The sequence below is a fragment of the Tamandua tetradactyla genome, chromosome 18, assembly GCF_023851605.1.
Source record: "Tamandua tetradactyla isolate mTamTet1 chromosome 18, mTamTet1.pri, whole genome shotgun sequence".
NCBI classification, from domain to species: domain Eukaryota; kingdom Metazoa; phylum Chordata; class Mammalia; order Pilosa; family Myrmecophagidae; genus Tamandua; species Tamandua tetradactyla.
Genome location: NC_135344.1, coordinates 44,838,276 through 45,126,633, shown reverse-complemented (window position 1 = coordinate 45,126,633; position 288,358 = coordinate 44,838,276). Strand labels below are relative to the sequence as shown.

At 36.5% G+C, this 288,358-nt stretch overlaps 1 long non-coding RNA gene and 1 pseudogene across 3 annotated transcripts; both read left to right on the top strand.

The window, feature by feature from the left end:
- The first annotated feature begins 15,054 nt into the window (after positions 1-15,054).
- Positions 15,055-16,715, top strand: LOC143662420 (poly [ADP-ribose] polymerase 2 pseudogene; annotated as a pseudogene).
- Positions 16,716-63,040: 46,325 nt separating this feature from the next.
- LOC143662638 (uncharacterized) lies at positions 63,041-207,682 on the top strand. Of its 3 annotated transcripts, none has more exons than XR_013165504.1 (4): positions 63,041-63,165; positions 162,701-162,781; positions 197,681-197,752; positions 205,138-207,682. It is a non-coding gene; the product is annotated as an uncharacterized LOC143662638 (long non-coding RNA). The 3 variants fall into 3 exon arrangements; XR_013165502.1 differs by lacking the exons at positions 197,681-197,752; positions 205,138-207,682 and adding exons at positions 181,611-181,770; positions 184,931-185,089; XR_013165503.1 differs by lacking the exons at positions 197,681-197,752; positions 205,138-207,682 and adding exons at positions 181,608-181,770; positions 184,931-185,089.
- Positions 207,683-288,358: the final 80,676 nt, after the last annotated feature.

Genomic DNA, 288,358 nt, shown 5'->3' with positions numbered 1-288,358 from the left:
TAGGAGTCTGTGACAGTAGCAATGAACATTATGAAATAAGTTATAGTGTAATTTTTTTCCTAAAGTTAAATATTATAAGTGTTTCCTCAATATGGAAACTGAAAACAAAGATAAAATACAAATGTTCTCTAATGAAGAGAACTACAATTACTACCTCACTCTAATGTCTCTCTGATCAGAGTTCTGCTTATATTGATAAGTGTGGGACTTTCATGAACTGACATCATGAAGTGACCCATCACTACTCCTATATCACTATGCTGTAAATGTGTTCTATGAATAACAAAGGAAACCAAAAAGGCAGTGTGGACAGTTCAGAGTAGAACAAATTCCAGGTTGGAAACTCCTGTCTTACTGATGGGACTTGAGAATAAAATATATCAGTATTTCAGCATCATCACCATCATCATCATCACCCATAAATTACTGCTGTCCACACTCTTTTGCAGTACTTCATACTTGCCTCCTGTTCTAGGGAAACTCTCCACCTGTCTCCAATGCTACCAGATCTTATCTTGTACCATTTTCTTGCCAAAATTCTAGCTCCTTCTTCATCCAGGTCAGAAACCTTACCTTCCTGAATGCTGTGATAATCCTAATACAAAAGGTTTCCTCTTTCCTCTGAATCTTGTTCATATCACTTTTATGCTATGCGTAATGTATTTCCAAGAATTGTTTTTATGTGTATGAATAACTTATTTATCCCACTGGGGTGTGAATGACTCTGTTTCTGGAAATGTTGCTGCTGAGCAGAGCAATAGCTTAATAGAAAACAGCCTCTCCCATGGGGTGTCCCACATTATATCTATGTGGAATTCAGAGAGGTTTGGGCATCTCTAGGGAGAGAAATCACTGTGGGGTTAAAAGGAGTCAGGCACAGAAAGATCAACTATTTGAAAAACACTATGTGGATGTCAGTGAGTCCAAGGCAGGGATGAGAATGGCAGATATGGAGCATGGTATTTTATTCATGCTCAATTCAGCAAACATGGCAACGCCAGAGAAACTGTCAAGGAGGGGCTCAGTTTGGGGCCAGATGTTCTACATGAGTAGGTGGTGAAAAGTGCTAGTGGAATCTAAGTTACTTTACTGTGGCCAACTTGTACCCATAGACTGGTGAGGTCTAGAAAACTATTGTACAACAATTTATTTACATCTTTTATGAAGTAGAGACTTTATAAGCATTTTTTCTTGATACATGTCACAAAAAGTCCCCCAAGATAGGGATTATTCTTTCCATTTTACATACAAGGAGTTCACCAAGGTTCAGTAAGCCAAGTAATGTGAATAAGACCAAGCCACATAAGGTTATGCAATAATGACTTGGTTCAGAGCCTACCTCTCCCTCCACTCTCACTCTTTGCCAAATGTTGGGGACTTCAGTTAATGTTTGTTGAATGATAAAAAAAAATAAGGATTAAAGCTAAGAGTTTGGGGTAGGGCACTTACAAGAGTTCATATGTTTCCTTCCCATCTAGGTCCAACTATATGGCAAGGCCCTAACTTTGGTGCCATAGGGCCATTTCATTTCATGTAACTTTGGCTTTAAGAAATCTGCAAACTTTTCAATGTATTAGGCATATTTCATGAAGAAAGACAGCTTTTTAAATGCAAATATGATATTTTTAGAGGGGTATATGATATTAACAAGATTATACCAAACTCCCTGCTACCTCCTCTCCCTCTGTGACAGAGGGCAAGCTTATTCAAGACCACATGATTCAGTGTGCATCATGGGGACAATATTCTTATTAATCAATATTTAAAAGTGATAATTTCGGCAGACTTAACCTCATGGATTTTCTAATGCATAATATCAAATTTTAAAAAATACCTTCAATGCAGCTGGTATAACCCCTTCATGTTCAATTAACAAATATTAAATAGAAACTTTAATATTAGCATTATTCTTTATGCCCCAGTGAGATATTATTTAAATTGATATGACATAAGAGGATATAAATAATTCCTAAGTGTAGATTTAAACTGGAATTTCAGTCAGAGTTTGAAATCACTAAGTATTATCAATTCCCTATTTCCCCGTGTATCATTTATTACCAGCCTGATGATTTTTTCAAAGAGATTAAATTAGCATTAAGGCAATGATAAACATTATAAATAAATACAAAAATTGCTATACTGAAAATCCAGTTGAAAAGAAAGTAAATGAATTGGTGTGGTATCTAATTCCATCTTCCCTAGAAGAGCTCAGACACAGTTCTCCGCATAAATAATCCTCTATAACTTCTTTTGCAATCAGAAAAGAAATATATTAAAACATGAAAGTATAATTTCATTATCTACTATTCTAGATACACAAACTAAGATTCAGAAATAACTGTAGCATGAGGAGAATTCTGATCAGCTTCACACCACTATTTGGTCAAGGCAGGGAAGAAATCAACCCTTCTGAAATATGAGCTGTTTTCCGGATCTGAGGACCTCCTTTGGCTTGTCTGTGGGAGATGACCTGAAGGTGACTATGGGGAACCCTCACCTTCTCAGACAACTCTTTCCCCAGGTGTCCATGAACTTTTCAGTGTACCACTTAGATTGGGCTGCTGGTGAACCTTGGCTTCTTATAGCCAGCCAATATGGCCCCTCACCATTTTCACATTGACGATCCATTGCAGCACAGTGACAGAGTAAACCTCCATGGAGTCATATGCATGTAGAAAAATAACATCTCTCCTTGTGCTGTGTTGGTTTTATATCTAGGCACAATGGAGAAATACCTGCCATAATTTAAGGAGTATGTAGACCAACAACAACAAGCACAACCAAAAAAAAAAAAGAAAATGAAACAGTGTAAAATCTTTAGAGAGGTGCCTCAATGCCTAGAAGGCCCATTATCAATGCATTTTTTCACTTTTTATATAGTTTTCCTATTAAGATTCCTTTTTTGAACTCAAATACCAAGAAGAAGACTTTAAATTTTCTTTTTAATTAGCATAGGCATTCTCTTAAACATGGTGAATTGACCATATCTACAAAAGGAAGAGACCAGAAGGGGATGCCCTGGCAGGTGAGAGATTTTGGCAAATTACTGGAGTGTGGTAATGAGATGATGAGGAGGAACTGACTTGTCAGAGTAGAGGGGAAGAAAATCTTTTCCTGAGAGGCATTACCAAATTGTAGATATATTTGCCCCCCAAGTTCTAGAATGGCTCAGAGCTAGAAGGCAATAAGAACATCTGGGCCAAATTAACTGAGCTGACAATTTTAAATGGAACAAATAGTATCCCCAGATACTTCTTCCTACCCCTGGAGACTTTGAGATATCAAACATCTTGAAGAGCAAAGATGGAAGCAGGATGATCCAATGTCTCTAGGCATCCTGAATGTTGGAAGGAGGAGCCCTTCCCACATCTGGTTCTGCTTACCTAAACTGGCAGTGAAGCGAACATCCCCAAGCAGAAGAATAGAGAAGCATTATTTGAAGAAATGGAATGCCCGTGGTGTTGGAAGGAGTCCTAGAAATCTTGTAATTTGGTATTCCCACTGAAAAGGTGAGTCCACAACTGTGTCATTGAATGTGGGTCACAAGTCCCATCCAAGCACTTCATGCTTCACATTCATTTTTATGTTCTTCTCTTTTATGTCTGGATACAAACAAGAATGTCCAGAATTTTTTAAAAACCTGAAAAAATAAATAAACAAGATAATGAAAGCATAAAAAAATAACAAACACATTTTAAAAATGCAAATTGGAGCACAGAGACAATTAAAGAGAAGAGGATGACTAATATATATGGTATGTAAAACTCAAGCTTGTGGCATAACTAGTGTGGAGAGATGGTGGGAGTGTTATATATGGGAAGAAGGAAAGAGTAGCAAAACTATTCATGAAAATATCCATAGAATATGTCAAAATATCATATATAAAGATAGAGAATTATAAGAATGCTACTGAGAATATGGAAAAGAATATTAAAAGATATAATAGCTGCCTCTAGAAAGTATGACTTGAAGAAGATTGATGGAATTATTCAGGGATTTTTATTTTTCTCTATAAGATGTCTATTACTATTTATATTTTTAAGCCATGGGCATGTATTCCTTTGATAGAAATTAGAGTATTTAAAAATTCAGCTGTATAAAAATCTCAGTTTCAAGGAGTTTTCCTAAACCCAGGGTCCTACTCACTATCAGTTATCATCTCATTCTTAATGACTGATACCTCTGAGAGCCTTTACCTGGGGATTAGGCTTACCTAGTTCCTGAGCCAATCTTTAGTCTAGCTCATCTATGGTGTGGACACACTCACAGACTGAAGTTTTGGGGCATAGCAGTTGGGTTAACTTGTGCCTTTAAGCATTGCCTGAATGCCAACCAAGGCAGAACTGCTGCTTCCAGAACCCTGCTTCCAATAAAGCCTTCTTGTTGAAGTTCTCTCTCTACCTACATTTTCCCAGTTAAGTTGGTTTGTCATTTCTACCAGGATGCCCTCTTGTGTTCATGGGTCAATTTCTGTTTTTGTCATTAAGGACTCACTTTTTCCTTCAAACAATTTGGAGTACTAATGGCCTGATGACCTTTGGCAAGCTCTCTTTTCTAATGATAGATATGACAGCAAGACTCCTTTCCACCTCCATACCACCTGACAAGATCAACACGTTCCTCCCACCAGCCTACCAACTTACTGCTCCATGGTTTTGGTCCAGGGCTAAGACTTGCCACAAAATTCAATGTTAAGGAGCCAACTATTATGCTTCCCACTCCTGCATCTTCTTCACTAATCAAATCACATTCCTCAACCCAGTTCTGGCTGGTTTCCTATCTCCAACCAGCTGATTGACATTGAGGCACCCCTAATGCCTTCAAGTGGAGACCAGTTGAGGAATGATAGACACTAGACAAAAAAGAAGCTATATAACTAGTGCTTCCTTCCTTATTAAAATATAAGCAGTCCAGAAAAGATACATATGAAATCACTTGTATTGTCAGTATGGGACAAATAATTCCATGATGCATGGTCCTATGGACAGTAGATAACCAATGGGCACCTGACCTGTAAAAGATGGATCAAAGTTCTTGGCAAATTTTACTGTTTCACTGTGCTGCCCGATAATTATATAACTGCATTTCTTTTCTCTATATTTTATTATCTTTTAAATGTTCCACTAACACATATGGTGGAATTCTACTATAGGCTCCAGGCCTCCCATTTAACCTCAAAATGAAGAGAAAGCAATTGAGTAGGTGGTTAAGAATATGTCATAGACACAAACTCAGCTTAGGGCATTATGAATTTTCTGTGGAAAAAATACATTTATTCATTCTGTTTTAAGTGAAGATGGCTGAAACTCGTTATCTTAAACTGAAAATAAAATTTCTAGAGGAAGTGAGGGTCCAGTTGAATCTGATGGAGTAGAATTTAGGCTTATAATCAACCATAAGCTTCTAAATAGAAAGGGGTATGAAGAGTTAATGGGTGTTATTATTCTAATTATTATTGGCCCTCTTATGGGCCATTCTGTTTTTGTAGAATAATAGAGAGTTAGGGTGAGATTCGACAGCATCTGTCACAATAAACGCAAATATATAGAGAATTGGCAATGAACCATATCTCATAAGTGATTCCATTTTTCATCTGAATAATGACAATATATTTCAAGCTCACATGACAGATACCTTAGGAGGCTCTCTGGAGTCTTCACTGGAGACCATTCCTAAATGCATTGACAAGGATGGATGCATTCAGACTTGGAGATTTCTAAAGCTCTTTATGTCCCTAGAAAATTTTCTAGGTACTTCATAGCTAGTTTTCAAGACATCCCTTTTCACAGACATTTGTTAATAACTATTCATGTATTTCTTTCTGTACTAGCAGCTTATGGAAATGGAGGGGGACATATTTTCATCCTGAAGGAGTTTACAGTCTTATGGAATGAAACATGGGTAAAGCTAATAGAACAACCCCAATATAAGACAGGTGTTGAGTTTTAAACTTTCCTTTTGACAGTAAAAGCTATGTACAAAAGATCATGGTCAAACTTCTGGGGAAGATGGCAGAGTAGGAAGCTCTAGAACTAAGCCCATCAAACAAAACAGCTGTTGAACAGGCAGTAACAGTCTGAGACAACTCTTCTGGGGGTCTGCAGGCCAGAAGAACAGTGTATGGCATCCAGTAAAGAAAAGGAGGAAGAGGCTGATACACTAGTGAAGAATAGTAAGTTGGTCCCCATGTGTAGTGTCTACCAGTGCCCACACCCCACTCTAATGGTAGGTTGCCGTGGGGTCCAGTCCCTGGCAAGAATAGGGGTAGGCATGGCTAACTACTGATCACAGCTTTTAATCAGATTACTGGTCCTGGCTCTGAGCGATTGTTCCTGCCCACCTGGACAAAGGCAGCTATAGTCACTGTTTCATTCCCATCCAGGAGAGGAGTCCAGGCAGTAGAGATTTAAAAAGGCAGTGATTCAGGGCTCTATGGAACAGCTAGTTGAAGGGCTGCATTTGTTGGGCAGGTCAGGAAATCACAGCCTTGGTAAGTCATCAAAAAAGCATTTGCTGTCCTTCATGATCCCCTCCCTAGGGCAGTATGGGGCCAATAAGTGCTCCTTTCATGGGTCCCTGGCCAAGCTTTGACTGGGATATACTTACTTGGGGAGTCCTCTTTGGGGTACTCACTATACCAGAATTTCCCATCCAAGCCAAAGCAGCTAGAGACAATGAAAGGAGTATAAAAAAATCTACTTAGGCAAAACAAAAAGTAATAGAAGAGAACAAGATTCTCTGAGAGGGACAGGAAAGAAAATTTTCTCCTGGAAGTGAAACAATTGCACAAAAAGTGTAATCTTAAAAATTGTATCACATATCCAGGCCAAGAAGCAGATGCATAAGAACTGAAAAAAAAACACCTGATTAAACAAAAGCTATGATAAAGGTATAGAATAAGTTGAACCAAGTCTCAGAGAAGAGTCTTAACTCAAAGCCAATCAACAAGAAAACCCTAGACAAGAGAGAAACTTTTCTTCGAAGTAAACTCATCAAGAAGATCAGATTCCTGGATATCAGCAAAAATTGAAAGAAATATTAAGAAACAGGAAGATATGGTTCAGTCAAGGGAATAAATTAAAACTCCAGAGAAGACGCAGAATTTGGAACAACTAATCAAATAATTCAAATGAATTCCTAAATCAAAGGAGATGAAGGAAAATATGGCTAAAGAGATAAAGGATGCTAAGCAGACTATCTGAGAGCATAAAGAAGAATTTAAAAGTATAAAAATAAGCATAACAGAAATTATGAGGATGAACAGCATAATAGAAGAGATTAAAAATACCCTAGCAGTATGTAACAGCAGATTTGAACAGGCTGAAGAAAGAATCAATGAACTAGAAGACAGCACAATTGAAATCTTATAGACAGAAGAACAGACAGAGAATAGAATGGGAAAAAATGAACAGGCCCTCAGGGATTTGAATGACAGCATCACATGCACAAACATACATGTCATGAGTGTCCCAGAAACAGAAGAGAAGGGAAAAGGAACAGAAAGAATATTTGAGGAAAGAATGAGTGAAAATGCCCCTTAGAAAGACATAAATATACATGCCCAAGAAACACAAAGTACTCCAAATAGAATAAATCCTAATAGACCTACTCCAAGACATATGCTAATCTGAATATTAAATGCTAGAGGGAATTCTGAAAGTAGCAAGAGAAAAGGAATTCATCACATGTAAGGGTTCCACAATAAGAATAAGTGCCAACTTCTCATCAGAAACGCTGTAGGTGAGAAGGAAGTGGTATGATATTTTTAAAGTACTGATAGAGAAAAACTGCCAGTCAAATATTTTTTATCTAGCAAAACTGTCATTTAAAATTGAGGGAGTGGGTGGTCCATGGTGGCTCAGCACGCAGAGTTCTCACCTGCCATGCTGGAGACCCGGTTTTATTCCCAGTGCCTGCCTGTGCAAAAATATATAAAGAGGGAGAGTTTAAAATATTCACAGATAAACAGAAACCGAGAGATTTCATCAACAGGAGATCAAATCTATAAGAAATACTAAAAGGAGTAGTGCTGGTTAAAAGGATAAGACAGAAGAGAAAGGCTTTGAGTAGTGTGGAAAATGAAGATTATCAGTAAGGGTAATTAAAGGGTAAAAAAGAGACCAAAAAAAAATGACATATAAAACAAGAATAAAATGGCTGTGCCTTTTCATTAATAACATTGAATGTTAATGGATTAAACTTCCCAATCAAAAGACCAAAGGACAAAATGAGTAAAAACATGCAATCCAACTATATGCTGTTTATAAAAGACTCACCTTAGACCCAAAGACGCAGGTAGAATGTTTGGAGAAATATATTCCATATAAAAAGTAACAAAAAACTGGGGTAGCTATGCTAATATCAGATAAAATAGATTTAAAATGCAAAATTGTTGTAAGACAAAGAAAGACATTATGCATTAATAAAAGGGACAGTCCATCAAGATGAAATAACAATCATAAATATTTATGCACCTAATCATGGTGCCCCAAAATAATGAGGCAAAACTGAAGGGAGAAATAGATGTCTCTGTAATACACCAGTCTCATCAATAGTATAGAACATCTACACAAAGAATCAATAAGGAAACAGAGAACTTGAATAATATGGTAAATGAGTTAGACCTAAAAGATACATACAGAACATTGCACCCCAAATCAGCAAGCTGTATATTCTTTGCAAGTGTGCATAGATCATTCTCCAGGATAGACCACATATTGGGTCACAAAACAAGTCTCGATAAAATAAAAAAGATTGAAATTATACAAAGCACTTTCTCTGATGATAATAGAATTAAAAAGAAATCAATAACAGGTGGAGAACTGGAAAATTCACAATTATATGGATGTTAACCAAAACACTCAATCAGTGGATCAAAGAAGAAATTGCAAGGGAAATCATAAATCCCTCAAGACAAATAAAAACAAGAACACAACATATCAAGATTTATGGTCTGCAGCAAAAGCAATGCTGAGAGTGAAATAGCCCTAAACACTTATATTAAAAAAAAGAATTAGAATCAAAGACCTTACAAGACACCTGGAAGGATTAAAAAAAGAATGGCAAACTCATTCCAAAGTAAGCAGAAGGAAAGAAATAACTGAGATTAGAATAGAAACAAATGCACTTAAGAATAAAAAAAAAAAGCAATAGCATTAACAAAACCAAATGTTTATTCTTTGAGATCAATAAAATCAATCAACAAACCCTTGTCTAGACTGACTAAGGAAAAAATAGAGAAGATGCAAAGAAATAAAATCAGAAATGAGAGCGGAGAGATTACCACTGTCCCCTCAGAAATAAAAAGGATTGTAAGGATACTATGAACAACTGTATGCTAACAGATTAGACAATTTAGATGAAATGGACAAATTTCTAGAAACACACAAACAACCTAAAACTGACCCTAGAAGAAGTGAAAGACCTCAACAGACCAATTACAAATAAAGAGATTGAATCAGTCATCAAAACCTCACAAAAAAGAAAAGCCCAGAACCAGATGGCTTTACAGGCGAATTTTACCAATCATTCCAAGAAGAGTTAATACCAATCCTGCTCAAAGTCTTCCAAAAAGTTGAAGATGAGGGAACACTACCTAACTCAATTCTGTGAGGCTAGCATCACCCTAATACCAAAGTTAAATAAATATGCTACAGGAAAAGAAAATTACAGACCAATTTCTCTTATGAACAGAGACACAAAAATCCTCCACAAAATACTTGCAGATCAAATCCAACAGCACATCAAAATAATTATAAACTGTTTTCCATGGATTTTATCCCAGGTATGCAATGGTGGGTCAACACAGGAAAATAAATTAATATAATACACCATGTTAACAAAAATAAGAGGTAAAACTACATGGTTATCTCGATTGATGCAGAAAAGGTATTTAACAAAATCCAGCATCCTTTCTTGATAAAAACCCTTCAAAAATAGGAATAGAAGGAAATTTCCTCATCATGATAAAGGGCATGTATGAAAAACCCACAGCTAACAACTTACTCAATGGTGAAAGACTGAAAGCTCACATCGTCTGTAATAAAAAATAATAATAATAAACTTCATAGACTGAGGGTCTCAGCAAGGAATTCATAGAGGAGAGGGAGCTTGAATTCTGCCATGTGGGATGAAAAGGGCTCAGTGAGATAGAGGAGAGAATAGAAAATTGTGATAATTTGGAAAAGAAAATGCAGAGTAGTGCAGGGATGGGTAAAATGCAGAGCAGTGCAGGGATGGGTGTGAGTGGAGCACACCATGTGTCTTCACTAGGTTGGCTAGGATACCTGAACCAACCTATCTTGTACCCTCTCAAGTTATACAGGACCTTCATCCTCATCGTAGACACCTGAACCAGCCAGTTGTATGCCTTCATTAATTATCTAAGGCCTCATCCCCATCCTCTTGCCTCCTCCATCACTATCCTATGAGATGGATAAGACAAGCATAGTCTTCCTATCATGTTGCAGTTTAAGAGAGGGAAAAGGCATGAGACTGGCCAGAGATGTCCATGTGCCTGTCTGTCTCTCTTTATATCTCTAGAGAGGAGAATGGTTTGGGGCAAAGGGGATCTTAGTATTACTCCAGACATTGATGGTATGTTTTGGATAAACCACATGCTTAGCTCTCTATCCAAGGCAGGTGAAATGTTAAATGCCAGTTCAATCCTTAACTTCCCTGCCCCAACAGGTCATAGATGTTTGCCCAGTTCACTTATTTTCTATCATATATGCTATGCTCTCTTCTGCCTGAAAAAAATTTAAGCAGATTTCTGTAGCACACCCTACCCTATAAAGAATCATTCTCTGCTATCCCTAAATCCTTTTTGTTTAGTTTTTACAGTTATTTAAAATAATAATAAAATTGCCCTTGTTTTGTGGATGTACCATTTGCTAAGTCATAAGATAAGTCCAGCATATGCATCAGCTCATTTAATCCTGCACTAAATATATGGGAGGATGTTTTTGTACCTATTCAGAGAAGGTGAGTGCCTCTTCTAAGATCAAAAAGCTAAGAAGTGGTAGATTACATTGCTGCTAGTTCTAGATTTCTGTAGTCTATTTTCCCCAAACCAGTTTTTCTAAAACCTGGAGCCTCCCTCTATCCCTAGATAAGCCTTCTCATTGACTCAAGCCTGCCCTTGACTGATTCCCTGGGAAAGGAAGGCACATTCATATGTGGTTCATAGAAGTCAATCCCTGAGCTCTAGACTGTGGAGACCTCACATTGTTGCTTGTCTTTATCTAAGAGGTATCTGTTCATTCTAGTCTTCAAATCACTCTTTTCCTTGGCCCATTTCTCTCTGTTTGAAGCATATTCACCAGCTTGTTTTTTTTTCTTTTTTTTTTTTTAATACATATGGGAATCTTATATCAGTGTTCCAAAATTATATACTTACTTCTGATCTTCCATGTTCTGTTACTAGATGTTACATAAAAGTAAAGTTCTGTGGGTTAACATGTTTGGGAAATTCTAGACTGACCAAAGTTAAAACATGGACAGGGAGGATCAATAGCAACTTCAGTGGGGTCATTACCTCTAAGGAGGGAGGAAAGAGATTGGTTTGAGGATTCAATTGTACATGGAACGTTTTCTTTTCTTAAAAAATGACATTTTAAGTAACCAGGTAAAATGTTAAACTGTATTTTGTATGAGTGTTTGGTGCGTAAGCGTATGTTTTACAATTGTATATGATTTTAGCCTGCTGAAAATATTTCATAATTAAGCATGGTTAAACCTGTTTGAGACTTTTATTACTGTAGGACTTTTAATTACTTTGTTGATTTTCATTTTAAATCTTCAGGGAGGGACTACTGTATGATGTTTTCCAAGTATTTGATCAAGAACCCTTTCAGGCATCAGCATCTTTCTGGACTCTTCTCTGAAATATAGTTTGGGAAGGTTTGACCATAGGAGATACTGGTCTTCCACATCTGTTTCTCTAATGATGACGTTTAGTGTCTTGTTAGCCCCAGGACCCCAAAGCTGGGGACTGTCATCTCAAAAGACTCTGCACTACCTGCTAGTTAGCTTCCTACCAAGGTTAGCGTATGTTTTCCACCTTTTCCTGTTTCAAAGGATTTTCTCTCTCTGGAACTCCCACTCAGAACCTGACTACTCTCTTAGCAACATTCTGCCCCCCAAGTTTTGTATTTATTTCAGAGCTGAGATGATTGGCATGTTCAAAATTCAATGAATAATCTCTCCCTCTCCAGCTTCTACCTTCTCTCCATTGCTCTCTGAATCCCCCCACCTCCACTTCTTCTTTTCTTCAGGGACTATGTTTTATCATCTCAAACTATTTTAAACATATAGAATTTGTGATAAACTTAATCTCCTAAAATGGAAGTAGAGAATTAAATTTCTGTAGAGAAATTTCCCTTCAGTTACCTGCTATATATTGAAATTACATTAGTCATCAGCAAATGAGTTTTAAAAGCATGGTTTGACTTCTTTAAATAAAAGAAGACTTTGGGATTGCGTAAAGGCTGTAAGTAAAGAGTTCTGATATATAGTGTAGGAAATAAAAAATAATGTGAATACTAATGCCATGTTGTGTTAAGGTAACAGGCCAGTAATAGAGGGAAGTTCAATACACTGGGAATAACATGGGTTTAGGGAGCAGAGACTTGGACTGTGCTACTATTTTACTGTGAGGTTTTGGATAATTCTCCTTATTTCTTTGGCCTTGAATTTACCATTGAAAAGTTACCATAAAATCTACCTTGCCTATTTTACTGTGTTGATTGTATGAGAGAACATGTTAAAAGACTTTAAGGTATAAAATAAATGAAATGAAACTGAGGCTTACCATTAAAGTTTCTTAAAATTATTGTTTCACTATAGTACAGGAATAAAAAGTTTGTGAGGAGACTTGCTTATTCAGGTATGAATAGAGTCATCTTCTGAGTGAGAATCAATGGGAGAATGTTGAGGATAAGATGCAGGGAAGTGAGGAAGCTGTGTACCAATACCCTCCCTCTCTATTGCATTTGGTATCAATTTGTGAGCTATGACTGCAATGTCAGCAGCACTCACTATGGTGACAATTGTTGAGCCTCTACTCAGGGTAGGGAGAGATTAACACTCAGAAGATGGGTTTCATTTGCCTTGGATCCAAAAGACCCCAAGGGAGAGTAACCACAGGGTTCAAACAGCCATCTCCCTGTAGATGAAATATGCATGCTTTACCAAACATAGACTATGTGTCAATCTCTAATCTAAGCATACAGTAGGGGAAGAAAAGGAAAAACCTCCATCCTAACTCCAAATCAAAATGGAGAGATGCAACTTATGGAAACATTACAATTAAAATCCATACATCAATATGCAGGCAAGGACAAGACAATATGGTTTAGACATGTGCTTTAATAGGACAATAAAGGAACTCCCACCTGTGATACCGTGTAACTAGGAAAGATTTCATAGAGGCAGTGATGTCTGAAGTGAAGTCTTAGAAGATGGCTGAATATTGTTCAAACGACAAAAGATAGGCATTTCAGTATTAATGAGATAATGTAGTTCAGAATTTCCTCATCTGCTAACATTGGTAATGGTAGACTTTTAGTAAATGGTATGTTTGGGGGTGGTGATTATATTTTGTCAACTTTATTGCAGAAAAGGTAAACTGTTCAAATCATTCTGTCACTTCAGGAAGGTACCCATATACCTCCAAGAAATTTGCGCATTTCATAGCCTCAGTTGTCTATGGGGTCTCAGACGGTTTTTCTGTGGTCTTTGTGAATATGGAATAAAAGTAGGGAAACCCATGAATATCCTAGAATAAACTGAAGCATATTTTGAAAGTTGGCTTTTAGCAGACTGCAGTGGATCAAAGAAATTCATATAAAAAATTCACATCAAAAGTAAAAAAAAGGGAGTCTCTAGAGCATCTTTATTGGTTATTCTCCATTCCATTTCATCTGCCATACTTCTCATTTCTACCACAAATTCTAAGCCGTGAATCTAGAGTAGGAATTGGCACATGTAGTCCATGGGGCAAATCTGGGTCACTGTCTATTTTTGTAAATGAAAGTTTATTGAAAATGTAATCATGCTTATTCCTGCACACATTGTCTATGGCTGCTTTTGTGTTCCAACATCAGAGTTGAGTGGTTGTAACAGAGACGGTGTGTCCCAATTCGTGGTCCATAGGATGACACTGAGTTTTGGCAAGTTTCTAAATCAGCAGAGACACAATAGCTGGCATTCATGGAGTGCTCTCTGCCAGGGATAGTTCTGGGCCTACAGGTATAAATTCATCTATTTTTTACACCATGCTATTTAGTGGTTGCTATTTTCCCACTTCACCTGATAGCAAATTGACTCCAAAATTTTAAGCAATCTGTCCAATATCACATCTTTAGCAGTTAGAAGACTGAAATTCAGGCTTGCCCAACTGCAAAATCTGTCTTTCTCTTTGCCATATGTTCCATTGTTTTAGTTAGTAGATTGGACTAGCTCTGTAAGGAAGAAAGTAGGGGCTTGGGCATTTTAAGTATAATTTTAATTTCAGAGTTTTGGTGTTTCTTCTTCTCCACGAAGGAATTTCCAAAAACCAATACTTGATAAGTAACACATTGTATCAAAATCTTGTTTAACTAGGAAAAAGAAAAAAACACCTACTTAGAGGGATATTACAGAAGAGTTTTACTTTTTCATAAAGCCCTTATTTCCTTTCTCTCTCAAATTCTCCATAATTAAAACTAATTTGTACTACTCTGCTAAGTTGAATCAAGAAATTGCTTGTAATTGTGAACAAGCCTCTAAAACTATTGGACTCAGTTCCTTCACTTGCAAAATAAGAAATGATGGTCATTGTATTACCTACCTCAAAGTTACTATGAAGATTAAGTAAGCCCATGGGCAGAAAATAACTCGAAAGTTACTGTGCTAATATAAATATATGGTTATATTAGTATTTTATTTAAAAATATAGAAAATAAAGGCATTTGTATTTTCATAAGCAGAGGGTTAAATAAAACAATAAGTAGAAAGCGGGTTGATGACTGCAACATTTGGGCTCCATGGTGGCATAGCCGAGGAGGATGATACATGGGCACATGTGTGTCAGCTTCTGTAACATTAAATGAAACTCTGAGAATTAATAATGGGAACATAGCTGCAGAAGACTCTCTACCCACCAAGAAAAATCACAGTTGCCAGAGGCAGGGATTGAAAATGGAACCTGTGGCTAGAGGAAAGTCTGTTAATAATGACAAATAAAAGACAAGAAATAATCTGTGAAGTCCTTGCTTTTAAAAGGGAAAGCTCCCATGGGCCCATAGTGCACAGTCAAGGTGGGGAAGGCCCAGGTGTCCTATGAAGGGAATGATGTCTATGACATCATGCTGAATCAGACCAATCTCCAGTTCCACGACAAGTACTATCTGATTCAGCTGTTAGATGATGATGCCCAGAAGAACTTCAGTGTTTGGATGAAATGGGGTCAAGCTGAAAAAATGGGGAAGCACAGTTTGGTAGCTTGTTCGGGGGACCTCAACAAGGTCAAGGAAATCCTTCAGAAGAAATTCCTTGATTAACCAAAAAACAATTGGGAGGATTGTGAGAAGTCTGAGAAGGTACCTGGACAATATGATATGCTACAGATAGAATATGCCACCAATACTTGGGATAAAGAGGAAACAAAAGAAGAGGAATCTCTTAAACCCTTCTTGAATCCAGAGTCATAGTTAAATCCTCAGGTACAGGAGCTGATAAAGTTGATTTGTAATGTCCAGGCCATGGAAGAGATGATGGTAGAAATGAAGTATGATACCAAGAAAGCCCCACAGTGGTGCAAATCAAGGCAGATTAGCAGTCTCTTAAAAAGATCAAGGATTGTATTCAAACTGTCAGGCATAGATGAGCTCTTGTGGAAGCATGCAATGAATTCTGTACCAGAATCCCATATGATTTTGGACTCCATATCCCTCATTAATCTGAATAGAGAAAGAACCGACCAAAAAAGTGCAACTACTAGAGGCATTAGGAGCCATTGAAATTGCCATTAAGCTGGTGAAGCCCAAACTGCAAAGCTCAAAACACCCACTGGACCAACACTATACAAAAACTACATTGTGTCTTGCACCTTCTAGACCATGCAAACCATGAGTTTAAAGTAATTTCACACTACCTTCGGTTGACCTATGCTCCTCCACACAGTGGCTATACCATGACCTTGCTAGATATTTTTGAAATAGAGAAGGCAGGTGAGAAAGAAGCCCTCAGAGAGGATGTTGCTATGGCACAACTCCAGGCTGAGTAACTGGGTAGGAATCCTGAGCCATGGACTTCAAATTGCCCCACCTGAAGCCCCCATAATAGATTACATATTTGGAAAAGGAATCTACTTTGCAGACGTCTTCCAAGAGTGCCAATCACTGCTTTGCCTTTTGCCTAAAGGATACAGGACTGCTGCTTTTATCAGAGGTAACTCTAGGTCATGGTAATGAACTCCTAGAGGCCAATCCAGAGGCAGAAGGGTTAATTCACAGCAAACACATCACCGAGGGGCTGGGCAAGATGGCTCTCAGCCCTGCCTGTTTCATCAACCTGAATGGGAATATGGTGCCCTTAGGACCAGCAGGTGATACAGGAGTTCTGAATTCAGAAGGCTGTACCCTCAACTACAATGAATTTATCATCTACAACCCCAACCAGGTCCTATGCGGTATCTTCTAAAGGTTCCATTTAATTTCCTGCAGTTGTGGTGAATATTTATATTGAATAAACCAGAGAAGATATGACCTTCAAGCAAGAAAATAAAATAAAATAAGGAAAAATGAGGATACAAGGAAAGAAGAAAGCTAAGAAAATTAGAGATTGTAGACAAGAAGAGAAAGGTAGAATTAATTGTGGAGGGATTTGTGCTGAAGCTGAACAATGGGAGATATCATGACAAATTGGTGGGTCAAAAATGAGCAGAGGTAAGAGGCATATGCATTGGCATGAGTTGCACATGGAAGTGAAAAGTCTATTCCAGGCTCTTCCATAAGTTTGGAATTCTATTTTGGCAGATCTATTCTAGTTTGGTGGGCTTGGCATGACACCAAACCTGATCGGGAGTCCTAGAACTTGGGCAGATCATCAAGTTTTTCATATATGTCAGTCTTCAACCAAATGTTCTATAGTGTTTGCTCTTCTAAATCTTGTTTTCCACTCTATACCCACAATTACCAAGGAAGATCCATTTTGCCAATGCTCTGTGTCTGAAGAGAATGAATTAGGTGGTTTAAATTGGCTTGGGGCTTCTTTCAGATGAAGCCATCTGGCTCATTTATATAATCTGTAGGTTCTCTAAACTAATATTCAAGGATTTCTACTCCTATTCCAATGTTGTCCCAATTTTGCCTTTCATTTTACCTTCCAGGAACTTTATGCCACAGACCTTTGTGTCAATTTGTCCATTATACAGTATTTCTTAGTTATTCATTAAGCTGAGTTCCCTGTATCTCTATCTGCAACACCACTTTAACTTTGAGTCACTGCATGTGCACTTAAATGTAATAAATGTGTTTGTTCTTGACAATCTTACAGTTCAAAAGCTTTCCCTCAAATCATTCTGAATTAGTGAGATTTCACAGTGTTACCTTGTGTGCCTGTTCTGCCAGATACTCACCAATATTTAAGTCCTATTTAGGCAAGCAATTCAGAAATTTTTAGAGTGAGAAGTATAATAAAAATAAATAAATTGCATTCCTTTCCTTAGTTTACCTTCTGGCCTATGTGTTAACCAACCCCAAATGCCCACAGACGTATAGAAAAACAAGTACTTATTTAAAATCAAAGCTGCTTGGATTCCAGATGGTACAAAGTATATCTTAATCTATCTTGAGCAAGTCTCCTAATTCTGCAGGAACAAATGGTAGAATGTTATTAAAATGTTAATTAGTTATATTTAGTCCCCAAAGTATAAAGAAAACAAAATTGCACCTACATGATTTTATTTTTGCTAATGGGGAAGAGAAATTCTGATATATAAAGAAATGAGGTTATTTTAGAGGAAGAAGAAATACGTGATGTAAGGAGATTAAAATATCCAGGGGTATAAAGCAAGTCTGAACAAAATTATTGGGGTATGTTTCCAACCTATTATATGAAGCTGTTTTCAAAATAAGCTATTTTAATCTTGCACCATGAATTCTTTCTTTATTCAAATGGAAATTATAAAGAAAGACACCAGTCATTGGCAGAGCTATTGAATTTGTACAATTTCTTTGATTTGTTTTTTTTCTTCTGTTTTTCTAGATATTGGAATTTGAAAATGCAATCAGATGTTTTTGGAACCCTCAGATCATTTATGAAGCCTTCCCTATATAAGGAAAGCCATTTTCTGTTTGATATTTCCTAATTTAAACATCTTGGTATAAATTTTTAGATTGTAATTATCTACTTCAAAATAGCCAATAAAAAGATAAATATCATGATATAGCCAGATTTATTATTTGGGGGACTTTGAGGATACATCAGCTTGTTGAGGAGTCAAGTTTTCCTCTAGTCATTTTATTACTATTAAGTAAGATGCATTGTGTTTATAATTGGTTTAACTGCTTCATTTTAACCATACGTTTGCCCCCAGTTTAGTTAAAAGGAAATCAATTGTAAAGCTAATTTACTGGGTCGAATCATATAGTCACTAAGTAGCTTTGGTAATAGGGAGCCAACGAGGGTTTTTACGCAGGGGTTCAATGCTATTGAACTTAAGAAAGATAAAGATGGGTAATCCACAGAGTGCATAGGGTGCTGTACTAACTAGCCCACTGTGACCATAGCAATAGTGCCCTCAAAGCTGCTGCTTTGGGGGAAGGTGTAATTTCTCATGCTACTCAAATTATCCTCCATTACATAATGCTGACTATGCTTCCAGAAAGAGTGATCATCTTGGACAGCTTACTGCCTTACTGAGCACCCAATACCCAGTACAACACTTAGAAATGAGAACCAGAAAAGAGAAGCACTGGAAGATAGGCCACACCAGTGGACTTCACTGGCAGAGTCCACAGCGCTTTTCCCTTCAGGTCATTGGTCAGGGTGGAGAGCAGTTGTTGAAACTAAATTATCAGGCTGGCTCTCAAAGTATAGATAAGTAAATGGACTTCACTTGTTATGAGTTATATGAGTACCAGAATGAAGAATATTCAACTCTCTACATTTGGGTATTAACTAGGGGGGGGGTATGGATGCTCTTTATCCTTTTTATTGTGTTCCAAATTATTTTGCTGCTTTTAGGACACATTTGGAAAAATACACTGGGACTTGGACATCACCTTGAAAAGTCAGTCTCTGCTCTATAGGGTGCTAGGCTTCCGGGAAGACAGAAAAGGGAGAATGAAAAAGTGAATCATCTCTAAATACTTTATTTTTTTCTCTATCATCACAAAGAAAATGTTAGAAATATCTCCCCAAAGATCTTAGATAACTTAAAATATGGATATCTGGGGGCAGTGGTTTCTAGAGACCATTTGAGTAATCTAGGCCAGTTTATTATCTGATAAGCAATAGGATGATTGAATCATTTTTTGTTATTCATTTGGCAAGCCTAAAAGAAGTCTACACTCCCTGACATAACAAAAAGATAGGTCTCTGCTCGCTAGGAGAGATGGTGTTCAGTCAAACATACCATGCAGAACGCTAGCTAACAGAAGAAAGTGATAAGGACTAAATTCTTCAAAGAGATGGTAAATCTTTGGAAAGGTGAATTCTGAGAAGGAATTTAAAGAAGGACAGATTTGTCCCTATTTGCAGACAGAGTAAGTAAGGCAGATGGTTGCTCTTAAGTGTGAATTTAGGCAGGCTTCACTGCCTCAAAATATCACTTATGTTGGCCAATCATTCATTGTACTGGAAACTCTTACCACCATGAACTTTTAAGTTGAAGCACTGGTCAGCATCATTAAATACAAAGGTATCTAGAAAAGGAGATGCCCAAACCCATTGTACAGGTACTGGTTTGTTCATCCGTAGACCATTTCCCTCTTTATTGCTAATAATATGCCAATTTTGTTCACCTATAGATGAATGTTATTAGAGCTCAGGAAGGATGGATGGGTCATCCAGTTCTGTCCAATGAGATGTAAGGATGATTCTGCTGGAGGGCAGTCCTTCCTCCTGATAAGGGAGGGACATAAACTGCCTAACTCCTGGTCTTGAGGTCTTGAATGAGGTCTTGAGAGGAAATGATGCCTGACACTGCTGCATCCATGTAGAAATGCATGAGATCCTGACTCAAAGGCTTGGCATCACACAGCAGTTATCAACCACTGGACTTTCTACTGGGTGGAAAAGTAAATGTGCATTTTTTAAACCACTGATAGTTGACTATTTTATTAAACTCTTTAATTGATATACCCACTGTTAAAACTTACTACTAACACCTTAATGATTATTACTCTTTGAATCTATCTCTGAGCTGAGCGCAATGTCAGTTTGCATGACCCCTCCCTTGATGTCCCTTAGCATTTATGTAAACACTCAGTTGACAATTCTTTGATCATGGCTTACATTGTTATTTCTTTCCCTAAATGCAAATAGTAAAGTTGTGAAGATATAAAGTCTGCTCCAGGATCCTCCCTAAAAGGTAAATTATTTGAAGTCAAATTTGGCTTGGTAGGTAGATATGTAGCCATCCACAGATAAGATGTTATAAAAGTAGAATATTAAGATTTGACCCTCTTTTAATTTCAGCATCATGAAGGTTTAGAATGCATCTGTGCTGTACAGACCCATGGCCCTGTCCCTAAAGCAAACCACAGGATTCAAGTGTTGCCACCTCCAGAATATTCCACATCTCCCCTCTCTGATGCCTCTTACATTTTCAGAAATATGAAGATCATATCCCAAAATGACTAAGAGGATGCCTGGTTTCACAAGAGACCCTGAATCATTTCTCTCTTTGGCCTTCTGCTGGCCCAGTCCGTGATTCTGCTTAGATCCTCCACTCATAGTATTACTACTTGCTCTGTCTAGATCCCCAGACACTATATAGGATTAAAGCTGAACATTAGAGGGTTTGGAGCCCAGTTCACATTGTGGAAAGCCACCTTTCTTAGGCCTGGATCCAGCTCACAAACCTCCTATCACTGTTACGGAACTTCTTGTTATACATGGGTATGTCATGTAATATCTGAATGCATCCTTGCTTTCACCATTCTGAATTGGCACTCACCTAATTGCACCAGCCTGGCTGCAGCTTTATATGGCATTTGAAAAGTGCATCAAACTACCTGCTGCCCTTCTTGGATCAGCATCAACAAACTGGAGATTTCCCTCATTCTATCCCTTTTTCTTCCAGACTCTGTATCATTGAGGTCTCCATTTTTCTTCTTACATCCATTCCCATTATGAGAGAGATCACAGGCCTTTCACTAACAATTAACACACCTATGAAACCCATCTACTAGGACATATGTTTAGTAATGTCACTTGCCTAGTCAGTTTTCTTCAATAAATTCTCATTGCCTATAGGATCACTTCCATATATTTTAGCCTAGAATTTATACTACAAATGTTCTGCTTCTTCAATACTATCTCCCACAATTTCCATGAATGTGCTCCATGTTTTAGCCTCCCCCAAACAACTCACTTTTTCTTATATTCATGATGAAAATTCCCCCTTTGTGGTGGTAATTTCAGAGGTATGAGCTGGAACCCTACCTAAATGTTTTTTACTGTTGAGACTGATGATGTCATATACATGCCAAGAGGAAAAGGTTTAATACTTTCATAATGAGGCTCTCTGGAGAGAGCAGACCAGGCTTCCATACTGGTCTCTTAAAATGCCTTGAGAGAGCAGGGAAGGCAGACTGGCTTGGAATTTTATTGTGGCAAGGGGGTGGGGCTTATGTGAGGGATTCCATACATGGGGGCTGAAGCATGTGTTGGTTCGACCTTCATGCAAACACCAAAGGAGTGAGCACAGGCTTTCTTATATTTTGCTCAGATGTGGAGCAGAAAGATAAGGGGAAATTGTGGGGCTTTAAAGCTATCAATAAACATTAAAATGAAGTCAGACTCTATTATACCCTGCTTGATTCTGCATTTGAAGGTTCGTTTTTCTTAGGAAGCCCTAACTCTATTTGGCCACATTTCCAAGACTCAGTCACATTCAGAGAAAAATTTTAAAAATTATGAAAATGATGAAGAGGTCTGAATGTAAGCGGTAGAACCACTGGTACCATTTTATCTCAATATGTCACTTTATCTGTCTCATATTATTTTGAGGTCTAAATATGCAGAGGAGAAGAAACCCTCAAATATCATAGAGAAAGTGCTTGAAATGTTGATGAACATGGTCTTCTCAGTGAGAATTTACTTTGGCAAATCAAACGTTTTCTGCAGAGTGTTTGACCAAAAACAGATTTACTGTAGAGCTATTGAAGATGACACTTCAGGACTCCTAACTTGCATGATTGTCTTCCAAGGTAGTCTACCTAGTTTTTTATTTTGATTTTTTTGTTCTTTGTATTAAATAGCTCCTCTTCTCAATTGCATAAGCTTTAGCACCACAAAACTTAATTCACATCTGTGTTTGTCATAGCAGGAAGGTTAAAAAAATAAACAGAGAAAATCAAAATTCCTTCTCTCAAAAAGTGAAAATGCCAATAAAATGACAGGTATACAATCAAATATGTATATATAAAAAGAATATGTTCATTGCTATGGGAAAGTCAAAAGAAGTGGTACATGAATACAATGAGGCTACTATTATTTAGAGTGCTATTTTGACTTCAAAGAGGAAATTACTTTAGTTTTTTTTTATTACAGCAGTTTTAGGTTTACAGAAAAGTCATGCGGAAAGTACAGATTCCCTTATGCTACAACTACACACACAATTTTCCCTATTTTATAACATTTTGTATTAATGTGGTGTCTTGTTACACATGGTAACTCTATTGTCCCTATATTTGACCGTACATTTCCATTTCTTTGTAGCTGTCTGACATTTGATGCTGAAAACACTTTGTTCATCTTTTCTAATTGTCTTTTTGTAAGCACTGATTTGAATTACAGAAGACGGAAGTCCTGGAGACTTAATTTTTATGTGAAAAATCAAACTCCTATATACAATTTACCTGAGATCAAGCCTCAGAAAACAGATAAACACAAAGTAACTGATGTAGCAATTGGAAATGACATGGTTTTAACCCCACCACAAATTTTTAATAACTATGACTCCATATGGAAATTATTTTAATTCTTAGAGAATGAAAATAACAATGAAGGTGATGTCCCTTTTTGTACACAGCAGTAACCTGTTAGCAGGACCTTATATGTATTGAACATTCATTATGGCCCAGGCACCATTTAACACTTTTCATGTGCTATCTGGTTTGATTTTCATCAACTTCCTGAAATAAGTAATATTATATATTCAACATTTCAGATGAAATCTCTTACACAGAGGTACTTAGCAATTAATAAAAGAAGCAAGGGCAAGGCCAAAGATTAAATCCAAGCTCACACATGGTTTCAGCTAGTACTCTTCAGAACTTTGCTAGACTGCCTTTCCAAACAAGTTTTAACCTAGCATAATTTTCTCTTTTACTCCAGGTCACATAGTTGTAGCTAGTTTGCTTTTTATGCTGGCCCATATGCTTCACTAAATATTGTGCTGTGAGCAAAAATATTCTCTTTATTCACCACCGAACATCAGCCCTTCAAACCTCATGGAATTGTCAAATGATTTAATCAATCACCCCCAAATTTTGAAAAATACAGCAATAACCAAATATACATTTTCAAGAAAAAAATTAATTGCCAAAAGTAGACCTACAGAGCCCTCACTCTCCCTTTTTCTTTTCTGTTTTTATCATTTTAAATCCTTTCCCATACTCTGGTAAATATCCTCATAATGAAACTCTGGTCTTATGGGTTTTCCCTACTTTTCTCCATATAATTCAGTTTATTTTATTTTATTTTTTTTAATCTTAAAACTGACATTAGCTGGGTCTGACTCAGTTTTGTATCTTTACTGACAAATCCATATTAATAACAACATCAATACTGTATTAAACTTGAACTATGGGAATAATTTGTAATCATGCCAAAATTAATAACATTGTGTATCTTGCAGGGAGCCTCTCAGGGAGAAGAGTGGAATGGTTATTAACTTGTGTTATTATTGCAGCATTATGGACATTTAAATAGGCTATAATTCTAGAAATTTAAAGGTCAGTTTGATTTATTCAATTTACTTTGTCATGTGTTTGGAAAACTAATTAAAATCACAAACAACATGGTTATAACATTTTTTATGGCAAGTACAAAGCCTGCATTTTGAGACATAATAGGAAACCATTTTGCTGGGCATGGTGGACCCTCTTTGTGGGTAAAAGTGACAAGTTCTTCCATTGTCATGAGCTGGCTAGGAAGTCAGGTTCTGAGAGAACGTTGTTTTTTTTAAATTTATTTTTACTATATGCCTGAGCTCCTTTCTCATGTATTTCTTACATCAAACAAAATTACCCAAATCTTACTGTGATCTTACAGAAAACAGGGTACTTTTAAAATATAATTTAGGAGATCTAACAATCTCTTAGACCAAAGGACTTCCCTGTTGCTAAGAATCTCATCTATTTTGTTGTGTTACCATTTCTTCTCACTGGAGATATATTCCTTTGGTCTTGAAGAATTTCAGTCTGGAGGAGACTAAAATAGCAAATGCCCTTCTAAGTGTACTGTCTTAAGTTGTTATTAGCTGACCCATTACTTGGTATATGTTTATTTTATAACAAGATTTTATAGAAAAAGGAAACAGAATAAGACAATGAAGCCTGAAAATAGAATAAAAGAGGAATAGAAGTTGGAAGTAAGATGAAAATAATAACGAATGACCTATGCCAAAGTAAATCAGGGATGAGAAGAGGGAGCTTTTACCCCAACTAATATTTAAATGGACTATTACATGCATCTCTTAATTTCATATAATCTATACCCAGAGTCTGAGAGGGAGCAATTCAGTCCTGGTTATTAGTATCAGTGACAAAAAGAAATACAGGAAATGAAATACCAGTATAATTAAAGGGTAGTACATAAAGAAAATGTGAGCCAAGTTTCTGCACCATCATGAAGGATATGGCTTCAAGAAGATAAAGTAACAGATGTGAAGCCAATCTTTCAAGTTACCCTCAATATTTAGCTACCTTACATGATTATGATTATCAAGCTATATCCTATAGACAAATAACTTCCCAGAAGTCCTTAAGTTATTTGATCACAACTTTATGATCCCCAAAGCAGAAACTTTAGCCATGGGAAGATCTTCATGGGGTTGACTGCCTTCGGTCAAGTATGGATTGATGGAGATTTGGAAAGACAAAGTAGTTGAAGGCAGGGGAGGAAATTAACCACGTGACCAGACTGGTAACTATGGATGTAGTATCTCCAGAATCTATCCTGGTCGAAATTAAATCCATAGCTGCCTTCTTGGAAGCTATTCTGCATCTCATTCAGTGTTATTGAAAGGTTAAATAGATAACCTTTAAGTGGTTGTGTAAAAGATGACGCAGTTCTTAAATTAAAAGCAATAACTCTATGGAAATATTAGAGAGTTGATATTCTTTAATGAAATTTTGGGTTTTATATATTCAGAAGTGAAAATATAGAGTACAAATCATATTGTTGAGGGCAAAAGTTGGTGCAACATATCTGATGTCACCTGAAAAGGGTAAAGAAGAACACTCAGGATGAGAGTTTAACCTACTCTAAAATGTATCCTCAGATAAAAAAAATCAAATTCATAACTGGCAGTTAGGGGGGAGATTCTAGAAAGGCATACTCCATAAGTTGCTCTGAAGGACTATTAAAAGAAAAAGTTAATGTACTTTATGAGAATATTTTTGGGGAAATAACCTAATGTTCAAGAAAATTTGAATCTCAGATGCTACCATCTGAAAATAAAAAAGTAGCAATGGCTATATGCCATTTTTTTCTAACAAATATTTGTGTACTTGGGATGCACACATCATCATGTCAGGCACTATCTGGCTGTTCTTTAGAAGCATAAAATAAAAGATGCACTCAGGTTAAATTGTTAAAAATACGAAAATGGCAAGAATTACGAAAGGCTGACATGCCAAATAAGTGAAGCAAAAAGAAAAGTTGGATAACAAGGGAGAAAGGAAGAGATTGCTATAAACCATACTTGCCAGGTAGGAACTCATGATGCAAAAAATGTTTTGAGTTAGGTCTTGAAGGATAGTTAAGATTTAGGTAACTCAAAGGAGTGTGCTTACTAAGGAAATGTCCCTTGGTAAAATACTTTGCACTGACAAATTTTAAGAGTCCATAGCACAAGAAGTCAGCTCTGTATTACTTTTCAGCAGATATTATTAAGCATCGTGATGTGAGGTTGTTCTATGGCTATAAAGAATTCCTGGAAGCCATTCAGAAAATGCAATCCAAATTGATATACTATCTTCTGATTTACCTATTAATAAAATAGGTCTCTTGACTGAGATTTTAGCGTAGTCCTGTCAGAATTTAGATGTGTTCAAACTAGTGTTATGAATATGGGAACCACTCTATCAATCAAAAATGAACTATCAACCTTGCAGATTTGAAGTAGATAACCGTGTTCAAGTTGTATTGATAAGCTTGTTACGCTGAACTCAGTGTCCACCATGTTTGATATTTCAGGTAAAGAGTCATTTTTTTCTTTAAGTGAATTTGTCTAGAAAAATACTATTGTAACCTCTTCATTCTGAACTCCTTGGGGAGAAACAATCACTTTCTTTAATACAATTAGCACAGGGCCTTACAAGAGCAGTTGCTAAACAAATATCTCTGCACATGAATGAATTTCATTTTAAGTCAGCATTTTTTTCCTTTAAATTGATGCACTTCCTCATAAGCATGAATGAAATAAATAAGCAAGTAAGGAAAATTGAGTTCAGCAGTTTATTAGTTCTCTCTATCATAGGTCTTCCTATTTCGTAAATGAGGACTTTTATTAATGGCAAAGCTAATAGGATATTAGTAAAAACAAGAAGGTCTGTTTCTAGATGGCACATTGAAAAGATACTATAGAATATGTATAATATCAACTTTCTAGAAATGATAGAAAGTATATAAAAATAAATAAATTAACATCTATCCAGGAAAAAAAAAAACAAGACGTGCGGACTTTCCATGGATGAGAAAAATATTAATGAAAGAGAGTCTTGAGATAACATTTTGAAGGGAAATCAGATTTGAGGACATGCATAGAGCATAGTGCTGTAAAAGTTGGGAGTGACATATAGGTTTCTTATGCACAAAAATTGGGGCAGTCAAGAAAAGTGGGGCAGATAGAGGCAAGTGATAGCTTGATTAGTTGCAGTATTTCAGTGACACAACCTGGCTGGTCAGCTTCTGAACATTCACCCAATGTGGGACTAGGAAGCAGCATCAGAGAAATCTGCCTTCATGTAGGAGCAGCAAGTATAAGATCTATAGAAGAGAAAGGCAATGCTCTGGGTGTTGGTGATGCCTGTGTAGCATGGAGTGCATGCATGCTCAGAAGACCGCCGGCGAGAGACCGTACCTGTTGGAATATTTCATTACTATAGTTGGAATGTTTCATTATTTCTACTACTTGGACTTATCACTATCCTCTTTTTGCATATAGCAATGGCAATAGCTACAGGCTTCTATCAAACACATTGGACAAATAGATACGGCACTCTTCCATCCAGAACCATTTTATACCCTTTGATATCCTGCCCATTGCCCCTAGAAACTGACCAAAATTGAATTGATCACTCTGTCTCTCCTGCCTTCTATAATCTTTTGGGGTTCATCCACTGAAAGAAACTAGCAGGATATCAAAGGTCTGGAAGAGAGAGGGGATGGAGTGTTTATTACTCCTTACTCCATCCTTCCTTTGATAAGACCATCAGGAGCTACACATCTCTAAAGATCCTGTTGATGGAGCTTCTTTACTTTCACCAGTGTCCAGTAACTACAACTTCTCTCTTTGACCATTCAGACATAGATAACAGATTTCCATCACCACTACTACTTGGATAGCTCATCATCACTTCGTGGTACTTAACTTTTCCCATATTTCTGTAAATTGTCCCTTCAAAGTACACCGTCTGTTTCCTGTAGGGACTCTAATAGAATAATTGGTACCAGTAATATCAACCCCCTCAGTCCCTAAAAGATGAAAATCTTGGATTGAATTGCTCATGTTTTTTCAAGAGCATATAGATTATCTCCGTGAGCTCATTGATAATCCATGATTATTCTTACTCAAATGATCACTCTGGAATACAAAAGTAAATCACAGGAGTGAGTTACAGGTGGAAAACAAGGTAAAAGGAGATAAAATGGTTGGGGTACTTAGTTGTGTTGATTATGGTGATTACAAAGAAAGTGGTGGTAGAACAACTTCTAACTGCATGGAAGCACTTGCAAAAAAAAAAGAAAAAAGTTTAAGGATTTGATCTCTCAAGTAAAAGAACAAAAATCATAAAGCTTCTGAGTGGCCTTAACGGTAGTCCTTTTTTTAAATACATAGAAGGCAAAGATGAAAACAAGACATATGCATATTTGCATACATTTAAAGTTGTGATATATATCATCTAGCTCTTATGCTAAGTGTAAGGATATTGGCTGGAAAGGCATATGACCTGGAACCTTGGATGGAGACATTCGGGCAGACAAAGATGAAGCTAGGGGCTTTGAAGCCTCATATCCCTCTGACTTTTTTTTTTTGCCACTGGAAGAAATTCTTCCCATAATCTGATGGGTCCAGCCTTCCTCTAGGAAAGAAAAAGAAAAGAAAAAGAAGAAATCACTTGGAGCAGTTGACCTACAAATACCTTTTCTTCTAACAGCTCTCCAGCATCAACTTCCATAAGTTCTAATATCATAAGAAGGTTGTTTGCTAAAGCTGATGGAATGAAGTACACCAGAAATTGATTGAATTTTATAAAGGGGATTTATTTAGTTACAAATTTACAGTTCTTTTAAGGAAAGACAGCTAGCTTTCATCTGAGTTCCACTTTCACATGATGACACCTGCTGGCCTTCTCTCCCAGCTTCTGGTTTCAAATGGCTTTCCCTGGGGCATTTCCTTTCTGCATCTCCAAATGAGCTTTCTTTCTCTTCTGACTTTCCCTTTTAAGCTTCCAACTGATTAACTTAAACTAAATGTCAGTCATTGCAGAAGCAACTCCCCTTAGCTTACAGCAGATATATTCAGCCATAGATGAAATTAATGTGCTGATGATTTAAGTCCACAGCAACAGAATTGGGCACCATCACCTGGCCAAGTTGACACCTGAACCTAACTGTGATGGTTGAGTTGGGTTTAGGTGTCAATTTAGCCAGGTGATGGTGCCCAGTTGTGGGATCAGGCAAGCACTAGCCTAACCATTATTGCAAGGATATTTTCTGGCTGATTGATAAACAGAAGACTGTTTATTAAATCATGAGTCAGTAGATTGCATCTGTGACTGATTACATTTATGATCAACTAAGGGCATGTCTTCCATAAGCAATATAACCCAATCAGTTAGATTGCTCCAATCAGTTGAAAACTTTTAAGGGAGAAGAGAGAATTTCCAGTGTTTCTTCAGATAGTGAGCATTTCCTATGGAGTTCATCCAGACCCTTCATCAGAGTTGCCAGCCTCACAACCTACCTATGGATCTTGGTCTCCTACATCCCCATGGTTGTGTGAGACACTTTCATAAATCTCATATTTACAGATATCTTCTGTTAGTTCTGTTTCTCTAGAGAACCTTGACAAACACACTATCACAAAGGTAAACTTAAGAAAGAATTAAATGGATGCTCTGGAAAAGGCCATATACGCACCAAAAGACTTGCAGGGTCTCATCAATTTGGATACAAAAGGAGTGGATCACAACAAATAAATACAAATTGGGCACTTTCTTGGGGATCCAGTGATTCTGTATTTACTGTATTATTTCAAACACCTTGTAGTGTTGTTAATTGCTGCTGAGTTGGTTGATTAAAGTCTGGATTTAATAATGGCCCACAGTCATTAAGATTGTGATGCTAAAACATCCTGGGCATAGTATAGACAAGAGTCTGAAGACTTAAGGAGATGAGAATCTGCCATCTCTTCTTTGTGGTGGTGTTTTTAACCAAGTGTTTGTTGATTCTTAATTGCGTGCTCATGTTTTCAGTTAAAATTTCCTGCTACACCATGGATCAGTAAAAAGGAAACAAATTGCATACTCAAAAAAAATGCTAAAAAATGGAAAAAAGTTAATGAAAAGATTTTTTGCAGGCTGAGCTGGGCAGTTAGTAAAACCAGCGAAGAATGATGAGATACCAAGTAATCATCAATAGCAGGAAGGAATTACCACCCTAAGCTTGTAAAAGTCAAGGAGAGGAAGTAGTATGCCTGGTCTCTGGTGCTGGACTACCATTCATGGACTGTGCCCATAGCCAAAGGCAGAAGCAGTGCAACTGCAGCAAGGCAGGAAAGCAGGGCAGGAGCAAGAGGAATCAATACCCAACCTCTCTCACCTCCTACATGCTAACCTTTTGCCAATATCTCCCATTGGCCAAACCTAATACAAACCAGATTCTCAGTTAGCATGAGGGACTTAAAGCTAAGAGGTGAGCCTCCCAATGCACACAGTAGTGCAGAGAAGGATAAAGGCTAGATTTGGGGAGAAAAATGCAGAATAACCACGGTGGTCCACTTCTTTTCTTCTTCGGATCTCAAAATAATTCAAGGCATGATTTCTGACAGTTAAAAAAAAATATTATCATAGATTTTTAGTCCACTGAACATCTATAGACCTGAAAATTGAAAGAACTAAACACCTATAAGGGCATGCATATATACACAGATCTACATCTAAATGTCACCTAGTAGGAGTAAATACAATTGGAAGTTACAAACTATTCATGACTGAATGACAATGTGAATTCTATATACTTCCTTACCTGTAGGGAGTAAGTGACAGGCTATCTGAGGATAATTTAATGACCTAAATGAATTTATTGGAAATAAAATGATGAAATCAGGGCAAAAGTGTCATTATGCTCATATAATGTACTTATCATCCTGGAAAGTTCATGCAGCTAATAGATAAATCTGCTGTTATTTTTCTAAAAGTTCAGTAATGTTTCCATATATTAGATAAACTTTAAATGTAATAACAGCAATAATAATTACTCGAAATAATGTGTAAAATGTGATTCACAGTAGCAACAAGAACCATAATTTATCTTATATATAATTAACTTATCCAAAAGCAATAAAACTCATAAGTTTAGAATGAGAATAAAATATACAGAAGATAATTTGCATATATGAAAAGTCTGTGTTCTTAGATGGGATGATTAAATATTATATATACATATACGTAAATTCTCTCCAAAATTGGTCTATAATTTCCATGCATTGCCACTGAAATATCCAGTCAGGTTTACTGTATAACACAGTTAACTTACTACAAAATTTTTTCATGGAAGAATGAAAATCCAGGAAGACCTAAGTGAATTTATAAAAGAAAACCAAAGTGTGTTGTGTGTCCATGTGAGGGAGTGGATGATCATCTAAGAAATTAAGAAACAGAACTATAGAAATATGAAAAAAAGCATGCTTTTTTTTAAAAAATAAGGACTAACAAATAAATCAAGTGAATGAACATGACCATCGATACTGACTTAAATATTTGTGAACATCAAATGGAATAAAGATAGCAGCACAATTCAAGAGGGAAAAACACTAAGTCAGTGTTTTTCTATCATAACTATCAGTAGATAGTTTGGGAAAGCTGGTTTACTATCAGAAAAATAACAATAGTAGATCAGGCCGTAACACCACATGTAAAGATGGAGTCCAGATTAAAACTCTACATATAAAGTAAAAGTATTAAGTATTGGAAATGTGTGCGAGTACAATGTCTCTTTGACATATGGTTGATGGAGACTACAAAAAAATTAAAAGCACAAATCATAAGGGAAAGAGATATACAGCAATATAGATATAGGATTATTATACACTATGACAAAGTGAAGTTTATCACAGGAACATAAGTTGATTTAACATTCAAACATCAAATAATGTCATTCACCATTAATGAACAAAGGAAAAAAAACCATATGATCATCTTAAGAGATGACAGAAGAAGCATTTGACAAAATACAGCACATATTGGCGTTACAAAATCTCAGCAAACTAGTATTTAGACGAGAGCTTCCTCAATCTGTAAAATCTACAGGTAGCATCAATTTAATGGTGAAAGCTTGTCTGCTTCACTCTGTAGTATAATGAACAAGGCCACGTTGTCTGCTGTCACCACTTGAAGTTTCCATTATACAGAAAGTTCTAATCAGTGGGATCAGACAGGAAGAAAAGCTGTCTTTATTCACAAATGATATGGCTGTTGTTATAAAATATCCTAGGGGATATGTCAAAAAAGCTATTACATCTAATAAGGAAATTTAGCCAGGACTTAGGATACCAAGTCAATATAAAAATAAAACATTTCTACATTTTAGCAATGAAACATTTGAAAATGAAATTAATAAATAGTATTTGTTATAGCAGGAAAAATGAATATTTGAGGATAAATTTAACAAAACATGTGCAAAGCCAGTAGACAGAAAACTGTACATCATTGCTAAAAGATATTAAAGAAGACTTTAGAAATGGAGAGATATACCATATTTTCAAGATCGGCGCGCTCAATAACGTTAGGTTGTGAATTCTCCCCAGATTTGTGTATAAAATTGTACAAATCAATTCCCATCAAAATCTCAGCATGGTTTTTATATAAACTGACAAGTTGATTCTAAATTTTATATAGACTTGCAAAAGAGTTTAACAGCCAAACAAATTTAAAAAATAATAAATTTGGAAGATTGACCCTACCTGATTTCAAGTTTACTATAAAGCTACACTAAACAGTTTGCTTTCTGTTTAAAAATTAATATACAATATCAATATCAATGGACCAGAATGGAGTGCAGAAACATATTCCCAATGTTGAACTAGGCTTTTGAATGTATGGTGCTGGGACAACTGGATATCCCTCAGGGAAAAAATGATCTTTGACACTTAGTTCATGCTATTTATAAGAATTTATTTGAAATGGATGATAAATTTAAATATAAAAGTTAAAATTATGAAACTGCTAGAAGAAAGTATAGGGTAAAATCTTCACATAATTGTGGTAAGGCAATAATTTCCTAAAACTCTAAAGAAAAAAAAAGATACCTTCAAGTTAACAAAAAAAATTTTAATCTGTTTTTCAAATGATATCATTTAAAAATGCAAAAGAAAACCACAGACTAAGAGTATATCTGTAAAACATATCTGATCACAGACTTTTTTCCAGAATGTATAAAGAACTCCATCAACTCAATAATAACAAGACAAACAATACTATAAAAGATTAGGCAAACAATTTGTTTTTGCTTGTTTGTTTGTTTTTGGGAGGTGTATGGAACGGGAATGGACCCTGGGTCTCCTGTATGGCAGGCAAGAATTCTACCACTGAATTACCCTTGAATCCCCTGATTAGGCAAACAGTTTGAACAGACACTGTATAAAAGAAGGTATACAAATAGCCAACAAGCACATGAAAAGATCCTCATCATTATTGGTATTCGGGGAAATCCAAATTAAAATTACAATGAAGTGCCAATATACACTTACTATATGTAATAAAATTAAAAAGTCTAATCATACCACTTCTTGGCAGGATATGGAGAAACTAATATCTCATACTTTGCCAGTGGGAGTATAAAATGGTACAATGAATTTGGAAAATACTTTGGTAGTTTCTTATAAAAGCAAACATACATTTTCCATACACAAAAAGGTATTCATTAAAGAGAAATTTTAAAAAAATCCTAAAGAGAAATAAAAAACTTTTTCCTGCAAAAAGACTTGTACAAAAATGTTCAAATTCCCTTCAATCATAATGACTGGAAACAATCAAAATGTTCAGCATAAGGTGAGTGGATAAACAAATGGGCAACTGCTTAATAATAAAAAGAAATGAACCACCAATTCACTAAATGACATAAGTTGCATCTCATCTGAGTGAAAGAAGCCTGACATGAAAAAGTACATATTAAATGATTCCATATATATTAACTCCTAGAAGAGGCAAAAGAAGTCTACAGTGAGAAAATGGACTTCAGTATATTGCTTGGCACTGGGAATGGTGAGGAGCCACTGTGGAGGGAACTCTTTGGGTTGACGGACATGTTATGTGTTACTCATGTATATACACTTGTCAAAACTCATCAAACTATATACTATAGAGAGTGGATTTTTTTATATATCAGCTATACCTGAATAAAGTTTATTGAAAAAATTAAGAATAAAAAAATGATTAATTTGATTAAGTTAAACTCTTGTATTGGATGAAAGATATCATGGACAAAAATAATGAGCAAATATCACAATTAGGGGAGATATATATGCAATATCTGAATCTGACCATAGATTATCTAGAATTTGCAAAAACTCCAAAAATCAGCAATGAAAAGTCAGCAACTCAAATGGAAACTTGACAGTACAAACAGAAAATGTACAGATGAAAGCTGAAACACATGAAATATGCTGAAACTCATCAGGAAACAGTGAAAATGTAAAATAAAACAAAAAATTTATCATTTTGCATGTGTTAGATCCAGCAGAAATTAGAATAGCTGGATAATCCTAAAGATTAGTTAGAAATGATGAGGACATGTAGGAAATTTACTGCATGTTTAGTGACCCCAGTAGATTGGTGGAAAACAATTGTTGGTTTTTAGGGCATGCAAACTTCATAATCTGAGAAAGGCAAATCACAGTCTGCTGCCAATGATGTTTTTTCGCACGTCCCCTTTTATAGTTCCTGTGGTTTTTGCTCTATGCTGTGTACATGGAGAGTGAAAACCCAAAAAGCTTCTTCGTTTCACTCTTAATCATTAAATCATTCAACGTGCCTTTTTTTCTGTCTCTTTTAATGGTCTTTGTCTTGAATTCAAACCTGACTAATGCTAGAAATGTGATACCTGCTATCGTTTTCTTGGTATTAGTCTATTTTGCCTTTGCCTATATTTTATTCTCATTAATTCGAAGTCATTTTGTTTTAGGTGTTTCTTTCTCATTCAACAGAGGATTGGATTGTACTTTATGACCCAAGCCAACAGTTTTTATCAATGGGTATGTTTAACTCACTTAGTTGTTTACTTTTATGGAGAGTGACTGATTTATTTGGCCATTGATTTGTCATTTATCTCATGAATTCTAATTTAATGGCTTTAATTTGGTTTTCATTCACTCTTTAATGTGTGTTTCTTCTCAGAAATAGCAAAATTGTTCTGAGGGACAGAGAAGCGAGCTTGAAAATAATGGAAAGGCATTTTTGGATAGGACTACTCACTCTCATTAAAAAAAACATGAAAAATTTCTCTAAGTTAAATTAAAAATTAATAAGACCACAATGAAAATACAACCTGATTTTTTTAGTAGGTTTTTGGTTCAGGTGGAAACATGCAAGAAACAAGAATAGCTGAATATCTTCCAACAAAGGAAGGGTAAGACACAATAAATGCAAAATGGCTCTACCTCACCCATCTGACTCCTGCTTTCCAGAAGCAACCGATTTTAACTCTTTTACTGTATCTTTCTAATAAGCCCCCAATTTCAAAGAACACACTGATCTACTATATTTTATTTTTCAGTTTTAGACATTATCAAATCATTTCCTGCTTTAAAGAATAAGAACCTTCCTCTAGACTCCCATTCCCTCAATGCAGTTATTGAACTATGGTTATGCACTTCAGTAAAGCATGCTGTCTTATAATAACTGTGTTAAATGTTGTTTTCCACAGAGCCATTTAGTGTATGTTGGTTACATTTATTGTCTTGTATGCATTTGTTTTAACAGAAATTTCTAATTGACATTTTCCCCATCTTGAAAGGTTTCTTTTCAAATGAGCACCTCATAAAAACTAAAGCTCCATTACATTAATTATTCCATCAACTACCAATTTTTTTCCCAATAGTATTTGCTTCTGGAGACCTCTTTCATCTTACTCTATTCTGGCCTGAGTCTTTTCTAGATCTGTTTGCAAGACTGTCAGCCGAGGCTATGTCTTGAATGGTCTCCTGGGCTGGATCCACAATTTCCTACTTTACTCCATGTTACAGGAGTGAAGATTTTGCTTTATAATTTTTGTTAACGCTAGAGAGAACTCACAATACCAATGTTGGGTGTTTTGTCTCTTGGACTATTTAATTTCCCTGAAGGAAATGACACTTGACTCTCTCAGTTGAGGGTACCAAATAAGAGAATGAGGATGGATTTATTCCAAGGTTCCAACATTCATACCCTAATTATCTCCGACCATTCACTCTATTTCAGCTGAGAAAAAATGTTCTAATATCATGCCTGCAGAGCAATGCTGGGCTGTCTTTCCTCTTAAGTAAGAAAAAATGGCAGATAATGGCAGATGGGGATGGGGTGGAAGTGTCACCTGGTCCAATGGCTCTATTCACAGATCTTTAATCAGCTCCTTCATTTTCAGTCCCCGTTCACAAATGTGCTCTCTAGCATCTGTATCCCCACTGAGACCAAATTCATTCCATCCAGGATTCTCAAAAGCAGTGTATTCCAAGTTGTTCACAGCCCTCTCTGGATTCTGCTGGGTAATGTAGGCTCCACTCATCTGATTTTATCTACTTACATATTGCCATCTAGTTTATTCTTCCCCAAGTCTCTCGTACTTTCTCATCTTTGGTCCTGCTCTCCTCATCACTGTTATTGGCTCATTCCTTGCCACACCTCAGTGCTTCACTTCAGTGGAAACTTTAGAAGCACATGAAGTGAGAAGCCCCGGGTAAGCAATCTTATGCTAGAAATCTATAAATTATTATATGGTAAGTTAAGACTCCCACCAAATACTGTTCTTTTCTAATTTGTCTTGGCTATTATTTTTCATTAGTCATCCACATGGAGTTTAGAATCATTTTGTCAAGTCCAGAGAAAAAAATTCAATTGGAATTTTAATTGGAAATGCATTAAATTGATTAAGTTGGGAATGATTGCTTTTTATTTTTAATTAAATTTCCAAGCATTGTTTTTTTTAGCTCTGCTAATTATAAATTTCTAAATTTACTGTACTTTCTCAGAACCTGCTCTCTGCCTTTCCTTTTTCAAGATAGTATAGTAGACAAATGCTTGTCCTTGGCATCACCTAGCCCAGTGCTTCTCATCCTGTGGTCGCCAGACCAGCAGCGTCAGCAACATCTTGAACCTTATGAATGGAAATTATCAGTTCCCACTCCAGACCTACTGAGTCAGGAATGCTGGGTGTGAGCCTCAGCGATCTGTGTTGTTGTTTGAAGTAGTTTTATTCACACACCATATAATCCACCCAAAGTGTAAGATAAATGGCTCTAACTATAATCACAGAGTTGTGCAACCATTGTGACAATCAATTTTAGAGCATTTTCATTGCTCCAAAAAGGAAAACCCTAAGCTGATTTGAATCTGTGGTGGACCCAGAAAGGCCATGTCCTTTCATCCTCATTCAATATTGCTGGTTAGGAGCTTTTTGATTGTTCCCATGGAGATGTGACCCAGTCAATTGTGATTGTATTAGTAACTTTTGATTAGATGGCTTCCATGGAGTTGTATCTCCACCCATACATTTTTTTTTTTTTTTTTTTTTTTGCTTACTGGAATCCTTTAAGAGGGAATTTTGGAAAGAGGTACAGAGCCCATGGAGCCAGAGACCTTTGGAGATGATGAAGGAAAACGCCCCTGGGGAAGCTTTGAAACAAGAAGCTGGGAGAGAAAGCTCGCAGACACCGCCATGTTTGCCATGTGTCTTTCCATTTGAGAGAGAAATCCTGAACATCATCAGCCTTCTTGAACCAAGGTATCTTTTACCGGATGCCTTAATTTGGACATTTCTATAGACTTGCTTTAATTTGGACATTTTCACTGCTTTAGAACTGTAGACTTACAACTTCATAAATTCCCCTTTTTAAAAGCCATTCTGTTTCTAGTATATTACATTTAGGCAGCTAGCAAGCTAGAACAAACTCCATTCCCCTTACATCTCCCTATTCTTGACACTTAGCATTGATGTGGATTTAACAAGCCCACCAGGGGTCTCTGAACCCTAAAACTTGAGAATCACTGAGTTTAACATCTAATTAGCCAAGTAACCTTGGCAAAATATTTTAAGGAATCCTAAATGTCCTTATGCAAAAAGTGAGATAGAGTTGCATAAATCTCATACTATTGTCATAAATAATATATGTGATAATACACATAAAACATTTACAATATTTCCTAGCACATTGTGAGAACAAAATAACTATTAGTGATTATCATAATGATCATATTGTCATCATTAAATTTTGCCCAATAGAAATCAGAAATTTACTTTGTCATGATCAATTTCTGTTCAATATTTAGTGTAACATTGGGTAGATTCCTCTTTCTTTATGCATGAAATGTCAGTTGTATTTTTGAAAACTTGTTTTGACTTTAGCTCTTCTAGTTCCTTCTTTCTTATATTAATTATCTCCCCACTGCATCCATAAAAGATGGTATATTTCATTAATGTTCTCAAGTCTGTTGCAATTCTGTAAGATATTTCTTGCAATTTAAAATTGGTTGATATGATTAATGCTTGCTGTACTGTATACAACAAGGTCCTCAGTTGAACCTTCATTGTGAATTGTATTTTTATTATTATAAAATAATCTTTTGTTTTGAGGATGTAATTGATTATTTTCTTCCTTGCATTGACTTTTTGTTTTAATTTACTTAATATACCTTTACCCATTATTTTAATATCAAATACAATTTTGTGTCCAACATCAAAGTGTCTTTTTAAAACTCTATCAGTATTTTAATGAGAGTTTAGCTCCATTAGAATTCCGATCATATAGTTGTTGTATATTCATCTGCATTTGCCTTATGTTCCTAATATAAATATATCCTTGTATTTAATTGTTTCCAATCATATAGTTGTTGTATATTCATCTGCATTTGTCTTATGTTTCTAATATAAATATATCCTTGTATTTAATTGTTTCCTAATTTTGCTATATGCTGAAGGCTTTCTTTTTTTTTGGAAAGGTTGTATTCTATTTTACTATGACTATTGATTATTTTTATATTTTTTCAAAAGTAGTGTTTAATTTCTCTAATTGCCAATAGTAAAAAGAAAAATAACTTTGTGATCCCCTTCCTTTAGAGGCTGTGAAATATAACATGCTTTTATGTAGTCATGCAGTCATATTTAATAAGCACTGGTAACTTCTACACCAGTAATTGCTACTAAATTATCTTCTTTATTTCTAGAATACTTATTGATATCTGGACTCTATTTTGTAACGGTTTATAATGATCCTTGAACTTGGTTTCATTTAAATGGTTCCACCATTACTTGTTACTGCCTGCTTTTTCTCCCCTCTTTGTTTTCTCTTTGTAGGTTGCATTATATCTTCAAGTCCTTTCTTTTCCTTTCAAGGAGGGTACATGAATATTTGAGAAGGCCTTCACAAATGAAAGATAACTTGGTCAGGTATTAAATTCCTAGTTCTCAAAATTTTCTCCCCAAAACCATGTTTCACATTTGTTATTTTTACCCCAGTCATTTGGAGGGAAACACAATTTTTAAATCATTGAATGCTGCATGTTTGCTTTTTTGGCTCAATATTTTTCTTAGGTTTGTAGTTACAATGAAAGTAGCCAGAGTAGATCTAAACGTGAATTTATTTTTATTGATTTTGCCAAAAATCTTTGGGCCTTTCAATTTGAACATAGCTTTCTAGAGATAAAGACTTATTTTCTAGTATATCTTTGATATTTTCCTCTGTTCTCATTTTTTTCCTCTCTAGAAATACTTTTTATCTATATACTTCTTACCATTTTGGTTCTCTATGTGAGTTATGATCTATTTCAAGACTTTGATCTTTGCTTTCTGTGATAGATTCTCAAATCACATCAGTGATTGAATCTCTTGTCACTTAAAATCAATTCTTCTCTCTGCACACACCAATTTTATTTTTATCTTTTAATTTTCTTTATACAAATTAATTATCTTTTAAATCTTCCTTTCCTTTTTCTGTATAGAACTTGCATCTTAGCCTGGTTGGTCTCTCCTTATGGACCTCTGCTCTTACTTGAAAAGGGCATGCATAATTGCATTTTATTGAGAAAGCCAGTCTCTTGATACTATAGGAGGTAATTTCCAGAAGTTTTCCATTTGGGTATTTAAATTAATCCCTTTCTTTTATTCTATTTTGTTGTTGTTGTTTTGTTTGCTCATCATTGAACATGTAGTAGTTAGCCATATATTTTAGAATTAGCTATAAAAACATGTTTTTTGATTTGTCATACACTGCAGAGTTTCAATGCCACTTCCTACTTTCCATCAGGCATGCAATTATGTCAGATTTCTATTACAGAATTTGAACTCACTCCTACTTGTGTTGATTCAATGATAGATTTGACAATGTACCCATAAATCAGGGCTCTTCTAATATTCCCCCAATCTTGCTCTTTCCACTTGCAATTTTCTAGTTATGGAGAACTCTATTCTCCATGTTAAAATGTGTACACATTAATGCTGAAATGTGTTCTAAGAGTATCTGACTACCAAATGGAAATAAAAATTGAGAAGTGAGATATAGGGTCCTGGATGAATCCAAAATTAGTACCTGTGCTGTAGAGCAGCAGTTATGCAGTTTTCTCACTTTTTCACCTGAGTCTTGGCCTGATAAAGGGTGAGGGATGAAGTGACTTCCTATCTTCACATGATTTTTTCTTTCATGATTCAAAGACTGCCAAACCCTGAGGTGAAGTCTTAGAAGATTTTCCCCGATACCAATATTTTAAAAGAGTAAAGTGGGGCCCAGAGAGGCTAACTCACTTTCTCAAGGTCACACAGCTAACAGGATTTGAGGTCTACCATTCAGGTCTCTAGACTCAGTACCCTCTTTCTTAAGAGAGCGCTAAGCTGTCTTTCTTAAGGCAAGTTTCTTCACTGATAAACCTAAGGAAAACCTGATGATCTAAAGTTTGCCAACAGCAGTGAAGAGGATGTCCCTCATGAGAAACAATATCTAACATACCCACGTGAATCTTATATAAAATAGCAGCATGATTCAGTGAATGGTTATTTGCATGTAATTTATCACCTATAACTCCACTGTAATGCATTTTTACCTCCTCATGACACCATCCTTAATTGCACTAACTGTTATGATTTTGTGCTATTCTGACCTTCTTTGAACCAAATTATTTCCACTCCTCCTTTAGTCTTTCATCACACTCCACTGCAAATTTTGGGTACTTCTTTGGGTCTTGTTTCCCTAGGTAACTCCCAGGATTCTGTATTTTATTCAATTGTTCTCCCATGCCATCAAGCATAAAACTAGGTCCACAGGAATGGTTGACTCAGTAGCTTAGTCTAGGATACAAGGCTAAAATAGCATTTTCCTCTGGAGACTATGTACAGGAAAATTAAAATTAATTAATTATCTTAATAGTATCTGCCCTTCTCTTAACTTGGCTTAAAATAGCTTTTACCTGCCGTTTTTATTCCCTTACATGGGCAATTTTTCATGGATGTTAAGAATTCTTGTTTAGCAAACATTTCATGAGAATTTACTCTGTGCTGGGCACTGATTCTCCGAAACACCATTGGGAAACATAGATGAATAAGATATATTCATTATATATTACAAGAAATATAATATAGATATGTTATAATAGTGTCTCAGATGCTCACATGTGATTAACAAAATAGACAGTTAGGTAAATAATCTCAGAAAATTTGGCAAATGCTCTGATAAAGTGATGCACTAGATGAGCAGAGAAGAGATCAAGTAATTTACACTGGGGAGTACCAAGCTCTCTAGTTCATTCTTTCCAAGGGAGCCCAATCCCAAGATACCAATAAAACCTTGGGTTGCTGCAGACTTGAATATATTGAACAAACCTCGCCTAATCATGTTGATGGTACTATTTGGGAGTCTAAGGACATGGGGACCTCAAAAGGACACCAATAGACCATGACCAATAACATAAGAAATAAATGAACATTTTACAATGATGAAAAAATAAACCCCTTTCCTGTGTCCTTCTAAATTTACTTTGACTAGATATTGAACAGGCGTTTCATAGATTCAATACATCACAATATATTAAGTGCTGCTCAGCTCTCCAGCTACTCCTGCTGCCCTGCTGTGAGCCGTCTCTTTCTGTTTGCATCTTGCCAGTCCTCTGTGCATATAAACTAAGCATCTCCATTTCTGCTCTCAGTGTGTACCATGCCACACAACCGAGATTTCAAGAACAAATATCAACAGTGGCTAAGCCAAACATATCTCGTCAAGAGAGTGCCACTGCAGTGTAAAGATTGATTTGTCGAGGGAGGTCTTGCATATAAGTAGATGTGAAAGCAAGGACTGAGGTTAACAAGTTTCCACTCTGGGAGTTTATTTATAACAAAATAACAAAAGGACAGTTTTGTCTCTGCCAATTACTTCCCATCTCCTCCGGAGTCCATCACCATAGTGGTATTATTCATTGCAAGGAACTGGCTGGCCCTCTAGTGCAAATCCAGATAGAGCTCCGAGGACAAAAAGCCTGCCCTCAGGATTTATGCTTTTATCTAAATTAGGATCATTTCATGCCACACAGGTCTGTTTGGGGTGCTCTCTGTGACATCTCAGTGTTGGGACGCAAAGAAGGAACAAAAGGGAAAGAAGAGACATGGGCTTTACATATGAGGCACTACCAGAGACCAGACACATAGACATAATGCAGAAAAAATTGTGATCAAGGGTTGGTTGTGGGCAGGCCACAGTGGCACAGCAGGCAGAGGTCTTTCCTGTCATGCCGGAGACGCGGGTTTAATTCCCAGTGCCTGCCCATGCTAGGGAAAAAAAAAAGAGTTAGTTGCATAAATTTTGAGTTAGAGGAGGAAACATCATTTTGGCCTGAAGTTGTCAGGCATGGTTTGATGGGATTGATTTGATTTAGTTACTTTCACTCAACAAGTACTTATTGCATGTCCTAGGATGCAATATTCTACAGGAAAGGTTCTTTCTTTTATAGCGAGAAGTGTAGACACTGACAACCTGTCAGGTAATTACAAAAGGATTTGAGAACTATTTTAATGTCATTGGAGCACAGTTGGGGTGCAGGTGGAGTGTCTAAACTGACCTTGGACAAAAGGGAAGACTTTCTGCAGGAGGTGGTATCTGAGCTGAGAGAATGTGGGGAGAGAGAGGAAGGGCCACACTTCTTCAAATTCTTCTGACTTCCAAAGGCAAAAGAGCTCCAAGTTCTGTAACTAAACATGTTTTATCTAACATACATACTTGGTAAGCTCCTCTTCTAAAACCATTCTCCCTAAAATGGCAGGGGTCATGGCCTGGGATCTAGGTTCTAGACTGTTGACCTATTCCATTCAAGAGTGGCTTCAGTGTGTTCTTAACATGGAACATGTGTTCCTTCAAGTCCTTAGGGGAAAAATTGCAGTGAATTCATGGCCAGTTAACTCAGAATATGAAAATCCTTGTTTGGACAGCAATATGGGTTGCTAGACAATTTCAAACTATTCCCCAGAAAAGGAAAAGGGGTGGACAGAGAGGATATTAATACTTGGAAGAGATTAAACTTGGCCCCAGTTGATCTTCATCTTGTACCCAAAATGTATACTCATTCATGACCAATTATCTTTCAAAAATGTGTCTTTTGGAAACAGGGGAATGAGGAGAATGTATGCATAGCATCCCAATTTTCCGCCAGGAATTTTAGATTGTACAGTAGAATAAACCGAGCTAAGCTATGAAATGTAGTAGGGTTGCTCTTTTGGCAGTGAACTCCAGATGTGGGCCCCACCCTCATCATCACTTCCCTCCCAGAGTCTTCACAACATGGAGGGTGCCATTGCCTTTTTTTTTTTTTTTTAAAGGAAAGACAGAGAGAAGGAAGGAAGGAAGGAAGAAAGGGAAACATCTTTAAACATTTTCTTGTTTTATTGTATTTTGTTTTTCCGTTTTTTGTTACATGGGCTGGGGCCGGGAATCGAACCGAGGTCCTCCGGCATAGCAGGCAAGCACTTTGCCCGCTGAGCCACCGCGGCCCGCCCCTGCCATTGCCTTTTTAACTTCTACTTTCTACAGAGAACCAACATCTGGCCCTTTTCCTCTAACCCAAACCAAGGCTCCTTCCAGCTTTCCTCTGCATGATTGCATCTGGCTTCCTCCAAAATATGCCCTGCTTCTTCTCTTAACTCGCCTAAGCACCCAAAGCTCCAGTCTCACAAAGGCTCTGCTCACCTGGAATCTTACATTGTCTTCTGGACCAGTGATGCCATCCTGCAATCTTTCCTTATTATCTGATGACATCCTGTGGTTTGAAATGGCCACCCCTAAGGACTTGGAAAGGTGAAGATGCAACCTGTGAAACAGTGGGGTTTAGAAGGGGTTTTTCCTAAGTTTTCCAGTAGTTAATAGCACCCAAAGGATTTAAATTATACTGGGGATAAGAGAGGGCTGATGGTAGGGCCAAGGATGGGGTATGTGGAAAGAATGCAAATGAAATTGAGCCCAGAAAGTTAAAAACAGGGGAATGGTAACTGAAAAATTCTACAGAAATGTATATATATTCATATGCATAACATTATAAATTATATATTAAATTCTATTGATAAATCTCCAAAAAAGAAATATATATTACGCATAAATGACGTTTCCCCAAATTGTAGAAAATATATTAAAAATAAACACCAGGATTTTTAAAATAGCTTAATGGCTTTGATGATTACGTTGCCAAAGTTGTTGTATGGTCTCTGATTTATTAAACACAATATACTAAATTATCTTTCAAAACAACTACCATACTCTACTTCATAAGGTTTGCAATTTGCTTATGAAATTATTGACCCCAGAGTTCTTCATTTGAAGTTCTTGTGAAAATGTCCGAGTTTCCTGTCTCTTTTCTTACTCAGAGGCATTGGCACTACCTTCTGCCTTGAGTGTGATTTCATTGAACCATCTTCTTTTTTCAGCCTGATGATTGTAATCTGCTTTGGGTTTAGGGAGTTAAATGTTAATCTTGTTAAAATAAGTCAGAAAGTTAGTGTCAGTGGATGATAATGACCATGACTAGGACTCAATGCCCAGATTTGATACATGATTTCAGCACATGATAGTTAATCCGGTGATCTGCCTTCCATTTAATTCCTGAGTTCTGCTTGTGTTCTTAAAGTTCTAGGTTGTTGCAAGATTGACATCAGAGCAATGGGTCGTTATTATTTTCAAATACTACGAACTGAAGATTTATTGGCTTACATTCAATACAAAGCTATTAAATCTAGAGCCAGAAGTACTTATGTCTTAAGAAATCACCCATTTGCTTGAATCTCAATTACCCTGATTATAAAACAAAGAAGAAAAAGAAGCCAACAGGCAACCTGCTCCAATAATTTAGCAATAGTGTTATGTGGAAGGTATCAGAGAATAGAGTTTTAAGTTTCTTGATTCACATAACTATCCATATTCCATTCTAAGGCTTGTAGACTGGTGGGCAAGCTTAACTTTGACAATGGGGCCATTTTGATGTGTTTTAAGTCTCTGATAATGATAATTCAAACAAAGGCAGTTGCTAAATAGGAGAAAGCTATATACATCTGTTTTTGGTTGTATAGATATTAGACTAGAGTTTGTTTGCGACAGATCTGGAGATAGTTTGTCTCAATCAAAGCAAGTACAGAGGTATCACATTCTCCTGTTAATCGGTTTTGGGGGGAACAGAGGCTTTACAGACTTGAGGTTATTAGTGCACGATCAAATTTGGGGCCACAAGAGTTTAGATACTGAATTCGTACTGACTCACTCACTCTTTGCCCATAATCACAAAACTCTGGAAGCCATTCCAATTTCCCAAAGAAAAAAAGCATTTGGAGAGGGGAGAAGCAAGATGGATTTTTTTTTTTTAATTAGAGAAGTTCTAGGTTTATAGAAAAGTCCTGCATAAAGTACAGGCATCCTATGTACCCCCGTACCCACTCACCTACCCCCGACTAAACACAGGCACAGTTTTCCCTGTCATTAACACTTTGCATTAGTGTGGTACTTTTCTTCAAATTGGTGATATAATATCACTATAATTATACTATTAACCATAATCTATAGTTTACATTAGAGTCCACTATGTCGGTCAGTGTTAATATTATTTAAAATCTTTATTCTGGTAACAAACTAAAATTTCCAATTTTATCCACTTTCAAATATATAATTTGGTGGTGTTAATTGTATTCACAATGTTGTGCTACCATCATCACTATCCATTACCAAACTTTTCCATCATCCCAAGTAGAAACTCTGTACCAATTAATCACTGACTCTGCATTCACATTCTCACCTCCAACTGGGTCCCTGGTAACTGGATCCTAGTTTCTAACTCTAGGAATTCAGCTATTCTATTTATTTCATAATAGTGAGATCATACAATATTTCTCTGTCATTTGACAAGCTATCTTTAAGCTAGCAATGGATTTTTGATATTTGGAACCGCATTCCTTTATGCTAATATGATAGTAAACTAAGACATTTTCCTTCCTACTTAGTAGGTCGATACCACTGAATTTGCAATCTACCATTCACCTACATTTTCTGAAAGCTCTCCTATGAACATAGGACAAGTATTCATATTCTTTTCCTTAGATATTTTTCAAATCTCATCAGAGAGAAAAGAATCTTCCACATTAAAAAAAACTGTAAACGAAAGGCAGAATTTCTGTGTGGCCTTATTGCCCAGTTGATTAGGCAATAAATCAATCACAAGCAAAGCTGCTTTGCTTTTTATTATTCATTCACATGTGCATTGATGCAATCACTCAACAAACATGACTAGAGCACCCATTGGAAGAAAGTACTTGTAGGAGCAAAGCATTTTGGGTAGGAATCAAGTTAGGGGCAGCAGCAGAGAACCTCAAGAGCCTCCATAAACCACTTCCAGACATTTCAAAATAAAGTGGCATTTTTCCTGTGTCACTTTCCCTGGGAGGCCTTAACTTCCAACCTTAAATTTTGGTTTGCATTATCAGCTTTCTTCACCCTTTCCCTCCCAACATGCCACCCTCTCCTTCTCATCCTGACAGTAAAACAAATGCATAATCTCTCAGGCAAATATACCCACTATGAAATACATGACAGGGGAAACTCTGACCTTGTTCCTAGGCGTGGCAATCATAAATGGCTTCTTAGGGGAACATGCATTTCATTCTAGGCAACCCTATTGTTGAAAACAGTTCTAGGAATGCTTAGGAACGAGGAAGCAACATTTAAGTTTCGTGGTATTTTCTTCTCTTGTTATTTTTCGTAACCCAAATAAAATGAAGTCTGAGCAAATTTTATGCTACTTTTTCTTTTTTTTTGTTACAAAAAGGACACCATTACCCTAATACATCCTATCCTTTCATTCTTATTGGACGCAAAGAATTCAACAATCGAGCTTTATTTCTTACTTCGCATTGGCTGTAAAGTAGTGAGTATATATTTCTATAAAACTTCACTACCCTGAGTACCTGTCTTCACAGCATCACAAATTCAGCTTATTATAGCAACCCACCTGAAGCACCTCTTCCCAGCCCCCATTCCATAACTGCCAAGCCAATTACAGTCACATATTTGCAGGGCAGTTTTGCTTTCACTCTAAACTGTAACTCTGAGAAGATAATACAGACTCTTGGATTTATTTTTTTTCTTAGTGAAGGCTATATTCTAAGTCATGTTTTCCATGTAAGGCTCTTTAGTTTGCCTTCTCTAGTGAATTCTATTTTGTTTCTCTGGACCCTTCAATTGACGTTATCTTCTATTGTTGGAATTGCTATTACCTTCTTCTCTCTTTGGTTGGAATACCCCAGCATAGTCCCACTTCATTGTTGTGATTTAATTTAAACACTGCTTTTTTATCTAATTGAGCCTCTTATAAGGAGTGGAGTCATTGGAGTGGGTGAGAATGAGAGTTTTATATTGAGTTTTAAGAAGTGATTGGTGGTCAGCTTCAAAGTTCTCTTTACCATCTTTGAAATTTCTTCCCAGTCCTTTTTTTTTTGGAGTACTTTTGGGTTTTTGCAGGGTGCTAGCATAAAGCTCCTTGATGGCTGGGGGTCTGTGTTTTATATCCTTCATGGACCCACGCCCCTCATTAATCAGATTGCCTTAGGCACAGTAGGTGCTTAACAAATGTGCCTTGAGTGAAGGGATTTCAGCTCCCCCCTATTATTTCCTCTCCCAAAGGGGAGAGGAAGAATGTTGCAAGAGACCACGCCCTGTTGGGATGAATGAATTGGCTTGAGTGCTATTGCTTTCTCAGATGGAAGTCATACACTCTGGTTGAGAGGCAAAAACCATTTTAATGGTTTTGGGGAATGTGCCTTGTGAATCAAGCAAGGATTGAGTGGTTGTCACTTTACAGTAAAGCTTCTGTTCACCAGGAGCCAGCAATCCAGAATCTTTCATTACAACTTGTTCATTCCCCATTTACTAAGAAAGAGGCAAATTAGAGGAAATGAAATCAAACAAAACCAAATTGACAGGCCATCCGTAGGGAAGACTTTAGGATCAGCACCAACTTCCCCATGATATACATCTCCTGCTCTGGACATGAAGACCAAAACTGTGATCTCTGTTAATACGGCAAACAATAGATGATCATTTTTATGCCTGAAATGTTTGAAACCCAGGTAATATCCGGGGGGTTTTGGGATTTATACATAACAATATTCTTAAGAATTTAATGTTCAAAGACCTTACTAAACAAAAGAAAACAATAACACATATTTAAAAAATATATATTTTATTGACAAATCTTCACACACATACAGTCCATACATGATGTACAATCAATGGCTCATAATATCATCACATAGTTGTGTATTCATCACCATGATAATGTTTTAGAATATTTGCATCATTCCAGAAAAAGAAATAAAAAGAAAAAAGAAAAAAGTCATACATCCCATACCTCTTACCCTTCCCTCTCATTGACCACTAGTGTTTCAATCTACCCATTTTTTTTTTACCCCTTATCTCCCCATTATCTATTTTTTAATCCATATATTTTTTACTCATCTGTCCATACCCTGGATAAAAGGAGCATCAGACACAAGGTTTTCATAATCACACAGTCACACCGTAAAAGTTATATCATTATATAATCATCTTCATGAATCAACACTACTACTGTAACACAACTCAACAGTTTTAGGTATCTCCCTCCGGCCACTTCAATACACCATCAAGTTAAAAGGGATATCTATATAATGCATAAGAATAACCTCTAGGATAACCTCTTGGCTCTGTTTGAAATGTATCAGCCACTGAAACTTTATTTTTCTCATTTCTCTCCTCCTTCTTTTGGTCAAGATGGCTTTCTCAATCTCATGATGCCAGGTCCCAGTGATTCCTGGGAATTCTGTCCCATGTTTCCAGGGAGATTTACACTCCAGGGATTCATATCCCATGTAGGTGGGGAAGGCAGTGAGTTCACCTGCTGTGTTGGCTTAGAAAGAGAGGCCACATCTGAGCAACCAAAGAAGTTCTCTGGTGGTGACTCTTAGGCATAGTTTTAAGTAGGCTTAGCTTATCCTTTGTAAGAATAAGTTTCATAGGGACAAACCCCGAGATTGAAGGCTCAACCTGTTGATTTGGTTGTCCCCACTAATGGCAAAAATATCAGGAATTCTCCAAATGGGAAAGTTGAATATTTTCTCCTTTCTCCCCAGTCCCCCAAGGGGACATTACAAATACTCCTTTATCCACTGCCCCAGTTACTCTGGGATATATCGGGACATCACACTAACCTGGATATCAATAAGCTCTCATACCCTATTCAAGACTCCGTATACTTTTGGTGTTCAACTAAACTGACCATACAAGTTAAATTAGGTAATGTGCTACCAAAAATATAAAATTTGCACCAAATAAACATCTTTCCCTTTGGTCTCACACAGAAGTTGAAGTTTTAAAATATGGATGATATCATTCTTCACCCTGTATTTTGATCTACCCCAGTCCTATCCAGATCAGCTTCATTCATATCTCCAGTTGAAGTCTGATCCATTTTTCAACTTTTTAAACAGTTCCTATATGGGGTACTGCTGATTTTCATAGCTTCAGAGCTCTAACTCTGAGTCTCAGGTGTCACATAAATACCTGAAGTTTCTGGGAGCAACCAGGTTATGTAAACAGCTCAGTAACTCAGAATTTAGAAATAACAGTTACAATTCCTGAATGTATGTGACTGCTGTAAGAGTTTACAATTTAGGACCCTTTACAATAGGCCCCAACCTGATAGCCCATGCTCTTGGCTTCAGTTCACTGAGTTTTTATATAATAGTTAGTCCTTAACAGTGAGGCATGAAAATATTTGTCTTTTTGTTCCTGACATTTCATTCAACATACAGTCCTTAAGTTTCATACACCGAGTTGCATGCCTCACAACTTCTTTCCTTCTTGTGGCTGCTCAGCAGTCTGAATAACACATTTCTTAATGAGCAAAAGCATGATGTCAGCTATGATGAGTGGAAAGGGTTTTTTAACTTGCACTAATTAATGTTCCTTCCCCTGGACCAGAGATGGGGAACTTGCTGACAAGTTGTGCCTTCTTGGGAAAGTTTGAGAAGTAGCTACTGCTACTGCAGCTAGAAGGTTAGGAAGATCTAAGATGACCTTACTCACATATCAGGGGCCTGCACACTAGGCGTTTATCTCCAAATGTCTTTATCATTCAGTGATCCAGCCTCCACCTCTCCATGCTGAGAGGAGCAACGAAAAAGGTTGGTTAGGGTCAGATGCTCACTGGGACTTGTTGACAGGAATGTACAGGGTCTACCCTGACTAATCTAATGAGTTGAACTGCTGTTAGGCACATTGAAAAGGCTGTGACTAGGCTGAGAGAGTGCCTTTGCAAGTATAAGTGCATTAAGAATATTATTTGAATTGTGTAGATGATATAAGAATAACAACAACAATGGCATCATCAAAACCAAACTAAACTATAGGAAAAAAAAAAAAAGAAGAAGAAAGTCCAGAGTATTTACATCACATAAGGAAATTCACTCAGTTCACAGGTTGAAGAACCAAAATGCAAAGCCAGGTCAGTGGACTCTAAGACCCAGCATTGTGTAAGATTGTGTGTCTCGAGAGGTGATCCACAGCCATTTAGGCCTAGACTTCTTGGGGGATTCAAAGGATACTATAGTCCCCTGAGAAAAAGCATGAGTGTCCATAGACACTGAACTTTGCATACCATTTCAGGAAGTTTCAGGGTTCTTGAAGCTCCATGTTTGGAGGGATCCAGCATAAAAACAGGGCTGAAGTTGTGCAGGTTGTATCCTACAGGGAGGGGCCCAGGCTGGGAAGCAAGGTGGGGACAAAAGTCCCACTGGCCCTCCCTTTGCCAAGCTGGGTGCTGATGGGAACTTGCATTTGAAGACAGAGAAGTGGCACCTTTTCCTAACTCACCTGCCCAAATAAGGTACCTTTGTGTAAGTCTCAAAACTAACTAACAAGCCCAGGTTAGCTAACCCCAGTTTCATACCCCTTGTTTTAGATGGTTGATGATTAATGATTTCAGGTCACCCCATGTGCACCATGTAGCAACTCACCCCTCAGGTGGTGACCAGCAATGGGGCATATGGGAGCATACTGCTGAAGAGAGCCAAAAAGAGTCAACCATTTTCCATCTGGCATTAAAATGCACTCTAACAGAGGCGCTTTCCTGAAATTGAGAGTGATGGAAACAAAATCGGAGATATTCAAGGAGATAAATGAGTAGGAGAGATTTATTGATGAAGCATGTGTAAAGCTAAATGTGCAAGTTAAAACAGCAGAAAATGAGGTCCAGGAGAGGAAATTGAGGGAAGAGACAGCATGTGTTAGGAGGAGGAGGTTGTGGGAAACCTAAAGTGGGGAAGGCAGAGCTGTACGAGTCAAACGAAAGGGGGTGACTTAGAGCTGGAGCCATGATATCAGAGATTCCCCCAGACCCTGTCAGCAGAAGTGAAATGAGGGTCTCAGAAATTGTCACTGGGGAAATGTAAAACCATTTATGCCTTTATATCATTCTAGTAAGTGTAATTTTTGAACACTGTAGGTGCCCAGGGAATTTCCAAAGAAATACATAAATACAAGAATGGTCTGTTCCAGGTCCTATGGAAATGGGCTTCTGAGTCCAGAGTTAACCATGGACTTACTGCATTCTGACTCTCAGAAACATGAAGCAACTCTTAGATTGTAAAAGTAATATGAGAGGGAGCTCAATTATACTAGAATATATTGTGCTCATATTTCCTTTTATAATTTAGCTTTTATTCAGAGCATTTCAGATCCTTTTGCTCAGTGGAACTGACACCCTACTGAGAGAGGGAAGGCATGTAGTACTGGAGTATAGAGGAAAATATGGACCAAACTCTAAGACAGATGGATGCATGGCCCACTCTGCAAAATTTTTTTTCAATAATTTATTGGTGTGTAACAAATCACTCCCAAACTTCATGGTGTAAAAACCAACATGGAATGGATAGCACAATACTACCTAACTGTAATACAATAATGTTAGAACATTTAATGAAGCTGAATGTGAGAATGATAGAGGGAGGAGGGCTGGGGGCACAAATGAAATCAGAAAGAAAGACGATAAAAACTGAGATGGTATAATGTAGGAATGCCTAGAGTGTATAATGATAGTGACTAAATGTACAAATTTAAAAATGGTTTTTCATGAGAAAGAACAAAGGAATGTCAATATTGCAGGATGTTGAAAATAGATGGTAATTAATATTTAAAAATTTTAACTTATATGTGAGACTAAAGCAAAAAATGTTTATTTGGTACAAAATTTATATTTTGACTAGTGTAGTTCCTAATATAACTTATGTGAACAGCTTAATTGAATACCATAAGTACATGGAACCTTGAGTAGTGCATAAAATTTTGTAGGTTTGTCCAGAGTGATGCCCCGATGAATCCCAGAGTGATGTGAACAGTGAATAAAAAAGTATTTACAAAGTCCCCTTGGGGAAATGGTGAGAAAGGGGGAAAATTCAACTCCCCCAAGTGGAGAATTCTTGATATTCTCACAAGCAATAGCCTGAGTCCCCAATCTTGGGGTTTGTTCATAAGAAACTTAACCCTGCAAAGGATAAGCTAAGTCTACTTAAAATTAGGCCTAAGAAGTCATCCCCAAGAGAACCTCTTCTGTTGCTCAAATGTGGCCTCTCTCTCTCAGCCAACATGACAAGCAAACTCACTGCCCTCCTCCTCTTTACATGGGACATGACTCTCAGGGGTGTGGACCTTCCTGGCAAGGTGGAACAGAAATCCTAGAATAAGCTAGGACTCAGCATCAAGGGATTGAGAAAACCTTCTCAACCAAAGGGAGGAAGAGCTAAATGAGACAAAATGAAGTGTCAATGGCTGAAAAATTCCAAACAGAATTGTTCTGGTTTGCTAGCTGCCAGAATGCAACACACCAGAGACAGATTGGCTTTTAATAAAAGGGGATTTATTTTGTTGGTTCTTCAGAGGAAAGGCAGCTAACTTTCCACTGAGGTTCTTTTTTACGTGGAAGGCACAAGATGGTCTCTGCTGGTCTTCTCTCCAGGCCCCTGGGTTCCAACAACTTTCCCCGGGTTGACTTCTTTCTGCATCTCCAAAGGCCTGGGCTGAGCTGCAAGTGCTGAGATGAGGAATGCCGAGCTGCTAGGCTGTGCTACATTGCGTTCTCTCATTTAAGCACCAGCCAATTAAGTCAAATGTCACTCATTGCAGCAGACACACCTCCTAGCTGACTGCAGATGTAATTAGCATCAGATGAGGTTCACATACCATTGGCTTATGTCCGCAGCAACAAGACTAGGTATGCTCACCTGGCCAAGTTGACAACTGAATCTAACTAACACAAGAGTCAAGAGTTTATCCTAGAGATTATTCTTACGCATGATATAGATATTATCTTTTTAGTTAAGGTGTAATGGAGAGGCTGGAGGGAACTGCCTGAAAATGTAGAGCTATGTTCCAGTAGCCATGTTTGTTGAAGATGATTGTATAATTTATAGCTTTCGCAATGTGATTGTGTAGTTGTGAAAACCTTGTGTCTGATGCTCTTTTTATCTACCTTATTGACAGATGAGTAAAACATACAGAATAAAAATAAATAATAGGGGTAACAAATGTTAAAATAAATTTAATAGCTTGAAATGCTAGTGATCAATGAAAGGTAGGGGTAAGGTAACAAATGTTAAAATAAATTTAATAGCTTGAAATGCTAGTGATCAATGAAAGGTAGGGGTAAGGGGTATGGTACACATGAATTTTTTTCTGTTTTCTTTTTATTTCTTTTTCTAAATTGGTGCAAATGTTCTCAGAAATGATCATGATGATGAACATACAACTCTGCGATGATATCGTGAATTACTGATTATATACCATACAGAATGGAATGATCACATGTTATGAATGTTTGTTGCTATATTTTTAAAACATTTAAACAAACCAACATGGTTCACTCATATGGTGGTACTCAGAGGGCAGCTAGAATGGTAGAAAGATCCAAGATGGCTTTACTCATATTTCTAGGGCCTTCATTCTAGGCCTTTATCTCCAAGTGTCTTTATCATTCAGTGATCCAGCATCAGTCTCTTTACCTGGAAGCTGTGTATTCCAACAGGGCAGAAGTGGAAGCTGCAGCTTCTAATGTTCTAGGCTTGAGATCTCACCCAATCTCAATTCCACTCTATTCAGGTGGCCGAAGTAAGTTACAAGGACAGGCTGGATTCAAGGGCTAGAAGAATGGACTCCACCCCTTAATGGGAAGAGCTGCAAAACACCAAGCCCTTGATTCCCAATCTGCCACGATCGTCTCTTAAACCCTGAAGCATCATGGTTTTGAATTGTTGAAATTGTGAATAATGAATTTGCTGAATCCAACATCTTCTACACCTCCAAAATTAAAAATAAAAAAAAAAAAAATAAGTGTTCAGTTCTCTATGTATTTCTGAGGGAATTGAGACTGGGAGGCACAGCAGGTAAGAGGCCCACTCAGGACAAGGCTGCACCTCCCTGTGCAGTGCTGCTCTTTCCCTGCTGTCTGGAAACACGTTCCTCATTGTTCTGAGAAAACATTTGCTTGAAGAAGTGATGTGGAAACAAGACTGTAAATAGGTACCCCTTCCCTCCCATTCACATACTCAGATCATGGCCAATGCTTTGCTAGCAACCCATTTCTGCTGTGAAAATACCCCCAGTTCTTGAACTCCATTCTGATCAGATCATGGCCAATGCTTTGCTAGCAACCCATTTCTGCCGTGAAAACACTCCCAGTTCTTGAACTCCATTCTGATCTGCTTTTTATTCTAGTCCCTAAGTACAACTGTAGTTTCTGAACTAGGTGGCTTAGCTAGGTGTGAAATACTATGAACTCTGTAGTCATTAGTAATTATTATGATAGCTATGAGTTATTAACAAGCTGGAAAGGGAAAGATAATATCCTCATTACTTCTTTATAACAGTGTGAGGTGGAATGAAAAAAATAGCAATTACCAAAGTGGTAGCTTTGTATGAAGGAGATAGAAAAAATTTCTGATAATAAATCAGCAGGAAAGAAAAGCTGGAAAGCACCTGAGAAGATGTATGAATGCAGAACATAAGTGAGAAACCTGAATGTCTAAAAAAATTGAAGAATTTTATATCTCAAAAAATCTTTACGGGATCAAAAATATCATTTTAAAAAACTTAAAAGGCAAGTGAAGAATGAATAAAATATCTGTCATCTATATAGGAAAGATAATCAAAAAATATAAAGGAAAGAAAAATAGGAAAAATCTGAAAGAAAAGAGAGGGGCAAGGATTTAAATGGTAGATTCACGAAGAGAAAATGCAAATGGAAAATAATATAAAATGCTTGATTTTACTTTTAATCCAAAAAATGAAAATTGAAAGATGATTTAAACATTGAACAGACAACATTTTAAAGAATGATGATAATAATCCAATGGTGAAAGTTGAAGGAATAAACATTCATTCACCCTTGGTTACTGGAGAAAATGATAAAATGTTTTTTGTGTAGGTTTCAAACTTGTAATTTAAAAAAAAATTGACTCAGCAAAATTGGCTTTTTCTTGATGTGTAGTTCTAGTAAATGTAACACACACATAGCTGAATTCCTTTCTATCTCAGTCATATTCCATTCAGTGGATGTAAAAATTGTTTAGCTTTGGTTGAAGGAAATTTTTGATGATGTCTCCCTTTTAATTCCTGATATTGGCAATTTGTGTCATCTCTCCCTTTTTTATGCTTGCTAGAAGTTCATTTATTGATCTCCTCAAAGAACCAGGTTTTGATTTAATTGAATTTCTGTTTTCCATATCATTATTTTCAGTTTTAATCTAAATTATTTCTTTCTTTCTGCTTACATTGAGTTTGTTTTTTTTTCTTTTGTAGTTTCTTGAGGTAGAAGCTTAGATTGCTGAATTAAGGCATTTTTTCTTTTCAACATAAGCATTAGATGCTATTAATTTCTAAGTCCTGCTTTAGTTGCATCACAGTAATTTAAAATATTTTCTAGTTTCACTTGAGATTTCCTCTTTGATCCACAGATTATTTAGAAGTATGTTGTTTTATATCCATATTTTGGAGGCTTTCATGTTATCTTCGTATCACTGACATCTGGTTTCATTCTGTTATGGTGAGAAATATGACTTTAATATGATTTCAATTTGTCTCAATTTGTTAAGGTTTTATTTACGACCTGGAATAGCATCTATCATAGTGAATGTTCCATGTGCACTTGAAAAAAATTTTGTTGCTTCATGGAGTTCTAGTTCAATTTCAGTTAGATGCATTTGGTAATTAGTGTTCATTTATTCTATATCCTTGCTGATTTTTTTGATCTTCTAGTTCTATCTGTTACTGGAGGAGTGTTGGAAATCCCCAACTATAATTGTGAATTTTTCTTTTTCTCCTTTCAGTTCTGTCAGGTTATTTACTTTATGTATTTTGAAGCTCTACGACGGTTCCATATAAATTTAGGGTTGCTATGTCTTCTTGGAGAATGGCCTTTTCATCATTAGATAATGTCCCTTTTATCCCTGGTAATTTATTTTGTTCTGGTGAATACTTTTTCTAATTAGAGCTTTGTGTGCATATGTATGTAGTGTTTGCATGGCATTTCTGTTTCCAGCATTGTACTTTTGATGTAACAATGTCATTATATTTTAAGAAAGTTTCTTTGCAGGCATCCAGGCCATATATAATTGGGTTGTGTTTGTATGTGTGTATGTGTTTGTGTGCACGCACACCTGTGTACCTGTGTCCATATTTTAATCCATTCTGCCAATCTTTTTTTTTTGTGGGCATGCGGTTAGGTAATTTTCATTGAATAAAATTCTTTAAATGTTTAGATTTAGGTATACCCCTTATTATTTTCTGTTCGTCCCCTCTGTTTTTTTGTTCCTCAATTTCCTTGTCACTGTTTTTTTGGGGTTACTTACTTAATATTTCATTTTAATTTATCTATTGCATTTCTGACTATGTATCTTAGTATAGTTTTTTCAGTGTTTTTTCTAAATGTTACTATGTACATAGTTAAGTGTAACAGTCAACTTATCAATATTTTACCAATGTCAATGGAATGTAGAAATCTAAGCGGAAGTCCATTTATTCTCCCCTCTTTGTGTTATAGTTGTCATATCGGTATATATATTTTATGTGCACATACACTGAAATCTCATTGATGTTATGATTTTTGTTTCCAAACAGCTAGCATGTTTTTAAAATTCAAGAGCAGAAAACATATCACTATTATTTAAACCCAGGGACTTACTATTTCTTTTGCTTCCCTTTCATTTCTGATATTTTAAGCTTCCTTATGTATCATTTCTATTCTGTCTAAATAACTTTCATTAATGTTTCTTTAAGACCTTCTCTGCTGGCAACAAATTCTCTTAGTTTTTCTTCATCTGAAGATGCCATTGTTTTAGCTTCATTTTTTTTTCTTGCTAGATTTTAATTATGGCTTGATAGTTTCTTGTTTTCAGTATTTTAAAAATGTCATGCCACTTCCTTCAGGCTGTCATTGCTTTTGTGACTAACCCACACTGATCTGAATCAATGTTACCTTGTAGGTAAAAAGTCACTTTTCTCTGGCTGTTTTCAATTTTTTTCTTTGTCTTTAGTTTTCAGCACTGGATTTCTTTGGGTTTAGTGTTCCTTGAACTTTTTGAATTTATACTTTTGGGTCTTTGGACAAATTTGGGGATTTTTCTACCACAATTTTTTCAAATTTTTTTGGCATCGCATTGGTTCTCCTTTTCTTCTGGGATTCCAATGGCACAGGTACCTGAGACTGTGTTCCTTAATTTTTTTTTCCTGTCTATTCTTCGAACTGGTTAATTTCTATTGATCTCCCTTCAAGTTCTTGGACTTTTTCTCTATCATCTCCGCTCTGCTATTTAGAACATCAGAGACTTTAATTGAATTTTTACTGTGTCCCTCATGTCTAAAATAATTTTTTTTTTAAGTAATTGGAAGTATCTACACAAAGTTTAAATGTACATTTCATTTTTAGGGCCTCCCTAGTACTGGCAGGGACTGATTTAAAGCACAAATGTAAATACATGTATCATATGTCTAAATATTTAAAAGTCACAAACAAAGCTAACTGAATGTTAAATAAAATATATTCTAATCTATCACCTTACAAAATTAACTTCCTAACTTTCTGGAAGGTCGGTTTCCAGTTTAGAGTTCTTTGACTCCTTGGAGTTCCATCCTAGCCTCCTATCTACCCCTACTCTTTCCTACAGCTTAAGCGGTCTCCTGAGACAAACCTGCTTCTTGTAGTGGTCTGGTCCGTCCTCTCAGCGCTAGTGGAATGGTAGCGAGGTGGGCATGAGATAAAGTGAATCTTTCTTTTTTGTTGTTTTCTTTTTATACTAAGTGTGGTTTGAATGCTTTACAGCAAGAACGTTTTAATTTATTACTTGTAAAGTCATATGTACATACACACATATAAAATCTTCTCCCCAAATGGAATTTTTATGAAACCATAACTGAAACTGCTTCTTTTGTTTTTACCCTCAATAGAAGCCCATGTAGTAAATCCAGTAATCCAACTTCATGTAAATTTGTGCATACGGGTGTGTGTGCGTGTATGTATGTATGTGTTTGTGTGTATTTAAAGAGATAAACATTATGTGAGTATATCAGAAAATATACATATAAGAATACAGGTGGACCTTTATAACTATTTTCCCAAGCTTTATTCATTGAAATACTGCATGGTGGAGAAAAAGTTAAATTTGAGATAGACTTCTGCTAGAACCAAATTAAATAAATATGTATAGTACCCAAGACTTGCTGCAATAATACCTACTCGATAATGCTTGGTTCTAATTCTCCCACCCTTTCAGTTTCTCAGAAATCATACTAATTAATGGGAATCTTCTGGAGTAATTTCTCAACCATTGTAGTCTAGCCTGTTAGAAACTCGGACTGGAAAAATTTCAGGCCACCTAGGAGGGAGGGGGATGACAAGGAAAGCTAAAGTGGAGTTACTTGGTAGCAAATAGAACCTGTTACATTGAATTTTGTGTGTTTGAACATTCTCTTTTATTCTTAGCTAGTTTTATTTAGAAGTATAGGAGGCATGAAAACCAGACAATTAAATTCAGAGAATGTGGCCTTTGTAAAGAAAATCTAAGAGGTCAAGCACAGTTATAGACAATTTCTCATAAAAGGGCTAAATTTCAATGATTTTGCTTCCACCTGATAACTGTGGAAATAGGAACTGGGTGAGAGTGGAAGGATTTGCTGTGGTTTCAGAAACCCATTCCCCTCATTTTCCCTCTTGGTGGACGTGGCCTGATTTTTTTTAAACATACCTTAGGTTTACAGTAAAATTTCAAGGGAGTATCTAAGGTGGCAACAAGTCAGGAGTGCACCCCTTTTGGAGAACTCCCTGTAGATGTGCCTCTTCCTGGGCTGGATTAAATATGGGCCTTTTCCAAGGCAAAGTATGAACAACTTCGTTGTTTTCAGTTCTGTCTCAATCTCTGACCCTCCACCCTCTCAGTGCTGATCAATGTCTGTGCTCCTTGAAGGTCAGGCCTTCTGCAGGCTGCCTGGATTAAGGTCCTGGTGTCAGAGCCTGTTATCTGCTGCAGAGCCCCTAATGCCATTAGCAAGAAAATGAAAGAAGCTTCTAACAACCTTCAGATCGATGCTAACGTTATAACTTCCAACAGCTGCTACTTGGCTTCTTTATTTGTTAAGACCTCCTCCTGTGTGGAACTTTCTTGATTCAAGTTTAATTCTGTCAATTTGACAAAGATGTTTTGAGCAGCTGTTCTTTATCCAGACCTGGGCAAGTCCTTGGAAAAGTGAAGCACATAGGATCGGATGGGTCCTTTCTCTCAAGATGATCAGCTCCAAGTGGAAATAGAGAAGTCATGAAGCATTTATAGGCTGTGAATGACCAAGATGATTTCAATAATAAAATATAAATTTGGAAGGTGGTCAGAGAAGGGAAACACATGCTGGGTACAAGAAAGGATTTGGCGGAACGCTGAGTAGAGGAAGTGTCTATTTTAGGGAAATAATAGCACATAGAAATCAAGATCGCCAGTTCTTAGCCTTATGCGGCAAGACACAGCGCTCTTCAGTGCATCAAATTCCCAGCTCCTTCCCGTTTAAGACTCAGCATTAGAATGACGTAGAAATTCCCAAGGAACAATTCAACCTTGTACACTACTTGAAGGCTCTTTTGGCAATGAAGGGAGAAAGTAATAGAAATCTCTAATAGTTGTTTTTTTTATTTTAGGAAAATCAGTCTAGTGGAACTGTGGCCTTCTACCACTTGCCTCATGAAGTTCTATAATGGAATTTCTCCTGCATTGATGTAAAAATCAATAGGCAAGGATTTTAGCAGACCAGCACACTTTCCTCACTATGTCAGGGCTGGCAGTTCTAGAATTGTGTCTGTCTGACCTCATATTAAAATAAGAGAAGGGCCAGCCATAGCTGGTGACTTCTAAGTATAGGTACTTTGAGAACACTTCCTGGGTCAAGTGAAAATACTTAGCTGGCCATTTAAAATTCTGTATTATCTGGGCCATACCTTTATTTTTCTAATCTCTTCCTTTCTTCATCTTCTATTTATATCTTTTATTGCTGACATTCTCTTCTGCAAAATATCCTCTGTACTTGCTATGGGCTAGCTTTCTTTGGCCACCATTTTCCTGCTTTGAAGTCTCTTTCTTAGTATTTTCTTCTCTTCACATCTATCTTTTTTCTTCAAAGTCTAATTCAGTCTATAAATGCTCTTCTCTACCAAGTCTTTGCTGTCAACTTCCATGCACAGTGAATTCCAGTTCTGACTTTCTGAACCACTTATTTGATACTTAGGTAGTACCTTCTAGCATCTCTCATGTTGTAGCTTATGCCCACATTTGATTTTCCAGGTATGATATCCTCCTATTTATGTTACCCTAGTTTTTCCTATGAGCAAACCAATTCTTGAGGTATGCAGCATGTATTTCTATTTTATGTAAACTTATACTGCATTGCTCCATCAACGTTTGCTGGATTAAAGATAGCCTAAGAATCTCACAGAAAAGCCAATCCATTGCCAAAATATAGGGCTTCCAGAGCAAACACAAATGAATTTAGATTTTCTGTTTCTTTTAGATAATTTAGACTACTATGGATATGCTATTCTGGAATCCATACAACATTTTTTTGTCTTAGGACTCCATGTTCACCTGATTGGCCTTCAACTCTTTGGCTACTACATTTCAACATTTTATTTTTAACTAATCTGATCTCTAAATTTTAGAGTTCTGCTCTTGTACCTCCATTATTCTCTGCCTACACTTTTCCCCCAGTTAATTTCAACTAGCCTCATGTCTTTAAATACTATCACTGTTGTCTTTCGGTTTCATGTTTCAAATGCAGACCTCACCTATGAGCCCTATGAGCTACTCACCTGCAAATGTAAACATTTCCAATTTAACATGTCCAAAATTCATTCTCTCTCAACCACTTGCATAACATGCCTCTTTTTACTCTTCCCAATCTCAGACTTGTTTTTCACACAAAAGTTGCTGAATTTATTAAAAAATATTTATTATGAAAAGTTTAAAATATATTTAAGTTCAATGGAATAGTGAATTTTCTTGTAATCATCAACTTTCTTGTAATCATCAACTAGCATCAGTGACTCAATGTTCCACCCTTCTCGTTTCATACATAACTTTCCCCACACCTCATTTGATTATTTTTATACTTCTTTCATATTTTCGGTAAAATTTATGTGGCCTGAAATGCAAAAATCTTGGGTACAATTTTTGATGAATGGATACATTTATGTTGCCAAAATCCCATCAATATAAAGAACATTTTTATCAATAAAGTGCTTTCATATCCTTTCAAAATCAATCCCTTACCTCACTCCCCCCACCCCCAGGCAACCAATAGTCTGAGATTCATCCATACTGTTGCATGTATCAGTAGTTAATTTTTATTACTGAATCTCCACTGTGTGAATATACCATAATTTGTTTATCAGTCCTTCTACTGGTCAACATTTGCTTACATTGTTTGGCTAATATGAATGAAGGTAATGGAACATTCCTCCACTCTTTTTCAGGTCATATGTTTTTGCTTATCTTGGGAAAATACGTAGGAGTAGAATAGCTGCGTTAAACAATTTTACATTACATGAAAATACATAAGCACTGTGGTAGACTGAATTATGTTCTTCTATTTAAACCTGTTCTTTATCTTAACCAACATCCCTATGAGTATGAACCCATTGTAAAGAGGATCTCTTGAAGATGCTTTCTTTAATATATATATATTTTAATTAAAGTGCAATCAAAGGGAATGAGATTGGGTCATAAACCAGAACAACCGTGCTTTATAGAGAGGAAGAAACCGGAAGCCAGAGTGAGAAAAAGCCATGGGGAGGAGCTGGAAACCGGAAGTCAACAGAACCGGAAGTAGAATTTTGAGCGTTTCTCCAGGTGAGCTGAGGTAGAGATACAAGCAAGGGAACTACCAGGACTGCTGGCAGCCGGCACCAAATGGGAGAAAGCATCTCTTTGTCAACATCTCAATTTTGGACAGCTTCTAGCCTCAAAACCGTGAGCTAATCAGTATGCTTTCTTTAAATCAACCCCTTGTGTGTAAGCAGCCTGGCACACTTATGACATTTGGGTTATTCGATGTGTTTTCCAATATTTGTGGTCTGCTGTCATAATTTTAGCCATTCTGCTGGGTGTTAGGTAGCATCTCTCTGTGGGTTTAATTTATATTTACATTTGAGAATTTTTTGTGTGCTTATAATATGTTAGTGTATCTAAGTTCCCTTTTGTTTTGTCTGTCTTTTGTCTTTAAACATTTTGTTGTTTGTCTTTTTTTAAATGGAGTTTGATGTGCTCTTTATATGTATGGGTACAAGTTCTTTGTCACATAAATCTTTTGCAAATATTTTCTCCCAGTCTGTGGTTTGCCTATTCATTTTCTTAATGGTGCGCTTTGAGAAGCAAAAAATGTTTAACGCTAATGAAGTCAGATTTATCAAGTTTTCTTCATTTATAGTTATTGCTTTCTGGGTCTTGTCTAAGAAATATTTTCCTACCTCCAGGTGACAAAGACATTCATCTACATTTTCTTTGAAATGCTTTATTGTTTTAGATGCTTAGGTGTTTTAGGTTTAGATGTTTGTTTTCGTATATGGTTTGAGGTAGAGAGTGTGGTTCATTATTCTTTTTCACATATGTATAGCCGGTTGTTGCAGCACTATTTGTTAAAGAAGACTTTTAATTCACTATAAATTGCGTTGGGAACTTGATGTCAGCTAATAAAAATTTATTAAACTTTTTCGTCTTCATCAAAATTGTTTTGACTATTTAGTTCCTTTGTATTTTCATATAAATTGTAGAATCATTTCACCAATTTCTATACAAAACCTGCTGGGATTGTGAATGGGATTTCTTTGAATCTACAGACCAATTTGAGGAAAATAAATCTCTTAAAACCATAAAGTCTTTCACTCTATAACCACAGTCTCTTTCTGCATTTATTTAGGTCATCTTTAATTTTTCTCATCATTGTTTTGTACTTTTCAGTATAGAGATTTTGAACATTTAACATTTTCTTAAGTATTTTATGCTAATATAAATGGAAAGTTTAATCTCATTTTCCAAATATGACTGATCTTTGTTTATTTAATCTGTACTTTGAGGTCCTTCAGTTCACTTATTAGTTTTAACTTGTTGTTGTTGATCCTTTAGAATTTTCTTCATTAAAAAAGTACAACTACATGGATGGACCTAGAGAATATTATGCTGAGTGAGTCTAGCCAAAAACTAAAAGACAAATACTGTATGGTCCCACTGATGTGAACCGACATTCGAGAATAAACTTGGAATATGTCATTGGTAACAGAGTCCAGCAGGAGTTAGAAACAGGGTAAGATAATGGGTAATTGGAGCTGAAGGGATACAGACTGTGCATCAGGACTAGATACAAAAACTCAAAAATGGACAGCACAATAATACCTAATTGTAAAGTAATCATGTTAAAACACTGAATGAAGCTGCATCTGAGCTATAGGTTTTTTTTTTTTTTTATTATTACTTTTATTTTTTTTCTCTATATTAACATTCTATATCTTTTTCTGTTGTGTTGCTAGTTCTTCTAAACCGATGCAAATGTACTAAGACACGATGATCATGCATCTATGTGATGATGTTAAGAATTACTGATTGCATATGTAGAATGGTATGATTTCTAAATGTTGGGTTAATTTCTTTTTTTCCGTTAATTAATAATAATAAAAAAAAGTACAACTTCCATGAAACCAGTTTTATACCTCCTTTTTCAAAATTTTTGACTTTTCCTTATTTTTCTTGCCTTATGTGTTGGCTAGGAGTAGAAGTGGCCAGAGTAGAAATCATATCCTTGTTCTTGGCTACAGGAAGGAAGAGTTCGCTATCTCACCATTAAGCTTGATATTACTTGTATGGTTTGTAGTTGCCCTTCAGCAGTATTAGAAAGTTGAACTCAATTTCTAGTTCCCTTAGAATATATATTTTTTTAAATTGAGACTAATTGTTTAATTTATCCAAATAGCTTCAGAACCCGTTAAAATGCTCATTTTATTTATTCCTTTATTTTGTCAGAATATAGATTACATTAATTTCCAAATATAAAGTCAACATTGCTTTCCTGGGATTTACTTCACCTATTCGAGGTAAATTGCCCTATGTCTACATTCCTGAATTACATTTGATAATATTTCTATGAAGGATTTTTTGTGTCTGGTTTTTTTTGTAATGTTTCTCAGATTTTGGAATCATGGTTATGCTGGCTTCATAAAATGGGTTAGACCATAGTTATAATTACTCTATTTTCTAAAAGAGCTTATGTACAATTGTACTTTTCTTAAGTAAATCTTTGGTATAATTTTTTTGTAAGATAATGGGACTTAGAATTGTGTGTGTGTGTGTGTGTGTGTGTGTGTGTGTGTGTGTGTAAGTTTTTGTTAAAAATAGAAAAATTCTAGTTTTCCATTTTATCTTATGTTAGGTTTGGTAAGTTGTATGTCCAGTATATTTTTTGTTTAATCCAAACTGCCAAGTTTGTTGTCATAATGTTGTCCATATATTTTTATTATCCTTTAAATGTATCTCTAGTATTTGTAGTGGTAACCCTTGATTTTAGCAATCTGTCTGCTCTTTCTTTTAAACTATCCTACTAGAAGTTTATTGATTTTTATGGCTCCTTTCAAAAAAACTATCTTTTGTCTTTGAAAATTTTTTCTAATTTTCTTTATTTTCTTTTTGTTAGGTTCTTGTTTTTATATTATTTACTTCCTTAAACTTACTTTGAAATTAATTTGTTTTCTTTATACTAGTTTAACTTGGAAACATACATGATTGGGTGTCAGTTTTTCTTGCACCCTCATCTAATTCTTATTTTAGCTGCACCCAGCAAAATTTGATGCATTGCTTTCTGTTATCATTCATTTAGGAAAAATTTTTCATCCAGTTTTCCTTTTGATTTATTCACATTCTCTCTCTGTCTGTCTTTCTGTCTCTCTCTCTCTTTCTCTCTCTTAATAGGTTATTTATGATTGTGTTGTTTAATTCCTAAATAATGTGGCATTTTTGCATATTATTTTGGTTGATTTCTAAATCATTTCTCTTGTGGGCAAATAATAGATTCTATACAATTTCAGCTTTTTGAAATTTGTCACTTGAACAATTGCCCAACAAGTGATCTATGTTATTCAGTCTTTTATATGACCTTGCAAAGAATGCATATTCTTTCCTTGTCTGGTTTAGGTTTCATAAATATTGATTAGATTAGGATCAGTGGTGGTGGTATTTAGATCTTGCATCTTTCCTCATAATTTTTAGTTCTATGTTTTACTGAGAAATGGATATTAATATCTGCAGCTGTGAGTGTAGATTTAAAAATTTCTCCCTTTAATTATTTTGGGTTTTGCTTCATGTACTTTTAGACACTTTTTATTATAAAATACATATTTATCATTGTTTATTCTCCCTGATGTATTGAACCTCTAAGAATTGTAAAATGTCCAGTTTTATCTTAAGAATACATTCAGTACTGAATGTTATTTTTTCTGATATCTGTATATCCATTCAGATTTTCAAAGTTTACTGGTTTTACCTACCTTTTTTCTATCCCTTTATTTTCAGTATATTTGTTTCTCTGTATTTAGAAAACATCTCTTGTAGATAATATATAATGAATGATGTGTTTTTATCCTAAGAAGCTTTGCCTCTTATATTGAGCATTTAGTCCATTTATTTCGTATAATTATTAGTATATTTATATTTGGGTCTATCATTTTACTATTTTTCCTGTTTTTCTTATTTTTTTCTTAATAAACTTTATTTTTAGGGTAGTTTTAGATTTACAGAAAGTACCTATTTATAACTTCCACACACATAGTTTTCCCCTATTACTAACAGCTTGCATTAATGTGGTACATTTGTTCCAATTGATGAACCAGTGTTGATGCATTATTAGTAACTAAAGCCTGTAGTTTATATTAGGGTTCACACTTTGTGTTGCATTATTCTATGAGTTTTGACAAATGCATGATATCATGTATTCACCATTATTTACAGGGAATAATTTTGCTGTCTTGAACATGTCCTGTTCAGCTTGAACATGGTTTCTTTCACTAAACAAAGTGCATTTAAATTTCTTCTATGTCTTTTCAGGGCTTGATAGCTCATTTCTTCTTTGTATTATGTTTTATTGTTGTTATAAAATATAGTAATAAATATATAATATAATACAAAATATTTTTCCCATTTTAATCATTTCAAGTATAAGATTCAGTAGAATTGAATACATTCACAATGTTATGCTACCACTACTGTCATCCTGTCTTTGGGTGCATGGATGATTCAGTGGTAGAATGCTCGCCTTTCACGCAGGAGACCTGGGTTCCATTTGTGGACCATGCAGCCTACCCGTTCCCCTCCAGAAAAAAGTTTTCATTACCCAGAACAGAAACTCCGTACTCATTAACCTATAAGACCCCCAAATCCCTCTTCCCTAAGCCCCTTGTGATCTCCAGTCTACTTTCTGTGTTTATGAATTTAGTTATTCTAGATATTTAGTGTAAGTAGGATCATATAATATTTGTTCTTTTGTGTCTGGCTTATTTCACTCAGCATAATGTGTCTATCAATGGGTGAATGGGTTAGCAAAATGTAGTGTACACATACAACAGAATATTCATTAGTCATAAAAAGGACTGAAGGTCTCACAAAGGGTACCACAGGATGGTACCATTGAAAATATTATGCTTATTTCTTTTTATTTCTGAATAATATTGTTGTATGAAGGTGCTATGATTTGTTTGTCCATTCCCCTATCGAAGGAAATCTTGAATTGCTTCCAATTAAGCATATAGCTGCTATAAACATTCAAGAGCAGGGTTGTGCGTGTAAATAAGTTTTCAACTTCTTTGGGTAAGTTTTCAACTTCTTTACAAAAGCGATCTACAATCACTGGATAATATGATACGCCTAGGTTTAGCTTTGTAAGAAACTGCCAAACTCTGTTGCAAAGTGACTGTAGCAACACCAACAATGAAAGTTCCTGCTGCTCCACATCCTCACCAGCATTTGGTGCTGTCAGTGTTTTGAATTTTGGCATTATAATAGGTGTGTAGAAGTAGTTCATTGTTGTTTTAATTTCCCTAGTGGTATATGATGTTGACCATCTCTTCATAGGCATGTTTCCATCTGTATATCTTCTTTGGTGAGGTACCTGTTCAATTCTTTTGCCCACTTTTTAATGCAGTTGTTCATTTTCTTATTTTTGAGTATACAAGTTATTTGTATATTTTGCCACAGCCCTGTGTTAGTGTGCATCTTACAAAAATTTTCTCCCAATTTGTGACTTTCTTTTCATTCTCTTAGTGTCCTTTCCAGAGAAGAGTTTTTAAAGTTTTTTTCTTCAGTTTTTTAAAAATGCAATTTTATTGAGATATATTCACAAACTACACAATCCATCCAAAGTATACAGTCAGAGGCTCAGAGTTTCATCACATAGTTGTGCATTCATCACCATGATGAATTTTAGAACACTTTCATTACTCTAGAAAAAGAAGTAAAAATGAAAGGGAACACCCAAAACATCCCATACCTCTTATCCCCCTCTGTTACTGATCTGTAGCATTGAAGTGGCACATTGTTACTTTCAATGAAAGGATATTAAGATTACTGTTAATGCAATCTTAAATGCTATGTTATAGCCCATAGTTTTTAATAGGTACATTTCCCCCCATATAACTCTCAATTATTAACTCCTTGTGATAGTGTCATGCATTTGTTCTAGTTCATGAAAGAACCTTTTTATATTGGGGTTTTAATTTTATGGATCATGCTTTTAGAGTTCTATCTATCTAAGAAGTCATTGCCAAATCCAAGGTCACCTAGGTTTTCTCCCATGATATCTTCTAGAGGTTTTATAATTTTGCTTTTTAAATTTAGAGCTATGATTCACTTTGAGTTGATTTTTAAATTTTATTTTAGATTCATTTTGTTTCCTTGCATGTGGATGTCCAGTTGTTCCAGCAGCTTTGTTTTAAAGAGTATCTTTTCTACATTAAATTGCCTTTGCTTCTTTTTCAAAGATTAAGCTTTGTGTGGGTCAATTCTGGATTCTCTATTCTGTTTTATTGATCTACCTGTACATTCTTTAGCTAATACCATACTTTCTTGTTCATTATAGCTTTGTAGTTAATCTTGATAGTGTCAATCTTCTAATTTTGTTCTGCAGTAATTGTTGTCTATTCTGGGTCTTTTGCCCTTCAAATATGAACTCTAGAATCAATTTTTCCATATCCACAAAGTATCTTGTGATTTTGATTTTGATTGTATTGAATCTATATATCAAGTTGGTTTTCATTTATTTGTTGTTGTTGTTCCTCTTTTTCTATATTCTTTTGGCTTAACTTAGTATTTTTATTTCTTATTTAATTTCTCTTTGCTATTTAGGTATACCATTTTTCATTGACTTTTGGTAATATGTCTTGGGATTATAGTTATCATCAAATCATTCTCAATTCATTCCTTTCATACCTCAGCAAATTCTCTTGAGTTGTTAGCAAATTCCATTGACTCTACTTTCAGAGTACATTCAAAGTTTGTTTGAATGTCTCCACTGTAGCTGTTTCAGTACTTGTCATTATCCTTTCTCACATGGGTTATTGCAAAAGCCTACATAATTACTCGTTTTTCTCCATTCTTGCTCTTTTTCAGTCTGTTCCAAACAAAACAAACTGAGTGATCTCTTTAACTATAAGTGAGACCACATCACTTTTCTGCTTCCCACTGCACTCAGCATAAAAGCTAGTCTTATCCTGATATATGGTAGTTTGGAATTATGTACCCCAGAGAACATGTTCTTAAACTTAATCTATTCCTGTGAGTATGACCCCATTATAAATAGGACCTTTTGATGAGGTTACTTTGGTTAAGGTGTGGCGCAAATGAATCAGGATGTGTCTTCATCCTACTACTGAAGGCCTCATAGAGAAAGCCACACAGAGAGATGCCCCAGGTGGAGCAGGAAGCTGGATTCAATGGGATCTGGTGGAGAAAGAAGACACCACCATGTGCATTGCCATGTGACTGCAAAGCCAAGCACCAAGGGTTCAGGCAGCCAGACCCTGAATGCCACAGTCTTCAGGGAGAAAGCATTGACTTGTTGACCCCTTGATTTTGGCTTTCTCCTAGCCTCAAAACTGTGATTCAGTAAATCCCCATTGTGTAAGCCAACCCGTTATAAGGTATTGCTTTAGCAGCTGGGAAACTAAAACAACAAACAAATCCTGGATGATCTATTCATCCTATATCCAGTTATCTCTCTGTTCTCATCTTTTCTTACTTCCACCTTACTAATCTCAATGAAAAGGGATTCTTTACTTTTCTTTAATATAGCAATTATGCTTCTGCCTTGGGTTCTGGTATTTGCTATTGCCTCTGCTTGAAGCCCTCTTCTCTAGGATCCCTATTCCTACCTTCCTCACTTTCTTCAAATCTTTGCTAAACTATCATCTTTTCATTGAGTTGTGTTTTCCTGACAACCGTATCTAAAGTTGCCCCTCCTCTTACCCAGACACCTCCTATCTACCTTTCTGGCTTTTTCTCCTCAGCACGTAGAACTATTAGCATGATATTTATTTTGCTTGTTATTTTGGACTTCATTCCTTCTGCCCAACACAATGAAATTGTAAGCCTTATGAGGACAGAGATGTTTTGACCATTTTGTTCACTGCTTTATCCCTAGTGCCTAGACTAATGCCTGTCACAGAGAACCTACTCGACAAAATGTGTCGAATGGATTCATGGGCTTAAAAGGGTCAATGACTTCAAGCCGTAAGATATGTGACTCCTGCTAATGACACAACTTGAGGTGCCGATAGAATTTTTAGGCCAAATTGTATCTTTTGCACGTCTCAGTGGCCTTGATTTAATTATCCTTTAATCTTCCTTGATAAATGGTGAGCTTATCTTGCCTTGAATACCTTTAAGTAAAGGTGATTTTGCTTCCTCCCCAGGCAGCTTGTTTCCAGAGTCCTAACTGTTCTAATAGTTACAAAGTTTTTCCTAATAATTAACCTAAATCCTCCCTCTGTTGAAACAGAAGCTCCATTAGCTCTTGCTCTGTCCTTGTTGACTAATGAGAATAATTGGTCCCTGTCCTTTTTATAGCCTCGCCCTTCTGTATATGTGGATATCTGCTGTGCTTCCCCTCAGCCATTGGTCAAAGGAGTGTGTCAGCAGGATGACCACATGGGGACCAGCTGGGCCCAGAGCAGGCATAAGCAGTTCATTTCATACAATGGAGATGAATGAAAGTTCTTTTGAATGAACAGTGAGTTTATGTGGTAAAGGATATACTTAACTGGGTTTGAACTCAGGTCTTGCATCAATGAATAGACTCTTGAACTACCTTAGGTCATTTACAGGTATCAGGCTGACTTGAAGCTTACTTTTTTATTAGCAATTAAGATGATAGCAAAATTTTTTCCAGATACTCCTTCTCTTTTCTTCAGACAGGTGATTTATACATTTCAAAAATTATAGAAGTTCTAATGTTTCTAGCCTCTTTCCCCACACTTAGTTTTCTAAAAAAATCCTTCGTTAACTAGAATTTGTGCAATATCTCTATATTGTGCTAGCCATTTTGCATTTCCTTAAAATTATAGTTAATTTACTTTTTAGGTGTGTATAAAGATATCCTGTCTGAATGCAGTTGCTTTCTCATGATGTTTTTCAAATGACACCTCACCATGAAGTGGCCCATTTATTTGTAAATGCAGAAAACGATGATAAAATAAATCAATTACATTTATATGGCTGATTCAACATAAGAAGGGAGGATAGTGTGACAAATGGAAAGGAGGCTGACTGACAGACGACATGGGTTGAAATTCCACCTCTTTAACTTTGTAGTGGTGTGACCTTTGGAAAAAGCCCTTTGAGTGAGTGAACTTCAGTTGCCTCATGTTTAAATGAGGTTTTAAGCTAGATTAACGCTATGATTTTTTGTTTTTTTGGTTCTTCAGTTTTTTTGATTCTGTGAAGGAGAACAACACCAAAAATCTTACTACCGTAATGTTTAAGTTTATTTTCTAGGCATTTAATGCCAATTAACAAGATTGGTAGCGAGCTATTGCAAACCAGTGTAGCACAAAATTATGGACTAAAAAGTATCTCTATGAAAAACTTTGGGACAAATCCACTTCATATTAATCTCTTGTGCCTTCCAAAGTGACGGCCAGATAATTTTTATTGTGTGTTAATTGTATGTGTATTGAGGTATTTTTCACATTTCTTTGGTGTTGTAGGTTGTATGGTTTGGTCTTCGAGTAGATAGTGAACAAGCAGCTGGTGTTTTATTGTCAGGTCTAGGTTTCTGGCCTTGTCAGATGTGTGATGGGGAAACTTTAGAGTTACAGCTGCTTATCATTTATGACTTGCACCCAAGATTATTACCTTTGACTAAGACTAAGCTGGTGGTATGTTATAAAAACTTATGATGGTGCTCACTGTAAATCAAAAGACACGGTGGGTCCCCATGTAAGAGCCCTGCTTTCTGTTGCTTCAGCACTTATCTACATCATTTTAGAGAAGTTCAAGCTGCCAACCATATCACCTCATTGTCATTTCACTGTAGAATACAGGGTGAGAAAATTTCGGAGGGCCATGGAGATTGCTGAAATCTTGATACTGACTAAGTAAAGACAACTTTGTAGCAACTGAGATGGAGGAAGGCTTTGGGAAGAGCAGGTGTGGGTGGGAAAGTTCAGCCTTGGACATTTTGAATTTGAGATGCCTATTAGACATCCAGATAGAAATGCATAGAAGGCAGTTAAATAAGTGATTTGGGGGTTTAGGGGAAAAGTCAAAACTGAAAATGTAAATGTGAGATTCTCTTGTACCAAACACTGTGCCTGGTAAATTGCAGGTGATAACAATTTAAAGCATTAGCAACTTCATTTTCAGTGTTGTAGGGTTGCTGTGATTCTGCCCTGGATAGCTGGTTGATTGATATTGCTCAAATTTTCAGCTAAGAGGCATATCCTGGGCCTGTGAAATGCACCACTAGTCTGGGAACCTCAAGGTGACTACTGACAGAATTGCTCTTTCACCCCCGCTGGTCCTTCTCCTGCCACAGAAGACAACATGATGTGAAAATCATAGGATTTGCTAACATGACTGATAAGGATCAGAAGATCAAGCTGTAGATCTCAGGGTATTTAAAGGAATACCAACCAGGCTTGAGCAAAGGAAATCAATTCCAGAACATGTAGCAGATGTACTGATAATCATAGATGGGCCCCCCGGTGGAATATTAACTGGTTTGGATATATATATTTTAATATAAAATGTATTTTAATGTAAATATATCTTAATATATCTAAAATGAAAGATGTGCTTTTCAATAAAGCAATCAATAGGAAAGCTTTTGAAAGCAGGAAATTTGCAACACTGTTTCCTTTCAAAGGCATAGATAAGAAAGAATCCCTCCTTTCTGTCTAATCCCCAGCTTCCCACTCCCATCCTCAAAGACACACAAACAAATCTTCCTTCCCATATACATCATTCTTTTGCTAGCCTCAATCCTGTGACAGAGAAGCTGAATCCTTGCAAAAGGCAGCCCCTTTCAGACAGGGGAGCTGTCGACAACATAGTTCCAACAAGAATTACAATTAGGTGGCTTTCTTGTTTTCTTTGTCATACTAAGAAAGATTGGATATATTAAAGCTTTATTTGAATTGGTTTATGGCTGTGCTCTTCATCAGTTTATCCACAGTCTTTTTGGTTTAATTATATGTTTTTTCTCTGCCATATCTGGAGCAGTTGCTTTTTTAGCTAGGAGAAGAACATGGCCTGCCATTAGCACACATTCTCCTCCCTCCTATACTTATTCATATCCTGCTAATCACTAAAAACCAAAGTCATCACACTTCCTCCTCCACAAACACTTTCTTTCTGTAAGGTTGATTCTAGTTTGAACCTAAATAGCTGAGGAATATTTTCCTAGTCTTATGTTACAAGGGGATATAAGGAAAGGGCAGCGTGGTATGGTCCCTGTGTCCTTCTAGTATTCACCGTCTAGGTGGGAAGCTAAAATAAGAAGTTAGATGGATTATGAGGAACTGAATGGCTTGAAAGGACTCCTAGCCAATGTATACTTGGGCTTCATTGCCTTCCCATTTCTAGAACTGAATCTGGCATTCAGGAAATGTGTATGTCCAGCCTTTGGCCACTATTTGATAAGAAATGATCATGCGTTGTAATTTCATTTGGATATTGAACCTCAGAGAAATCTCATATCACAAAATAGCTTCCTTGGCAGGGAGTCTTCCCAAGTACTCTCTCCCATCTCTGGGGTCTTTCAAGATGAGAAGCCTATGCAGAATGGCATTTCCATTCGTACTCATGCCCAGTTGGGGCCTTCCGCTGTTTTCTCCCATTTCCCTGCCTTTTCTTCACTTTGCTGTTCTTTTCTCTTTGTCTTTTCTTGCCTTTGTTCTCCTTCTCTGAGGACCCTTCTGCCTGGCACTGATTTCCTTTGACTTTCTGAGTTTAATTTTAATTCTCTGAAACTCATTCATTCCCTAATAATTCATGTATGAAGATTGGGGGACAGGAAAAATCCCATCAAGACTTGTTGAAATAAAGAGGCTATTTATTAATTTCCTCCCAACGCCCCCCTCCCCCCCCCCCCCCCCCCCCCCCCCGCCTTGGAAAGTTACATCCTTTGGCAGCCCTGTGACTGAAGGGAGATAACTTTTATGGGGGAAAATGAGCCATTACCCATCAACACTCCCCCCACCTGCATTAGGATGTGATTGGGGCATGGGGATTAGAGAGAGACCTGTTCAACATTTTAAATGTTGCTTCTCTGGATTCAGAGCATTTGGACAAGGAAACTCAGAATACTTTATTTTAAATTCTGCTTTTATAATACTGGTGCAATTCTCAAAGTTATCTGTTTGCTTAATATTGAGATTTTAGTGATGCCAAGATAAATCTCCAGTTTACAACTCCAGTAGTTTCTCTAATCACGGATGGCTAGAACTTTTTAGGTTGGGGTAAAGACTTTAATTCTTCAATTAGACATAGAGATCTGACGAAATATATTTGGAAGAGCAAAGACACTTCTCTAAATCCATAGTATAAAGCCAGTGTCTTGTATTCAGATCCTTTCTGAAATTTTTGAAAGGGGAGGGAAAGAAACTTCTGAGAAAGAAGAAGACTGAGATATAGAATAGAGCAAAAAGGGTTTGTTGGGGGAAAAATACTCAGATATTTAAAAAGAAAATCATGTCTTACTTTACAAATTTGCTGAGCAAAGGTCTTGAAAATGCTTAAGTGCCTTTATATTTTATGAAACTAGTATAAAGTTTACAAAAAAAATCACAAATATGCTTGTGGGCAATTATACACAAATACACTTTTTTCATGTACTTACAAGCAAACATGCTCTTTCATAGGTACACATACACATACACTGAAACAAATGCATACTAGGAAAATACAGATACTTAGATTTGTAACGACTGTCAAAGTACTGGGTAGCACTCATTAATCTTTGTGGCCTCATAAGTGACATGACTGTATTTCATAATATGCAACTGTTTTTTATTTTGTTAAAAATGAAATTGTTGTAAACTTCAATGGATAAGCTCTTTATTTGTGACTTCTAGTTATTGTTTCCAGTTCAGTAATAATCTTTAGATTCACATACAAAAAAACTTGTTTTCTTGTCCCTTAGATGCACTTGATGATTTTGATAGACAATCATCATATTTCCCTAAATCTTTTCTGTTTAGCCCAAGATCTTTTGTTCTTCTTTCTAGCTTTAAATATTAATAAGAGAGCCGTAGAATGAGGCAAATGAGGTAAAGAACAATGGAAAAATATTCCAGTGAGCTCAGTTCTTATTGGTAGTGAAGGTAAGTTTTCTAATTTATGGCCTGTACAAACTTCTTTAAGAATTTCTCTCTGCATATGACCTCTCTTTTCATATATATTTTTGCCCTCTAGTTTCAGTTTTATATGGTTGTTGGATCTATAACCAAGATTAGCGTCTCACCCTGTGCTTGACTCTACCTCAATTTTCCATCTGATTCTCTCACAATATAAATAGTTACATAAATAGTCTCTGTAAATAGTAACACCTAACACCTATCACAATGCTTACAATATTCCATATCTGCCCTGACCTAGGACCTCCTCTCTTGATTCCTCTGATTCTATTCCTTCAGAAAAAAGGTGATCAGATTTCAATTTTAATGACAAAAATCAATCAAATGAAATGCAAGAAAACAAATAGAGATTAGCAATGCTCAAGCTCTAACTCCTGTTTTGAAAAAATTGTACTACATAAATTAACTCAGGACTAACCAAATGAAAACATAGAAAAGACATAAATAATTTTGAGTATTTAAATGGAACACAACTATAGATACACAGGTGATCAATTGTTTAATTATTGTATTCAACAACCTAGATAAAATAGATACTTTATTGAAAAACAAAAATAAAGAGATTTACAAATTTGGATGAAATAAAAACTTTTAAAGATATTTAATAGTCAGGATCCTCTCACTTAAAAAAAAACAGCAAAGATAATTTTAAAAGCAAGGTTTGCCAACCATAAAGGAGCAAATTCTTGCTGTCTTATATAAATTACCCAGAAATGTTTAAAAAGGGAAATCATTTTACTTACTTTTTTAACTTTAATAACATTGTCATTTTAATTGGAAAGGTAAATAATCCAGTTAAACATCAACACATACATAATAAAAAGACTCAGCAGAGTAGAAATGGGTGTGAATTTTTAAACAGATGGAAGGTAACTCCCTGAAACATAGAGCAATTATTATCGTTTGAATGAGACTTTGTTAATGTTTATAATAAACTCAGGAACAGGGCAAGGATTCTTCTATTGAACATCATAGTGGAGGTCAACATCTTCGTAAAAGCATTAGAAAAACAAACAGAAAAGGTATAAAATTGGGGGAAAAAAGTGGCAGAGCTTTTTCATTAAAGAATTAGCATTATCATTGTTAATTTTATGATTGATACATGAAACAAAAATTTCAGTGTAATAATATCAACTTGGGGTGGTGCTTCTTAGGAGAAAGTAACTGAAATGTTACCGTTTTACAAGTTTTTAGTTCAAATAACAAAGTACACGTTTTTTAAAATAAATGTACTTTGCAAACATAGCTTAAAGAGCTCATATGTTGGTAAAATCTTCACTTCCTAACAGGATAAAAATCAACCTTATCTAGAAGAACTCAGTGTCAATGTATGTCTCAAGAAATTCCCATAGGTCAAGTTCAAATTAATACTGGATGACAGTACAGAAAAAATCGGAAACATAACATCATGAGTGAGAGAGCAAAAACATACCAGCAAAATAAGACACCCAAAGATATCCAGAGATTATAATTGTACTAACCCATTAGAAAATAAGAGCAATGTAATTGTAAAAATAAGGAAAGTGCTGGGAAAATGAATAAAAATAAAACACTATTATAAAAAATGACAAATAAGGTTTTTAAAAGGACCAAATGGAATTTACAGAAATAAAGAAAAATATATAAAATTTGAAAATAAAATCTCAATTATAGACAGTTCTGGTTTTAGCTTGGAGATGTATATAGAGATGGAAAGAACATCACTTCTGCCCTTACAAGACAAAAGCTGAATAAACTTAGAAAATTAGAGACTGTTTTTGACTCCATCAGAAAACTAAGATCAGAGAACAAGCAACTAACCTGAAATCTAGAGGAAGATAGGCATCTTCAGGGAAAAGAAGGACCTGAGCATTTGCTTATCTGGAGCAGATGCTGCTAAAGGCCAAATAAGTGGCAAGAAGATTCAACTAGATTTGTGTTTTAATTAATTGCTAAAGGCAAAGGGTAGGCTACAGTGTAGATGTGAAGCTTCTGGGAGTCATAGACATAGAGAGCATGGAGAGATCTGCATCATGCTGCAGACTTTTTCTCCAGGAACAGCATCATGCTTGTATAAGGAAAATTTAGGAGAATCCCAAGAAATCTTTCACCATGATGCTGCCTGGGGGAACAGCAACAGATGCTGACATATTGGCCAGGCCCATCTCCCCTGTCCCTCCAATGGAAGAAAAGCCTTGATCTTCAGGGGAAAATGCAACAAAATTGAAACTTGAGAACACTGGTATAAATCCACTGCAGCTGGTAGAGCACTACAAGGGAAAAAAATAAAAAAAACTCTTTCCTTGTGGGAGAAACATGATTATAGACTAGCCACGCCTTATGCCATTACATCTGGAGGAAGGGCAGAAATATTTGTGAAGACCCATATCACAAACTGTGTCCACGGGCAGGCAGTGGTGGCTCACTGGCGGAGTTCTCGCCTGCTGGGCCAGAGACCCGGGTTCAATTCCCGGTGCCTGCTCATGAGAAAAACAAACAAAGAAAAAACTATGCCCACAACACCTTCCTAAGACTGAATCTTTATAAGAACATTGAAGCAAGCACCCTCCCCTTACACACTACCACCATGTTAAAAAGTGTAAAGTGAAAATAACTGGAATATAACTAGAAGATCTGTCAGAGAAAGAACTTCCATGGGGAAGAAGTGAAAAGTGAAGACCCAGTTCCAGGCTGGAAGACTCTAGGCCAAGTGGGAAGCAGACATTAACAAAAAGGCACAGGTATTTTTGCCTGCAACATAAAAATGAAGAATCCCTAGTACAATACAAGACCTCTGTTTAACTGTGGATAATCATAGCAACAATTAAAATCAAACCTAGCCCAATATAAATCCTACCCTATATAGCTAGTAGAAGAACAGATGTGCTCATCTATGAGCATTAAAAAAAAAGAACCCTCAGTATCTACTGTCCTATATGTAGTTGTCAACCAAAGAAAAAAAGAAAAAGGATACAAGAAACAAGAAACACAGTCTTAAGAGCCAAAACAATCACTTTTCAGACTCAGATATGACAAATATGTTAGAATTAGCAGATAGTGAATTTAAAATAACTCATATATAAATATATCAATTGTTATAATGCAAAAGTTATGCAACATGCAAGATCAGATAATTTTAGCAAATATATGGAAACTATAATAAAGAATCAAATGGAAATGCTAGCCATTAAAAAACAGTAAAATGTGAAGAATGCTTTTCATCATCTCATCAGTACACTCAACAATACTGGAAAAACGAATTAGTGAACTTGAAAATAAAATAAGGAAAATTACCCAAATTGAAAAGAGAAATAGGAATAACTTTTGAAGGAACAGAGCATAAGAATAATTTAAAAGAAAACAGAGCATCCGAGAATTGTAGAACAAATCGAGCAATCAAATTGTGTATACTTGAAATCCACTTGGAGGAGAGAATGAACGAAGTAGAAGAAACATTGGAAGAAATTAAGGTTGAAGATTTTCCAACATTAGTGACAGATGTCACATTGCAGATTCAAGAAGCAGGGTCAATACAAGTTAAAAAATAAAATGAAATTAATCACATCATGTTAAAACAGTTGAAAAACAAACAAAACTAAAAACAAAACCCACATTATCTAGAGAGGATCAACAATAAAAATCACTTAAGACCTTTAATATGAAAACATGCAAGGAAGAGGACAATGGGGTACATACTTAAAATGCTAAAAGGGGAAAAAAAAAATCTGCCCAGAATTCTATACCTAGCAAAAATATCCTTCAAAAGAGAAAGAGAAATTATTTTTAAGGAGGAAAAGCACTGAAGGAATTCATTGCCATCAGGCCTACCCTATGAGAAGATGTTTAAGGCACTTCTTCAGTGAGAAGGAATGTATGTCAGAAATGTTTTAAGAGAAACAAAGTGTCAAAATGGAATCAGTGAAGGTGAACTTTTTTTTATTATTTGTATTGCTGTAAAAGATAATTGATCATTTAATGAAAAATAGTAACAGTATATTTTGTGTTCATGGTATACTTAAACATGATATGAATGACAACAGTGACACAATAGATGGGAGGGAGAAATTGAGAATAAATGGTTATAAGGTCTTTACATGGCATATATAGCGGTTTATTTGTATTTGAAGATAGGCTCAGATTATTTAAAAATGTATATATTAAACCCAGAATGGCCACTAAAAAACTTGCACACATAATACATGAATAGAAGGCATAAAATGATATAATTAAAGAAATAATTAAATCTGGGGACAATAGAAAAGACATTAAGAAAAACAATGTTAAAAAAGTAGAAAACAAGTCAAGAGGGGCAGGTGTTGCTTCAACCATATCAATAATCAGTTTACTGCAATGGTCTAAACACCTTTATTAAAAGACAGAAATTTTCAAATTGGATAATTAAAAGAACAGGAAGCAACTGTATGAAATTCACATTATATATAACATGTACATACTTTGAAGGATGGAACTTAGTATCCCAAGAAACAATAAAACAATAATTTTTAGCCATATTAATTTAACACAAAGTAGATCTGAGTACAAGACGTATTATCACAGCTAAATAGGGACATTGTAAAATGATAAAGGAATGAATTTTCCAAGAACACACAGTCACTATAGATTTCAGAATTTCTTATAGAAGAATAAATGGAAAATCAGTAAGGATATATATATATATATATATATCTGGATATATATATATCCAGAACAGCATCATGAACCATAGTGATCTTGTTTACGTTTATAGAATGCTCCACCTCAAGATAGTAAAATATACACTGTTCTTGAGTACACTGAAACAGTCACCAAAGTACACCCAACTATGGAGCATAAAACAAACCTGAACAAAACTTTGAAAGAATAGAAATCATACTAAGTGTGTTCTTGGAGCCTAATAGAATTAAATATAAAAAATATTTTAGAAGTTATCTCAACATTTGGAATTTAAGCATCAGGTTTCTAAATAATCCTTGGGTCAAAGAGAAAGACACAAGGGAAATTACTAAATATGCTTTACCTAACAAAAATAAAAGCATAGATTATGTAGATTTGTTGGATGCAGCTAAAGCAGTGTTTAGAGAGAAATTTATAGCACTGAAGTCTTCCATTAGTAAATGTGGAAGATCTAAAATAATTGACCAAATCTTCTACCTGAAAAAAACTAGATAAAGAAGAGCAAAGCAAAACAATACTTCACCCAAAGAAGAAAATAATAGAGATTGAAGTGAGAATAAATGAAATAGAAACTAGAAAAATAGAGAAAATAAAAGTGACCAAAGGCTGTTTTTATTTAAAAATCAATAACATTGATAAGTTTCTACCTAGATTGACCATGAAAAAGAGAGAAAAGACACAAACTCTCAGTATCAGAAATGAGAGATATCACTAATGATCCCACAGATATTGAAATAAAAATAAGAGAATATTATAGGAAACACTATGCCCATAAATTTGAACATTTAGATTAAATAGACCAGTTTCTTGAGAGGCTTAAACTACCAAATCATTAGAGAAGAAATAGATAATCTTAATGGTTTTATGTTTATTTTAAAAATTGAATTTTTAGTCAAAACCTTCCCCCCAAAAAGGTAACTCCTGGCCCAGATGGTTTCAGTGGTGAATTCGTCTCAATATATCGGGAGTAATAAAACTGATCCTTCATAATATCTTCCAAAGGATACAAAAGGAGAAAACATTTTCCAACTTATGTTTTTAGGCCATCATCAGCTTAACTCCAAAATTGAAGAAATTACAATAGAAGAAAATTTCAGAACAATGTTTCTCATAAATGTTGGCCCGAAATTGTAAAAAAAATTGCATATAAAATCTATCCATAATATAAAATGGAGAATTATCCATGATTAAGTGACTTTCATTCCAGAAATGCATGATTGTTTCAGCATTGAAAAGCAGTGAATTTAATTTGGCACACTAAGAAAATGTATAATCATTTCAATAGAGCAGAAAAAGCTTTAGATAAAATTCAGCATCCACTTACATTGAAAATATCAGCAAGCTAGAAGTAGAATAGAACTTTATTGTATAAGGGTCATTTATAAAACAACCCATAGCTAACACCATACTTAATGATGAGAGACAGACTGCTTTCACTCTAAGGTTAAAAATAAGACAAAGATGTCCTCTTTCACTCTCCTATGTAATATTATAACAGAAATCTTAGGCAGTGCCAAAGAAAAGAGAAAAACAAAAGGCATAAAGTTGGAAAGAAAAAATAGAATAGTCCATTTTCACGAAGATAAAATTGTCTATGTAGAAAATCTCAAATTTCTATAAACAACAACAAAACAAAATAGTCCTAGAAAAAAATAAGTGATATTAGTAAGTTTGCCCAATAAAAGGTCAGTATGTAGAAGTCAATCAGAAATGTACATTTGAATTTGAATTAGTAACTGAACTAAGCACAGTTGTGATAGTGCTCTGATCTCAAAACTGAATCACTTAGGTATAACTCTAACAAAATGGAGAGAATCTGTTTGCTGAAAAATTCTGATGAAATATTAAAGAATATCTAAATAAATGGAGAAACATCATACTCATCGATTAGAAGATGCACTATTATTAAAATATCAGTTCTCCTGAATTTGATCTAAATTCCAGGCAAAACTTATGTACATATTGAAAAGTTGATTCTAAAATTTATATGGAAAGGCAGAGTAATCAGAATAGACAAAACAATTCTGAAAATGGAACGTTGGTGGTCTCACACTATTTCAAGATATGGATTTCAAGATATAATTCAAGCTATAATTTTTAGGACAATGTGGTATTGATAAAAGGATAGACACAGATCAATGGAACAAAATAGAGGGCTCAGAAAAAGACCAGAATAAGCATTTGTCAACTGATTTTTGATAAATAATATGAGTATTTCAGTGGAGAAAATATAGCTATTTCACTAAATGTTGCTGTAAAAAGTGGATATTCATAGGCAAAAAAAAACTAAAGAAAAAAAACTTGATGCATACCCCACACAAATATAAAAGTCAACTCAAACTGGATTAAGGATATATAAATCATAGAACTATAATACTTTTAGATGAAAACAAGAGAATACATACCCTTAATTTTGATGATGTATTTGTAGAGATGACACAAAAAAATCATGCATGAAGAAAAGGAATGATAAATTGGATTTCACCTATATTAATTGTATTTTATGTAAGTATTAGAATGAAAAGACAAGCACAGGCTGAGGGAACATAGTTTTCAAAGCACATATCTAACAGAGCACTTGCATGAAGAACATATAAAGAACTCTTCAAACTCAAAAGTTAGAAAATGAATAATTCAGTTAAAAATTAGGCAAGAAAACCTAACAGACATTTCACCAAAGGAGATAAAAGACAGCACATGTAAAGATGTTTATCATCATTAGTCATTAAGGGAATGCAGTTTGTAATCACAAGGAGATACCATTACATACCTATCAGGATGACTGTAACAAAGAAACAAATGAAAAAAAAAAAACTAAAACAAAAAACAAACTTCCCCAATGCTTGAGTGTATCCAGACCAAGGCAAACTTTCACTCAACTGCTAGTGAGAATATAATGTGATAAAGTTACTTTGGAAAACAGTTTGGTAATTTCTGATAAAGTTAAATATACTCTTATCATATGACCCTGCAGTCATGTCCCTGGATATTTACTGAAGTGACACAAAACCTGTATGTGAATGTGGATAGCAGCTTTATTTTTAATCACCCCAAACTGGAAACAAGCTATCTGTCCTTCAACAGATGAAGAGAGAAATGTGTTATCTATAATTTAATAGTACTTAGCAATTAAAAGGAATAAAATATTGATTTATGAAATTTGATATTGATGAATCTTAAATTCATTTTAATTGAAATAAGCCAGGTGCAAAAGGATCCATATTGCATTATTCTATTTATGCAACATTCTGGGAAAAGACAATACTATAGGGGCCGTAAGCGGATAAATGCTTGCCAACGATTGTTGGAGGGAAATTGACTTGAGGGGATATACAAGAAATTTGATGGTGATGAAATGTTTTATTATTATAATTTTTTAATTTTTATGGTACTCTGGTGGTAGATATATGATGCTAAGCATTGATCCAACCCACAGAACTGTACACATTAAAGACAACTTTAGGCAAATTGAAAAAAAATTGTCCAGGTTGTCGAGGGATCTTAGGGTGAAATGCCAACTGGGACAAATGGATATAACTGCTTTACAAATGCATGTCATAACATCACTAAAGGAGGTGGGGGGAACTAATGTAAATAACTTTGACAAACAGTGATTTGACTGAATATGAAAAGATCTGTGCATAAACGTCACACTGTAGTTGTTAACTGTTTCACACAGGAGTCTGATTGGCAATTCTGTATCTACCTGGTTACTAGGATTGAATAAATAACTAAATGAAATGTAGGAAATGGGAACCAGGTTTCTTACTGTCAGAGACAGAATCTACAAACAAAGAGAGGAAATCTGAAAGGAACCCTGTGGTGCTGGATCAAAGTTGGATATATCAGGGATACATTAAATAAATAGATGAGATAGATTAGATAGAAAAATAAAGTATAGATATGTATATATGCATGGGCCCATATGCATGCATATATTTTCTAGAAGCCGTAATACACTCATAGCAACAAACACACTTAGCTAGCACCCTGTCCTTAGTTTCTAATACCTTTCTCCAGTAAAAGGATCGAGGCTTCTTGAAGAGAGAACTGACTCTGCAGCTGGTGCAAGGAAAGTACAAGAAATGCCTGACATACCTTGCTATTTCAGAAAGTAAGAAAGTAGGAAAAAGGAGTATGTTAAAAGGACACAGGAACCAAACTGAAAGCGGAAACAATTTGAACAACAAAATAAATGAGAGTAGTGGATTATAACACAAAATATAAAATCGATTTCCATGTAAGTCCACAGAGTTGTAGATAAATGATTGTGTGCATAAAGATTTGGAGGAGAATACATAAAGATATGGAGGAGAAGACATAAAGATATGGAGGCAAATGGATAAATCTTCCTTCTAGAATTCCTTACAGGAATGAGGGAAATAGAAAATCAACATTTGAGTACACAGTCATGATTGCTGCAGGGAAAACACACTTCTAAAATTAGTAAGTGACATTTTAAAGAAAAGGGGAGATTTCAATAATCTCAAAATATCTACCCCAAAATATTAATTGCTGGGATACTTTTAACAGAAGTCGAAAAATTATTTGATATTCCTCCCTCTGGAAGGTGGAGTTTCGTTTTTTTCCTCTTTGAGTATTGGCTGAATTTAGTGACTCCTTTCTATTGAATAGCGTGTGAAAGAGAAAAAGATCAACTTGTAAAGTTACTATTGTAATGTTTAAAGTAACTTGCAAAGTGAGTAAATGGGGAGATACCGGTGATTAATAAGTCACATTACTATGCGATCCCCTCTGATATGATATAATCACGAGGGCATTTTGCTTCTGTGATTTTTTTTTTCCGATATGCATAGCCTATAAGAAACATTATAAAATGTGAGACATATTCTGTAAGTGTCAAGGTCATAAGAAAGAAGGAAACACCAAGAAATCATTAAACCAGAGGGCACAAAAGAGAAAGGATTACTACATGCAATGTAGTATTTTGTATAATATCCTGGAACAAAGAAAGGATGTTATTAGATAAACTAATGAAATCTGAATAAAGTCTGTGGTTTAATGCATAGTATTTTACAAATGTTAATTTCTTAGTTTAGATAGCTATATAATGGTCAGGTAAGATATTAACATTCAGGGAAGCTGGATGATGAATGCTCATATAGGAACTTCTGGATGATCTTTATAATGCTTCTGTAAATATAAAATTATTTCAAGACAAAAACTTTTAAATAATTTGTATTTGTTGTTCCTTACTTTCTCTACTCTGAATTAGTTTGCTTAGTTATTAAAATTCTCTTGGCTTGATGTTTCTTTATAGGAATATTTTATCTGCTGATTTATGTTATTCAGTGATTATAGTACTGTTACATTTCCATTTCTCTTGTGTCATTTTTGTTAAGTTTTATTTTTCTGATTATTTGCCCTTTTTCAAATTTTTTGTGGTAAAACTTCATAATAATATCTTATTTGTCTTTAAATCTTGGCAATATCTGTCATTATAAGTTCTTTAAAAGATGGACTATTGTTTATTTGCCTTTTTTTTTTTGGATCAATCTCACCAGAGGTATCTCTATTTCGTTAGTTTCTTAAAAAACATAACACACATATACACCCATGAGTATTTAGATTTTTGGATCCTTTCCACTGGGTAATTGTTTTCCATTCAATTAACTTCTGTTATTTTTGTGGTCCTTCCTTCTGCTCTCTTCAGAAATACTCTGCTATTCTTTTGTTTTTTTTTTTTACATTTAAGTAGGATACCTTTCTTCTTTTCTGAAATAACTATTTAAGGCTGTAAATTTTCATTTAAGTATTTGTATTAGATGTAGCACATCATAATTCAAGGGCATGGATAAGGTAAAAAAATTTTCCAGTCTCCATTATTATTCCTTTTTTTCTTGACCCTTGAGTTATTTTAAATGTGTTTAATTTCCATATATATATATGGTTTTCTGTTTAGAGTTTTTTAAAAAATTGATTTCTAAGTTAAGTGCATTGTGGCAATGAATGTGGTTTTTATTATATCAGTCATTCTAAATTTGTTGAAATTTGCTTCATGGCCAAGTATGTGGTTAATATTTGTAAATGTTCCATGTATGCTTGAGGAATACATATTTTCTGTGGTTATTGGGTGTGCTGTTCTATATATGCCTGTTAGATCAATCTTACTAATGCGTAGTTTAAATCCTCTACATCCTTACTGATTGATCTATTAATTACTGAGAGTGTTGTGTTAAAATCTTCTACCATGAAGGGAGAGTTTGTCTTTCTCCCTATTCCTCTATTAATTTATTTGAGCCTGTGTTAATATATTAGTATTGTAATATTATAGAATTTTTGTATTCCTCAGTATATTGACCATAATATCATCATTATGTATGAATCTTTTTTCATTTCATTGCTTAATCTATATTGCCTGATATTATTATTGCCACATTAGCTTTCTTAAGCTACTATTTGCCTGATATATATTTTTCATCCTTTAATTTTTTTCTCCACTCTTTCCTCATATGGTTTGTGATTGTCTGTTTTAAATTTAGATTGTCTGTGTCTAAATAGATTTTCATTTATCATTCAAACATCTTTGATTTTAAGTATAAAACATTTAATCTATTTGCATTTATTCTAAACAATAACATGTGTATATGTATACTTATCATTTATCTTTGATGATTATTTGTCTCACTTCTTATTTATCTCATTGCTAGCTTTTTCAAAAATATTGATTATTTTGGTCCAAAATTTTGGTAGTTGTATGCTGTAATTATATTCCGTAAATGCTTAGAGTAGAAAGTTTAAAATTCTTCAATTTATCAGAGTCTAAAATCAACCAATATTCAAATGCTCCTCTTTAACAATACACAGATATTATAACACTTCCTCTTAGATCATTATATTCTCCATATGCAAAAGATTCAAGTATTGTAGTTCAATATAGCCAATTTTAATTATACAAGGCATTGTTATTATTTTGACATGGTCATTATTTGTTTATGTTATGTATGTATTTGCCAATTTTATTTTGCTTTTCCCTTTATTTTAGTTATTTACTTATTTAGTTCTATTTTGTTTGCTTATTGTCTTTTATTGGACTTCTGTTCTTCCCTCTGGAATTAATTTCTTTCAGCCTAGAGTACATTCTTTAGAATTTCCTTCAGTGGGTGTAGTACCCTTTTTCAAACTTACTTTATATCAAAATGTCTTCATTTCTCCCTAGTATTTAAAACAGCTTCATTGCCTATATGCTCTAGGTTGACAATCCTGTCTGTCCCTCTTGGTAAAAATATCTTTTCTCAGATGCATATTTTTATCTTTTCCTACTGCCTGCTATTGTTGATTTTGAAAAGCCAACTCTCAGTTTACTTTTCAGTTTCCTACATTTTATTGTTGTCTGTTCTTAAGATTGTCTCCTTTGTGTGGAATTTTCAGGTTCTATAACATATGTTAGGGTGTGGATGTCTTCTCACTGCTTCTCTTTAATATACTTTGGCCTTTAGATTGCTTTGTTTTTGTTTTTTTACATGAGTAAATCCGATTCCTTCAACACCATTTGCTAAGGACTATCTTTTCTCCATCTAATTGTCTTTGAAATTTGTCAAAATCAATTTATTGTACTTGTGAGGATGTATTTCTAGGCATGTTATTGTGTTCTAATATATAAATATACCTGCCCTTTTGCCAATATGGTACGTTTTTATTAATATCACTTGGTAAGTCTTGGAATCAGGTTGCATGTGCCCTCTAACTTTATTCTTCTTTTAAAAATGGCATTGTTTATTAACGGCCTTTCTGTAAATTTTAGAATCTTCTTTTTCATATCTGCTTTTTCATATCTGTGGAAGCTTGCTGTAATTTGATTGGGATTGTGTTGAATCTGTAGATTAAATAGGTGACGGGGTGCACAGGTGGTTCAGTGGTAGAATGCTTGCCTTCTGTGTGAGAGACCTGGGTTCGATTCCTGGATCATGCACCTCCCCCCCCAAAATAAACAAAACAAAACACATAAATAGGTGGGACGACATCATAACAATACTTAGTCTTCCAGTCCACGAATTACAACTATATCAATGCTGTATTTCTTGATATATTTACATCTTCTTTGATTTTTCATCAGGGATTTATGTTTATGTGCTTAAAGATCCTACTCAAATTTTGTTACATTATACCAAAATATTCCCTTATTACAATTGTGGATGCAATTAGTATCAGTGTCCCCACTTTCCTCCTGATGTTTCTTAGTTTATGTCCTCCCTCTTTTTCGTCTGGTCAGTCTGATTAGTAGTTTATCAATTTTATTCACCTTTTCTTAAAAAAATGAATACACTTACTTTAGCACACATGAATAATAAGTGAAACCTCTATAATTTAGACAAACTTTTTTGAGGGAGATACAAACTGACCAGAGGGTCAGAACAAAAAATTTAAATATTGATCCACCCATGTATGGAAAGTTGATTTTATTTATTTTCTAATTTTACTTTTCATTTATTTCTGCTCTCAGCTCAATTACATCTTTCCTTTTGCTTGCTTTGGGTTTAATTTCTAGTTTCTTAATGTAGACACTTAGATGACTAATCTCAGATTTTTTGGCTTTTTTGGTGAAGTATTTAATGCTATAAGTTTTCCTATAGTCACTTCTTTAGCTGCATCCCAAAAACTTTGATGTGTTTAGTTTTCGTTTTCTCCACTCTATTGACTTATTATTTACACCTTTAAGAAATGTTTTTATCACTTGCCCTTAAGTCTCACCACATTTACCTTCAGATGTAGGGCAATTCTGTTAAGCTCCAAAGGGTATTTTTTATTTGCTTATTTGTTTAGTTAGACTCTCATTGGAACTTGAAAAGCTGCCTTTAAATTGAAGAACAGAGGATCAAGAAATATCACCACGCTATTGAAGAAGAAAAATTTGAATATACTTATTTTGCATATATCAAGAATATGTGGAACCTTTATAATTTAGACAGACTTTTTTGGGGAATAGACAAATTGACCAGAGACTTAAAAATTAAAGAGTCTTAGATATTAATCCACACATATATGGAGACTTGATTTGTGACAAAGCTAGCATTATATGTCAAGAAGTAAAGGATGGACTATTTGATGAAAATTAGTTATCCATAAAGAAAGTGAAAGGAAATAGGATCAGGTACTCACAAAATTTCATTCCAGGTCAATTACATATTTAAATATGAGAGCCCTAACTATAAAACTTTTAGAAGTTATATAAAAAGCCGTGGGTTGCATAAATATTTCTTACAGATGGATAAAAATGTGACTATAAAAGAAAGAACAATGTATTTGACTTCAATAAAATTAATGAGTACTTTTAGACAAGTATATTATAGTTGAATCTTTCTTTTTGAAGTAATGGTGATCATACCTTCCCATCTAAATCAAATAAAAAAGTAGAAACAATAAATAAAATAGATTTCAAGTCACTGGAAATCAGGCAGAAAAAAAGCAGAGATTCCTGCATGATGGAAAAAACCCTAAACTGGTCCAGATTATTGTTTAGAGAGAATTTCCAGGCTACAGGGGAGATGGCTAGGTAGAGGGCAGAGGGAGAACAAACATGGATCTGATGATTAATCTGAATTGAAGAGATGGAAGTAGAAGTATGGGGAAGCCAAGAGTTCATAAGGCACAGACCAGAGTTGAGAGAATTGCACAAAAAAGGAGATCAGCAAGTATATATGTGGAAATTATTCAAGGCTAGGGAAAGAACTACTCAAAAATAATGGTCTCCAAAAAGAGAAGAGATAAAATGGTGAGTGTAAAAAAAAATGCTTGAAGAAATAATAGCTGAAAACCTTCTGACTTTGGTGATTATCCACCTACAGATTCAAGATGCTCAACAAATCCCAAACACAAGAAAAATCAAGGAAATGAGCCAAGGTTATCATGGCTTGATTGCTTAGAGCTAATTAAAAAGGGAAAACTTTAAAAGCAGCCAGAAAAAAAGTGATATTACACAGAGAGAAACAAATATAGGAATGACAATGGACTTCTTATTCTGAAACAATTCAAACCAGAAGATACTGGAGTGACATATCTGAAAATGCTACAAGAAAAAATATCCAGCTGCAATTCTATATACAATAAAAATATCCTTCAAAAATTAATGCTAAATGGGTGGACCACGTTGTCTCAACAGGCAGAGTTCTCGCTTGCTATGCCGGAGACCTGGGTTTGATTTCCAGTGCCTGCCCATGCGCCCCCCCCCCCCCAAAAAAAATATATATATATATGTATAAATGAATGCTAAATAAAGACTAACCACATAAAAAAGCTGCATGGATTTATAACCAGCTAGCACATACTACCACAATTTTTAAAGAAAGTTCTTTAGAGTAGGAAAATGATACCCAGATGGAAATAATGAATCTACAAAATGGAATAAAAGACACTGGATATGATACTTCATATAAAAATGTAATAGACATCTTTCTTATTGCTTAAATCTGCTTAAGAGATAATTGATGGTTTAAAATATAAATAATGACAGTGGATTGTGGTTTTGTAACATATACATAAGCGTACTCTCTAACAGGAGTACCATCAAGGCTTTGAGGGGAGAAATGGAAGTACACAACTGTAAGGTTTTACACTATATGTGAAGTGGTATAACATTACTTGAATTTACATTCAAGCCAAAAGAAACCATTAAAAAATGCAACAGGGTGGGCCACGGTGGCTTAGCTGGCAGAGTTCATACCTGCCATGCCGGAGATCCGCGTTTGCTTCCCGGTGCCTGCCCATGCAAAACAACAACAGCAACAACAAAGGATTATACCTGAAAAAACAACAAAAGAGATAAAATGACATTATTAATAATATTCATGTAATTCAAAATAACCCAGGAAAATAGACATTGTCAGCAACAGCAAAGATGAGAGAAATAGAAAACCAACAATTTGACAGATTCTAACCTAACCATATAACCCTATTAAATATAAATGGTCTAAACAGCCCCATGATAACACGGTTTGTCAGATTAGATAAAAAAGCAAGATCTAACTACATACTGTCTGTAAGAAACTCATTTTAATGTAAAGGCACAACTAGGTTACAAGTAAAAAGATGGGCAAACCTGCGCCATGCTAATGCCAGTTGAAATAAGAAAAGAGGATGGGACGATAGTGATCTCATTGGAAGTAGATGTCAGAGCAAAAATATTGCCAGGGACAAGGAGGCTCGTTTCATAATGTTAAAAGTATCTGTTCATCAAGAGAACATAGCAATCATAAACATTTATGAAGCAAATGGCAGAGCTTCAAAATATGTGTGGCAGCTTCAAGGAGAAATAAACAAATAAGCACTCATGGTCAGAAATTTCTGCATACATCTTTCAATAACTGATTGAACCAGAGGATAGAAAAATAGATATTGATATGGAAGATTTGAAAAGTTTCCAACACCTTGGCCTAATTGACATTTATAGATCCCTCTGCCCAACAAGAGCAGAATGTACATCCTTTTCACATACACACAGAAAATTTGTCGAGATAGAACATAATCTAGGCATTAAAAAAACTTTCAATAAATTTAAAGATTTGGTAAATTCGAAGGTGCTCAAATCTTACAAAGTAAGTTCTCTGAACAAAATGAAATTAAATAAGAAAATAATAACAGAAAGATACCTGGAAAATATGCAAATATTTAGAAAGAAAGAAATAATTCTAGAATTAGAAAGTATTTGAATGTGAATAAAAATAAAAACACAGCATTTTGGGCAGGCCACGGTGGCTCAGCAGGTAGAGTTCTTGCCTGCCATGCCGGAGACTCGAGTTCGATTCCTGGTGCCTGCCCATGCAAAAAAAACCAAAAACAGCATTTAAAAATGGGGGAAGCAGATAAAAGCAGTACTTAGAAGGAAATGTATTTCACCAAATACCTATATTAGAAAGGAAGTAAGGTCTCAAATCTATGAACTCAACTTCAGTCTTAGGAAAATTGAAAGAAAATAGCAATTTAAAGGCAATTTGAATTGCTACAAGTATAAGCACTTTCCAATATAAGACTGGAAATAATGAAGATCAGAGATGTAATCAATGAAATGGAGAAGAGAAAAACAGTAGAGATTGTCACCAAAACCTAGTTCTTAGAAAAGATCCACATAATGATAAGCCTTAATCACATTGAGCATGAAGAAAGAGAGAAGTTATTAATATCAGGAATGAGAGAGGGATATTAATAATTTTATTTCAATAAAATCTACAGTGTAGAAGAAGTGATCAATTCCTTGTAAAATACAAGCTACCAAAATTAACCGAAGAAGAAATAAATAACATGAACAGCCTATGTCTATTCAATAAATTTTATTTAAAATCCCTCCCCTGAAGAAAATTCTAGGTCCATATGGCTTCATTGTGAATTATACCAAACACTTATGAAAGCAGTAATATCTAATATCTTGCAGAAAACTGAAGAGTATACTGAAGAGTGTACACTTGACAACTGATCCTCTGAGGCCGTATTACCCTGATACCAAATGATCAGTAACACTGCAAGAAAAGAAAACTACTACTCATAGAACATAGATATAAGATTTTTCTACACAGTTTTATTAAATTGAATCCAACAACATATAAAAAGCATAATAATACATAATGACAGAATGGGGTTTATGTAAAAACTGCATGGTTGCTTTAAATTTGAAAATTAAATAATGTATTTCACCATAATACCTAAAAACAAAACTAAACAAAATATGATCATCTCAATAAATGCATAAAAAGCATTTTCAAAATCAAATACCCATTCCTGGTTAAAAAGAAAAATAAACCTTTAGTAGCAGTAATAGAAGATGCTTCCTCAGTCTAATAGAGGACATGTATGCAAAGTCTACAGTTAACATCGTACCTAATGGTAAAGGACTGAACGCCCACTGTCACCCACTCTTATTCAATATAATACTGAAAATTCTAGCCAGTGCAGTCAGTCTGGAAAAAGAAATAAAGACATATAGATTGAAAAAGATGAAAACTCTCTTTTTTGCAGATGGCATGATCACCTATTTAGAAAATCCTATTGAATTTTCAAAAAGCTACTAGAACTAGGGCATGAACCTAACAAATTTGTGTCACATGAGATCCATCTACAAAATAAGTTGTATTTCTATATAGTGGCTGCAAACAATCAGAAATTGAAATAAACTGTACTGTTTATGTTAATGATAAATTTGACGAAAGATTGGCAGAACTTGTCCACCAAAAACTATAATACGTTTCTGAGATCAATTAAAGAAGGAAAGTTAGACTCTTTTCTTGGATTGAAATGTTAGCTACTGGTAAGATGCCAGTTCTCCCCAAACTGATCCATAGATTCAATGAAATCACAAAGTCTGTTCAACTGGGTCTCCTATCCTTGGAAAGGAGGTCGGTCAACCCATTGTTGTCCAATTCGCCTAACAACTGGAAAGGCTAAAAGAAGTAAATGTCCAGAGATGCCTGCAGATGTGAGGCAGGGCAGTGTTGTACAAGGCCCTTACGTACGTATACAGAACTTTCCTGAAAGGGGAAACTCATCAAGTATTCTGAGGTATGAATATTGAAAAGCTTCTTAAAAGTTTCACCTCATTGCTAGATGTCAGGATGTTCTTTTCAAGATTTAGCTTGAAGTGAATTGCCTGTGAATGGGAAAATAAGGAGCACCAGCCTGACAGAAAATCTTCAAGCGATTTTTTTTGTCTTCGATGCTGCATATATAAAAGTAGAAGTACTTACACCTCTCCATAAAGCCTTGCTTATATTACACCCACTTCTGCCTTCAGCTGTGATTTACTCTGAATTCTGCCTCACTTGCTGTAAAATGCTCTGTCTGCCAGTAACACCTCAGTGAAATCTCCTTTAAGTAAAGCATTCTTACACCTACACTGTTGCTCTGAAAGCTGCCATCTGGTCTAATTCAACTCTATTTTAAGCTCTTGAATCACATGACTTAAATCCACTTAAGTGTTGATTGTACGTGATTGCCTTTATTGATTCCTTCTTGGACTCAACTTATTTCTGAGCTTCCATCCAACTTTAGCAAGAATTCTCTTGACTTTTTCTTTTCTGTTCATTCTTTTCTTCTGGGCTTAATACCAAATCTTTCCCTCTTCTTTTCAAAAGCTATGTCTACAGAGGTATTGGGGGATTCAGTCATGTGACAGTTTCCCTGGAAATTTGGTTTCCTCAAACCCCAATATATATGAATACATGTCTCCTTACCCAGCCCGTCTGAAAGTAACTTCACCTCTTAACTAACAACTGCTTACTTACCATCCCTGCATTTTAGGATTTGAATGAATAACTTTGACTTTCGGGGATTCCTATCAGACGTAGAGCCCTGTCCATTCTTCCTTCATGCTTTTCATGTCTGCCCATTCCTTGCCATTTATTTTCCAGTGTAGTTCGCCTTCACTTCACAGCCAAATATTCACCTATCCAGCTTTCTAACTTGACTCCGGGTTGCCCCAGTCACACTCTATTACAAATTCCTGGATGAGCCCCAGATACCTGGTTTTACTAAGAATCTTCAGTCATTCTGAATTACGGATAGTAAAACCACTACTCTTATCTGTCTTTGAAAGCTTTGTAAATGTGTTTCTCTTGTTATCTCCTTATTAAGGGGTAGAAATTCTTAAGGGTAGAAATCTTCATCCTTTTATTCCCCAGAGCAACTTGTATAAGGAAGATGTACAATAAAGTTAATGGCAGCAGATGTAAATTAGGGTCATCTTACCTCAGCATATTTTTTCATAATGTGTCCCTAAATTGAAACATCATTTGTCCCCTGCTGCTCACCCTCCATCTGTTGAATCATTCTTCAAGGTTGACTTCAGAACCCACTTTCTTGTTGTAGTCATCTTTGACTATTCCACACTCCTCCTTTGCCAAGCCCCTACACTGCACATCCTTTGTGCTGGTGACTCCAAAATTCAACTTAGAACATTGCTCATACATTAATTGTTTTTCCCCCAACTAATACGTAGAGTTATAGTGTTTCCTTTTTAGTTTCCATGAAGTTATCTAAAATTAGTCTGAACATTCAGATATTGCTTAATAAATATTTGTTTATCTTTTCTTAACTCATATAGCTGAGACTTATATAACCACCTATTATTGTATGCCAGGTATGCATGAAGCATTGCTTCAGGTGTTAGTATGCGCACACATTTTTACATGATTAGAAAGCATTTCAGTGCCAAAAACAGATGTATAAATTAGCCCCCAAAGGGATTTATCATTAAGAAAATTTAGCTACCACTGGGACCTAATCTGTCTGTCTGCTGGAGAGGGCTGCTTTGTCCAACATTGCAAGTAAGGGGAACCTGTGAGAACAAATTCTACTGTGCTAGAGTCTAGGGAGACAGTAAGCTTTATGAGTCTGTTCCATCCTCCCAGCTCAAAAGGAATTTGCTAATAAACCAGTGTTAATGATGCTTGTAGTAATGAGCCATGTCTCCCAAACTTTTAGCTGTTATTTCCACACAAATGGGATGCACCAAGCTCTGCAAATAAGGGGGCTTTCTAAATCTTTTAGTAAGTGATTTGTATACAGGAGTATTGGTATGTGATTCAGGAGAACGGGAATTTAGCCATATTTCTGCTAATCACTGTGTGGCATTGTGTGATTCACTTCATGGTATGGGTCCTCAGTTGCCTCATCTGAATGGGAAGAGAACATATGACATCTGTAACCCAGATGTAGAAGATACTGTTTTAACCTTCCTTCTCCTCTTCTTCACTTAAGAGGTCCAGTCCTCTGCTATGGCTGTGGACACGTGAGCAAAGCTGGAGGCAAAGTATGTAATTTGGCTGTTTGCAAGAACCCTCAAGAAAGAATCTCCTTTTTTATTTTTTGGAGGTTTATGGGGCATGCAGTACTGGTACCCATGGAGGAATTGGTGGAAGAGAATGACAGTGGTAAGCCGAGAGAAACAGGCAAGGTCAGACTTAATGCTGAATGTGATGGATTCCAGTCCTCTGGTACCTGGCATTCCTAAAACCAACTTCATTGTGTTTTCCCCTCAGTTTGATTACATAAGCCACAAATCCACTTTTTAGTATATACTGTTATCATTGTGCCAGTGTATTTGAGACTTGGTCACGTACCTATTCTGGATCTCAATTTCCCTGGAAAATGTGAATACTGATGTCTGACAAACCTAGTGTCTAGGGTTATTGAAAGGGTCAAAGAGGACAATGAAACAGTTTTGGCCTATGAATGCTATGAAAGTACAGGTGTCCTTATTGACTCTCTAATAAGAACCCCTACCTTCCTATTAGATAGATGTAGAAAAGATATTGGTGGGTTTTAAGAGTTTAGAAATACTTCATTCATTGATATTTGAAATTTGCCTGCTGTCCCACAAACCAGCTATGTTCCTTTACTGTCACTTCTCATTTGTGAGCCTCAATTTCCTAGATTCTAAAATGAAATAAGATTAGTACTCCAAGGGACAGATGTAATGATTAATTGACAAAAATGTGCACTATGCATTTAGAAATAAGGTTTGGAATGCAAATACTATAATGAAAGATAGCAACTAAATTTCATATTAAAGAATAAATTTACTTATATCGCAGAAGAGATTTTGATATGAAAGTATTACTGTTTCAACTAAACAATATCAATATATGTGTGGGTGATAAATGGTAGGTGACAGAGGAGAGTGGCTGAGTACCCGTTTCAAAATGTCCACACACACACGTGCGCACACACACACACAGGCATCTGTCAGTTATCCTTAATGTCTAAGATATGCGTAATGGGAGACATTAATGTATTTAATTCCAATTTGCTTTCATAACTCAATATTATAGCTATGAGATTTATTTATGGTGATGTCTATAGATACAGCTCATTTTTTTTCACTGTTATAATATAGGATAGTATAGAGTTATATGAAAATATCACAGTTTTCCTATTGATATAATTTTAGATTATTTCAAGGTTTTGCTCTTAAAATTGCTGTTCAGAACATCGGTTATGTTTTCTGATTCACCTGTAAAAGTTTTCAACAGTATATCTCAAGAAATGGGAGTGCTAGCTTGTAGGTTAAGGTCGTTTGTAACTTACAAGGTAATGCTGATTATTTTCCAACGTGATAGTATTATTTTCCGAAGTGATACACATTCAATAGCAAAAATATCGAGCATGCTGAAAGTCTCAGTGCAGTTTTAAGCTGGACACCTTGACCGAGTTGCTCCATATACTTACCAATTTATATTTCAGACTTAAAATTTTTTGCCAGTATTGTAGGTGTGAAATGGCACCTAATTCTAGTATTAATTTATATTTAGCAAATAACTAATAAAATAAAATATATTTATCTTTTGTATAGTGCTTGTCTTTTTCCCATTTTATTGGGTTGTTTTCTGCTTATGATTTCTAGGACTAGTTTTATATATTCTGAATATTAAACTTTTTTCAGTTTATATGTGTTATAAATTAATTCTTCCAACAGGTAAATTATTTTTACATTCTAAAATATATTTTGATGAATGGATTCTTACTTGTAATTGAATTTATTAATATTTTCCTTTTATCATTAATATGTTCATGTCTTATATGAGAAATAATTTTCTATTTCCTGGGCTAAAAGGTATTCTCTTATATTGTATTCTAATTTATTTATAATTTTGAATTTTAAATTAGGATTCTATTCCACACGGAGTGGTTTTATGGATTTGATGCTGGATAACTTCATTTTTTTTTATAGGGATGACCAATCTTTCCAGAATTATTCATTGTTCATTTCCTCTTTTTCTACCATGCTAGATGTCTGTCCATCTCATAAAGGTCTTACTGTGCTTTCGTCACACTGTCTTAATTATCATACTTTAAATCTTGATAGCCAGAAGAGCACATTTTTTCACCTTTTATTTCTTCCAGTGTGATTTACCCATTCGTGATTCTTTGCTTTTTCATGTAAATTTTAGAAACAACATGTCAAGCTCTGTACAAGATACTATTGGGACTTCGATTGGAATTACATTGACTTTATAGTCAATATGGATGAAATACTTGAAGTATTAAGTTTTTCTGTTTATGTGTATAGTATAATTCTCTATTTGTTCAGTTCTTTTTTTTTTATTTTACCTTTCAGAATCATTGGTTATGTATAACTCTCTTTTTCTTCACTTAATATGTATTCCTTCTTCTCGGACTGAATGTATTATTGCAAATTGCTGTATTTTAGAAATCGGTTTTCCTGGAAAGAGAGTCTACACTCCTAATCCTGTTGCTTTGTTTTAGGAATGCGAATGTACATCATGTTCATGGGAATATTGTCTTTTTATTTAGTGTTTTTTTGCTGCCTTTCCCATAAAGCTAAACAAAATTCTCCGTGATGATCTTACATATATTTTGTTTAATCTTCTTCATAATTTTTCTTTAGTTGTAACCAATGATATTTTAATTGCATTTTTCTGTTTGTTGCTGTCATATAGAAATGCAGTCAACAATGATATATTAATTTTGATTCTAGCCATGCTTATAAACTTTTTATGTATTCAAATAATTTATTGTAGTTTTTGAGTTTCCAATGAATTAAACTACATCTTGTTAAAACAATTCTAGGTTTGTTTCTTCCCCCAAATAAAGACATTATTTCCTTGTCTTTCTGGGCTAGTTAGGCCTTCTAGTATAATATGAATAGAAATGGTTATAATAGACATATTTTCTTTTTCTTGACTTTAAATGAAAAGCTTTAATCAGATCTTCACTAGTTACTATAAAATGTGTTGTGTGTGCATGTGTATTTTATCACATGTCATTGAATGGTGACTGCTCTATGAGCCGCTAAGTGGCATAGTTCCCACCACAGTTGGGACATATTGAGGTTAATTTTCTGTTTTCCTATGATGTACTCATGTCACTGCTGATTTCACATTTACGTATTTAGCCAAAATTTTGCATGAGTTTTCTTTTTCTCTCATTCATATTCCCCAGAATTGCTATACCCTTTCTATCAAGTGGGAAGGATCCAGGGAAAGGTAAAACTACTAAGGTTTTTAGTATACAAAGTCATGGAGAAGTGGAAGTTATATCATTATGTCGTGGCATAAAAATGTGCTACATGGAAGCTTGTTGTCAGATAACTGCAGCTGAGGTATTACCACATGACGAGCATAATTTGTCCTCAAATGAAAAGTCAGAGTTTCAAATAAAATAAAACTAGTGACAAGTCGATTATTAATTAAAGTTCCAGAAGCTTGATTTTAACAAGAAACTAAGTGCTTGTTAAACGCACAAGGATTATGTCTACACAGGGCAAGTGATGTGGGGAGGTGGCATAGCATAATTCAGTCAGCAAATTAACATTTTCTAGCATGGCTTATAGAATTTGAAGAATGATCATTAAGAATTAAAAATACCCTAGAGATCATTTGGTCCAACCTGTCACCCAATGGGAGAAACTGCCTTTTATAGTCAATGTTCTCTTCATAGTCTTTTCCTTCATTCACTCTTAACTTTGGTGGATATAAACAAACTGAGATGCACCAGCTCATGGAAACTTAATTTTTAATTGCAAGGAAATATACCATTTGTGGTTCTTATACTTTAAAAAGGTAGTTTCTAATCCTATGTGAGAGTTGTACACAGAATAGCTAGCTCAAAGTACTATGAAGAAACTGAAAGACAATAGGGTTAAAAAAAAAAGAGTAAAAATGATATAAGAATTTGGATTAGTGGTGGGAGCCAAAGAGGACAGCTATAGAGTATACATGGGACATGGGCAAGCTTATTATCCCCAAATCAATGCCCAGTTTACTCATTCTGAGTGACTGTTCTGTGTACCTCAGGGAAGAGCATAACACAGAACTGGGAAAATCATATATCCACCTAGGGTGGCATGTGGATTGAACTCAAGCTAAATCACCAGGTTATAAGAGATAGCCCCTATAAGAGAATATATAAAGAAGATGATTTCACGGACTTCTGAGCTCCAGTTTTTTCATCATTCACTTTCTCATAGGTATGTCAGCAGTGTATAACCTGCGGGATGGTTTTCGTTATATATTCCAGTCTTCATCAGCATGAAAAATGTTAACTTGTTAACTTTTTTGTCTTATTCTGTGCTGTGCTGTATGGCAAGTCAATATCCAATATATTTAAAGTCATATTCTCGTCCTAGACAATTTGGTAAATATGGTAATAATTTATGTTTCAAGTGAAAAGGTGAGAAACTTCCAGATTGTTTCCACAGTGGCCATATCATTTTGTTAGGTGTATGAGGAGTCTGAGAACAAAAGGTCAGCTAGAGGGAATCCTGTGGGGTAGTAGCACTGTCCAGTATCTTGTCTGTGAAGGTGGTTACAAGAATCTATGCATATGTTAAAACTCATGGAACTGTATACAGGAAGTGGATATTACTGCTTGTATTTATAAAGGTAAATAAAAGTGTATAGATTCTCAGACTAGATAGCTTGCCAGCATCCTGGGGAAAGACACTTAAGGCTTTTCAAGCACATTAGGAATTTTAAGCAAAACACAATAAACGACTCACTGCCTAAGAAGCTATTTCTTTTATTTTCTTGCTCTTTATCTCATCAACTCATTTGCTTTTAAAGAAACTTTAAATTTTTTATATCCCCCTTTTAATTCTTGGTCCTCATTTTAACTCCTACATTTTTTTTTTCAAGTTGGCATTTCCATTAGTTCTGAGAGGTACACTATGGTTCTACAAATGTGGGCAGTGCTCAGTTGACCCTTTGAAGATTAGGTGCGGCAGTTTTTTCATGAAATATTTCCACATATGGGCCATATTGAAATTTAAATGAAGGTAATGTATAAGAAAAATTGAGCTCATTTCAAATAATGAGTTTTTAATAAAAGTTGACTGCTTTAAGGTCTATAAAAGAGAATTCAAATGTACATTTAAGCCGTATTGCAGTGACTTTTTGTTGCTGTTATAAGAATAGCATGCCACATCTACCCTGTCCCTTTGGTTATGATTTTGATGCAGTTGATAAAGCACATGCTGTGTCATATGTTATATGTTATGTATTCCTAATTGGGAATTTGTAAGATGTTTAATAATTACTGAACCTCCACTGTGTCTAATATATTATGGAATAAATGTGTCAAAAGCAGTGGCATGCTCTAAAACTTTATTTTAAAAGAGACAGATCATACAGCTTAGATGCTGTTATTTGTACCTGATTTAGACAGCAGTGGGATTCAAGTAGCAGATGAGGAAAATCATATAATTGGGATTGTTTTTATCCTTAGGAAAAAAAAGGCTGATTTAAAAATGTTAATCTGATTCTTTGCCATTTTTGTAACTCACTATATGCTTAAAATGACTTCAAATGGAGTTACTTAAAGGAAATAGGTCAGTATCACCATTTGTTGGCCAGAGAACAGGAAAAAATTTTCTTAAAAAGATCTAATCAGTGACTCCAAAACACTGCCACATAAATTATGTAAATAGACCCCCTACCCTGATGATGGAGTCTTCCACCTGAATTCTGAGCATCCCTTTAATGGGCAGACCATCCATCAGGAAGTCATAGAGGAAACTCACTAAATCAAATAATGAGATGTACCATCGTCAGTGGCTTTATGAAATTCTTCATAAGAAATAAAAATGCAATGAACATTTCAGAAAGAAATATGGAAAAAAAAGATGGAATTAAATATACTTTGTGTGAAAATATTTATCTTCTGACTGAATTCCAGCAAAAATTCATTTCTACCTGCCAATTCTAGAAACTCTCAAAGTTCTATCTCATCATTCATTCACCAATTACGTATTGAGTATTTGCTATGTTTTAGGTATTGTTGTAGACCCTGGATACGTAGCGGTAAATCAGTTGTGCTTCCAAAGTAAAAATGTTCATTCCTGGAAAAAAATCTTCATTCCTGTAACTTGCTCCTTGGTTCTGAGGCATTTCTTTCACTTGAATGTATGAATCTATTTGTTCTTCCATGCGTTCATAAATTTCTACAAACATTCTTTTCAGCTAATGGTTACTGAGTCTCTCTACTTGGAACAGAAACTAATTTTTTTTTTTTAAACTGGGCTCTTCTCCTAGGATTCCTGTGGGTATTCCAGCATCTATATTGATGCATTGATATTGACCCCTAAGGGACTACTAGTTTTCTTTGCCCTAAAGTTTTGTTTTGTATCAATACGTTCTTTCTTCCTGGTACTCCATTTTACCCACAAACATTGTGAAATTTCTTTATTTGCCCATCTTTCTTTTGACATTCCTGGGTTCAAATCTTAGACATAGCCAAGGCCAAATCATCAATAAAACTTGACCTGATCTCCAGTTGAATAAAGGAAATCCACTGGTGAAAGCAACAAGGCTTAGTTGCTTCAATGATACCTTCCTAAGAATTTGGATTTCTGATCCAAATGATAAACATCTCATCATCCTTGTTTCCTCTTGCCCTCTCACCCATAAGTCGTAAATGACTCATGGGTATAAGGGGATTTTCTGGGGAAAAAATGTAGTCAAATTATCACTTGCCTAATTCAACTGCTTGTGTACCTTCCATCACACTCAGATGTAATGCTGAGCTTTAAATGTCTTCATTGAAAAATACTATAAAAAGTTTTTAGAAAGAAAAGCCTACATTACCTTATGAAATAAATACTTCCATGAAAGTTTCTACCAAGTCAAGTTTTTAATAAGCTTCTACATCTTATATTTTCATTTATTTCAAGTAATTTTGCATGCATTTTTTATTGTATTGCTATTCTTTCCTACGTTTTCTACACGTTAGCATTCTGACTAGTAAGTATTTTTAGATGGATCTCATTTACTAAAAATGAAATCTAACAATACTCCTATTCCCTAACACCTCTATATCTTAGTTTGCTAAATTAGCATTTTTTTAAAATAAAGGGACAACTGTTCTCCAGTGGTTGCTTCATCAAATATTTGCCATCTTATGCTATTTATACCATCTCCCAAATATAATAAATCAAAACAATGAGTGTTTAGGGTTCTCTTTTTTTTTTTAATAAAAAGTTCCCCAAACTCAATTAAATTCTTACTGAATCTTCAGTGAAAATGAAATATATTAAACCCCAAGAAGCAGCTGCAAATGTCTAATACTTTGGATAACAAGGATTAGAACGCTAGTTTGGGATCATATGCCTTCGTTTGGTTATTAGACATTAAGAATGGGATTTTAGGAAACTCTCCTAGATGCATTAGTCCCAGTAAAGTACTTACCAGATAATTCATTAGAGTCTTTTTTGGGGGTGGTAGGAGGGGTTGTAATTTAGAAGAATGCAATTAAAGCTGAACTTGATAATTAATTCTGAACTGGTGAGAACTAGTTTCAGAGATTATGACTATAATGCTGTGTAGTCATTGACATAAATATTCATGAAGTTTCATTGTTTTATGGTTTTCTCAAGCACACAGCTTATCTGAAGAAATAAAATTAAAGTACCATTATTTAACATTACAATGCAAATAAGAATCGATGAACAAAGAATAGTTAATTCAATTCCAAGGAATGTGAATACATGTAGGCACATGAAGAGACTATGTCATATGTGAACAAATAAAATGTTCTCTGAACATATGAATTAGAAGGTTTGGAAGAGAGGAGGGAAAAAGTGATGTGTAAACAATTTTGGATCTTAATCTGGTCAAACCTGGATGAGTGAAATTTATTGAAATCGACTTAACCTACCACCAAAAATCAATCAACATATAAAACTAATCATGTGCAGCAGAAAAGAGAATGAAAAAATAGTCTTTCTCATTCTATTTCCATCTTTTACTGAGCCATAATGCCATCATATTTGACCTTGAAGCAGATTCATCTATAACATGAAATTTTCAAGTAATTTAATAGAATAAACAGGTTATGATGAATGGATGAATGCATGGGTGGAAGCTACATAGAGAAAAGTAGCCAGAAAGCAGCCAGCCAGGAAAATTGAAAAAGGTGGGAGAAGGGAAGATAGGAGAAGAGAGGATAACTTCAGACCATAGCCTTTGGTTTGATTTAAAAGTTCAATTTTAATGGAATTCTCATAATTACTATTGTTTATTCCTTCAAACTTGATGAAGAAAGAATCAGCTCAAACAGTATATTCATTGAAAACTTTATATAAATTTGAGGAAGATTTAAAGCCTTCTATACTGGTGTTTTTAGTTCATTTATTGTTAAGCGCCACAAAGTCAAATTCAGTATTATGTGATTAAACTACATCTGTCTCTGTGCAAGCACTCACCATATTTCTTTAAGTTCAGCAGGTGTTTTGCAAAGAGTCTAAAGGATTTTGCACGAAATTAGTGCCTATAATAAAGCAATGTTGATGAAGAGACAGCTTTTTATATCACTGATATATTATACTTTCTTTCTAATAAATGTCATTGCCAGATATTTCAAAACCTGAAACAGATTTGCTGACTGCACTGTTTTGAAGCATATTCGCTGTGCCTTATTGCTAAGATGTTCCTTTATAGACATACAGTTTAGAAATTTTATTTGACACCGATGACTACTAAATTAGCAGATTTTCGACTTTGTAAGACTTCTGTCACACAATTGAGATGAAAAGGTAGGATGTAATCACTTTTGCAATAATCCTTTCAGGCACTGTCCTAAGGCAGTTTGAGATGTAGTAATTGAAACCCAAGTCTGAGAAACAAATAAAAATAAGGTTGGTCGTGTTTTTCCCCATATTCTCTCTCTCTCTCTCTCTCTCTCGCTCGCTCGCTCGCTCTCTGTCACACACACACGCTCACACTCACACACACAGTGAAGATTCAACTATAGATGTGTAGATCTTTTAATTAACTAACCTTGCTGATTTAAAACTAAAAGCATTCTTCAGTTAAAAGCTTGCTTGGAGAGGTTAGTTAACTTCCAACTATTAAAAATTACTCTCTGCTCACGTATTGGCGGTATCTGGTGACATCTTTGTCAATGTTGATTTGATTGGTTACTGAGCTGCACATACTTTAGGGTCAATCATAAACTCATCAACTAAATTTGATCTTTTTCTTAACACAGTCCACAGTCAGGTCTAACCACAGATGACAGTCCTAACATCCTTAACTCGTAGATTGAATGAATCCCTAAACTTTGATGCAGACTAGCTTTAGGTGTACCATAATTGGGCCCATAGGGCACTGGCATGAAGTAGAGACCAACTCTCTGATCCCATTCACAGCCAGAAGTCCTCACCCAGACACCAGACAGATGGCAAATAACCACAGTCACATTCAGTCATCTTTCAACTCTAATTCTGTGAAAGAGTCCCCAGGGGAGGGTGGGGAATGGATCTCAAAGTGAGAAAAAGAGAAATATTAACCTGAATGCTTACTTCATTTAGCTATGTCTGGAAATCTATTTTCATTCAAAAGTGTGTGTTGACTGTGTACCTACTCATATTTCAAGTGGTTGGGGTGGTGGTGGTGATATTAAAAGTATGAAAACAATTTCTTTTCTCAAAGAATATGTAGTCTAAATCAGTGTTGAATGGCACATGAAAATATATGGCACAACTATATGCTGACACATCACCATTACAGCCAACAAATTCCAATTCCAGAGAAAGGAAAGATCAAATCTTCATATGTGCATATTCTGTGCACAGGGAAGGGTGAGAAGGTTGTAAGATACATTTTGGGAAGACACAATATCAAAAGCAAAGGCAGGAGTCACATGCCTCTCTTAAGATGTAGGGAGTTGCAAAAAATGTTGCTTCTATCTGAACAATTAGAATAAGCCGAATAAACTTCCAAAGCTTAAGTTTTCAAAAGTCCTTTAGAATGTTGAGGCTGCAAGTCCTAAAGTAACCAGAAATCTAGAGTGATTAGCTGCTTCAAAGAGAGAAGGGGCATGCAAACTGTCTCACCTGTGGTGGTGTACGGGACATGATGCACCCTGCCAGCCACAGTATAAGCAGGTAAACATTAATGTGCTACATTTTCAAAGAACTGCCAAGTCCTGTCGGTCTCAAGTAGCTGGGACCACCTGACCAAGGGGAACGTGCAGTCACCTGCAAGCTTATTCTTATAGGTCTCCATTGGGTGCTTGCAGGAAAGATTGTGGACAGAACAGGAGACTGGAGAGAGCCTCTTGAAGAAGTCCTGTGAGCAGTGAGCAAATATCAGCTGTGCACAAACAGGCCCAATACAGCCCTCATCTCACCAGACTCTTCTTTCCATGAAGCAAAAGCCTAAAGGCAAGAGTGTAAAAGATACACCCTCTACCTCTGCAGAAGGGACAGGAAGTTGTCTTGGGTTTAAGATTGTATTTTGATACCAAGTGGAGGTCTCTTACTTTGTGGGGAAGGTCAAGAAACTAGCACCAGAGACTAACTGCAGACAAAGACGGATATGGATTGCCACAGGGAAGAAAGGCTGGAACTCTGAAAAATCCTCACCGTGAGCCTCTAGTGCACAGGACGTCTCTAAGGTGGAACAGAACAACAAAGAGCCTGGCTGCCTTGAGTATGAGACTAGCACAAAGTTCCAAGTAACAGTAGTGTACTGGGGGAGGTGCAAAAGCACGATAATTATTTCTGTGGCAAAAGCATACAGGGCTGGCTGATACCTGAAGTTGGAAGTTTGAAAGATATTTTAGTTGATTATAGATCAAACCACAATATGTAAAAATGTGCGGCATGCAGCTAAAGTAGTTCCTTCAGGACAATTTATACTATTACATATGTATATTACAGTGCAGAGAGGTCTCAAATCAAATCAATGTTTTAAGTTTTTACCCCAAGAAACTAGAAAAACAGAACAAATTAAACCATAAGAAAGCAGGAGGTAAATAATACCAATAATCATAAAAATAAGATCCCACATTAATAATAACCAAAAAATGAAAGTAAATAGGAGACAAATAAATGAAACCAAATCTCGTTTTCTAAACACTCAGTGATATTGATAGATTTATAAGGAGAATGATCAAGACAAAAAGAGAAAAGCCACAGATTCTAAATATCAGGAATAATGGAGGGGTCATTTACACAGATCTTGTATATTATGAGAAATATTATAAACTGTATACCAATACAGTTGATAACTTGGATAAAATAGACTTTTTGAAATAAAGGTTAATAACCTTTATATTTGTATATCTAATAAAAGAAACTGAATTTGTAGCTAAACATCTAACCACAAGGAACAAACAAACTCTTATAGTTTCACCTGGAAATTTTTTGAAATGTTTAAGGGAAACAAGACCACTTATATACAAACCCTTTCAGAAAATAAAGAAAAATGGGGACTTCCCAACTTTTTTTTATTATGAGGACTGTCTTATCCTGATACCAAAGATATTACACGACAAGTACATTTGTATACATAGGCCCCCAAATCCTTAGTTCTTTATTAGCAAATAATATTCAGTAATACAGAAAAGTGATACTATATCATAATCAGTATTTTTAACATTGAAATGCAAAGTTGGATCAAAATTGAAAATTAATCAATGCAAATTTCTGTATCAACAGTCTAATGAAGAAAAACAATACATGATCATATCAATAGATAAAGAAAATAAGTAACAAATTTAATAGTCATTCATACTAAAATAATTGCAGCAAACTAGGAATTAAATGAAATTCTTTAAGGCTAACACTGTAGCTAACTTCTTTACTGAAAGACTGAATACTTTCTCCCTAACATCAGGGGCAAGGCAAGCAAGTATGTTCTCACACTCCAATTTAAATTGTGGTTCTAGTTATTACAATATGGAAATGAAAAGAAATAAAGTATAAACTGATTGGGCAAAAATATAAAATGAATTTAATTGCAGATGACACGATTGTCTATGTAGATAATTCCAAAGAATCTTCATAAAGCTACTAAGTCTGATAAATTAGTTTAGCAGGGTCATGAGACAGAAGGCATATATATATATGTCTACTAAATATATATATATATATAGTTTTAGATATAGTTTTATATAATGTCAATGAAAAATTAAAAATACAAATTAAAAAACCCTGATAGAATAAAAAACATGATAAAGTTAAAGGTATATATATTTTTTGGTATGCTGTATAGCATTATTTTTCCATGTGAGTATCTTGTTATTGCAGCATCATTTGTTGAATTTTTGTTTGTTTATTTGTTTTGTGTGTTTTGCTTGTTTATTTTGGGGTAAAACACATTTAAGAAAAGAATGCAATATTTGTATGCTGGAAACTACAAAATATTGATGAGAGAGACTCAAGTCCTAAATAAATGTAGAGATAACTGTGTTCATGGTTTGGAAGATTTAATTTGCCAATATGTCAATTCTTCCTAATTGATCTATATAATTAATGCACAGTTCCATTCATGATCTTTGTTGGAGAAATCCATAGCTTTATGTTAAAATTTGTATTAAAAAACAAAGGTATGAGACTAGCTGAAGCAAATTTGAAAAGAATAGTTGCTATTATTATCCTAAGACAAAATAAAACAGAAACTCTTTTCTCCTGTACTTTGTCTGATATTTTGGCTAATCTGACAAAATTAGGATAGACATTCCATTCCAGTGAGTTGTTGAAGTACAACAGAATTTGAACTCATATTGTTTTCAGACTTTCTGTGTGAGCGTTAGGAGACTGATTGGGGAAAAAAAAATAAAATCTATATATTGGAAGAGTACTATTGGAAAGTACTGGAAAAAAAGTAAAATCTATATATTGGAAGAGTACTATTGGAGAAAGTACTATTATGAAATCCGCAAATCCCTCTGTCAGTGGAACCAGTCCCTTCTGTTCTGTCTGAGGAATCAGTTCTATAATTGCATTTCTTCATTTAGTTACCTTTCATGAGGATGCTGACTCCTCTTTGTTTCCCCATTACCCTTTCACTGCTTCAGATACGTAGCTAGGGACAAAGCCCAGGTTGCTAACCACAAAGTCAAACTTGGGAGGAGACAGTTTAACCCCCAAACAAGGGCAAGTGTTTGTTAAGTTATATCAGAAAAGAAAGGTTTGGAAAAAGATGTTGGGTCTACTAGACTAAGAAAGGAAAAACATAGCCAGGATGAAATTATTAATAAAGTGCAATTATTAGGCATCTTGAGGAATGTGTGTGCTCAACAAGCTCAAGTTTTATTTCTCAGTTACTTGATTTGAAATTTGGTGACTTAAGCTGAATTCAATTAATACACTACAAATTTATTTCTTGGTTTAATAGAAAAGGTATCCCAAGACTTGGACAGTTAGAACCATTTTGCTGATAACTTTCCCAAGAGAGCTCTGGGCATATTGCCTTCACCATGACATGGGGAAACTACTCATATCTGTGAAATGACTGAATGGGCTGACTCTTGTAGACTGGGGGTGAATGTGAAAGATATTGCTGTTGATTTGATCTCACTGACTTCAGTGAGTCTGAGGGCCCCTTGTGTGGCAGAGACCAAGAGTAGGCTGACCTGGCTAGAAGTAGTAGGAAAAGCAGCTTGATTGTATGGCAGTGCTAATTGATGAAGTTTTCAGGACAAAAACAGAGTGGTACACTTAGCTCCTGTCTGATCTGTATCACCCAAACCCTTCATGGTTGTTGAACAGAGTCCTCAGCTGATGACACATGATACAGAATAATGGCCCCTTATGCAATTTTCAGACATGAGTCAGTTCGTGGATCCAAAACTTCTTGAATTAAAATGAGATGAAACTCCTTTGAGGGAAGATCCTAACAAATTCAGAAATGCTATCCTTTAGACTTCTTCCTACACTTCCCCAAAAGAATCTATAATAAATAGACATTGGTAAAAAAGAAGCCCAGCCTTTGGGTTTTTTGTGGAACTGTCCGTGAACTACATAAAACCTCTGGGGACTGGTCCATTGAGGACCTTTGCCAGGGGTTGTTGTGTGGTGAATTAGATGCTGGTCTGACTTGGTATCACAGCAGCGCTAGTGGTTCTGGAAAGCTCTCCTGTGGTAATTTTATCAGTTCTTGAGATGATTTTTCCATAAATACTAAGACAAAACAAGCGCCACTGAATCAGCATTTACTAGTAAATGCTACTTAGAAATATAAAAATATATACACACCTATACATACACAAAGATATACACATGCATATATACATAACCTACACACACACACACACACACACACACACACACACTTTGTTTAGTTTTCATCATGAAATATATGGATGGAAATTGGAGACAAACTAGGACTTCTGAAGTTCTATTTGCAATTGCCTTTTTTTTTTTGCTAAAAAGAACAGTCTTCTGACATGGAAGAGTAGAAAAACATTAATAAAGTCTGCATAATTGCTGAAGTAATTTTGTAAAACATCTGCTGCGCTATATAAATTCGAGTTTGAAGACTGAGATTAATTTCATCTTAGTGGTCTTGAGTAAAGTAACAAAGGAGATGCTCAGAGTTCTTTGAGGGAAACTGAAGAAAAAGAAATGAATATACTGGTGAACATTATATGAAATTTCAGCAAGATTGCATCAAGCAGTATTAAAGATATGGTTTCAGAGTATGTGATATTAGAAAAATTCATGGCCATAGGACTCAATGCCAGTTTACCAAGAAAAAATAAAGGTGTAATGTTGTTCTTTTGCTGGTTTGTTTGGAATCAATCAGATAGTTATACTGTATCTACATTTTAGCAGGGCATTTGACAAGTTCTGTTTTGTGAATAATAAGGAAAAAAGGAAATAGTTCCATAACTAGCATCCTAGATTATTAATGGATTGGATTACCATCAGTAAACACTGGTAAATAGATCATTGAAAACATTGAAGAAAATTGCTGGTGGCCTGATAAGGCTCCATCCTGGGTAAATGGCATGAATAACTGGGATTGAGATACAAAATACTGTCATATGAAAAATTTAGATACTAGCTGGGAAAAATGATCCAAGTAAAATGTTAGGAATAATCAACAAAGTATTGTAATTACTTAAATCTGAGCTCCACACTTGGAGAGGGATTAAACAAACTAAAGAAAGGTTAAGGGAGGGGAACCAGGGGTTAAAAATCATATCATTTGAAGAATATCTAAGGATATTAGAAATCATTTTATGAATAGATGTAAGATTCTGTGGTGTTGAGTGCATGATGTGTGATGTGTGTGTGTCATTGTGAGCTTCAAATATACAAAAATATGACATGTATGAAAGAGCTGAGACTTATTCCATCATAGGTCCATGTGAAAAATAGAAGCAAAAAAGAAAGTATCAGGGAGATAGAATAAAGCTCTATAAAAAGAAGCATTTTAACAATTAGAGATTTCCAAGGAGGGAAAGTAGAATCTTTGGAGGTACTGAGTCATCTCACTGGAGAGGGGATGAAATTAGGGTTTTCAAGCATCAGATGTGTGATTGGCAGGAGTGACCTTTGGGGTTCCTGCCAAACCTGAAATTTGATGACTTTATGACTACAAAATTATCATAAAACTTCACCTCCACTTTTTATTCAGTCTGCCCTCTGCTCCCCTTGTCACTATTTCCTTTCTATTTTGTTTTCAGCAAGCCTTCTGAGAAATCTGTTTGATTCATTTATTCTAGACATTCAGATTTAAGGTTTGACCTCTCAGTCAATGGTTACGGTCTATAGTAGCATAAAAATTATTTTATTTCTGATTTCATTTCATCTTGTATTTCCCAAGATATACCTAAGAAACTTTGTTTTCATAGAGTCACTACCTTCATCAAAAATACATGCATTTTTAATGTGTCTGGGGTGAACAAAGTATTAGAGGAATAGGAGGGACCTGGAGAAATAAAATCATGCCCTCTACCTTCCTATCACAATGCCTGTGTCAAATTTTCCAAATTAGTGGGTTTCTGATCATTTCCTAGGCAGACTATTGCAGCCTTCCTTTGTGTCATTCCTAGAAATCCTTATGATGCTTTAGAAGTTCATTTAAATTTAAAGCTAGAAATGATATTATAGTTCATCTAATACAATCCATATATTTCATAAGGAAACCAAGTCTAAGTACACAGCATCTTCAGAATCAACCTCTCTGAACTCTTTTTTATTGTGTTACACCATTAGAATTAGAATTAAGGCAGAGGAAGTGCCTTTGAGTCCAAATATCTAGAGTTACTCTAGAAATCATGAATAATAGGATATTGAGATGCAGCACATATGCTTATTTTATTTCCAGCTCCAGAAAAAAATCCTCTAAATATTTGATTTCCAGCTACTTACCTGACAATTAACCTAATCAGAATCATCTGGCAAACTTTTCAGCTGCACAGGTTCATGGCTCTCTTTGCAATAAATTCTGTTGAGTTACACATGTGCTTGGGCCTTGGAATCTTCATTCTCACCTTTTCACACCTTTATTAACCTCCACTTTGAAGGAGATATTGTTCTTTTTCACACCTATTTTATGATTTTGCTGCAATGGTTTAGAATTTTTCATTTTACACTGTTCTTGAGTTATTTCGATAATCCTTACTTAAAACTTGCAATTTCCTGTCACATAATCTATATATGCTTCCATTATTTAACATTGTTCAATTCTCCTACTTACCTTGAGACTTTTGTTTTCTCTTATCTTGAGAACTGAGACTTATTGTGCTTTATTTTATTTGGTGAATGTTCTTTTTTTTTAAAACATTTTCTTCAAATGGGGTATACCTGGATTGCTACTGAGTCCAAAATGCCTTTATTTTGTATAGAATTCTTGAATCTGAAATTCATCAAGGCCCTCAGTTTATTTGCATGTACAGCTATATTTGGGAACTAGTTGTCAAACTTCTGATTTATTGCACAGTTACAAATCTCAGGTGTTAATATGCCTACCTAGGAATAAATCCCTACTATTATCTTTCCCCCTTAAATAAGCTGCTGTTGGTAGTGTATTATAGGCTGAAGATTTAAGTGCAGTGAACATCTATACCTCTCTTCAGGCTTGTGTTGAATACTGCTTGGAATGCAGATTATCTCAGACAATGTGAAAGCCTTGAGAAAAACTGGCTCTTACTGTGACTTATTAAGAGTGTGGATTTCTTGAAGTTCACAAAGTTCATCCTTTATCATATCACTGTGGAATAGAAAGCTACCTGCTATTTCTCAAAAAATGATAAGTTTCACCAAAAGTTGTTCTTATCTTCTTTAGACTCTGTAATAGTTAGGTTCACATACCAACTTGGCCAGGTGATGGGGCCCAGTTGTTCTGTTGCTGTGGACTTAAGTCATCAGCATGTGAATTTCTTCCTTGACTGATTACATCTGTGGTTGGCTAAGGGGAGTACCTTCTTCCATGAGTGAGGCTTAAAAGAAGTTAAAAGAGAGAGAAACAGCTCAGCACAACCCAGCACAACTCAGCTTAGAGCTTAGAGTTCACACAGACCTAGGGAAAGCCATTTAGAAATGCAGAAAGGAATCACCCCAGGGAAAGCCACTTGAACCCAGAAGGTAGAGGGAAGGCCAGCACACATCACCATGTGCCTACCCATGTGACGGAGAATGCCAGAGGAAAGCCAGCTGCCTTTCCTCCAAGGAACTGCAAATTTGTAACTAAGTAAATACCCTTTATAAAAACCAGTCCATTTCTGGTATATTGTATTCCAGCAGCATTGGCAAACTAAAACAGGTTTTGGTACCAGGAGTCTGTCCTAAAGCAAAATTTTCCTCTGTCTGTGGGCCTGTGAACTTAGAGCAAGTTATCTGCTTTCAGTATACGAAGAAGAAACAGTCATAGGATAAATGATCCCATTGCCACAGGGGGAAATTGGAATAAAAACAGAGGTCACCAGACCTAAACAATTCTGAAAACCTGTAGGGAAAACTCTATTAGATTTCAAAGACTGAGAGTCATTCATCCTTGGAGTTTTAGAAAGTGGCAGTCCCACCCTTTCTAAAGGGCCTACACAGTGGCCCTACTTTCTCCAAACACTGGGTTGAGGGTTTCAACATTGGGGAACAATGGAGAGACCACCTTTTTCTAGGCCACCCTCCTCAAGCATCTGGGTGACACCCAGATTCTCTGCTATCTCTGGGGCACATGCTCAGCCCCTTCAGAACAATGGGATAGCAACCAGGCTCCCCCCAAGTACCCAGGGAATGTGTCCCACCCTTCTGAGGCCTGGGGCACTAGAGCTGTTCCTGAACTTTGAGGTTGAAGGTCTGTACTCTGCCTTCAGGGAAAACACACCTCCTTCACATAAGGAGGTGGACCTGCTCTCCTGGCCTGAGGTTTCTTGGCTTCAGACCTTAGCTTCCATGGTTCTGTTTCATAAGTTATTTTTCATTCTCTCTGTCCATATTGTATCCATTACAGTCCAGACCAGCAGTGATCCTGTTTATACAAAAAATTTGTTGACTTGGCATGTAGCATACATGGATCAAAGCCATCAGACTGTGGAACCTTCCACAAAGCCTTTCTGGATAACTCCATCTCTAATCCTGGCTTGTTTTGTAATGGCCGACTGGTTCTTTGTTTGGCTAAATCCTAATGTGGGACACTATTCTTTGGGGTCTCACTTTCTGGAAGCCCAGAAATTTCCAGATCAATTTCTGGTTTCGTTGTAACCAAAACTTCAGTCTTCAGCCTATCCCTTTCTTGTCGCATTTTACTATAAGATGCAAGGAGAAATCAGACTGCATCTTCACATTTAGCTTGGAAATTTCCTCAGCCAAGTATCTGAGATCATTGCATTCAAATTCTCTCTTCCATCCAACACCAAGATTCAATTTTGCCAAGTTCTCCAGCACCTTAAAACAAGGTGACTTATTAAGTCATCTTCCATTCGATCTGCAGTGACACTGACCATCCTTCCTTCCTCCTTCTTTGAAGGCAATGCTCGAACAAGAGGGGTACACACAGACCATCTCCCTGCATCAGCCACAGTTTGAGACCCATTAGCTATGGGGGACTGCACCCACCAGTGAAGCTCATCTTGTTCTCTCTTTTCTCTATGTAAGTGAAGTGTTCCATTCAGTGTCTGTGGGAGTCAGGTTTTTTCTGGCAACCTCAACACCAATATTGGAGTGAGTTGTCAACTCCTTGATGTCTTTCATGCAGTAGAACTCACCCCCTGGAGGTGGTAATGGATGTCTTTCTCCTGATGGTTCTCATGCTCACTTTCTTGATTCAGTTGTTCTAGGAACTCTTTTTAATATATAAATTTTTACTATATTTGTGTATACTGCCTTAGCTTTTTTTTTTTTTTAACTCTTTCTAAAGAAATTTCAGGCAATATCAGCACTTAGTGATACCTAATTAGAAATAATTCTGAGACTTTTTTCTTACATACTAAGGTAACTATTTACCTTAACAATAACTAAAGGAGGTCATTCTGGAAGAGATTTTAAACTTTACAGGCATGATTAAATCCTCTACCCAGTTTCTCATCTCTCCAATTACACCATTATTGCCTGATGTGTGTGTACCCTTCCTATCTCTAAGACTTGGGCAGATTATTTAATACCTCTAAATCTGGGTTCTGATGGGTAGAATGCAGGTGTTCTGTTCTGCAAATGAGATAACTAAACCACCCAAATCCTTTGAAAAGTACATAAAAATTAAATGCATTTAATATGGATTAATATTAATAACTACAATTATAAATGTATAAAATTAAATATATGTAAAATACAATAAATTTTCCACACTAATTTAATAGCTTTGAGGGTTGTACTTACTCTCAAAAGTTTTTGGAATGTAATGGCTTGAGAAATACTTGACTGCTCAAAAATAGCTACCCAGTGATTAATGACCTGCTTGACTTTCCTTTTTACCATAAAATCTCATTAATACTTTAATATGATATCTAGTTTCTGATCTTTGGGAGAGGACCAAAATTGGGCCTAGGACAGAAACATAACTTTTACATACATTATGCAAAACACTCAAGTTTTAGAAAGTGATTTCTATGTATTCTCTAGCTTTTGATTGGCTTCAGTCAACAAATGCTCAATTGATGCATTCCCAACAAATGATTATTTTCTGTCATTTGGTAAAGTAGTCTCCAAAGAACAGTCATTTGTTAAGTAAGCTCATGCCCTAATATTTACTTTGGAGTAATAAAATACAGTGTTTAAAAATATATCCCCAGTAAACTCAGGAAGCTGCTTAGTAAGAGAGCCTGGTTCAAGAATGTGCCCATCTAACCCTCAGTGTTTCCTGGACTAAAATTTTTTAAAGTGTTCAGTAATTCACACTAATCACTAATTTGAAGGACCATCCCTCTTCAGTTAGTTTAAACCAGTGAAGATATTTTAAATTTCATAGCACACCCCCAAAGAAGTGGCTTTGCCTGCAGTTGCCAGTACATCTAGTCAGCCAGAAGCAAACCTGACTGGCAGCTTTCTAGCCTCTTTGTATGCAGAGCTTCCTGCAGGAGGCCAGTGTTATTAAGGTTGAATTTTCAAAGGAACACTGGAAGATACTGACCCCTTCTTCTGTAACTTAAAACAGGAAGATATTGAGGAGTCTCCTTCACCTTAGGTAGTATGGTTTTTTCCCATATAAACTAGAGAAAAATTTGGTTGTGTATCTTTAAAAGAAGACTTACTTCCTTTTCTAATTAACTGTCAAAAATAAACAAAAGTAGTCTCTTCGATTTTTGCTGTCCCACACAGGTTTTCTGGCCTGAGGAGCAACTTCACACATGAGGTCTCTTTTACTCACCTCTCACCATCTCACCCACAATTAAGACTCATTAAGATTTACCTCACTTCCATCTTCCAAGGACAAAAATAATGCAGGCTGTTACCCTTTGTTTTATTCAAGAGGGAAATCTATGGGGGGTTTTATACTGAGAATTTCAGATTTTCTTTTTAAATCACATGGCTGAAAAATGATGAACTCTTAGCTTAATTTTCCTTTATCCGTGTCTGTAGGTGCATAATGTTTATTCTGCTGGAATTTTATATTCTTTTTAGACAAAGTTCACTTGCTTTCTGCTGTGTGCTGGGGTCAGCTCTGAAGTTCTGTTCCTCCACCAGCATTGGGGCAAATGTGTTATCACTTGTCAAAAATGTCCAGATCATCAGGTATATGTGTAATAATGTGAGTGAAAGCATGTGTTTGTGTGTATGTGTGCAGGAGTGTTTATGGAATGTGTATATTCACGCACCCATAGCACAATATGAGCTAAATTTTCGCCAAGCACCAGTTAAAATTAAAGGGCAGAATAGGTGCTTTAAGACATTGCTTCAGCTCCTCCACAACCCCAAGGAATCTTCTAATATTCTATAATCATAATTAAGTCAGTCTTCCCATTTGAGCGGCAATAACACTTTCCAAATTCTTCTACTTACTTTAAGTGAATTGTCTTCTTAATATGGGCAGCTGAGGCTCCATGCACAAACACACCTACCCATGGGGCTCCTTTTAAATACAAACCTCAAAGATATGTAAATATGCAAATGCCTGTAGCCACACACACATGCCCATACACATAGAATTCCTGTTTTTCATGGAGTTTCACGTAATTTATTCTTTCTTTTTTATTTCCCTACTCAAGAAACCCTAATAATTCTGTATTACTTATGGAAGGGGCCTCCAAACCTTTGAAGTGAGGAACTAATTTTCATATTTCTGAATCACTGAAATCTCACTATGCCTGTGTATGTTGGGAGAAAAGGGGAGGAAAGAGTCTCTGAAAGTGAGCTAGGCATGGTCATGATTAACCATACCAGACAATCCACTCAGGAGAAGATAGTATAATTCAGAAAGAAAATTAAGGGAAAGGAGGTGATACAGGACCAGGTATTCCCTAGGGATGAACTGAGATCATGTGCTGAGATCTATTTGTCTATATATTGAGTAATCCTAACTTGTACATTTCTTAAGCATAGCCATTAAAGCCCCTCATAATTTAACCCCTTTGTAGATCTCCATGCTATTTATCCCCACTGCTCCCTGTTTGAACTCATCACCTCATAGCTCCAGGGGAGGATACCCCAGTGTCACGCCCACAGTTCTTTTCCCTGTTCTCTATGCTTTTAAAATGCCGAAAACCCTCTCAGTTCTCTCCTCCCCACCCCCAGTGAGTTGGCTTAGTGGAACCCCAGGCTAGTACAGAGGTGTGTAAGGGCTTCTACAGAATTGTTAGGGATGGAAAGAGGGAACTGTGATGAGAAAGAAGGGAAGCAGTGGGTTTTAAGGCCTTATCGTCTGCTTCAACAAGAATGCTCTATTTAAGTTGGAAAATAGTAATGTTCTCTAGATGGAATTTGAAAAGCCACTGCTTTAGAACTCATCTCAAATTCAGTCCACAATGCTACCTTTCTCCCTGAGCTTTCTGTAACACTTTCTGTGGTTATAAAGCTGTTATATTTTTATTTATATATTTAAATATGCATATATTTTTTTCTAATTAAAATGCAGGTTCTTTTTGAATGCTACCTATAGTTTTTGATAATGTCATATTATGATGGGTTTTACATATCTGCTTATATTCAGTGTGACAACGTGGATGGCTATAGAGTGTGGACTGCCTAGGTAAGTGTAAGAATTAGGTTCAGGTGTCAGCTTGGCCCGGTGATAGTACCCAATTCTGTTCCTGTGGACTTACATCATCAGCATGTGAATTTCATCTATGGCTGATTACATCTGCAGTCAGCTAAGGGGAGCACCTTCTGCAATGAGTGACATTTAATTAGGTGGAGGCTTAAAAGAAAAAGTCAAAAGAGAGAGAAGGAGCTCAGACTCAGCTTTTATATAGGTGAGTCTCTTAGATGCTTCTCATGTAAATATAGTTTTCTATATTTACATGAGTGAAATAATTGGATAAGAATGTAAGATACAACAAAAAAGTAGAAGACATGGGAACAAGGAAATAATCTAAAATTGAGAGTGTTGATGGACTGTTGACTTTGGACATTATACACGATATGCAATGAATGGAGGAGGTTGAAGGATGTACTGACTGGGAAGTAGACTGGCGAACAATAGTGTATACATATGATCGAATATTGTGTTATACATGATACCCAATGAATGGAGGTGGTTGAAGGATTGTACTGACTGGGAATTAGACTGGCGAACAATGGTGTATTCATATGACTGAATATTGTGCTGCTACCAAAAGGAAGGAAGTTGTGAGGCATGCGACATTGTGAATGAACCTGTGGGACCTTCAGTAAGGCAAACTAAGCCAGAAACAACAGAGCAAGTATTGTATGGTCTCATTTAGAAAATATTATAAGAAAACAGGGTCCTAGATTGTAAGCTCTGATAGTAGTTACATTTAGTTCAGAGTGATCATTGTTATTTCTGGATTTTGAGAGGCTGTGTTATATATGTGTAACCTGGAATTCAGAGATAAGAATGAAGCTGATCAAGTCAGGATTAAAGTAATTCAGTATACAGGGATAAGGAAGACATTGTTTATAGTTTAGAACCTCATCTACTCTTTGAGACCAAAGGAAGAAAGGTTTGTTTTGTCCAGAACTTAAATTTTCTGTAGCACATAATATACCTCAACCTGTCTGGATAGATCATTTAAGCAATCCAAACACAGGGAGCCCAGAGTAAGATTGAAGGCTTTTAGTCCTGGATAGCTTAATGTAATGCTGGATAAACCCCAGAGTATATTAAGCAGATAATAAAAAGTACTGGTAAAGTCCCTTGAGGGATGGGAAAAAAATATGAAACTATTACATTTTAACACAGTGGAAACCCCTGATACTGTGTCAAACATTAGGGACACCCAAATCAATAGGCCAAGCTCTTGTTCTTGAGGCTTGCTCTTGTGAAGCTTGTGTATATATTGGAGAAGCTTAGCCCACCTATCGATATGCCTAAGAATTACTTCTAGAGGACCTCTTTGGTTGCTCAGATGTGGTCGCTCTCTCTCTCTCTCTCTCTCTCTCTCTCTCTCTCTCTCTCTCTCTCTCTCTCTCTGCCCAACTCTGCACATGGAATCATTGTCCTCCACAAAATGTGGGACATGACATCCAGGGGTGAAAGTATCCTTGGCAGCATGGGAGATGACTCCCAGGATGAGTCTGGCCCTGGAATCATGGGATCAACAATGCCATCCTGACAAAAGGGGGGAAAAGAAATATAATAAATAAGGTATCATTGGCTGAGAGAGTTCAAACAGTTGAGAGGCTGCTCTGGAGGTAACTCTTAGCACAAGCTTCAGTTAGACATTGCTACCTATCATAGCTTGCCAAACCTCAACCAAAACCATCCCTGCTAGTCCTAAACACTAAGTCTATATAAGATTCTCAAAAGTTCCATGTACTGAGGAAACTTTCCAGAAACCTACAACCTCATTATGGGTCCTTGGACCAGATAAGTCTTAAAATGCAGTGAGGCCAGCCTCTCCAGAACATCAACTATTTACATCTCCCTACCCCATATTATTGACAGCCCCCTTCAACATGGAAAAGTTAGAATGGGCATAGCCCAAACATCCCTGAAGAGTAGTAGAAAGATTAAAGGTGATGGTGAAGTTATATAGAGAAGGTTGGGTTTAGCAAATGAGTGTGATTGTTCAATCATTATATTGGTATTTCTTTTAGTCTCCAGTATCTTAGAGCAGCTAGAAGTAAATGCATAAAATTGTGGAATTGTAACCCATACCAAACTCTGAAATCTGTTCCACAAGTAATTGTTTCCATGTGCTTTGAAATTTATTGCTTTTTTTGAATATTTTTCACAGAAAAGAAAATCAATTGTGATAAATGCACAGAGATATGATGATATTGTGAACCATTGATTGTACACACTGGATGATTACAGGGTATGTGAATGTTATAGATCAATAAAAAATATTTTTAAAAAAGAATAGAGACTTAGACAATAGTCTGTAAAATAATAGCAAAGAAGCCATTCTTATTTGTTTAGAGCTGTACCATTTACAAAATGCTTTCATAGTAATCTCATTAATCAGCTGTAAAACCATCTCAGTGTGATACTATCCTCACCTTATGGTTAGTGAAATTAAGTATCAGAGAAGTTAAGATTCTTATCTAAGGCCACACAACAGTGACTAATGATCCAAACATAAGCCATAGTTTAAAAATCTCTAAGACCTCTATTTGTATGGGCCAACTAGTAGAGAGAAATCAACGTTGTAGAAGTGGATCCTGAACTGGACCAGATGACAGACTATTAAAATAAATGCAATCAATCAAGTGAAACCTTCAAAGTTTCTTTAATTCCAGTGTCTTGGAAGTATATTAGTAAGAGCTTTTCTGTGGTGGTGTTGGCCTCATGTCCTCAGCACATATATGCACAGCTCCTCCTTTCACTAAGCTAACCCATAATCAGATATGAACTCATTCCTGCCTCTTTAGTGACACTTCACTTTCTTACCCCTTCTATTTTGTTCTTCCTCTCTCATTCTGGAAGAAGAAATGCATCCTTCCCCCAGCCCCGTCTTTCTCACTGCTTATCTTTTTACTTCTGTTCTTGTTCTCGTCACCTTGGAGCACCTCTGGGACTTGACTTTCATTAATGATTTTTTTCTCATATAACCTTTCTCTTTTCATTCCTTCTGTCCCTCAGTTATGCAGATCTTTATACTGTAAATTAAAAGAAACAAGCAAACTTCTCTCGTTTCTTTTTGCTCCTCAAAAATACCATTTAGGGTGGGCCATGGTGGCTCAGCAGGCAGGAATGCTTGCCTGCAATGCCAGAGGACCTGGGTTTGATTCCCCATGCCTACCCATGTTAAAAAAAAAAATACCATTTAATCTTTATTTCTCTTTATAATTGAAATTATTAAAGTTTTTCTTTTTCAGGGTCTATTTCCTCACCATACAGTCCTCACTGGTCCCCTTGAAACCTGGCCTTCTTCACTTTGCAGAAATGGCTCACTCAGCAGGTACTTAAAATTATCAACAATAAATTCCTCAGTACAGTAGTTTTCATTTTTAACCATTATCTCCTAAAATCTCTCCTTGTCTTTGGTGTCCATGACCTTCTTGTATCACTAGGTTCAAAGAGTACAGTTCTATCATCTCATCGTGTTTCATCAGGAAACTTACTAGTTTCCTGCACTGTCTTATTTCTCTACCCATAACTTAAAGTGAGCCATTGTATATGATTTTGTCTTTAGTATACTTCTTACTGTCTCACAGGGATCTCTTCTCCTATGGACACTTTATCAGTCATCTCTGTTCTGTTGATGACCGTCTTTAGCCCTGACATTTCTCTGAATACTCCTCTTGTTCCTGATGTACTACATCATTCAGTACTCTGATGGGCCTCAAACACATGTTCATAATCAAACTCATGACTTTCCCTCCTTCCATCTTTCATCCACATATGTCAACTCTGAGCCCAAGAAACCTAATTCCTCTCATACATTCCCTGTATGAGCAGATGACATCACCTAAGCTACTACCTCTTCAAGTCATTTTTATTTTTTGATATTCTGTTTCCCTATTAAATAGGTCAACAGTTCTCTTGATTCTACTCCTTAATTATCATATTTCAGCACTGTAAGGCATGATTTTTCATATATTGATGTCTCTGAAATTAGTATATACTTTATAATCAACAGTGTTTTATAATCAGTTACCCAGAAGGCAGTAATGATGTAGATGTCATTGTCTGTATGTATAGGCACTTGAAAAGCGCTTGGGCCACAGCATAAGTTCACAGAACATATGTCATTGGCTTGAAAGAAAATATGAGTGGTAATAGTAGAAACTTCTTTTGACCCTTAAGGTCCAGATGGCTGTGGGGAAAGTTGGTGAATCAGAAGCATTTAGCAACATTTTTAAATGAGGAAGTCGGCCACTTCTATATAAATGCTAGACTGGCTTAAGAACCTAGTACCAGTGGCATTTCAATTTTTTTTTATGGATTTTTAGGAAAAATACTGCAACAGCATTGCTGTGGATGTCACAGAGGATGATATAATGTGGAAAATTGTGGATGTCAACAACTTTAAATCTGAAGTGATTCGGAATGATAGACTCTGAATGTAAAGTTTTAGGATTAAGTTAATCAATTTGTTTAGCTTTTACTTTTCTTATCATGTATGTTCAAAGGTAATATATTATACAAATCTATGTCTGAATAAGAGAGCATCATGACATAGTTTAATTAGCAATTTTGTCTTTGTTAGTGATGCATGCAGTATTGCTGAAGCTTACAATCTAAAAAAAAATTATTTTTAATGAAAGTCATTAGTTCCCTGCCAATGCCATCCTTTCCATTTGCTGTTCCTTCCCTAGTTCATGTGCATAATATCTCCTTCTTCCCATCTCCAATCTTTTTGTTCCAATAATTCTCTTTTTTTCCTCTCTGTTTTCTTATTGAAATAGATGAAATCATGCAACTCATCCTTTCAGATACATTGGATAGTTCTTCATTGTCTGAAAAATAAGTTCAAAATATCTTACCAAAGCATGAAAGGTCAGCATCCTTGGTCATCTGGCCCTTGATTATCATCCTTCTCTTATCGGTACCATATTTGCCCTTTAGTCCAGCCCCATGGAGTACCAACCACAGCATCCTTACTTCATGTACCACGTATAACTTTTCTCAACTGTGGAAAACCAACTCAGTCAATAAAACTACTCTCCTGTTAAATCGATCCCATTTCTATTTGTATAAATTATTAACTGCTTTATGATCCTGAATATCTTAATAACTCCAATAGAGCCATATTTTGTTCTTCCTTGTATATCTTACTTCAGTTTTTATTTCTCTCACCTAAGTTCCCTAGATAGATGGTTGAAGACAAGGATGCTTATCTTGAAATACCTATCTAGTTGAGGTACATCTATACATATCCAGAAGTGCTTTATTTCATTTTTAGAATTGAAAAACATGGGTTACTTTGAATTGTCAATGACTCTACTACTTCTAGTAATTCTTCAAACAGTAAGGCAACATACTTTGGCCTACAACAGATAGACCAAAGTATGGTATCTTTCTTCACTGAGTTCCCCTTTAAATAGTAGGGCCAGTATTTGAACTGATAATTTCAAGGCAATATCAAAAGAATGATAGTGTATGTTTACACTGGGCAATGGAAAACACAGAGAAGGAGCCCTACACTTGTGGGGAGTATTCCAGAGACTTGTGTAGACAAATCCAATGAGGCCATCTTTCATCTGGAAAGGCACATGGCAAACACAGTCACAGTTTCTCTTTTGGCTGGAACGGTACGTGGCAAGCAAGGCATCATCTACTAGCTTTCTCTCCTGACTTCCTGTTTCATTGTAGCTCCCTGGAAGGTGTTTTCCTTCTTCATCTCCAAAGGTCGCTAGCTTGTGGGCTCTCTGCTTCTCATGGCTATGTTGTTCTTCTCTGCTGTCTCTGAATATTTCTGCAAAATGTTTCCTGTTTTATAGGACTTCAGAAACTAATCAAGACCCACTCAAATAGGTGGAGACATGTTGTTACCTAATCCAGCTCAACAACCACTCTTGATTAAATCACATCTCCAGGGACATGATCTAGTTACAATTTCAAACATACAATACTGAATAGGGGTTAGAAGAAACAGCTGTCTTTACAAAATGGTATTAGGATTAAAACATGGCTTTTCTAGGGTTCATACATCATTTCAAACCAGCACAAGGGGAGACAGTGAAGGAGTGTCTTTCTTTTAGACAATGTAGAAACATGTTTCCATCTTTTCTTTACCTCAGAAACATTGTTGTCGTGCATCACATCTCTACTTATCTATAAGTAGCAAGGGAAAAGTGTATCATTAAGGCAATCACCAGATCTAGTCAGTAGAGAACAGATTTCACCAACTCTCTCTTTTATTCTGGATTTCTCTTTTTCTAGCATGCAAGTGTTTTCTCTTACCTTAGACTTCTTGTTTTATTTCTAATGTGACTTACCGTCCTTAAAAGTTAGGCTTTGTCTCCTCTGTCACATTCCTCAGAATTTGGGCCATGGGGACTTCCAAACATACTACGTCCCTCCACCTAAACTTCCTATATCACACAGACTTTCTCTGTCATAGCAAATTGCTCTATACACACTTTTCCTGATGCCCTTTCCTTCTCAACTTCTTATGCTGTTGTTCTTTCTCTCTCCTTGTTCCCTACTGACTATATCCTTCCTGATGAAATCCAATTCCCTTATCCTGCACAACTCTAACTCTCCTAGTTCTTCAAGTTTTGACTCATTTTATAGCCCCAAAATGAGGGACAGATAAAGCTCTAGGAAGATCATTAAAAAGTGATTTCAGTGTAATGATTTTTGATGTAACTTGAATGGAAAGTAGCATCGAAAAATTTGATATTGTACTTAATAAAACCAAGGATGCTTATGAACGGTTATCCATTAATTTCATTCTTTGGTTTCTACCCTTAGTGAGGTGTTGTCCATATGCAGCAGGAGACATGCACGAGTCTGTTCATAGTAATCCTGTTTTAAGAGCTCAGATATCTCACAGTAAATAAAATACATCATACGCATAAAAATACTGTAGAGTAATAGAATTAATAACTACAACCAACAATATAACTAAATCTTAGTAATACAATTTTAAGAAAAAAAGTCTTAGAAGATTACATATAATATAATTTAATTTATGTAGTTTCAAAATCATATAAAACCAAATAAGATATTTTCTAGGATTACAAACACATGGTAGAACTCTAAAGAAAACTGTGGGAACGGGAAAGAAAATTCAGGAAATGTTGCTTCTGAGGGAGGGACAGTAGGGAATGAGATAACGGAAGAGCACATAAGGGACTTCAGAGGTGATGGTAATGCTGTTTTTATCAAATTGGATTGTGGCTTCAGGGTGTTTGTTGCAGCATTAGTTTTTTATATTTTATATGAATCTTGCAGGTATTTAATTACATTAAAATCTGTATATCAGAATAATGCCATATCCATTACGAAAGGCTTTTCAAGCCTATATATACATATGCACATCCATGTACATTTTCTGTATATAGTGTATGTATGTGTATAAAGTGCATATGTGTGTATTTATAAAATATGTATACATGTAATACGTATTTTATTAAATATTATATAATTAATTGAAAGCTTCTTTGTAATATGAGAAGGAGTTCAAAGGGGACCAGTTAGACTGCAAACTAGTTCAGTAAGGACAACTCAGGCTAACAGTTCAGCACACATATAGCAGCACATGTGAAGGGCTCCTCTGTGGAAAGGGATTATGTATATTTTGTAAAATCCCATGACAGAAGAACTTAGGCTAGCAGGTAGAGGATAAAAGGTTTAAAAAAAATGGATTTGATATGTAGTAGACACCCGTTAACTCTAGTAGACACCCGTTAACTAGTCAGAGTTAACGGGTGTCCCACCCATAAGGGGAAGGGGCTGCTTCAGGATAAAATGAGTTCCTGTCCCTCGAGGTGTCCAAACGGAGATGGATGAACACATGGCAGGATGGCATGAGGGGATTTTTTAAATTAGATAGGATTTAGGACTGGAGGCTTCTATAGCCCTTTCTACACAGTGCATGGTTTTATAAAATATCCAGTCATTTAACATTTGAGGAGGACCCATGGTCCAGGTGCTGGAGAGTTAGTCTAAATACACATATGAATCCAATGAGGAGAGCATATTTTAGCACCTTGAATAGTATTTATACCAAACAGATATTAATTCTGACAATCATTTATTCATGTTTAAAAAATAATCATGGGGGCGGGCCGCGGTGGCTCAGCGGGCAAAGTGCTTGCCTGCTATGCCGGAGGACCTCGGTTCGATTCCCGGCCCCAGCCCATGTAACAAAAACGGAGAAACAGAATACAATAAAACAAGAAAATGTTTAAAAGATGTTTCCCTTTCTTCCTTCCTTCCTTCCTTCTATCCTTCCTTCCTTCTCTCTGTCTTTCCTTTAAAAAAAAAAAAAAAAAAAAAATAATCATGTACTGAATAGTTAAAAATATTTTCAGTAATTCTCCTGAAGGCTTTAGCCCTGGAAGGAGACACCTGTTGGATACCAGCTCCATATCAGAATATGTGCTTTCTTCCCAAAGCCTCTGTATTCTTTAACTCTTAAGAAATCTGTGTGAACTAGGGCCAGGTGTCTGAGCAAAACTTCAGAGGGAGATGGAAAAATGTCTTTCTGCTCATACTGTTGTAATCTGTAACTCATTTCATTTTATCCCATGAAGCCTCCATTATTTCTGGAATAATGGTTGCATAAAGGGCACATGAAAGTTTAATGAATTAGGCCTCAAATGCAGTGAAAAAGACAAATAGAAGCTTGAGTTGGTCCTCTGCAACTAACTGTCTAGGAGAGCTCTTTCCTACAACAGTAAATAACTTTTTTTCAGAGGCTGCCTGTGAAAGCCCTTTTTGGTTATGTAAAGGTCTTATTTAAAATGACCACTATTTAAAAGTGATGTAACGGCAATCCTTGTTACCTCTGCTGTTCCTTTATTTGAATTCCATATCTTCTACCATCAAATAACTTTTCCAAAGTTTTTGGTTTTTTCCTTTAAGAATCACTTTCCTAAGGCAGGTTGAGGTGAGGCTAAAAATGCTGCTAGTGAAGGGAGGAATCACTTGATTTTCGCAAAGATCTAAATGATTCTTTGTAAAGAATAATTTATATGTGTATGTATATATGTATGTGTGTGTGTATATGTGTGTATTCTCTCAAACACCTGTGAATGGTAGTGTGGTATTAACAGTGGATAAGGACAGTTTTTAAGTTATACATTCAACATCATGTTTAATGAAAACATAAACAAAAGCAGAATAATAATAAATGTCCACATTTTATATACTGGTTTATTTAAATCTTGTTTACTTTCATATATCCTAATTGATAAATATTAATTAAAAAATCTAAACCAGATTTAAGAAAAATTCAGAGAAATTGTATCTGGGAGTTTGAAGGGTAGATCTAATCATTTAGATTTCAACTAGAAGATATTTTAGCAAAATAGAGCAGGACAGGAAATTTAGGTTGCAGACAAACTTTTCTTTTAGGAAATGGATTAAGAACTGAAAAATTTTAATATCATCAAATTTATACTGTGATAAGACAGGTCTGGTTTATTCCACTATTAAGAAAAACATACCATAAGTAAGTTTTCATTTTAATGACATGAATACCCATGTTTTGTTTTCTGACTAAGTACAGCATCTACTTTCTTGTCAGCAAAATGTTATTAGCATAATCACTAATTTTCTTTACTATAACTGTATTAAATATTTGGTGCTAGCTATTTTGTAACTCTTTGGTTTTAGATGCTACTGTTTTGTTTTATAGCAATTTCATCAAGATATAATTCATATACCATACTGTATTAGTCATGGTTCTCTAGGGAAACAGAACCAACAGGAGATACCTGAAAATGTGAAATTTTATAAAAATATGTCATGCAGTTGTGGAGATGCATGAGTCAGATTCCATAGAGCAGGTCATAGCTGGTAACAATGATGATGGCGTTTGATGAATTCGGCAGGGGAGGCTGGCTAACTGAAGTAGAGATGAAAATTCTCTCATCTGACTCCTGAAATCATCACATCTCTCTTAAAAGACTTTGACTAATTGGATTAAATACAGCCAATTGTATATTTTTCATTGTGGAAGATACTCCCCACTCCCTTTAGTAGATCGTAGATGTAATTAGCCATAGGTGAAATCAATGAATGATGATTTAATAAACCAACCTTCTGGTTTATTAACCAGCCATGAAATGTCCTTGCAGTAATGGTTAGGCCAATGCTTGCTTGACCAGACAACTGGGCACCATCATTTGACCAAGTGGACACTGAACCTGACCATAATACATTCAATTCACCAACTTTAAGTGTGCAATTCAATAGTACATTGAAAACAGTACATTCAGAGTTGTTTATTCATCACCACAGTCAATTTTCATCACCTCTAGAAGAAACTTTTTACTCTTTAGAATCCATGCCCTCATTTTCCCAAACCCTCCCTACCCTCAGACCTAAGTAGCCACTATGCTATTTTCTAACTGTATAATTTGTCCATAATAGGACATTTCATATAAATGAAATCATACAATAAATGGGCTTTTATGACTAACTTCTTTTACAAAGCGTAATGTTTTCAAGGTTCATCCATCTTTTAGCATGTGTTAATGCTTCATTTCATTGTATTGAGATTATGCATTTTATTTATCCATTCATTAGTTGATGAACATTTAGACTTGTATTTTTTGGCTATTGGAGTAATTATTCTATGAACATGCATGACAAGATTTTATGTGGGTATTTATTTTTTCCATTTCCCTTGAGGATACATCTAGTAGTGATTTGCTGAGTCATATGGTAGCTCTATGTTTAGCCATAGGGGAAACTACATGGTTGTTTCAAAAGCAGCTGATCATTTTATATCCTCATCAACAGTGTATAAATGTTCTGAATTCTTCAAACCTTGACAAGACTTTTTGACTATAGCAGTTGTATGTGTGTGAAGTATTATCTCATGGTTTTGATTTGCATGTCTGTGTAGGCTAAGATGTCAAGTACATTTTCATGTGTTTGTTGGCCATTTGTGTATCCTCTTTGGTGAAATATTTATTCAGATATTTTGCCCATTTTAATTGAGTTGCCTTTTTATTATTAAACTATAAGTGTTCTTTATATACTTTAGTTTTTTATATATTAAGAGTTCTTTATATTAATATTAAAGAGTTCTTTATATATTTTATTATTACGCTTTTAGTTCTTTATATATTAAGGGTTCTTTATATTAATATATAAGGAATTCTTTATATACTTTTCAGATATATGTTTTATAAATATTTTCTCTCATTTTTTGGATTGTTTTTTCACTTTATTGGCAGTGTTGTTTAAAGCATTAAATTTTTTAAGTTTCATAAATTACAATGTATCTGATTTTACTTTTCTTGCTTGTGCATTTGATGTTATATTTAATAAACCATTACCTAATACATGATCATGAAGATTTATGCTTACCTTCTAAGAAAAGGCCTTTGATTAATTTTTAGTTAACTTTTGTATATGGTGTGAGGTAGGGGTTCAACTTCATTCTTTTCATATAGATATCCACTTGTCTCAGCACAGTTTGTTGAAAAGACTGTCCTTTCCTTAAGTGAATGGTCTTGATGTACTTGTTGAAAACAATTTATTGTTAATGTAAAGTTTATTTATGTTCTCTCTCTCTCTCTTTCCTTCTCTCAATATATATATATATATGCTTTTTCCAGTACCAAATGCAGCTTTATAGTAAATTTTGAAACTGGAAAGTGTGAGTCCTCCAACTTTGTTCTTTTTAAAGATTGTTTTGTTTATTCTCGGTCCTGTGAATTACTTATACATTTTGGAATCAGCTTCTCCCTGCAAAGAAGCCACCTCAGACTTTGATAGGAACTGTGTTGAATCTGCAATTCGTTTGGTCAATATACTACCATCTAGTGATGTTAAATGTTCTGATTTGTAAACAGGGGACATCTTTCAATTTATTTAGTTCTTGTTGAAATTCTTTCAGCATTTTTTTTATATTTCAGAGTATAATTTTCATACTTCTTTTGTTAAAGTTATTCCTAAATATTTTATTCTTTTTATGCAATCATGAATGGAATTGCTTTATTAATTTCATTTTTGAATTATTCATTAAAAGTGCATAAACATAGAATTAAGTTTTGCATATTGATCTTGTATCCTGCAACTCTCCTGAACTTGTTTATCAGTTCAAATGCATTTTCAGTAGAATCATTAGGATTCGTATATATAAGATCATGTCATCTAAAATAAGAGAGTTTGACTTCTTCTTCTACAATCTGGATACCTTTTATTATTTTTTCTTGCCTAATGCCCTGGCTAAAACTTCCAATATAATATTGAACTTAGTGGAGATAGCAGACATTCTTGTCATGATTGTAATCTTAGGAATAAAGTATTTACTTATCTAGCGTTGAGTATGATGTTACTTTTGGCTTTTTCATTCTACCAACCTTAAATGCCGTAGTTATTTTATATGATTTACATTTAAATGCAAAATTTTAGTACTCTTTTTAGGTAGTTGGAACAGAAAGTGTGCCCTATATTGGGTTTAACAGCATGGAAGTCTCTGGTGCCTTTATGCAAGAACAACTTTGGTGTAGTAGTGGGAGTGAAAAGGCATGACTTCATTGCTTTGAAGAAAAATAACCATTTCTAGAAATATGATGGAATGAGTTTGATAAAAAAGGAATCCAGATCTTGCTACCCACACCTAGAAATGGGAGATGCAATATAACAAAAGATAATATTTACTATAGAGCTGTATTTGAATGAAAGGAAGGTAACTCAACTCACAGGTATCAAAAATGAAGAGAGAAAACAAAGCCAGAGAGGATGACAAGAACTGATACAATGGGTACAAGAGAGTTCAGGAAGCCTTATATGAATTGGATGACATGGTTTCAATGGCTATGCAGACAGAGGAGTTATGGCCTTGGGTCTATCCAAAGAAGAATAAACCAATCTTGGTTCTGAGTAAAGCGACCTTTAACACAGCTTCCTTCTCTATCCCAACTCCACATTATTTGTTTCTTGAGCCATGATTCACTGGAAACTTTGGATACCTGGGATTAAATCAGACCTTGGAGTATTAGGAACCTAGCTGGAGGAAGTCCTTCCCTACTTGAAGAGTGCCTGGATTAACAACTAAAAGCAGAAGACCCTGAAATGACATATGTCTTCAAATATCTATGGGCTCTGGTAGACAAGTCTATATCAGCACTCTAAGTATGAGGGGACTGGGTCTCCTCCATCTTTGAGGTAAGGGTGCAGAGAGAAAAGAGAACAGAGATCCTCTCCAAGTATCTCAACCAGAAGTGGGCAATTTCCTGGACACACAGCAAGCTGAAGGTAGTTATGACTCATACACCCTCCAGTAATTGAAGGACTCAAGAGACTTAAGGAAACTATACAAATAAAATATAAGCCCAAGTACACAGAAAAACAAAACAAAGGAAATAACACTTTATGTCTGGGAATGCAAGATAGAGAGAGGAAAATAAAACATGAATTCAGAACACTTATCTGGCAAAATAAAATTACCATATGTGTCAGAGAAAGTGAAAATTAAAAATCAGGTACATGAGGAGTCCAGATGCAGCATAAAAATATGTTTCTAGAGTTAAGATATGATTTCTAAATTAAATAACTCATTATGTGAGTTGGAAAAGAGAATGATCATGGTTAAGGCCCAAATTAATAGCCTCTATGAGTATAAGAATTTTATCAAAACAGGGCAAAAATGGAGTGAAGACTATTATGAGAGAACAGATCAGGAGCCTTGAAGCATAAACATTCAAGTGATAGAAGGTCTAGAGAAAGAAACTGTGAGTTGGGGTGTGTTTCTGCATGTCATAATTAAAGAAATAATAGAAGAAAATTTTCCTGAGTTGAAGAATTAATTAAACTTTGAAAAGACTCACCAAGTTTGTCAGGTGTAATGAAAAAAAAGAAAAAATACTCAGGCATATATTATTAAATTCTTCACTTGTAATGATAAAGAGAAAAATCTTATGAGCTGATTGTCTTAGTTTCCTGGTTCCTAAAAGACGTACCATGTAATCAGTTGGCTTGAAGAATGAGAATTTATTGGCTGTTGGTTTGGTGATTGGAGAAGTCCAAAACTGAAGCATGAGTAAATGATACTTTCTCCCTGAAGACTGGCATTCTGAGACTGGCTGCTACTCATCCTTGGTCCTTGGCTTTTCTGTCACATGGCAATGTTTTCTCTGTTGACTTCCAGCTTCTTCCTGTGTACTTTTTCTCTCTATACTTGAAGTTTATTCTGTTTATGAAGGACTCCATTAATCTGGATGAAAGCCCAACCTGTTTCAGTTGGGCCACACATTAACTGAAGTAACACCTCTAAGAGATCCTATTTACAATAGGTCCAGACCCACCAAAATGTGGACCAAGACCAAAAACATCTCCAACTAGGTACACAATTCAGTTCACAGAACTCATAGACAAGAGAACATATTACCTACAAAGGAAAAGTAGATTAAACAAGTATTGGGCTTCTCATCTGCATCACTGAGAAATGGAACATGGTACAATGTTTTTTTATGTATTAGAGGGGAGGAAAAAGGACTGCAATTCAAGACCTCTCCCCTCAGCTAAGATGTTTGAGTTACTTTGTAAAGAAAGACCTAAATATATGTAAGTATATAGTGACTTTAACATTTGTGTACCCCATCTAATGTCTCATAGAATTAAAAAGAAAACTGAAAGGGAGATAATATGTTTATTTTGGATGGTTCAATTTATATTGACAAGAAGGAAAATTAATAAGAATTAGAGCACTTTAGTGGGAACCAGCTCACTTTGGAGGGGTACAGTTTGAATCTTACTTTCAAATAACTGTAAGGTCAACTGCATCTGATTTTGAGATTAGAGGGGATAATCATAAAACTGTAAAATACAGAATTACAGTAGAATTTTTAGTTTCACAAGGCAAAAACTTTTATAACCAAATAAAAATGAAAAATCTATTACAAATTCAAACAGAAACAGACAAATTCAATATAAAATACCTCAGAAATCAACTGTTCTAATAGATAAGAATTGGTAAGAATAGTATATAATTCATTGATAAAATTAATAACTAGTTATATATGATTTTATATGTATGCACACAAACATGCACATCTTTACAAAATCTGAAATGTTACATAATTACATATTAACATAATCCATATAGATTGAATAAAATAATTTGTAGAGAATTGTCAAATAAGTTTGTTACAATCTTAATATTAATAATATATTTTAAAATATAATAAAAGCACAGAAAAATGTGAAAAAATACCAGGGATTTTTGAAATAAATGTTACATTAGAACTAGAAATAAAAAGTAGTATCAGTGACATTAAAAGCTCCATAGACAGGTTAAAATAGAGCTTTTAATTCAGAGAAATTGTAAACTGAAAGTTAGATCCAAGGAAAAGTACTCAGATCACAGCTTTGAGAGGTAAAGACATAAGAAGTCGATATTATAAGGCAAAAAATATAGAGAGGCATATTGAGAATAAGGAAACAATTTAAGAGGAAGACTAAAAATATACTGAAATATATAATTCAAATAGAGCAGTGATTGATCAAAGTTTAAAGAAAATCTTTAAACTTATCACATTGATCATTTTAACGTAGCATGTATGCTGAAAAACTGCAATAAGCAAGAGAAACAAATGCATAAAGAATATGGAATGATGAAATCATGGATGATTTGATAGATTGCCACTTCTAGATAAAACTATGTGTATACATGCATGCATATATACATGCATATATATAGTTTTAGTTTGCTAGGCTGTTCAAAGCAGATACCATGAAATGGATTGGCTTTTAACAATGGGGATTTATTAGCTTACAATTTGAGGCTCTGAGAATGTCCAAGTCAAGGCATCATCAAGGTGATGCTTTCTTCCCAAAGACTAGATGCTGGTGATCCTTGGTTCCTCTGCCAAATGACAAAGCACAAGGTAGTGTGGGTTTATCTCTTCTGTTCGGGTTTTGCTCCTTTCAGGCTCTGGCTTCCATGGCTTTCTCTTTCTGTGTTCATCCTACTTATAAAGGACCCCAGGGAGAGGATTAAGACCCATCCTGAATCAGTCACAACTCAACTGAAGTAGCCTCATCAAAAGATCTGACTTACAATGGTTCCACACCCAAAGGAATGAGTTAGCTTTAAGAACATCCTTTTCTGGTATACATTCAGCTTCAAACCACCATATATATATATATGGTGCATATATACACATACACATAGCATGCATGCTATATACACATAACATGCATACATACATACATATGTGGGAAACAGATCTTTTGACCTTCAGGCTAAACCTTGAGACAGTGACCCAGAACACTGGGTCACATAGCTCTTGCCGAACACCGCAGGTGGCTGGTCTCCTACAAGGAAGCTTTGAAGAGTAAAAGGGCTGGAAGCTAGAATGTTCTATTCTTTGAAGGAGATTTCACAGATAAACAACTTAAAAGGTTTTGCATTTTCTTGTATTTTACATATTGGTGTAATTGTAATTAACATTAAAGATTAACTTGATGTTACTTCCTCCTGCTTTTTGAAGTAACCGCTAATAAATAGCTGGAGCAAAACTAGCAAAAGGCTGTTGGCTCTAGAAGTTCAAGAGTCCCCTGCTCCCATTTTCAGAAGTCTGTGTCTGTCTTAATTCTCACATCGCCCTGTCAGCAACATACATATGTATTTAATTAATATAAATACATAGGTATATCCATATATGTTAGTTTAATAATTACAGTAGTTTAATAATTTCAAGCACATGTGGAACATTTCCAAAAGTAGAAAAAGAGGGTTATTTCTAAATAAATACCTAATTATTACTAACTTGCAAACTATATTTTCTGGGCCAAAGTTAATCAACATTGTGAGTGAATTACAAAGAGGAAAAATAAAAATTCAACACATTTAGAAATTAAAGCACCACCCCAAATAAGCCATAAACCAAAAAAAAGTCATAATGAAAATTAGAAAATAATCATAGCTGAATGAAAAAATTAACAGTACATAATAGAACTTCAGACTTCATCTAAATAAATACCAGAAGATAAATTTAAACAACTTAGATAAAATGATAGAATTTATCCAAAACCAAAATCTAACAAAACTCATTCAAGGTGTAATATACAACCTAAAGCATCTTGTAACTATTAAAAGAATTAAATTCGTAGTTAAGATCCTTCTGAGAAATTTTTTAAGATCAATATGATTTCACTGGTGAATTCTAGCAAATATTCAAAGAAGAATTTACACTAATTCAATACAATCTCTTCTAGGAAATAGAGATGAGGAAACACTTCTCAGTTGTGCTTATTAGTCCAGCATAACCATTATTCCAAAAACAAGATTAAGATGGTACAAAAGAAGAGGCAACAGACCAATATTCTTCATAAAAATAGGCACAAAATCCTCAACAAATATTACTGAATCTAATTCAGCAATGTATAAATATATTCCACTATCAAGTAGAGTTAATTCTGCGACTCCAAACTCAAGTCAGTTTTCAAAACCAAATTCCTGTGCTCTACCAGATTAACAGTCAAAAAAAGGTGTGTGTGTAGGGGGAAACACATGATCATAGCAAGCAATTTAAAAGCATTTCTCAGAATTCATTATGGATTAAAAAATAGTTTTCAGCAGACTTGGAATTAAAGAAACCTCTACAACTTTTTGTGGAGAGCATCTACTAAAAGACCTGCATCTAGCATCATACTTAATAATGTAAGATTGAGTTTTTTTCCCTGTATTATCAGGGACAAAGCAAGGATGCTCACTCTTATCACTCTTAGTCAACATAGCAGTGAAAATCCTAACTAGTGCAATAAGGATACAAAAATAAATTAAAAGCATATAAATTGAAATGTTAAAAGTTAAAAGTTTTCTAATCATAGATGTTGTGATTGTGTAAAATATCCTTACAGTCTACAAAATAATACTTCTAAAACTAATAAGTGAATATAACAAATTTGTAGCATACAAGGGCAACAGAAAAATCAGTGGAATTTCTATATAGTAGTCCTGAAAAGTTGGGGAAATTGAAAATAAAAATATATCCCAAAATGGAAATACTTAGGTATAAATCTGACAAAACATTTGTCGAATCTGTATACTGAAAGGTACAAAAGGATAATTAAATAAAAAGAATCCTAAAATAATGAAGAGATATACTATGTTCATGGACTGAAAGATTCAACATGGTAAAGGTGTCAGTTCTCTCAAAACTGACTTCCAGATCTAAACTAATTCTATTCGGTATTTCTACAAGATGTTTTATGAATGTAGGCAAACTGATTCTACAATTATGTAGAAAGATAAAAAGGAAATAGACTACAGAAGCAATTATGAAAACGTAGAACAAAGTTAGAGGAGGCACATGACCTAACCAGAGTATTAATTATAAAGCTACAATTTTACAGAGAGCCTTGTTATGACAAAGAAATATGTATAGAAAGATAAATGGAAAATGATAGAGTCCATATCTAAATGGACTCTCCTACACAAATAAGACCAAATTCGGTTTTTCTAATTTAATTTTTGACACTAATGAAAAGGTCAGTCATTAAAGAAAGAGTAATCTTTTTTAACAAATGGTGTTGGGACTTTGGACATCCATAAGCAAAAAACAAAAAGAACCTTAACACCTAACATCATTCTTTATGGAGAAATTACTCCAAACTGTAGAACAACCTTAAGAAAATATAGGGGAAATTACTCATGACTTTATTTTAGGTAAAGAGAGAGCTACAAATCATACAGAAACAATACGTAAAATAAAAACTGAGAAATTGAACTTTATGAAAATTTAGAAATTATCAGTGAAAGGCATTATTATGAAAATTAAAAGATAAGCTTTACAAGACTTGTGCCCTGAAATCTCAGAAATTGCTGAAGAAAATTAAAGAGGATATATGAATGGAGAGATACTGTAATATAAATGATCAGAACACTTAATATTCTTATGCTGTCAGTTCTTACCAGAATCATATATAGATTCAATGCCATCACCATTAAATTTCCAGTTTGCAGACAAGCTCATCCTAAATGTTATATGGAAATTAACCAAGCCACTATAGCCAGAAGAGTTTTGAAAAAGTACAAAATTTCAAAATTTTGAAACTGTCTCTTTAGCTACAGACATCAAGAAAGGGTGGAAATATCATAAGGATAGAACTATAGATACATGGAATTGAGACTCCAGCAATAAGCCTTTCCAAAACAAGTATCAAGTCATATCAATAAGGAAAATATAGAGCGCCACAATTGCATAACCACATGTAAGAAGATTAATTTGAGCACTTACCTTATACTGTACACAAAATTAACTAAAAAATAGATGCAAAAATCCTCAACAAAATTCTAACAAATTGAATCCAGCAGCACATTAAAAGAATTATACACCATGACCAAATAGGATTCATCCCAGGTATGCAAGGATGGTTCAACATAAGAAAGTCAATTAATGTAATACACCATATCAACAAATCAAAGCAGAAAAACTGCATGATCATCTCGATTGATGCAGAAAAGGCATTTGACCAAATTCAACATCCTTTCCTGTTGAAAACACTTGAAAGTAAAGGAATAGAAGGGAATTTCCTCAAAATGATAAAGGGAACATATGAAAAACCCACAGTTATCATCCTCAATGGGGAAAAACTGAAAACTTTCCCCCTAAGGTCAGGAACAAGACAAGGATGTCCACTATCACCATTGTTATTCAACATTGTGTTGGAAGTTCTAGCCAGAGCAATTAGAGAAGAAAAAGAAATACAAGGTATCAAAATTGGAAAGGAAGAAGTAAAACTCTCACTGTTTGCAGATGATATAATACTATATGTTGAAAACCCCCCAAAATCCACAGCAAACTACTAGAGCTAATAAATGAGTACAGCAAAGTGGTAGGTTACAAAATCAACACTAAAAAATCTGTAGTGTTTCTATACACTAGCAATGAACACTCTGAGGAGGAAATCAAGAAGAAAAATTCCATTTACAATTGCAACTGAAAGAATAAAATATTTAGGAATAAATTTAACTAAAGAGACAAAAGACTTGTACAAAGAAAACTACAAGAAATTGTTAAAAGTTTTCTAACCTAAATTGATTTACAGATTCAATGCTATACCAATTAAAATCCCAAAAACTTACTTTTCAGAAGTAGAAAAACCAATAACCAAATTTATCTGAAAGGGCAGGGTGCCTGGAATAGCTAAAAGCATCCTGAGAAAGAAAAATGAAGTCAGAGGTCTCATGCTACCTGACTTAAGGTGTATTATGAAGCTGCAGTGGTCAAAACAGCATGGTACAGGCATAAACATAGATATACTGACCAATGGAATAGAATAGAGTGTTCAGATATAGACCCTCTCATCTATGGACAAGTAATCTTTGATAAGGCAGTGAAACCAACTCACCTGGGACAGAGCAGTCTCTTCAATAAATGGTGCCTAGAGAACTGGATATCCACACCCTATATAAAAATTAACTCAAAATGCTTAGAGAACTGGATATCCATATGCAAAAGAGGATCCATATCTCACACCCTATACAAAAATTAACTCAAAATGGATCAAAGACCTACACATTAGATATAAGACCATAAAACTGTTAGAAGAAAATGTAGGGAACTATCTTATAAATCTCATAATAGGAGGAAGTTTCCTAAACCTTACACCCAAAGCACGAGCATTGAAGAAATAAATAAATAAATGGGAACTCCTGAAAATTAAACACTTTTGTGCATCAAAGAACTTTGTCAAGAAAGTAAAAAGGTAGCCTACACAATGGAAGAATGGAAGACAATAATTGGAAATGATATATCAGATAAAGGTCTAGTATCCAGAATATATAAAGAGATTGTTCAATTCAACAACAAAAAGACAGACAACCCAATTACAAAACAGGCAAAAGGCTTGAACAGACACTTCTCAGAAGAGGAAATACAAATGGCCAAAAGGCACATGAAAAGATGCTCAACTTTCCTGGCTATTAGAAAAATGCAAATTAAAACCACAATGAGATATCATCTCACACCCACCAGAATGGCCAGTATCAATAGAGCAGAAAACAACAAGTGCTGGAGAGGATGTGGAGAAAGAGGCACACTTATCCACTGTTGGTGGGCATGTCATATGATACAACTGCTGTGGAAGGCAGTTTGGTGGGTCCTCAGGAAGCTAAGTATAGAATTGCCACATGACCCGGCAATACCACTGCTAGGTATCTCCTCAGAGGACATGAGGGCAAGGTCAGAAACGAACATTTGCATGCCAGTGTTTATAGCAGCATTATTTACAATTGTCAAGAGATGGAAACAGCCCAAATGTCCATTAACAAACGAGTGGCTAAGCAAGCTGTGGTATATATATATATATGATGGAATATTATGTAGCTGTAAGACAGAATAAAGTTATGAGATATGTAACAACATGGTTGGACCGTAAGGACATTATACTGAGTGAGATTAGCCAGAAACAAAAGGACAAATACTGTATGGTCTCACTGATATGAACTGACATTAGTGAATAAATTTGGAATATTTCATTGGTAATAGAGACCATCAGGAGATAGAAATAGGGTAAGATATTGGGTAATTAGAACTGAAGGGATGCATACTGCAACAGGACTGATTATAAAAACTCAGAAATGGATAGCACAATACTACCTAGTGTAATACAATTATGCTAGAACACTGAATGAAGCTGAATGTGAGAATGATAGAGGGAGGAGGGCTGGGAGCACAAATGAAATCAGAAAGAAAGATAGACAATAAAGACTGAGATGGTATGATCTAGGAATACCTAGAGTGTATAATGATAGTGACTAAATGTATAAATTAAAAAATGTTTTTGCATGAAGAAGAACGAAATAATGCCATTACTGCAGGGTGTTGAAAATAGATGGTAATATTTTAAAATTTTAACTTATTTGTGAGACTAAAGCAAAAAATGTTTATTTGGTACAAAATTTTTATTTTGACTAGTAGAATTCCTAATATAACTTATGTGGACAGCTTAATTGAACACCATAAATACATAGAACCATGAGTAGGGGATAAGATTTTATAGGTTTGTCCCGAGTGATGCCCCAGTAAATCCCAGAGTGATGTGAATAGTGAATAAAAAAGTATTTGCAAAGTCCCCTTGGTGGAATGGTGAGAAAGGGGGAAAATTCAACTTCCCCAAGTGGAGAATTCTTGATATTCTCACAAGTAGTGGGGACAACCTAAGCAGTAGGCTGAGTCCCCAATCTTGGGGTTTATTCATATGAAACTTAACCCCACAAAGGATAGGTCAAGCCTACTTAAAATTAGGCCAAAGAATCACCCCCAAGAAAACCTCTTTTGTTGCTCAGATGTGGCCTCTCCCTCCAGCCAGCACACCAGGCAAAATCACTGCCCTCCCCCTGTCTATATGGAATATGACTTCCAGGGGTGTAGACCTTCCTGGCAATCTGGGACAGAAATCCTAGAATGAGCTGAGACTCAGCATCAAGGGATTGAGAAAACCTTCCTGACCAAAAGAGGGAAGAGTGAAATGAGACAAAGTGAAATAACTGAGAGATTCCAGAGTTGAGAGGTTATCCTGGAGGTTATTCTTATGCATTAAATAGATATCACCTTGTTAGTCAAGATGTAATGGAGAGACTGGAGGAAACTTCCTGAAAATGTAGAGCTGTGTTCCAGTAGCCATGTTTCTTGAAGATGATTGTGTAATGATACAGCTTCCACAGTGTGGCTGTGTGATTGTGAAAACCTTATGTCTGATGCTTCTTTTATCTACCTTATCCACAAATGAGTAAAACATATGGAATAAAAATAAGTAATAGGGGGAACAACTGTTAAAATAACTGTAGATTGAAATGCTAGTGATCAATGAAAGGGAGGGGTAAGGGGTATGGTATGTATAATTTTTTTTTTCTGTTTTCTTTTTGTTTCTTTTTCTGAATTGAGGCAAATGTTCTAAGAAATGATCATGATGGTGAATATGCAACTGTGATGATGTTGTGAATTACTGATTATATATGTAGAATGAATTGATTGTATGTTAAGGATGTTTGTGTTTGTTATATATTTTTAAAAATTTAAACATTAATTAAAAAGTTAATTTAAAAAGTAAGCATATAAATAAAAACTCTCTGTCTCTCTCTCTGCCTGTGTATATATATATATATGTATATGTATATATATAAACGAAAATATAGCCTTTTCCAGAAGAACACAGGAGAAAATTCTTCATGACCTAGAAAAGGTTTCTTAGGTATAGCACCAAAAGCACAATCCATGAAAGAAGAAAAGAATAAAAAATTGGACTTTATCAAACATAAACTTTTGTGCTTCCAAAACACCAGATGAAAAGACAGATATTTAAAAATATTTGAATAGATTTCTCCAAAGAAGATAAAGGAATGATCAATAAGCATATGAACAGATATTCATCACTATGTAAATGTATGTTATAACCATGATGAGATAATACCTCACACCCACTAGAATGGCTATAATTTCAAAAGTACAAGTTTTAGTAAGGATATAAAAAAATGTGAACACCCAGGCAGGCCACTGTGGCTCAGCAGGCACAGTTCTTGCCTACCATGCTGGAGACCCAGGTTTGATTCTCGGTGCCTGCCCATGCAAAAAAAAAAAAGAAAGAAAAAAATGTGAACCCCCATACTTTGCTGGCAGGAATATAAAATGGTGTAGCCTCTTGGAAAAATAGTTTGGCAGTTTCTCAAAATGTTAAAACATAGAGTTAACATACTATCCAGAAATTCACCTCCTAGGCATGTAACCAAGAGAAATGAAAACATTTCTACCCAAAGATTTGTACATGAATATTCAGAGCAGCATTAATCTTAAAAGCCCTCAAATGAAACAATACAAATATAAATGGAAAAAAGTGATATATCCAAATAGACTACTACTTTGTAATAAAAAAGAATGAAGTACCTTTACATGCTACAGCACAGATGAATTTTAAAACATTATCTTAAGAGAAAGAATGCCTAAAAAACAGAAAATTATGTATGATCCATCTATGTGAAATGTCCAGATTGGCAAACTATAGAAATGGAAAGTAGCTTAGTTGTAGCCTGAAGCTGGGAGGTGGGAATGGGAATTGACTGTAAATGACACAAGGGATGCTTTTCAGGTTATGAAAATGGTCTAAAAGTGGATTGTGGGTATGTATGCAGGACTCTGAAAATGTACCACATCGTTAAATTTTAAAGTTAAAATGGGTTAATTTTAAGGTGTGTAAATGAAACCACAATAAAGATGTTTGAAAGAAAAGAAAAGCTACCAACTGAGAAAATATTTTCTAGTCATATGTTCGACAAAGGACTTTTATCCAGAATGTATGAATAACTCTCAAACATGTACAAAAATAAACACCATAGTTAATAATTGATATAAAGACTTGAGCTGACAATAAAGAAGTATATACAAATGGAAAATAAACACGTATAAAGATGTTCAACATCATTAGCCATTAGGGAAATTGAAATTAAAGCCATGATGAGATACCACTAGACATTTTTTTAGAATGGCTTAAAAAATATTACCGAGAATACCATGTGTTAACTGTGTGGAGCAACTGGTGCATTGCTGGTGGGAATGTAAAATTCAAGAATAATATTTGGCAGTATCTTACTAAGTTAACATGAGGTTACTTTATAACCTAGTAATCTCATTCTTCGGTATTTGCCCTAGATAATGAAAACATGGTCATGGAAAAATCACTGTATATGTATATATTCATAGCTGCATCATTCACAACTGACAAAAGCTGAAAATGACCCACTGCTCTTCAGAAGTGAATGGATAAACAAACTGTGGTACATATAGAGAACAGAATACTACTCAGCAACCAAAATGAATAAATTATTGATATGTGCAAACAAATGCATTATGTTGGATGAAAGAAACCAGTCTCATTAGGCTATGTACTGTATGATTCCACTTATTTGGCCTTCTTGAAAAGACAAAATTATGGTGACGGGGAACACATCAGTGGTTGTCAGGATTTAGGGAGATGAAGATGGTGTGACTACAAAGGGGCAAAGCCAGGGAAATTTTGAATTGATAGAACTGTTGTATGTTCCTATTGTTTTGGTCATAACTCATAGATTAATATTCATAGAATTGCATGCCAAAATGTAAATTTTATTGCATGTCATTTTAAAAATAAAAAATAATGTGGATTACTGTTATCCAAACAGCATGATACTAACATAAGGATAGAAATATAGACACAGGGAAGGGACTTTTGAATCAATAAATAATTCCACACATGTCACCAATTGATTTTTTTTTTTTTTTTTTTTTTTTAAAGAGGGAGGAAGGGAAGGAAAGACAGAGAGAAGGAAGGAAGGATGGAAGGAAGGAAGGGAGGAAGAAAGGAAAACATCTTTAAACATTTTCTTGTTTTATTGTATTTTGTTTGTTTGTTACATGGGCTGGGGCCGGGAATCGAACCGAGGTCCTCCGGCATAGCAGGCAAGCACTTTGCCCGCTGAGCCACCGCGGCCCGCCCCACCAATTGATTTTTGATAAGCATGCCAAGACCATTTGATGGGGAAAGAATGTTCTATTAAATAAATGATGCTTGCACAACTGGATATCCAAAACAATGAGTTAGGGTCCTACTTCACAACATATGCAGAAATTAGATAATAGTGGATCAGAGACCTAAATAAAATAGCTAAAACCATAAAACTCTTAGAAGCAAGCATGAGGGTAAATCTTCATGACCCTTGGATGTGACAGTGGTGTATTAAATGTGACATCAAAAGAAAAATAGATAAATTGAACTTCATCAAAATTGAAAACTTTTGCTCTTACTCAAACTTTAGTTAGACCTTAGTACCTGTCATAACCTGCCAAACCCCAACCAGGACCATTCCAACCTATTCTGAAGAACACCTAGGGCAATATATAAGATTCCACAAGGCTTCTATGCACTAGAGTAACTCTCCAGAAACCTACATCCTCCAGATGGGTCCCTGGTCCAGATAAGTCCTGAAACCTAGAGAGCCCAGCCTCTCCAGTACATCAGATAGTTCCATCTCCCTACCCCATATTAGTGACACACCCTTCCAACATGAAAAAGTTAGAGCAGCCATAGCCCAAACACCCCTAAAGAGAGGGACAGACAGATCAAAGTTGACGGTGGAGTTATACAGAGAAGAATAGGATTTAACAAATGAATATGAATGCTAAATCATTAAATTGATGTCTCTTTCAGTCTCCAGTATCTTAGAGCAGCTAGAAGTAAAAGCCTAAAATTGTGGAATTGTAACCCATGTCAAACTCTGAAATATGTTCTACAACTAATTATGATGCTGTACTTTGAAATTTATTACTTTTTTTATATATGTTATTTTTCACAAAAAAGAAAGAAAAAAAGTCGAGTGTGGTGATAAAAAATATTTAAACCTTCTAGCCTCCAATATTCTGGAGCAGGTAGAAGGAAAAATCTGAGAGGATCATTTGGTAGCCCATGACAAACTCTGGGATCTGTCCTGCAACTGCTTGTTGAAGAGTGCTTTGAAAACTATTGCGTTTTTATTTCTTTGCTTTGTATATATGTTATGCTATACAATAAAAAAGTTTTAAAAAATTGAAAACTTTTGTGCATCAAAGGGTATTATCAATAAAGTCAAAAGACTACCTATGGAATAGGAGAAAATATTCCCAAGTCATATATCTGATAAAGGTCTAGTAAACAAAGCATATAAAGAAATCTTATAATTCAAGAGCAAAAATACAAACAACCAATTAAAAACTGGACAAGGAACTTGATTAGGTTGTTTTGCCAGAGAAGATATACAGGTGACTAACAAGCACATGAAAAGATATTCAATGTCTAGTCATTAGGGAAGCACATCAAGGCTACAGTGAGGCACCACTTCACACCCACTAGTGTGGCTGTAATAAAAATAAAAAATAAATGAAAATACCAAATGTTTGAGAGGATGTGGAGAAATTGGAACCCTAAAGAATTGCTGCAAAATGATACAGCCACTGGAAAACATTTTTGTTGCTTCCTCAAAAAGTTAAACATAGAATATATCCATAGAATTGAAGACTAGTACATGCATGTTCATAGGACTAGTCACAGTAGCCAAAAAGTGGAAACAGACCAAATATCTCAATGGATGAGAGAAAGAACAAGTTCTGGTATATGTACCAACGATGAAAATTATTCAGCCATAAAAAGGCATGAAATACTGATATATACTACAATGTGGATAAACTTCAAAAAATTATTGTGCTAAATGAAAGATGCCAGGCACATGTTTGAGTCCATTTATATGAAATGCTCGGAATAGGTTAATCCATAGAAACAGATCATTGGTTGTCAGGACTTGGGAGGGGAGAATGCTTAATCAGTACATGGATGATGAAAATGTTTTGAAGCCAAATAGAGGGGGTAGTTGTATAATACTGTGAATGTACTAAATACCACTGAATTGCTTACTTTAGAATGGTTAATTTTGTGTTAAGTGAATTTCTCTTCAACAAGATCTTTTTAAATGTGGAAATCAGATTAGCGTATTATGCAGAATAATTTCAATAATAGACAATAAACAAAGTGATCTGAGTTCCAATAATTACTATAAGGACTGTCCTTTTAGACAATAAGTGATATTATCCAGATAAAAAGAAAGTTTTAATTTCAGTAAGCCTTGTGTTTTCTTGTACTGGTCTGCATTTTCCAAAACAATTCACTTTCCTTCTCTGGCAAGGTTTCCTTGTATATAATCTGAGAGAATTGGGAGGAAAAATGATGTCCAGCTCTTCTTTTCTCTAGAATATTATTCTATTAACCTGAGGCAAGAATAGAGGCATTCACTCTGGGGGCTGATATTCATGCAATACAAATACCACCCTCTAACCCCAATGCCTGGAGCTATTTGCTCCTCCTTGGTGACTAGTAAGAACCCCACATTACAAGCCTTTTGTTTGATACCAACAATCTTATTGATCCTATACCTCCCATATATAAAAGAATAAACAAAAACAAATATAAAAGGAATAAACACATCATTCATCATGCTTTGTAGAAATTTAATATAATTATCACTAAAATTCATTTGTTGGTATTTCTGTGCAAATCAATTGGGGCAGCTATTGATAGAGAGATTAGCTGCTTGAGAATGCAGTCCTTTCGGAGGTAAGGCCTGTTGCCCACCCCTGGACAGTGTCTTCTACATGGTCTCATGGCTGACCCACCTGATGGACACAAGGAAAATACCACTCTAGTTATTAAAAGATTTTCTAGTTAATTACAGACCTTGTAATTACGAGCAACTGCAAAATGCCCGAGGCAGAACATACAGAGCAAAGAAATAAACTCTTTTATGAAATTTGTACGTATTGGAGTTACCAGTCAGGGACAGAAATAATCAGGATCATGTCATAATGGCTAATAGATTATTTCATATTGTAATTTTTGTTGTATTCCCTTTGTTTTTATGAGATGTTATAACTTAAAAAGATATTTTGAAAAAATGTCGTCATAAAGGATATATTCAGAGAAATGTTTTTACATGGATCACCAGACCTCTTTAAAATAATGTCAGGTACTCTGTAATTATTGTTTGTTGTTGTTTTATTTCGCAGATGATTGACTAGTTTTGATTTTGTACTTATGTAAAAGTTTGGTTGTAAAATCACTGACAGATACTATACTTTATGTAAATTTCTCCAAAGAATATAGACCATATTTTATATTAACACCGAATGAAAACCCCACAAATACTATAGTCTGCTTTTAATCCTTTTATGATCCTTGTAGGATTTGTACTAATAAGATGAATTAATATATGCAGATGGCTTAATGGTTGATCCCAGCTTTTCACTCCACACAGGCAACATGCATGGGTGGCTACGGGTTGTAATCCAGTACAACATACACTCCAAACTTGGGATAATGTGCTGAAAATAATCTGTCATTTCTTGGTCTTAAGTACTTGTTTCCAGTTAGTTATTTCCATAAATGTGCTTTGCAAAGCAACTGCCTCAGCACTTGCAAAGATAATTTCTGCTGCATGGAATTCCCTCTATGTCCAAATTATCCACCCTAGCATGCTTGGGTTTTCATTTTTCCTCTAATATTCATGTCACCTAGTTAAAGTGCTCACACACATATGCTCACACTTACCTTTGTGCACACACTGAGTACATAATAGGACTCTAGCCAGTAGTCTCCATAAGGGCTGTGAGCGTGACTGTTTTAGCTCAACACATATTCCTTGGACCTAGGAAAATGCCTGACTAAAGTAGGCAGGCTCTCAATAAAAATTTGTTGAATGTATGAGTGAATGAGTAGCTGCAAGGCTGCTTTTTACAAGTTCATATCTCACCACGTATTCAGGTACGTGTCAATCTCTTATCTCCTGTCCCCTCTACTGCACTGAGAACATGTATATCAGGTTTGACACTTTTTAATTGTGTGCTAATGAAATCTCTGTGTGTATGTGTGTGTGTGTGTAAGCCTTATTTTTATAAAGAAATTATTTGAAACCAGGGAACTTGCCATGTCCCTGGAATGGGGACTCTTTTCCATGTATCTCTAATCCTTCCCTATTTTTGTCATTAACCATAACCTGTAGGTATAGAGAAAACACTGTACTTTATTAGGGGTCTACTCAAAGAATGCGAGTGCCCCAGTGATCCAGTGTCACAACACACAGGTTGCCAGGTCCATTTTGATTGTATACATTGATACCATCAAGCGGTCTTGGTTTTGATCCCTGTATTAAGCCTCTGCTTTGAATTCTTGCTTCAGGCTCCTTTATTGATGGAACAGTGACACTCGTTTTCAAAACTTGGTGTTCTGTGTCTACTTGTTAGCCACTGTTCTTGACTGCACTCGCAGTGCTTGGTAATACTCCTTGAGCTCCACTTGAAAAACCAAGGGCTTCCTAGCCTATAACAGGAGATCAGCACCTTGTCCATGTGAGTGTCCAGAGCTCTGGTTTCTCCTTCATGGCTCATTTACTCTTTTATCTATCTAGTCTGCAGGGTACCAATGTAACTTTAGTCTGAACAGTCACTAATGTCCTAATTTTGAGCCTCTCTTGTGTCTTCCATAGCTCTTAAAAGAAGACTAGATGCACGGTTGTCCCAATGTTAATACTTATAGATGGATAATCAGTGTTTGAAGCTCTTAACATTCCTCTTCCCCGCTTTTTAAATTTCTTTAAAAGACTACAAAAAGACCTGCAAAAATCAGATACCCCATCCTCTTCTTTAAGTAATCCTGCATTTTCAGGATCTTTTCTAAGGAATATGGATCCTGAAAATTGTGAGTGTGGATGCCAAAAAAACACATGATGGGAAGATGTTTATACATGCTAGGGTGAGAACTTTGCAGCTCAAAAGGATGCCTTCAAATCCTGCTGAATAAAAACACCACTCTGACCCTGAAGCAACAATTTTTCTCCAACATAAAGAGTTCTGTGATTAGAACTGTCCTGATTTGCTGAAAATACCTTTTTCAAAGGATTTTGGTGTGCCTCCTATTTAAGTATTATTCATGTTAGCAGAGAAAATAAACTCCGTAAATCCTATTTAAGGCTTGGGATGGGGGAAAGGAGAGCAGGGGAATTTACCCACTGATGCTGAAGTAGAAAACAGAGAACATGACTTGCAGCTGTTCAGCTCTGTCTTAAACAAGAAAACAAACCTCCTAACCAGCCACCACCAAGCACCTTTCACTTGGTTCCCATGGCAACACCTCTATCCTCTGGTGCCCACGATGTCTCTAATGCCTCCGACTAGCTGGATTCATTGGCACCTGCTCCCCTTGCCAGCTCTTGTCAAAACTTATTAGAATGAGAATCTTTTCTGATAGCACTAGTGGGAGAAGAAAGCAAACACATTTAGTTCACCCAAGATGTCTTTCAACTCCAAGGCAAGCCAGCATCTTCGGTTTCCTCAGGAGTGCACTTGCCTGAGCTGACTGCATCCCACCCTCAGACATGCGCACAGACATGCACGTGGAAGAAGTAGCCTGGCAGGGTGTGCCTCCCTGAGAGAGTGTCCTTGCCCAAGGCCTTTATTCCATCCTATGATACCCAGGTTTCTGATGCTCCATAAGGCAAGGAAAGAGTTAGTCCAAGAAGCAGGTGTTCTGGTCCTTCAGGTACTGTCAGCCAATAGGAGCAGCCGCTGGTGATGTAATGCTGTTAACTCCTCCAGCTTGCAGGCCTGAGGGTGGGGGGTTGAATTTTCTCTGGCCTATATTGAACTAGATTTTTCTCTCCAGCTATTTATGTCCTGTCACTTAAGTTCAGGTTTTCTCAAGAATGTGAGGATGCTGCTTTTAAGAAGGGATTCAAAGCAGAGCCAGATAAATCAGCAAGTGTGACATCAAACTTTTTGCCTGTAATCTGATGTGGTGGTCTTTTGTGGCTTCCTGAGAGGGAGGTACAAGTGATTCCTCCACTCCTTCAACCTGAGCAGACCCCAAACCCTAGGAAACATAGATTTCCCGACATGAGGGCTTCATTTTTAAATTCCACAAATGTTTTGTCCACAAATACTAATTAAAAATCTCTAAGGGGGAGGTGCAAGGGTAGCTCAGTGGTAGAATTCTCCCCTGCCACCTGGGAGACCAGGTTCAATTCCTAGACCATGTACCTCCCCGCACCCCAAAATAATCTATAATGCCAGCATGGAACTAGGCAATCCCAGAGTTCTAGGGTGACCAATCCCAGTTTGTCTGGGATCAAGGGAGGTTTTCCAGGAAGCAACACTTTCAACGCTGAAGCCAGCAAAGTTCAGGACAAACCAGTTTGGTCATCCAAAGTAGAGCATATATTAAATGTTTAGGGGAAAAAATGAATACGTTAGAATAAACTTTGATGAGTGGGAAAATTCAGAGCCTAAGAATGATATATAGTACCCTATGAAGCTAATATTTTGGTTTCCTTTAAAACCTATGATTTTAAATTTGATCAATACTGATTTAGAAATGATAGAAACAAACTGACTTTCAATTCATTAAAAAAAGTAGACCTCCTTTTCAAAGATTTGTTATTTTTACCCTCACAGTCCTCTTATCTCTTTATACATGCTACCCCGAAGTAAATTTTCACTTTCAAAAGAAAATTAGTGAACAGTGAAGAATTTACTGAAGATTTCACTGAGGAAATAGAGGAAGAAGGGGTTTAACATTGCATTTTACTGAAAAAAATCAGGTAGATATGTTATTTTGCCTTAAGCTCTGTTTTTGGGCATGCAGCAAGTGGTTCACTTGTATTCTGAGTGGTTTCCAGAACCACCGCAACCCTTAAATTCCTACTCCCCCAATTACCTCTTACTTGTGCAAAATAATTAGTTCTTTCTTTGCTTCTTTCTCCAAACATATGTAACCTTAGCCACTAACTATGTTTAAGAATATGAAAGACCATTATATTTGGCTGAAGATACAATCTGCCAGTAACTAAAACTCATAACTTAGAAGGAAACTCATAACTTTTAGAAGGAAATCAGGGTAATAAAAATATTTTTATATTAAATTCAGGATAATAAATTTATTCTTTACTTCAATGGTAGTAAAGGAACAATTTATATTTCTGTACATATATAGGAAGCTGGATGTGAAAACCTGAGTTTAATGACAACATATCCCTGTCACAGTAAGCATGCTATCTCATTCCAATAACCAATTCTAGAAAGATCTTGTATTTTCAGAGGACTTATATTTGTTCTGGAGTTAATAAACATATCTACTTACCTACCTACCTATCTTTGTATGGTGGTTGATGATTATTCAAGTCTGTAGCGGCCTTAATGAGCGGTAGCAGTAATGGTGTTGTCTACTGATATGAGGTCTGACCTAAATAGGGAGATCAACGTGGGCTCTAGAGGTAAGAAGATTCATGAAGAATGTTAGATTTTAACTGGATATTGAAAATTGAGAAGGCTTTGTCTAACTTTGGGAAAATTCATTACGCTGTACACTAAAAATATAAAAAGTATACTTTAATAAATAGTTATGAAATATTGCATGCATGTGGTTACAAAGCCAAATGATATACCTATTACAGTATACCTATTATGATAAACAGCAGTCTCCTGCTCCATACTTCCCCACTCCAATTCCATTTTTATTTCTGTTATTTATTTCTATAGGTACTTAATGCTATGTTCCTTAAAAGCATTTATTCTCCTTTATCCTGATTTATAAAATTTCTTTCTCCCAAATTCCTTTTCTTCTAGATAAAGATTTAATATTCTTAACCATTAATAACATACATACACGATTATATTTCTTTTATATAATTTTTTTTTCCTTTGGTAAAGAATTGCTGTGTTTTTTCATTTTCTATTTTCTCTTAATTGCAAGTAATATATCCCTGAACACTTTCAGAGTTGTAAAACATTTTTCAATTTTGTCTCATGAAGATTAACCTGTCATATAAAATAGCAGTGCCATAGTTTCCTTAGAGACTTTCTTTCTGGAACCCTTTGTTCAGTTGCTACCATTTGAAATGTTTGTTTTCTGGAACAGCTTCTCAGTTGTCTTTTGGGATCTTGCTGCTATAACCCTAAGGATGTCTTCCATTTTTATTTTGTCGCCCAAATAGATCTTTCTTTTATAATTCATTCATTGTATGGAAATACTTTCTTTTATTTTCCATATATATTTTAGACTCATCTTGCAAATTTCTACAAAAAAATTCTGCTGGGATTTTCACACCCACCTTCCTATATACATACAGAAATATAAATTGTTGCTTTAGTACTATTGCGGTAAAGAATAAATTTATTATCCTGAAATAAATAGATAAATATATAGATTAATTGGGAATATTTGATAAAATGTTCCCAATTAATGTTGCTAGTATTGGGTCTTCCACATTATAAAGATGATGTAGCTCTACATTTATTAGTATCTTTTTAGATTTTTCTCCCATTAATGTTTTCCAGATTTCAGTATACATAGCTTGTACATATTTCATAATATTTATATCTAACATTTTGTGATTTTTTGGAGCTATAATAAATGGTACAATTCAATTAATTTTAATTTCCAATTGCCCATTGCTAGTATAGTATACAAATGAAATTGTTGTATGTGGACTTTTTATCTTGAAACTTTGTCAAACTCACTTATTAGTTCAACTAATTTTTTTGGATTTTCTAGGTTTCTGCATGGAGGTGTTTTATTTTTTTTCCCACTTTATTGCACTGGCCAGGCCCTCCAGTAGGATCTTGAATTAGAGTGATAGGGGTGCTAAAAGTAAATGTCCTTGCCTTCTTCTTCATCTTAGGAGAAAATGTTAGTCTGTCACAATTAGGAAATTAGTTGTAGATTTGTGTTTTGTTTGTTTTTCTGAAATGATTGTTATTACTTTATCTTTCAGTTTGGGGAGATTATTTAAAATTGTTCCTTTGCTATATTTCCTCTCTAATTTTTCTTTTTTCTCTTTCCAAAACTAAAAATGCTTGGGTAATTAACTTTGGTATTTTTCTTTATTTTCTTTCTTTAATACATTTGTTTGTTTTTCTCTTCTTTAATAATTTATATTTTAACATCTTGAGATATAACATGAAAAACATTAAATTCACCCATTTTAACCATGATTCAATGATACTGAATACATTTACAGAGTTGTACAAGAATCATCCTAATTCAATTTTAGAACATTCCTCTTTTTTTATTTTTTCATATTTTTATTTTGGTATGCTGTATGGCGGGGTCACATTTCACTATTTTTCCATGTGAGTATCCCGTTATTGCAGCACCATTTGTTAAATTTTTTTGTTTGTTTTGCTTATTTGTTTGTTTTTGGGGAAATGCATGAACTGGCACTCGAACCTGGGTCTCCTGCATGGCAGGCGAGAATTGTACCACTGAGCTACCCTTGCACCCCCAATTTTAGAACAATTCTATCATACCAGAAAGAACTGTCATATCCCATTGCAGTCAGTCCCTGGTCCCACCCCCAGACAGAGGCAACCACAAAGCAGGTATGTAATTGTTACAGAACAGTTTGTGGGAAAACTATCTGTTCCCCATTGTCTTTCCTTGGGTATTGTTATAAAAAGTAATTGAGCATACATGTAAGGATTTATTTTGTACTCTCAACTCTATTCCCTTGATTTATATGTCTATCCTTAAGAGAGCATCACACTAGCTACTTTTGGTCCTTTGCACTTCCATGTACATTTTAGAATCTGCTCTGGCAGTCGCAGACACATGCTCAGCAGCCATCTCCCAGCCCTCACCTACTTCTAACTACTCTTGCGAACTTTTCTGTTGCATGCAGATGTTTCAGTCTGTTTCTATTCTGTAACCCAGGGGAGATGTTAGATCTAATGAAGAGATCTTATGATACCTTGAAACTGAAAATCAGCAACTAGCAGCCCAAGAGGCTTATCAGGCCTGGATGAGTCAGTGGCTGGGCCCCCTCCCCCTGGGGTTGTATTAATACTCAACACTCAAACAACACAAAGTCTCTTCTCTCTGACACTAAATGGGGCATGTGGAGCTGCCATCCACCAACACTGATTTGAGAACTTGGCCTCCTCATGAGACTGGCCATGATGGGATCTCTTCCTCTGCTCTTCTGGACCCTTTGTACTGTGTAAGTAATAAAACAGTCATTTGGTGAAAGTTTCTGTTGTACCTGAGACTGTGTTCCCATGACACACCTTGTAGCAACTTACTTCACAGAGTCAGTTTATCAATGTTTGCAAAAAAGTGTGCTGGAATTTTGATAGAAATTGCATTGGGTCCATAAATCTACAGTTGTTTATTTCATTGTTTCCAGATAGTTAATGCATTATTTTTCTCTGACTGCTTTCATGTTGTTTCCTTTACCTTTAATTTTCAGATATTTTTTTTTAATTTTTTTTTATTTTTATTTTTTTATTAACGGAAAGAAAAAAAAAGAAATTAACACAATATTTAGAAATCATACCATTCTACATATGCACTCAGTAATTCTTAACATCATCACATAGATGCATGATCATTGTTTCTTAGTACATTTGCATCGGTTTAGAGGAACTAGCAACACAACAGAAAAAGATATAAAATGTTAATATAAAGAAAAGAAATAAAAGTAGTAGTAATAGTAAAAAACAACAACAACAAACAAACCAACAAGCAAACAAAAACAAAAAAAACCCTATAGCTCAGATGCAGCTTCATTCAGTATTTTAACATGATTACTTTACAATTAGGTATTATTGTGCTGTCCATTTTTGAGTTTTTGTATCTAGTCCTGTTGCACAGTCTGTATCCCTTCAGCTTCAATTACCCATTGTCTTACCCTGTTTCTAACTCCTGCTGAACTCTGTTACCAATGACATATTTCAAGTTTATTCTCGAATGTCCGTTCACATCAGTGGGACCATACAGTATTTGTCCTTTTGTTTTTGGCTGGATTCACTCAGCATAATATTCTCTAGGTCCATCCATGTTATTACATGCTTCATAAGTTTATCTTGTCTTAAAGCTGCATAATATTCCATCGTATGTATATACCACAGTTTGTTTAGCCACTCTTCTGTTGATGGAGATTTTGGCTGTTTCCATCTCTTTGCAATTGTACATAATGCTGCTATAAACATTGGTGTGCAAATGTCCGTTTGTGTCTTTGCCCTTAAGTCCTTTGAGTAGATACTTAGCAATGGTATTGCTGGGTCGTATGGCAATTCTATATTCAGCTTTTTGAGGAACCGCCAAACTGCCTTCCACAGTGGTTGCACCCTTTGACATTCCCACCAACAGTGGATAAGTGTGCCTCTTTCTCCGCATCCTCTCCAGCACTTGTCATTTTCTGTTTTGTTGATAATGGCCATTCTGGTGGGTGTGAGATGATATCTCATTGTGGTTTTGATTTGCATTTCTCTAATGGCCAGGGACATTGAGCATCTCTTCATGTGCCTCTTGGCCATCCGTATTTCTTCTTCTGGTAGGTGTCTGTTTAAGTCTTTTTCCCATTTTGTAATTGGGTTGGCTGTCTTTTTGTTGTTGAGTTGAATAATCTCTTTATAAATTCTGGATACTAGACCTTTATCTGATATGTCGTTTCCAAATATTGTCTCCCATTGTGTAGGCTGTCTTTCTACTTTCTTGATGAAGTTCTCTGATGCACAAAAGTGTTTAATTTTGAGGAGCTCCCATTTATTTATTTCCTTCTTCAGTGTTCTTGCTTTAGGTTTAAGGTCCATAAAACCACCTCCAGTTGTAAGATCCATAAGATATCTCCCAACATTTTCCTCTAACTGTTTTATGGTCTTAGACCTAATGTTTAGATCTTTGATCCATTTTGAGTTAACTTTTGTATAGGGTGTGAGAGATGGGTCTTCTTTCATTCTTTTGCATATGGATATCCAGTTCTCTAGGCACCATTTATTGAAGAGACTGTTCTGTCCCAGGTGAGTTGGCTTGACTGCCTTATCAAAGATCAAATGTCCATAGATGAGAGGGTCTATATCTGAGCACTCTATTCAATTCCATTGGTCGATATATCTATCTTTATGCCAATACCATGCTGTTTTGACCACTGTGGCTTCATAATATGCCTTAAAGTCAGGCAGCGCGAGACCTCCAGCTTCATTTTTTTTCCTCAAGATGTTTTTAGCAATTCGGGGTACCCTGCCCTTCCAGATAAATTTGCTTATTGGTTTTTCTATTTCTGAAAAATAAGTTGTTGGGATTTTGATTGGTATTGCATTGAATCTTTAGATCAGTTTAGGTAGGATTGACATCTTAACTATATTTAGTCTTCCAATCCATGAACACGGTATGCCCTCCCATCTATTTAGGTCTTCTGTGATTTCTTTTAACAGTTTTTTGTAGTTTTCTTTATATAGGTTTTTTGTCTCTTTGGTTAAATTTATTCCTAGGTATTTTATTCTTTTAGTTGCGATTGTAAATGGGATTCGTTTCTTGATTTCCACCTCAGCTTGTTCATTACTAGTGTATAGAAAAGCTACAGATTTTTGAATGTTGATCTTGTAGCCTGCTACTTTGCTGTACTCATTTATTAGCTCTAGTAATTTTGTTGTGGATTTTTCTGGGTTTTCTACATATAGTATCATATCGTCTGCAAACAGTGATAGTTTTACTTCTTCCTTTCCAATTTTGATGCCTTGTATTTCTTTTTCTTGCCTAATTGCTCTGGCTAGAACTTCCAACACAATGTTGAATAATAGTGGTGATAGTGGACATCCTTGTCTTGTTCCTGATCTTAGGGGGAAAGTTTTCAATTTTTCCTCATTGAGGATGATATTAGCTGTGGGTTTTTCATATATTCCCTCTATCATCTTAAGGAAGTTCCCTTGTATTCCTATCTTTTGAAGTGTTTTCAGCAGGAAAGGATGTTGAATCTTGTCAAATGCCTTCTCTGCATCAATTGAGATGATCATGTGATTTTTCTGCTTTGATTTGTTGATATGGTGTATTACATTAATTGATTTTCTTATGTTGAACCATCCTTGCATACCTGGGATGAATCCTACTTGGTCATGATGTATAATTCTTTTAATGTGTTGTTGGATACGATTTGCTAGAATTTTATTGAGGATTTTTGCATCTGTATTCATTAGAGAGATTGGTCTGTAGTTTTCTTTTTTTGTAATATCTTTGCCTGGTTTTGGTATGAGGGTGATGTTGGCTTCATAGAATGAATTAGGTAGTTTTCCCTCCACTTCGATTATGTTGAAGAGTTTGAGGAGAGTAGGTACTAATTCTTTCTGGAAGGTTTGATAGAATTCACATGTGAAGCCGTCTGGTCCTGGACTTTTCTTTTTAGGGAGCTTTTGAATAACTAATTCAATCTCTTTACTTGTGATTGGTTTGTTGAGGTCGTCTATTTCTTCTTGAGTCAAAGTTGGTTGTTCATGTCTTTCCAGGAACCTGTCCATTTCTTCTAAATTGTTGTATTTATTAGCGTAAAGTTGTTCATAGTATCCTGTTATTACCTCCTTTATTTCTGTGAGGTCAGTAGTTATGTCTCCTCTTTCATTTCTAATCTTATTTATTTGCATCCTCTCTCTTCTTCTTTTTGTCAGTCTTGCTAAGGGCCCATCAATCTTGTTGATTTTCTCATAGAACCAACTTCTGGTCTTATTGATTTTCTCTATTGTTTTCATGTTTTCAATTTCATTTATTTCTGCTCTAATCTTTGTTATTTCTTTCCTTTTGCTTGCTTTGGGATTAGTTTGCTGTTCTTTCTCCAGTTCTTCCAAGTGGACAGTTAATTCCTGCATTTTTGCCTGTTCTTCTTTTCTGATATAGGCATTTAGGGCAATAAATTTCCCTCTTAGCACTGCCTTTGTTGCGTCCCATAAGTTTTGATATGTTGTGTCTTCATTTTCATTTGCCTCTAGGTATTTACTAATTTCTCTTGCAATTTCTTCTTTGACCCACTTGTTGTTTAAGAGTGTGTTGTTGAGCCCCCATGTATTTATGAATTTTCTGACCCTCCGCCTATTATTGATTTCCAACTTCATTCCTTTATGATCCGAGAAAGTGTTGTGTATGATTTCAATATTTTTAAATTTGTTAAGACTTGCTTTGTGACCCAGCATATGGTCTATCTTTGAGAATGATCCATGAGCACTTGAAAAAAAGGTGTATCCTGCTGTTGTGGGATGTAATGTCCTATAAATGTCTGTTAAGTCAAGTTCATTTATAGTAATATTCAGGTTCTCTATTTCTTTATTGATCCTCTGTGTAGATGTTCTGTCCATTGATGAGAGTGGTGAATTGAAGTCTCCAACTATTATGGTATATGTGTCTATTTCCCTCTTCAGTGTTTGCAGTGTATTCCTCACGTATTTTGGGGCATTCTGGTTCGGTGCGTAAATATTTATGATTGTTATGTCTTCTTGCTTAATTGTTCCTTTTAATAGTATATAGTGTCCTTCTTTGTCTCTTTTAACTGTTTTACATTTGAAGTCTAATTTGTTGGATATTAGTATAGCCACTCCTGCTCTTTTCTGGTTGTTGTTTGCATGAAATATCTTTTCCCAACCTTTCACTTTCAACCTATATTTATCTTTGGGTCTAAGATGTGTTTCCTGTAGACAGCATATAGAAGGATCCTGTTTTTTAATCCATTCTGCCAGTCTATGTCTTTTAATTGGGGAATTCAGTCCATTGACATTTAGAGTTATTACTATTTGGATAATATTTTCCTCTACCATTTTGCCTTTTGTATTATATATATCATATCTGACTTTCCTTCTTTCTACACTTTTCTCCATGTCTCTCTCTTCTGTCTTTTTGTATCTGATTCTAGTGCTTCCTTTAGTATTTCTTGCAGAGCTGGTCTCTTGGTCACAAATTCTCTTAGTGACTTTTTGTCTGAGAATGTTTTAATTTCTCCCTCATTTTTAAAGGACAATTTTGCTGGATATAGGAGTCTTGGCTGGCAGTTTTTCTCTTTTAGTAACTTAAATATATCATCCCACTGTCTTCTAGCTTCCATGGTTTCTGCTGAGAAATCTACACATAGTCTTATTGGGTTTCCCTTGTATGTGACGGATTGTTTTTCTCTCGCTGCCTTCAAGATCCTCTCTTTCTCTTTGACCTCTGACATTCTAACTAGTAAGTGTCTTGGGGAACGCCTATTTGTGTCTAATCTCTTTGGGGTGCGCTGCACTTCTTGGATCTGTAATTTTAGGTCTTTCATAAGAGTTGGGAAATTTTCAGTGATAATTTCTTCCATTAGTTTTTCTCCTCCTTTTCCCTTCTCTTCTCCTTCTGGGATACCCACTACACATATATTTGTACGGTTCACATTGTCCTTGAGTTCCCTGATACCTTGTTCAAATTTTTCCATTCTTTTCCGGATAGTTTCTGTTTCTTTTTGGAATTCAGATGTTTCATCCTCCAAATCACTAATTCTATCTTCTGTTTCTTTAAATCTGTCATTGTAGGTATCCATTGTTTTTTCCATCTTTTCTACTTTATCTTTCACTTCCATAAGTTCTGTGATTTGTTTTTTCAGTTTTTCTATTTCTTCTTTATGTTCAGCCCATGTCTTCTTCATGTCCTCCCTCAATTTATCGATTTCGTTTTTGAAGAGGTTTTCCATTTCTGTTCGTATATTCAGCATTAGTTGTTTCAGCTCCTGTATCTCATTTGAACTATTGGTTTCTTCGTTTGACTGGGCCATATGCTCAATTTTCTGAACGTGATCCGTTATCTTCTGCTGGCGTCTGGGCATTTAGTCAGATTTGCCCGGGTGTTCGACCCCACAGGTTGAAAGATTTTTCTGTGCAATCTCTGGGTTCTGTTCTTCCTATCCTGCCCAGTAGGTGGCGCTCGTGGCACACGCCTGTCTGTGGGTTCCACCAGCGAAAGTTGCTGTGGGTCCCTAACTCTGGAAAACTCTCGCTGTAGGGGAGGTTCGGCAACCGAAGCGTCTTGGAAGAATGCCAGCCGGCCCGGGGTTCCAAATGCGGGGAGGGTCGCCGGCCGTCGCAGCACAGGAGAGCGTCTGGCCAAATTAGCCAGTCGGCCCGGGGCACCAAGCGTGGCGGGAGGGCGCCAGCTGTCGCAGCCCGGGAGAGTACACTGTTCCCAGCCGACGGGGGAGTCACGTGTTTGGAAGGGATCCCCCGGTCACTGTTCTCCGCAGTCTGGGGATTTCCGACCCAACTATCTCAGTTGTTCCGGGGGGCCTCGTGTGGTGAGGGCACCAGCCGCCGCGGCCTAAGGGGACCGCCTGTCCAATTCTACCAGCTGGCCCAGGAAGGTGGAAGGGAGGGACTCCGGTCGCTTGCCGTCCCACCCAGGAAAGCCCGTGCCCCTTGGTGATCTCACCGGAGCTGGTTCTCCCAGATAGTCAGCCGTTCCAGGATGGGGTACGCTGTCCCTTTGATCTCCCTCGTGGCTCCGGGAGCTGCTCTGTATTATCTCCACTCCCCCAGTAGCTGTTCTGGAGGAGGAAAGGTGAGGGCGGCAAGGCTGTCGAGGCTGGTAGCGGAGGAGCACGGTGAAGGCGGGGGAAGAGGGCACCGTGGTGGTTGGAGAGCAGCCGGAGCAGGAGGGGGAAGAGAGGGGAGAAGGAGGGCGGGCGGCTCGGCTGCTGCGGGGCGTGGGCGCCGCGCGGCGGGCCGGCGGAGAAAGAGAGGGGAGAAGGAGGGCGGGCGGCTCGGCTGCTGCGGGGCGTGGGCGCCGCGCGGCGGGCCGGCGGAGAAAGAGAGGGGAGAAGGAGGGCGGGCGGCTTCAATTTTCAGATATTTGATTGTGATATTTTTTGCTATATTTGTTTATAATCTTGGAATTTGACAGATCTTAGACTGCACGTTTATGTTTTTCTTCCAAATATGGAAAGTTTTTCACCCATTATTTTTTCAAGCATTTTATCAGCCCCAAACTCTTTTTACTATTCTACTAGAACTGCAATTTCTTCAATATTAAGCCTTTTGTTATTCTCCTAGTCTTCTGGATTTTATTTTTTTCCAAATCTATTTTTTATCTCTGTCATTCAGATTGATATCTTATAAATTTACTGATTATTTCCTCTGTCGTTTCCATTCTGATATTGAGCCCATCTGATGAGTATTTCATTTTGATTATTGTCTTTTTCAATTCTACAGTTGCCCTTTTTCAATATCTTCTACTTCTTGTCTAAAGTGTTTGATTTTTCTGTTTTTTCATTTATGTTGGTAATTGCCTGTAGGAATAATTTTATGATAGCTGCTTTAAAATTCTTGTCAGATAATTCCAACATTGTCTCATCTTTGTGTTGACATGTGTTGATTGAATTTTCTCATTGGATTTGAGATTTTGGTTATTGATATGGTGGATAAATTTAGATTTTATTCTTAAGAGTTTTAGTATTATGTTATGAGATACTGTTTTCTCTTTTACCACTATATTTTAGCAGACAGTCAACGTATTTAGGTACAGAATACATGTCCTAGCTCACTTTTGTGGAATCCAGATCAATTGTCAATTTTGTTTTTAAGTCTTTCAGTGTTAGTGTGGTTAGTCTGGTCTGCCCCACTTTAAACAGAGGCCAATCAGAAACCTAGGCAGTATTTTAAAATGTAGTTCAGTTTCAAAACATTTGCCATGTTGATTCTGATTGGTCTTACCATGTGGTACAAGGGTTCTTCTCAGAACTTTATACACGTATTTTAAGAATACTTTTTTCTAATTCCCTTCTCTGCGTAATCCCCCCCATACATTCTATCAATGAGAGTAGGTGGGAATCCACCTACTTTTCTGCTGTTTACTTAGTTCTAAGCAGAAATGAACAATAAAGCCCTATTTATTCACTTGGAGAATGGAAGGAGTACCATCTTTGTTTCTTTAGTGGGAGAGAGGGCTGATAATCAAAGGGGCTGTTTGAGGATCTTCAAAGTACCAGATGGAATGAGAGCAGAGTCCCTCTCTCCCTAGGTTAGGGAGACTAAGTTTTCTTGGAACCCTTCTTGTGAACATTGACCTTTCTAGAGTGTGGGTTGCTCTATTGCCCTCACTGGGACATGCAGCAGGGGTTGGCAAGTAAGTTATGGCTCTTGGGCCAAATATGACCACTCTCTGGTTTTGAAAATAAAGTTTTATTTGAATATGGCCTAGTTTACATATTGCCTATGTTTTTTTTTTTTGTTACATAAGTAGAACTGAACAGTTATGACAGAGGCTTTATTACCCATAGACATGAAAAGATAAAAATACTTTTTATCTGTCTCTTTATAGAGAAACAGTTGCTGACCTCTGATATGTAGAAAGAAAGGGAAAGCATGGAACTCACTGCTGGGTCATCCTTCAAGTCTCAAAGTACGTAGACAGTCTGATTTGGTTTCTCTACCTTTCAGGTTCTTCTGATGGTTGCTTTATATTTTGTCTAGGATCTTAGTTACAATTAGTGGGAGGAGTAGGGTGGTATGTGCTCACTCCATTTTGTCTGGAATCAGATATCCATGAATTTAATTTAAATGCTTATAGAGATAACATCAGAGTAATTTATTTATTTTAGTATCCAAAGAATTTCAAAAAATAGTTTTTTTCCAGCAAATGAGTAACTTGTGGTAAAGGATAATGAATGAGTGAAATCTTGGAAGTTAGTATCATCATGGGCTTATAGAGTTTAGATTTTCTCCACTCCCCACCTAAGAACAAACAGAGCAACAAGATAACAGAAGCAGAAACTCATGGGTGAAATTTATAAGGAAACTAGACAAGAAGGCTTTGTTATATGCTCCAAACTACAAGTTGGTAAGAACAAACCACCACTGAAAAGTCTGTGCAATAACAGAGTCTGTGAAGAAAAATGCGGAAGAAAGCAATGGGTAATCTGACATAATATTGAACAGAAGAGCCCAAATGCTAGCAGATATTAATGGAAAGTTTGGCAAGCTGTTTTGAGAAAAGCAGCTGAAAATGGCAGGAATTCAGTCCACTGAAATAGTGCAAAGGGCTGGTGATGTGGCCTAAAGGGCCTAGAACATTCTACTCTTTATGATTTTGAAAATGACCAGCCAGAGCTTTCTACCAGACATGACTTCATACTGAGGAAAAAATAGAACAAAACGAAACAAAAACAATGGTGGGAATGAAATAAATATTGAGCAGGACAGAAATAACAAAGATAAATTATGGGAATATGAGGACAGAGAACTACACCAGAAGTAGGCAGTCAGAATAGACTATTTGGGCCTCTACAGGCCAAACATCCTTGTATCCTCAATAGATAAATTATTTAAAAAATAGTAGAGTGATGGGGGGATCTTTAAATTAAATCATATATATAATTCATTGAGTTTAAAAAACTGGTCAGGAGTTTAAATGATCAAGGTTAAAGTATAGTGATTAGGAATGCATTTTGAGTGAGAAAATCATAGTGAAACATAAAATGATTACTATAAAAAGGTCAGTGGTTATTTTTTGGAAGGATGCTAAGGTCTGTAATTCGCATAGACACATGGAAGGGATCTTGGGGTGGTTAATTTCATTGTTTCTTGATTTATGGAATGGTTACAAGGGTATTTGCCTTGTAATTATTCAGTATGCTAAAAAATTAGTACTGAAAAATTGTACATGGTTTCTCCAACAAATAAAATGGCTTAAGTAAACAGGAACAAAAACAACTAAAAATCCACACAAGGAAATATTGTACCATGAGGAAAACCCACTAATAACAGTTATAAAATATACCTCAAATGTTTTAATTATAAGAGAAGAAAATTAAAAGACCATATGTGCTGGTTTGAAATTGTTGTGTACCCTAGAAAAGCCATGTTTTCTTAATCCTGGGACCTCTTCCTAGGTTGTTTCCATTGAGATGCAACACACAATTGTGGGTGTGGCCCTTTGATTGAACAAGACTATCCATTCAAGGTGGGTCTTGATTAGTTTACTGGAACCTTTTAAAAGGGTAAATATTTTGAAGTTGCGTCAGAGCCAACACAGACAGAGACGTTTGGAGATGCAGATAGAAAACACCCCTAGGGAAGCTGTTTGAAATCAGAAACGAAAGGACCAGCAGTTGCAAGCCACATGCCTTCCCAGCTGATGGAAGTGTTCCAAATGCCATTGACTTTTCTTGAGCCAAGATCTTTCTCTAGATGCCTTAGTTTGGAAATTTTTATGGCCTTAGAGCTAAATTTGTAACTTAATTAAATTCCCTTTATAGACGCCAACCCATTTCTGGTATATTGCATTCCAGCAGCTTAGCAAACTGAAACACCATATATATTGTGTTTAAATAATGAAAGAGAAGCTTGAAAATATCGGTGGAAAAGATGAAACTACAAACAGGTGGTTAGTTAGGTTTGAAAAAAATAATGTAACTCATAAATAATAAAAGTAAAATAATTAAAATAGAAACCCATCAAAGTAAGGTTTAATAGCAGATTAGATGCAACTGAATTGAGAATTAGTAAATCAGAAAATAGGGTTAGAAGCAATTAAACAAAATGTGGCATAGAGAGAAGACAGAAAATAAAATGAAAGATAGGTTGAAAACCTGGAAAATACAATATATATTTGATTATAAAAAAGAGTTAAATATAAATCAGAATACAATTTATTCATTTAAACATCCATAAATTTTAATTTTTAGGGTAACCATTACATAAAGAACAAGAAATTTCACAGTACAAGGCAAAATGGAATGAGAAGTGATATTCAGTCAATACAAAAATAGAGAAAGAACAGGTAAATTAACAAAGAATAAGAAGACAAATAGAAAAATAAGATGATAAATATAAAACCATTGTATTAACACATTAACTTAAAATGAACTAAGTGAGCCATTAAAGATAAAGTTTATTAGACTGATGACATACTCAAAACCCAGCGATATGCTTTTGACAAATGACATATTTAAACTATAAAGATAAAGGAAGTGAAAATTAAGGAATGCAATATATATGCATATATAACACAGAATCTCAGGTGGTAGGAGACTTAAGCCAGTTACCAAGCTCTTTCTGTCAGCCTGTCTCCAAGCACCTCAGAGACCTTTTTGCCTTCTCTCCTTTGTAATTCTCAAAAGTTCTTTGGTTTGTGGGGTGAATTCTAACTATGTCTAATGAGGACTTTTCTCATAATCTGGCTTTTTGTATTGTCTCCTATCTCTGTTCATCCTTTCCCAGAACCTCTAGGTTAAAAAAATTAATCCCCCAGTACTTCCAGCATTGTTAGCATTTGAGTTAAACATCAAGCAGGGGCTAATAGGAGACCATTTCCTGGGACATCTTCTAATTTCCAGGGGCTGTTGGACTTGCCACACAGGAGTCTCTGACCCAAGGCTTTGGCTGAGCTGAGAACTCACTTTCTACCTCAGTTATGGTACCACCATCCTTTTTCCCAGACTTTGCTATCTTCCTAGGCTTTCCTTCATTCCTCGCAGCTGCTTTGTCTTCCTCATAATGCAATTCATATTTGCCTTTTTTCATGGCCAAAGCCCAGGGCCAGGACTCAGGAGGATTTGTGGTGCTCATCTCAACATGTGACACTGACGACAAGCATGGTCCAGCTCAGCTATGGTCTGTTTCAGAACGCAAAAGGCTTTACATTTAAGAAGAAGAAAAAAGAATTTAAGATGATGGGCAAACTCACCTTCTGCCCCCAATCAAGTGAAATAGGAAATAACCACCCTTTGCCCTCCCTTCCCCTTTTCTGAGGACAGAGGAATGGGCACCTGCACCCCAAAAGGTACAAGTGTCTCTACCCAGGAATAGACTGGGTCATCAGAGAATTGAATGGCTTGTCACTTAACTTCTTCCTGGCTGAGTTTATTTTTAATAGCTTTTGTTGATTGCTACCTTTTAATTCTGTATCAAATCTAAAGACACCTTTCTCTTTCATACTTTTTGAACCTCACCAATCAATTCCAGTGGGAGAAGGTACCATTCTTGCTGTTAATAAATAATTGGAAAGTATCAAAAAAATATATATATATACAGTCAATGTTATTAGGTACATATTTAAATATGTGTGTGTGTATATATATATGTACAAATGCACAGAGCAAGTTGGAAATTGTGTACAAAAAGAAATAGAGAAATCCACAAATATGTGAGATTTTAAGACCTCTCTCAATAATTGCTAGAACAAGCTAGCAAAAAAGAAAAAAAAAGTAATAAGGATATAGAAGATTGGGACAACACACTTGACAACTTTACCAAGTGAACAAACTCGACCCAATGGAACCCTTAACCTAAGAGCAGCATATCACACCTTGAAACCTTTACTAAAATTGATCATATTTTCAGTCTTAAAGCAGTTCTAAACAAATTTCATAAGTTTGAACTCTTACATAGCATGGCCATTGACCATAATAAAATTGAGCTATAATCAATAACTGAAAGTTAACCAGAAAACACTATTTTTGAAAATAAGAGAATGCACCTCTAAATAATCCATTAGTTAAAAAAGGAAATCACAATGGAACTTAGAAAGTATGTTAAACTAAATCATAAGAAAAATACTTTATATTGAACTTGTGGCTTGCAGCTAATCTTGAATATGTGTATTTGAAAAGAAGAGTGCCGGAAAATTAATGTCTTACATCTATTTTCAAGATGGAATAAACAAATTAGTGACATAGAAAACAAAATAGAGTCGATCAGTAGAACCAAAGCTATCTTTTGTTTTTATTTTTTAATTTTTAAATAAATAGATAAAATACCTTAAAATTGGAAGAAAAAAGTAAAGGATTCAAGTTAATGTGTATAAAAAGCTTAAACACCCCACTCACAATATTGACCAAGAATATTTTTAGAATTATATCTTAGCATAAACCTTTCCTGATGATATGAAGAGTGTTTGGTCTTCTGGAATGATCCCAAAGCACTGCAAATCTGCACCCTCCAGATACCCCGAGGCACTTAACAGAGCATGCCAAGTCACCTCAATTGTAAGGACAGCAGGCTTTACTTTGATGTTTTTTAAAAATATTAATTAAGATTAATAAGAAAGGAAGATACACATAACTAATGTCAGGAATGAAAAAAGTGCATATGTTCTGACATTAAAATGACAAAAATAAAACATATAAGTTAAATGAAATATACGTATTCCTAAAATAAATAAATCTCATCAAAGCCTGTATAGGTCCGCCCCACACAACATACCTGAGCTCTTCGATAGCAGGTTTCTGGAAGAAATAATTTCAGTTGATCCAAAATCTATTTTTATAATTTTGTGTTGAGGCTATATGGATCATAGAAAAATCCAAGCCCTTCATTACTACAAAAGAGAAAGCTCTAAAGGGGGATGACTGTGGTGGAAGGAGGATGTGTTAGTTTAAAACTGTTATGTCTGGCAAAAGAGCCATGTTCTTAATCCAATTTTGTGAGTGCAGACTTATTATAAGTGAGATCTTTTGATTAATTTGGTTCCATGGAGATGTGACCCACCCAGTTGTGAGTGGGGTTTTTCAAATAAGTTGTTCCCCTGGAGATGTCACCCCACCTACTCAAGGTGGCTCTTAATTAGTTTACTGGAGTCTTTGAGAGAGCTCAGACACAGATGCTTAGAGATACAAACAAGAGCCAGAAACTGGAGAGAGCTGACACAGAGAACAGAGAGTTGAAACCAAGGGAAGCATTTTCCAGCAGAAGCCAGAAGGACCTGCAGGAGCTGAGAGAGCCATTTTGAAACCATCCCAAGAGGGAAAGGCTAGCAGATGCTGCCATGTTCTTCCCCTGTGACAGAGGAACCTGGATGCAATCAGCCTTTCTTGAGTGAAGGTATCCTCTTGTTGATGCCTTAATTTGGACATTTTCATGGCCTTAGAACTGTACATTTGTAACCTAATAAGTCCTCTTTATAAAAGATCCATTTCTGGTATATTGCATTCCAGCAGCATTAACAAACTGAAACAGAGAATATTAGAAACTTTCTGTAAGGAAGCTATAACTCTGCTGGTTTAATTTTTAACTGTCTTTACATTTTAGTATGTTATTTCCATAAAAAGAGATTCTGGGTAAGATGCAATTACTTTCAGTCTCCCAGTAGCATGGATTTTAGGATCAAATCTGAAGCTTTAGACACTCTAGATATAGTGTGGGTGAGAGAAATTGATTAGAATCGGGTCAGGGTCACTCTTATTCATTTATGAGAAGGTGTGTTAGAACAGTCCTTGCCAAAAATGTAGCAGAGAATTGGTGCAGCCTGGGTCTGGACCTCCACTGCCCTGAATTTCTACCTTTACCTTAGTAAATAATAAAGTGCCTAGCTGGCCCAATATTCCCTAAGACTGAGACTTCACAAGCTACAACTGTGCAGAATCGAAATGAAATGAGAGAAAACTGAACCTGCAAAGTTAGATCCTTCAGGCTCTGTCTTGAAAGTGAAATATTTTTCTGAGTATAAATAAAGGCACCACTCATAAACACAGCCTAATATTTTCACAAATATCAGTGCTCTCAGAAGACTTCTGAATGCATGTAGAGGTATGAGGGGAGTTTGGTTTGATCACTGTGATTTAATCACTATCAGACACACAACTTACGGACTGACCATTCAAACACATGACTATAATCATGACACTCCACTGCTCTGTCACTCATTGATGTTAAGGTCCAGCTCATATTCTTTGGTTTACATTCAAGGTCTTTGAGTACATTCTGGGTTCAATATATATCCTCATCTTTACTCTCCCATGAATCCTCTCCAGGAACTTTCTATAGCTTCCAAGTCTTTGAATCACCATCCCCTAATGTGCCTTTGCTTCTCCTAGTTCCCTCACCTTTGTTTAGGCAATTCCTCCTCTTGAATTCTGTTTAATTGTTTCTGTATCATCCTAAGTGTTCATATTTTACACTTTCTGTGGCGATATAATACTTCTCTACTCTTTGCATAGACTCTACCCCCTATTCTTCAGATTATGAAGTGTGGCTTTTCCAGTAAACTTCACCAATAAAAGGTATAATAGACCTATTCCAGTAGAGCCAGCAGTGGTTCTTCTTTCTGATCATACTCAGTAGTAATTACCATACTTTTTTGCCATTCAGTTATTTAAAATCTTCTAGTTATTTATTTCCACCTTTCAGAGGCCCCTACTGTAGAGGAGCAGTACAGTATTATGCCAGCACAGTAGAGAGAGTTTCCCTCCTACAAGGTAAGATAAAAATTTCTCTGTGTGTTTTGGACCCCATCCCCTCATTCCCCTCAGAAACCTTACAGTATTGATTATTCCTCATTCATGTTTATTAAATGATACCCTGTCAAGTATATATTTTCATTTGACTTTTAAATATGCAAATCTTTCTCAGTTTAAAAAATACTTCCTCGACCCTGAATCTTCCTCCAGCTATCATCTTAGCTCTTCTCCTTCATACTGAAATTTCTTAAACAGGTTATATATACACAATTATTTACAGAATAACATTAGGGATCATTAGTGATACTTGTTTCTTCCTTCTCCCCATCCATGTCTTATACAATTATGCTCTCCACTCTTAATCTCTGCCCTGGGGATTGTCTATGCTGGAATAGAATGTTTTCTGTTGTCTACAGTGGAATAAAGCATATTTCAGTATGGTGAGGGCTTAATGATGAGAGAAGGCACAGAGAACCACCATGGAGAAGAAAGATTGCAATCTTTATTCCTTCTACCATTCTCTGCTAAGGGAGATTGAGACAATTTTCAAGGATGAAGGATTTAAGTGAACAGATGTCTGTATGCCTCATTTTCATATTTTCCTTCATTTCCAACTAATTGTATTGGATTATCTCCTATTTTAAACAAATAGGCTTAGCTACAGTCCTAGGTATTTAAGGTTAAAATAATGAAAGCAAGGTATTGATTTATAAAATCTAGAATCTAGAATGTTTTTACCTTTGGTAAAGGGTGACAGGTGTACTTGGAATATAGAAGAATGAGCTAGGGAGATGGTTTATCTGGAGAAAATGATGAGGTTGCAGCAGAACAGTATCTCCTAAGAATGTGCCCACCCCCTCTTTCCCTCTTCAATAATAAGGTTTGAGAAGTTGTAGTGCTGCATGGAAGATCGGGGTGAGGTGAGGGGTGGGGTGGGGTGGACATTGCAATTCTGGAGCTTGGAGAATTATCGTGAAACCCATTATCTTTCAGTCATACCTAGACTGATGCATTCTCTGACTTTCAAATTGTAGAGAATATAATATGTTCCATAATCTGTCCCAAGATTTTACAGCCAAGCAGTGCCATCTCAAAGTATCTTGTAGGAGTCTCTCAGGGCTCTAGTTTATATAATTCTATGTATGTGCCCCATATTCCAAATTCCATGCCTAAGAAGCCTTTTCCAAGGCAGTGCTCTCTCTCGTCGTATGAAATTCGAATGTCCAACTTCCTTAATCCTTAATCATTATACAGAACAAGAACACTGGGGAATTAATTAGACCTGAGTAACATAATCCATTACTTTATCATGTAATTTAATATGGTTTCTAAATATGTTTTTTTCATTTGGATAACATACCTAGTGTGAATCTGTCATGTTACATAGAATTCAGCATCAACACAAGTATTGTAGTATTACAGTTTCATTTGGAAAGGAACCATTCCACAAAAGTCAATTTTCCTTATAGCTGATGATTGCTTTTAAGAGGTTGACTAGATTTCCAGGAACTCCAGAGTTCTATATGGAAAGGAAACCTCAGCCTGTCCTCATCTTCCCTTTCATTCCCCTCCCTCACAAACCTTTTGGTGCTTAACTGCATGAGACTTCATCACCTAACATAGAAAAACAGAGTTGGAGTGTAAATTCCTGAGATAAGGAAGAGCAACTAACCTTAGGTAAAAGAAAAAACCACAGAAGTGCTCTAATGAGGGGTTGAAGAAGGGACTGAATTGTCAAGAAATAAATATAATGTTTCAGAAAATACTGAGCTGGCTGAACAAAGATCTCTATGCCTGGGCTGAGATTAGAGAGGGAGGGGGTTGTCAAGAAAGAGGGGTTGAGACAGGGTTGAGGGGCACGGATCTATGTCAGGGAAAGGTCACTTAAAGAAATAGAGATGTGGATTCAGCATTCATCTCTTTAGCAGAGGTTCTGATTTGCTTCTATGAGTTGAGGGGGAGGGTTGGTATAAAAAGTTATAAAAAGAGTAGTGACCACAGGTCCAGTTGTCAGATTGTTAAGCCATAGTATTTAATGTCCAGTCCTCATACAGAAATGGGGGGCTAAAGAAGAATCCTTGCAAACTGAAAGCCTCTTAAAGCAAGTGATATGTTTTAAAATTGAAAATTCTTCTTTAATGTTTGTGATAATTATTTTTGTTGAAAATAATCATAAAATAATTTATGCACTGTTTATATGCAATGCTTGTAAAGGCAGTGCTCAATATTGTGCTGATTTGCATTAAATGTGTTATGGGAGCATCAGTTAAAGTTTTCTTGGTGGCTTGGATTATTAATATCAGCTTGTTTCCTTGGCTATAATACAGCTGTCTCCTCAAGCTCTCTATTGGGGTATGGGCATCTTGGAGTCGTTTTTGTTCTTTCCAAGCAGTGCTCTCTCTCTTGCCTCCATGAAATTGCTCATTTCTTTGTGTTCATGCTTATCTCTATCAGTCTCTCCTACTTTTATGTAATTAGGTGCTTTTAGTCCCTAACTGTTGAGATACCTAACCCTTAAAGTTATTAAGAATTATTTGTAAAATATAAATTCAGAGAATATAAACTTCTGAGATAGGGTTTCTCAGCTATGCCTCATGATCTATTAGTGGGCTGGGACATTAACCTAGTGGCCAGGACTCACCTGTCATTTAAGTAAATAGAATAGAATAGAAAATGTAGTAGAAAATTTAATTGGAAGTATAATAGAAAATATTATTATTCATCACATGTGGCAAGTATAAATATTTTGTGAGATTCAGTATTTGCATAATGATAGGAAATATAAAAAGTATGAGTTATTATTCAAATATTACCCATTGTAATATAATCAAATGAGTTAATAGCATGGATTTTTGGTATATATCCCTTTTTTGTGTGTGACTTTTTCTTTGTGATTTCTTGATTTCTTTGCAGATATTGGCATCATAAAAATAAGTTATCTCCATGAAATACCCCTCCCTCTTAACTTTAACCTCATTAAGGTACATCCCTATGACACCTACAGTACCTACAAGGAATACAATTTTAAAGAACAACCATTAATGACAAGATTGAGAGTCAGTGTATATATGATATCCTCTTGAGGCAGAGACCTTCTCACTCAACAACAGTCTCAGAAGTGGGACCAAGTCTCAGAGAGAAAGAGTAGGAAGGGACAATGACTATTTTTCTATTATGCAGTGTTTCAGGTAGAAATGTGGATCTGAATATGCTTTTGTTTTGGAAAACAGCTTTACTCTGGTGTGCTAAGAGTGGTTAATGCACCACGGGAGAAGAGTAGAGGCTTTCCTAGGTAGGGCTAAAGGTGTACTTTCAGATAAAGTTGTATCTATGGTGTTTGACGTTGCTTTTGTGTCCACTCCATCTTACCATGAAAGGAAGTTGTTCTAGTTTGCTAGCTGCTGGAATGCAATATACCAGAAGTGGAATGGCTTTTAAAAAGGGGAATTTAATAAGTTGCTAGTTTACAGTTCTAAGGCCGAGAAAATGTCCCAATTAAAGCAAGTCTATAGAAATGTCCCATCAAAGGCATCCAGGGAAAGATACCTTGGTTCAAGAAGGCTGATGAATGAAGTTCAGGGTCTCTCTCTCTTAAGTGAAAAGGCACATGGCAAATGCAGGGTTTCTCCCTCGGCTGGAAAGGCACATGGCGAACATGGCGTCATTTGCTAGGTTTCTCTCCTGGCTTCCTGTTTCATGAAGCTCCTTGGGAGGCATTTTCCTTCTTCATCTCCAAAGGTGGCTGGCTGGTAGACTCTACTTCGTGGTGCTACAGCATTCTTTGCTCTCTCCGAATCTCTCATTCTCCAAAAATGTTTCCTCCTTTATAGGACTTTAGAAGCTAATCAAGACCCACCCAAATGGGTGGAGACACACCTTTACCTAATCCAGTTTAACAACCACTCTTGATTAAATTACATCTCCAGGGAGATGATCTAATTAAAGTTTCAACCATACAATACTGAATAGGAATTAGAAAAAATGGCTGCCTTTACAAAATGGGATCAGGAATAAAACATGGCTTTTCTAGGGTACATACATCATTTCAAACCAGCACAGAAGTCAGTAGGGGTACTTGGCAGTGGCCCTAAACTAGACAAAAATAATTAGAGGATATTACCACAAATAATTAGAGACTTAAGCATGGGGCAGAAGGGGGCTAGGCAGGACACAAGTTAAAAAGAGGAACAGAACTCCCAACTCTGTAGACAAGCTTGATACTTACATATTTATTTAATACAATGATGAAGATGAAGAAGATGATGATGATGATGGTGATAATTTTACTGCTTTACTCCTTTCTAGCACTTCTGAGAAAAGGTGGAGTCCCTTCTGTGGCTTATCTCCAATAATCTCTTTCCCTGCTCTCTTAGTTTTCTTCTGTCCTTTATTTATTTATTTATTTTTATTTTTATTTTTTTACATGGGCAGGCACTGGGAATCGAACCCAGGTCTCTGGCATGGCAGGCAAGAATTCTGCCACTGAGCCACTGTTGCACTGCCCTATCCTTTTATTTTTGGTTGCTGATTTCAGCCTTAAAAGAATGGGAAGTCTTTTATGCTATTATTTATTGATTGATTGATTATTTCATGTGTTAACTTAAACACCTTTGGTGCCAATATTGTAAGTCACTAGACTGGGTACTTTGAAGGACATAAAAGTAGATAGAATTCCTTTACTCCAGAAGTTTAGAGCACAAAGTGGTAAGGACATTGAGGAGGTAAGAATATGGGGTGCAGCTGTCCATTCTCCCAGTGGTCTAAATAGATGAAAACCAGAACCCAAAATGTGTGTATTTTTTAAAGGACGTGACAGATCAGGAATTTTGCTTTTCTTACTTTGATTTTTATCTGCTAGATATCTGCACTTCTATTAAGACATGCATATACCCAATTAGTATAAAAAGTATCCAGCTTGATTGCAAAAGGCAATATTGTGGTATAATTTTTATGCCAAACTCTCATGATTTCTCACTGTAAGCTTCCTGGGAAAAGATCTGAGTGTTCAATAAATTGGGAGGCATGGTTTTCTCCATGAATAAAACAAGACCTCAAGAATATTTTCCTAGAAACTCAGCTATCATTAGAATTATTCAAAGAATGAAAACTTCTCCTGAAAGGAATTCCCAATAGCTCATTTGCTATGTAAACAAATCCCATGTCCTGAAGGTATGGTTGGAGTATATAAAATATTAAAATGTTGATACCTGATAGACTGTAGGATAAAATTTAAATTTAAAGGCAAGCATTTCCTGGAGCAGTGGGAGACCCTTATGATCCAATGAGTCTTACATTAAAAATCAGACAAAGAAAGATGAATAAACCCAGAGGATACTGTAGGCATGAATTTTATGTCAGTATCACCATGGCTGTAGTGCGGGGTGCCTCATTGTTCTTTTGGTGTTGTAGAAAATGAAGACTATGATTACCAGTCAACCTGTGCAGAGGCAGTTAATTTGTATCATAGAATGTAAAGTGAAAAAGAGGTTAAGGAGGAAGATGGGAGGACAGTTAAGTAAATTGATGGAGGCTAGTGGTAACAACATATTATTAGTATAAAAATTACCATTTACTGAGTACTTTTAGTCCAGCAATCACTTTTATGTGTACTGTTTCATTTCATATTCATGACATACCTCTTATATAGGTTCTAGCTTTATTCCTAAAGAGATGTAACTGTTAGGACACCAAGTAAGATCTGGTTTGCCCATTGTCTGTAATCAAGGTGGTTTGTTTGTTTTGTAGACATGGCAGCAAGCAACTGTTCAAAATTCCAAGTAGCGAGTGGGTCATCAACAGAGACTGAAATGTGAGAAGTAGCATTCTGCCTCCAAAGTAAGGGGAACTGGAAAGTGTTAGAAGGTGTCAGAGTCCCAGCTGACATCCAGAATATTACACAAAAAATTGAGACAAGAGGCTTGGCAGAGGTAACCATGATGAGGCTTATGAGCTGACTGCAGCTCACTTGGCATATGAGACTCAGGATGCTGCGAGATTAATTCAAGTTCTCACCCATGATTGCACTGAGTCCTCTAATATCCTTTTATTTTTCCCTATCTTAAGTGCTTGACACCAAACCTATGAGTGAGGAATTATTATTTTGTCATTGTTGTCATCAACATCTTTCTTTACCAGTAAGGCACTTGCTAAGTAATTTGACCAAGTCCAGTTATAAGAGGGTAGAGCCAGGATTTGAACTTAGGTTGAATGACTCCAGAGAGAGTTCTCTTAATAAACCACCACTTTATCCACATGAAAGCATGTGGTTCATCCATTCATTCAGTACACCAGTATCCAGTGAGCACCTACTATATACCAGCCATTATTCTAGGTGCTAGGTATTAGATGGTCAATATATATTGGTTGGCTAAATTAATGAATGAACAGGTATTTATGAGCATATAATTCAGACTGTACTATTGATTTTAGACTATGGCATTTTGATTAAACTATTCTAATGGAAGCCATAGTGAAGATCATACCATCTGAGTAGAAAGTAGAGTCTCCTCTAAAACATATGGCTATATTCTATCACTGTCAATTATCCTGGTGTACAGCCTATCTTGTATTAGGGAATGAGGGCTGTTGAATTAAGCATTAGATTAGAGGGAAGGCATAACTCCTATTTTACTTCGTATTTCCTTGCAGTAAGGTTCGCAGAGGTGTTCAGTGAACTCCAAGAATTGTGTATAGCTGTTCCTTTGGATCCTGTGGAAGGGTCTGAAACACTGTACTCTTTGATCTTTGGCATTTAGTCATCTCTGTATGAACTGTCTTTTGGTCTTGACTTCCAGTCTAGTATTATTGAACATTCTATGAATTCTTACTAACTGTTACAGCCTAGCTTTGGTTATGTTAGAGGTGGGGCACTTATAGTTAGTCTAGCAGAAACCCAGGGAGTCCTTCCTAGGCAAAAATGCATGCTGCAGTGTTTCCTTAGTTTTCAGTGGAGTATGGAACTCCTTCAGACATAGGAGGACAGTGTTATGATAGCCTTGTGAATAATCAAGAGCAGAGAGAGATGGGATATTGGTTCTAAGCACATGTGAACAGAGCTCAAGAAGACTCACAGACATGGCAGACATGTAGTTAAGAGAGTAAAGGGTTAGGAAGGTTGAAAGGAGTTATCTCATGCACACTTCTAATTTTGTGGGCATTTGTTGATATATACTCAGAAACACAGTCTGTTGACTGTAATAGTAGCTAACTGAGCTCCTATGGTTTGGGTGGACAGAGTTGGGCCCTGGCCACCAGGAGACCCACGTCTCAGGTCTGGCTCTTCCCAGGAAATTGCTGGATTAGTTCAAAGAGTGTCCATTTCTTTCTTGAATGCCAAGACGAATGATGTTCACATGTTTAACACATGCCTATTGGAAACCAAAGCCTTACATTCAGTTTTCCTTTCCAGCAATGGCTAAAACTCAGTCCTTTGTCCTCCTACTCAACAGATAGTATAGGAACCCAGGTAAAATTTGAAGATATGAAGAGAATAATCTTACTTCTTTCTAATTAGCATGTAAAAAAACATGTTTCCAGACCATAAATAAATGTGAAACACTCGCAATGACACTGGGCAAATTAATCTGTATGTTTTCTTCCTGGCCTATTAATATATGCCTTTGCTATCTTCAGTGTGGAAATTCTTCTAATAAAGAAGAAATAGGAAAGGAGGATGAGAAATTGAGCATGATGCTGTGACATTATCCAGACACAGTGGGGAAATGGAGATGAGGAAAGGCTGGGATGCTGTGCGGGGAAACTGGTGCACAGAGCTGAATGCTACAGGAAGAATCCACCTGGAGGAAGAGAAACTGACATCTCCTCTGCTCAAGTTGCCACCTACACACCTGGGAAATTCCCTGTGACAGGGAGCACAGGGATATAAACATATTCCAAGCTCCCTGGAAGTTCAGCATTATCCACAGTAGGGGTCATTCACTAACACCCGGAATGAGAATGGAGCCAAGGTAGAAAGCAACAACAACAACAAAACAACCAGCAACTCCATGTAAATTCACATTCCTTGTTTGTGTTTTAAGCAGGACTAGGTCAGCTTCATCATCTTCAGCCCAAGTGAGTAGATTTAAGAGGAGAGTTGGAGACTGGTTGTGATTTGATCAAAGCATTCCACTAGTATTTTCTCTTTCTTGTTTTCACTTTGTTCTTTCAGTAACCCAGGGAATAAGGACATCAGTGGTACTCACTGAGGAAGGAAAAATGGAAGTGTACAGATTTGCAGGGGCTGTCACTGGTGGCCAAATGGATGATAGACCTGGGAATAAAACAGAGATTCTGTCTGCCTGCCCTGGGGATTCTCACAACATCCCAGCATTGTGTCGTTTTCAGACTTGGCCTCTAGAGTAAAAGGAAACTTAAGGCTGTCCCACTTCTCTTAAATTTATAATCCATGGATTGGCTCTTGAGGGTGAGGAGGGGATATCTTGAACTGAATTCATGTGTTTTGGTGGGGTCAAGAGATTTTCACTGGGTAAGTGTACCTTTTGCTTCTGACAAGTAACGACATTGCTTCGCTTGATCAGCACGTAATTCTTAGGAAAAAAACATTTGGCTGAGCTAAATGAAAAAGCATCAGGCACAGACAGATTAAATTTTCCTTTAAATAAACACGGCCTTTCAAAAAGGCAAGAAAAACGTTTGAAGGAAAACATGCCAGGCATGAAAATTTCAGCTGAAAGATCTACCCATCCTGAGCAAAACAAGGATCATTCCACAATCCCTGAATAAGCTAGAACAGCTCCTGTGCTAAACCAATAAGAATGGCTTCAAGCTGCTTACAGGCAGAGGTGTGGTTCCCGAACACCAAATCTAAAATTCTGCCAGTGCTGCTGAGGATCTGCACTTAGCAATTGTTGAATTAATTGACTGATATTTAGGATACTTGACATTTTCCCTGCCTTCAGCTTGACTATGAAGCTGACAAAGTAACGTGGTGCCCTAAAGACACCAGCAGAACCTTCATATTCAGTGCAATAGGTAGGTTTTAGTCTGATCACTTTGCAAGATAAAATAGTGTGTTTCCTTCTTAAACTTCTTTAAACTTTTTACAAGATTTTCTTGTCTCATCGCTTGTCTTTTTGTTTCTATGATGGGCCCATTTTCTTCTGTCTGAATCCTACTTCTTTACCTCTGTTTCTTTCTTTCTTTCTTTTTTTTTTTTTTTAATGTCCCAGTGACCCACATTAGAAGGCCAAAACCTTTCTGGTATCATTTCCCTTACCTGTAATGTATAGTCAAATCATTGCCTTAGTTTTGTAGCGCCCACTATGACAAATACCATATAGCGGTTGACTTAAACAACAGGAATTTTTTTTAAAACGATTCAACAATCGTACTCCTTTGTTATATCCTAGATCCCCTGTTACAACTTCCCCTTCTCCTTTGATGCTTCTCCCAATCTTTAGGGGTATTTGGGCTATGCCCACTCTAACATTTGCACGTTATAGAAGGCTGTTGATAATATAGGGTAGGGAGATGGAACTAGTTGATATTCTTGGAAAGATTGGCCCCACTGGCTTTCAGGACTTACCTGGTCTAGGAACCCACCTGGAGGTTGTAGGTTTCTGAAAGGTAATCTTAGTAGGTGAAACATTTGTAGAATCTCAGAGGCCTAGGTGTTCTTTAGGGTTAACAGGAATGATTTTGGTTGAGATTTGGTGAAGTGTGGTAATTAGTAATATCTAGCTAAAGCTTGCATAAAAAGTAGCCTCCAGAATAGCTTGACTCTATTTGATCTCTCTTAGCCACTGATACCTCATTTTGTTACATTTCTTTTCCCCCTTTTGGTCAGGAAAGTGAAACAATAGGAATTTATTGGCTCATGTTTTGTAGGCTAGAAGTTCAAGATCAGGCTAACCTCAGGCCATAATTTCCCCTGGAGTTTGTAGAATACTTGTGCTGGCTTGATCTCTGCCTTCATCATAGGGCAATCTCTCTCCTTCTCTGGCTTCTCCTAACTTACTGCCTCTGAATTTCCTCTGCTTGTAAGAACTTCAACCATATCGAATTAAGTTCCATGCTCCTTCAGTTTAGCTATTCCTTAATAAATATTATATTCAAAGATCCTATTTACAAATGAATTCATACCCATAGGTCCAGGGGTTAAGCCTTAAGTATGTTTTTGGTGGGGGATGTGATTCAAACCCCAACAATCACCAAGTCCAAATAATTTCCCATTTTTCCACAAATTCATATTGGTTCATTAAATATCTCTTAAGCAATTTGATATGCATCAGTCACGGATTTGTACATCAGAAATACTGCAGGGAAAAAACGATGATACTTTCTTGGAATTTCCTTCTAGTGGGAGAGGCAAACAATAAACAAATAAAGATAATTTCATGTAAGATACCTTATGAAAATGACAAAATGAGGTATTCTGTTAAAAAGGGACTTGCTTGTCAGAAAAATCCTCCCCAACAGAGTGGCATTTAAGCTAAGGCAAAGATGATGTGAAAGAGTCAACTATGTAAATATCTGGAGGAAGAGCAGTGCAATCTGTAGAAACTGCAAGAGCAAAGACCCTGGGGTGAGGCAGGATCTAGCTATTTAAGAAGGAGCAATAATACCTTGGGCTGAAACACAGAGGGAGTGGGGTTTCAAGGCCTTATATTATGGATGTTAAGAACAGAAAGTGCCATTTGAGTCATGAAAAGGAGTTTTGATTCATTTTAAATGAAGTGAGAAGCCATTGGAGGAGTCTGGAAAGAACAATGAAATAAACTGAGAAATATTTTAAAAGATATGAGTAATGGACCATAGAGATGATGGTACTTGGGGAACAGCTGTGGAAATAAGCCACTTCTTTCTCCAAATATTCCCAGTATACTCTCTGTCTGAATATTTGGACAGTGTAGTTGATACAGCTTTTTGGTGGTTTGGATATGGAGTATGAAGCAAATAGAGAAATCAAGCATGAGGCCGAGCTTTCTGACCTGAGTGGACAGTGGTACCATTTGATCCTACTCCTCAACCATCATTTTTCACTAAGTTTTCTGTACCAGTTTAATATTTAGTCCCCCAAACTATAGCTGTGGCCCACTAAAACGAGGCATCCACATCCAGGATAATTAATAGAAAAACAGTATGCCTTCATCATCACATTTCTCATAACCTTTCAGTGACTCCCTGTCACTCAAGAGAAATGACAAATTCCTTTATGCAGTGCTCAAGGATGTAATAGGCAGAATCCCATGCACCCCAAGATTCCATGCCCCATGTGCTTGACCTGTATAATACCCTCCCTTTGAATGTTTGTGGGACCAATGGATATGATGGATGACACTTCTGTGATTAGATTATGCTATATGGCAAAGGGAGATTATACTGGGTGGGGCTGACTTAATCAGGTGAAAATCCTTCAGAAAAGAATTGCTCCTGTCCTTATGAAAGGACCTCTCCTGCTGGTGTTGAAGAAACAAACCACCATGAATTGTACAGCTGTCAGGAAATGAATTCTGCCGATAATCATGTGAGCTTGGAAGAAGACCCCGAAACTAAGATAGGTACCCCAGTCCCAGCCAATGCATTCATTGCAGTGCAGTGCAATTTTATCCTGAGCAGAGGATCCAAATAAACCACTCTTGGCTTCTGACCAATGGAAACTGTGAGATAAAAACATATGTCATTTTAAGCCACTAAAATTTTTGCTAGGATGTTACAGTAGCCATAGGAATTTAAGGCAAAGACCTTCCACTGGCTGATCTTCATTGACTTCCAGCCTTATTGGTCACTAACTAACTGACTTCAACTTTTATGCTTCAAAAGCGCTAAATGGTTTGCATATTCTGGTCTGCAACTTAGTCTTTCACGCTATCACCCTTGGAGATGCCATTCCTATTCCTGAAATTTTCTCCCTCTCTCCTTCATCTCCTCTCTTTCCCTGGAATACTTACCTTGGAATGCTAAGTTCAGGATTCATTTTCATGCATTCATTTGCTCTGTCAACTATTATTTATTGAGCATTCATCCTGAACAAATCAGGTGATAGAGTAATAAGCAAAAATCTTCCCCCTTATCTCTATTATATTCCAGCAGGAAAGAGATCTTTAAACACAGAAACAACCAAATAAATGTCTAAATTTGAACTTGGATAAAATCTGTGATAGAAAGAAGGATCAGCCAAAAGAATATCAGTGGCCTCTCCCAAAGACTTCCAGGTTTCTGCCCTCTGTTTTGCATCTCCTCTCCACAGGTTGTAAGTATTCTGAAGTTGAGATTGGTCTCTTTTTCACTTGCTGTCCCTAGTACCAAGACCATATTTCTGTCACTTTTTCATTAGCATGGCAGTGTTTGTTGAATATGTGAATATAAAATCTGTCAGTTCCTGTTGGACTCTACAAAAGACAGAGCAAAACAATCCAAAACAGAAACAAAATGGAGAAACCTCAGATTCATCCCGTCCCTGAATCAAGAAGTCTCGACCTACAGGTTTAATATCCAACAGAATGGGGCCTTAATTAGCCAGCTGCTCCCAGCATATTTCCCAGCATCTCTAAGCACTTGTTTTAACATGACCTTGCAGCCTCCTGATCCCCAAAATAAGTCATCAATCTGTCTTACATGTCTTCTATTCATGCGCTCTAGTGCCCCTCTAGAGCCGTGTTACTTTACTTCAGTCCTCTGGGATGTACTTATTACCTAGGTCCTTCCAGTCCCATCCTTGCTTGTAATTCTCCTTGTTCTTCCAGACTCAGGCTCTACCTATCAGACTTAAATACTGAACTTTGAATTAGAAGATAGACCAGCCTTTCAGGAGATAATTTTGATAACTAAATTTTGTTTCTAGGGGCTGGGGTGGCTAAGGGTCTAGCAGAAACATCCAGGGCTTCAATAGGGTCTGTGCCTGGCAGAGGCAGCAGGCTGTCTCTACTTGGACCAACTCTGAGATATGACTTTAACATTCTTCTATGCTGCATTGCTTGAGACACCTCATTCTCCCTTCATCCACAGCTTGGACGTTCACCTGAAAGAGCAGACTACCTAACTGTTATACTTGTTCTCATCTGTCACCCTACTATTCACCCAGCCCCTCACACACAAGCACAAACGTACAAAGAGTAGATGCATTGAGTTTAGGTGAAGGTACAAACCTTCCTAGTGTTTATAAGTCCTCTTTGGTTTGGATTATTCCACTGATACTTTCCATTCCTTGGTTGGATCTCCTGAGCCCTTGACCCTTCCAATCTCAAGACCTTCTCCTCACCAACTGCAATCCTCCCCCAAGATGCTTAGCAGCTAAAGCCCAGCTGGTAGAAAAGTACTGTTTTACATATCTCTAAAATGGAGAACTAGGGAGACTAGATTGCACAGTAATTTCACTTGAGGAGCACTACAAGATTTGCCCACTCCTAAACATATCTCAGAAAAAAAACTGACTGTGGCGGCTTCATGAGCAATTGCTGCACAGATCTGTTGCCAAGGAAGCTACATCCTTTTAGATGCCCAAAGATAGAGCTTAATCAAAAACAGAAACAGAAAGGAAGTTCTAAATTAAGCAGCCTGATTATTTTCCTACACCATCATCTCAGCACACCCATTATATTGGCAGCTAGTTCATTTACGTGATATCTACATGAGTAGGAGGCAACAAGGAAGGCAGGATTGGGGTGGTGGAGACCATCAATGAAGTAGCTCCCCATTTTCAAAGGAAAGTTGAGCTCCTCATCAACAGAGATGACAATGAGTTCTAGGATGAGGTAGAAATGGAGGCTGCTTTGAAAAATCACTGTGAGTGCTGTGATGCAGTGACTGAGATAGCCACAATTCTATTAAGCAACCTTCGCAGTGTGTCCATGTCATGCCCGCCATCTTCTTCTCTTGCTCCTCCTCATTGTTGTTGATGATCTTCTTCCTTTTCTTCCTACCTCTCCTCCTCTTCCTCTTCTTCTTCCTCTTTTCTTTTCTTCCTCTACCTGCCCTTCATCTCCTTCTTATTCCTTTTCTCCTCCCCCTCCCCCTTCCTTCTTTTTCTTCCTTTTTTTTTTTTTATTATCAACTGCCTTTGAGTTTTGGTACAACAAAAGATAAATTAATTTGAATATTAAAGTATAATGATGAACCATGTTACTTAGCCAACTTTAGTTCCAAAATCAGTTTCTCTCTCCTACATCCAACCAAGATGCTTTCATGACCAAGGGAAGTGGTGAGATGTGGAAGTGGCCTGCACTGGGAATCAGATATGAGTTAGCATTGGTTTTGCTACTTTCTCGCTCCAGGTATCAGGGCAAGTCACTCCCAACCTGGGCACATTTTTGGCAAAGTGGGAATTTCAGTCCTCACCCAAGATTTCTGTGGCAATGTGCCTGGAATATGTCATATTTGTCACGGACTGTCAGTATTTGAAGGCTCGGTTCTTATAGAATCTGTGTCTAGCCCAATTCAGAGCACAGAGTTCTAGAAACCAGATGCAGGGAGAAGAGAAACATTCGAAATACATTTGCTGGAGGGCTCCCTTTCTCACCTCAGTCTTCTGCTAAGGCAGAAATGATACAGTCAGCATCTGGATCCCCACATAAATAGCTGTCTACATGAAACGAGGTAGGAGACCCATATTAAGTAATGAAGACAGAATACATTAATTACACCATGGTAAGTAACGATCATATAAAATATGACCATTATGTGATTGTTATTACTTTTACTACATTATTCATGCTGACATAAATATAACAGCCCACTAGTCATCAGTGTCATACTGCTTTTATAGAGAAGGAAAATGGAGCTCAAAGCATTTAATGGTCTAATGGCCAAACCTCTAAAATGCCAAAATAATGCTTGGCAATGCATGAAAAGAGGCCAGCAGGTTTACCAATAGGATAGCTTAATGACTGAGTTGTGTTTTAATTTTGACTTCTGATTCTACTCTGATGTCTTCCAAGCCTATCGACCTTATAACTGTGCAGAACAGGTTGCAACACAGGGGAGCATGAATGACAGGGCACATGAGAGGTTACCCTAAAATAACAACATGGTATTCCAGTTCCACCACTTGAGCTTCATTTATTTGATTCTTGAAAATTACTTTTTAGATTTCTATCAGTCTCTCACATACCAACTCTCCGAGGTGTTAACTCACTGTAGTTCAGAGTAATTGTAACAACTAATGTTTTATATGAAGTGGGAAAGGAAGCTACAGGTTTTGATTCAATATAAAATTAGGAAAATGAAACCTAGAGACTTTCCTAAAGACACAATTGTTGGTGTCAACATTAGATAAATGTACTGAAATTCTTCTTATTTTCAGTATATTATATAGACTCTCATTAGCTGTGAGAAGATGTAGAAGATGAGTATGGAAAGAGATAAAAGAAAGAGAAAATGTGCAAGGCAAAGGCAAATTTTGTTTTTTACTTCAGACTTCTCACAGTCTTTCTTTCTGGACCAACTGGGATGAATGGACTTGCTGCCTGTCCCACTCCTCAGCTATTTCTTCAAACAAAACTGAAATGTCAAGGCAAGGTAAAAAAAAAAAATGAGAGCATAAGCTTGTTGAAATTATCAGAAAAAGATTGAAATTTACCCCTTATAATGCACTTAGAAAATCCATAATACAGATATATGAAAATATCTAGATGAGAATGAATTTTTGATCCCTATATATGGCTATTTTAACCATACGTGGATATGGGAATGGATTACTCATTATTGTCAAGTATTTATTTGAGGCACTCTATGAACCTAGCAGAGACTTAGGCTTTTATTTCCAGTATTGTCCTAATGTATATGGATCTTTACATCTCCTTCCACAAGAACTATCACCACCATTTTGTCATTACTGCCCATCTCTGATAAATTTTCAAATGCTACGAGAAATTTAGAAGTCAAAGTAAGATATTTAAAAGTCTCCACAAGAATTCTCTCACTAAATGTCAACTAAGACAAACATCCCACTGGTAGCCCAACTACTCTAAACGTTTCTTTGAGGGGCTCATGAAGTGATGCATGCAAAATATTTTATAACACAGAACTACAGTGAGTGAAAGGTATTGTTATCAGAAATAATTTTCTAAGTTAATAATATAACAAAAAAAGACCTGGTAGCTGATACGGATTACCATGGACATAGTTTTTGTTCAGAAAAATACATTGATGTGTTTTACAATAGCTATCAAAAAATCCCACAGCTAGTTTTAATATTTTTGATGTTACTTTATACTGACATTTAAAGCAATACTTAAGTTGCTAGTGATTCTTGTTTAACTTATTTTTATGGAACTTTTCAAATATATATACATGCTGGTTTGCTAAAGCTGATGGAATGCAATATACCAGAAATGGATTGGCTTTTATAAAGGTAATTTATTAAGTTACAAGTTAAAAATTCTATGGCTGTGAAAATGTTCAAATTAAGGCACCAACAAGAGGATATTGTTTTAGTTTATAAAAGCTGATGGAATGCAATATACCAGAAATAGAGTGGCTTTTAAAAAGGGGAATTAATATTAAGTTGTAAGTTTACAGTTCTGAGGCTGTGACAATATTCAGTTAAAGCAGGTCTATGAAAATGTCCAAATAAGGCATACAGGGAAAGGTACCTTGGTTCAGGAAGGCCAGTGAGGTTTGGGGTTTCTCTCTCAGCTGAAGAAACACATGGTGATGTCTGCTAACTCCAGGTTTCTTCAGTGGCTTCACTGGGGGCATTTTCCTTCTTCATCTCCAATGTGTGCTCTGTTGGCTCTTCACTTTTTCCAAAATGGTTCCCTCTTAAAGGGCTCCAGTAAGCAACCCCAACTTGAATGGTTTCCCTCTCCATGAAAACCATCTAATCAAAAGTTACCAGCCACAATTGGGTGAGTCTCATCTCTTTGGAACTAATCAAAAAGATCCCACCCAGTAATACTAAATGAGAATTAAAGGACATGGTTTTTCTGGGAAACATAATAGCTTCAAACCCACACAGATACCTTCACTCAAGAAAAGCCGATCAAGTCCAGGGCTTCTCTGTCACATGAAAAGGCACATGGCAGCATCTGCCGTCCTTCTGTCCGGGCTTCTGGTCAAGTGGTTCTCTCAGTATATCCAAGCATCTGTGTCTGAGCTCTCTCCAAAGAGTTCTTCTTTTAAAGGACCCCAGTAAATTAATTAAGACACACTTTGAATGGGTGGAGGTCACATCTCCATTGAAACAACCTAATCCAGAGGTCCCGTTCTCAATTGGGTGGGTCACTAGGTTGAGTTAGAAGAACGTGGCTTTCCTGGGGCATATAACAGTTTCAAACTAGCACAATGTAAAAGTAGAAGAAATAGTATAATCAACCTCCCTGTACCCATGATACAGTTTCAAAAATTTCAAACATGTGGCCAAGTTCATTTCCAGTGCCAACAGACACACTGGATTTATTGAAGTAAATGCCAAACGTCATACCATTTACCCTTTAAATATTTCTAATATGTCTCTAAAATATATGGACTCTTTCTCTGCTTGTTTTTAACACAACTATAATAGATGACCATGTTTTAATAGCAGCCTTCAGGAGACAGTTTTATATTGGAGCAGAATATTGTTCTATGTGTCTTACTCAAGGCTACTTGGTGACTCCCCATTGTCCTCAGGGTGAAATTTCATCCCTAAGATCGTTCTCCAATGAAAATCTTCCTATTTCCCCCCATTGCGTGTGCATGTTTGTTCATGCTATTTAATCCATTGTAATGCTAGGCCTCCTGCTACCTTTCCATCTCAACCCTACCTATATTTCAAGGACTTGTCCAATCCAACCTTTAATTTTCACACATCATTGCAGACTCTAGTGATTATTTTTTTCTTTAAACCTCTGTTTCATTTACTCTTCTATTAGAAGGTAGTATTATAGGGATTAAAAGCATGTGCTCTGGAGTCTGACAAAGCTGGGTTTGGGAATTTCTCCATGATTCACTTAATAGCTAAAACCCTTGGGAAAGTCCTCCCTAATCCTCACACCCTCAGATGTTTATGGGAACAATTTCTGTTGTAATTAAGTATATACACAGACACATGCCGACATTGATTGGTATAGAGAGCAATCAAGACAGTATTAGTATTGCTATCATTTCCATCTGTATTTGATATTATATTCTCCCTCTTGATATCTAGTTTATTATTATCTTTCATCATTTAACTCTTGGATTGTTGGTCACCTTTACATGTGTTCACTTCTGGATACCAATTTCTTGAGGTCAGAGCCGTCGTTAAATCTCCCACAGCAGGTGGGAGGAGAGTCTCAGAGGCATTTCTGGCAGAGGAGAGTCTCAGAGGCATTTACAGAGGAGAGTCTCAGAGGCATTTCTGGCAGAAGACAGCCAGTGCGCAGAGTGGGGCCCAGGCATCTGTATTGCCCTCCTCCTCTGATGTCACTTGAGGTTGTGTTAAGTAGGAGAGCCTCTCCCCCTCTCATTAGGTTTCCTTCCCAGATTACTATGTGTTTGTGGCACTTTAAAGTGAATCTGTAGATTTCTCCAAAAAAGAAGAAATGTTTTGTGCAGTGAAACAGGTGATGGGACAACTGGAAACCAGTCCCTTGTAACTGCAGTGAGTTTCTGGACAGCTGTCTTTATCCTGGAAATGTCATCCTTCTTTAGTCTGTAAATATCATGCTATAGAATATGTTAGCTTGGGCTTTAGGAAGAGACAGGTGACTTCGATGCACAGGTAGTTTACAGTCAACTGAAGGACAATTCCTCCTTCTTGGATTCAATAAAAAAGGAAGGGTTAGTTAGGCAAGCTATTCAGAAAAAAAGGGCATGCAATATCCACATTGTGGCTTCTTAATAAAATTATGAAGGAGCCTCTTTGTCCTTCACATGCTGGTCTTACTTGGGCATATTCACTTTCACTTTCAAATGTGCAAATTTGACACACTTGAAATAAGTAAAAAAATATATAACTGTGCCTTTTAAATCTGTACCCATAGGATCTGGCAAGGGCTATGTAGGGCTACTTTACCTCCCAATATCTCTCTAGTCCAGGCCAAATCCTCTATTTCATCTTTTCATAGTCTGAAATTCCACTAAGTAAAGATGTAGTTCAGCTAACCAGTGCTTTTGAGAAAATAAATTACCCCAGAAATGTAAAGATTATCTTTCTTACTGTGAAGCATTCCTTACTGTGAATTACATAATCAGATTTCTCTACGTCCATTACCTGTCTGAGAACAGAAAATGACAATTTCATTGTGAAGGGGGAAGTGACTTTTGGAATATGGATCAATTCTAGTAAGGAAACGTCTGAGAAAGGGGTTGATATGATAGAATATGTGCAACTAAAACAATATTAAAGACTTGGAGGTGGGTGTGAGTGGAGGGGGGCATTGGAGAGAGAGTGAGAACAGATGATTAGAGGAACTTGGGGAAAGTATGAAGGATAAAATTCATGCATTTGGAAATTTTGCTGGTACTGCACATACAGAAGCAGTAAGAGAGTAATGGTTTAAAGTGCAGTGTCTAGAGACCTGAGGCTTGTAAACTAATCCCAGCTGCCCAACTTAGTAGCGCTGTCATTTTGGACAATTTACTTAGTGTCCCTAAGCTTCAGTTTCCTAATCTGTAAATGAGGATGAAGAAATGTGCAGAGGTCACAGGGCTGTGTTGAGGGATAAAGGAAATAATTTATATTAGACATTTAACATAGTGTCTGCCATACCTCATACCCACCAAATACTAAGTATCATTAAATATATTTCCCCTAAAAATAGGGTAATAATGATTATCATCAGAAATCCATTTGGTTGATAAACTATTCATCATATGTGCTTTAATGGTCTAAGTTTCACTTTTAAGAATGTTAGATAAATGTAATGCCTAATAAAAACTTTGCAATTAACTGATTAATTTCCTAAGCTAACACTTACTGGGCAGTCACTGATTTATAGAAATTGTTCCTAGGCTTTCCATGTATTCACACATTTAATCTTCATCATAACCCCAAGTGAAAAAACACGGAACAGAGAGATTAAGTCATTTGCCCAAGTTCCTCAGCTATCATGTGGTAGAAGCAGTGTGATTTTAGGACCTAATTACTAAGCAGTATAAAGCAGTAATTAGGACCTAATTACTAAGCAGTATAAAGCCTGAAAAGATAGATGATTTGTTAAAGATCACATAGAAAATAAGAAGTAGGACTGGAGCCCAATCCAATTTTCTTTATGCCCTCTCAGTTAGGATTCTTCTTCATTAGATTACACCTTTCCTCCACAAAAAATACCCAGCTTAGTGCAGGAAAAAAGACTAGACCTAGGTATCTGGAAGGCTGGCTTCCACCCCAATTTCACCGCTCAATACCTGTGTGGCTTAGAGTAGGGACTGAATAATGACTTACTAATATACGCTTTAGTTTCATCATATGCAACTTGACTATGGCAGTATATTCTTTTGGTTTATTGCAAAGATCAAATGAAATAATCCATAGAAAATTACTTTGAAAACTGAAAGACACTAAATAGAAGTGAATATTATTCTTATTATCATATTAGTGTCCCTTCTTTGAAACTATCATCTGCCTGTGGTCTGTAGTTACAAATCTGATTGCTAATAGTAATCTAAAACTTTTTTTTTTAAACTACTGATTCCCAACTCCAGTCACAAAGAATCTGATCCAGTTTGTCTGGGGTGGGCTTCTGGAAGCCGGTTTCAAAACCTCCCCAGGTAATTCTGAGTAGTCAGGTTTACCAACCACTAGTCTATGCCAAAAGAATAGCTATGGATCACAGATCAAGTTGAGTATTTCTCTTTCATGTTTTCCTGAGGCTGAGATTCATCTTCTGTAAGACTGAATCCCTTAACAGAAGTCATATTTTCTTATTTTTCCCTTGTAAAACTTGCAGAACCTAGAACATGACTTGGTACAATAGTTGGTTGAGTTATATTAATTGACTCGATTGAAACCCAATTTGTAAGTAGATCTTAGACCTGTGTAAGAGATTCAAAAACGGCAACAGTTATATCGAGGAGAATCTCTTATTGACACAGAGGAATTGCCTTCCTGAATGGTACCCTTAAGGCACTGGTATAACCCTTTAGAAAGGGTTTAGAAAACTAGCAAATCATTTTGGAGAAAATAAAATAGCTGAATATAGTCAGTAAACTGAATATTTAGTGAACAATCCTTTAAATGAAGTAACATCCTTACTGTTTCTAAGGATTTAAAACCATATCTACTGTTTGACTGAGGCGTGCTGCCACAGACCCTGCAGTCAAATCTGGGATCAAATCCCGGCATCATAACACAACAGTTTTATCAACCTAAACAAGGTTCCTAACTTCTTACAACTCATGTTTTCTTATCTACACAACTGGAGAGTACAGAATTATTTATGAGGTTACAAATACATGCAAAGAACATGTGTTTTCACATGGTGGGTATAGGAAAATGGAAGCTACTACTATTTTTAAGTGTAACTAATCCACCCAGAACCATCTGTTTTCCCCTGGCGGTTGAAAGAAATTAATGCAGTTGCTGAAGCAGCAGAGGAGTGCATAAAGCGCTGGAAAGGCTGACTTAATCCATATGATTTAATTCCAGAATATGTTTCTAAAAATCCTCTGACTTCGTTGTGAATGTCCGTTATCTCTTTGCTTAAAAACAAGGTACACAACTCTTCTTATAGCATTTCAGCTGCTTGTTTTAGAAGGAGACATTGATAAATTGGAGAGAATCCAAAAATGATAAAAGGATTAGAAGATATGACCTACAGAGAAAGATTATTAAAAAGAACTTCATACATCCTACCTGGAGACATGATGACAGAGGATGGGTATATGATAACTGGACATAAATACTAAGAACAGGTGAGGAATAAGGAAAGGAATTATTTCAGATGAGTAGAGGGTAGGCAGACAAGGACCCTATGGCCTTAAACCAGAAAAGCAAGCACTTATAAAAAGTATTCTTAGAAGAAAACTTTTAATACAGAGTTCAATTAACACCTTGACTCGTTCATCTGAGGGGTGATTGAAGCCTGCAAAGAAGTAAAAAATTGTCCTATGCTGCTCTTGCAATGGTACCTCTAAAGGCTGGTTCTCTTTTAGAGCCAAGGCTGATGGGTGAGGGAGAGAGGCATGTTCTGGCCACCTGCTCTATGTCTGGGCCTAAGTCATTAAGCGACATAAAAGTTTTTCAAATGTGGAGGACGAACATTCATTTCTTCTCCATTTTTTTCCCCATCTTTTCCTAGTGTAGTAGGTTGAATGATGGAGTCCCCCCCCAAAATTCTCAGAATCTGTGAATAAGACCTTATTTAGAAAAAAAGGCTCTTTGCCTATGTAATGAAGGTGAGGATCTCAAACTGAGATTATCCAGGATTATCCTGGATTATCCAGGCAGGTCAAAGATCCAATGACAAGTGTTCTTTGAAGGGAGAGAAGAGAAAAGGAGGAGGTGATGTTACAACAGGTGCAGGGATTGGAGAGTGCTGACAGCCACCAGAAGCTGGAAGAGGTGAAAGAGGACTCCCTTTTAGAGCCTTTGGAGAGAGTGTGACCCTGCCAGCACCTTGATTTTTGGCCTTCTGGCCTTCTGGTGATAAGAAAGAATAAATTTCTGTTGATTGAAGTGAGGAGTTTGTAGTAATTTGTCCTGGCAGCCCTAGGAAGCTAGTACACCTCGTACGAGGGATAATCTTGATAAATAAAACACTTAGAATCTCCACTTGAGCCATCCCCAAAAAAGCTGCTAAATAATGCTATTTGGATTCAGGAGGGTGTGGCCTTTTATTTATTAGCTCACTAAATAAGGTGGTGCTATGAAATGTTGGGACAGGATGGAGGTCTGGGATGCTGACTCAGTAAAGGGCTGGCAGTGGAAGCTCTTTGAAGCAGCAATCATTGTGTCCGATATTAGAGTTGGAACCAGAGTTTCAAGAAAAAGTTAACCTCAGTGAACATATGCTTTAAGTGTCCAGGAGCCTCAGAGGGAGGATGTTTGAATTTCTTGGTAAGACATTCTCTAGGGGTCCTGAAGTAAGTCCCTTAGACTCAGCTGGTGTTCACAATTAAAATGGACACCAGATGTGGACCCTGAAGAAAGGATTCTGCTAATTTACTGAGCACACAAAGGCAGAATCAGAGCAAACCTTAAGGGCCACTGAACTCAGGGCCTTCAGTTTCCAGATGCACTGCTGTGTCCAGTCCACAGTGACAGTCCTCAGATTGCTAACACTTGTTTAGTTGCTTTGAAGATTATGTAATCTCCATCACCCATTTCTTTTGTCCTACGATTCTTTGGAGCCAATGCCTGCCATACCACTGGTTTGCCATGCAAACTGTTTTGATCCCAGATTAAAACTTTATTATATTATCCCATATCCTGTATTTCCTAGAATAAAACATAACTAGCAAGGTAAATCTACTGACACTAGAAAGAAAAGGCACAGAATTTGCTCCAACAAAATATTGCTTGTGATCGCTTTCTATTGTCTTCTGCACTTTTGGGCATCAAGCCAGACAATTGATGAATACAGCATAGAGTCATATCTCTGAATGAAAATTCCAAGCTATGTGACTACAAGATAAATGGTACACAATTTCCAAATGAGTGAATTCACCCAATGAATGCCTTGGTGGCTTAAAGAAGGATTGATGTGGGCAGTGAGATTGAATCATCAGGATTCAATCTTGGCTCTGTTGCCTCATTCTTGCTGTGTGACTTTAGGCAAGTTACTTAATCTTTCTGTTTCTAAAATTTCTCATTTGTCAAATGTAAATTGTAAAACATAATCTATCTGACAGAGTTGATCATATGATTAATAATATAATAATTGTGATTAATGGTGAGTAATGATCATAGTTGTGATGGAATTGGAGTTGAAATAGAATTGTTATATTACATGTGCCACTTCTAGAAAAGCCTGTCTCCATTCTGTTACTACTGTAGAGTCCTCAAAGAAAACTGCTGCATGACCCCTGCCTCAGGGTTCCCTTTAGTACATCTCATAAGCCATTAACCCTATATTGTTTTCTAAAAGTCTGTATCACTAAGATATTCAACATCATTTTGCACCTGTCTTCATAGAGGATGACATTTGGAATCAATCATCAGAGGATCAAAGATATCAATTTATTTCCAGTTAATGATGAAGGGATATGAGCCACATTCACAAGTTTTCTTTCCTGTGACCATAGAATTCATAGAATGCTTCATAAAGCTTAAGTCATGTGTGGCCATGACATAGGATATTCTGGAAGTGGAAGCATGATTTTCATCATTCTCAAAGTTCTCTGACCAACAAAGGGAATAGACCGTAGGTACAGCTACTCCACTCAAACCACAACTGGTCAGACTAGGATGGGACCCTGAGGTTCATTTGGTCTCAAACCCAGTTCCACAGGAAGTTATCTGGGTGAATGTGAAGGGCTCAGGCTGAGGAAATGCACTGCAGGGCGGGGGTCACCACTTTTGTTTTAGAAAGCAGTGATTAGATCTTAAAGTGATACAAATTCATTCTCCTTGCGTCTTAGTTTCCCAAGGCTGCCATAACAAAGAACCACAAACAAGGTGACTTAAAGTCACAGAAATTTATTGTCTCACAGTTTTGGAGGCCAGAAGTCCAAAATCGAGGTGTCAGCAGGGTCGTTTTCACTCTGAGATGTATGGGGAAGAATCTGTCCCTTGCCTGCCTCCCGGCTGGCCAGCAATCCATGGTGTTCTCTGCCTCAGTTGTGGCATGGCATTTCCCCTCTCTCTGTCGATCTGTGTCAAATTCCTCCCTTCTCAAAGGACACCAGTCATATTGAAATAGGGACCTTTGTCCAGTTTGACCTCATGTTAACTAATAAATATTCAAAGGCTCTTTTTTGAAAAAGATCGCATTAACAGAACTGGGGTTTAGAACTTGACCATGTCTTTTTGGGGAGCACAATTCAACCCCTAACACCTTGTAATGCTACCACACAGGTTCTGGCCAACTATCTTTTTTGTCTTCACACATTTGAAGCCATCCAATCATGTTTGTCTTGGGCTTTCTTTCTTCATGTGAAGAGTTCCCAGTTCTTTCTCTGGGTCCTCACAAGAAAAGCCCTTTATGCTTTTTGGCGTCTTGGTCTTTCCAATCCAAGCATGTTGCAGCTGCCTTTTAGAGTGTGGTGTGAGAAAGTAAGCATCCCACTTCCATGTTCAGTCTAACTGGGGCGCATGCTTTAACTCTCATTCAAAATTATTACATTTCTCTCCATGCTTGTACAATCAAAAATCTTGAAATTTGAGTTTCACATTTTATTATTTGCTCATGTTCCAGGAACAATGAATTATTTCCATCTGGCCTCATTCATGTTCTGCATATAGCTTTCAGCTGTTTATTTCTTCAAATCAAAAACAGAACCTTATTTGGTACGTTATTGGTTATCTTTGCAGGTGTCTTATATCAAGCATTGTTACTAGATTTTAAGTCCCTTGAGTTGAGGTGTTTAGAATGATATTCAGAAGTGCTGACTGAACTTGTACTTTATCTGTGCTAGGCACATTCATGTATATTAACTTACATACCCCTCACAGTGAAAGATAAAATTGGGCTTAGAGGTGTTAAATGCCTTACATCATGCTAGGAGCAAGAGCAGAGACAGAAACTGCATGCATGTCTTCTGTTCCAATCACAGTGTCCTCTCTTTATTTTTAACTTTGTTTTGACATATTTCAAACAGAAAAGTTCAGAGAGTAACATAATAAATACAGTTGATTCTCATTATTTCAGGGTTCTATATTTGAGAGTTCTCTTACTCTCTAAAATTTATTTGTGTACACAGTGCTTTCTGGGTTATTTACAGCCATGCAGAGTGGCAAAAAATTTGAGTTTCATAACGTGTGTTTCTAGTCAAGCCTGAACAAGGTGACACTCTGCCTTCTTATTTCGACTTTTATATTGCAAGCTGTGGCCGTTTCTCTCGTTGTTTAGTATCAAGTTTTTCACAGTTTTGTGCTTTTTCTTTTTCTTTGGTGATTTTGCTATTTAAAAATGGCCCCCAAGGATAGGACAAGTCTGAACTGCTATCTGGTGTTCCTAAGTGCAAGAAGGCTGTGATGTACCTTCCAGAGAAAATGTGTGTGTTAGATAAGCTTTGTCCAGATATTAGTTACATTGAAATTGGCCATGAGTTCAATGTTAGCGAGTCAACAATTTAACATAACAGATGTATTAATTAATTGATGATAATGTTGTGGACAGTCTCACAGCAACCTAACCATGTTTTCCCTTAGGAGCAATAGTTCAGTATTGCCTAATTGACTATTTGTGGCAACTTTGTGGAAATTAACAGTTACAAATATTGAAAATCAACTACACTTGAGTCCTGAAACACGGAATTTATCAACTCATAATATCTTGTCAAATATGCTTCACCCAAAAAGAATATTTTAGAGTATTTGGGGAGGAAAACATTGCTACACTTAATTTCAATAATTGTTATTTATTTATTAAGATTCTGTTACTTCTTGAGTCAGTTTTGCTTATTCATTTTTTCAGAAAATTATTCAGTGCCTCTATGTTTTCAAATTCAGGTACAGATGTTTTTGTAATATTCACTTAATATTAAAAAGCTTTCAACTTTCTATATAATTATGTCCCAATTATTTCTGACAGTATTATTTATTTGTATGTTTTTGCCTTTTTTCCCACACTCAGTTTTCCTAAAGTTTTATCTATTTTTTTAATATGAACTTTGTTGTTTGTTGAAATTGTCTAGATTTCTCTTTCAGTTTTTCCTTCTAGCTAGCCTACTTAGGTTTGCTTGCTCAACATTCTTAACAAATTTTTAGAGTTTAATGCTTAAATGATTTATTTACACACACTCTTGTTTTCTATGATATGTTGAACTTATGTTTTCATTGAGTTCTAAGTGTTTTGTAATTTTCATTATAATTTCCTTTTTATCCCATAAATTATGTAGAAGTTTATTTTGAAGCATCTGAATAAATGTTCTGTCCAAAGTGCATTTTTGTTGATTTATTATTAAATTGCCTTTTGCACAGGGGATGTAATTTGTATGTATTGATTCCTTGAAAATTTTTGAACAGTTTTTGTGACTGGATACTTTGTCAATATTTTCAAAAGTTCTGAGCATGTACTTTGACTATTGCTTGCAGATACAATTATGTATACACACCCATACATATTCATATATGTAAGCATATGGCATATGTACACATAATGTACATCTATGTATCAAGATAAGTTTGCTGTTTTTAAAATTTTATTCTTCAAATGAACATACTATAAATTTGACTTTTATTTTTGGTGTTCACTTCTATGAATTTTAACAATGAACAGATTAATGTCACCACCACCACAATCAGAATAAGACCAGTTATGTCATTCAATAAAATACCCACATGTATCTGTATATAGTCACATTTTCCTCAAACTTGTAAACCCTAGTAGCCATTGTTTTATTCTCTGTCACTGTAGTCTCTTCTATTTGAGAATGTCAAATAAATGGAATTATACAGCATGTGACCTTTTGAAACGGGCTTATTACACTCAGCATGATGCCTTTGAGATGCATCCAAGCTGTTGCATATATCAATACTTCTTTTATAGTGATAACACAATTTACTTATCCATTCACCTATTAAAGGGCATTTGAGTTGTTTCCAGTTTTTGTTGATTATGAATAATACTGCTATAAAGATTCATGCAGTTTTTGTTTAAACATGTTTTCACCTCTCTAGAATAAATTCTCTGGAGTTGATAGCTAGGTCATGTGGTAAGTATATGCTTGACTTCAAAGAAGCTATTAAATGGTTTTTCAGGATGGCTGTACCATTGAGTAGTTCTTTTTGTGGTGGTATATTGATGACAGATTGTCTTAGAGGCCATTTTGCTCTCATTCTGGAATAATAGATAAGTTGTATGCAAGAATTTAGATTGCGTTTTCTCCCAGTAGCACTCTGAAACTAGTCCACCATTTTTTAGGCTATACATTGAGAAAGGGAAGGAATTTTTTGCCATTTCCTTATAACTAATCTGTCTTTTATTTATGATAACATTTAAGGAGTAAACTTATTTTGAATATTTTTTACTTACATGAAAATATTTGTATTTTTTTACTTACATGAAAATGTAAGTAAATTTGTATTTTTTACTTACATGAAAATATAATGAATTTGTAATTTTGTATAAAAAAATCGAGTGAATTTGTTTATCCAGGTTGATCCTGAGTGAATTTTCCACCTGAAGACTATTAATTTCTATTTGGAAAAAATATTACTTATTATCTCGGTAAGTATTACCTCTTTACTCTTCTCTCTACTCTGCTTTTTTTTTTGAACTGTTATTTGAAATCTGAATGAAATATCAACCTATCCTCTGTATTTCTTAACTCTTCTTTCGTTTAATTCATATATCTTTATCTCTCTATGCTGCATGATCAATGTTGTCCTCAGCAGTATTTTTCAAAATCACTAACTTTCACTTCTACTGTGTCTAGTCTATATTTGTCACATAAGTTACATTTTTATCAATGCTCATATGTTTCATTTCCAAGCTTTCTAACTGATTCTTTCTCCCATATCTCTAATCTTATTTATTTCTGTGTTTTGTTTCACACTCTTAAAAAAAATGAATAGTATACTTTGATCATTTCTTTGAATATCTTTAGCATTTTTTTTTATTTTTTTTATTTTTTTTATTTTTTTATTAATGGAAAGAAAAAAAAAAGAAATTAACACAACATTTAGAAATCATACCATTCTACATATGCACTCAGTAATTCTTAACATCATCACATAGATGCATGATCATTGTTTCTTAGTACATTTGCATCGGTTTAGAGGAACTAGCAACACAACAGAAAAAGATATAAAATGTTCATATAAAGAAAAGAAATAAAAGTAGTAATAATAGTAAAAAACAACAACAACAAACAAACCAACAAGCAAACGAAAACAAAAAAAACCCCTATAGCTCAGATGCAGCTTCATTCAGTATTTTAACATGATTACTTTACAATTAGGTACTATTGTGCTGTCCATTTTTGAGTTTTTGTATCTAGTCCTGTTGCACAGTCTGTATCCCTTCAGCTTCAATTACCCATTGTCTTACCCTGTTTCTAACTCCTGCTGAACTCTGTTACCAATGACATATTTCAAGTTTATTCTCGAATGTCCGTTCACATCAGTGGGACCATACAGTATTTGTCCTTTTGTTTTTGGCTGGATTCACTCAGCATAATATTCTCTAGGTCCATCCATGTTATTACATGGTTCATAAGTTTATCTTGTCTTAAAGCTGCATAATATTCCATCGTATGTATATACCACAGTTTGTTTAGCCACTCTTCTGTTGATGGAGATTTTGGCTGTTTCCATCTCTTTGCAATTGTAAATAACGCTGCTATAAACATTGGTGTGCAAATGTCCGTTTGTGTCTTTGCCCTTAAATCCTTTGAGTAGATACCTAGCAATGATATTGCTGGGTCGTATGGCAATTCTATATTCAGCTTTTTGAGGAACCGCCAAACTGCCTTCCACAGTGTTTGCACCCTTTGACATTCCCACCAACAGTGGATAAGTGTGCCCCTTTCTCCACATCCTCTCCAGCACTTGTCATTTTCTGTTTTGTTGATAATGGCCATTCTGGTGGGTGTGAGATGATATCTCATTGTGGTTTTGATTTGCATTTCTCTAATGGCCAGGGACATTGAGCATCTCTTCATGTGCCTCTTGGCCATCCGTATTTCTTCTTCTGGTAGGTGTCTGTTTAAGTCTTTTTCCCATTTTGTAATTGGGTTGGCTGTTTTTTTGTTGTTGAGTTGAACAATCTCTTTATAAATTCTGGATACTAGACCTTTATCTGATATGTCGTTTCCAAATGTTGTCTCCCATTGTGTAGGCTGTCTTTCTACTTTCTTGATGAAGTTCTTTGATGCACAAAGGTGTTTAATTTTGAGGAGCTCCCATTTATTTATTTCCTTCTTCAGTGTTCTTGCTTTAGGTTTAAGGTCCATAAAACCACCTCCAGTTGTAAGATCCATAAGATATCTCCCAACATTTTCCTCTAACTGTTTTATGGTCTTAGACCTAATGTTTAGATCTTTGATCCATTTTGAGTTAACTTTTGTATAGGGTGTGAGAGATGGGTCTTCTTTCATTCTTTTGCATATGGATATCCAGTTCTCTAGGCACCATTTATTGAAGAGACTGTTCTGTCCCAGGTGAGTTGGCTTGACTGCCTTATCAAAGATCAAATGTCCATAGATGAGAGGGTCTATATCTGAGCACTCTATTCGATTCCATTGGTCGATATATCTATCTTTATGCCAATACCATGCTGTTTTGACCACTGTGGCTTCATAATATGCCTTAAAGTCAGGCAGCGCGAGACCTCCAGCTTCGTTTTTTTTCCTCAAGATGTTTTTAGCAATTCGGGGCACCCTGCCCTTCCAGATAAATTTGCTTATTGGTTTTTCTATTTCTGAAAAATAAGTTGTTGGGATTTTGATTGGTATTGCATTGAATCTGTAAATCAATTTAGGTAGGATTGACATCTTGACTATATTTAGTCTTCCAATCCATGAACAAGGTATGCACTTCCATCTATTTAGGTCTTCTGTGATTTCTTTTAACAGTTTTTTGTAGTTTTCTTTATATAGGTTTTTTGTCTCTTTGGTTAAATTTATTCCTAGGTATTTTATTCTTTTAGTTGCGATTGTAAATGGGATTCGTTTCTTGATTTCCGCCTCAGCTTGTTCATTACTAGTGTATAGAAAAGCTACAGATTTTTGAATGTTGATCTTGTCGCCTGCTACTTTGCTGTACTCATTTATTAGCTCTAGTAATTTTGTTGTGGATTTTTCTGGGTTTTCTACATATAGTATCATATCGTCTGCAAACAGTGATAGTTTTACTTCTTCCTTTCCAATTTTGATGCCTTGTATATCTTTTTCTTGCCTAATTGCTCTGGCTAGAACTTCCAACACAATGTTGAATAATAGTGGTGATAGTGGACATCCTTGTCTTGTTCCTGATCTTAGGGGGAAAGTTTTCAATTTTTCCCCATTGAGGATGATATTAGCTGTGGGTTTTTCATATATTCCCTCTATCATCTTAAGGAAGTTCCCTTGTATTCCTATCTTTTGAAGTGTTTTCAGCAGGAAAGGATGTTGAATCTTGTCAAATGCCTTCTCTGCATCAATTGAGATGATCATGTGATTTTTCTGCTTTGATTTGTTGATATGGTGTATTACATTAATTGATTTTCTTATGTTGAACCATCCTTGCATACCTGGGATGAATCCTACTTGGTCATGATGTATAATTCTTTTAATGTGTTGTTGGATACGATTTGCTAGAATTTTATTGAGAATTTTTGCATCTGTATTCATTAGAGAGATTGGTCTGTAGTTTTCTTTTTTTGTATTATCTTTGCCTGGTTTTGGTATGAGGGTGATTTTGGCTTCATAGAATGAATTAGGTAGTTTTCCCTCCACTTCGATTATGTTGAACAGTTTGAAGAGAGTAGGTACTAATTCTTTCTGGAATGTTTGATAGAATTCACATGTGAAGCCTTCTGGTCCTGGACTTTTCTTTTTAGGGAGCTTTTGAATAACTAATTCAATCTCTTTACTTGTGATTGGTTTGTTGAGGTCGTCTATTTCTTCTTGAGTCAAAGTTGGTTGTTCATGTCTTTCCAGGAACCTGTCCATTTCTTCTAAATTGTTGTATTTATTAGCGTAAAGTTGTTCATAGTATCCTGTTATTACCTCCTTTATTTCTGTGAGGTCAGTAGTTATGTCTCCTCTTTCATTTCTAATCTTATTTATTTGCATCCTCTCTCTTCTTCTTTTTGTCAGTCTTGCTAAGGGCCCATCAATCTTGTTGATTTTCTCATAGAACCAACTTCTGGTCTTATTGATTTTCTCTATTGTTTTCATGTTTTCAATTTCATTTATTTCTGCTCTAATCTTTGTTATTTCTTTCCTTTTGCTTGCTTTGGGATTAGTTTGCTGTTGTTTCTCCAGTTCTTCCAAGTGGACAGTTAATTCCTGCATTTTTGCCTTTTCTTCTTTTCTGATAAAGGCATTTAGGGCAATAAATTTCCCTCTTAGCACTGCCTTTGCTGCGTCCCATAAGTTTTGATATGTTGTGTCTTCATTTTCATTTGCCTCTAGGTATTTACTAATTTCTCTTGCAATTTCTTCTTTGACCCACTTGTTGTTTAAGAGTGTGTTGTTGAGCCTCCATGTATTTATGAATTTTCTGGCCCTCCGCCTATTATTGATTTCCAACTTCATTCCTTTATGATCCGAGAAAGTGTTGTGTATGATTTCAATATTTTTAAATTTGTTAAGACTTGCTTTGTGACCCAGCATATGGTCTATCTTTGAGAATGATCCATGAGCACTTGAAAAAAAGGTGTATCCTGCTGTTGTGGGATGTAATGTCCTATAAATGTCTGTTAAGTCAAGCTCATTTATAGTAATATTCAGGTTCTCTATTTCTTTATTGATGCTCTGTGTAGATGTTCTGTCCATTGATGAGAGTGGTGAATTGAAGTCTCCAACTATTATGGTATTTGTGTCTATTTCCCTTTTCAGTGTTTGCAGTGTATTCCTCACGTATTTTAGGGCATTCTGGTCGGTGCGTAAATATTTATGATTGTTATGTCTTCTTGCTTAATTGTTCCTTTTAATAGTATATAGTGTCCTTCTTTGTCTCTTTTAACTGTTTTACATTTGAAGTCTAACTTGTTGGATATTAGTATAGCCACTCCTGCTTTTTTCTGGTTGTTATTTGCATGAAATATCTTTTCCCAACCTTTCACTTTCAACCTATATTTATCTTTGGGTCTAAGATGTGTTTCCTGTAGACAGCATATAGAAGGATCCTGTTTTTTAATCCATTCTGCCAGTCTATGTCTTTTAATTGGGGAATTCAGTCCATTGACATTTAGAGTTATTACTGTTTGGATAATATTTTCCTCTACCATTTTGCCTTTTGTATTATATATATCATATCTGACTTTCCTTCTTTCTACACTTTTCTCCATGTCTCTCTCTTCTGTCTTTTTGTATCTGACTCTAGTGCTTCCTTTAGTATTTCTTGCAGAGCTGGTCTCTTGGTCACAAATTCTCTTAGTGACTTTTTGTCTGAGAATGTTTTAATTTCTCCCTCATTTTTGAAGGACAATTTTGCTGGATATAGGAGTCTTGGCTGGCAGTTTTTCTCTTTTAGTAACTTAAATATATCATCCCACTGTCTTCTAGCTTCCATGGTTTCTGCTGAGAAATCTACACATAGTCTTATTGGGTTTCCCTTGTATGTGACGGATTGTTTTTCTCTCGCTGCTTTCAAGATCCTCTCTTTCTCTTTGACCTCTGACATTCTAACTAGTAAGTGTCTTGGGGAACGCCTATTTGTGTCTAATCTCTTTGGGGTGCGCTGACCTTCTTGGATCTGTAATTTTAGGTCTTTCATAAGAGTTGGGAAATTTTCAGTGATAATTTCTTCCATTAGTTTTTCTCCTCCTTTTCCCTTCTCTTCTCCTTCTGGGATACCCACTACACGTATATTTGTACGGTTCACATTGTCCTTGAGTTCTCTGATAACTTGTTCAAATTTTTCCATTCTTTTCCGGATAGTTTCTGTTTCTTTTTGGAATTCAGATGTTTCATCCTCCAAATCACTAATTCTATCTTCTGTTTCTTTAAATCTGTCGTTGTAGGTATCCATTGTTTTTTCCATCTTTTCTACTTTATCTTTCACTTCCATAAGTTCTGTGATTTGTTTTTTCAGTTTTTCTATTTCTTCTTTATGTTCAGCCCATGTCTTCTTCATGTCCTCCCTCAATTTATCGATTTCGTTTTTGAAGAGGTTTTCCATTTCTGTTCGTATATTCAGCATTAGTTGTTTCAGCTCCTGTATCTCATTTGAACTATTGGTTTCTTCGTTTGACTGGGCCATATGTTCAATTTTCTGAGCGTGATCCGTTATCTTCTGCTGGCGTCTGGGCATTTAGTCAGATTTCCCTGGGTGTTCGACCCCACAGGTTGAAAGATTTTTCTGTGCAATCTCTGGGTTCTGTTTTTCTTATCCTGCCCAGTAGGTGGCGCTCGTGGCACACGTTTGTCTACGGGTTCCACCAGTGAAAGTTGCTGTGGGTCCTTTCACTCTGGAAAATTCTCGCCGTAGGGGAGGTTCGGCAGCCGAAGCGTCTTGGAAGAATGCCAGCCGGCCTGGGGTTCCGAATGCGGGGAGGGTCGCCGGCCACCGCAGCATGGGAGAGCGTCCGGCCGAATTAGCTAGTCGGCCCGGGGCACCAAGCGTGTCGGGAGGGCGCCAGCTGTCGCAGCCCGGGAGAATGCACTATTCCCAGCCGACGGGGGAGTCACGTGTTTGGAAGGGATCCCCCGGTCACTGTTCTCCGCAGTCTGGGGATTTCCGACCCAACTACCTCAGTTGTTCCGGGGGGCCTCGTGTGGTGGGGGCACCAGCTGCCGTGGCCTAAGGGGACCGCCTGTCCAATTCTACCAGCTGGCCTGGGAAGGTGGAAGGGAGGGACTCCGGTCGCTTGCCGTCCCACCCAGGAAAGCCCGTGCCCCTTGGTGATCTCACCGGAGCTGTTTCTCCCAGATAGTCAGCCGTTCCAGGATGGGGTACGCCGTCCCTTTGATCTCCCTCGTGGCTCCGGGAGCTGCTCTGTATTATTTCCACTCCCCCAGTAGCTGTTCTGGAGGAGGAAAGGTGAGGGCGGCAAGGCTGTAGAGGCTGGTGGTGGAGGAGCCGGTGAAGGCGGGGGAAGAGGGCACCGTGGTGGTTGGAGAGCGGCTGGAACAGGAGGGGGAGGAGGGGGGAGAAGGAGGGCGGGCGGGTCGGCTGCTGCGGGGCGTGGGCGCCGCGCGGCGGGCCGGCGGAGAAAGAGAGGGGAGAAGGAGGGCGGGCGGGTCGGCTGCTGCGGGGCGTGGGCGCCGCGCGGCGGGCCGGCCGAGAAACAGCTCTTTAGCATTTTTAACATAAGTATTTGTTAAATTATAACATGTATTTAATCTGGAATGAATGTTTTTCTAATGTTGATTGTGTTGGGTGGCATTCTTGCTGTTTGAATTATTGGTGTGTTTTAGGTCTTGATTTGTGGTTTAATTTTGATTCTGACTTTTTGTTTCTTTGTTTAAAGTCTGTCTTGAATTATATAATATTTCCCTGAAAAGAAGTTTGTGGTTATTTGGATGGCTTATTGCCTTAGGTTCCTAGTCCATAATTAGGTATTTTACAGACATTTCAGTGGTTTTTCTCTGCAAGGGTTTTGGTTATATCGCAGTCAAAGGTTAGTCCAATTGAATTTAGTGTTGTGAAGCTGTTCCTTTTTCCTCCTACCTCTAGTCATATAGCTACCAGTAAAAGCATATTGCTATGAAGCAGTTTGGAAATTTCCTTAATCTCTGTTGTGAGAAAGAAACTACCAAACCAAGCTTCCAGCATTAAGAATGAGTCAAAGCCCTATCTTGAGAGTAACAGTTGTAATCCCTTTTATTTCAGAATTACTGAACTCCTAGATACTATAGCTTTTTTTCTGTCTGAACCAGCAGACCTTCAGCAACACTTGCCAAATAGCTTTATGCTTTTATACTCATGGATTCTCTCTTTCTGTTAATTCATTGCCATTGATAGATGTATGGAATAGAAGAGGACTGCCGAAGAGTGAGTGTAAGGAGTCATCTTGAATAGAAATACTTTGTTTCTTCACACATCCCTAATAGAATTTGGATTGAAGAGTTGGTTTGAGAAAATATTTTACCATTGACTGTTCCCTGGGTCACCCAGTTCAGACATTCAGGAAAAGTTCTCTGACTACCACACAGAATCTAGAAGTATCTTGAGTATTGCCTGCTTCATTTCTTGCATCACTTCCTTTGTTTTAAAACAAACCTTTTGCTTTACTTCCTGAGACTTCCTATCCAGTCCTCACTCAGATATTTTAATTGTTTTGCATTTAAAGAGAGACTTTTTTTCTCACTCCCCTGCAACATTCCACTGCTGACAAAAAGGCTGACAAGACAGCTGACACAGTGGCTATTACTTTGAGTAGTTTCTAAACAATATCATTTTGCTGCTCTTCTGCTTTCAGTAAGATTATAGGATGCTTTCTTCTTTGTGCAACAGTGGGACTCAGCTCCCACACCAGGGGTCCTGAACAAATGCCATACCAGCCTACCGAGAATCAGTATTAATGCAGTAACCATTGAAAATGTTGACTCAGGCACTCAGAGCTTCACTGTGTTGGTTCATGTTGGCATTCTAGAGAAAGGGGGAATGGAGTTTATAGATATTATAGTTATAAATCTTGGTCTGGTTATGTAATCAGTATACACAGATATATATGTATATGCACATACATGTAAACACACACGCACGTGCACATATCCCATTAATTTGAAATGCACTCTGAGTAAATACAAGCAATATTTATAGAAGTGCACAGTGATAGATTGGCTGTGAATCAGAACTGGGGACTGATAAATTCTCATTACCTCCATCTACCTGACAAATTAAATGACCCACTAAGCAGCTGCTGAAAATTCAATCAGATACATGCAAATAGCAAGCATACCATGTGAAAAATGGAGAAGTTTGGTGAACATCTTGGACTAGAATCACACAAAATGGGGAATAAAGGAGAGGTTTCTTTTACTACCTTGAATCTGCCTGGTTATTTGATATAGTGACATCTTTAGTTCTGAGAGTGGCTTCTCCAGGATTCTTGTGGGCTTCCATCTCTGTAGAATATTTCAAGATAAATATTAATGGAGTGAACTACAAGCCCCATTACTGCAGCTGGTCTCAAAACTGCAAATGATTCACATCAAAATTGAGCAAAAGTACACCAAGAAGTACCTAAGTGGATGACCTAGGTACCAAGCATATTCTTCCCTGCTTACATTGGGTAATAGCAATCCTGTCTCCTCCTGATAATCAGAATTAATTCCCTGGCCTTCTACTTTTCTGCAAGTCTCTTGACACAAGGAAACAGAAGTTATGGGGTAGGAGCTATAGCTTAAGTGTAATGGTATCTGTGCTTTGTCCCCTGTTAGAAGCTTTCCTATGCTGATAACCAGGAGCTCTATACCTGCAGATCCCTAATCATGGGGTTGGGAAGCACAAACTTCCCAAGTGAGTCACTGGGACTGAGAATAAGTGGAGCCTCTCTTACCTCTACCCCTTGGTTCCTAGACCCATGATTGTAACTATTGGGATCCTTGATGCGTCCTAGAAGATGTCATCTCAACCCTCACAAGATGTTATCACCAAGTTAGTTCCTTGATTGCAACTTCAACAGGCTATTACATTGGCATTTTCTGTGTGATATGGGATATTATAGAACCAGTGGATCCCACCCATGGTTGTATGTTCATTGCCATACTATTTTTATTGTAAAGAAGTTCTCTTGGCCTAATACAGTGTTATGCAGGATATGATCCAGTGTTGGTATATTAAAAACTCTGTAAGCCCTCAGTTGTGGGTGTTAGATCAGGTCAAACAGACAGGAGAAGCAAAACCATACTTGAATACATTTAAATTCCACTATTCCAGGGGCCACTGTTATGGGAGGTTGAAAAATACAGAACTGAGAAGAGGGTGAAATTGAACTCAGATGCAGACACACAAAAACATAAGGTAATCCCATGGGGAACTCTTGACCTAGAATGGTCTTTCAGAATTCTCCCTTGTCAAGATAAAGGAGCCAGGATTTTACATCATTAAGTCATTGGATGTGGGATGTTCTTGGGAAGGGCATGGCCTTGGGCAAGGTGATGCTCCTCAGGTCTAAGTAATTCCCAAAGGGGGACTCAGCTGAGAATTGTTAGCTCCCAACTTTCCCAGGACTTGGAAGAATGAGTGTTTCTGTCCTTAAGGGGGTGACAGGACCTGAGTACCAAGCCACATTATCACAGCCTCCTATGACAAGATATATGGATATATTTGTTCCATATTCTTAAAAGCAAATTGTGATCAGTTCCTTTTCTATGAGACTGGTAAGTTTCAGCTAACATTGTCAGGTAAGTTGTGAATATAGAATATAAGGGTAGAAATCAAAAAGTAAGAAATCCTCCCAAAACAGTTTTTAGGGGAATTGAGAGGACAAAATGCTGGAGTGGTGAAAGAGCTGAAGGCTTCATTAGCTCTTTCCCAAACCTAATTGGTCATACCTCTTGTAAATCCCTCCATGAATCATCTTTATGTACCCACGGGTGATCCTGAGCTGTCTAGTGTGAATTTCTTCATGGACAGAGAGCCACTGTGTAAAACTGCAGAAGTATGCCCACAGATGGTGACCGAGGTCTTACACGATCTAACATCTACAGTCTAATGCTTGCAGACTGGACCGTGGTCAAAAAGAGCTTATGAAAATGCATAGGCTCAAACCAAAGACTTCAGCAAAATATGGTGATTAGTAGCATGGTCTGTTGTAGCCCACTTTTCTTTTGGCTAGTCTGGCCAGTCCGTCACTGGCTGTCAGTTAATCTTTAAGATACTCACCAATTAAAGCTTAAGTGTGCCCTCTTCCTAAGAGTTTCTGCAAAACTAAAAGCTTTTCTATCTTACCTTTCCATAGGTTTTTTACTATATATATATATATGCCCTGTCTCTTAGTAGCTCCATGTGGTAGATATTAACTTTGTTTTCTTCAGATGTATGGAGTAAGTAGTTCGGTAGACATCAGATAGTATCCCATCCTTGTTTTTAACCATGTTTACATGATATAACCTTTCTGAATCTTAGTTTCCTCATCCCAAATGTGGCAAAAAATAGAAGTCAAAAAATGAAAGTGAATTTTAAAAATAACGTCTATTTTATAATTTGTCTTAATAATGTGTAGCCATTGTTTGAAACTATTTTTAACTTTAAAACTTTTTATGTATTAGAAGGCAAAACATATGACGTTAAAATTGAATGGCAACTGAAAATAAGTGAATGCAGCACAATTATTTGAATCCAGTGCATGAATGTCTCTAAGCACATTTCACTATAATTATTTGGGTTGTTCATAAATATTATTTTCAGTTTTACTTTTCTCTTCCTGTATATATCAAGCAGCAAAATTTTCAAAGAGCTGAATTCCAAAATAAATGTATCCTTCCTCTGCCTTATTTTCAGCCCTGTCGCTGGGTACACAACATTTAACATTTCATGATTCAATTCCTTTATCCAGAAAACCAGAGGCCACCATCCTGACCTGCATCATCAAAAAGCAATTTTGATTAGCAAATTAATGACTGTTGAGGCAGCTGTCAATGCTGAGTATATCTCGTATTAGATTGGGCTTCGGTTGCCAAATGAAAAGTGAACCATTCCATTCCAGGAAGCCCCTTTGGGTGTGAGAGTTTAAGTTTTTCTCATTCTGTCTGCAAAGGAAAAGTACTGGTCAAAGAGAAGCAGGAAAGACATGGTGGAGGAGAAGGGCAGGGGAGAGAGGAGATAAAACAGTCCAAGGTTGTATTTCCCTGACTTCATGCCTGCAATGTCGGCCTCACCCTTTATGACAAGGTCTGGGGAAGATGTAGTTTATGATGTGCTTCAAGTGTGATAAAGAAGCTGAGAGGTGAGCCCGGGAAGGGTTAGGTGTCCTTGAGGACCGGATGGGCTTGAGTACTCTGTGAAGATGAATGTTATTAAATTGAATTATTATTATTAGCACTTCAACAATGTGAAAGGGAAAAAGGAGGAGAAAGGAAAGAGAGCTAAATTAAAACTGCATATGGGTCACGTTGTGAGAGAATTCTGAGAGCTGCAGCTGACCTGTAAATATGGCACAGAACTGTTAGAAGGGCTGATTATTTAATAGGTGTTCTTTAATTCCAGAAAGAATGTGTTTTACCAGGAATTTTGCTCTGAAGGTTTGGAGGCAATTCTGTGCCTCTTCCCCAGATCCACTGAGAAATGAAGATAAGACTAAATAGAATTTCTTTATCTGTTTTTTGAGTAACCTCTGCCCTAATCAATGTGAATATCTCTTCTCCAGTCCTCCTTTGTTTGTGCATGTTATTCCACCATAGTTCCTTCATGCTTTTCTGATCTAAGTCATATCCCCCTCACCTCATCATTGCGCTCATCATTTTTATAGATAATAGTTAACTTTTTGAAGCACTTACCATGTGCCAGGCACTATGCTAAGCAGTTAGCATTTATTACCCCCTTTTATGTTTGCTTGTGGCCTATGAAGTAGTCTTCATTGGCCTTATTTCACTCTTGAAGATCTTTTCTTAGCACTTAATGGTAATTTGACCTCAAGGCTCACAACAGGCATCAGAACTGGAACCCAGGTCTGAGTCTGACTCCAAATCTTGTGATCCTAAATGCTACTGGTTCTTATGAAACCTAAGCAGACAACTTTGTTCTATACTAAAGCAGTCTTAGCAGGTGCTCTTCATTTCTGTAAGTTCATATAGGAATTATAGGAATACAAATCGAAGAAATGAGAAAAATTGGGAGGGATAACAAGAGACTTCCATGTTCTGAGGAGGAAACAGGGTTTGGGATATAGGTGGTGCTTTCCTTTCTTTCATTAGTGGACACTGAATGGAACAGAATAACTGAAAAGTGAAAACGAGATCTGATGTGACAGAGAAAGCCAATAGTTTCTGGGCCACTGCTTTTGATGCCAAAGCAAATGGAATCATGGTAAGGAAGGAATGAGTTTCATGAAGGGACACTTAAGGGAAAGCAGCTATTGAGTAGGGGAGTTACTACCCTGAGGATAATTACTACTCTAAGAGTATTTTATAGCTGATTTTGGATGAAAAAAATTAAAAATGATTAATTAAACCACCAGTGGAAGAAAACTTGAGTCAAGGAAAGAGGTATATAGTATAGATGAGTACATGCTGAGCAATTCTCCCATAAAATACCAGGAAATCTATGTTGAACATCATGTCCCATGGAGCATGAACCAATGCTTACTTTTCTGTTCTTGTATTATTTGATCTACCAGTAGCAGTCAACTATTGAAAGTCCCTTCATCTCAGTGGGCATGCATTGGCTCCTAACTAGGGATTTCTCTTACCTCATTCTCCAGTCTTTATATAGGTTTGTAAAAGATGGTATGTCCCATGATCTTTCCTTGGCTCTGTCTCATCTGTATGCATTCTCCCTGGGTCACCTTGTCTATTGTCATGGCTTTACTTTGCATCTATACAAAGTATGTTATAACTTTGTCTGTATCCCGGGAATTCTTTAAATGCACAATTGGAATATCCAGTGGATACTTAAAAATTCTACGTGAATGCTTATAGTCATCTTAAATATTATCTGGCCAAAACAGAGATAAGCAGCTCCTAATTTTTCATGAAGAAATCTTCCCCAAACCTAGCCTACCTCATTTTTTATAAAAAATATCACCAGTTATATATATGCCATTTTGCAAATTAATAATTTAGGGATTATCCTTGTTTTCTTTTCTTTTACTCAACACACTATATCCTTTTATTGAGCATGTCTCAGCTATACTTATTCTAAAATAATTTTCAACTCAGTTCACTCTTCACTATCGCACTATTTCAGGATTAACAATCTCTTATCTTAGCTCTCAGAATGACTATCTATTGGTTTTCTGCTTCTCCCTGCATCAGTGTTCAAGTCATCCTCCACAGGGCCAGTAGATGGGCTTTTCAAAAGTGTGAACTGGGGTACACGGTTGGTTCAGTGGTTAGAATGCCTGCCTTTCATGCGGGAGACTTGGGTTCAATTCCCAGACCATGTACCCCCCACCAAAAAAGTGTAAACCAGATCATGCCACTCATTTACTCAAACTGTTCACAGGGTGTTCCATGCCATTTAGAAAAATACTCAAATCCCTGATCCCAGTCCACAGAACTCTTTGGGCTCTGAGGCTCAGCTCTAAGCCCTCCCCTCCCCTCCATCAGCACCAGTCACATTGATCTTTGTTTTCTTCCCTATACAACACAAACTCTTTCATGCCTCTGGCCTTTCTCATATCTGTCTTCCTTACTTAAAGGTTCTCCCTCATGACTTTCACAGGAATCTCTGTGGCCTGTTATTTCATTGTCATTTTAAGTATCATCTTCCAGATATTCTAAAGTAGCTTCCTAGTCACCATAATGTTGCCCATTTTAATTATCTTAATAATTTATATCTCAACCTCCTCTTTCCATGTTTATTTTCTTTCTGTCTCTTCTCTTCTGACTAAAATACTGATTTATGAAAACAAGCCTTGTTCTTTTTTATAACCGTAGTGATTAGAACAGTGCCTAGTACATAAAAGATTCTCAGTAAATTTTGTTCAAAGAAAAAAAAGAGAAAGGCATGAGAGAAAAAAAGGAGCAGAAAGGAAAAGTGATCTTCTCTACCAATTCACAGAATACCTATTACCTAAAGAATGAACTTGAAATTTTGACATAAGATTGTAAATACCATATGAAAGTGTCACTGAAATTTAGTGAAGCCAAGTAGATGATTAGAAAATAACAAATGAAGGTTGTACCTTAAAAAAACAAGAAGCTGTTTTAGTAAAGGGTATGAGAAAGTGAAATAAAATAAGCACTTATATTCCTAAAGAGAAACCTCCAACTTGTCTGAGGTAGGACAGTGGAACCAATTTTGGGGATTAAATAAAAAAGATAAACAGTGAGATGAGGGTATAGAAAAAATTCACAGTTTAAATTACAGTTACAGTTTTTATAAAATGGGAGGCAACCATAGTACACAAGGAAGTTAAAGTGTACAGAGTGGAAGGCAGTCAGAGGACTTTTAGAATATTCTCAAATCTTTCCTCAATAAGAGCTACCATAGTCTACCCTGTTATTTGAGTAAGAAACTTGAATAATATCCTTGATGATATTCTCTCCCTTGAAATTCAAACCAAATTAATGTCTTGGTCCTAGTTGTAACCAAAATGAAACTGAGCTCCCTGAAAGGTCCAGTCTCAGCACAGCTTCTCATTAAAAAAAAATTGATCAATGCCAGTTTTTAATACAACTTATCAAAACCACCCAGAACATAATAAAACATTTAAAAAACCTGAATGAAATACCTTCTTCTCTCTTCCTAAGTGTGTTTGTCTGTGAGTGCAAGAAAAACATAAAGACAGAAAGAAAGACAGAGAGAAAAGGAAGAGACAGAGAGAAGAATGAGAGTGAAAGAGAAAGAGGAGAGAGAGAGGGAGGTTGTGGGTGTGTGTGAGAGGGAAGAGAGAAAGAGAGAATGTGTGTGTGTGTGTGTGTGTGTGTGTGTGTGTGTGTGTATGTAACACTCACATGGTAATTCAAAGTCTTGCTTACATCTCTTTCTTGAAATTCTCAACCTCTCTCTTCTCTTTCTCTTACTCAACACATGCTAATTTTTCTCTTCCCCCTATGTCTTTCTGTTTCCATTCTTCTTTCTTCTACTGGTATCTATATATTCTATCCAATGTAAATGAAATTAAGGAATTCTAAGATCTCCTCAGTTCTCCTTTTCATTCTCATGTCAATAAAAACTCTCTTCATCACCACCTCAACCATACAGTCTTAACTCTAAACAGCCTCCACTGCATCCATCCTATCTATATCTAAGTGTCACTTCTCTTCTGACAGTTGACCACTGACAATTGTTTTTTAGCTGGTCTCTCTCACATCTCTCTTTGTATAGTAACCAAATATTCCTGTGACATGAATTTAATTCAGGGACTGTCTTGCTTAAAAAACTTGTTTGCAATTAAAGTAAATTCCAAATACTCTCATACTGTCTGCAAAGCCCTGAATGATTTGACCCCTTCCTAGATTTTGAGCCTTATCTCATGCCATTAGTTTACAACATCATGGCCTTCCATCAGTTCCTGGAACCTTCTTTGATCTCTGGTGCTTCTGGACCTTCTCATAACTACTGTTTCTTCCTGTAATGCTTCTCTTTTTCTCCCCCTAATTCTACTCATCTACAGTCTGGAGCAGCTAAAATACCCCTCAGATAAGCTTAGATCCTATCAAATGTTCTCACAACACTTTGTACTTTTCCATCAAACCCTTGTTTTAACTGTAATTAACTGCCCATGTATTTGTCTAATTTCTATTCTTCTTCTTAAGTCTAAGCTACCTGAGGGCATGGTTATCATCATTCTAGCACATTGCATGAACTTAATACACAAACATATGTAAACATACACAGAATTATTGAACTAAAAATTAATTAATAAACCAATAAATGCATGAATGTAGCTATTAAAGATCTACATCTACAAAAAAATAGATTGTCTGGCACATTCTTCACTCTCTTGGCTGACATATTCTTTCACAAGGATGAAGAAGCAATAAGCTCTATAATTGGCTATGATCAATAGGAGAATGTGTTTATTAGAGCCACAGTGACAGAAACCTTGGAGGAACATGACCATGTCATCTTGAATTGATAACTTTGAGGAAGAAATATAGGCCCTATTAATAGTTGACCTAGTTTCTCTTATCTGCCTGATGGAGGCACTAATCAGCATGTAATGTGGACAGCATGGCTCATCATATAGATGATACCTAGTATCATTAGTATTCGAACTCTTTCCTCCTCCTTTCTACCTCCCATTTTTTATTACTTCTATTTCCAGAAACCTTCCAAGAAGCAGCAATGACAACAAAATTTATTTTTATGTTCCTCATTTCCATACTCGTCCCATATTTTTATGCACATATTGTATAGGTCAGTTTGTGCATAGCTTTTGCTAATGCTTGATGTGTGTATTTGTGTCCTGGAAGGAAGAAAAAGCACTAGTTGATTGCAATCTCTTACTTCTTCCCTTCTGTGTTGACAACTTTTTCCTACTGGTGTTGTGTGACAGCAATGGCAATTCTTTTGACGAACTCATGTTCTAAAGGGCATGCACCAAAGATAGAAAGATTTGCAAAAACACATGTGAAATAACCCCTCTTGTACTTAAGAAAGTTCATGGGGAAAGTTAAAAACCAGAAGGAGGTGAAAAGCAAGAGAAATACTGGATCCAGTAAAATGGCGATTTTTACTTTGTACAGAGTGAGGAGGAGGATATGGCTTAGTTAGATAAAGTACTGTTAAAATGACAGCAAAGAAGAGTGATTCATTCATCTCTAATTTTACTCCCATTTTATCTATCAAGGCAAATGAGCTCCAAACTGTAAAGCATAAAAATAATGCATTAAAGAGCAGATCCTGAAGGAAGATAGAAGTCAAGATCTTCAAATGGCATCTGAGTACTTGAAATAAGCTTAATCCTTAGAGTATCCACTGATTTCACTCCATGTCTTTTCCATTTGATATTCTTAATATCTGATAATTCTACTTGAGTATCTAGCATCTTTTTCAACTCTGACCTGGGATTCTGTGCCCAAATTTGGCCAGTGAAGCTCTTCTATGAGCAAAAATTTTAGAGACTGAAGCTCTGCTCTCATGAGCAACTCAACAAATTTTCTTGGTACTCTGCATCTCATGATGTTTCCATGTTCCACTTACTGGTGGGAAAGCCCCTCTACTCCAACCTGGACAGTGCCCTTTGTTTGTTTAAAGCATAATGGAGACTGGAACATGTCCTGCTGGACATTGTTTTTTAACTTACTGTATTGAATGGCAATTGATCTACCTTCCTCAACCATTTAGCAAGTGCCCTGCCCAGGCGCTTCCCCTATTTGCAATGATTAAATTATTTTGCTTCAGCAGCCAATTCCTAAGTATATCCTAGATTGTGCTAATTTAAATGCCATGTCCTATCATTTTTGTTAGTCCCTCTCAATGGCATGCAAACAGGAATCTTATTCTCTCCTGAGGAGTTTCAAGATTCAGAGGATCTCTCCTCTTTATGGAGACAAAGCCTACATCCACTTTGATCTTTGTCAGTTTCAACTGACTTTACAGCCTCTGTGTGAGGCTTGAATGCTTCCTTTTGGCATAGGCCTTGTTAATCCTTGTCATTTTTTCAGTGTCCCTGACAAGCAGTAATGCTCTCCTCCATGATTCTGAAACCTCAGTCCTCTCACTGCGTAGTCCTCTCACTGAGGTAGCTCATCTTGGACTCCCCAGTGCAGAAGATCCAGTCCTCCTGGAAACCAGGAAGATGGTTATCTGTATGTGCCATCGTGGAGAGCAGGGACATTTTTGCCCTCCACTAAACTATCACATATTCTAGTTTGTCATGTTCGTAGATATGATATGTCCATTTCATAAAAATCAGTCTTACAGTCAGAAAAGATTAAGAACTACCATCTTACATTTTAGGAAGGTAGAAACAAAGTCTCACACAGTTGTTTTGTGTTAAAACAGATTAAAATCTTCATTCTCAATTATGTTTTTTTTTTTTTACTACCTCACACTATTTTCTTGGTGTATTAAAGCAAATGTCTTTTTTTTTTTTTTTAATACATATGATGTTGGAGGTGGGTAACAGTATATTGTGTATTTGAAAGTGGAATCCTATATTCAACAATTTTGGAAACTCTGGGGTTAAATAAAGTTATAAGACTTTTTAAATGTAGGATTTTACAGAGCTTTTGATATAAATATATGAATTATGTACCTGAAAGATTGAGAAATATAGTATAGAATAATTCTCAAACTCAGAGGGACCAGCAAATGCTTTTTTTCATAAAACATCCTCTTATATATCTCACTGAGGGAAAGGATGCCTGCATCCATTTCATGGCAACAAAATAGTTCCATGAAATTGTTACCTTTTCTCAATAGGAGAGGTGTCTGCAAACAGGAGTGAGGAAGGAAGGTGAGGAAGAAACATCATATACCTTAACATCCTTCTTGGAGAGATGAACACAAGAGAAAGTTGGGAAAGCCCACGCAGAGAGGGGAAGAAAGAGGCATTTGAAAACAAACTTGGCCTAAATTATATGACTGCTTAGAATATTTTCTGGACTATATATTATGAGTCATTTCAGGACTGTTTTCTAAGAGTCATTGGAAGCTAAAATAAGAGATATTTGCTTAAATTTAGTGGCTGCTTCTAACTTTTCTGAGGTAGGGGCGAGTTTGTTAAGAGTTGCTTTCAGGCTTTATGTCCCAGTATCTTTTTAAGTCAAGGATATCTCCACAAATTGACATTTCTCCTTAAACATCCCCTGGGAAAAAAACTGGTTCTCTGTATCATCACCCTAAAATGAAGTATTCCAGGAGTCAGCAGTCAACAAGTGAGTATCTCCCAATCAGCTTTATTGATAATAAATAATTAGCCATAATTATTTTTACAGTCAAGGACTGTAATGTTACGCTATCAGCATTGTTTCCTATATCTTCTTTATTCACTTGGAATTAAACTTTCTTCTTGCTGAAATATACTCTTCAAAATTTATTTTAATGGTGCTCTCTGGATGTTAAAAGACTCAGGTGTATTTGTCTGAAAAAATGTTTGTTTTAAACTCACCATGCATTATATTATGGAAGCAGTATGTCTTTCTATGTTGAAATTTAATTTTGCTGAACACTGAAAATTTTTCTGCTTTGTTTTCTTGACATTCTTATGGCTGCTCTTGAGTGAACTCTTATTCTTCTTTAGCTGTTAAGTTTTTCTCTTATTCTTCTTTAGCTATTAAATCTTTTTCTTTAGCTATTACATTTTAATATTTTCTACCTAGCTGGGTGTTTTAAAATTTTACTAAAATGTGGAATTCTCAGTACTCTGAGCAATTTTTTTTTTCTATTCAAGATAGGGATTTTTAAATTTTTTTAAACATAGCAACATACATACGTGAATATTCTTACCATATGATCATTCTATTCTTGGTATGTAATCAGTAACTCACATTATCATCACATAGTTGTAAATTCATCACCATGATCATTTCTTAAAACATTTGCATCAATTCAGAAAAATAAATAAAAAGAAAAAAAGCATACATACCAAACCCCTTACCCCTCCCCCTCACTGATTGCTAGTATTTCTATCTACCGAATATATTTTAACCTTTGTTTCCCCTATTTCTTTTCTATACCCCTTGCCACTTCTTTCCATTGATCAGTAGCATTTCAATCTACTCAATTTATTTCAACATTTTCCCCCTATTATTTATTTATTTTTAATCCATATGTTTTACCTATCTGTTCATACTCTAGATAAAAGGAGCATCAGACAATGTTTTCACAATCACACAGTCACATTGCGAAAGCTCTTTATCATCATACAATCAACTTCAAGAAACATGGCTACCGGAACACAGCTCTACATTTTCAGGAACTTCCCTCCAGCCTCTCCAATATACCATAACTAAAAAGGTGATATCTATATAATGCATAAGAATAACCTCCAGGATAACCTCTTGACTCTGAAATCTCTCAGCCATTGACACTTTATTTTGTCTCATTTCTCTCTTTCTTCTTTTAGTTGAGAAGATTTTCTCAATCCCTTGACACCGAGTCCTTGCTCATTCTAGGATTTCTGTCCTATGTTGCCAGAGAGATTTACACCCCTGGGAGTCATGTCCCACGTAGAGGGGGAGGGCAATGAGTTTGCTTGTCATGTTGGCTGAGAGAGAGAGGCCACATCTGAGCAACAAAAGAGGTTCTCTAGGGATGACTTTTAGGCCTAATTTTAAGTAGGCTTAGCCTATCCTTTGCGGGGATAAATTTCATATGAACATACCCCAAGATCAAGGGCTCAGCCTATTATTGCTTTGGTTGTCCCCACTGCTTGTAAGAATATCAGGATTTTCCACATGGGGAAAGACTGAGCAATTTTTGATGTGAAATTTAATTTTTTTTATTATGGAAAGCAGTTAGCCATTATCTCTTCTAATATAACTGTTTCCCATTTCCTTCATGCTCTTTTTCTGGAATTCCAAGTTAAAGAAAGTTGAAGTCCCATGTTTCCCAATTGCTTTTTCTGGATAAATTCCTCAGTATTATCTTCCTATTCATCAGTTATTTCTTTGACTTTCATTCCAGTCTAGAGATGTTCATTTCCATAATATATGCTTACTTTTAATTTCCTTGTTTTTTTAATTTCTGTATTTCTAAGTAGTTCTTTTTTTATATTTACCTATTCTTTTTTCATTTCTGCTTGAAATTGTTACAGAGGATCTTGTGTGGGTGTTTGAATAGATATAATTATTTCTCTTTTCTTTTTGAGCATTCTAATCATACTTTTTTCCTAAGACTGTACCATACAGTTCTATAGAAATAATTTACCTCAAGTTTATTCAACTAGTTTTGTATTTTGCTGGCTGCTGTCTTAGCATTGGGTTTCCCCTCTCTCCTTCTCCCTTTCTCCTTTTACTTCTTCCTTTTACTTGTGAAAGAAGTAAAATATGATTTTTTAAAAATCAGGTAAACTTGGAAAGTTTATGAATTTTCCAAAAACTGTAACACAAAACAGTGGAAGTTAAAACTATAATAGAAAAGACAGGAGACTTACATAATTAACCCAGGACCTTTTGACAAATAGAAATATAGGTATAGAGTCTAGAGCAAACATATATATCAAAGAAATAATAACAGGCTTTTAAAAAAATTTAAGGTCATAAAAATCTACATTGAATACATTCTTAAATGTTTATCTAGTGTCCAGAATAATGAAAACTAAAAGACGTATCCTAATGCAAATGCATGTTTCAGAATAAGAAAAGTTGTAGAAAGAATTATAGGTCACACACAAAGACATGAAGATTTGAATGACTTTTAATTTCCAACCAGCAAGAATGAGTGGTAGAAGTTAAAACCTTCAAAAATATAAGTAAATATTATTTTCATCCTAGAATTCAGTAGCCAGCCAAACTATCAATTGGCTGTGAGGATGAAATAAATACAAGAAGGGCTCAGAAAATGTATAAACCAGTCACGTCTTGTAGGAAACATGTGATGATGTGCTCCAGAAGAATTCAAGGAGTAAACCAAGGAATATTAGGACATCATAACCATGAAATAATATGGTCACAACGGGAGATGAATTAATATAATTCCTTGGACTATAATGGAAAAGCAAGAACTCTTAGAGGGTCTGTAGTTCAGATTGTTCTAAGAGAATAGAGAGGAAGTACCTAGGGAATAAAGAGAAATAACAGAATATCTGATATGATCAAACACTGAGGAAAAGTATTGGATTTGTTTTTACTATGTAAAACTAGAGACAAGGAAAGGTAAATAGAAGCTGAAGGAATGTAAACACAAAACAGAAAATTATGAGTTACTGTTTTTTTCAATTCTCCCAAGAATGTCATAAAACTAGTACTATTTTAGATGCCCAGGAGAAAAGTTAATTCATTATATTCATTGGATGCCTTAGAATTTGATTCTCTTCCTCAACAGGTAAAGACATGTTGCATTGTTTCCATCATATCTACATAGTATATCTTCCCATTATATCAATGGTATCTCTGTCACTTAACATTAATGTGCTCTAATTTTCTGCTCTAAAGCTCTTTTCTTTCTCTGGGTTACTAGAAAATTTGATTCTATCCTTTTTATCTCTGTATTCCCATTGCAAACATTATTTGCTATTTAATATATGAGTGTTAAATGAATAAATATTTAGTATTTTATTTGTGGATATTTATACCTTAGAAGTGTGAACTGTCTCTGTCCAACATGGTAGAAAAATTTGAGGAACCAAGAGTCATAGTTCTGGCTCACCCACCCACTAGCTGGGTGAAAAATTGAAAAACTGAAGAATTTTCATAAATTTTTTAAGGCTCCTTTCTTACTTATTTGATGATGATGAAGCTCTCATGTACAGTTTATGTCCGGAAGGAAGTTGAGGTGATAATATTGAGCAATGATCTCACAGCTGAAAGGTTTGTGTGCAGGATACTAATGTAATTTATCCAGCACCTAGAAGCTGAGACCTAAGGACTTCATATCACAGCAGCAGGTAGCTGGTCTCTTAAACCCAGTGAAGTGTTGATGTTTGCAAAAATGGTTGGAGTTAACCAGAACTCCCAGCATGGCAGCACAAATAAAGTGAAGGGGAGAATAAAGATGGGAAGTCTGGTATTGGAATGTGTTCATATGATGTCATCACACACAGAAGTTGGTAAGAGGGTTTGCTGCCCCTGGGTCCTGCATGTGCTGAATATAGACTAGAGTCTTCAGAGATTATTGACAAGATATCAGAAAAAGGTGAGCTTGTTGACAGATCTAATAAAAGTTGGACAGCCCTGTGCGCAAATAACTCCCACTGCAGGGCAGCAGAATGAATAATATCTGCGTGTGCATGTGTGTGTATGTAAACAAATTTTACCAAAATAATTCTCTAAAATCTGTTCATCTACTGACTTTTCCCCTTCACCATCAGGAAATGGGAATTGAAAATGTTTAAATACTGGCAGAGGGATGGGATCTGGGCAGCAAACCAATATTCCCCATTAAAGTCCGAGATTTAAAGATCCATTTATCAAAACCTTTGGTGTGTGCCCAAATCTTTCTGAATTAATGCATGCATGCATATGAAAATCAATGTTTCCTGCCCATATAAACACTGCAGCTCCGAATCAATCTCTCAAAGCCGAAGAGGGTTAAATATTTAAACGAGCTATGTATTGAAATACATTTTTAATGCTGTGAAGTCATTCTGATGAAAGATTACTCAGGAACCTTCATTACTGAGTGTAGAGAGTAATGTGGTATTATCGGAACAGATGGCCCAGCTGTCTGTGGGCTCTGGCCTCCCTCAGGGTAGATTCAAATACCATTCCTAGAGTCAGCTGTTGGTAGCCAGTGGCTTGAATGGATGGCTGCCTACACGCCACACATCCCTATATGACAGTCATGCTGGCTGTTGTCTTGGGGAACATTTCCTTTAAGAAGTCAAATGCTGCTTTGATTTTATTTGATTTTATTTCTTTGTGCTCAACGTTTCTGCTTTCTGTTTCAAGCAGAAGCTGTTGTTCAGGAATCCAGAGTGGACGGGCTGATCGCTCCACTGCCTGTTGTCTGAATAGAAAGCACTCCGGATTTACTCTCATAGGTCTGCATGGCATATGATTTAAAACTTCCTTATATTGCTACCTGTTTCTAATCATGGTATTAATGGAAAATAGAAAGGCATTGTGCTAGTAATGAGCTGTAGTTCGCATTTCTTGGCTTCTAACTGTGGCTTTAGGAAGCTTGCATCATTGCTCTAACCCCAGTTATTTTTATGTGTGGTTTTATGTCCCTTTTCTTTTACTATGTCCTGTGAACATATGATTTTAAGTCATGCAGCTATGGAAGAGAAGCATGGAGAGAATATTAGTGATGGAAAGATGACTGGCCTCAGAACCCAGGAAGAATATGGGCCATAGATAGGGTCTCCAAATATCTTTGCAAAACCCTTTGTTCACTGCACCTCAGTTTACTTGACTCTAAAATAAGATGGACATTGCTGTTCTATCTACCTCTGTTGAACATCTCCAGGTAACTGTTAACATAACCAAAAATATCTGTTAAAGTTATGAAATATTTTCTAATTTTGATAAACAGAGAAGCGAAATTGAGGGAGGGGGTCTGGCACAATGAAGAGGAAGGGTCAGCAGTGTAATGGATGTAGCTGGTGTATTTCATGACTCAAACTCTTTGTGCTGTCCCTGTCTAAATCAAATTAGGGAGGCAATACTATTCTTGCTCTCCAAGCCTGGTTGCAGAAGGGAATCTATCATGAAAAATAACCATTTTTAGCTAGATTTAAGTACCAACCAGGTCACAACTAAAAGCAACATGGAACACAATGAAACCAAAAATGATCTGCATTAATTATGATTTTGTTTTTGGGTGATGAACAAAATAAAAAGATATGGGGGACAAAGAATATGGGATGTTTTGGGTGTTCATTTTTACTTTTATTCTTATTTTTATTTATTTTATTATTTTATTTTGGAGTAATGAAAATGTTCCAAAATTGATCATGGTGATGAATGAACAACTATATGATGATACTGTGAACCACTGATTGTACACTTTGGATGATTATATGGTATATGAATATATCTCAATAAAATTACATAAAAAATGAAATGGTAAATGTGATAATGGCACAAATTGCTACGTACTTGAATTAAGTATTGACCCAACGAGGTGGTGTCTGAGATTTTCTAATTATAAGTTCATGCTGCTATTGGTGAAAGATATTCAGTAAAGAATAACATACTTCTGCTGGGAGGGAAAGTAAAGAATACACACTCTTCTGAGTATCAGCAGCCTTCTGTAGAAAAGCATGAAAATAAAAAGTTGGAGAGGATTTAAAAGGAATACTTGGCAGCTATCACATGCAGCCTCCTTGTTACAAACCCACTAATTCCACAAGGATCAAGTCATCAACTATAGCTTGGTTTGGAGCCAGAACCTTTGCCCAGACTGATAGATGCCATTTCAGTAGGTAAATCCTGTCGTTCCCTCTGCTTACTTATTAGCTGTGGAAGCTGGTGGCTATGTATGTACAGGAAGAGTAGGCAGGTGCCAAGGCCTGAGGCCCTGCATTAGTTTGACATAATCAGACTACCCAGTTTCATGATTTCTTTTTTGTCTAGACTAACTAGTTTCTATGACCCACTTATTAATTTTCCTTGTACCCATGAGGCAGTACAGCTCAACCACAGATATCTAGTAATATGTCTCTACTGGCAATGTCACCAGCTCATCCTGGCCCTTTGTGATTAAGATGATGGAACCAATTGCTTCCTCATCAAGTCATATGATCCCTTCTGAAAAATTTAAGTCTAGGGCCATTCATGAATTTGATCATTGGAGATCAAGCCATAGGAGCCCTGGAATACTTCATGAAATTTCCTGCTTCTTTTGCTTTGCTTTCTCAGTTCCTTCTGCCTAGAATATTTATATGCCATTCCCTGAGTTGTGTTTAAATGTTTTCCATCCTCTATGGCCCTGAATAAGTGTCATGACTTCCATGAAGCATCCCCAAACAACTAGCCTAGAGAGTTACTTTACTCATCTGAACTATTATGCCACACATTATTTGAAATATTTCTTTATCACATAAAATATAGTACCACATTGTAAGCTAAGATCCTAGGAATATACTAGTGAATTTTTCAGGGTCCCTATCTTCTGCCACCTGTGTGACTTTGAGAAAATGATTAATCTCTCTTATCTAACATGGGAATGATGCCTGCTCCACAAATTGTTGTGAGAATAAAATAAGAATGTGTAAAAGTCCTTTGTAAATTATAAAGTCTATATAAACATAAGGTATTGTTTTTATTATGCCTACTTCCAATCACATTAGCTTTCAATCATTTGTCTAAGTGTATAAAGATCAAGATTTTTTTGTTGTTGGTTTTAGCAGAGTGATATGCACATAAAGATTGAATTGATTGATTCATTTTTGCCTTCAGATTTATGATCTGAGATCTAACAATATTTCAAAATCTTGGCAGGCCATGACTGAGGTTTTGAGTTTCCTTTCTCTTTAGTCCTTGCAAGTTCAAATGGAGTTGGTTCCCATCTATATGAGATTGTGGTCACTCAAACATGGAAGCCCAGGAGGGCTGGGGTGAGGGACTGTGTTCTCCTTATAATCTCATTATACATTCCTATAACTTTCCAGTTCAGCAAAGGCACCTTGGCCAGCTGTTCTTCACCAAGTTCTTATTTGATTTAACTCATTTTCAGGTCTACTGTTCTCATTTTGGTTTTAGAACTTCTAGCAAAAATGTCTTCAGAAACAAATCAGAAACTAGAGCAGAATAATGGGTGACCAGTAAATTTTGAATGCATAGTTTCTTTTTTAGTTTTACACAGTATGTCCACATAATATAATTTCTTATAATATTTTTGAGCATGTACACAAGTCAAAACATATTTAAACTCATTTTACACATGAGATTTTTATGGTACCTGCCTTCAAATTAATATTGTCTACACTTTTCTCCCTAAAGCAACAACTATAAATCTAACTTATTTGTGGAAGCAATTATAAAATAAGATTTGCATACAATCTATCCAAATTCACCTATCCTGGGGCAGAGGAATGATCTGATTAGATATCTCTGTGAGAAAAAAGTGGTATCTAAAAAGTGACTCTCTTGCCCCAGGCTACTGAGGGTACCCACATCACATTTGCAGACAGATCAAGAGTTGAAAAGATGCTCAGGGCAGCAGGTGGAGGAGGGAGCCTGAGTGGATTTCCAGTAGAAGACACTGAGTATCATATAATCATGTCAGAAATCCATTGTAGGATGTAAAAGGTACCATTCTCTTAAGAATGAAAAACAAAGAAGCAAACAAAAACATTACCAATTGCACTCCAATTCAATGCTTTCTTATTTCAGTTTTGTATTAATTGAAAGAGCTCTTTTAGATTTATCTAGACCTCGGTTTTAATGAAAAACTCTAGTGTGTGTACCTAGAAAGGAAAGTGTAAGTAACATGCACTTAGACTGATTTCAGAGGACCCTCAGTGCTCTTGATATTCTGAATCTGATTTTTCTCAATTATTTTTTCTACTTGGACATTGATGCCCATTTATTTGCAAACCACATCATTCTCTGTGCCATGAAGAATGTTAATGAAGCAGCATTTCTTAAAAGGGGGCCCTACTATTGCCTCCAGGATTTTCTGCAAAGCCGCCTAACTCATTTTGCAAGTTGTGATGTGTGTGTTCACACAATGGCATCTCTGTCATGCTCGCCACCTAACTGGCAGTAATCAGATGTTATGTTGTGATCTTAGAAGTATAAAATGTGGCGGGGCAAACACAATTTTTTGAGTCTGTGAAAATATGGAAATCGGAGGTGAAACTATAGTCAGGGAGTAGGAAATGGAATAAGACCAGAGACCCAGCACATTCAGCAAGCGTTCCTGGGGTAGGTGAGGGTCCGAGGATTTCTTTGCGGTGCTCTCTAGGACTGATGCAGGGGAGGAAGTTCATATGGGGAGCACTGGCTGCATTTAATAATCCCGGACGAGGACTGACCCTTTTCTTGTAGACTGCACCTCCGTGATTCCAGGGTGATTACACACTAAACTATTGATGTGATACTGTTTCATGGTAACACTTCTAAATTAGGATTCAGGGATTCTGAGGGCCAATCATGTTGCTGTCATTAATTTGTTGTGAGACTCTGATCTGGTCATTTAACTTCTCTTTTCCTTATTTTCGTTATCTGGAAAAAAAATGGAAATAATCTCATTTGTCTCTTCTTCCTTGCAGGGAATTATTATTGACTTTCAGGGACACTTATTTAATGGCTGCTGTGCTATGTAGAGGGCACCCTGATGGGCCTAAACCCATATGGCACTAACCATGATTCTGTGGTAAAGACCCTCAAATGACAGATGGGGAATCCGAGACTTAACTCTGCTGTTCACCAACCCTAGTTCAACTCACAAGTAAACAGCAAAGACAGGATTTAAATGGAAACTTTCTGAACCAAGTCCACTTTTCTTACATTGTATCATGAAAGAATAATTGAAGAAGCTTCTTAGGAGACAAAGGACTATAGGAGAATCATATGTTACTAATGTGATCATTTTATCTACTCCTGTAAAGCTAGCTCTCTTTTATTAAAAGTGAATGCACAAGAATGTCAAGGTGGCTGATGGGAAAGTAGGCATTTTAGCCACGGGCTACTTCACTTTTAGGGAACATTGACCATGTTTTGTCTGAGCACCTTCCAAAGGAAAGACAGTTCTGAATTAAAACATACACACACATAAACATATACACATCTGTTGAGAAAAGGTCAAGAAGGTTATGAGGGAGGCATCTGGAGTACTGAGGCTGGTCTCCTTTGAACCCTTTCTTGGGGTACTGACTAGATAATCTTGAATCCTATTTGTGCAGAGCCTCCTTTCCATTTTATGTGGTTTGCTCAGTCCCAGAGAAAGCTGTGCATCACACCCAAAGCTGTCCCATGAAGGCAAGACTTTTTTGCAAAACCGCTGGGACTATATGCTAACTCTCCCAAAGGGTTAATGGATTCTTAAGCTAAGAGTGAACACATTGCTTGGTTTATCAAGCACTTTATATATATATATGTATGTATAAAAGGGTACAAAGGGGTACTTGGCCTCAGTTTTATGTGTACAGAAGGAGGCTGGATAAAGCTTATAAAGCAGTATAAAGCTAGATTGTTGTGTTGACTTGGAAGCTGAAGAGAAAATCCTTAAATTCGGGAAAGGTAGAAATTACCAAGGACAGAAAGAAACTGTTTCTGGAAAGAAGTGGAAATCTACCCAAATTCTTAGATTTTTATTTCCATTGTAAAAAGTATTTGCAAAGAGGTACCTTGCAGTTAAATTACCAATATCTGGTAACAGCCCACTCATATTAGGGACCCCCATCTTCTCCAGTCTTACCACATCCTTTCTGTTCTCTTTTTCTTTCCTTCCCAAAGTTTTCCTCACTTTATCTCTCTTCCACCCATCCCTGGTTTTATATACTTCTTCCCTGCTATGTTTGTTTACCTCCATGGTCTTCAGCATCTTCTATCCCCCACTTCTTGTCTTTCCCATGATCACTTTGTCTTCCTTTAATTACACCCCTGTTCTTCTCTGTTGCTGCAGTAAATCAATTATGAAATACCGAATGCTCACAAATAGAGATGACTTTGATGGTTCCTGACTTAAGGTTAAAAAAAAAAAGTGCTGTGCATCCAGTGTTTTGATTGTCAAGTGTCAAGAAACTTTGCAGACCCTCTTTCCAGATTGTGTGTAGGAAACTACAGACAGTGACGTGAAATACCTAGAGAGTTGAGATATAAAGCATGGGAGGTCCTAGAACACAGCGGTAAACAGATATCAGCTAATGTCAGTCTTCACCTTGGCTTATGCTCAGTTATTTTAAGGAAGAAAGAAAAGAATCTCTTGCATATTGATTACCTACTATGTGCCAAGCCTCATCCTGGGCACTTTTAAACATTTAATTCTCCCAAGAGCCATCAATGTGGATATTAGTATCTCCCAATTATAGATGGGGAAACTGAAACTCAGAAAGTTTGTCTAACACCCAAGGTCATGCAGCTGATACAGTAGAGACTAACTTGTGCCACTCTGCCACTATTTATAATATCAACCTGCTTTCTACCTCCTTTCCTACAAGGATTGTTGCCACGTAACTTTTCGCAAATATAGGAGTTCTAACAGTTGCCCCAGCCGTCGAGTAAAGCCTTGATGTCCCCTTGTTGTTCAGGGCAGGATCTTGAGTACCATATTGAGGAGAGGACAGCAACAGGCTCAGGCAATCCAGGAGGAGAGACCAAGAGCCAGGGCTAGGGATTTGGGCACATGGTGGGCTGGCAGGTACAGGAAGTCAGTTGGTCAGAGGCCACATTCTCAGGAAGTCAGTTACGCAGGTAAATATCAAAACCCCAAACAGTTAGTGTCCAGAGACTCAGATATCAGAGAAGCAGAAGCAATGCTTCTGTTAGAAAGGTGATATGAAGGAAAGCAAGGATCCAAGGGCAGCTCCTTCTTTTGTTGGTTGCTGAGTTTGAGCAGCTCTGGATACTAGGTGTGGAACAAAATTAGAAGGATGTCAGACACTCACAGTTGAACCATTCCCCTTATGGGGACTAAAAGAGAGATGTGCAAATTGCTCTACTGTGGCCAGTGCTGCAAAGGGACTAGTTTTATATTGACTGAAGGATCTGAGACTTCAACTTAAGATACAAATAGAAGCACCTTTTATATGGCAGGCACTTTATTGTTGTGTCTACAGATATGGAGTCTTATGGCCTTGAACATCAGGGCCATAAGACTGTAGTGTTGACTTGGAAGCTGAAGAGAAAACCATTAAGGAAATTCAAGAAAGGTAGAAATTACCAAGGTCAGGAAAAACTGTTTCTCGAAAGAAGTGGAAATCAACCCAGATTCTTAGATTCTTATTTCCGTTGTAAAAAGTATTTGCTTTACTGTGGCCAGTGCTGTGGCCTACCACCCTCCTATAATCTGGTGTAAAGTATTACCCCCTTACTTTCACATATGCCCCCACTCCTGTCAAAAACTGTTTTCTTATTCCACTTAGTGGGGAATGACAGTCGGAGTAGATTAGGGCTCAATTTTTTTTCCATGGAAACTGTCTTTACTCAGACGGAATCCAGGGGAAGATGAATCAGGAAAGATGCTGTAAAAGCTCGGATGAGGGAGGGCTCTCCAGATCCCCTAATCTCCCAAAAAGTGAGCGAGCAGGTGGCTGTTCCACCCACACATAAGGTCAGCCCTGACAGTAGTCTTCTTTTTTTTTTTTTCCTCTGCTGTGTCCTGGAATGATTTTCTCACAGTGACATTGACATATGTCCCCATAAATAAATTAGCAACCCCATCTCAGCTGACACGTTTGGCAGAAATAAGAAGTTCCTGTGCCAGTTGTGTGGGTTAATTCCTATGCCCATTCCACTAGGAAAGATCAAGTGCATCACTGAGTTTTCATACCACAAGCACTAGGGTACAGAAAGCTTTTCTTTTTCTTCTTCTTCTTTGTTTTCACAGAAATATCATTTGACTTATTTATGTAAATGATGTATGTGAGAGATTGTTAAATCAACAGAGAAGTGATAGAAAAACAGGAGGATAGGTGAGGTGGAAATAGCATTTTACATTTACAAAAATAGAAATAGAGATTCCATACTGCTTATCCCCAAAACCCTCGCTGTGGGAGGTGGCTATTTATGTTCTTTATATTGTAAAGCTACTTCTAGACGCCCATGTAAAACTGAAGCATGAAAAGAAGGTAAACAAGTTCTGGTCCCTTTCCTTCCTTGTTCTCTCTGAAAGACTGGAAAGTCCTCAAAAATACCTTTATTCCTTTTGTGCTGGTTTGAAAATTATGTACCCCTGAAAAGCCATGCTTTAATCTCAGTCCAATTTTGTAGGGCCAGACCTGTTGTTTAGGGTGGAAATTTTGATTGGATTGTTTCCATGGGGATTTACCCACCCTATTGTGGGTATGAACTTTTGATTAAATTACTCCGTGGAGATATAATCCACTTAATTGTGGGTGTGACATTTTGATTAGATGGAGATGTGACTCCACCCATTTAAGGTGGGTCCTGATTAGAATTACTAGACTGCTTTAAAAGGGGACATTTTGGAGAAACCTCAGATGCAGATGCTTGGAGAACAGTTGCAACAGAGCTGACAGATAAAGATGTTCAGAGTGCTGATAGAGATCAGATACCTAGACACAGGCAGAGCTCAGCAGACATCACCATGTGCCTTCCCATAAAATGCCAAGCAAGCTAGAACCTGGGAAGAGCCAAAGGAAGTCAAGAGATGAAACCCAGCCCTGGAGAAACTAATTGAGGCCCCACAGGAAATAGAAGCTCTAAGAAATGGAGTCCAGGGAATAAGGGACCAGCAGATGTTAGTCACATGCCTTTCCAGTTGAGAGAGAAATCCCAAATGTCATCGGCCCTTTCTTCAATAAAGATAAACTCATGTTGGTGCCTTAATTTGGACATTTTCATGGCCTTAAACTGTAAACTTGTAATAAATTCCATTTATAAAAATCATTCCATTTTGGCAACTTTAGCAAATCAAAAACCTTTCTATATTGTTCAATTAATAATATCTGGAAAGCCTTATATGCTCTGTTCCTATGATAGGCAGTCTATAAAACAAGGGAAAAAAAGTGGATGGAATCCCTGTTAAAAACAGTTACTTGGGAGAGACAAGTACAAAATAAACATAGCTAGTTTATTCGATAAGTATGGATTTAGCAATTGCAATGTGCCAGGCTCCCCCTGGAGTCAGCTTGACTCATGGACATCCTTTTGCTGAGTGGGGCTCCTCAGCTGGGTAGCAGAGTTTTTGCAATTGTCTGCCCCGTTCACCCAGTCCTGATTTTTATAACACTATGTAAAGTATTTTGCCCATTCTTCTGTTTACTAATTCATATTTCTGTTTACTCCTCACTTATTAAGTGCCATTTCTTCTGCTGGGTGCTGGGGATATAATAATGCACAGGACAGACAAAATCCCTGCCTTCATGGAGTTTACAGTCTAGCAGCCCTTACATTTGATTTCAGTTGTTATGTAGACAACATAAAGTTCATTGAGAGCAACCCTATATATCCAGTGTAATGAGAATGGTTCTTTCCTTCCTGATAAGGGTTAATGTGAGTTCAAGATCTTCCCTGAAGTAGGAGCTAGAATAGCTTCTAAACAATTTACCCCTTGAATTTAGCCCATTTAACATTTCTGTGCCTGTATATTTCTCTGATAAATGATTATTAGGTACTCAAGAACTGCGCTGTCCAATATGATAGCTACCACCATCTTGAAGCTATTTAAGTTAAATTAAGTTAAATTAAGCAAAAAATAAGTTTCCCAGTTACTCCTATTTCAATTGTTCATAGCCTCATGTGGCTAATGATCATCATATTGTACAATAGAGAATAGAATCTTTTTGTCATCACTGAAAGTTTTCTTGGACAGCCTTGCTTTAGAAGAAAACTACTGGTGTGAATTTTTATGATATTTTAGGCCTTTTATGTATTTTCACTGTAGAATTCAAGTATCGTTTTGCTTAGAAATCCCACATCACCTGATCTGTTCGTAAATTCCATAACACTACTATGAAAATCTACATAGGTGTTGATGTTTTCTTTTGTGTCCTTTATTTGCTTCTAGACTTGAAGCACTTGAGGTCAATGATCACATCATGTACCTCTACTCCAGTTGTGTAGCACAATTCCCTGCAGATGGTAGGAGCTCAATAAACATGTGTGTCTTTGGTGAGAAGTACAGTTTCTGGTGTTAAACTGCACCCCAACAACTATGCCTCTAAGCAGTGGAGGAGAGTTGTACTACAAAGAAACCATGAGGGACAGATCACGAGTTTGGACTTTGCCACATTGAGTCCAATCTCAAAGGCTATTTCTGTGCATCAAGCCATCTGGAGATAGCGTGGGTGCCAGGCATCACGCCTGTGCATTGATTTAACTCATCCCTTGGTATTTAAATGCTGTCTTGGCATGGGACATTGGTGTCCACAGTCAACCACAGGCATGGAAATAAAGTTCTCACTTCCATTCGTGGGCTGTAAACTTCATTTCCTCTGCTGAACTCAGTTATTACTTGGGCCTAGCCACTCATCCACTTCTAGAGCTCCAGGAATTTTCATTCCTGGTCTCCAAAGGTGTGGTCACAGGAGCCTTACAATAATTAGAAAGGACTAGAGTTCTAGGGGATTGGTCATATTTAGTCCATAAGAAGCTGAAAAATGTCTGCTCTAGAAGATGAATTATTTTAAGTGAAGTAGCCTTCATCATTACTCAGTTGCATCAAAATCCAGCTGCTAAGAAGGACAATATTGCATCCACTTAATGTTTCATATGATAATATTGTCTTCTTGTCATTGCTCCCTCCCTTTCTGTGGCCCATTTTCTCAGCTCCCCTGTCTGTCTGTATCTGCATCAAATTAACTTGCAGTCTTTTGCCCACAGTACTGGCTTTAGAAATTTGAAAAAGAAAATCTGAAGCAATAGGTCATCATTTACTATGGAATATCTCTTCACAAGCCTTCTTCTTTCAAGTACACTCAGTAATATAACTCTTACTATTTGCAAATAAAGACACTGAAGGCCCAAGAGTTTAAATGATTGTTGGTGGTCCAACAGTGAGAAGTTGTTAGAACCAGGACTAAAAACTCAAGTGGGACTTGAAACATCATTAAAAGAGAAATTGCATGATACGACTTCAGAGATGTATAAAGAATGTTTGCCCCCAATATGTCCCTTTACCTGCCAATTAATTAATTAACCATTGTCAATATTAATTGAATACTTAAAATATAGACAATTATATGGCTGATTATTGGGGATATTAAAATAAGTACAGTGTCCTTGGGATGTTTATGATTCCATTTTGAAGTGTTTAAAAAATAATATTTCAATGTAACATAGGGAAAATGGAAAATTAATGCTTAGGCAATAAATGATAACCAAGTTCAGAGGAGTTCAGTGACCCTTCTTGCAAGTGCTATCATAGATGAATTTTTAGTGGAGGTGTTGGTTTTGTAGGAATGAAATGGAAAATATAGATTAGTCTGTCATTCCATGAGAGGGGAAAATGAGAAAAATGGATAGAGATTGGAATGTTAAATAATGGCTAAAGGGACATTGACTAGTCATTGAAGAATGTGCAGGAATCAAGTAGGAACAGCGGGATGGATACAAATTCTGAAGGTAGTAGAATTCCTGATTGGGAATTTATGTTCTTATAATTAGAGACTCTCTTCAAAGAGTACCTGAAATTTCAACCTACCCTTCTTTATATGTTTATTCACATTCCTAGCTTTGTTTGTTGAGTTTTTCCAACCTTCATTTCATCTCTTTCCCACATCAGTTTTTACCCAAGTTTCAGGATTCAATCTAAACTCTACCTCTTCCAGGAAATCTTCCTCAGTTTACGCAGCATTTTTACATGAATCTCGTAATCTTACATATTTGACTATGTATTTTTCCATACTTTTTTCTGCTAGCCTATACAAATCACATAACTATGTATTATAAACACTGTAAACTTTTTAAGTTCTAAGATCATTGTTTGTATCTCTGCTGTTTCAAAGTATAGGCTATGTAGCCTATAGCTCATGGTAGAACTATGGTGACTCGAATTGATTATAGGGCATAGGGAAGAAATATTGAATTAATAATCATACTCGTATTGAAATATTACTCTGGTAACTCTAAAAATACAACTCTTAAAATCACTGTATATTTTCTACCATTCCATTTCTGCTTTAGGGCTGATGGGGGAGGGGAATATGTAATAGAATACAACATATTTTATCTCTGAAACTATTTTTAAAAAGAAGACTGAAAATATACAGCAACATTTCAAAAGCATATTCCTAAGTCATAGCGTCTAATTGAATGAATTCAAAAAGGTTGTATGAACTTGGAGAAAAAAATGACAAACATTTGAAAATGTCACTATTTGTTCAACTTGTACTGAGATCCTGCTATTCATGGGCGATGATGTGGTGTTGGGCTAAGGTGTCATGGGAAGCATGAAGATGCGTAGAATAAGGAACACTTCTGAGGACACATTTAGGCTAATATGGGAGAGGGATATTTAAGCTCCTAAGGAATAAGTCAAAGTAGACTGTCAACAAGTAGGGTGAGTAATTGGGAAGAAGGTGCTCCACACATTGATTCAGTCAACTCACTCCACTAAGAAGGGAGACTATGACTGAATCTGGCCTGATGCTCTCTGGAAAGATTTTGAAGCCTGCAGAGGCTCTACTCTAGTTCCCACTTAGTCTTGTGCATCACTCTTTATAATCACTTATTATAGTAAGTGAAATTCCCCGCCTCCCCCTCTAGACTTCAAGGTTCTTATTATGATCAGTGTCTTTTTCATCTTACCAGGTGCCTAGCATGTTAGAAGTTGGTAACCAATAAAATGTGTTGAACTCAATTGCCTTTTGTCAGGCACTTTTATCTTGTATCCTTCCAATTAATAACAATTCCAAATTCATTCCAAAGATACATTCTGGACCTTCAAGGCAAATTAATTGCCCAACAAGCCATGCAGTTTGATGATAAAGATAAAAAGACCTATGACCCAAAGAATCAACTATTGCTGCAACTTCCTTTCAGTGGGTTATAGACTTATTTAATTTAACTGACTTGAGCCCTCCTCAAATCATTAATAGTTTTAGGTGAGGGTCTGGGCAACTTTCTTATAAAAGAGGAAATTACTTTTGGAAAACTACTTTGAAAACATGGGAACAGATGCCCCCTTCCCACATGGTTGATCCTACTTATCTGCTCATAGAATAGAGACAGGAGTCTCTTAGCCCTCTCTCTTTACACTGTGAGAAACCAAGGCTCAGGGGATCTAGGGTCTCAACAAAGCCAGGGATGTTAGAACTCATTGACCAGATGGACGTGAGAGTGTGTCTTGCTTAGGTAATCTTTAGCAAGCCCCTTCCTTAGCCTGTCCAACTGGGAAGTGAGGGTTTTATTATCCCTCCAGCAGTTGGTTCCATTCTATGACATTTTTCGTGTTGCCTTTGATTTTATAAAGCATCCACTTTTCACAGGAGAAAACTGATTTTGTCCAAACAGATGCTTGTTTCTATATTTTACATTCTGTAAAAAAAAATATGAGTATGATTTGATTGGGGAGGGGGCTAGAGGGAGATGGAGAATGTTATCTTACAGAGGCTGGTAGAGGCACAGCTTGATCTGAAATTAGAAGCCAACTGAGAGCTGTAAGCAGGAGGAAGGGGGCCTCCAAAGAAAATTTGTTGTATAATAAAATACTCATTGAGAATATTCTGACAAGGAGCCTTAACAAAATTCACATGTCTTAGGCTAGATGATAAACTGGTTTCACTTCTAAGCTTCTGTATTTGTGGTAAACTAGTTTCAGACAAATTATTCCAAATTAGTCAACCATTCAAATCCATCGTTCAGTCTTGATCCCTGTAAGGCCTGAGGAGGAGTCAAGAGAAAAACAAACAAACAAAATGTCATAGATGATGTCCAGGAGGAACTGGTTGTATTGGTAGGAAACAGATTAGACATAAACAAGAGTGAGCCTACAGATATGTCTCAGGCATTTTTTCTCTGGGTCACCGCTGACCTGCTTCTCCGTGACTCAGCCTTCCGTGACTCAGCCTATCAGTTTCACCCACTCCACGTTTCTCGATCTTGCTCAGGGTTGAGGAGAGGGTGTGGTCCTTGATCTCCCATGTGCTCTGCTGGCATCGTAGGTGTTGAGGTCCTGTCCATTCTCCGCAGATGATTTTGCAGGCCTGAACTTAACTGTCAGTATTTGGAGACACACCTCACTACCATTTGGCTGCCTCCATCTGGAGCCTGTTTAGCCAGGCTGTGGGAACTGCTAGTGTCCTACTGTCAACATCCTGGATCTCTGATAGATTTCACATCCCCAGCTAGGGTAGATCGTACAATTTTTAGGGGGAAGGCAATTTTCCTAGAGACCACTAAATGAAGTTTTGCAGGTGACCCTAGAGAATGGGTTTGAACCTCCCCGGGTCAGCATTTCATCCTGCACTCCCCTTATCACAGGCTGAAGTACTGGTTCCAGAGATTCTAGTCTCTGCTGAGAGACATTTCACACAGAGCAGGTCAGCTGACATTTCTTCCTCAGTCCCTTGCAGGATCTGCAGGGGATATCTATGCACCCAGATGTAATTGGAGTGGCTCCTTTCTAATCTGGTTTGGGCTCTGATGGTAATTGCTTCCATTTATACAATCAGAGCTCACTGCTGAGTGACTTTGCATTCCTCTACATCAAAGGTAATTATTATTTTTATAGTTCAATTAACAAACATTACATTTCTGTTTGCTTTCCTGTGATGGTACTACTGAATGTAACAATAATACATTTATTCCAAAGCTGCCAAGGGACAAGATATTGAGTGCTATCTCAATATTGTAGCACTTCTTAAAAAAAAATTTTGTTGTTTTTTTCTACTGCTTCTATTATGCAAGCAGGCCATATTCCATTTAAAAATGAGAATGCTTTAAATGAAAAATGTAAGGCCTATAAAATACCTTGCAATCAAATACAACAAATTTCACAGTTTAGAAATGAGGAAATTGAGGCCCCAAATCAGTGACTTGCCTCAAATCATGGCAGTCTGTAGAGACAGATTTCCAACTAATGTCCTTAGATGCCTAGTACAGGGCTCTCTTCTGCTCCTTTCTTTAAGTTCTGGATACAGAAAGGATAAGGAGAACCTCAGGATTGAAGAAAAGAGAACATGACCCACCATTTGTAGAGCATCTCTTGAGTTCAGGGTACTTTTTACAATTTAATATCTTCAACTGGAAACCCCAGACTTAGTCTCTACTCTGGCATTCCCTGTCATAGGCGACCTATGCCCTGATTCTCCGTGAGCCTTGGCTTCCTTGCTTATAAAGACTAGAGGACTGGATGAAAATATCCTAGTAGTCCTTCTTGCACCATCATTCAGAAACAAGTGCCAACCATATCTCCGTTTAAGCATCTAAGCTCCTTTTCAACACTCCTTTAATTAAGTTGTTGCAAGTGGGGAGTGGCACCTGGGAGTAGCTCCTAAACAGTTTTGCTACATGTTTCTGGATTTACCACAATTAGAAAGCTTTAAAATAGCACCCCAACCCCCTTTTTTCCTATAACTGCTGAGATAGGGAGTCAGGAGAAATATATACTGGCCCAGACTTTGAGCACCAGCTGGGGGTGGTCAGAGCTGTGGCCAGGAAAATGGAGGCAGCTCTCTTCTTTTCCTACAGCCCGCCCTGGGTGTGTGGGCACAGGGTTCTCCAGCAAGCCGACAGCCTGTTTCCATATTATCATTGCTTTCCCCTCTCTGGCTTTATTAAACATGTTAAGTGAGATGTTTGCCATGTTCCTACAGAGTCTGTTGCATTGATTATACAATGCCACCCCCTCCTCCCATCCTGCTTGGTACCCCCTCCCTGCCTTGATTTATTACCCACTATATTGTTCCCAGCACAGACCTTTTTATCATTGTCACACCCGTGGGCCTGGTGATGAGATACCCTTGCAGTGGCTGGAGGGGCAGGAGGGAACTATAGGAACCAGGCAAAGTGGAATTTTGCAACTGATTTTATCCTTTTCTAAAACTCATTAATGCTTATATTTTGGAGGACCCCCGAACATAATTAGCTTTGCCTGTTAATAATCTATAACTCTGTGTACTAGATGAAGAACACATCTAGACTTCCCAGGTCAGTTTTACTAGGAGTCTTGAAAAAGTAGTGAAGTTAAAAGCAATCAGTTATTGAACATCAGTATATGCCAGGCATGATGATAAGTGCTTTACATCAATTATATCACGTGTTTCTTAAAACAGAGCGTGCGCGCGCACACACACACACACACACACACACACACACAATACCCTGTTGCATAGATTCTGTTTTAATTCCTCTTTTTCATTGGAAACTGAAGGACAGGGTTAACTAATCATATAATTATGAAGGGGGTAGGTCTAAGATTTGATCCCTGGATCTTTAAGAGCTGTGCTCTTAATGACTGTACAAATACTGCATTTCCAGATTTAGGCACAAAGGCTACAAATAATGATCTGAATCAATTTCCTATTCATAGTTTTTATTAAAAACTAACCAAAGCAAATATGAATAATGTCATGGAAGCCTGATGTATAAAACCACAAAAAAAGTGGAAAATAGAAGAAGGGGAGCAGGTGTAGAACCTACCCAAGCTACTCTCTTATATATGAGGGGGCTCCATAGATGCAGTTGCAGTTGAAGACCCCCATGCAATATGCACCATCATTTTGTGGAGGAAGATAGCGATGCTCCAAGGGGCTCAGGGACAAATATAAGACCACACAGACAGTGAGTAGATTCATGCCCAGCCTGACACCTCACTATAGTTTTGCTAATTTGATGGTTTGTTTGCATTGTTATATGTAAGAAACAATGTAGTTTGTTAATCAATACAATTAACATTGGGTTAATGAGCATGACAGACCATTTATTCATTCAACAACTATTGACTGAGTGCCTACTACGCGTCAGGCCCTGCTGTGGGTACTGGGAAAATAATGGTGAGTAAAACAGCAAAAATCCCTGCTTTTTGGGATTTGGAATGGAATTTGCATTCTATAGGAGTTGTCAAGAATTGAACGAGATAAATGCATGTAAAATACTAAGTAAAAATTGGTTGAGTTAAAATAGAACATGTTACTCTATATAAATGTGAGGGGAAAGTGACAAAGCAAGAGAAAGATGCTGTGCATGGGGTAATGGTTGACATTTTAAATCGAGTGGGCAAGGAAGTTCCCCTGAGAGGGTGATGATTGAGAAAATGCTTGAAGGGCATCAGGGACTTAAGCGAGTGGATGTCTTGGGGAAGAGTAGTTCAGATAGAGAGAACGACATGGGGAAGCAGGAATGAATTCCTTAAAGCAGGTATGTGTGTGGTGTGCTATGCTTGAGAAACAGCAAGGAGATTGGAGGGGGTGGTGTGGAGTGAGCTGATGTCAAGGAGGTAAACAGGAGTGGTTAGATTAGTAGGGCTTTACAAGTCTATGGAGCAGTGTATCTTTGACTCTTAAAGAGATGGAAAACCACTGGAGGCTTTAGAGGAGAAGAAGGACTTGAGATGGTTTTGTGTTTGTTTTTTTCTTCTCTAACATTTGAATTACCTTATAATGGAACAAGAGGAAAAGTAAAAAGACCAGTTAGGAGCCTAAACTCCATTATTTCTCCTCCCTGCTTTTTTCCATCTCAACATTTTGCCATGGCTATAGCAAACTATCATTAGCCCACCTCACCCATACAACCCAGTATGCACATTATCAATCAGCATTCAATACTTATCTGGAGTTTTTTCCTTCTTCAGTATAAAATTCACATATTAAAAAAATTCACAAATCTTAAATGAACTTTCACTAAGTTTTGATGAAAGCATGCAACTGTGGAACATAAATCCCCACGACATATAAAATATTACGATAATCAGAAAGTTTCTGGATATGTATTTCTAGTCAATGCCTATCCCCACCCCCAGAGCAACCACTGTTCAGATGTTTTTCCATCATAGATTAGTTTTACCTGCCCTGTTTTAAGTACCTGGAGACATATATTATGCATTCATTTCTCTAAGACCTCTTCCACTTAGTTTATTTTTGAGACTCATTTATGTTCATGTATTAGTAATTTTCCCTTTTCTTTGCTAAGTAGTATTCCATTAAATAAATACATCACGGTTTGTTTATGCATTCTCCTGTTGATGGACACATAGGATGTTTCCAGGTATTTTATTTTCCTTATTATTTTGACTAAGTATGCTATGAACATTCTTAATCAAAAAATGTATGTGCATATATTTTCATTTCTGGTAAGCATTTACTTAGGAATAAATTACTGGTTGATATGATAGAAATATGTATGTTTAGTTTTATGATAAGCTTTCAGCACATTTCAACAATGCATGAGAGATTTAGTTGCTCTACACTAACAATATTAAGTAAGTCAGTCATTTAAAAAATTGCATTCTGTGAATGTATAAGTGTATCTCATTGGAATTATACTTCTGAGGACTAACATTATTGAATACTTTTTCATTTGATTAATAATGCTGAATGTTTTTTCATTTGCCTAACAATTATTCATGTACCTTCTTTTGTGAGGGTTTATTTAAATCTTTGGCCCATTTTTATTTGGTTTTCTTTTTATTTTTCACTTATAGTATTCCTGAGTATTTTATTTTACAGTGCAAATATCCAGAAAACAATACTAAAATAGGAACAGAAATCCACAGGTATAAGTTGCCACTGAAACTATCAGTAACAGGCCTGTTAATTCAAAATGACCAGGCATTTTATTTTAAGTTATTAACTTTTGTCTTCATTATTTTAAATATGCATTATTTTTTTTATCTGCAGTAAGCAGAAATAGACTGTAAAACTTCCAAATAACTAAAGGAAAAGAAGTCATTAAAATATCAAGAAAGCAAAAAAAAAAAAAAAAAAAGAAGTGTAGTAAAACAATTCTGCTTATATGCACTAATTATATAGCTTTAAAAATTTGAAGTAAAAATTTACTTTGAGGATAAATAATAAATCTACCATCAAAACTGGAGAATTTAATGAATTGGTAAGCAAAGATGAAGCAGAAAAATTGAACAATAGTGATACAGACTGTATGAACAACACTGTTAAATGCTTGACAAGTGGAGAATGCATGCTTCATTCAAGTATATGTGGAACTTTTATTGAACTGATCTCCAATTACTCAATAACACACATCTCAATATATAATAAAGAAACTTGCATGGTCTCTGTATGACAGCAAAATTATGTTAAAACCAATAGTAGAAAGAAAAGACATATCATTACAATATGAAAATATGTCTCTTAAATATGAAGAATTACAAGTAGAAAGCATAATGATATTTGAAATACTTAGAACAAAACAAGAGTGAAAATACAAAATATAAAAATTGTGAGACACTGGTATTTAGAAACAGATATTCTAAATGCATATATTACAAAAGTAAAAGAGCTCAACTTCAATAACCCACTATAAAAATTAGAAAAATAACTACAAAGTATCTCCAAAGAAAAGAGAGTGGAAGAAATATTTTATAAAAAGCACAGAAACCAATGACATAAAATAAAGGCACAACCAAAAGAATTCGTAAAGTTAACAACTGTTTCTTTAAAAAAATGAATATTAATAAGCCTCTGGTAATAGTGATCAAGAAAAATAAAAAAAACAGCACAAATGAGTGAGGGTTTAGTTGGGGGAAAGGCCATAGAAGAGATGCAGCAATTATTGAAAATTGGTAGTAGAACATTAGGAGCCACTTTATTCCAATAGGTTTGAAAACCAATATGCAATTTTAAAAGATGCTGAAAAATATAAGTGACTGAAACTGCTCCTAGTAAATTTTGAATGCCTGAATATTATTTAGCAACATTAAAACATTGAAATGATTTACAGCCATTCCATAAAGGAAAATATCATTTTCACATGGTTTTACAGGGGAGTATTTTTTACTTAGAGTTCCCCCAGAAGCAGACTCTGAGACAAGGATTTCAACAAAGCAGTGTATTAGGGAGATGATCCAGGAATCACTGATGAGGGGAGATGGGAAGGGAGGGTGAAATGGGAGACAGGAAAGGGAAGAAATTCAATAAATGTTTGTTGATGGGCAGTTTGCCATTGTGGGTAACTGAGGCTCGAATTCCCTGAAGGACTATGTGGTCAAGGCCTCCAAATTGACCCATTTAGTGGAAAGGAAGCAGGGTATTTATATGCCAACATCCACCTTGTGTTAAGGGTTGCTTCAGCAAGCATTTACTCCCAGTATTGCTTCCCTGTCTTGGAAGGGATCCTAGTGGTCCCTAACAGCCCGAGCAGGCCATCAGGCAGAGTCACTAGTGTAAGTAGTAAAATAAACATCTGCTTAACTGGGACTGGGGAATGCTGAGGGAGGGACATGGACAACATCTGCTACTAACAAACACTTAAGGAACTGTTAATTCAATCCCCCAATATCTCCATGCAACTAAAAAGAAGGCACATTGCAGACAAATACATAAACCAGAGGCAAAACTATCCTAATTTAAATATTAGTATATCAGATTTCGTAGTTTATCAAGTTGTATTTACCACAGAAGTGCATGTTTGATTTAATAGTAAACAGTTTGTAAAGGTAATCTATTACATAAACTGCTTACAAGGAAAATGGCCATAAGAACATTTCAAAGAGAAAAAGTATTTGGGAAAATGTAATATCAATATATGATAAAAAGTCTTATTAAATAAGAAACAGAATGCAACTTTCTTAACTTGTTAAAGAGATACAGCAGGGATAACAAAAACCAGAGAAAACATCTCCTTGTTAATAACTGCTTTTAAAACATTTTTTCAAATCCAGAATGAGGCAGTGGTGCCTATTATCACCATTTGCAGTCAGCATTATACTAGAGAGCCTAGCTCAGCAAAGTAAGATAAGAAAAGAGAAATTTAAAGCCAAAAGAATAAGAAAGGAATAAACAAAACAAATGACTTTCAGATGCTATGATTGTTTATATAAAAAAATAAAAAGTGTTTACAGAAGAATTATTAGTAATATTAAGAAAGTTCAGCAATCCGACTTTGAGCTGTAAGATCAGTATGCGCGATCAATTGTACTTCTTTCTATACACCAACATAATTCAGAGAATGTAATTAAAGGAAATATATCCCTTTACAATAGCATCCAAAATATAAGGAATCTGATAAAAATAATAAAAGATGTGCAAGATTTCTATTAAAAATTGTAAATGAAGGTCAAAATAAAAAGAAAGATATAAAATGTTTATAGGGTCAGTAAAAAAAAAAGTGACCATTTTCTTTGTATTGATCTGTGCATCAATGTAATTCCAATCAGAATCCCAATAGAAATTTTAGTAGAATTGGCAGGCTGATATCAAAACTGTATTGTAAAGCAAATGGCAAAAATAGAAAGACTTTCTTGAAGAACAAGTTGAGAGAATGATACCTATCAGATATAAAACACAGTGTATATAATAAACTGTATGAAATGAACATAAGCATTATAAAACATTCTATCATATTATACACTATTTAATGTAATTTCTACATCACACACTTTACAAAAGCCAATTTTCGTTAGAATAAATACTTAAAAACAAAAAAAATTTAAATAATTCAGAAGAAAATATAGAATAATATCTCTATGAGATAAGTTATGGGAAATCATAGTAAATGAAAACAAAGTGTACTAACTGTAGAGAAAATGATTCATGAATTTGATTAAAGTAAACCAAAAAATGTCCATTCATTGAGACACCACAGATATTATATAAGAAAAAAAAACTTTTTATTTATTTTTTTAAATTAGAGAAGTTGTGGGTTTACATAATAATTATGCATAAAGTACAGGATTCACAGACACACTCTACCACCAACAAAAGCATTGATGTAGAAATTTGTTACAGTTGGTAACTTTCTTTGTAATTCTTCTATTTTTTAACAATACTTACATTTGTTACAATTGATGAAGGATTATGAAAGCAGTACTATAACTATTGTTCATAATTTACATAGGGGTATTTTTCCGCATATTGCCGATCTATTTTTTTTTTCCATGCATGTCTTTATTTTATTACTCATCTACCCATACTGGATAAAAGGTAGGGTCCATCATGAGGCTTTTACAAACCCACGGTCAAAGGATAAAAGCTATGTTGTTATACAGTCATTATCAAAGATCAAGGCTACTGGATTACAATTCAACAATTTCAAGTATTTCCTTCTGGCTACCTTATGGGGGAATGAAAGTGGCTGATGTTCTTAGAGAGACTGGTACTTGTGGGTTTCAGGACTTATCTGGCATAGAAACAATCTAGAGCCCTTATGTTTCTGAAAAAAAAAACACATATTAAGTAAAACTTTTATAGAGTCTTAGAGCCTAAGGTATAGGGTTTTCAGGAATACTATTGGTTGGGTCTTGGCATACTGTGGCAATTTGCAATTGTATAAGAGTAACCTCCAGAATGATCTCTCTATTCTATTTGAAATCTCTTCGCCATTGAAACTTTGCTTCTTTTTCCCCTTTTGGTCAGGAAGGGACTCTCAGTCCCCCAATTCCAGGGCCAGGATCATTGCTAGGAGTCAGATCCCACATTGCCAAGAAGACTTATACCTCTGTGAGTCAGGTTCCACATAATGAAGAGAATAGCGAGTTTATTTGCGAAGTTGGCTTAGAGAGACAGGCCACATGTGAGCAACAAAAGAGATTCTCTGGGGATGACTCATAGGCAACATTATAAGTAGGCTTAGCTTCGCCATTACGTTTTAAATATTTGATATTTTTGAATCTGCAGGTTTTATTGAGGTATATTCACGTACTTGTATTCTATCTAAAGTACACAATCTGTATCTCACAGAATTCTCACTTAATTGTGTAACTATCACCCTCAATTTTAGGCAATTTTCATTGCTCCAAAGAGAACAATAACAAACACACACAGCCACACAGAAAGAAAACCTAAAATACCCCATATCTCTTATTCACCCCTAATTATTTTTATCACTTGTATTGGTGTGGTACACACGCTATTGCTGATGAAAGAATATTAAGGTATTATTGTTAAGTATAGTCCATACTATGCAATAGGTAATTTTCTCCATATACTATTCTATTATTAACTGTTTGTACAAGTGTCATATATTTGTAGTAATTCATGCAAGAATTTATATATATTTGTAGCGTTAATCAGTGACATACATGACTTTAACCAACCCCTTTCAATAAAATTCACTTACAGTATGGCACTATTACTTATAATCCCAATAATGAACTATCGTCGCCTCTATCCATTCCCAAATATTTAAGTTCAACCTCATTATCAGTTCTGCACATATTAGGTAACGCTTCCCCTTCTCTATCTTCTGTTTATCTCTGGTCCCCTACTATTCTGCACTGTAAGACTCTTAAGTTTGCATTTTCTAGGTAGTTCATAACTAGTGAAATCATACAGTATCTATCTTTTTATCTCTGGCTTATTTCACTCAGCATTAGGTCCTAAAGCTCCATCCATGTTGTCACATGCTTCAGGCCCTCATTCTTTCTTACTGCAGCAAAATTTCCATGACATGTGTATAATACATCTTGCTTATCCATTCATCTGTTAATGAGCACTTGAATTGTTGTATCTTTTGGCAATTGTGAATAAAGCTGCTAGGAACATTGGTGTGTGTATTAGTCAGGGTTCTCTAGAGAAACAGAATCAACAGAAATATCTGTATATATAAAATTTATAGAAGTGTCTCATGTAACCGTGGGAACGTAGAATCCAAAATCAGTAGAGTAGGCTGTGAAGTGACGACTCTGATGGAGGGTCTAGACGAACTCCACAGGAGAGGCTCACTGACCGAAGCAGGAAGAGAGCATGTCACTTCAAAATCCTCCTTAAAAGGCTTCCAGTGATTAGATTAAGCATCACTCATTGCAGAAGATACTCCCCTTGACTGATTACAAATGGAATCAGCTGTGGATGCAGCCTACGTGATGATGATTTAATTCTATGAAATGTCCTCATAGCAACAGACAGGCCAGCACTTGCCCAACCATACAAATGGGTACTAACACCTGGCCAAGTTGACACATAAACCTGACCATGACAGTGTGCAAATGTCTGTTTGTGTCACTGCTTTCAGTTCTTCTGGGTATATACTGGGTATCAGAATTGCCGAGTTGTGTAGGACAACTCAATATTTAGTTTTCTGAGGAACTGCCAAACTGTCTTCCACAGCACCTGTACTATTTTACATTTCCACCAGCAGTGAGTAAGTGTTCCTATTTCTCTACATCCTCGCTAACATTTGTGGTTTCCTGTTTGCTTAATAGCAGGCATTCTTATAGGTGTGAGATGATATCTGTGGTTTTGATTTGCAGTTCCCTAATAGCTAATGAAGATGACCATCTTTTTATATGCTTTTTAGCCATTTGTATTTCCTCTTTGGAAAAATGTCTATTCATATCTTTTACCCACTTTATAATTGGGTTTTTTGTCTTTCTATTGTTGAGTTATAGTGTTTCTTTATACATACTGGATACCAAATCTTTATCAGAAATATGATTTCCAAATATTCTTCTCCCATTGAGTTGGCCACTCTTCACCTTTTTTGCAAAGTCCTTTGAAGCACAGAAGTGTTCAGTTTTGGGAATTCCATTTATCTATTTTTTCTTTCATTGCTTATGCTTTGGATGTAAGTTCGAAGAAGCTACCTGCTCTCACCAAGTAGATGTTTTCCTATATTTTCTTCTAAAAGTTTTATGCTACTGGCTCTTATATTTAGGTCTTCCATCCACTTTGAGTTTATTTTTGTGTAGGGTGTGAGTAAAGGGGTCCTCTCATTCCTTTGGATATGGATATCCAGTTCTCCAAGTTCCGATTAATAGACTGTTCTGTCCAAGTTCAATGGGTTTGGGGTCCTTGTCAAAAATCAGTTCACTAGGGCAGGCCATGGCGGCTCCGTGGTGAAGTTCTTGCTTGCCATGCCTGAGACCCAGGTTTGTTTCTGGGGCCTGCTCATGTGAAAAAAAAAAAACAAAAACAGGAAAACTATTGACTATTGATGGCCTATCTCCCAACTCTCAATTCGAGTCCATTGATCAATATGTCTATCTTTGTACTAATACTATGTTATTTTGACCACTGTGACTTTATAAAAAGCTTTAAGTGAGAAAGTATGAGTTCTGCCGCTTCTTTCTTCTCCTTTAGGATGTTTTCAGCTATTAGAGGCCCCTTTTCTGTTCAAATAAATTTGATAACTAGCTTTTTCGGGTCTGCAAGTTAAGTGGTTAGAATTTTGACTGGTGTTGCATTGAATCTGTAGATCAATTTGGGTAGAATTGGCATCTTACTGATGTTTATCCTTCCTATTCATGAACATGGAATATCTTTCCATCTATTTAGTTCTCCTGTGATTTCTTATAGCAAAGTTTTGTAATTTTCTATATACAGGTCCTTTATATCCTGGGTTAATTTTATTCCTAGATTATTGATTATTTTAGTTGCTATTGTGAATTGATTTTTTTTTCTTAATTACCTCCTTGGTTAAGTTGTTACTAGTACATAGAAACAGTACTGATTTTTACACATTAATCTTGTATCCTGCCACTTTACTGAATGTGTTTAAGAGTTCAAGTAAGTTTTGCCAAAGATTTCTTGGGATTTTCCAAATTTAGGATCATGTTGTCTGCAAATAATGAGAGTTTTACTTTTTCCTATCTGATTTGGATGCCTTTTATTTTTATCTTTTGCCTAATTGTCCTAACTAGAACTTCTAGCACAATACTGAATAACAGTGGTGACAAAGGGCATCCTTGTCTCCTTCCTGATCTTAGGGGAAAGGACAAACAACACTTTTTTTTTTTTCATGGGCAGGCTCTGGGAATCAAACCTGGGACTCCAGCTGCAGCAAGCATTCTGGTCACTGAGCCACCGTTGCACCAGGCCAAGCAGCACTTTTAAATCAGTAATAAAAGACAAATAAAACAATAGAAATTAGGCAGAAGACTTGAATAGGCTTTCACAGAAAAGGTAATACAAATTGACAGTTAACATTAAAATATATTCGAACCCATTAGTACCCAGGGAAATGTAAATTAAACCACAAGGGTCTGTCATTTTTTTTTATTATTAATTAAAAAAAATTAACTAACACAACATTTAGAAATCATTCCATTCTACATATGCAATCAGTAATTCTGAATATCATCACATAGATGTATGATCATCATTTCTTAGTAAATTTGCATCGATTTAGAAAAAGAAATAGCAAGACAAAGAAAAAGAAATAAAATGATAATATAGAGAAAAAAATAAAAATAAAGAATACAAAAAATATATATAAAAACAAACAAACAAACAAAAACTATAGCTCAGATGCAGCTTCATTCAGTGTTTTAACATAATTACATTAAAATTAGTTAGTATTGTGCTGTCCATTTTTGAGTTTTTGTATCTAGTCCTGTTGCACAGTCTGTATCCCTTCAGCTCCAATTACCCATTGTCTTACCCTGTTTCTAACTCCTGATGGTCTCTGTTAACAATGACATATTCCAAGTTTATTCTCTAATGTCAGTTCACATCAGTGGGACCATACAATATTTGTCCTTTAGTTTTTGGCTAGTCTCACTCAGCATAATGTTCTCTAGGTCCATCCATGTTATTACATGCTTCATAAGTTTATTCTGTCTTAAAGCTGCATAATATTCCATCGTATGTATATACCACAGTTTGTTTAGCCACTCGTGTGTTGATGGACATTTTGGCTGTTTCTATCTCTTTGCAATTGTAAATAATGCTGCTATAAACATTGATGTGCAAATGTCCGTTTGTGTCTTTGCCCATAAGTCCTTTGAGTAGATACCTAGCAAAGATATTGCTGGGTCGTATGGCAATTCTATATTCAGTTTTTGAGGAACCGCCGAACTGCCTTCCACAGTGGTTGCACCATTTGACATTCCCACCAAGAGTGGATAAGTGTGCCTCTTTCTCTGCATCCTCTCCAGCACTTGTCATTTTCTGTTTTGTTGATAATGGCCATTCTGGTGGGTGTGAGATGATATCTCATTGTGGTTTTGATTTGCATTTCTCTAATGGCCAGGGACATTGAGCATCTCTTCATGTGCCTTTTGGCCATTTGTATTTCCTCTTCTGAGAGGTGTCTGTTCAAGTCTTTTTCCCATTTTGTAATTGGGTTGGCTGTCTTTTTGTTGTTGAGTTGAACAATCTCTTTATAAATTCTGGATACTAGACCTTTATCTGATATGTCATTTCCAAATATTGTCTCCCATTGTGTAGGCTTTCTACTTTCTTGATGAAGTTCTTTGATGCACAAAAGTGTTTAATTTTGAGGAGCTCTCATTTATTTATTTCTTTCTTCAGTGCTCTTGCTTTAGGTTTAAGGTCCATAAAGCCGCCTCCAATTGTAAGCTTCATAAAATATCTCCCTACATTTTTCTCTAACTGTTTTATGGTCTTAGGCCTAATGTTTAGATCTTTGATCCATTTTGAGTTAACTTTTGTATAGGGTGTGAGATACGGGTCCTCTTTCATTCTTTTGCATATGGATATCCAGTTCTCTAGGCACCATTTATTGAAGAGACTGTTCTGTCCCAGGTGAATTGGCTTGACTGCCTTATCAAAGATCAAATGTCCATAGATGAGAGGGTCTATATCTGAGCACTCTATTCAATTCCATTGGTCGATATATCTATCTTTATCCCAATACCATGCTGTTTTGACCACTGTGGCTTTATAATATGCCTTAAAGTCCGGCAGCTTGAGACCTCCAGCTTCATTTTTTTTCCTCAAGATACTTTTAGCAATTCGGGGCACCCTGCCCTTCCAGATAAATTTGCTTATTGGTTTTTCTATTTCTGAAAAATAAGTTGTTGGGATTTTGATTGGTATTGCATTGAATCTGTAAATCAATTTAGGTAGGATTGACATCTTAACTATATTTAGTCATCCAATCCATGAACACGGTATGCCCTTCCATCTATTTAGGTCTTCTGTGATTTCTTTTAACAGTTTTTTGTAGTTTTCTTTGTATAGGTCTTTTGTCTCTTTAGTTAAATTTATTCCTAAATACTTCATTCTTTTAGTTGCAATTGTAAATGGAATTCGCTTCTTGATTTCCCCCTCAGCTTGTTGATTGCTAGTGTATAGAAATGCTACAGATTTTTGAATGTTGATCTTGTAACCTGCTACTTTGCTGTACAGATTTATTAGCTCTAGTAGTTTTGTTGTGGATTTTTCCGGGTTTTCGACGTATAGTATCATATTGTCTGCAAACAGTGATAGTTTTACTTCTTCCTTTCCAATTTTGATGCCTTGTATTTCTTTTTCTTGTCTAATTGCTCTGGCTAGAACCTCCAACATGATGTTGAATAATAGTGGTGATAGTGGACATCCTTGTCTTGTTCCTGATCTTAGGGGGAAAGTTTTCAATTTTTCCCCATTGAGGATGATATTAGCTGTGGGTTTTTCATATATTCCCTCTATCATTTTAAGAAAGTTCCCTTGTATTCCTATCCTTTGAAGTGTTTTCAGCAGGAAAGGATGTTGAATCTTGTCAAATGCCTTCTCTGCATCAATTGAGATGATCATGTGATTTTTCTGCTTTGATTTGTTGATATGGTGTATTACATTAATTGATTTTCTTATGTTGAACCATCCTTGCATACCTGGGATGAATCCTATTTGGTCATGATGTATAATTCTTTTAATGTGTTCCTGGATTCAATTTGCTAGAATTTTGTTGAGGATTTTTGCATCTGTATTCATTAGAGAGATTGGTCTGTAGTTTTCTTTTTTTGTAATATCTTTGCCTGGTTTTGGTATGAGGGTGATGTTGGCTTCATAGAATGAATTAGGTAGCTTTCCCTCCACTTTGATTTTTTTGAAGAGTTTGAGCAGAGTTGGTACTAATTCTTTCTGGAATGTTTGATAGAATTCACATGTGAAGCCATCTGGTCCTGGACTTTTCTTTTTGGGAAGCTTTTGAATGACTGATTCAATTTCTTTACTTGTGATTGGTTTGTTGAGGTCATCTATTTCTTCTTGAGTCAAAGTAGGTTGTTCATGCCTTTCTAGGAACTTGTCCATTTCATCTATATTGTTGTATTTATTAGCGTAAAGTTGTTCATAGTATCCTGTTATTACCTCCTTTATTTCTGTGAGGTCAGTAGTTATGTCTCCTCTTCCATTTCTGATCTTATTTATTTGCATCCTCTCTCTTCTTCTTTTTATCAATCTTGCTAAGGGCCCATCAATCTTATTGATTTTCTCATAGAACCAACTTCTGGTCTTATTGATTTTCTCTACTGTTTTCATGTTTTCAATTTCATTTATTTCTGCTCTAATCTTTGTTATTTCTTTCCTTTTGCTTGCTTTGGGGTTAGTTTGCTGTTCTTTTCCAGTTCTTCCAAGTGGACAGTTAATTCCTGAATTTTTGCCTTTTCTTCTTTTCTGATATAGGCATTTAGGGCAATAAATTTCCCTCTTAGCACTGCCTTTGCTGCATCCCATAGGTTTTGATATGTTGTGTTTTCATTTTCATTCACCTCGAGATATTTACTAATTTCTCTTGTAATTTCTTCTTTGACCCACTTGTTGTTTAAGAGTGTGTTGTTGAGCCTCCACGTATTTGTGGATTTTCTGGCACTCTGCCTATTATTGATTTCCAACTTCATTCCTTTATGATCCGAGAAAGTATTGTGTATGATTTCAATCTTTTTAAATTTGTTGAGACTTGCTTTGTGACCCAGCATATGGTCTATCTTTGAGAATGATCCATGAGCACTTGAGAAAAATGTGTATCCTGGGGTGTAATATCCTATAAATGTCTGTTAAGTCTAGCTCATTTATTGTAATATTGAAGTTCTCTGTTTCTTTATTGATCCTCTGTCTAGATGTTCTGTCCATTGATGAGAGTGGTGAATTGAAGTCTCCAACTATTATGGTAGATGTGTCTATTTCCCTTTTCAGTGATTACAGTGTATTCCTCACATATTTTGGGGCATTTTGATTCGGTGCATAAATATTTATGATTGTTATGTCTTCTTGTTTAATTGTTCCTTTTATTAGTAGATAGTATCCTTCTTTGTCTCTTTTAACTGTTTTACATTTGAAGTCTAAGTTGTTGGATATTAGTATAGCTACTCCTGCTCTTTTCTGGTTGTTATTTGCATGAAATATCTTTTCCCAACCTTTCACTTTCAACCTATGTTTATCTTTGGGTCTAAGATGTGTATCCTGTAGACATCCTATAGAAGGATCCTGTTTTTTAATCCATTCTGCCAATCTGTGCCTTTTGATTGGGGAATTCAGTCCATTAACATTTAGTGTTATTACTGTTTGGGTAATACTTTCCTCTGCCATTTTGCCTTTTGTATTATATATATCATATCTGATTTTCCTTCTTTCTACACTCTTTTCCATACCTCTCTCTTCTCTCTTTTCATATCTGACTCTAGTGCTCCGTCTAGTATTTCTTGCAGAATTGGTCTCTTGGTCACAAATTCTCTCAGTGACTTTTTGTCTGAAAATGTTTTAATTTCTCCCTCATTTTTGAAGGACAATTTTGCTGGATATAGAAGTCTTGGTTGGCAGTTTTTCTCTTTTAGCAATTTAAATATATCATCCCACTGTCTTCTAGCTTCCATGGTTTCTGTTGAGAAATCTACACATAGTCTTGTTGGGTTTCCCTTGTATGTGATGGATTGTTTTTCTCTTGCTGCTTTCAAGATCCTCTCTTTCTCTTTGACCTCTGACATTCTAACTAGTAAGTGTCTTGGAGAACGCCTATTTGGGTCTATTCTCTTTGGGGTGCACTGCACTTCTTAGATCTGTAATTTTAGGTCTTTCATAAGAGTTGGGAAATTTTCAGTGATAATTTCTTCCATTAGTTTTTCTCCTCCTTTTCCCTTCTCTTCTCCTTCTGGGACACCCACAACACGTATATTTGTGCGCTTCGTATTATTATTCAATTCCCTGAGCCCCTGCTCAAATTTTTCCATTCTTTTCCTGATAGTTTCTGTTTCTTTTTGGCTTTCAGATGTTCCATCCTCCAGTTCACTAATTCTATCCTCTGTCTCTTTAAGTCTACCATTGTAGGTTTCCATTGTTTTTTTCATCTCTTCTACTGTGTTTTTCAATCCCGCAAGTTCTGTGTTTTGTTTTTTCAGACTTTCCATTTCTTCTTTTTGTTGATCCCATGCCTTCTTCATATCCTCCCTCAATTTATCGATTTGGTTTTTGAAGAGGTCTTCCATTTCTGTTCGTATATTCAGAATTAGTTGTCTCAGCTCCTGTATCTCATTTGAGCTATTGGTTTGTTCCTATGACTGGGCCATATCTTCAATTTTCCTGGTGTGATTTGTTATTTTTTGCTGTTGTCTGGGCATTTAATCAAATTTCCCTGAGTGTGGGACCCAGCAGATTGAAAGACTTTCCTGTGAAGTCTCTGGGCTCTGTTTTTCTTATCCTGCCCAGTACGTGGTGCTTGTCTGTCTGTGGGTCCCACCAGCAAAAGATGTTCTGGCTCCTTTAACTTTGGAAGACTCTCGATGCTGGGTGTGTGGTGGAGACAGAGGAAAGGTTGTAGGTTGGTTTTAATGGCTTCAAATTGTGAAGTCCTGGGATCTGAATTCCTTGAGAGAGGGATTCCACCTGAGTTGCATTTCACCCCCCCTGCGGGGAAGGTTCAGTTGGTAGAGAGCCCTAAAAGCAGCCTGTTTCTGCGTTTGGGGCAGTTGTAACCTATGTAATCCCAGCACTGAGCCCAGAGGCAACAAAGCCTCCATAGAAACAGCTGCAGAAGGCTCTGTTTCGCCCCCTTTCCTCTTTTTCAGTTAGCCCAATCGGCGACTTCCGCCTTGATCAGTTTCGCCTGAGCTGAGGGCCTATTTTTAGTAGTCAGAAGTTGTTCCTTAATGCCACTATTGGTGTTAGGTTGGGCTTAGTCTCTACTACTGTTGGAGACTCTTTCCTTTCCCTCCGGGAAGTCGCCTGTGGGGAAGGGTCACCAGCTGCCGCGGCTTGGGGAACCCCTGTTCCGAGGCTACCAGCCGGCCCGGGAAGTCGTGCGTGGGGGAGGGTCGCCAGCCGCCGTGGCTTGGGGAACTGCTGTTCCGATGCCCCCAGTCGGCCCGGGAAGCTGCATGTGTGGAAAGGGCTGCGGTCACCGGAAACTGCGGCTTGGGGGACCGCTGTTCTGAGGCTTCCAGCCGGCCTGGGAAGCCGTGTGTGGGGGAGGGTCGCCAGCCGCCGCGGCTTGGGGAACCACCGCTCCAAAGCTCCCAGCTGGCCTGGGAAGCCGCATGTGGGAGGGCCGCCGTGGCTTGGGGATCCATCGATCCAAGGTTTCCAGCCAGCCCGGGAAGCCGCGTGTGTGGAAGGGGCTCCGGTCGCCGCGGCTTGGGGAACCCAATCCAAAGCTCCCAGCCGGCCCGGGAAGGAGGGAGGGAGGGCCGCCAGCTGCCTCGGCCTGGGGAAGCGCGCGCCTCTCGGGGACCTCACCGCAGGGGAGTCTCTTAGCCGGTCCAGCCGGTCCTAAATGGGGTGCGCTGTATGTCTGGTCTCTGTCGTGGCTCTGGGAGCTGTTCTGTACTGTTTCTAGTTCTTTAGTAGTTGTTCTGGAGGAGGAACTAAGACCCGCGCGCCTTACTAAGCCGTCATCTTCTCCGGAAGTCCCCTGTCATTTTTTTTTAACCTATGTGTTCTGTGAAGATTAAGAAGTTTCATAGCACCAAGTACTGGCAAAGTTGTGGAGTGGCACTAAAGCTGCTTTGGTATACAATTGGGCATTATTGGGCAAAGTTGATGCTGTACACATTCTTTGTCCCAGAAATTCCAGATAAATGGCCTAGAGGCAGTATTTTACATGAGCATCATCATATTTGTGTTCCAATAACTGTAAAAGAAGAAAAAAGGAAATGACTCAAATATCCATCAAGAAACAAACAAATTGCAGTATAATTTTGCAATGGAGGTTACATTCCAACGAGAAAAATGAGTTATATCTGTGTACATCTACATGAATGAACACCGAAAATATCCAGTTGAGAATACAAAAACTGGTCACATAACATTATATATAGTACAATACTATTTATAGAAACTTCAAAAACTAAACTAAACATTGCTTAGAAAACTGAATTTTTATGTGTTTGTGTTTTGTATGTGTGCGTGCACCAGAAAATAAGGAAGGGCTCTAACAATGAGACTCACACTCAAATGCTGACCAGGCTGCATTTCTATCTGGAAACTCTTTTGTGAATCTACTTGTAAGAACAGTTAGATTGTTGGTAGAATCCAGTTCATTGCATCTGTAGGACCGAGGACCACTTCTTTCTGGCTATTGTGTTGGCTGGAGATTATTCTCAGCTCTAGAGGCCACCTACATTCCTTTCCATATGGCCTCCTCCATTTTTAAAGCCAACAAAGGACAGTTTCCCACTTCAAGTTTCTCTCATATTTTAAATCTTTTTCACCAGGAAGAGCTCTGTTCCTTCCAAGGATTATTATTAGACCTATGGAGGATAATTTCCCTTTTATTCAAGTCATCAATGTAATAAAACATAACCTGAACATGAGAGTGATATTCCCTCATGTTCATAGCTCCCTCCCACATCAAGGAAAGGAAATAATACAAGGTTGAGAATCACTAAGGGTCATCTTAGAATTAGGCTTACCAGCTTCAGCATCCCAACAAACATGATTGTAACATTATTATCCATTGAATAAAATAAGAATCCATGCATCCAAGCTGAAGTATATAAATAGCTAGATAAATGGGGAAGGAAAAAAGGTTACTCTTTATAGTAGAATGTTGATATATAGAGAGGAAAAATGGGTTTATAAAAAGCCATTTGCCAACCATTCATTATAATGAATAACTGATTCAGGAAGAATCATAAATGGATAATAATAACTTTGAGTGGACTTTTATTGAGAAACAAGATCTTTTCAAAGAATTTCCTACTGAATTGTCTTTCAACTATAAAAAAAGTGAACAATAGTAACAGTGGAGAAACCTGGCAGACACCAGTTATATAAGTGCATCACCAGCAGAGGGACAAGCTCACACCATGTGCCTCCTGAAATGATGCATGGAAAGACCACACTATCGCTTCTGTGGTATTCTGTCAACAATGAATAATCCAAATCTGATCATGAGTAATCACATAAGCAGAAGATGAGAATTTTTCTGCAAAGTAACTGATCCAACTGTTCACAAATATCAAGCATATGAAAGTCAAAGAAAGACCAAGGAGTGGGTCCACATTGAAGGAGAGTAAAGGAACAGGGCAATTAAATGCAACATGAGCTTACGATGGGTTTGGACTAAAAGACTAAGGAGTCACAAGGATATTTGGGGGGTAATTCATGAAATGTGAATATCAACTTTGGATTAGATAGTACAATTACAACAATGTTAAATTTCTTGATTTTTATAATTGTGCTGTGATTTTTAATAGAATATCCTTATACTTAGGGGTAAAAGGTCATAATAGTGCAACTTAATTTCAAATGGTACAGTACACCATACATACACAGTACACACATGTGCATACAGAAAGGCAGAGGTTGAGAATTCTTTAGTCTCTGTGCCACTTGCAATAAGTTTTAAATTTCATCAAGATAAAAACTTATAAAATATTAAATAGAAAAGAGAGAGAAAGAATAAAAATGTAGAATAACAACCAACTTGGGGTGGGGAGGTCATTTGGTTTCAAGTAGGCAGGCAATAGAGAGTATCTGGTATTTTTCTAGATGTTGGCAATGTTTTAGTTATTAAATTGGATGGTAGATTCACAAGCTTAAATTTTATTTTTTTCTTTTATGTATGCTATATTAATCTTTTGTGTAGGTCAAATACTTTATAATTTAAAATGTAACAAATAGAAAAAAGTAAAACAAAAAAAAAGAAATGAAGGAAAGAAGGGATTAAGGAAGGGAGGAAAGAAGGGGGAAGGAAGGAGAAAAGGGAGGCAAGCAAGGCTCCTTGGCCTCTCTCGAGGACCCCTTGGGCTCTTTACACGTTTATATTACAGTGGCATTTCCCAAAGTGTAATCCTCAAATACATATTTCAAATTCCCTTGGTCAGCTTGTTGAAAATATTCTTGAGCTCTCCCCAGATCTACTGAATCTAAGACTTTATAATTGGTTGTTAGAATCTGCATTGTAACAGACTCCTCCTCACTTTGAGTATGTCAACATTTCAGAACCACCACAGGTTGGAATTTACTGAAACAATTTGCCCCTAATCCTCTATCAAGTGTTAAGATCTATTAAGATCAGATGGCTTCACAGTCTGTGTAGTGTCTACCTTATTTGTTAGAGATAAAACATAAGATGCTACATCTGCATGTGTGCCTATGCTAATCCAGATAATAGCTTTCCCTTTACTTTGCTAGATTTAAGTTGGTGTGCAAGTTGGGTATTTCAGATTCAAGCCTTTCTTCCCAGTGCCTACTTTTTCCTGAAGGGAAGTCCTGTTGTATTAACTTAATCATTTTAGAGTTACTAGCACTTGACAAAAGCCTCCATGGCGTTAAATCCAATGCAAACTGTTTAGTACTTATTTTCATCCTTCTTGAACTCTCTGAGGCATTCACAGTTACTGTACCCCTCTCCTTTGTTGAAACACAGTGCCTTTGACTTTTGTACCACTGCACTGTCTATTCTTTCTTTTGCAGCCCACCGCCATCTACTTGACTTACCTATAGCAGAGCTTGTTGGTTTCTAGGTTTAAACCTTACTCTTCTCATCCTTGTCTGTATCCCTTAGCAATCTAATTGTATATATATGGCTTTGATAATTACTAAGAGATGAAAAATTTCTACCTCTGCTTTGAAATTTCCTTTGTTTCAGCTGTATATATGCAATTGCCTGTTTGCATCTTTGTTGAATATATCTAAGATATTTCAAACTTACCATGTCAAAAGATGTAACACAGTATCTAAACCTTTCCCATTCTCTGATACAAAACATATCCTTTCCCCAATGTTCCCTGTGTTGTTAAATGATTTGTACAAATTAGAAACTGAGAGATCATCCTTTAGAACTTTCTGTGGTTAATAAATTCACAAGTATTATGGGCGCTATTTCTTATATACCTCTCCTTTCCATCCACTTTTCCCCAAACTCACTCTTTCTCTAACCCAAGTTGTCATCATCTCCTACCTTGATGACTGCAAAAGATTCTCAAATAATTTCCAAATCTCTCCTCATGTTGTTACTAAGAAATTCCCCATAATTCATGTTTCCATTCCAAATCCAAGTAAAATCAAGATTTTCTTTCCTTTTCACCCATATGCACAAAAAAAGAGTCTGAATGGCTTTCACATGTTTTTAGGATTAAAATCCTTTAAAAACCTTATCTTGGCACAAATAGCTAAAAATACCGTGGCCTTAATTTTGCCCCATTATCATAGTTCTTTTTATCCTTCCTTAAAGATTCCTAGTTCTCTCCCACCTTGGTCTTCGACCTGGAGTGCTCCCTAGGATCACATATTGCATTCACTTATCTCCTTTGTATTCTTTAAAATGGAAGAGTTCCTCACTCTGTCTTTGTTTTAACCTTAATATTTGTTAAGAGAATAGGACAGGTATTTTGTAGAATGCTCCTCTACTTGGTGTTCTCTGATATTTGCTTATGATTAGATTTAGGTTATGCAGCTTTGACAGGAACACACACATGCAAGCGTTGTATCTTTCTCAGTGCATCATACCAGCAGACACACATGTGTTCGTTGCTTTTGTGATGATGTTAACTTGGTTAAGGTAGTGTCTGCCAGGAATCTTCATTGAAAAATATTTTTCCCTTTGCTGTTAATGACCTTTTTGTGCCAATTTACTGTAAGACTATGCCATATTATATATTTCAATTATTACAGTTGGCTTGTAGTTTCTTCCACGTATCAAGCTTGAGTGTGGGAGAACAGTTTTCAACTTTTCTTAATAGCCAGTTACAAAGTGAGAAGTGGATGTTATAGGTAAATCAAAGAAAGTGCATTTCCAATAATTAATTTATTTCATTTTTGTTTTTTAATTTTTCATTTTAAAATAATTTCAGACTCATGAGAATGTTGCAGAATTAGTACAAAGAATTTTTGTATGCCTTTCACCTAGCTTTCCCAAATGTTAATTGTTCAGTTATTAAAATTAGGACATTAACATTGATACAATACTATTAACTGATCTACAGACTGCATTCAAACTTCACAAATTGCCCCATTAATATTCTTTTTCTGTTTCAGAATCCAATCCAGGACGCACATTGAATTTAGCTTTTATACCTTTAGTCTCTTTCAATTTGATATAGTTCCTTGATCTTTCTTTGACTTTCATGACTGCACTTTTTCAAGAGTACCTAACAGCTATTTTGTAGAATGATTCTCTGAATTTATATGATATATCCTCATGTTTAAACTCAGGTTCTGCAGTTGTGGAGGAATCCTGTAGAAGGGCTGCTGTCTCCTGTTCACAGATTCCTACCAGAAGGCACATGATACTGATTTGTCTCATTTTGGGTAATGCTAACTTCAATCACTTGGTTAAGATGGTAGCCAAACATTTCCCCCTGCAATGTTACTTTTCCCTTCATGATATCTTAGTGCTGTACATTGAGTCTATGCAAATATCTATTTCTCATCATAATTTGCCCATTGATTTAGCATCAATTCATGCCTGAAATAATGGTGATTTGACATGTTGTAAGTGGCGATTTTCTATTGACATTATTATTTTACTATCTATTAACTTGAATTCTACGGTAAAGAAGAGTCGTCCCTACTCTCTCATTTAACTTATTCAATTATTTATTTACCTCAGTATTAACCCATGGTTATTTATGTTATACTGTGGAATAGAATCTGCTACTAGCATTATTGATACTTTTGGCTCATATTACTGTAGATTTGGCCACTGAAACTCCTTTGAGTTGCTACTATACTGTTCAACATGCCTCCATCATTTATTGAACTCTTGTTTACTTTGTGGAACTTCAAGATTTTTTGGAATCGGCTCATACTTTCCCTGCCCCAGCCCTTGATTTGGCCATTTCTCCAATGAGCCCTGCTTTGTCTAAGTCAACAATGGTATTGAGAAACCAAAATACAGACAGTAGTGTTGGTTTCATGGAATGTTATTCTAGGCCTTCTTAGAAAACAAAACTGGGAAATATATGCAAATGCATTATACACAAACATAGGCACATATGCATACATTTCTGCATGTATTTCTATATGTATATATATTGACAATGATTTCATGTGGATACCTCCAATTACAATCCTGCCTCACAGATTTATCCTAGTTTTCTCCTTTTACTCATTTGTAATTCCTTTTCCAACAGTAAGGAAACTGGTCTCAGTATCGACAATATATATTTAATTATTTTTTTCAATCCTTTAATATATATTAAGTAGTTTCAAAACTTCTAGCCCTTGTTAAAACTAAGTTACAAACTAGAACTAGTTTGTAAACTAGAACTAGTTCTTTTTGTTATAGGCTTTGTGGTATATATAAAAATACTGCTTTCAAAGTTACTTAGGCTATTTCATTTCTACCCCATTCACTTCAGTGTGATCATGTTATTTGTAATAAAGTTGTATTCCATTTTGGATTTCCCCAAATCCTGAATGATGATTTAACTATTTATTTTTGACTTTGGAAAGCAATAATGTTTTTATGAAAGTCAGAATGATGCATAAATGTATTCCCAGAGAAGTTTCACTACTTCTTCATCTCTTTGATATCATCTCCATTTCTTCTTTCTGTCAGTCCTGTTTCCACACACCCTACAGATAATCATTCTCTTTAATTAAGATTTCTCTTTCCTGTATTTCAATTTTGCATAAAGATCATGTACATGTTTACTTTCTTATTCGTTTCTTACATGAAATATATCTGGTCATAGATACTCTTTTCTTCTTGTTTTTATTCCTTAAAATATAGCCTATATCATTCTTTAGCAGTTTATGGAAGTCATCCTCATTCTTTTTCACAAGTGTGTAGTACTCCGTAGCATACACACACCCTAGTTTACCCTTTCAGTTAATTTTGTCATGTACAGGGAAATTATATATCAGTATATAAATTCAGATCTTCCTTTATGTAGGGGAACTTTGGGATTATACATTTAAATATTAGTGCTCTTACATTGTTTTGTTTTAATTTTTTCCTTATGGACTCCAAATTTGGCAATGTTATTTGCTGTTTGCTTTTATTTTATAGTACTTATTCTCTGAACCTTTTTAATTCTTTCTTGCCTCAATTTTTTATTGTTTTGGGTGCTTTCTTGGCTTTCTTCAATAACCCTTATTACTTATTAATTTGATTCTATTATTTTTTGGGCATCTTGTAAATTATCTTCATTTCTGGATTAATTTTTTCTTCCATTTCTTTCTTGAGTTTAAACAACTACCTCTTTATTTATCCTCTTTCAGCCAATTTCTATTGGCTAAAATTTGAATTTATTATTCAAGCTGGTTTTTACCTATTGCCAGCTGCTTGAGTACATTTAATTCAGTTTGGAGTGCTGTCTTACAGTTTCTTCTGATACATATTTGTATTTTATATGGTTTGTCTTGGCCACATTAGCAAAGTACCATAAATTAGATGGCTTAAAACAACAATTTATTTTTTCACAGTTTTGGAAGCTAGAACTCTGAGATTAGATTATTAATAAGGCCATGCTTTCTCTGAAGTCTGTAGGGTTCTGGCAGGGGCTTGCCAGTAATCTGTGCCCTAAGTCAATCTCTGCCTCTGTCACATAGTCATCTTCTCTCTGCCTCTGTCACATGGTCGTCTTCCATCTGTCTCCTATTAGGTCCAAATATCCTTATAAGGACACCAGTCATATTGCATCAGGAGCCACCTTAATCCACTTTGACATTATCTTAACTAATAGCATTTTCAAAGATCCTATTTCAAAATATGATAACATTCACAGGACTAGGGATTAGGACTTGAAGACATCCTATTGGAAAATACAAATTAACCATGACATTTGTTCAGGGGAAATTCTCAGAAGTTGAGGTATATTGAATCTTGGTTTTCAATTTTTTTTGGTATTTACATGAATTTATCAGTTTGTTTTTGTTTGTTGTTAGTATTCATTTTTTGGTGTTAGTGTAATTTAAACATTTCTTGTTCAATGGTGCCCTGTTTTTTTACTTTTTTCCTCTGTAGCAATGTCTTATTCTTCCATGAATTTTGTGAATGTGTGTGGTGCTTAGTGGGGGATTTGTGTTTCCTCTGATTTTTTAGTTCTCTTGGTCTTGCAGGACCCTATAGCTCCTCCCTTTTCTGTCTTTTATCTTTTTTTTATCATCCAATTTCCCTTCCCTTCCTTTTTTCTTCTCCCCTAGATACTATATATTTTAAAAACTGCCACTTCAAGTTACACACTGTCTTTTCATTCCCTTTCCTATCGACTATATTCTGATTTACCAGGACACTCTTTTTAAATATATATGCTCTTTTTACAGTTTGTTTTGTATCAACATTAGTCTGGTGACTAGCTCTCCCATTTTCCTTTCCCTTTAATTTTTCTTGGCCTGCCTTGCTTACTGAAAAGCCTTGCTTTAAGAGCAAATGCGAGAGATTATTGTGTCATTTTGAAAAACTATTTGCAGTTATTTTGAAATTAGAGTATCTGTGCCCTCAAGTTATGCTAAAGGTGTGAATATTTTTAAACATTGTTTTTCCATATTGTTTTAAACTATCCAGAATTCAAAAGTTATTAATTTTGAAGGAAGTTTAATTTTTGTGTTCTCACTGGTTCAGAAACATTCTATTCCTTTGAGGCAGTCTTCTGTCCCTCCTTCCTTTGTGACAGTCATATCTTGTTATGCAGTCCTCTAACTGCCCCTGTTGCCTTTCATGGGTGCCAGAGCAATCAATTTATGATGGAAGGGAGGCCTCGGTCCCTAGAGATAGTGTGTGGGACTTGATTTGTTCTTTCTTTTCCCCATGGCTTGTTTAAAGAGGTTTCATTGGATTTCTTGCATCTTGTGCTGCTTGGGTGTATAAAATATTGGCAATGCTTTATAATAAGTAGCAAATCATTATTATGCACTTCAGCATTCATCGTATTGCCATTAATCATCGTAAATTCACTGAGTGTGTTCACACAAATAAGGTAGGTAATTCCAAAGACAGTTTTATTCATGAAACATTTCAATTTATTAATGTGGTTTCACCTTTAAAGATACATAGAAAAGTTAAATAATTTTTTCGATATCATCAGCATCAAAAACCTCTTATGAAGTATTAGTCAGTACATGGAATTCTGCTAGCTAAGACCCATCTTTAGCAAATTGTGAAGGATGGCAAGTTTGCCTTCGATATTCTCATGTTCCCGTATTTTGTATCCAGAATTCTCATGCTGAAACATTTTCCTGGTTTTCCAGAATCACTGCCAGTCCTTATCAGACTTTAAGTACAGGTAGGCACTATGTATTTCTCTCTTTTTTTCTATTAAACTTTTACCTCTAAAAGCATTAATGCACATTTCATTTCAGGTACATTTGCATGTTATTGTAAAACATGTTTTCTTAACCCAAAAGACTGAAGTGTTAATCGTGGAAATTCAGGTGCCTTAGTAACATAACTGAGGGATTTTTATAAGCATACTTCAGTTCATTTTACTTGGAAAGCTATTTCTTTTACCCATTGTTTTTAGAAGCATATCTTTGAAATGGGAGATACTTCAAATACTGGCTCTGTCAACTAATAGCTGTGCATCTTTGGCAGTTTAACTTCTGAGTCTCATTACCGCTTTTAGCAAATGAGAAAAGTAAAATATGTCCTTGAGAGATCATGTTGCAATTTGGACAAAGAGGATGTATTTTTTATTTTGATCCTCATCTTTAAAATGAGGATAAGATCACCAGTTATTTTGTAGTTAAATGAAATAGCATATGTAAAGCATTTTCAATTACTTGACACATGAAAGCTCCCCAATAAATGTAAGTTCTCCTTCCTGACTTGTGGATTTATCCAACCAAACATTTTGAAGCGAAAGCAGGCAACCTTAATTACAAATGCATAAATTTGATGGTTCTTTCTATCTTTATCCTGTACACACACTGACAAACCTGTTTACTAGAGAGGAAGGAGAGAAACCAGGTAGACAGTAGTTACTCAAGAGGAATTTGATCTTGTCCTTTCCTTAATGAGGTTTCAGAGAGGAGGCAGAATGCTGGGATTGGAATACACAACAGGATCCAAGACCATACAGCTTGGATAATCCTGCAAAGACTTGATGAGAACATATATCATTACACATGACAAGGACTTGATGGGTGATGGAGAAGAGATAAAATATCACTTGCCCCACCTAACCTAGGCCTCCCTCTATTCCTAGGTGATTGTGGTAGGCTGAATAATGTCCCCCTGCCTTGAGAAAATATCTGATTGTCACCTTATTTGGAGAAGACTTTGCAGATGTGATTAAGTTAAGGCTCTTAAGATGGAAAAATTTCCTTAGATGCAATCACAAGTTTGCATCTTGTGACCTCCCTAAGAGTTCATCATAGGGAGATTACAGTCAGAGAAAGAGACACTGACATGACCACACAGGCAGAGATTGGAATGATACAGCCGAAAGACAATGATGCCAGCAGCCACCAGAAACTAGAGGGGACAAGGAGTCAGTTTTTCCCTAGAGTATCTGAAGGAAGAGTGGTACTTCCAATGCCTTGATTTTGGCCCAGTAAAACCAATTTTAAATTTCTGGTTGCTGCAGTTGTAAGAAAATTAATTTCTGTTGTTTTAAATCAAGTTTGTGGTCATTTGTTGCAACAACCGTAGGAAACTAATGCAGTGCCTGGGGCACATATCAACAAAAAAACATTCATACTGAAGTAAAACAACTTTTAAGTCATAAAATTATAAATCTTAGATGTGTTAGAAAACTCTTAGACCAGTTCATTCTTTCTCTCTCTCAGTACTAACATATGGTCACCTCTGAAGGTAAGTCTCCCATCATCCAGTAGAATCCTTCCAGTGATGTCTTATCAAGTAGTCCATTTTTATTTTTAGTATCTCTGTTGGTAACTCTGCCTTATATTGTGCCACTACCTGCCTACCTATTTATTTCTACTTCTGATAAAGTTCTGTCTGTTTTACTTTCTCAGGTGCTAAAATGAATACCATGCAGTGGATTGACTTAAACAATGAGGATTTATTGGACCACAGTTTTGAGGCTAGGGGGAGTCCAAAATCAAGATGTAAGCTAGGTGATGCCTTCTCCCTAAAAAGTGGCATTTGGGCGGGCCGCGGTGGCTCAGCGGGCAAAGTGCTTGCCTGCTATGCCGGAGGACCTCGGTTCGATTCCCGGCCCCAGCCCATGTAACAAAATACGGAGAAACAGAATACAATAAAACAAGAAAATGTTTCCCTTTCTTCCTTCCTTCCTTCCTTCTATCCTTCCTTCCTTCTCTCTGTCTTTCCTTTAAAAAAAAAAAAAAAAAAAAAAAAAAAAAAAAAAAAAAAAGTGGCATTTGGAGGCTGGCTGTCAGTGATCCTTGGTCCTTTACTTAAATGACAATGTGTATAGTGGTATCTTCTCCTTTCTTTTTGGTTCTTTTGACTTCCAATTCTTTGCTTCCCCTGTAACTTCTGTATACAATTTCCTTTGCTTAAAAGGATTTTAGTCATATTAGATTAAAGTGCCACTCTCATTCAGATTAGGTACACCTTAACTACAGACATTTTCAAAAGTCCTATCTACACATGGGTTCCCATTCACATGATCAGAGGTTGGGACCCAAACATGCTTTTTTGGGGGCATATATTTCAATCCCCAACAGAGCCAAACTTGCAATTATATATGTTTGTATATATATATATTCAAATAGCCTCCTAAGGTATATGAAGACACCTGTGGCTGAAGCCCAAGATCTACAGCCTCTATTCCTCCATCCTTTCCTCATATGATACCATCATGCTATTTAGTTTGTCCTCTGTGACCCTCTGATTTTCCTGGAAAATAGGGCTTTCAGTTGAATATCATGTTCTAGACATGGTCTTCTCAATAGAATAAACTTTGGGTGAACTTATCACATCGAGTCTTAATCTGATATAACCTAAGAGTATTCTTGCTTTCTGGCAGACCAGAAAAAGCCCAAGACAGTTTTCATATGAATTGTCAAATTTCCTCAAACCGTATTTGCTGTCCAGACTGCCGTTTTTACTTGACAAATGTCAATTTATCAGTTTGCAACCTTCGTTTCAATCTTCACTTCATCGTCCATCAATCAGCCATCCTTCCTAGCTTTATATTAAATGCAAACATTTTAAATAATTTCTGTTGATATATTAAAAATACTTACTGAATCGCTAATATATAACCAATATAGTCATCAAGAAGATGCTTATAGATTCAAGGAAGAAGTTGAAGTTGAGGAGTTAACCACAGTTGGTGGGGCATGGGTCCAGTTCCAAGGTATTAAGGCTAAGGAGGCCATGGAGCCTATAGTGCCTGCAGGGCCTCGGGAGCAGAGGGCGAGGAGGTGATTGGGACTGAGCAGGTAGGTGGTCAAGACCAAGGAGGTGTCTGAGGGTTGTGAGGAGATTTGTTACATATAGGAGAATTAACAAATACATACATTTATTAGCAGTAATGGGATTCAGATTTCTCATTGCTGAAGAAGAGAGTTACAAATATGAAAAAAAAAAGAAAGCTAGAATGTGCTCTCTTGTTAGATTAGAATTAGATGAACTGGAGTAAACTCATGGTTTTTAATATGTAGCTATATATTTGTTTATAAATGTCTGTATCTCAATATCTAAATCTTATCCTTATATAGATAAATGTGTATCTATAATATGTCTGTCAATATGTGTATATATAGATATAGGTAAAATATAGATATATAGAGATACATGGTTTTATAGATATACAGAATTATAGAGATAGATATATGTGCATATATATATAAATATATATATGGATGTGTGTGAGTGTGAGACTTTATATATACATGTAGACATTCCATAGCACTCTCTACCGAGAGGGCCTAGAAACAACAATATCCAAATAGCAATGATCATACCTCACATCCAAATCTTAGTTTTTCACTAAAAGTAGCCAGGGTTCCTAGAAAAATTGTCTGATTTCAGGGCTTGAAAAGCTGAAGTGCAAGATGAGCTTGGAACATCTTTTGCTCCATATTGAAAGAGACTAAAGAGAAATGACAATTAAATGCAATGTGTGATCCTGGATTGGATCCTGAGCTAAAAGAAAAAAAATCTGTAAAGGACAATATAGAACATTTGAACAGGCTTGGGCATTAGATAGAAGAGTTTTATAAATGTTAATTTCTTCATTTAAATATTTGCATTATCATTTTGTAGGAAAAGATCTTTGCTTTATAGGAAATACTAAAGCATTTATGAGTAACAGCATTATATCTGCAACATAAATTACTGGTTCAGAAAAAAATGATAAAAATGTATATATATATATATGCAATATATAGAGAGAATGATAAAATATTACCAAATGAAGAAAGGTGGTGAAGAGTGCTGTTCTTGAAACTTCTCATTGTGTTCTTTATAAATTTGAAATTATTTAAAAATAAAAAGTTATTTTAAAGAGAAGGATAGTTGCTTGTCCTAGAAGGGAAATAAGATAATAGTAGCATGTTCTGGCTGAGTTGATAGAGCTAAATATCAAGAGTCCTATACTACTAGCTATTCCTTTCTTTGGATATTGATTTATATCACATATATGAAGAAAATGAAATGCTAATATTTGTGTGCTATCTAGCTAGCTATCTAGCCAGCCTGATTGATTGGTAGATGATGGATGGATGAATGGATGGATGGATGGATGGATGGATGGATGGATGGACAGATGGATGGATGGATGGGATAGATAGATGGAGAGGTAGATAGATAGAGAGAGAGAGAGAGAAAGTATATTGGCATTTTTGGTTTCAGGGAAGAAGGTACCCTTTCTCATAACATTGCAGTACTCCCTCCCTATAACTTTGAGAGAAGTCATAAAATGCTCAGTTATACCAGTAGATGAATTTGCATGTTTCATTAGATGGGATCATTGCATGCCACTTTTAAAAGATATTTGAGATCTGAGGAGAATCAGCTCTTTAGAGCTCCTTGTCTTTCCATGTTCAGATCCACTCTAACAATAGACATCCACATGGAGAAGGAACTCTAATTGTCTGAAGTGGGAGAAAGCAAAGTGGCCTGTACTGTTCTCAAAGCTCCTATTCCAATACCTAATGACCTCAGGAAGCCACACTGTTTCCGAGTCAGGAGACGTGGAGCCTAGGATTGATTCCTTCATTGGCTGTTGTGGTGATGAATGTGAATCAGTTCTGCTTGCAAAAACTTTAGCTTCCCATCTTTACAAAGAGGTCGCTAGACTCTATTTTCCATCTCTAACATCTTATGTTTCATGAGTGCTTAGTGCTGCTGAATCCTTTGTGTTATGACAGTAATTAGTGGTTCCTTTCTGGATTACTTGAAGGTTTTTGAAAGGTTTATAGCTCATTCCTGATATAGATAAATGTTTTTATAATATTTGGTTTTGTCTTTCATGAATAAAAAGGTGATTGAACAAAGCATTCATTCATCATTCCACTTATTGCCCTGAAACAACAAGTGTAATTTATAAACCAATAATACTTTAGGTAGTACTATACCTATGTTTGAAAAGAATGCCTTAAATTAATGGGAAGTGAAAAAGACACTAATCCAGCAGTCCCTGGAGGAAGAGTTAGGAATCCAACCAGAAAGGAAACATGGATGCCTTTCACTGGATAATATAAGTGCTGCCATATTATTTTTCTGGAACACTAATAAAAGGAGAGAAAAGGTCAGTGACTCTGGATGGCCTCCTCCCTGTTTCCTAAAAATGTGAATATTAGAAGGTCAGGATATCTGAGTGGCTTCCAACTGGAATACAAGAAAATGATGGAATGTATATTTAAAGTCACCCACTCTTTTTATACCATTCACAGAAACTAAATTTTTGCTTAAATTTAAGAAATTCCTGGTAATACTGAGGGAATTAGTGAAAAGCCAGAAGGGATTCATTTTAGAGTGGTCATGGCCCGGAGAAAAGGGCATCTGTTTAGAATTAATGAAATTAATTATTATTATTATTATTAATCATTAAGTTTTTTTACTTTGTAAGCTTGCTATTTAGCATGTAGCATCACACAAAGATTTTTCTTACTCAGAATGCCCTTCATTCTCACATTGCACAAGCAAATCTCCTACACCTCATATAGATATGATTTATGCTCCAATTTCCTTGCATTCTTTCAGTCACATAATTTCCCATGTTTATTAGTATGGCTAGAACTCAACTATCTCTGAATATCTTACCTCTCTTATTTATTCAGGGTATAGCTAAACACCTAGGAGGACACAAAAATTAAGCTTCCACACACTAAAGCTCATATACTTGGTACGAAAGAAATCCATTTATGTAGTTTGCAAATTCAGCTTACTCTTAATTTACAAAACATTCTAATGAGTTTGTTTCTTGTGAGATTAAATGAGTTAATATGTGTAAGGCATTTAGAAAATATCTGGTACATGGTAAGCATTCAATAATAATAACTTTTATTTAATTCCCATACCAGTAGAATACTAACTAAAATTGAAAAGCAGAGAGACTGCTGTGAGTTGGTACACTCAGAGTAGAGATAGGTGAAATCATACAGTAATGAAAAAAGAAAGCAGCATGATCATAATCAGATATAAGAACTCAAAACTAAGTCATCGTTGTTCATTTGGTAAAGATCCAAACACATCTAAGTAAAGTCAGAGGTATAACTTTGTAATAGCACATTCCAGTAGTAATAGCTGTTCATAACAGTTACTTTGAGTCATCAAGAACATTTGAAATAATATTCAATATCCTCTTCTAAGAAAGCATACAAATCTGAAATAAAAATTAATAGACTCCCATCCAAATCAGCTATGATTTTAATGTTGATAGTTTAACCCATAAAATTTCTGTAATATAGAATTTCTAATTTCTAGAATCTTTGGAAAACATATATCTAGATAGTAAAGGTTTATTTCAAATATGTTTATTAATCTTAGCAGTTGCTGGATATGTTTAGCTGCCCAACTAGACACCATATTTCTCAAGAATGAAGAGCATCCCCAGACATATTAGGCTCAAAGTTTATGACATAGGAATGGGTATTTAGTTGCTAGTTACCTCATATTTAACAAAATTGTGTGTTCAATCTATGTGTTTAGTGCTCTGCGACCATAAGAGCAATATGATCAAAATCAGCTTTAAGAACTCAAAATTAATTCATCATTATTCATACTAGGCTGGGAGAGAAAAATATAGTGACCAAATGCCTATTTTGGGTTTTCTTCAATAAATGTATTTCTTAGGTTCAGATCACAAGAAACAGTACCCAGATGAGGATTCTTGTGAAGAAGAATAATTGAGGTTGGGCTCTAAAGAGAAGAGGCTAAGGGGTCAAAGGATAGGGAATATGAAGAAAGCTAAGTAGAGATAATTTCTTGGCTGGAAACTGACTTCCAGGGAATCCTGGAAGATGACTGGCACCACAGTGTTGGCACATGAGGGCCTGCTTTTTGTACTCATACATCAGCCAGACATAGGGGTTACCTCCCAGATAAAGTGGCTCCAGTTCAGCAGAGGACAATTAGCAAGAAAAAGGTACTGCTTTGAGTACTTACCAACCAACCCCATCACAGTTGGAGTGGAGGGTAGGTGCCTTCACAAGTGAAGGGAATTTTAGTAGGACCAAAAACAGCAAACACTGATGTCTGCCCCTTGTACCGCTCAGATTCACTTGCCTCTCACTTATGTTCACATCATCCAGCCATAACTAGTCCAGGATTATGGTTGGTAGTAAATTTTGGTTAAACCTGCATGAATGGAAGACCTATTGCTAAAGTTGGTCCTTAGGATCTAATGATGTTAATTGTCTCCCCAACTCATCCAGACTGCCCATAGCAACAAACAACCCTTCTGTTTGGCCAGGTGGGTGTGTTTGGTGGGGTGATACAGATGCTTATCCTGGAAGAGTATAATCTCTTGATACTGTGACCTTCTCAGGCTATGTTTATGTGCCCACCCACTTATAGTTCTAACTAGGCATTGGGGCACTATATATGTCCCAGTAGACCACCTGAGCCCAGACATTGTTCTCTTTGTTCTCATTATGCACTTGTAGTCCTACCTTCCTATAATGATGGGGACCAAATATCCCTATTTGTGTCTGATGTTCTGTGAACAAGAGGAGACCAAAGTGAACTTGAGGCAACCACGGTTTTAAGTTTATTGACATTCTTAGTGTTTTCCCTGGTAAAAGCATCTTTTCTCTGAGATCCAGGACTATGGTCATAGGGATAGGAAACCCAAATACCCAAAGTGGACTACTAAAGGTCATAATAAGCAAGGCCATTCATGTACATTCCTTGATTCTCAGGCCACTGCATTCTATCACCAGAGACATAGCACTATGTGATGGGCATTGATTTAAAGTGTATCCTGTATCCTGGAGATTTTACTCCATTATCACAGAACATTATTTTCAACTGCACTGTCAAGAGACTCTTCCAATACTCTGTCAAGTTGGCAGCTTCAGGATGGTGTAATATGCGGTAGGGCAGGTGTGTTCCCTGATTTTGTATTTGCTGCTGTACCTCCTTTGTCATTATGTGAGCCCCTTTGGTCTGAGGTATTATTGTGCTGAATCTCGCATTCTTTAAGTCCTCATATAGAGGTGGTGACTGAGGCTGTCATGGTCAGGTTCATGTGTCAACTTGGCCAAGTGGTGGTACCTGTTTGTCTGGTTGGGCAAGTGCTGGCCTGTCTGTTGCAATGAGGACATTTCATAGAATTAAATCAGCATCCACAGCTGATTCCATTTGTAATCAGCCAAGGGGAGTGTCTTCTGAAATAAGTGATGCTTAATCTAATCACTGGAAGCCTTTTAAGGAGGATTCAGAAGAAACAGTATCTCTTCCTGGTTTGGTTGGCAAGCCTCTCCTGTGGAGTACATCCGGACCCTCCATCGGAATTGTTGGCTTCACAGCCCACCCTGTGGATTTTGGACTCTACATTCCCATAGTTGCATGAGACACTTTTATAAATTTTATATTTGCGAGTGTTTCCTGTTGATTCTGTTTCTCTAGAGAACCCTAAGTAATACAACTTGGTACCAAAAGTGGTACTTAAGAAACAAAATCTTAGAAATGGGTTTGTATGAATGGTTTTCTACTCTGACTGGATTCAAAGGCACTAAGGACTCTGATTCCCATAATCAGAATGACACTCCCAATCCATGGAGTGAGTTGGCAGAAGAGATAGTCAAAATATTACCATTTGATTCTCCTAATGCTTTGCTTGTATGAAGCCAGGCTCTGGGGGATGATGTTTTTGACACGTTTATGGAGTTTTGTGGAAATAAGAGGTATAGAGATATTGGCTGGTTGTTGGTAGATACACTGGATACATTAAGAAGTGAAAGGGATGGGCTTAAGGCTTCAAATGAGAAGCTTAAATGCTGTCTGACAGAGGTAGAAGTTTCTATGAGTATCCTGAAGGAAAATCTTATTCCCTGTAGTGGTAGGCTTGAGACCTCTGAAAATCAGACTCAGAATCTTATTGTTAGAGTAGCAACTTTACAACATAAACTGAAATCTCAGTGTTGCGTGGTGTCTGCCATGAAAGTGAGAGCATTGATTGGAAAGGAGTGGGACCCTGAAAAATGGGATGGTGACATATGGATTGATAATGATGTTGGAAGTCAGGTTGAAACCCTAGGTCATGCTGAGTCTTCTCTAGATAACCCTGTAATAGTCTGCCCTGAGGAGATAGCCACCCCACCTTCAGCTTCCCTTGAGGAGTTGGCTACCTAATTTCCATCTAAAGGGATTAGCCCTAGAGTGATTAATCCTGTTTCACCAGATGAAACTGCAAATGAATGCCCCAAAGCAATGGTTTGGGAGATATTTCTAATTCTTTTCATGACCTACTCCCACTACCCCTCATTTCTTCCAGTCCAATAACTAGACTAAAATCTTAACAGACCCCTAAAGGTGAGGTACAAAGTATCACACATGAGGCAGTATGTCATACTCCAAAAGAACTGTGTGAGTTTTCCAATTTTTATAAACAGAAATCTGAGGAATATGTGTGGCAATGGATTTTAAGGATGTGTGATAATGGTGGGAGGAATGTAAGGCTGGATCAGGCTGAATTTATTGATATGGGCCCACTAAGCAGAAATTCTGCATTCAGTGTATATAGCTCGAGGGGTTTAGAAAAGACATTAACAGTTTGTTTGGATGGTTGGTTGAAACATAGATCAAAGGTGGCCAACATTACCTGAGGTTGAAATGCCAGAACTGCCCTGGTATAATGTAGATGAGGGGATCCAGAGGCTTAGAGAGATTGGAATGTTAGAGTAGATTTATCATGCAAAGCCTGCTCTTACACCCCAGGAATGTCCAGAGGATGCACCTTTTACCAGAACAGTGAAAAGTAAATTTGTGAGACTAGTGCCATCATCCCTGAAGAGCTCTGTAGTTGCACTTCTGTGTAGGTCATTACTGTAGGAACTGCTGTCACTGAGCTGGAATCCTTAAACACAATGGGAGTGACTAGATCCCAAGTTGGCAGAAGCCAGGTTGCAACACTTAATCACCAAAGACAGGGTGGATGCGGCTATTATAATAGACAGCAAACTCAAAGCGGGAGTCAAAATAATATGACTTGTGGAGATTTGTGGCATTGGCTAGTAAATCATCAGGTACCTAGAAATACAATAGATGGATAGTCTACTAAATTCTTGCTTGAGCTGTGTAAGCAAAAGAGTTCTAGGTCAAGTGAACAGAAGTCTAACCTGAATTACAAAACCACAGAGTCACAGCCCCTTAATCAATTTCCAGACTTGAGATAGTTTACAGACCCAAAGCCCCTTGAATGAAGGGGAGGCCAGGTCCCTTTGGGGGAGAACCCTATTGCACTGCCACAAATTTATACTGTTAATCTTCCTCCAAGCCTTCCCCAAGGAGACCGATGGCCTTTTACCAGGGTAACTGGGCATTGGGGAAAAGGAAATAATCAGATATTTCAGGGATTATTATACACTGGTTCAGAAGTGACATTAATTCCAGGGGACCCAAAACGTCACTCTGGTCCACTGGTCAGAGTAGAGGCTTATGGAGGCCAGGTGATCAATGGAATTTTAGCTCAGCCCATCTCACAGTGGGTCCAGTGTGCCCCCAGGCCCATTCTGTAGTTATTTCCCCAGTTCCAGAATGTTTAATTGGAATAGACATACTGAGCAACTGGCAGAATCCTCACATTGGCTCTCTCACTCATGCACTGAGGGCTATTATGGTGGGAAAGGCCAAGTGGAAGCCACTAGAACTGCCCCTACCTAGCAAAATAGTAAATCAGAAACTATTGGATTCCTGGAGGGATTGCAGAGATTACTGCCATTTACTTAAGGGCTTGAAGGATGCAGGGGTAGTGATTCCTACCACATCCCTATTCAACTCTCCTGTTTGGCCTGTGCAGAAAACAGATGGGTCTTGGAGGATAACAATGGATTATTGTAAGCTCCACCAGGTGGTAATTCCAATTGCAGCTGCTGTTCCGGATGTGGTATCATTGCTTGAGCAAATCAGTATATCCCCTGGTACCTGGTATGCAGCTATTGATCTGGCAAATGCTTTTTTCACAATAGCTTAGTAAGGACCACCAGAAGCAGTTTGCTTTCAGCTGGTAAGGTCAACAATGTACTTTCACTGTCCTACTTAGGGGTATATCCACTCTCCAGCCCTATGTCATAATCTTGTTCACAGGGACCTTGATCATTTCTCCCTCCCACAAGACATCACACTGGTCTATTATATGGATGATATCATGTTGATTGGATCTAGTGAGCAAGCAGTAGCAAATACTCTAGACTTACTGGTAAGCCATTTTCATGTCAGGGGATGGGCGATAAATCCAACAAAAATACCGGGGCCTGCCACCTCAGTGAAATTTCTAGGTGTCCAGTGGTGTGGGGCAAGTCGAGATATCCTTTCTAAGGTATTCTAGTTTGCTAACTGCCAGAAAGCAATATACCAGAAACAGAACGGCTTTTAAAAAGGGGAATTTAATAAGTTGCTAGTTTACAGTTCTAAGGCGGAGAAAATGTCCCAATTAAAACAAGTGTATAGAAATGTCCAATCAAAGGCATCCATCCAGGGAAAGATACATTGGTTCAAGAAGGCCGATGAAGTTCAGGGTGTCTCTCTCAAGTGAGAAGGCACATGGCGAACACAGTCAGGGCTTCTCTCTCAGCTGGGAGGGCACATGGCAAACCCGGCGTCATCTGCTAGCTTTCTCTCCTGGCTTCCAGTTTTATGAAACTCCCTGGGAGGCATTTTCCTTCTTCATCTCCAAAGGTCACTGGCTTGTGGACTCTCTGCTTCATGGTGCTGCAGCATTCTCTACTCTCTCTGAATCTCTTTCATTCTCCAAAATGTGTCCTCTTTTATATGACTCCAGAAACTTATCAAAACCCACCCAAATGGGTGGAGACATGTTATCACCTAATCCAGTTTAACAACCACTCTTGATTAAATCACATCTCCAGGGAGATGATCTGATTACAATTTTAAACACACAGTATTGAATAGGGATTATTCTGCCTTTACAAAATGGGATTTAGATTGAAACATGGCTTTTCTAAGGGACATACATTCTTTCAAACCAGCACATAAAGTAAAGGATAAGTTGCTTCATCTGGCCCCTCCTATGACCAAAAAAAATGCACAACACCTAGTTGGTCTCTTTGGATTTTGGCAACAGCATATCCCTTATTTGGGTGTACTACTCTGGCCCATTTATCGAGTGACTAGAAAAGATGCTAATCTTGAGTGGGGATGTGAACAAGACGAGGCTCTGCGACAGGTCCAGGCTGCTGTACAAGCTGCTCTGCTACTTGGACTCTATGATCCAGCAGATCCAGTGGTGCTGGAAGTGTCAGTGGCAAATAGAGATGCTGTTTGGAGCCTTTGGCAGGCCCCTATAGGAGAATCACAATGCAGACCCTTAGGATTTTGGAGCAAAGCCTTACCATCTGCTGCAGATAACTACTCTCCTTTTGAGAAACAGCTTTTGGCCTGCTACTGGGCCTTAGTAGAGACTGAACGCTTAACCATGGGCACCAAGTTACCGTGAGACTTGACTTGCCTATGAACTGGGTGTTGTCTGACCCACTAAACCATAAAGTTAGGTGTGCACAGCAGCACTCTATTGTAAAATGGAAATGGTATATACAAGATAGGGCCAGAGCAGTTCCTAGAGGCATAAGTAGGTTACATGAGGAAGTGGCCCAAATGCCCATGGTCTCTACTCCTGCCTCATTACCTTCTCTTTCCCAGACCAGAGCTATGGCCTCTTGGGGAGTTCCTTGTAGTGAATTGACTGATGAAGAGAAAACTTGGGCCTGGTTTATAGATGGTTCTGCATGATATGCAGGTACCACCTGAAAGTGGACAGCTGCAGCACTACAACACCTTTCTGGGGTGTCCTTGAAGGACAGTGGTGAGGGGAAATCTTCCCAGTGGGCAGAACTTCAAGCAGTGCACTTGGTTGTTCATTTTGCTTGGAAGGAGAACTATCCAGAGGTGTGTTTGTATACTGACTCATGGGCTGTTTCTCATGGTTTGGCTGGATGGTCAGGGACTTGGAAAGACTATAATTGGAAAGTTGGTCACAAAAAGATTTGGGGAAGAAGTATATGGGTAGACCTTTCTGAGTTGGCTAAAAACATGAACATGTTTGTGTTCCATGTGAATGTGCACCACAGGATGACTTCAGCAGGGGAAGGTTTTAATAATCAAGTGGATAAGATGACCTTTTCTGTGAATACCAGTCAGTCTCTTTCCCCTGCAACTCCTGTCATTGCCCAATGGGCTCATGAACAAAATGGCCATGGTGGTAGGGATGGAGGTTATGTGTGGGCTCAGTAACATGGACATCCATTCGCCAAGGCTGGCTTGGCTACAGCCACTGCTGAGTGCCCAATCTGCCAGCAATAGAGACCCACATTCAGCCCCTGATATAGCACCATTCCCCAAGGTGACCAGCTAGCTACATGGTGGCAGGTTTATTACATTGGACCACTCCCTTCATGGAAGGGGCGGTGATTTTTTCTAACTGGAATAGACACATACTCTGGATATGGGTTTGCTTTCCCTGCACACAATGCTTCTGCCAGAACTACCATCTGTGGGCTTATAGAATTCCTTATCTATTGTCATGGTATTCCACACAGCATTACTTCTGATCAAGAAACACACTTCACAGCAAATGAAGTGTGGAATAAGCACATGCTCATGGAATTCTCTGGTTTTACCATGTTCCCCATCATCCAGAAGCAGCTGGACTGATAGAATGGTGGAATGGCCTTTTAAAAACTTAATTACAGTGCCAACTAGGTGGCAATACCTTGAAGAGCTGGGGTAATGTTCTCCAGGAAGCTGTATATGCTCGGAATCAGCATGTGCTGTATGGTGCTGTTTCTTCCATAGCCAGGATCCATAGGTCCAGGAACCAAGGGGCGGAAATGGGAGTGGTACCACTCCCTGTTACCCCTAATGATCCACTTAGAAAAATTTTGCTTCCTGTCCCTGTGAACCTGAGCTCTGCTGGTCTACAGGTTTTACTTCCAAAAGGTGGAGTGCTTCCACCAGGAGAAACAACAATGATACCATTGAACTGGAATCTGACTGCCACCTGGTCACTTTGGCCTACTCATGCCTCTGGATCAACAAGCCAAGAAGGAGATTACATTATTGGCTGGGGTGGTTGACCTTGACTATCAGGGGGAAATAGGATTGCAACTACACAATGGAGGTAAAGAAGAGTGTTCTTGGAATATTGGAGATCCCCTAGGGCATCTTTTAGTACCACCATGCCCTGTGATTAAAATCAATGGAAAACTGCAACAACCCAATCCAGGCAGGACTACCAATGGCTCTGAAACTTCAGGAATGAAAGTTTGGATCACTCCACCAGGCAAAGAGCCATGGCCAGCTGAAGTGCTTGCTGAGGGTAAAGGGAACATGGAATGGGTAGTGGAAGAAGGCAGTGATAAATACGAACTACGACAATGTAATCAGTTACAGAAGTGAGAACTGTATTCCTGTTTTGTTCGTGTTATACTATTTAAGTTGTAAGATATCAAGTTTAGGAATGAATATTACCCAAGGACTTGCAACCTATTCTGGAGAGATTTAATGTGTTTCCAGTCATATGCAGGACAGTTGAGTATTGTTAGGTGAAAGAAAAAATGTGCAGTTTATTGTTTTTTATTTAGAAATTAGATATGGTTTAAGGTGATATGTATAGCTGCCACATTGACAAGGGGTAGACTGTCATGGTCAGGTTCATGTGTCAACTTGGCCAAGTGGTGGTACCTATTTGTCTGGTTGGGCCAGTGCTGGCCTGTCTGTTGCAATGAGGACATTTCATAGAATTAAATCATGATCACATCAGCTGCATCAATAGCTGATTACATTTGTAATAAGCCAAGGGGAGTGTCTTCTAAAAGTGGAAGCCTTTTAAGGATGATTCTGAAGAGATAGGCTCTCTTCTGCTTTGGCCAGTGACCCTTTCCTGTTGAGTTTTTCCAGACCCTCCATTGGAAATGTTGGCTTCACAGCCCACCCTGTGGATTTTGGACTCTGCATTTCCACGGTTACATGAGACACTTTTATAAATTTTATATTTGCTAGTGTTTCCTGTTGATTCTGTTTCTCTAGAGAACCCTAACTAATACAGAGGCACTGCAGGCAGGAAATAGAAATTTGTTTGTCAAACGTAGGTTGCTCTTTCCAAGGCTAAAGTGGTCAGATGCAAGGAGCTGTTTACCAAGGCTTGCTGGTCTACTCAAGGGATGTTATCATACTGAAAGGACCTGTTGTAGCCTAATTGCAGATGTGTCACCTCTGCTTCATGGTGGATTGCTCTGACCCCACCTAAACTTATACATTTGGAATGTGATAGTACCTAGCCCATGATCAGCAGTTTTAGTTGCATGGTCACTTGATGCCCCATGCTTAAATGCTCAGTTTCTACTAAAGCACAGTAGGATGCTAGAAGCTGTTTCTCTAATGCTATATAGTTCTCTTCCATTTAGGCATGATTTTGCTCAAGAATCCTAAGGCTCTGTCTTATGATTCTTCTTTTAGAGCTTGCCAGAGGCTTTACCAGGCATATCTCTATAGTATATGTACCTCTAATGGTATGATCCTTCTGTTTCATGGTTCATATGGCTAAAGGGACAAGGCTACTTTTATAAAACCTGAATCTACTGCAAAATTCTGTCTTACTCTCCACCTTGCTCATGTCAGCAACTTTCCATGTCACTCAATATAAAGATCAGAGTAATATTCCAAGTATGAAATATGCTGCTTCCATAACTGAAAGAGGCCTGCCAAATATTGTATTTCTATCTTGGTGGTAGAAATTACAAGATGAAAGAAGCACATACTTTGAAGGAATGTCCCAACGTGTCCAATATTATTGCATCTCTAACTATTTGACTGGTGTGGCAGGCTCTTAAGTAGGGTTTATCTTCCACCAGCTGAAGTATATTTGTCTTCTCAAAGGACCTAATATACTTCCCACTCAGTCTCACCAGATTTAATCAACATGGTGTCATCAATATAGTGGGCCAACATAGTGTTCTCCAGAACATTCAGATAGTCAAACCCATTCAGATTGCAGTGTATAAATGATTGGGATAATTTATATAGCCCTAGGAATATTATACTGTTGTGTATTCCTTGTTGTTACAAAAACTTCTGATTTTCTTCTGATGAGTATTGAAAAGAACAAAGTCACCATATTTTATAAACCACCTTTGTAGATCTCTATGGGCCAGGCATCCTGGCAGCCTTTCTGTCCTCAGTGCTCATTACAGCCTTTATGTGCACCTTGCTTCTGAAAATTAAGTGCTGACACCTGGCCTCTACTATTCTTGGTTCCTAAGAAATTATTACTACTATGGGTGCAACCCTTTCACATCATTTCCTGCCACCAGTTCAAGCCTAACAGAAGAAAGCGATCATTGTGTTTCTAAACGAGGCTTGTGCCCCCCTCATAGGTGTAATTCTTAATCACCTAAGTAAGCAAAGAGTACTCTGGCCCTCCAAGAGACATAATCTATTGCTAGATCTTACTAATACACTAAACCCGTTCTAGCATGCCCACTTATCTGAGCCTTTGATTACTCCTTCCATAATTTAACCACAGTAATTCATACGTCTCTACAGCATTTAATAAGAGACATTTTTTTTCCACACTTCTGTCAGGGCCTGTGTTGAATTCTATGCCATGGAAGAGTACCTCAGTATCTCCCCTATCCATTCTTATCTCCTTCATTACCTCAGGAACCATTCTCAGGATATCTCTGGTACCTGACAGTTCATTGGAAACATGTCCTGAAACCTTTTCTTTTACATATAACCCCTCTCCTCTCTTTGCAAGGCCAGCATTGCCCTATTGGATGATACTAACATTTGATACTGCTTATGAATCTGATGGCCCACGAGAAGGGTGGAAACAGATCCTGAGTGTGGTAAGCATTGCCTTGTAAGGGCTGCCTGATTTCTGGTCTCTCCATAGTCCTCTGTCAAAGATAATAAAGTTGTATTTTTCAACAGGGGGATTAGTTTCAGATATAGGACATTCAGGGGAATCTGTAGATATTTAATGTCCTTACATGCAGCTACCCAGAAATCCTAATCACAAGACTAAGAGTCTCATTTCTTTCCTGGTAGGACCCTTCTTGACTGGAAATTCAGCCTTCTTTAAAATTCTACCCCTGTTAGGATTAAATCTTGTTTTTGGTCTTCAGCTATGTCTGTCCTCCAGCTGTAGGACATGAATGTTTCTTTAAATGCTTTAAATTACTGATTTTTCAATCCTATCTTGTCATATTTCTCTCATCAATGTGTTAATGGCTTCTAGAAATAGTCATCCATTTTCCTAGTCCTTTGAGTTCCTATTTTCATGTATGTATTGAATATCACAGACTTTATAGCAGCTAGTGCCTCTCGCTTGACCTATATATCATCCCAGTTCATTACAGGTGAAAATCTTATCTATTTTTCATATTACTATGGAATTCCAGGGACTATCACTATTCCATCTACGACTCCCATTGGGGTTCCTTGGTGCCTTGACCATCAGACTTGTGATGATCAACGTTGAAATTCCATATTAGGACCGTCTTCCTCAGCCCACTTCTTGTACCAGTTTTCTTAGGTTGAGAACCATAGAATCAGAAACTGAAACTTGTAAAACTCTTGTGAAAATTTTTATCAAGGATAAACTCTTAGAAGAAGGGGCCAGGGAATCTGAAGGGGACAGGAAAATGAACTAAACAAGAATATGATTTTGGCTGGAGAATAGCATCATTCTAATTTCATAGGGAGCTCTGGAGTGTGCCTTGTGCCATGGAGTTGGTCCCACCCTGTCTTTTATACCCCATATAGGCTGCTGCCTACCCAGAGAGGGGGGATCATAACCTCCTGGGCAAGGTGGCTTCCATTTGGTCTCAGAAAAGAGGATAGCAGTGACCAATTAGCAGGGAATTTGGCAGGGGCACCAACAAGACCCATTAAAATTTATAGTCCAAAATGGAAACTGATGGGCCTTCATAGAATTTTGGGGGCATATAGCCAGTGTATGTGCAAAGAAAGATTAAATATTTATATTAGAACCTGATAAAACCTCACACTCACCTTAAACCACTTACACATGCACGTAAATATGATTAAAATATTTACTATTTGTAACAATCAGAATTAGTAATAATTTATCTGTTTTATAGTTTTCACACATAGTTTTGATTTGTCTTATATAAAACATATGCCAATGCACTGATATTGAAAAATGTTCATTTGATAAATATTTATCTAGTACTTCCTACATACTAGGAACTGACTTAACAGATGGATTCTTAATCATTTTGCCCTTAGTCATTTGGAAAATATGATGTTGGCATCTCTCTGTTCACTTCTATGTATCATAAAAATAGGTTATTTTTTAAGATAATAAATGTTGTACTTTCTACCTTAGTATGAAATTTTTGTCTTCAATATAAAGTGGGGTGTTTTAGATTTAAAGATCTATCAGGGTAAGAGTAAATATCAAATTCAGCAGTTATTTTATTATAGTAATTTCAACTCTCTTAAAATACTTTGTAATTGAATTTACAAAATATGTGTTAAGTGCTTATATATGAAACTTGTGTCTTCAGCATTATCGGACAGGGAGTATGGGTAATACAGCCTTTCCTGTAAATAGGGTTATAAGCAAGTGCTGTTTGAGGATTTTACATAATCTATACAAACCAGATTTAAGAAAAAAAAATGAGCATTTTCTAGGAAAAGTTGCATATGCATGTGTGTATGTAAATGCGACACACATAGCACTACAGGTATGTATTTACATGCCTTGGGGGATAATTAGATTCATCGTTTAGAGCGGAGATGCATTTGGTACAATGTTAATAAATTTCTTGGAAACTGTAACTTTTAAACTTTTTTAAAAAATTGTTATTGAGGGTTTAAAAACCCTCAATGTTTTATTTTTCCATTTTATCAGAAGTTTTCAAGGATACTGTTTCCTTTTCAAACAATATAAATAAGTTACCCCACAGAGCAGCTAGCTGTCCTTCAACAGACAGGCTGAATGAATAAATATCTATAATTATACATTTGACTGAGGCCGGGACTGTGAAAAAAATGCTGTGTGGCAAATGTGTTTTAATTACATGAACCAAGTACACTGGCTCCAAATCAAACCCCACCTTTTCCATGTTATGTATGCAGGTGAAGAGAGTGTGGCTCACTATTCTATAGTGGGGGATGGAGGACATTTGAGAAAAGCTACTGAAGGATGTCAGAGAAAAACAGGCTGTGAAGAAAATAAAAGTATCTTAATTAGGTATTAAAATTAAAGACTAAATGACACAAACGCTGATAGAATCCTGTCAGAACCAGGTTCGAGCGAACCTGACAGTATAGAAAGAAGTGATGGAATTCAGCAATTTGGGTCTTTGCTGAAACTGTTCCCAGCATGATTTTATTATTTTATGGGTGTTTGATCATCTATTATTTCTATTATGTATTTCTTCTTAACCAGATCATATATTTATCCACTCATGTATTATGCATGATCTAATTCTTATGTTTAAATATATGTTAGAGAAGACAAATAGAATTTATATAGTCATCTTTTATATATAAATAGTCCATCATTGATTTGTATTTGCTGGAAAACAAAACAAAACAAACCTCATCTATCTAATTCTAGTCCCCCAAGATCTAGGCCACTCAGTGCCATCTGGGATTTTTACCATGGCAGTGTGACTGGCAGGAGGTGTGAGTAATATCTAGGGGTCACTGTAGAGACACCCTAGTTTGGCAATGTCATGAGCAGATTCTTGGTGGCAGAAAGAGTTTTGGAATGCAAGGCCTAAAGGTGGGTGCATTCAATGAGTGGCTGTTGTCCGAGCAGGTTGACTCTGTGGAATCCATATGAACAATCCAGGTTCATGGATCAGGGAAGACCTTACAGAGAAGGGTAGAAGGAGACAGGGATATTCTATCAAGAGCTTCTGCACTATGGTGGGTGGGTGTGGGGGGGGATTGCTTATCAACTTCCCAGGCTCTTTTAGTTTGCTAGCTGCCAGAATGCAATATACTGGAAATGGAATGACCTTTAAAAAGGGGAATTTAATGAGTTGCTAGTTTGCAGTTCTGAGGCCAAGAAAATGTCCCAGTTAAAACAAGTCTATAGAAATGTCCAATCAAAGGCATCAGGGAAAGATACCTTTGTTCAAGAAGGCTGATGAAGTTCAGTGTTTCTCTCTCAAGTGAGAAGGGACAGGGTGAACACAGAGTTTCTCTCTCATCTAGAAAGGCACATGGTGAACATGGTCAGTATTCTTCTCTCATCTGGAAGGTCACATGGCAAACATGGCTTCATCTGCTAGCTTCTCCTGGCTTCCTGTTTCATGAAGTTCCCCAGGAGGCATTTTCTTTCTTTATCTCCAAAGGTCACTGGTTGGTGGACTCTGCTTCTTGTGGCTATGTCATTCTGCTCTTCTCTCTCTGAATCTCTCATTCTCCAAAATGTTTCCTCTTTTATAGGACTTCAGAAACTAATCAAGACCCATCCAAATGGGTGGAGACATGTCACCTAATCCAGTTTCACAACCACTCTCGATTACATCACATCTCCAGGATACGATCTGATTACAGTTTCAAACATACAGTATTGAATAGGGATTATTCAACCTTTATGAAATGGGATTTAGATTAGAACATGGCTTTTCTAGGGGACATACCTCCTTTCAAACCAGCACAAAGGCCTCACCCCAAGGGCTTCCCATTCTGTAGGTCAGAATCTATATTTTTAACAAAGTGATTCTAATGCAGGTGGGTGTTAGTACCAGAACTTGAAGCCAGCCTATACCTTTATCCTCCATATTAGCAGCCATGTTTAATATACGAAGTCAGGGTATCAATAGAGCATTACAAATCCTGTTTAAAACTCCTTAAAAAGTGTATCTTTTAGGAAAAGTTTGGATACATAAACAAAATTTCCATATGAGAGTACATTTTGTGTTTGACCCAATTGTATGAGTTGGAGCCATTGCCAAGGGAGCCTTGTGATTAAATTTCATGATGGAGAAACATGCAGTCACCCACACTAACGACAGAGAATGAGGAGCTGGGTGCATCTTAATTTTCTCTGCATTCAGCCAGAGAAAAACCCTAGGATTACTTTCCATTAGGAGAATATAGCTTTGTTGTGTCTGTCCAGTGAGGAAGTAAACAAAGTCTGCATACATTTCTTTTTCCTGCTTTTCCATGTGGAAGAAGCAACAGCAAAGCTAAGAGGAAGAAGATAATAGTAATATGCTGTCTTTACATTCTCCATGCCACAGCAACAGCAGCACTTTTTCTTCAGCTGGGTGAAGGAGGGAGTTAACTGCCCAGTCAGTAACCTGGACCTGGACATACCTGGGAAGAATAACTTGGGGTTCTTTTTTCTAGAGCAGTGGTCCTCAGACCAGCAACATCAGCACTGCCTGCATTCTTGTCAGGAACTCTGAAGGTACGGCCCAGTCGTCTGTGTGTCTATCAAGCCCTCTTGAACTTTGAAGATTCAGTGAGTCTATACAGTAGGAGCCTGTTGAGGGAGGGGAAGGTGTTCCCAACAAGAATGGGTGAAAATCGATGTTTACTTCCAAAGTCATGATTGGGAAGTACAGATAACCATGTGAAAGTAACAGAAAAATAGATCATAGCAAATTTTTATCTATGTATTTTTCCTCTAAGTCTGTTTTCAAAGAGCATTTAACCTAGTTAAGTGTACATGTTGTTGCTGCTTTGATTAAAATAAAAATAATTTTTATTAAAAATTATAGAAAGTATATCTCTAGCTCAAATACATGTTAGAAATATAAATGTTTTTAATTTCTCAGAGTTCCTTTTCTTCCTTTATTATAGTCAAAATTGGATTTATACTTTTTACACGGTTAGCATAAGCAGAAATAGAATGTTGTCTGTTGCTCTTATTTAGCTAAGATCTGCTAGGTGACCTCCTCCCGCTTCTTCCCGCTGTTGCTCTCCCCCAGCTTTCCTGTCTCAGCAACTAGTGTATGTTGCGATTCCTGTCACCAACAATTGTATCAAAATTACTGGTTTTTACATTAGTATCTTTTCTCCATAGTTATAAAATTTGAATTTCACTATAGTTATTTTTTAAATCCAAGCTTCGATTGTCTTAATGCTTACTGCGGGTCTCTTCACATACAACCTCTCCAATTGTTAGCTTTCCGTGTTCACGTATGTCTTGTGCATAAAATTTATATTTGTTGGTTTGGCTTTATTTAGGGGAAGAGGAGAAGGAAAGAGAAGGGGGAGTTTGTTTTTAAAAAAAGTTGCAAGCATGATTTGCTTCTAGAATCTTTTCATATTTAAATATGCCTGTTGCTTTTATATTAAAACTTTAAATTTTATTGTGTTTAGATTTCTTCCTTCTCTCTCTCTTTGTCTGCATCCATTTGACTATTTAATCTATGGCTATCATCTATCTATCTATCTATCTATCTTTATACACTGTAATTTGTAGTTATATACTAATCTGTGTTTTTATTTGCTAAGCTCTGCTGTTCCTTGCATAAACTATGCTGGCCATAAATTCAGATAATGTGCCAGTTTCAAAGAAACTCTTTCAAGTTTTTCATCAATAAAGAGAAACAAAGGAACTGACTGACAGCAGGAAAAAGACATATAGCTCAGGAAGATACAAGATCTTACCATGTTTTTTTTTTTTTTTTTTTTTTGCCAGTGGAAATTTTGCTGTAAAAAGAGTACGAGTAGAAAGGGGATATAGGACTAAAGAGATAACTATATAAGAAGGTTCTTGAGTAGTCAAGAGGGCATGAGAAGAATAGAGAATTTTCTGTGGTAGGAGAGGAACCAAGTCATCCTCTGCACCAGAAGAGATGGTGGGGTATTTGGGGACTGGCCGAGGCAGGGAGGTAGAATTGTGGGTGGCAAGAAAAGATGGTTCTCTTTGAACAATTTCCATTTTATCAGCAAAATAAGAGGCAAAGAGGTCATCAGCTGAATAATTCAGGGAAGGAATATTAAAAATGAGCCGTGGAGGTAGAAGTTGAATAGATATTAAGGAAAGAATTAAAATCCACTGATTGATTATTAGCAAAATGCTACCCTGTTTTGTTAATTTTGAGACACCTGGGGAGCAGAAGAATTAACTGATGGGAGAAATAGAAAGGTCTGTATGATGTCAGTCATCACGGATTCATGTCAGCCTCACTAAGGTTTATCTTCAGCCACCCTGCTACTCCCTTGGAAATAGGGCAGAGCTGGGTGTTGGATTAAACCAGGGTTGAGGTTGGGTTAGGACATTATGGCAGAGGAAGAAGGGGCAAAGGAGTTGTGAATATGCAGGGAATGATCACATCAATGTGCCACGGAATCTAAGCTAAGTTGGACTGTTTCAGTTTGCTAAAACTTCCAGAATGCAATATACCAGAAATGGATTGGCTTTACAAAGGGGATTTATTAGTTTACAAGTTTACAGTTCTAAGGTCATGAGAATGTCCAAATTAAGGCATCAAGAGGAAAGTACCTTCTCTCAGGAAAGGCTGTTGACATCTGGGGTTCCTCTGTCACATGTAGATTTCTGCTGGTACTTCTCTCTAAAATACGTCTATGTATTTCTCTTTTAACTTCTCTGAGCTCTTTCCGTAATGTCTCTACGTCTTATCCTCTCATAAAGGACTCCATCAGGGGGATTAAGACCCACCTTGAGTGGGCTGGGTCACATCTCATGGAAACAAGCAAAAGGTCCCACCCACAATAGGTCTGTTTCCACAGGGATGAATTAAGAGAAGATTGGCTTTTCTGGGAGTATATAACATATTCAAACCAGCACAGGGACTGATAAAGAAAAAGTGGTAAGTGAAATGGAATGAATGTGTCATTCAGTTTGGATTACTTATAGTTACAGTAGGGATATTTGGAAAGTGTCCTGGAGAGATAGAAAGGGGTGATCAGAGACGCTTGTGTTTGAGATTATAATTTTAAAAGTGGTACAAGGCAAGTACAAAGTCTAGAGTAGGACCACGAATGAGTTGGACCTGAAGGTTGCTGATGTGAGATGGACAAAATTACAGTAAAAGTGAAGAACTCAAGGATCTGAGAGGATATTATTTTAGGTAAATCATTCATGTTGTTAAAATTCTCAGTAATGATTCCATGAGTAGCAGTAATGGAAGATAGTGATACAAGTGCCAAAGTACTTAATGAATGACAAGAACAAATTGAGGTCTATATACAGTACTAACAGTAGCAGTGATAGTTGATGTTATGATGAAAGATGCTTCCAAAGATCAGGATGTCAAGTTGAATTCTTGATATTCTCACAAGCAGTGTGGACAACTAAAGCTATAGGCTGAGCCCCCAGTCTTGGAGTTTGTTCATATGAAACTTAACCCCACAAAGGATAGGTCAAGTCTACTTAAAATCTAGGCCTAAGAGTCATCCCCAAGAGAGCCTCTTTTGTTGCTCAGATGTGGCCTCTCTCTCCAGCCAACACAACAAGCAATCTCACCACCTTCCCCCTGTCTACGTGGGACATGACTCCCAGGGTATGGACCTCCCTGGCAACGTGGGACAGAAGTCCTAGACTAAGCTGAGACTCAGCATCAAGGGATTGAGAAAACCTTTTTGATCAAAACGGGAAAGAGTGAAATGAGACAAAGTGTCAATGGCTGAGAGATTCCAAACAGAGTCGAGAGATTGTCCTGGAGGTTATTCTTATGCATTAAGTAGATATCATCTTGTTATTCAAGATGTAATGGAGACACTGGAGGGAACTGCCTGAAAATGTAGAGCTGTGTTCCAGTAGCCATGTTTCTTGAGGATGATTGAATAATAATATAGCTGTCACAATGTGACTGTGTGATTGTGAAAAACCTTGTGTCTGATGTTCCTTTTATCTACATTGTCAACAAAGGAGTAGAACATATGGAATAAAAATAAATAATAGGGGGAACAAATGCTAAAATGAATTTAGTTTGAAATGCTAGTAATCAATGAAAGCGAGGGGTAAGGGGTATGGTAGGTATAATCTTCTTTTTTTCTTTCCTGTGTTCGTTTTCTTTTTCTATTGTCTTTTTATTTCTTTTTTCTGAATTAATTCAGATGTTCTAAGAAATGATGAATATGCAACTAAATGATGATATTGTGAATTACTGATCATATATGTTGATGTTTTATTTAGTTTGTTAATTTTTTTAATTAATAAATAAATTAAGAAACAAAAACAAAAATATAAGGAATAGGGGGAACAAATGTTAAAATAAATTTGGTTTGAAATTCTAGTGATAAATGAAAATGAGGGGTAAGGGGTATGGTATGTATAATCTTTTTTTTCTGTTTTTGTTTTATTTGTTTTTCTGTTGTCGTTTTATTTCTTTTTCTGAATTGATGCAAATGTTCTAAGAAATGATGAATATACAAGTATGTGATGATATTGAGAATTACTGAATATATTGTAGAACGAAATTATATGTTAATGTTTTTGTTTGTTCTTAATTTTTTTTAATTAATAAATTTAAAAAAAAAGAAAAAAGATCAGGGTGTGTCATGGTGAGGGACATGTGTCAACTTGGCCAAGCTGTGATACCTGTTTATCTGATTGGGCAAGTGCTGGCCTGTCTGTTGTAATGAGGACATTTATAGGATTTTAGGTCATGATCACATCAGCTGTATCCACAGCTGATTCCATTTGTAATCAGCCAAAGGGAAGTGTCTTCTGCAATTAGTGATGCTAAATCTAATCATGGGAAGCC